The sequence below is a fragment of the Botryllus schlosseri genome, chromosome 8, assembly GCF_051294905.1.
Source record: "Botryllus schlosseri isolate E-star chromosome 8, Bs_hap1, whole genome shotgun sequence".
NCBI classification, from domain to species: Eukaryota; Metazoa; Chordata; class Ascidiacea; order Stolidobranchia; family Styelidae; genus Botryllus; species Botryllus schlosseri.
Window position 1 is genome coordinate 8,364,236 of NC_137243.1, and position 202,757 is coordinate 8,566,992.

General features: G+C 40.8%; 13 protein-coding genes and 1 long non-coding RNA gene across 22 annotated transcripts; 4 read left to right on the top strand and 10 right to left on the bottom strand.

The window, feature by feature from the left end:
• Nucleotides 1-2,317: 2,317 nt before the first annotated feature.
• Nucleotides 2,318-36,903, bottom strand: LOC145445535 (oxidation resistance protein 1-like). Of its 4 annotated transcripts, XM_080323716.1 has the most exons (15): nt 36,657-36,903; nt 36,427-36,534; nt 35,082-35,213; nt 31,992-32,054; nt 30,951-30,993; nt 28,905-29,217; nt 25,466-25,845; nt 23,578-23,641; nt 22,016-22,168; nt 19,364-19,497; nt 8,291-8,451; nt 5,941-6,072; nt 5,260-5,412; nt 4,166-4,335; nt 2,318-3,448 (listed from the first exon to the last, which is right to left on the bottom strand). In XM_080323716.1, the coding sequence occupies exons 1-15, from the start codon at nt 36,744-36,746 to the stop codon at nt 3,310-3,312; spliced, it is 2,235 nt and encodes a 744-aa protein (XP_080179842.1). In that variant the 5' UTR covers nt 36,747-36,903; the 3' UTR covers nt 2,318-3,309. The 4 variants fall into 4 exon arrangements, with proteins under 4 accessions (XP_080179842.1, XP_080179844.1, XP_080179843.1 ...); XM_080323718.1 differs by lacking the exons at nt 35,082-35,213; nt 36,427-36,534; nt 36,657-36,903 and adding an exon at nt 32,954-33,127; XM_080323717.1 differs by lacking the exons at nt 35,082-35,213; nt 36,427-36,534; nt 36,657-36,903 and adding an exon at nt 32,606-32,789.
• Nucleotides 36,904-43,300: 6,397 nt separating this feature from the next.
• LOC145444727 (caveolin-3-like) lies at nt 43,301-44,965 on the top strand. Its single transcript, XM_080322734.1, has 3 exons — nt 43,301-43,514; nt 43,579-43,766; nt 44,635-44,965. Exons 1-3 carry the CDS (start codon nt 43,437-43,439, stop codon nt 44,789-44,791), a joined length of 423 nt encoding a protein of 140 aa, XP_080178860.1. The 5' UTR covers nt 43,301-43,436; the 3' UTR covers nt 44,792-44,965.
• Nucleotides 44,966-45,301: 336 nt separating this feature from the next.
• On the bottom strand, nt 45,302-48,755 carry LOC145444725 (putative HIT-like protein Synpcc7942_1390). Its single transcript, XM_080322733.1, has 4 exons — nt 48,570-48,755; nt 48,306-48,437; nt 47,301-47,412; nt 45,302-45,591 (listed from the first exon to the last, which is right to left on the bottom strand). Exons 1-4 carry the CDS (start codon nt 48,690-48,692, stop codon nt 45,434-45,436), a joined length of 525 nt encoding a protein of 174 aa, XP_080178859.1. The 5' UTR covers nt 48,693-48,755; the 3' UTR covers nt 45,302-45,433.
• Nucleotides 48,756-64,988: 16,233 nt separating this feature from the next.
• Nucleotides 64,989-67,237, top strand: LOC145445633 (caveolin-3-like). Its single transcript, XM_080323837.1, has 3 exons — nt 64,989-65,253; nt 65,310-65,497; nt 66,908-67,237. Exons 1-3 carry the CDS (start codon nt 65,176-65,178, stop codon nt 67,062-67,064), a joined length of 423 nt encoding a protein of 140 aa, XP_080179963.1. The 5' UTR covers nt 64,989-65,175; the 3' UTR covers nt 67,065-67,237.
• A 305-nt stretch (nt 67,238-67,542) lies between these two features.
• LOC145445605 (uncharacterized) lies at nt 67,543-81,511 on the bottom strand. 2 transcript variants are annotated; one of them, XM_080323800.1, is made up of 8 exons: nt 81,192-81,511; nt 78,628-78,725; nt 76,767-76,915; nt 74,891-74,945; nt 69,655-70,721; nt 68,364-68,626; nt 67,912-68,084; nt 67,543-67,849 (listed from the first exon to the last, which is right to left on the bottom strand). In XM_080323800.1, the coding sequence occupies exons 1-8, from the start codon at nt 81,311-81,313 to the stop codon at nt 67,704-67,706; spliced, it is 2,073 nt and encodes a 690-aa protein (XP_080179926.1). In that variant the 5' UTR covers nt 81,314-81,511; the 3' UTR covers nt 67,543-67,703. The 2 variants fall into 2 exon arrangements, with proteins under 2 accessions (XP_080179926.1, XP_080179927.1); XM_080323801.1 differs by lacking the exon at nt 81,192-81,511 and adding an exon at nt 79,553-79,682.
• Nucleotides 81,512-88,915: 7,404 nt separating this feature from the next.
• On the bottom strand, nt 88,916-104,551 carry LOC145445241 (spondin-1-like). The gene is made up of 18 exons (XM_080323406.1): nt 103,369-104,551; nt 100,149-100,240; nt 99,669-99,822; nt 99,431-99,607; nt 98,980-99,193; nt 97,505-97,654; nt 96,721-96,913; nt 96,510-96,656; nt 96,267-96,399; nt 95,129-95,242; nt 94,012-94,135; nt 93,858-93,940; nt 92,906-93,025; nt 92,662-92,838; nt 91,143-91,313; nt 90,471-90,602; nt 90,245-90,409; nt 88,916-89,548 (listed from the first exon to the last, which is right to left on the bottom strand). The coding sequence occupies exons 1-18, from the start codon at nt 103,625-103,627 to the stop codon at nt 89,343-89,345; spliced, it is 2,811 nt and encodes a 936-aa protein (XP_080179532.1). The 5' UTR covers nt 103,628-104,551; the 3' UTR covers nt 88,916-89,342.
• A 1,083-nt stretch (nt 104,552-105,634) lies between these two features.
• LOC145445242 (uncharacterized) lies at nt 105,635-122,086 on the bottom strand. 4 transcript variants are annotated; one of them, XM_080323409.1, is made up of 12 exons: nt 121,897-122,086; nt 121,240-121,514; nt 121,036-121,139; nt 110,232-110,499; nt 109,956-110,174; nt 108,884-109,077; nt 108,700-108,821; nt 107,893-108,052; nt 107,235-107,372; nt 106,470-106,572; nt 106,167-106,267; nt 105,635-106,034 (listed from the first exon to the last, which is right to left on the bottom strand). In XM_080323409.1, the coding sequence occupies exons 1-12, from the start codon at nt 121,946-121,948 to the stop codon at nt 105,641-105,643; spliced, it is 2,130 nt and encodes a 709-aa protein (XP_080179535.1). In that variant the 5' UTR covers nt 121,949-122,086; the 3' UTR covers nt 105,635-105,640. The 4 variants fall into 4 exon arrangements, with proteins under 4 accessions (XP_080179535.1, XP_080179533.1, XP_080179534.1 ...); XM_080323407.1 differs by having other exon boundaries at nt 109,956-110,499; XM_080323408.1 differs by having other exon boundaries at nt 107,893-108,045; nt 108,696-108,821; nt 109,956-110,499.
• LOC145445245 (uncharacterized) lies at nt 116,738-120,680 on the top strand. 2 transcript variants are annotated; one of them, XM_080323415.1, is made up of 4 exons: nt 116,738-117,883; nt 118,229-118,370; nt 118,540-118,706; nt 120,101-120,238. In XM_080323415.1, the coding sequence occupies exons 1-3, from the start codon at nt 117,593-117,595 to the stop codon at nt 118,701-118,703; spliced, it is 597 nt and encodes a 198-aa protein (XP_080179541.1). In that variant the 5' UTR covers nt 116,738-117,592; the 3' UTR covers nt 118,704-118,706; nt 120,101-120,238. The 2 variants fall into 2 exon arrangements, with proteins under 2 accessions (XP_080179541.1, XP_080179539.1); XM_080323413.1 differs by lacking the exon at nt 118,540-118,706 and having other exon boundaries at nt 116,754-117,883; nt 120,101-120,680.
• A 94-nt stretch (nt 122,087-122,180) lies between the features above and the next one.
• LOC145445240 (transportin-3-like) lies at nt 122,181-141,142 on the bottom strand. The gene is made up of 22 exons (XM_080323404.1): nt 140,969-141,142; nt 140,820-140,909; nt 140,231-140,341; nt 140,095-140,168; nt 139,966-140,029; nt 137,974-138,079; nt 136,542-136,669; nt 136,308-136,483; nt 135,075-135,213; nt 134,862-135,008; nt 133,091-133,320; nt 132,310-132,449; nt 132,105-132,244; nt 130,225-130,276; nt 129,275-129,397; nt 127,170-127,300; nt 126,898-127,101; nt 125,933-126,084; nt 124,937-125,081; nt 124,722-124,868; nt 123,702-123,808; nt 122,181-122,965 (listed from the first exon to the last, which is right to left on the bottom strand). The coding sequence occupies exons 1-22, from the start codon at nt 141,140-141,142 to the stop codon at nt 122,905-122,907; spliced, it is 2,841 nt and encodes a 946-aa protein (XP_080179530.1). The 3' UTR covers nt 122,181-122,904.
• LOC145445246 (uncharacterized) lies at nt 137,359-137,967 on the bottom strand. The gene is made up of 2 exons (XR_013916933.1): nt 137,485-137,967; nt 137,359-137,454 (listed from the first exon to the last, which is right to left on the bottom strand). It is a non-coding gene; the product is annotated as an uncharacterized LOC145445246 (long non-coding RNA).
• LOC145445244 (NFU1 iron-sulfur cluster scaffold homolog, mitochondrial-like) lies at nt 141,127-142,827 on the bottom strand. The gene has a single exon (XM_080323412.1). It carries the CDS (start codon nt 142,321-142,323, stop codon nt 141,532-141,534), a length of 792 nt encoding a protein of 263 aa, XP_080179538.1. The 5' UTR covers nt 142,324-142,827; the 3' UTR covers nt 141,127-141,531.
• A 1,699-nt stretch (nt 142,828-144,526) lies between these two features.
• Nucleotides 144,527-146,068, bottom strand: LOC145444920 (ras-like GTP-binding protein rhoA). The gene is made up of 3 exons (XM_080322981.1): nt 145,855-146,068; nt 145,588-145,796; nt 144,527-145,525 (listed from the first exon to the last, which is right to left on the bottom strand). Exons 1-3 carry the CDS (start codon nt 146,008-146,010, stop codon nt 145,306-145,308), a joined length of 585 nt encoding a protein of 194 aa, XP_080179107.1. The 5' UTR covers nt 146,011-146,068; the 3' UTR covers nt 144,527-145,305.
• Nucleotides 146,069-155,809: 9,741 nt separating this feature from the next.
• On the bottom strand, nt 155,810-162,036 carry LOC145445243 (palmitoyl-protein thioesterase 1-like). The gene is made up of 7 exons (XM_080323411.1): nt 161,373-162,036; nt 160,685-160,833; nt 160,534-160,622; nt 158,443-158,616; nt 158,029-158,218; nt 157,812-157,883; nt 155,810-156,155 (listed from the first exon to the last, which is right to left on the bottom strand). Exons 1-7 carry the CDS (start codon nt 161,554-161,556, stop codon nt 156,033-156,035), a joined length of 981 nt encoding a protein of 326 aa, XP_080179537.1. The 5' UTR covers nt 161,557-162,036; the 3' UTR covers nt 155,810-156,032.
• A 23,994-nt stretch (nt 162,037-186,030) lies between these two features.
• Nucleotides 186,031-194,729, top strand: LOC145445617 (uncharacterized). The gene is made up of 3 exons (XM_080323817.1): nt 186,031-190,268; nt 190,582-191,440; nt 194,078-194,729. Exons 1-3 carry the CDS (start codon nt 189,804-189,806, stop codon nt 194,182-194,184), a joined length of 1,431 nt encoding a protein of 476 aa, XP_080179943.1. The 5' UTR covers nt 186,031-189,803; the 3' UTR covers nt 194,185-194,729.
• The last annotated feature ends 8,028 nt before the right edge of the window (nt 194,730-202,757 follow it).

A 202,757-nucleotide genomic window follows, 5' to 3' on the forward strand; every position in this document is an offset into this window, starting at 1 on the left:
AATATATAACAAACTGATTATGATTTTTAGCCAGATTGTTTTGGACTCTGAATTTTAGATCGCAAATCGGAGCCGGACGGATTCGAAATCTCGAATTTGAAAAATGCACGAACATTTTAATACTGATTACACACGATATAAGCGGATGATAAATCGACTGGACAGCTTAATCTTAGGCGTATATATGACGTTGTGGCTGAAGTCGTGGAAATCACTGATATTTCATGTCACGATATTACAGTTCGAAATTAGATGCCTTGCCTACATCCCAATCCAGTTACGAGTCACAAAAACAGAGTCATGTCTTTTCTATCAAACCATTCCCTGCTTGAGCCTGACGGCGGAGCAGGAACATTGATTACATAATAGTAATATTTGTAGACATTTGTATTTTCACCTGCACAATGCAGACTACAATGCAATACGCAAGATGATGAACGAACATGCATGGGGATTGGGGATGCCGCAACGACCAGGCACGCGCGGTCTCTCAATCTGGCATCCACCTTGGCCTAGAGCCTGACACCAGGGCCGTAACAGCACTTTGTCAGCCCCCCCCCAAAAAAAAAACGTTGGCCTTAGGCCCTCCATATGGTGATAAGCCGAACTTATCTGCTTCATTGGGTGTCCGTTTAGTGAGTCGGCTTTTCTCGCCTAAACACGCGAAGCAATAGAAATTTCTCTAATTCATGACTGAATCGGTCAATATGATCGGGAATTGCGTATATATTGCTATCAATTTTTATCCTCTCTCTCTGCTCACGTAATCTGATTTACCGGTAGAGCTGAGGGAGGTGTGTTCGAGAAGGTAGGACCGCTCAATAATAATTCCGGGTGTATACCCGTTGGCAGGAACGAAACAGCACTTCGTCAGCCCCCCCCCCCCCCCACAAAAAAATGAGTCTTGGGCTCCCATAGGGTGATAAACTGCCTCCTCCCCCCATTACATTGTTCGCTTTTGCCACGAAATACCAGTCGTACTGTTTAGTGAGCCAGCGCGAAGCGCGAAAATTTTCGATAATTCATGATAAAAATCGGTCAATAAGATCGGGAATTGCATATATATTGCTATCAATTTCTTGTGCTCTCTGCTCACGTAATCAGATTTACCGGTAGAGCTGAGTGAGGTGTCTTTGAAACTGCAGAGCCCGTAATAATAATTGAACATCTTCGGGCGGGCGGACCCGTTGGTATGACTTCGTTACATGATGTTATTTCGTGACCTTCTGTCTGCTATATTAAAAAATATAGAATCGCCAATACGTACTAAACTGAAAGATCACACGATTTCGGATTGGTATTTCTTCACTGGCGTAGTATTTTTTTCTGCGGGATGGTAGCCTATTATTTGTCTTGTGAGGTTCAGATTGCCAAGACAGGAACATTCGGCTCCAGTCATTAGGGCGCCTATATGGACAATTAAACCTATATGTATTTTGTATATATAACGAAGTTTTCGGTCAGCATAGGGCAGTCCTTGTCGGCCAAGGTTTTCTCGCTGCCGATCGTTCTGGCACACTTCTTGGAGTCGCATGTTACATGGCCTAAAACTTTATGTCTTGGTGCGTCGTGGCGCGGTAATGGCCAACGCCGATATGCCTATTTCTATAAATCTAGCCTATTTTTTCTTGGGGGGAAGAGTGGGCTACCCAATAATTAACATATTATAGGCGACTTGAAATAGCGCCGAGCGCGAAAATTTTTTGAAAAAGTTGCATACATTAAAAAAACCTCTATAATTTCTGATAATCCACGAAATAATTCTTGGCCCCCTTCGAGCTCGCCCCCCCCTAATTGGGGGGTTTGGGGTGCGGCAGTTACGGCCCTGCCTGACACTAACAGCTTTCGATTTGATCCACCTTGCAATCATACCCTATCGACCGACACATTGTATGTCCATCGCTGGGTTTTCTGTCGAAATAAAAACGAGCGACACTGGGGTGCAGGAGCCTAGATAAACCAACGACGCTTCGGCTAACGTCGACAATCGAAACACGTTTGCCAACGGAGATGGCGCTAGATACCGCCACTGCGCCAACTCCATAGCAATTTGCAACGTAGCTACGTTGTAAATTGCTATGGCAACTCTACCGAAATGGCAAGAAATAATGATACAAGAAAGCATCAGTGCCACGAAGGACCCGAAGTTTCAGGTCTGAAATAGTGGTCATTGAGTAGCCTAATCTCACTGGTGTACTCTTCTACGGACGAGTCCAGAAGTCCTGATGACGGTCTGCGCTTTCTGTTCGAAGAATTCCACTAAATAACTGAATAATCCCCAACTACTATCCCCATGTCTCGTGCAGACCATACAAAATCAGTTATGCATCATTTATTACCAGTTATCACAACATGTAAGAAACAGCATAAGGAATAACTGGATTTCAAAGTCGACTACAACATAAACTCTGGATTGTTCCAGCATATTGCACCATTTCCAGAGTGTCATTATGTCAGTTTTATTTACACTCTACTCACGGGATTGCACAGTTGCCAAATGAGCAAGGAGCTAGTGCGAACACCATGCACAAACCAGTTGCATTCGTTGCCTACAAGACATGCAATATTTTGAAACTTAGATCACAATAACGACCGATTTGTCACACCACTTTGGAAGTAGCGCACTTATTCAAAACTGAGTCTACCACTGATGACCAGCAACAGAAAAACACAGCACAGATACACATCGCATGGACCGGACATTTCCTTAGCTGCTTCCAGCACAAAACGCGATCTACGTTACAGAATCTAAAGTAATCAGCAGCGACAAAAATTTGCAAGATAAATTTACAATATGAAAGAAAGGAACTTGAAACCAATTCAAAAACAGAATATCACAAAAAATACCAAACACATACTAACTTTTGCTGGACAACGAAAACATGCCAAACGCAGTTACATTTTCGGAAACGCAACAGTCCACACACCATACAACTTACGGCCCACACATGCAACAGTGATAAAATCGGCGATATTGCAATATTATTACGTTCTTTTTCCCCCCAAAAAAAACAATTTTGCAGTACAGTGTTCACTTGAACAGGAGATTTTTCGATTTTAACGGTATCTTTGTATCTCTAATCGAAACAGCGATCGTCAATTTCTGTACAGAGAGGAACGCAGAACAGACCGTGTACTAGAAACCGAAGCCCGTATTATCGTCAACTACAGTACAACGTAAGTATTTATACTGAGAAGACAACCCCTTGCTTCACATGCTTTGTTACCAAGCAAGCGGCGCATAGCTACTCCCCGCGATTGTGTCGTCTGCCCGACTACACACGTCGCGGTTGCTCTTTTCTCGGACGCTCAGTCCTTGATCATCCAAACTTCGACGGATTGAATAACAAAATCTTCTTGAGAAGCTAGAACTTTATTGCCGAACGTGTCGCAAGGCCTGGTGCTGCCCCGCCGTAAATCGCTGTCCAGCCACAAGCCAAACGAGCCCCTGAAAAGAGCGGGACAGACGTCAAAAATAATGGCGACACGCATTCATGGGAGGTGAAAGCAGTCATCGCTGGTACCCGAGCAGAAACAGGGATTTCCAATCAAGTAAAAAGTGAAGCAGGGGCACTCAAAAATAATAACCATCCAAGTAGATGCAACCTACTTATGTACGATACTTTAGAAAACTAGAATTAGACTACTTCGTTACTGACTACTTCTGTACACAATATGCAGATGACAGCGCGACCGGCGACCGCTAGGCTCTCATAATTTGCATTCAAACTGTGGTGACATGACATGGATTTCTTATTAGCGTGGGTAACTTGCTAATATCTATCAGAGTAATGGCAACTGGATTATAGAGCTTAGCTCTTCATATTTTGAAATGTGAATCACACTATTTTGCGGCTCAACTCGGATAGGCTACAGATACATGGCTCGTATACCCGATGGAAAAACAACAATCCTCCATTTCTGAACATCATCGATTTCGAAGAAATCGAAGGGTAAATTACTACCAAGAGTGCTACGATGTCTAGAAATGTATGTGTGCATATTTTTGATATGATCGAAGTAACGTGAAATAATCTCTATTGTAACCTCGACTTGGATTGAAAATCTTGAACGACAAATTATTATCAACAGTGTTTACATCTTTGAAGTTACTTCGAAGAAACCAGCCAAATCTTTTCTCTTGCAACACAAAACGAATACATACTTGCCGCCGCCCATCGTCAGCGAATCGACGTTGCCTTTGAGAAAAAAATTATTTTCGCCCGTCCATTTAAACACTTGAAACTCAGGCTCTATAGTGAAAAGAAACGATTCGCCCGTCCCATAATAATGATCACTGACTTTCGGCGAGTCAGACAGTAAGGCTCCGAATATCTGAAAAATAAACGGAGATGGTCTAAGAATAAAAAGTCATTATTGATAAACGAGTGGATCCAGAACAAGCTCATGAATATCTACTCAAGCAAAAAGAACGAGTAGCAATTTTCAAGACAGACACGTCAAACGGAAGTAAAAAATGGATATATGAAAAGTGTGCAAGCAAGTAGATTTTGTCGAGAAGTAGCAGACTTTCTACTGGTCGATCGGACAATGCTACTTACAAAATTGCAAAGTGCATTTTCACGACTAACGCTAAGATGTAATGACATCGTAAATCGACTAGACTCGAGTTATTGCGCACGACTCGAGACTCAGACTATCAAGACCGACATTTCGTTGTAATTTCGAAGAATAGTGAAGTAACCACACTATTGGGATTTTGTCTATTGTTACTGGTACTTGAAAATGCGACCAGAAACTGCTAAAAATGAGGAAAACTTGTATATTATGAATGTGAACCATTCGATATCACCAGAGTTATAAAAAGTGGTTTTAACAAGACTTCAAGTGGAAACCGAGCAGTCAACACAATAACTTGGACTCGAGTCATAATATCACGACTCGGACTCGACCGTCTGCTCGCTGACTAGAACTCTTACTTGACTCAACAAAACTATATAAGTGAGATTGACTTGTGACTCCGAGCGTTGTGACTTGGTATCACAGTCAGCGTGATAGAGGCCCTGTAGCTATGGCAATTTTGGTGAAAAACTACTTTCAAAAATCTAAGATGCCAGTAGTTTCACCTAAAAAATGGTAGTGGAGTAGTCAGAAAACATACACTATGAGTAAGTCGTGCAAATAGGCAAAAACCTACTCGAGTCCCCGAAAAATCAGTAGTTGCACGTTTTTACTGAGCACAAGCAAATCAACAACCGAGAGAGCTTCGACAATATCAAACGAAGAAAAACCACTCACATAATCGCTGGTGTCTCGAACGATGAGCACGACCGGCGCGTCGCAATCGCCCATGTTCCGGTACAGCGTTTTCAGGCTGGTGCCGTGGTCCGCCGTCGTGTAAACCGGATACCACGTGTAGCCGATGCATCGGTTCGGAAGGCTCTTGCACAACTGAAACGACGAGAATACAACCATGGATTTGGATTCAAACCGGCATCTCATTATTATATCCAAAAGTGACAAAGCCGGATTGTTATCCGTAATTAGGTAAATGTTCTTATTAATTATCCATCTGATTTGAATGAGCTACGAATAAACACCATCACGTCGTGTCTTTGAAATAATCTGACCTACACAGTATTCCAGTCCATATACTTCAATGGGACATAACAAAATTCTCAGCCTACTGGTTGACGAATGCTTTGAAAATCTTTATTCTGGACCGGGGTGTAGATATGTAGATTTTAATTTACTGAACTGATCAATCGACAAACATCTACCGCAGTGCACATTTACACTGCCACAAAAAAACAACAGCTTGAACTGTTGTATATGCCAAAGCGTAGCACAATATCCAATATATGGCTTTAGAGCATGTTGAATTTCACATAATCACTTTACACATGATCAACTTCTATTCTATCAATCCATGAACCAGCCAAACGTACCACTACAAATCACAAATAAACTTTCTCTCACCGATAAGAGCGTTGTGTCGTTTAAGAGCGCGCTCGGTTTTTTCATCTCAGGAATGAGAGAATCGTCGGCTTCCGCCAGTTCGATCGCATTGAACGCAATCGATCTCCTTTTAGCCTCCTGGATGCTGATAATCTAGGATGAAAAAAAAAACACACATCAGCCAATGTTGCATAAGAAATGACATGGAAGCTTGTAAAGCATAATCAATAAGCATGTAATTCTACGCAATCCTATTCATCAGCAGTGCAGCCTTGTAGAAATCTGGATTATATATCAAACCTAGCGGGGAGCATGTTTCACAATCACACAAATCTATTAAAAGAGTATGCCACACAAACCAACGTGACTAGACCACCACTAATATAGAGATAATGATATTAGTCACCCCGTAATAGTATTCAAGCGTCCACAAAATGAAGTAGGCGTGATAATGTGGTTTGAAAAATATGACACACACACACTCAATATGGCAAGGGCAGAACACTAATACGCACAAGTATGAAATCTTGCAGATGACTAATAAGGCTTGGAGCTACACAAAATATTGCTAACGTGAGCAGCTTTGAATTAGCCTGACAAAGCTTTGAGCATCTGAAAACAAGTTCAGGCGACAAGCCAAGTCCGCCGTTGCTATGCAACTTACGGCATGTTTACTATTCCTTCTCTCCATGAGCGCATAAGCCGGAATTCTCCCGGAAATATTGAACTGTTTATCATCAGAAAACGGGACTGCCTCGCTACTCTCAACCGTCTGCCCGAATAACTGCGACACAGATTTCGAGATAGCCCTGCCCCCGCACGGGGCCACAGTCAGTTCCGGTTTTAACGAGTCCCACACACCAAACACCACGGTACCGGCCCTGGCGAGCACTGACCTCAAGATCCGACTCGGAAACTCGTGCCGGGACAAACGTGCGCAGACGCAATGGTAAGCCCACGATTGGATACGGAAAATAAGCCTCAAAATCCCGGTTCTAATTCGTCGGTTTACAATCAACGCGCAGACCGGCATTAAAAACAGCAACACGTGCCAATGGACAATAACAAATTTCTTTTCAAGACCATTGCGCATTTCAATCGACATCGTGCACCATTAAATTAACCCATCTGTCATCAAAATTCATATCATCGAATTCAATATTTCAAATCTTCATCATCGAATTCAATATTTCAATTCTTCACCTTATCAAATTTTGTAATTTCCATAAAAGAACTAATCTCTCTAACACGACTACAAGCAGAATTTACAAGCCTTCCATAGAAATGTTCGCCATCGCAAACCAATCAACGTACACATTCCCAATGAACATAGATACTGATTGATACACATACACTAGTTAATATGACAACGGAAGTTGTGTTAGAGGCACTTGAAACCTTTTAAACGGCACTCGACTACCCATTTCATCACTGAAATCAGCCTGCCTAGAGGTGGATAGAACCAGACTGGGACGCGAGGCACAAGTGTCATGGGAACTGCGTTAACATGCAGTGATTTCAAGGTCGCTATAAAATGTAGCATAATTGTCACGGATGATGGATGAAATATTGATAGTGCTGAGCAACATTCATGGGTACGCCAGCATTCTGGCGACAATGGAGCAGAACTTCAGTGAAATGTTTCATTGCTGAAAATTCTCCCGGCCTTGAATTACTGTCATGGTGAAGTGTTTGGCTTGTTGTTATTTGATAAAAGTAAAACTTATTTTGATCTCAGAAGTGGGTACGGGGAATTCCTAATGCACCACTCTTCACACACTGCTAACTTTTGATAGACGAATCGGCTGGGGTCAGAGATGCAAACTATATATGGTGATCGTTATCACATCTAAAAACGTATTCACCAAGGAATCATGCATTTTGGGAGGAAAGAGATCCTAGTTCGGGGCAGTGTGAGAATTGATCATTCTTCTTACTAAAAAATCTCTTTAAAACCATATACCACTACAATGGGGTTACTATTGTTGATCAGAACAAAAATATTCATCAGAATGGTAGTTGTACGCACACGTCAGAAATATGGAACTATATCAAGTCATGCATCTGAAATTGCATAAACGCAGAATAGTGTGGTTTCGGAAATCAACTTGATTTGGATGGCGCTTTCATGGGCAGGGTGGGACGAAAAGTACTCTACCCTTGCAAAAATCATTTGTAACCATTCTCAAACACAATTGCAATACTGTCATTAATGAATACAGCCTTAATGAGTTTAACTATGGTGATATTATTCTGATGACATTCCCACCGTTGAACAGAATCGAAGGTTCAAAAGAACCTTATGAGTTCATTCAACAATCAATTCCAGTAGGATATCGGTTAACTCAAACGGTGCAGTACCGGTACTCACTTCCCATTCCTTCTCGAAAGAATATGACTCATCGAAGAAGTCGTCTACGAACTCAAGCGAAGGATTGGCGATTTTGCATAACTTCTTTTTGTTAGCGTTTGCATCCTCCGAGTACGAGTTATTGTCGATTGGACGCATTTTCTTTTTGATTGCAGTAGCCTCTGCAAAAAATGAACGAATTGCAACGATACCGTTCAAAAACACTATTCTTCGATCATACAAAATAAAATAACCCACCTAATATGTACGAATTAAATCCAAACACGCTATTCATCGTGCCTCGGACTAAACACTATAGTTACACGTATCCAGAAACTGGCATGAAACACACAATCTGCAACACGAACTATTCTTAGTACGCGACTTTGAAAATCAATCAAAAATCATATGCTTCCCACTAAATACGGATATTACGTGCTATCACATCTTTTTACGTATTTGGAAACGCCGACACGTTCCATTTAGATATCCTGGAAATCGTTTGGAATACCTTTCTCTCGCAATCTCAATTATATAGCGGCGAAGTTTTAATACTGTTTAAAAACTACCTCGGGCTAACTTATTTTTGCAATGGCCGGCATGCTATATTTATAGTCCTATTGCGGAAAAATTGCACCTGCCTCATAGGCACTATTTCACAATAGTGGATTTGTTGGCACTTGATCCATAAAAACTTATAGAGCGGCCAATACAACCGTTGCAATAATCACAGTTCAGTCCGGAAACAAACCAAATTTGGTCGCAATGCAAACAAAGAAGTCATTCCGCATTCCCTATTCACGCTTACCATCAAGAATTAATGCTATACACAATTGCACAATGGCTGCAATTGAGACCCATGTCAACACCATGGAAATTCATAAATACACAAGCCTTTCTACTAAGTGCAATTCTACAGTCGAACAATGAAAGCTCTCCCTATTTATAGGACCTCTCACTTTTTCCACTGGCAAATCTCTTACAGTGACTCATTCCCGCAGATTAAAAGAAAGCCACATGTTTATCCATCTTATGTGCACAATTCTGCCTAGAGCCGTCCAAAACAAAGCCTATGTAATTAGATATGATCCTTTATTCGTAGATAGTACGACACATATGCATTGGTCGAAGTTTACTTTCTAATGGTCACGTAGGGCCAAATAGGAGAGACATTTAAACGGCACAAAAAACAAGAGAGAGGAGAGAGATTAGAAATCTTCATTGAACCATACAGAGTGGAAAATTTTGGTTCCGCCAACTTGATAAAAAAACGAAAAATAACTATTTCGACACATCACCAAAAGAAAAGAAGGCAAGGCAACTTGATAGAGGTTACCGAGTTCGTTTAGGTTCTTTAGCAGGAGATTGCTACAGTTAGGAGTTCTGCAAGCAATCCTATATTTGCAAGGTTGTGAGAACACTGATAAGGATAAGTAGATAACTCATTCCAGGCAGAGTTGAGTGATAAAAAAGTTTCTGACAAGTAAACTATCGTATCAAACATCAACTAATACAGATGACAAAATCATAAAGCATTACAGTTCTATGGGTATGGCAGACAGTACTATTTTGTAGCTGACAACCTAATCATAAACAGACATTGACATCGCTAGCAGCTATGATTAGTGATTACCCTGCAGTAATTGAATGAACAGTGATGAATCACCAAACATAAACACCGACTGCCATGAAAAATATAACTAGAAACAAGTCCACGAGATCCATAAACAGGTGGATCGCACATTCGTACAAAGAGTGATAATCATAAGAGCCGCCCACTTAATCATGACACAGGAGTCAGGCTCACAACAACAACAGTAAAATCGCCGCGTGGAGAAACATTTTGCAAGCTCTTTGCGCAATCGCCAAGTCTTTACGTTAATAGCATGAATCAGACCAGCTAAGTCTCCGTTCCCGCTGCATAAGTGCGCATCAACACGCTGCAAACGCACTCGTTTCACCAATCGTAATTGCTATTATAAATGGTGCAAACTATTGAGACATCCCTGTATCTCTTCACTAAACCGGCATTGGAAATTAACGGCACATCGCGCGTCTCGAGCAGGCAACTAATAATAGAATTGCATATTATGATTATGCTGATATATGCGTTACAAGTTCATTTCATTGACCCTTTAACGGTGTCTAATTACAGGAACACTTCCGTTTACCGCAACAAACAATACGTTCATATTGCGGCGAAACGGACGACGCCACCGGCGCGGCGTTATGTCACATTCGCAAATCGCGTTAAACCACGGAGTCGTTCGAATCTGTGATATCAGAGACGCACAACTACAAAATTTCCAGCTTTTTCAGATTATATTAGAATAAGAAATAGAGCTACATAGTTTTTTTTTCAGTTGACTAGAATTACAATTACTGAATTCGCGCAAATACCCGGATATTAAATGAAATTCCGAATTGAAATACTACAAATAACAACTTATCAAAACAGAGTTCATTCTTCTACTCAAATGTCTGTAGACAAATCTTGGCTCGCTTCGCACTATAAAGTCCTCCAGTAGCATTTTCATGAAAAACACAAGATTAGAATTAAAATCAGAGCATAAAAACATATCAAGAATTAGATTGGAAGCTGATTACCGGCATTTCGCTCAATTAGACAACGTAAATTATCTAGTCTGGTTCCTAGCAGTGATACTTTCGAAACAGCCGCAACGTGTCGGATTCCGTAACCCGATACGCGCCACAGGGTCACGGCAGTGCGACAGACGCATTGCCGCTCACAAAACACCCCGCTCAGACAAAGCGGCAATTTCGCAACCGGCGAGAGAATCGCCCCGCGCTCTCCTAACCGCACGTGAAGAACGTGCCGTCGAAGTCGTGTTTACAACGTTCGCGTCCATACGTCACTCATACGCCATTGAAACCGAACGCAGTTAGCAGTTTTCAACATCGCGCTCACCAAATCACGTATACAATGCCCGACAAAACATAGCGGACATCGTCAATTGCGGATTATCGAGACTGATAACGTTTGCGATTCGATACACAATGACGCGATTGGTAAGTAACCCCAGCCGTAAACGAGCAAGGTACAGCGAAGACATCAAATCAGAATGGCCAAAGAACGCGTCGCTCTATGAAGTTCAAGGATTGCGACAGTGGGTCAGTATCTCATCGGCAATCTGACAGTCTCCGAGCACGTCAAGTCCACATTAGAGTCAAAATACAAACTGATTCTACTGAATGACAGCGCTCTAGATTTACCGGACCGTGATCTGACATTTCGCCTACCGTGACATGCAGTGTTTTGAATTGATAAAACACTAATATACGAATCAGAACACATCTAAATTGGGTTCGCACAGATACGCGACGTGCTTGCGAAATACGCGTTGCGCAACTCCACGGGATAAACGCCGCCAATTACCGGCACGGTTACAGTTTCGAAATGGACTTCAGAGCTACGTAATTTCGAGGAATCGCCGGGCCACATTCGCTGCGATAGCTAGTCAACTAATTGTCGACACGCGACTTCGGAACATTGCCCAACGACACGCGTAAAGCGTGTCAACAATACACATCGGTCACGGTATTTCTAAATGGAGATTGCGCAACTGAAGACCGCGCACGCCAGTCCTGAGCAAACGCAAGAAACGTGACACGCGTGCCTGCAGACCGGTTGCAGGTTCCAGCGGATTCTTTGTACAAAACGACTCATACTTCGACGACCCGGCCGTAGCGACGCGAGCAAACTCGGCATTTTCCGTGGCCTATACACGCGAACTGCGTTGACACCTAAGCCCCGATTCTTCCGCCGAATATGTAAAACCGGCGTACGATCGCATCGAGGTTTAACCGTGCCAAAGTGCGCGCCATAAACCCATAAAACCGTAAACCCTGGCGTAGATTGCGTCGGTTGACGAGACGAGATTTTCGCCGACGGAAGCAATAAATCGTTTCGATACGACGCCGGCACATCCTACTTTCGAATATGAATCTGAAATCTGCTTGGTATCACGTCCGAATTAAATTTCGCATCCGTATATATAACCCAGAGGTGATTAGTATTTTAGTAACGAAGTTCTTCCAATCTTTCATTGTACTAAATCAGGTTTTGACTCGCAAAACAACTTACTTTTACACTTTGGATTTCGTAAAATAGAATATATTTTTGGGATAAGTTTGCGTCGCTTTTACGAGTTGAACCAGTGATTACCAATCGCGGCTCCAAGCTGGCCTTCTTGCGGCTCTGATTGACCTCTGAATACGCCACAAAAATATAACATACACTTGTTATTTGTTTTGTGAATAGTTATAGTCAATTTCTGTAAATGAATGCTAAAATAAGGGATATTAGTTACGTCTTAGGCTGCCCAAGGCCGTTTCTGAAAACCAGGAAAGAGAATTCTTGCACACTATAGAGTCTATGTGCAATGTGCATGCTTTTGAATCAGCTAGATGGCGGGATCCAGAGGTAGGCTAGCTGCCTTTAAATTCCCGTTACATTACAAGTACTCGAGTGTTTCCACGCGGCTCCAAATGTGCTCTCAAGTTTGAAATGCGGCTTCGCATCCGACATTCAAAAAGGTTGGGAATCAGCGAGTTAAACCTTCATAAAAACAGCATGATACAACCCTATTGTCGCGATACCTAAATGTACATTCGAAGATTCTGCCCATTTGTAGCGCCACCAGATACTTGGCGTAGCCAAGTCGCCGTTTTCGATCAGCTGTTAAAAGCATCAACAATTGACCAAATCTACCTTTTACCCTTCGAAGTCTAGACTAAGCCTAAGACACGCAAAACCACGGCTCGAAAATTCAAGTTTCAAACCAAGATTAACGAAAATCGCGGATCCAGACATCTTGATAGTTCATCTATTCATCTCCAAAACTAGGCTGGAAGAAGGCTGCGCGTTTCACATCTTCCGAAACATGTTCACCAGAATAGATTAGAGACCCGCGCAACGCCCAAAATACACCGCGAGCTTCGATACGTTGATTTTTTGCATGTCGGAAACGGTAGGAGTGACATTGTAGGCCATGTCGACACGGCGTAACGAATCATGACTGTAACATGTATGTTGGACATGTACCGTATTAGCACCGCGTATTACGAATATTCAGTAATTTCGAGACGTGGGTTTGTCACCGCGAATTTGACTCATTTCGCAAATTCCACAAATTCAAATCACCAGTAAGTCACATCGACGAACTAAGCGGAAGTCTGAATCTGAATAATAACAGCGGGTGGTGGCAACAGCTTGGCACACCACCAGCGTTTGGCACAGTCATTATCGTACATCTGATAAGGCAACCAGGGCCGATTAAAAGGCGTCAATCATAGTTTTTAGCAATGGAGCCGAGATGCCATGATATAATGCTGCGCACCTCCGAAATTTCAATCCTGGCTACCGCCACGACCACGCGCAATCCCTCTGAAACAATGCTAGGGAATCCGACGCGCCAAACACGCTACCTTACGAATTAGTACTGTAAGCTCAACAACATCAGCGATTCTACACAAAGAAGCATTTAGACCACTAATACCGGATCGAGCAAAGGCCCGACCGCAGACCCTCTCAATTTGTTCTGCTTTGGGCTAACTATTACGTTATTTCGCGTCGCACTTACAGTAAGCAAAACTTGTATCTACAGCACAGCTATGATTCTGTCAAAAAGCCAACATAGCGTTCGCCTCCTCACTACTGAATTCACCTATCAAATAAACAAGCGCGGTGTTAATCATACTTCTTCAGTGCGAGCGCATAAACACACCGTTTCCTACCACCGTCAGTGCGTGGCGCACCGCGGTCACCAACGGTAAACATCGCAACAGTGTCAAATTGTTAGAGCCTACTCCCGTATTTGCTAACGAGTCGCTTGTCGGAGGGTGCGATAACTCTTCCTTTATCCTTTCTTACTTGGCACATTTGCAACGAAGCAATCGTGACTGCGTGGCGTGGCGAAATTCGACGAAAATGTCGGCCAGTCCATTATCAGTCACAAACAAGCAAGCCTGGATAATGTCACTTTTGACAGCCCCACCAATTTTTGAGATTACTAGTATAAACAGTTGAACACCTTTGCCGTTATCCCCGATATATTCAGCCGATATTCAGAGGACGTGGCATATAGGCTAGCTAGCTAGGCATGTAATCGCGCAACGGAGTCCACGTCTACCGATGTTTTTGTTTTTTATCTTGTTTTGCTTCATTTTTACTCCGTAGCTGCTGACTTGTAGCACGGCTCACTTCTAGGCTTCTATAAGGCAACGCTTACAGTCTTACACGGATGAGATGGCGAGAAGGAGCCTAGATAAACCTCAAACGCTTAGGTTGGAATTCTGCAGCCGACCTCGGACCCGAACAAGCAAGCCAATGGTGTTACATCTGTGGATTATACCACTACGCTATCTCGCCACCAATGCCTACCGATGTTAACATAACCGTATAAGCAGGAGTGGTCAGGAAGGATGTAATTTTACTTTTTCAAAGAATTCAAGTAGGTTTTGCCAACTTGAACCGCTGGTGTTGATTTTAAAATATTGCTGTTTCTACTTCAGTTTTTGGGGCATAACAGGGTCTAGCTCTAGAATACATACAATACGACTTAAGTAGGAATTTACAGTAATTCTACTTCTAAATGACTGCTTTGACCACAGGGCATACTAGGGCAATAGGGCATACTATGACCATATATATTTTCGGAAGAAGCCAGCGTTCGTAATCTCCGTTACTTCAAACCCTATCAGGGTTAAAAGACGCCAGATTACATTTTATATAAGTGGCGCATGTTATGGTAATTATTTCCACGCTCGGAGCATCAACCAGAAACCTGCATCGGGCCGCGGCTACTATACCTACAATTCCTGCACGCTTGCCTAACACGGCGTGTGTTTCTAGGCGAAATAGGACAGGTTAACGACCGTTATGTCAACAACGAAATCGGACTTTCGAGACAAGTAGCAATCAAATCGCCTTATTATAACATCGGGTGCCCTTTTTTGACATCGTAGCGTGAAACACAAACAGCGTGTAGCAAGTTTTAGGCACGGATAAGTTAGCAGCTAGCTGTTAACAGCAATCATTGCACACGGCGATCCGAGTATCAATTCTAATGATATAAGTGTAGTAGTGAGACTCCATTATTTCCAGTGACAAAAACACACCACCTTCACACTAAGATATGATGAAAAATATAGTTTCGATACTTTATTTCCCGCCCTGGCAGTCCGCGGCCATACCATCTAGTGAAGGCTACTGATATTCATGGCGGCGACCTTTCTGTTGATCAGTGGTCGCATTGGAGCGCACGTGATCTCAAAACGCTATGAAATACTCACGGTAAGGATACACAAAATCATTTTCGACAACTTGCGACAGGCAATATTTTCAATTGCGGCCGCACACGAGACACATATTCAAACTTTCGAAGTCGGTATTAATGTCATCACGTCATAATAGGTGTTACTGGATACTGGAATACTCGATATTCACCGCCCTTCTTATAAGACAGTTTGGGCGCGCTGTAATATTCTCGACGACCAATGAATGAGTCGCTAACTATGATTGATTACAGTAACAACTAACAACTGCCCTATCCCGGATTCCCTGCGGGTAATTTATCTCCAGCACCCATGTTTACAAAACATAACGGGAGGCAAATTAGAAATTTCTAGACAGCAGACAAGAACAATTCTACTTCAACGGGAGTCGCAGCTGACCCGGCTTAATTGGCCGAATTACGCGGCGAAACGGCATTGTCCGAGTTAAGCGGAAAATCTGTTGTTCACTTCGTGGCCGTGCGTAAAGGCGCAAACGACGCGTTCAAAATGCGGTACTGTTGCGTAATAATTATTGCGTCCGTGCAATACTGCAGTTATTGGCACAGATCGCATAAAACGCACGCTAGTTAGGCCTGAGGCCTTCAGGTTAGCTTCAGGTTAGCTGTATTGTACAGTATTTTCAACGCCAAACCATTCACCAAATACTGCATACTGTATTACTGTGTAACACAGGCATACATGGTTCAAATAGTATACCTATTGCATTGATAACCCCGCCAACGAAACGAACTGCCGAACTGTCGAGGGAGCGTCTTTACATTTTTCTTCGTTACTTTCGCGAGGAATTTCACTATGTCTGCTAATCTTTTCTGTACCAATCCGTTCTACAAGATGCGCGCCATTGTGTCGCAATAAAAGCGACTATGAAGCTGACACGGACCTGTACGAGTTCATTGTGTGGTTTACTATAATCACTCGAATTGTGTCGAAACGAACGTAGTGTTGCTTATAACGATAGCATTTACGAGTCTGCGCCCAAATTGTCAGAATGAATCTAGAGAATCTTACGTTATTGAAAATTTTGGACGAATAAAGCGGTTGTCCGGCGTCCGAATAAAGCGGATTAGACCTATAATAGCCGAGGATAAAACGGTGAAAAGTCGGTAGGATCTAACAGGCTAACTAAGAGACTTCCTACTGATTACGGACCATTACGGACCCGACATCGCGACATCACCGGATGACGTTATCACTGAATCTTCATTTTGTCATCACCCAAGACTGTTCTTATATTAACACATTAGGTTTTAAAATGGGTAGTGGGTACCGACAGCGCCGTTGCGACACGACTACGCGCGCCTTTGTGTAAACACATAACCGACCAGAGTACAACCGCAAGCTACGCACACTAACAAAAAAAAAATCAAAATAACCTTGAAAACATCGAATTTGAAGAAAGCGCCGCCGCGTCACCGCGAAGATACGATTACGAGATATCTCCGCGGCAATGAGCCGGGGGACAAAGACCTTCGAATATTACGGTTTCGCGCAATAAAGAACAATATAATCGGCGTCGCGATTGCGATTAGCCGCGGCCCGCGTGACCCCGGCATCAGCGATTCTCAAGTGATTCGTCGTAATCTTAAAGTCAATGAGCCAACTCAAGGTTTTAGTCACGAAATTTGCTGCCGTATTTTTCTTTGTTGTCGGACGTATCTATATCTTCGAAATAAACTCGCGGTAAAGCGAATATTGCTAGCTGAGCATTGAGCAATCTCGTGTTACGGTAACATGATAATTAGCGACTCGTGTCGCGATTGCGTAAATTCGGTCGATTTCAACACGCCGGCGTCTTTTTTTGCCTCAAAACTACTGCTGATTTGCTACAATATCATTTAAAATCGAACCGAATTGGGGCAGTATAATACATGGGGTCGAACTTTCAATTGCATCGGCCAAATTTACACGGTCTCAGAGTTCTCTAGATAAAGAATTAATTATGAGGAAGCGTGTTTTTATAACGGGTCGGCAAAAACTGCACTTGTGTAATTCTCATTTACTGCGTCCATATTGAAATATATATATTCGCTCGTGAAGCCCGAATGAGTGTGGCCTAGATAGGGCCGACTGCGTAAATACATAGTTGGAAAATTGTGTATACACAAGATCTGCACAATAGCATAGGGCGCGAATCAGGTCATCGGCAATTTTTGATACAAAGCTTCACTTTCACACACACACAATAGATGAAAACCACATAAATGCACCAACCCTTGTGGAGATATTTCCCAAGGGTGCGGTGGGTTCCGATTGCGCGTACCACCATGTTGCGCACTCTTCGGGTGCACCCTTGGTATAAATCTTCATAAGAACTGGTGTATTGCACCCCTTTTCACCCAGTTAAATCGGTGTGGAAGCAAAACTTCTTACTGGAAAGTGGTGTTTACACAATATGCACCCTACGCGATGGCGGAAATTGGCGAAACACACGATTTGTGTGTACAGTACACAAATCTACATATCAATGGCAAAGCACTTTCGAGCGATAGCAAAATTACCCAGAGAGAAGAGACTCTCAGTTGCAGTTTCAAAATTTGCCACTGGTCTGGTAATGCCCAAATAAAACATCCTTTCCTGATACGAACTCGTCAAAACACCACCATAAACATCAACATAGGGATGGTGTGAACCTCTGAAAGGTTCAGGTTCTGTGTGAACGCGAACGTGAACCTCATGACGTCACGTGACGTCATATTGCTAATTCCAACCCTACATGTCAGTGAAGTAATAGCCTATCTTAATGTACCTAGCGTCGACTCGGGCCACATAATTCCACAAAACGTCACCAATGTATCAATTGGGGCAATCAAATCAGGGAAGTTCTAGATATCCCTGAATCAAATGATATAATAATACCATAAAATCAATATCTTCGGTCGCTTTGCCAACAAATTCGACTAGGAATATAAGTTTACGCCTGAACGGTCTAGGTCAGACCGGACAATGTATTCAGCGTATGAGAATTGCTATACGTTGATATTGAGCAGAGTGTAAAACGGGTTTCTGTTGCTACCGATATTACCCGTTAAACAAGTTCTACAGCAGTAGCCAACACCCAAATCGCACGGATTTGGTTTTTGTGATACTATACCATAAACATATGAAATCAAGATTGACCTCGTATGCCTGCTAGATTTTTGACATCAGACTACGATATCAATTTCATTGATTGGTTGAATGAGCATCATTCGCTGACTACCTACATGTAGTGTATTTCGCTCTTCTTGTTGTGTGATTGCGAGTCAAGCTCACAGCAGAGAGTCACTAACAAGTATTCACAAACGGAAAGCTGGATATTTCGAGCAAACTTTTGCAAAAAGGCAAGTTAAATTTTTAGATTGTCACGGTGCATGCTCGTGCTCGTTTAGCGTTGATTTTTTTTATGCTGTCAGAGCCATGCATACAGTGGCCCGTAGTTGAAATGTAATTGACCAGAGATGTTATAATGAGGCGAATATTGTAATATATGAAAAAGGTTCACAGTGCAGAACCTACCAAGGTTCGTTTGTGAACGTGAACCTCTAAATTTCCGAGGTTCACACACAGAACGCGAACGTGAACCTCACGTTCACACCATCCCTAAATTCAACAGTCATGGCCGTATCAAGCTCGCAATTCCGCACTGCCACAAAATTACGTCAAATCGCCACCACGTCATGATCACAGTTACGCGCGCACCGCCCTTTCCAATCTTACGTTCATTGCGCAACAACATCGCAAGCGCAATCATCGCGCAAGAATTGGCCAATGAGGAAGTCGTTGTGATAAGCAGCCTACCTTGCGAGCCAACGGGGACTGATCCGGCGTTTCCATCCGTCTCTTCTTCCGTGACGACGAACCCCATTTCCGAGGCGAGGTCGCCCCGGTTTTCCGGCGACCACTGTAGGAAGAACGCGTACAAAAGATCGGACCTGCAAAGCAAAGAAGTCATGTTTACAATCGCGGTGCCTAATATACACACGGCACTTGAGGTATCAAAACACGCACTCTTTACGCTGCGATCAAGTCAATAGGAAGCAAGTTAGGCATACTTTATATAAATACATTCAAATTTTGACGACACTGACACGTCATCTCGATTTGAGACTACACAACTATTCATTATGTCAACGCCGGTTACGCAAAAACATTGGTTTGTTGCCTAGCACCACCTAGTGACGTAAATAAAATCGGACTTGCGGGTTACCGTTGTGCAGATTAGAGGGCGTGTCTACGGACTGACATGTCCACATTTACGAAGCAAACGTCATATGAGTTGACCAACATACGAGCATGCGACACAATGGAAAACGACAGTTGAGCATGGGACACTTTAGCATGCGTCACTTTAACATGGGTCTTTAGAACCCAAAAACTAACTCTAACCCAAAACATAACCCTGAAATTAACCCCTATACATATCCTAACCCCAAGCCTTACCCTGACCCAAACCTAAATCCAACCCTAACGCACCCCTACACCGTAATTTGACCTACATGCTTACGTGTCGCATGCTATAATGCCGCATGCTCATTGCTCATATGTCCACGGACCCGTCATATGATACAAATACTGCTTTGGCTGACGAAGTGATACAAAACACTACCAATGTCCATGTTCAATGTCAATCGGCATTCCATAAACACGCAAGTGTCAATTGTAAGAGAGAATTAGAGCCGCGAGAAATTGTTAACTGTGACCAGAGGTGGTCGGTAACAAAGTACTTCCAGATTGCTATAGTCAGAGCCGAATCAGTACTTCGTCAGCCCGCCTATCCCCCCCCCAAAAAAAACGTTGGTCCTGGTCCCTCCATAAGGGCCATTAACCAAACTTCGGGGAGCTCGGCCCCCAGACCCTCATCACAACGAATCTTTTTACCATCACCAGATGAAGCACGGTTTACTGTGGTAAGGGCTCTGCGTGTATGCCTTAGTAGTCGCACGCAGCACAAAAAGATATCATATTCAAGATTGAATTTTATCTTTAATCCTGATAATTGCATAATATATTGCTGTTAATTTGTCGTCTTCTCTCAATCCACGTAATCAAATTTATCGGTAGAGCTGAAGGAAGCGGTGACTTCAGATAGCAAGCGCACGACTATTCCGCGCCTATGGACAATTGACAATATATATATTGATGGTTTCGGCCAACATCACGTGGCCATTTGTGGCCAAGGTTTTAATTGGTAACAGACTTCGGCAGTTGGTCGGCATTGAAATGTCTATTAACAAAACTGACGAGTATTTTTTCTTGGGGCGCTGCGGGTGCCCAACTACCCATATTAAAAGTAGACAAGTGCAATAAACTGCCGCCATGCGCGAAGAAAATGTTGAATTTTTAGGAAATCTACAGCAAAGTAATCCATAATTTATGTTGATTTGCAAAATAATTTTGGGCCGTCTTCGAGCTCGCCCCCTAATTGAAGGGTTTGGGGTGCGGCAGTTACGGCCCTGGCTCGAATAGGGATCGCCTATTTGTACTACGTACTCGACTGTTTGTTTTTAGGCTAAGTTCTGCTTCAGTTTTTGAAGCAAAACTACTTACTACTACGATGTTTCAAGTAGAAAGTAGCTTTCACATTACATTGCATCACTTATGCGAGTTAAATTGTACCACAAACTGGGTGAAATACCCCTCGTGGTGACTGCATATATTTTGGAAAACTGTACCTGCTTTAACGTCATTAGTTCTTTTGCGTCGGTTGCAAGGAGTGATGTCACACACTCACAATTTGGTAAGTGGCCCATCTCCTATCCGCTTTTAAAGTAATCGACGCAGCGACCTATTCTACTTTTTTGAAGTGACTTTATCTAGTACTTTCAGATAATAATTTTACCCACTTCCACCATAAATAGTCTTGGAAATTGTTAGTTTAACTTGTATTTAACTAGAAATTTACGGCGTCCCCTCCAGTGGACCAGAAATGCCGACTAATTTGACCACCTCTGACCATGATATGCAACACAACTTCAAAGTTGGTTGTACGACCCAGGGTTGCAACCGAGTCACAACTCAATTTGACTTCTACCGTTTCGACTCGAGTCAAGTCCGAGTCCAAGTCACAACGTTTGCTGTTCAGTGTCGAGGTCAAGCCAGGTTCAACTCACTTCTGTAAAACTTTTGGGTGGAATCGAAGGCCTCGGATTCCTAATATATACTCAATTACTCATTTTTTCCCACTCTAAACATATTTTTCAAACAGATTTAAAAGAAAGCTTCTGGGTCTATTATTCAGTAATCTGTCCTGATATACGAGACTTGAATAAGTGATATGGAATTTGTCGAGTCATATAACTTAGTCTGAGTCATGCGCAATAACTCGACTACAAGCCACGTCAATACACAAATTGACTCGAGTCAAGTCGAGTTAATAATAAATTGCGACTAGAGTCACTACAACCCTGGTATGACCATCGCACAGCGGACGTGGCAAACAGTCGCGCTTACTTTTTCCTCGGTACCCGGAACCAATATTCCGGATACTTCTGGTCCGTCGTCGGCTGATCGTTACACGACGAATTGTTGCAGTTCTCGTCCTCCGACACAGAAAACGTCCTCACCATTTTCTGCTGCGAGTTGATGCACAGGTACATGTGGTTGCTGGCAGAATAGAAAACGCAGTCAGTAAATATCGATGACGAAAAACTGACAAATTCAAGATAGACTTCTAATATTTCGGTGCTACAATGCACGAAGACAGAGACATCTTGCAAAAGAATGTGGCGAAAAGGACGCCTTCTATTTATGCGGCACTGCAGCCTATTCCGCTGACTGTGCCCTCGGGACTAGTGGTGGGTATTGAACTTCAATTCGAGTCTTCGAGCACCACCAAAACAGTAGTAACCTACCGGTAGCGACTTGAAAATTTCAAATATGCATACTTTTGTGACCATCAGAAAAATGCGTCCAGTTACATATCAAAAAGGTTTTTGTACTGCTGGATCATGACTAGTTTGTAGCACTAAGCTACCATTGCGAGGGTTGATCACCAGGGCGTTTTTTTTACCTGATAACAGAAGATTTTGACCTAAATATCAAGATTTGGACATTTTCTAATCTTAAAAACCTTAATTTTGACAAATTTTGACCTCGCGTATGCAAATTAGGTGTTTTCGCACATAATGTTAAAATTGTACTAATTATCTTCATTTCTGGTTGGATCTGTCTGTCATTACGAAGTAATTTAACCTGAAAAAACTTTTTCGACATTAAAACCGACAAATTTTTACATGAAAAAACTTTATTTTAACGAAATCTGACCTTGTGAAGAATTCCAGTAGTTACATCACGCATAATGGTAGAGATGATTAAAATTTGTTGTAGAACAACGAAAGATACTTTCCTACATTCTCGGGCAGAAAGTGTCTGCCTTTACCAAGTAGCTTGCCAAGAATGCAGAAAGAAGCTCAACAGCAGCAGTTGTTGGCTGACAACACTGAAGTTGTGCGTACACTGCTGGCGACGCACCGTGTTGCTTCCTTCTGACAATGTTGTCTACATCACAAATTTGCTCAAGCAGTCTTGCTTCAGCTAGGATATTGCGGTACGTTCATAACATAACACCGTGTCAACCTATTTGCTTCATTTGACCGTTTATGATTCGCAATGAGCAGACAATGGGCCGTCCACAACGACAATCCCATAAAGTAGGCTATAAGCTGTACAATGTCAAATGATAAGTTCATCCACAGTGCAAAATCTACGACACAAACGAAATGCAGATTGCAAAAAAATTTCGACTTTGACCGTGCATTTTTGCTACTCGACGGACACTACTCGAAACCTTACGATCGGTGCTTTTACTGATATTGGATATATTACCCCAATCCTACTCGGGATTATGAGAATCCGGCAATACCGGCTAGCGATGGTCCCGTAGCGGTCACATCTGATACCCAATTTACTAAAATCCTTACAGATCGGACACCAGTAATCACCCGTTAAACGCGCCACAACCAGACCCTGGGAGCAGTGCAGCGGGCCAAAAATGTTTCCAGTCAAATACGTACCAGTCTGGTCGGATATGCTGCTCGGATTTAATCTCCCGCCAGTCGCCGTACATGGGAATCCAATCTGTGTAAACGAACAGAATTTTGCAGTCGGACAGCTAACTAGTGAAAGCTGGACAGACAGACAATTAGACACCCACAAGAGAGACGGAGAGATGCTTCATTTCGGAGACAGCACTAAATTTATCGACGAAAGAGGTACGCTAACCGTAACGTCATTAAACCAAGTATATACTTCTCCAAATCGAGACTTGACGGCCGAATTCTGGATAAATGTAAAAAGGAATAGAAATTGGAAGGAACAAAATGAACCTTCAAATCGTCTCGCTCTGGATAGAATTACCTCACAAAACTTATTCGAGAAGAGCTCGTGAGACAACGCCATATCCATAGGCGGTCAGTATCAAAGTAATAGTTTTTTTGAGTATTCAAGTAGATTCATGTGCATCTGGATTTCTCAATTTCAGCAACCCTCCCGAAAAATTAAAAGATAGGCGCAATGTACAAAATTGAGTCGAACTTTGCAATTACTTGAGAACGTAATGTTCCCAGTATGCGCCATTGGGACACTTCAGTCTAGTGACATTATTATCGGCGATCTTGGGGCAAAGTAAGGCAAGTGCTGCATTTACTGTTACTTAATCTATCTTTAAATGAAAGGCCATCAGTACTCAAGTGGCCCGCGCAATGCTTTGTAAATCCGAAAGTGGCCCGTTGGCCAAAAAGGTTGGCCGTCCATGGTTTAACAGTTTTTCGGGTCAATTTACTTTATTTTTACAATCTTGATCAGTGATTCAGTACCTTTTTGGATGTCGAAGCCACATTTCAAACTTCAGAGTACGTATGCACCCGCATGAAAACACTCGAGTAGGCTACTTATAACGAAAATTTACAGGTAGCTAGCCTACCTCTGGATCTCACCATCCACCTATTTCAAAAAGCATGCACCCAGACTTCTATAGATTCTAAATCGGTTATTTTAGCATTGATAAGCGCAGATTGGCGAGGGCTATACATAGAAATGAACTGAAAATGCATATAGTTATCTAAAACATACTATAATGACGTTATGGGATAGCTCTTCATACATTCCAGCACTTAATGCACAAGTTTGCGGGGGATTATGCGCTGAGTAAAAATGGACTTATTGCAATTTATACTTGTCTGAGTTGTTATTTTGACGTTAGTAAAATTGTGTCGGAATTTACTCTTCACAGAAACGATATATAAATGTCTATGACCAGCAGAAATCAAGATATATCCTTGTTTGATGGCTATTCAACCATGCGTTTGACGCTAGTCTGCAAGAATTCTCTTTCCCGTTTCTCAGAAGTGGCCTTGGACAGCTTTCGACATAACTAATATCCTTCATTTTGAAATAGAATATAACTATTAATAAAAACAAACAACTTTTGTCTGTTATATTTTATTATATATATTATATATTAGAGGTCAATCAGAGCCGCAAGAAGGCTACCTCTGAGAGCCACGTTTGGGAATCACTGATCTCGATGAGTACAAAATAATTTTGGGATAAGTTTCCATCACGTTTACGAGCAAAACTGTCATAAGGACCGGGCAAATTAGCCCCGATATAGTTTTTCGTAAATTACCCAAATTTGTAGTGGCATATTAGTTATTTTGTGCTAGCCGAAGATGCACCCTTGAATCAGTTACATGACTCTTGCCAAATCTACTTTTTGAAATTACTTACCTTCGAATCTTCATTTTCTACAGCCATTACTTGCAGTAGTTACGACATGCCTAGTAGCCTAAATCTCCACTTCAAACTGCAGCTACTTCCACTTCTACTCGAGTAGAAACGCTGACTGCTTTGACCATCTCTGCCCGCATCACGAAACGAATGTTACAATCGGACAAAACTCACCTTGCACGGTCTTAGCCACCGCGTGCAGAAACGGAAATTCATCTTCCAGCTTGTGGCTAGCCTGCTCTTCGTTTCCAGTTGCGACATCACAATCGCCCACCCGTTCCACATCGTCGCCTCTAACTGCGGCCGCGAGCTTCACGCTCCCAGGCACCGGGTTTTTGATCTCGTACAAAGAGTTGCCATTGTTCGACGCTGTGAACTGCTGCTTCGTCGGTGACGACGTCGGCGCGTCTAGCGGGAGATCGGGCACTTCTGGGTCGTCATCAAACTTGGTTTCGGCTTCCGTGGTTGTGTCACTCGACGTGGAAGACCCGCGACTGTGGCGCGTTGGTTCTTCGGGAGGGTTGTCGCAGTGAAGACGCTCGTCAACTGATTCGCTAATAGAGCAAAGATGATTTGTTTAGTACGAAAAACGATGAAATCAATGCTTCGCACACGCTACAGCAGCGAAACTTTCAAGCTTAGAAAAATCTTTACGTCATATTTGGTGATAAGATTGTTGATATGCAATGTCCTACCCAATTCCCCACTTAGTTGCCGACAATTAAAATAGTCGGGTTTAATCCAACATGAATAGAGTATTCAATTGTACATCGAAGTGCTCTACAGTCTCTAAGTCTCCTCAAAATTTAAAAAGTTGGAACTTGGTAAATATTGGTAAAGTCAATGTAACGAGAGATTTAGCGCTCCCTTTTTGATATCACACGTGCTACACTATCAAACTTTCTGCAAGTCAGTTAAAAATAGAAAAATTTATATTGATTGTTTGGTTTCTTTTGCGACTAGCTGTTTCTTTTGCGACTATGCTGTTTGCTAGTTAGATTACATTCCCAAATAAGGACGGGTAAATTCCTTAATGAATGAATTCCATACTTGTGTAAATGTGATGACTAATGACACTCGCCATGACCCCTTGAAACGATAAGCGAGGAAAAACGCTGTTGGGTTTGATGAATAACGTGTGCAAAATGTCAACACAAACAATATCAATTCTAAAAATTTCCATCACCATCCTTCAACATCGAGACTCGAGATAGTTTGAGATTGTCGGCTCCGTCAACGTTTCCCAATCACGTTTGCGATACTGCTCATACTTCATGCTCATCTCCTTATTTATATTGTGTACCATTTTTATTACGAACAATAGTTATTATTAGAATCAATACATTTCGTTGTTGCATGTTTTGCAATTTAATGCCGGACACGTATTTTTATCGTATTGGCTATTTACAAAAAGTAAAAGACTCCCACAATCTGGTCTGGCAACAATTAATGAAGCACCAATCGTACCTTGGACAGATGTCCAAGAAGTTATTCCGTCACGAATAAATTCCTCTAATAATGGAACGCGGCAATCACTATGTGAACAAAACAGAGCAAAGAAGCAAAATTTGAAAGCCACGGTATAAAAATCAATATTACTTGGCGTGCCGGCGCGTGAATATTTGACACATATTTTCACAGAAATATCGACCATATTTGGCGAGACGGAGATAAACTAGTGATACTGTTATCTAAGGGTGAAAATGATATTAATAGCAAGCGTAGAATCGTTATATCTAAATTATCTGTTCAGAGCCACAGTATTGGCATATGGCAAATCTAACTAGAGCAGTTTGGCAGAGATCAAGCCTTTGAGACATTCATGCCGTTTGTTACAAAATGTGGGGGTAATCAGCGGAGGCGGTCAAAGTAGTCAAAAAATCTACTCAAGTAGAAGTAGCGACGGAAAAATCTACTCAAGTACGAGTTGAAGTACTTCTTTCATAAGCAACCTAAAACTACTTGAAGTAGGAGTAGAATAGACTGACTTTAATCTACTCAAGTAAGTAGTTTTGTAAACAATCGTAATTCGTTCGCATGGACTGTCAAAAGCTGCAAATTGAGCTATGCAGAAGGTGTGTAGCTTGATTCATATTGATGCATCACAGGAGGTGTCAATTTTTGACAGGATAAGCAGTCGTCCATATCATGGGATGTAAATGATAGCATTGATATGGAATGCGATACTAATTCTTTGTTTACTCGAACATCCCATTTTAGAGAATATCATGGCATGGCGCCCTCCCCCATATTTTAAGGCCCCTAGTTTAGTCGAAGAGCAATATGGAGAAGTTGTGTCGAATACGGTTTTGACACTTTTCGCGATTAGTATAGGTTAATTGGAAATATGGCAGAGCGTAAAAAATGCCATATAGCGTATAGCTTTACATACGGAAAATATAAGGCATTACTGCACTTGCTTTCATACTTCAACATGTATGTTTTCCAGACAGAAGAACTGAGCTATGGTTAGAACTCAACGTATAATACTCGTAATTGAAAGAAAAATACAAATACTACTTCTAAAAAGCGGAAGACATATTTCATGTCTTTTGTCCAGAAAGTTTCAACGGTGGTCTGCTAAAACATGTCTAACGTTTAAAAAAAAGTCAAAGTGCCCTTTTCCAGATTTGGGCACGTCATGGGCTGCTACGTATATTAGTTTATTGCTAGATTGCGAAACGATAGTTTCAAACGTTATGGGGGGGGGGGCATACTTGCTGTGATAAAGTTTTTGGTATAGGTGACAATGCGGTGTGTACGGAACCACACAACCCGATATCTAAATTATATTCAGCGATACTTTCGTTAAACATATTTGTCACACCATATCTACTGTGAGCGAAGCGCAACGAAAATTCTGGGTATTGTGACTTTTATGAAAATTAAATGTTGGTGCCACGTGTAAACAGCCCTGAAATTCCTTAGGCTATCTTTCTTATTGGGGGATTAAACTACTTCTACTTGACAAACTGGAAATAGAGAAAAGTAAGTAAGTAGTTCAAACTATTACAAAGTAGAAGTAGAAGTAGCAAAAAAAAGATCGACTTGAGTAAATAGCAGAAGTAGAGGAAAACTACTCGAGTACTTTGAAAAAGTAGAAGTACTTCGTTACTGACCACCTCTGGTAATCAGTGCTAATGAATATGGCAGATATGAAAATCAACCAAAGCAATGATGCTAAAATGACTTGGGAGTTGCCTTTACCGGTTTTAAATCGCTTGACCCAGAACTCGGGCAACTGGTTTACTTCGTACAGACACATTGCCACCAAACAATGCAAACGCAGTATCAACGCCTAGTTGTTGATTCACGACGTTGCAATTGTTTGGCTGCTTTTATGGGGGTTGTAATGTCCCAACTTTACTACGATTTACATTATCGGAATTAGTGTGACGGATTTCATTCATCTTATTTATGGATAGCCATCGATAAGATCACCAAAAGAAGCATATTTTATTTTTTATTTCCATCACATTTTTCTATCTTCCACGTATTGTCATTGTGGTGCCTTCCAAAAGATTAAGAACCACCGAACTTGACTTTAATGCACCGGACAGGCATGAAAATCTCAATAACCCCTTCCTAATTCAATTTCACGAGCGGCACATACCCAGTCTGTTTTCTTCGCATGTCGTTAAACATGGCAATCCTGGTGATCCTCGTCATGGGGCACATGATTCCGTAGCTGTCGCAGCCGTCTCTCTTAACGATAGCGTCCGACGTGTCTGGATCGAACATCAACGCCGAGGGAGTCACCAGCAAAGTCCCGGCGACTAATTCGTCCTTATCGTTCATGTAGCTGACGATCATTTTCAGGAAGCCCTCTTCGAACGGCTCGGACTCTGTGGACTCGCCGGACAATATTCTTGCCCTGCCTTCGGAGCCTTGCGAGAGAGAGTGCTTGACGACGTGACGGCTTTCACCTGTAATCAGTTCGAAAATTAATCCTTATATAATAGGGCGATGCATCATAAGCTACATTCCACGGTTGTAATGACTCGAGTCGCGATTTTTTAAGGACTCGACTTGACTCAAAAAACGGAAATGCCTCAACTCGAGTCAATCTGTGTAATGACTCGACTTGGATTTGAGTCATTGCACATGACTCGAACCAAGTCATATGACTCGATCCCAGGCGGCCAAGACCGACATTTCATTGTAATATCGAAGAATAGTGAAGTAACCACACTATTGGTATTTCGTCTATTGGTAGTGGTACTTGAAAATGCGACCAGAAACTGTTTAAAGCGAGGAAAATTAGTATATTATAAACGGGGACTGTTCGATATCACCGAACAAAGTGGATTAAACAAGAATTTAACTGGAAACCGAGCAGTCAATACAATGACTTGGACTCGAATCATAATAGCTTGACTCGGACTCGACCCTCTGCTCGCTGACTTGGACTTGACTCGGTGGTGAATAGAAAATGACCCAACCCGACTCGAGTCAAAACTATAAAAGTGAGATTGACTTGTGACTCGCGGTCTTGCGACTTGGTCACAACCCTGCTACATTCCAATATCTGCCCATGTCTTGAAGGGTGACGTCTTATAAACAGGACTGCCATACCGTCCTTATTTCTCAGATTGGTCCCTATTTCGGAGGGCGATGTCTGACAAAACTACATTGTGATTATTTCTGAGATTTGTCATTATTTCTTTTGCGTTATTATTTTGCACCTAATTGTGGTAAGTTTGCAGTTATTTCCAGCAATGAGGCCGTGATTAAATTCATTATAGTCACCAGCTTACCAAAAAGGCTGTGAACAGGTAATATTATTAGGACTGGGAAATTTTAAGTGAAGTGACTTTTTTTTTTACATAGTCATCAGTTTATTAATTTCATGGTTTGTTTGGTTGTCCTTTGTTTGCAATGACGTGAATGGCCAAATTTAACCTTAATTTCAAATTGATTCCTCAGTTTGTCTTGTTTTCGGCTGCGAGGTCGCGATAAGGGATGAACCAGACTAATGATATCTTCTTTTACAAATTTCGTGGTTAGGATACTCAAAATTTTTGGCTGTTCTCAGTTATTGGTCCTTGCTGCCTATAACGAAGCCCAGCTGGTTAAACTGCAACATCATCATCAGTCAATCAGCAATTGAAGTGAGCCATTTGAAAACTCATTTCAAATATCATACATAGAATAGAATTCCAGTTTGCCAGGCAAGCAGGGTCAGATAATATGAAGTGCGAAGTCGAGCAGATTCGATACGGAAAAGTCAGTTCAAAACAGTTCAAAACCAATTGCCAGTCGAACGGCCAAAGCAGCGATATGCGGAAAACAATTCCATGAGAAAAGATCTCGAATGAGGCTCATAAATGTTAGCAATCGCCAGTCGCACAGTCAATAATTAATGGAGCGTCACAACTACACCCTCAGAACGCCTAGTTTTTACACTTTTCTGCAATCACGTAATACTTTGAGTGGGTAATTATGACATGACGTAATACTCGTTTGGGCCAATCGAGGGAGCATTACAATATTGATAGCTGGTATGTCCTCGTCACAATAACAACATTAAATTTGTCAAACACTGCTGCAACAATATGTATGTCATCAACAACGTCTATGCAATATCACCAGATGAAGTTCAATCATGATGGTCGTTGTAAAGAGATGAACGACCAAGCCACCTCGAAATTTCACTTACTTGATCCAAATTGCTTTCGTTTTTCTGCTGCTTCGTCCATAATCTGCCAATAATGAGATTAATATCGAAAATTACTTTATTACGATACTGCCGGGCAGCTTACAAGGGAGCTTGAAAGTCATTGGAGAGTTTGAATATCAAGTACACAGACTACATATTGTGCTACCTCTATAAACAATGTCTACACACATTCCAACCACCATAAAAGACACTTTACATTCACAGTAGCGTTTTCAATCGGCTGTATCCATATTTTATTCCGATGACTCACTCCGTCGTGCCACTACCAGGATGGTTCACGTGATGCTTCTGACTGGCTGATAAGACGGACAAAATCAATATTTAACAGGTCTGTATCAAAACTCCGCACATGGACACACGTAGTTGAACAGACCATTTGGAATAGAAGTGCAGAGTTTAAGATTGACCGCAAAGTCGTCTTAAAGCGTGCGGAACAAAAACTAGTCTCTCAAGTATCCGGGTGGGTCAAATTTCAATGGCAGTCGGATAGCGTTACACGTGTACAAGCTTTGGTAATGCTTAAACTTGTCAAACGCATTCCCTTTGCATTCTCAATATCGCCCGGTTGCGGTTGAAGAAATATTTTCCGAGCCATGCAATGCAACTGAACAGGAATCAGTGATTGTAATAATTTCGAAAAAACATTAAAAACCGATTCATGCAGCCAGAGCGTAGAGAATCTAGCTTAAACCGAATTCAGGATTTAGGAATGTGGAGCCAACATGCTGGTAATGTACCTAACATCGAAACAATACTGTGGTATTGCTGTTGGAAATTTTTCGGCCCTAGGGTCAACAATATTCCATTAGCCAACTTCCGAAATAATAAACTTCATCAGAGGCAACCATCGATAATGCACCACATTTAATCAACTCAGCGTGACATGTTGCCAAATCATTATCGGCTAAGCTACCACCATCACATCCGATACCGTCCTACATGCAAGTCAATCGATTGATTTTGATAAAGCGCGAAGAAAACAAGGAAGTGAAAATAGATGCTAAGTAACACATTGCTTACATCGAAACTGCCGCGTTCTGTCGGTGATTTGGGGTTCGACGAGACCATCGCGAGGTCCTTGAACTGTTAAATAGATTGGCAAGGTATTGATCAAGCAAAGAACCGACGAAACAGTACTTGAATCATGTGTCATAAATCAATCTCGACCTAACGCCAGGAAACTTGAAATTTCCGAGTATGTATATATGACAGTTTTGTAGATGCCGAGAGTTGTACACAAAGCACATCTCGATCTCTCATTATACAGTTGCAATTACCAATGTCATTATTGACTATCCTGGACAATAATTTATCACTATTCAGTGGCTCCAAACACTAGTCTTCCTGGATCAAATTTACCACCTGAAAGATCAGCCACCTTGAAAGCCGTCAAGACCTTATTGATCAAATCAGGGTAAGATCACAATATCTGTAGGCCTGCCTATGTACAGTATCATCTCACAGCTCCTATCACTTCCCTGCCGCCTTTAAATGCTTGGCAAAGAGTCATATCGATGAAGTGCAAAAGCTATGAGTCACAACGCCTTGCATACATTCAAGAAAGATACCGAAACGGTGCAGCAATATTTTGCTACAAGCCGAAGTTTCTGAATCTGAATATTATGAATTCCTACCTGTTGGCCTACAGCCAATCTGAAAACTACACGATTTATCAGCAAACTTTGATTGTGGGCAAGCATTACTTCTTCTTGCAGTGACTTGGTGAACATTAAAACCAGCAATGACAATCCACATCCTGTAGTTGGGAGAAAACTCATAACGACTTGGGTGTGTGAATGCAATCAAAGCTATTGCGTTTATTTTATGGAAAAAAAGGCAAGTTGGGAATTTTAACAAAAGCAACCACAGAAAACAAGGAGTATTGTAACACGCAGAATACTTTAGGTAGCCTATGTAGGATTCAACACAACAATTTAAAGTACAATTTATTATGAAAAAGAAAATTAGTGTAATTCACTTACTAGTATTCTCGTGATCAAACTAAAACTTGACATACTGCATCTCATATTCAAAACAGTGATCTCCGGTAGCTAATTATCGATTAAACTACGACATTATATCTAATTGATGGCGACCAGGTCTTCAATCCATGTAGTTCGACAATGACAGCCTCGAAGTGCAACCTTCGCACAAGATTGCTTAAAGGTAACTCATCACAAGATATAGCAAGCACATTCCATAGCGATAACAAGTGATGAATAGGAAGTTTTAGAATATGTGACCAGGCCAGAAGGCAGATTCGCTTGCACTTATTCATGGAAAAAGCATTAGGTTCACATTCAGTGCATGAAATGTGTTGGGCTGTTAATAGTAAATTGATTTTGAGGTGTGGAGACGGGTCAAAATATATATTCGCATTTTCACATGGAATCACGTACATTGAATGTACTAATACTAAATCTCATGTTACTTACAGTTGCAAATAGAATGTATTCAAGGAATGACAACGACTCCCGAGTCAGGGTTCAGTGGCATTCAATAAATTGTTGAATCGTCATTTCACAGAGCTAGGAACCGGTTTCATTCAAATTCAACAGCCCACATCCAAAAATCGCAGTGATATTTATATTTCATCTACAGATTATTCTTTTCATCAATTGGAGAATTATGTCCTAAATGAGCTGCTGAGTTACCGACGACCCTACGAAAAGTGTGGTTTAGTCATATAGGGATAGTTCCAATATCATAAAGATTCAAATGATTACCGAACCACGTATTAAGCTACCTTGCTACTCATGACACAAGTGTGTCGTCTCGAAAAAATCTTCAATATTGGCTTCCGTACATCCATTTTCCTTCATTCAGTTTTCAGTTAGGATTAGGCATTGATTTATTCGGATAGGGATTAACCAGTACAGGAAGTAATGTGCCCAGGAGCGGCGAGAAAGTTCACATGCACTCAGAAAAGGCTATTGTTGCTGTTAATATTTACACACAATTTTCATTTTCAAGTTGCATTATTTTTCAACACGTGTCGAATTGGATAGCCACGTGTGATGAAGTTCCGTTTAAAATCGGATTACGAATGACATAATTTCCATTACCAATTCAGAAAACTTAGTTGACTCTCAGAAGACGTTGCACATCTCGTCATAGCAATCTACCAAAATCAATTCCATTGCAGTCAAAAGTGAAGAGTCCCATTGTGAGCTAACAGAATGCCGACTGGCTGACATTGGCATAAGCATTACATGGCCAAATATGAGCCTAGTGAAAATATCCAATCATTTCAGACTCTAGGGAATATCCCGTGCTGTTGAGTGAGTTACTGTTAACAAAACGATTGTCTAAATAGAACTTCAGAGTCTGGCACATTCCTGCACCAGTGGATGCTATATTTCTGGTTCAACCAACCAATTTATTTGTTATCATTCCAGCAATACTTACTTATTTAGGCCTATAACAATCACAAAATTGTTAGGAGGTTGTAGTTGTAGTGATGTAACCATATATCAGCTTGATATGGTTGTAAACTACATACCGGTAATCAGTTAGATACTGGAATGACATTATGATTGAACGAAATCAATCTACAATCAATGAATCAGCACTATTTAGAACTTGGGTACTCCTCAATTGATAAATAGACCTATCCTACCTAAAATATAAACGGAATCAGCAGAAAGGGTTACAACTATTTCAGATAAGACAATTATGCAATTAAGTCAAAACACCAATCATAAATACCACTAAAACAACACCAATACAAAATACGGTAGGCCTAAAGGCTGCAAATTTCAGAATTCCAGTATTCAAATCAGGGTAGAAATGCATTCGAGATTGAATCAACAGTTCAAAACATGAATCAAGTACTTCCGCTGCACTCATTATTTCCTATCTAGGCGGCCATGCAGCCTATTGATACCGAAAATTGTCTAGTAAATAGCTCCATGCAGCAAAATATCAGAAGAAACGGTTTTTGAGTGGCTAGATGATGTTGACTTAGAAGGATTACAGTGCATTCTGGATGACCCTCCATTATGAAAATAAAATGCCCCTATGGAGTATCATTGTTGGTACTTTGGATTCACAAAATCATACACCAAAATCATCTATAATGGTAACTTCTCTGTTATGCAAGTTACATACCTCTCTTTCTAATGATGGCGTAAGGGGCGATAGAAAAGAGAAGTCTCCTTGCATATCCGACCTCTGGTTTACTGCATCATTTTCATGACGGGAGAAAGATTGGACGGCTTCATTTTGAGGCACAAAAAGTTCCTGAAGATGAAACAGAAGTGAAAACTTCTGAACAGCAGCATAAAATTTTCATCGAATTCGCAAACTTCGTTACACAAATGAACATTGAGATTTAGCCTACGAATAGAAGCATAAAATAAATGGTAACAGTAAAAAGTTTGGACACATTGATTGTATGGCTATACCAATCAACTACTCAATATGACTCAGTGCAAATTGAATTGTGTATCCACTCACTCAAAGCCCACACCTAATTTTCATATTACTAATTAATCTTTTGGTTCTTATCTCCTAAGAGCACATTATCGAATTTCCTAGAACATTTCATGGACCGTCTTTTCATTAACAAACTTCAGGTTGAACAAAATTTTTCCTACTGGTTTCCTGGAAACCATAGCAATAGCATAAAATGAATAGAACAGATCCAGCTCACTCTGTATGTCAAACATTACATCTCATCAAATGGAAGACTTTTGAACTTGAAAGTGCTCAATCATTTGTTACCGTCGCATAGTTGAATGACTTGAAACGCATGGTGCCGTAATTCCATATCGCATTGAAAATGATATAGGGCTACAAGTCAGTGAAATCAGCCTACAGAGTGATTGATTGCGCAAATTGAATGGTGTGATATTGCAACTGTCCATAATATATACAATTCTAGATATGAATTGTATCATAAATGGATTAGCAAGAAATTTTTGTTAGCATTACATATCATTTAGGTATACAGTCAGGTGAATATGAGCCCCGATGTCAATGTTCAGATGAAATGACGCTCGATGGTGTAAATCAAAATTAGCGAAATTTGCTCAAAATGTATTAATATTGCACAAGAGTTTACAGAGAGTCAATGATAATTCAACTGAAACATTGAAAAATGCCTACACTTCTGGCATTAAGGGTTCGGCCAATCTCAGATCGATCGATAACACCTCCACCTTGTTAGAATTTGATAAAATCTCACTAAATTCTCAAAAATAATCTCATATATCCAATACAATCGGATTACATTTGCATACATTCAGAATTTTAGGTGTGGTTGAAATACCTGCCATCCCATTCCATATATGATTTTAGTTTAGTATATGCTGGTGCTGGGTGCACATTACATCAAGTCATATCGGGTCTAACAGTAACTTGACGTTTTATTTATTTAAGTTGTGTTTAAACGAGATTAAGGCGTCTTCAACAATCAACAAAACGCAATCCACACCACGGAAATATTACATACCTGACCGGGAAATATCGTAAGAGATGACATCTTATTGAGCTTCATCAATTTCGTAGTAGTAGTATCAAATGCAACTGCAATACTTTGCAAAGTATCCCTCGGCTGAGTCTAAAAGTTTAAGATAGGCTGTTAGCACAGTACTATTATGTACATATAATCGAAAATATCGTCAGGTCTAAGATTACTTTCAAGCAATAACTGAGAATTCTGTTGGAAAACATTCCCCTTACCAAATATTCTCGAGTCCCAGGTGGCTGGGTTACATGGCCAAATCCCGACTTGTGCGTCGAGTGTTGGGATTGCAATTTAGGCGATAACATGACGCACTGAGATTTTCGACGTGTCAGTTACGCCAACCCACTAACACCAAACGTATTCCAACGATAGCATTACCCATTAAAGCGGAATGCATCCACGATCATGAAATGCAAGCAAAACTAGCACACCCAGATAACCTTTCGTATTGAATTGTCAACAAATCGAAAGTTCGCCACTTGCGGCAAATAAGACCAAAGAAATGAAAAAATATTTATTATAAACTTTACTCACTGATGAGCTACACAGACACATAATAAATTTCAGAATACGACACATCTTTGTTAGGGTACGTTCCCGATTTTACCAGCCTAAATTTAGTTTTCAACTTAAATTTAAATTATGGACTGCAGTTTGCGCAGAAATGTGATATATTATCGGCTGCCATCATCATCATCATTGGTTTACTAGCAATTTTATCAGTTCAATACACTACAAAAATGCGATACAATGAAATGGTAGGAAGGTGTCGAAGCGTCTTAGAGTATTCTATGGAATCAGACACCCACCTTGGCCTAGCCGATGTAAAGAGGAGACATACACACTGAATGAAAATAAAAGATAGTAGAGAAAAAAGCAAGCAACAAAAAATGGGGGTCATGGTGTTTTGATTCGGACTCGAGTCAAAATACCATAACTCGGACTCGACACTCTGTGACTTGGATTAGGACTTGACTCGGTGGTGAATTGAAAATGACTCGATTTGACTCGAGTCAGAACTATGGAAGTGAGATTGACTTGCGACTCGGAACCTTGTGACTTGGTTACAACCCATTATAAAAAGTAGATGTATTTGTTACTACCACCACTGTTCCACTCTTAGCCGCGCACGGGAAAACGTGTGCTGCGCACACGAAAGCCGAAGTGAATACATTTTTAGTCGTTACGCACTGTTGTCCAAGGGACCGCGCAGTGAGTTGGTGAGTGCGCGCAGATTAGTGAAAAATTAGAGGGAGCATTACTGACCACCTCTGTGTATTAGCACCGCATTATAATTAATATACGACGTCGAGAAACTTGGATTATCCGGTGTCCACGAGGTAGCATAAGAGACACAACAAGTAGCATGAATCATGAGCAAACTACGGGGGTACTTCCAGATTTCAAATTATAATTCAATTCCATATCCAGTAATGACGTATATTGACGTCAATCAATCAATCAATCAATCAGGTTTATTATTATTTTAATCGTTTCAAAAACATCACAAGACTGCGATGCAATGAAAAGATGGGAAGGTGTCGAAACAACTTGGAGTAGCCTTTAAAGATCAGACACCCACCTTAGCCTAGGCCAGTGGTTATAACATATAACATATAACATATAACATGGTTGGGTTATATTTTTATCGGAACAAGTCACACACAATGTACAATGCGATAAGACACAATGCGATGTCATGAACAGATAGGAGGATGTAGAACGACACGCATCAGTAGCGATCCTTTACTCTAACATCCACCTCGGCCTAGAGTGCCCGATGTCACAGTTCTTTTTCGATGTTGATCTCTTTGAAGCCGCGACCCTTTCTACTAGTTCTACTGGTTCCCAGCCTTTTTCGACCCATCGCCCCCTTTTCAAGGTCAACACCGATCATCGCCCCCCAAATTTTGTGTACCGAAAATTGGGCATACAAACTGTAATTACCGGCGGGTGGACTAGAAAAAAAAAGGTCAAAACTTCGGCTCGATGTCTAATTTGACACACTTTTGTAACTAAATCTCCGTGGGTTGACTAAAAAAAAGGTCAGCCGTTTTGACGCGTCTTCGCCCCCCTATCGCCCCCCGTCGCCCCTTCGTCATTTTCGCCCCCCCCCCAGACCACCAAATCGCCCCCTGGGGGGCGATATCGCCCACGTTGGGAACCACTGGCCTAGGCGAAGTAAATAAGAGGCATGCACACTGAATGAAAAGTAATGCAGATAATATGTGCGAAGTATATTTAAAAGATGAAAACGGAAAATGCCACAACTGCAACGCAGCAACAAAAAAACGACCTCTCTCTTCACGGGTCACACGAGCTATGTGTGCCAATAATATTCACGACCTTCAAACAACACCATTCGAAATAATTAACGAGCAATCAATCAGTCACACGCAATTTCTAGCGTCCTCATATCTTCTAAGTATAGAACACCAAATCTTTTGAGAAGTATAAAGTATACGGTTTGTCGATCCAACACCTATCTTTGTCTAATGCCAGGATGTAGCCGTGTTCGATCTTGATCTTTCCGCTGTCTTTCTCATGAATGGCTTTTCCCCGGCCCCCGGTCATGGTCAGTGTGCGATCTGTGCATGTCTCTTTTTATACATAGCCTAGGCCAGGTGGGTGTCTGATTTCTAAGACTACTCCAAGTCGTTTCGACACCTTCTTACATTTCATTGCATCGCAGTCTTGTGGTACATTGAAATTATGAAAATTGTAGCAATAAATTGAATTGAATTTTCATTCGCTTTCCTTGTATAGTATAGGCTATTCGTCCTTAACCGGTCCTTCCTCTGGGCCCAGGAGGAGCCCAAGATGAGAAAACCAGATAAATCCTCGTATTGTTCAAAGCTTGTTACTGATGGAAATCGAGCCAACTTCGGAACTCATCAAATCCATGTCCATAATATGTTCAATTCTGCTACTATAGCCTATACTTCCGGGGTCTGCGCAGCACGCCATGACGCAAATTCAGAACACAAACGGCTGCGCTCCGAACTCTCGCTCGGGTGCAATCATGGAGTTGTCCATATGCCTTAGTCTACCTAAATTATGCGTATATAGGCTATATAGGACTACTCTTTCAAGTAAGCCTAAAATAATATTTTAGTCAAATTTAATAAGCGTGAATATATTTGCGCCTCGCACGATCTACTATCACACTCTGTGTTTATCCTGACGAGGTGTGCGGAGAAGGGTTGTTCAAAAATATCCTTTTTCTCAAATTTTACTGACTAGTTGGGAAAATTGTAAGGTTGCAAAATTAATTGCACTCGCAGGTTCAATTCCTATTCCATAGAATCGAAGTTTATAGAGAAAAAATCAAGATTTAATAAAAATTAAATTTTCAAATTTTACTGCCTACCCCATGAAATTGTTAGGCCACGATGTGCAAGAGTTTGCTCATTCTGACGCATAGAATCGAAATTATTGGAGTAGACAATTTACGGTTGGACAAATAGTGGTAGGAAATGTAAGTAAATACGCCATAATATTGCTTCTCAGATGTACGAACGAGAAGTAATTAATGATTATATTTACATCTTTATAATTGCCTGGAACCAACAGGTAGGCAGGTAGGCACCAATAACATTACTGTGATTATAGCCATTCCACCAAAGAAACACAACAAATAAAACAGTACGGTACCAAAACGAAGACATGGATCATCAAGATTAGAAATACAAATCATATAACACAATGATATCAATTTCTAGTTATGTATGTTCCAAAGAAGATTTGTTTTGAAATCTTATCGCAGCTTACGGCTGTAACTGTGGATTGTCAGGCAGTAAGGTCATCTTACGTGCACTCTTCACATTTTAATGTCGCCAAATACGACCGTCTTGGCATGAGGATGGGTAAGCCTACCGCTACATTGTGTGACCCGCGGCGTCAACCAAGCGTGGGACTTGGGCTCCCGAGACTATACTCTTGACTTTCAAACCCATGTACTACTTGCTGCACCAAATTAATATGCACATAGCGAATATGCGTTCGGCTAGATATCTTTGGTGCTTCTATATGCTCTTAGATGGTACGACCCTTCATAACTCGCTATTATATCGAGTCACCTGTCTACACCAAGGCTGTTGCAGAATTTATCTTTAATTTTAATTTTGTTATTTCTGATACTGATTGGCTCGGTTAACGAGCAAATAAATTCCCTAATCTCCCTAATAATATGCTGTAAACTGGATCACTATATTTAAACTAAATTAACCCAACAGCTCCGATCAGATCAGGCTATCACACAACAGGCTCAACTGACCGTAATCGTAGTGTAAGATGGATGGGCAATGGGCATCGTATGGTAGCGATTTCAGGATATGACATATGACGAATTTTTTTTCATTTAATGGCGCGCGGGTCCGCGATAGGGGGCGTACGAAGTACAAATCCACCACTCTCGAGGCTGTTGCAAGTGCTTGCTTTGGCCTGCATGTGAATGTAGGCTACCGAACGCAAAAGTAAAATCAGGTATATATTAGTATTTCATTGCCCGTATAAATTCTGATTTTATCAACGACAACGTAATTGCGAACCTATGGCCCACGGATCCCTTGAGGCAGGGATGTATGGAACTAAAGATGGTTCTCAACCTTTTTGTATTGGCGGACCCTTTTTGGGCCGGCACAGACCCCCACAAGTTTAGTTAAAATTTAGATCAATTATCATGCAACCGTCATCTTGTCCTGTGCATTGCGTGCAACTATTAACTGTAGGCTATTGATAAACAGCAACAAAATATACTATCATACTAGATGTGGAAATTCGGTGGACTTTATTATATTAATGTTTAAAAGCAAATTATGCAGATCCGTTTCTTCAGATACAAGGTCTCGTGTCTTGAAAATCGATTTGATATGAACGAGTTGTCGAGCTTCCATTTCTACAAAGTTAGGTGGTGGCGAATGTAATATTAACGCGTAACGCTTCCGACGACTCCATTGGGTCGTCCATGAGGAAGCTAGAAATTGCCAAGTTTATGTATCAGTTCCATTGCGGTCAATGTCCCTCAAATTTCAAGGACTACTTCACCTCGGAGACAAAAGCGCACAAGTACAGCACACGCGCGTCAACGAAGAACAACTACCGTGTGATCAGGACTGAATACAAGAAAACGCATTGCTCTATCAAGTATGCCCGACCCCAATTGTGGAACAGCATCTCGCCGGCTATCCAACAGTCGTCGAGCATGTCCGCATTCAAGTCGAAATACAAGCAATTTCTTCTAAATCAATACCAGCCAGTCTTCAGGATTACCGGACCACGACCTAACATCGACCTCGCCCTCCGCCACATGCCACCCCATTTTGTCGCTTGCGTCTTATATTCTCTGCATTACTTTTCATTCAGTGTGCATGCCTCTTATTTACTTCGCCTAGGCTAAGGTGGGTGTCTGATCTTAATGGCTACTCCAAGTTGTTTCGACACCTTCCTATCTTTTCATTGTATCGCAGTCTTGTGATGTTTTGAAACGATGAAAATATTAATTAACCTGATTGATTGATTGGGTATGATGGTAACATATGGCACCAAATTTGAGAAGCACATATCTTATAGAACATACGTCAAGCCTAGATATTTCTATCTACCAGTTCATCTTGGAGTTATTCTGGAAGGGTGGTTATATATATCAAAGGAGAAAATAGCTTCCGCGGCGAGGTTTCAATCCCTTTATTTGGACAGATTGGGAAAAAAACGGATATGTCTATTTCCAACGACTGTTCACTAATTTGCTGAGACTCACCACTTCAAATACAAAATGTTTTACAAACATTTCGAAGTCAGCCTGATTGACATTACTACACCAACTTTTAAGTTTTTCCTGAAAAATCCGAACAAAACATCTATAAACAGCAATATGTGTTTATCAGTAGGCTAATGGCAATTTGTCAATTAAAATGAATTGCACAGCAGGATACTTATACCAGGCGTCCATTCTGTTGATATGAGTCCTGAAGTTTAAGCAGTTTTGAAGCGAAACTGCCTAGCAATTTCCGTAGTTTAAAAAAACTTGCCAATTATGTTATCGATAATTTTGCAAATTAAGAGGGTTTGTGGACCCCCGGCTGAGAACCACTGTCCTTGATATTCATAGAACTGTTGTGTGTCCGAAATTATAAGACAAGCAATTCTAAAATAGTAGTGAGGCTATACTCTCAATTGACCAGCGCAATCATTCGTAAACCGTGTGTTTGGCCAAAAAGGTTTGAGAGTAAACAGAGAACAGGACACGCCTGCACTAGCGTTCTGAGTTTTTAACTTTACAAGCGAGATGCGGCATCTACGGAATGTCATCTATATAGAATTATAGATCCATAGTAAAATCGTGCTCCACAGGTCTCATCTAGCTGCGTAATAAATTCATGTGATAATGTATAGGAAAGTGTCTCGTCATTCACCAATGATCATATTAGTTGATTACGCTTGTCGTATTCAGGACAGCAGTGGGAAATATCGGTACATAAAAATATTATAATAAAAATAAGCACTAATAGGAAATACGAGATTCGAATCAGGGCAATGAGCATTCGCTTCCGTATTTTGTTAACCCCTAGGTGTGTGTCTGGAGAAAAGGTGGTTAATGAATGCCAAACTACGTTTTCCTTTTCGCTTTCATGTCGCTATCATAAGGCTATTATGCCCATTGTAGAACGCGGAGAAGTGAAAAATAAATGAACAAGTCTTTGCTTAGTAACCATAACTACGAAATAGCAAAATATTTCTCCTAGAGACAGAGATTCAATTGAAAAACTAACCCCGTGAACAGTTAAGGTATGAACCTTCGCGTCTGAGTCAATATCAAACAGAAGTATGACAATGGGAGTGGGAGCGTATTCGTTTCAATAACAACCGAAGGGATAAAGCATTTTTATTGTTAAAGCGATTAAAACGGGTATGTATTCTGGCCAGAGATTCACAAACGGTTCGCGACTGCAAGAGATCTGTTCTACATTGCTTGACCGCATCCACCACAAGGAAGTATGGCGCAGACAATCAGACAAGATGTTGGAGTTGATCTAGAGAACAGAGACCCAGAAAGTGTCAACGAACATGTCAGGGTAAGCAGGCCGATGAACGGTATAGAGCTATAGATCGATGTATCAAGCGAATTACCTCACGCAGGTGATGTTCGAAGATGCTTTCGCCGAGCCCGAAGGAAGTCATTCAATCGACGGAGTATGGACCTGCAGCTACAAAACCTTCTGGGCGATGAAAAATTGTTGCTACATCGTGCTTTCTGTATTGTGTGGTGGTACGTGCGCGTGTATGTGGGGATTGGTGTACGCATGCCAGAGTTTCTACCACATATGGTAAGTTGGCATTCCTAACTATCATGTAAGAGGAAAGTACAACCCGAAAAGATTTTGATTCATTTGAAGATCCAGTTCCGGTAATAGAATACAATACCGACTTTTAGCCTAAAATAGAGACCGAAATGGAAGGCTATGCTGCCCCTTTCGCTCATACTTAGATTAGATTAGATTTCTGTGAAGTAGAGTGTCAAAGCGCAATGAAATTGTTATGGCCGAAAAAATACCAAATTATCTATAATTGGATGTAAAACTCGGATTATTTTTGTGGTTGCATAAAGGTCCATATCATCCACGTCATGAGTGATACGTGATACTCAAATAGGAATCGGATTACTCGGGCATGACTGCTCGAATTTGTGCAGGCCTAGTTAGGACCGAGATTCTGCAGTTCAAGCATGGACTCAGTCCACTAAACTAATAATAGGATTAACATATTTAGGATATCTGAAGAGGACACTTTGTCAAATTTTTTAGAATTGCAAAACCGGAGGAAAATCCTGCAAAATTGGTAAATTTTTTCCCACATCGTGGTCGGTTGACTAAAAAAAGGTCAACTTTCCGGCCCAGCTACTGAAACACCCGGTGGAGCGTTACTTCAGTGCTGATTTACTGTATCTAAGTCGATTTTTCCATATATTTCACCAAAATTCTCAAAAAAGAGGACATTTGGGCTTCCTACGAAAACACTTTCAAAAAAGTCAAAAAAAGAGAGGACAAATCCTCTGAGAAGAGGACGTATGGTAACCGTAACTAATAACTGGAGAAAACGTCCGCCAGGGCAGCAAGTATTGAGAGATTACACATTCATATATTTGATTGTAGTAACTATTCATAAGCAAACCGAATTTACTATTTAATCAAACAGGTGCTTCCGTCCGTGCATGACATCGTGGTACCTCGATTTCAAATGCTGCTTCGAATGCTACCGTAAATGCGTCGAATGTCAACTCAATCCATGCTACGATGCCGTGGCGAGGATGTTTTCCCAGATCAAGTTTCACCACCGGTACGAGGTCGTTTAACATTCGCACCCGGTGGATTAACAGAAGACGAGGTTTCAATATTTTGTTATCTAGCTCCGTTGAATTCATGAGCTCCTTCGACGCTGTCTTAGTAGTACGGATATTGATATAGAGCGATTGATTATAAAAAACTGTGAAAATAATACACATCCAAATATATTTATCTTTCAAATACGCATGGCTCTATTTTACAACTGCTACGGAACAGTTAAAAATTCGGAAAGTCCTTTGAGATTAGCAGATTGTAGGGCGACCCGTGCAAGTAATGCCATGTTTACATGGCAGTCAGTAATGTCTGGCTCACCACGCCAATAAATATTTACGAGTACGTATGCTGCAGATGTAACGTTTGTAACCAAGATGCGCGCAAGTAGCAGATGTGGTCTGCAACGAAGTACTTCTACTTTTCCGGAGTACTCCGGTAATGTGGTATGTGTCGGAAGGCGAGATCAATTTGTCAGGTCGTGGTCCGGTAAACTTGAGGGCTGACTAGTATGGATTCAGTAGAAATTGTCGACTTGAATGTATATATTATCTATTGATTCGTCAACAATATAAAGTTGAAACTTGCTGGCATTTGAAACAGCAGCGAAGTGCGTTGAGAAACTAGGACAGAGGTATACGGAATCGCAAACCAAGTCCTCAGCCTGGAGGCCAAGTCATCTGCCGCCCGCCAAGAATGTGAATGTGCAAATGATAAACCGACTGCGCCCCGTTCACGCCATTGTTGATGACCACCCGATAGCCATCGTCCAGTTCTAATTCCTCGCTGACAATGCGGACAACATTCAGAAGATGACCTAAAACATACAGAAAGTTTGCAGTGTCAGATATGACGGGAGAGGCCAACTTTTTCAATGGTACCGTGAAGTCGCAGATCATTTGTGACGCAGAGAACACAGACGACGTCACAACGTTCAAGTTAAAAATTTGAGGGCGGCAAATATGCCTTTCACCCCGTTGGCTGACCACGCCACTGCATACAGTTATTCTCAAATGCGGGCACACACTACACAGTACACAGCTGAGCAAGCAAGCAAATGCGATTGAAATGGAAAGACAATGATACTTGATATTCTCTTCCTGCAAAAATGATATACGCCTAGGATCCATTACGCTGTGTTTCAATATATAACAGCGGTGAGCGGTAACAAAGCGCTCCCACTTTTTCGGAGCACCCAGGGAGTTTTGGCCCACTTGCACCAATTACCTACTTACTTACTGGATATGCGTTTAGACTACTTCCACTTGTAATTGAACAGGTTTTTTACTCAAAGCTCTTTTCTTTTTGCCATTTGAATTGATAGTATTGGTATGAGTCTGCATCACCTTTATGAGTTCAATTATCATATGAAACAGCTCCCATAACTTGGTAACTGAATATATTTTCGAAGATACATCTCTGATTAATTGCTTAATAGTATGCGACCCCTGGATCAGATAACCATTTTTAAACTGATTATTCAAGTACTTTCATTCCATTCATTTTCTACCTCCACTAGAAGTAGTTTTGACATGTCCTGGAAATAGTTACTTCTACTTGCAATCGAGTAGAAATCTTTGGCATTACTTGTACTTCATCCAGAGTAGCAATATCTTGACCGCCTCTAATAGGTCATGACATCAATGGCAACTTTCTATATCATACTGACAGAATTTCATTATCAAGCAAATTCTGGAGAATAGCGAACCTATTTTATAGCTCTGCATTCAAACTATTGTGAAATCGTCGTCTCAATGACGTTTAGACCTAGTTTGTGTTGACGGGAGTTTTTTTACCATCTAAAAATAGTACATTGAGATTAGGCCATCTCTTTGTGCCGATTATGCAAAATTTCATGCCGGAGAAGGCATATTTGGTGATACGATTGTTGACATACAATGTTTTTTCAATTCTCTACTAGTTGCTAACCATCAACCCTGACGAGTGTCAGTCGAAAATATTAGGGTTTATTTCGTAATGAATATACTTTTCAATTGTATATTAAAGTTCTGTACTTCAAAGAAACACTTTAATGACGTCACATGACAAGAGTCGATGACTAGACATTTCTCGTACTATTCTACCAGAGATGAGCATGGATTAGGATTAGGTTTTGGAAAAACAGGATTTGTGAAATTTTGTCAGATTTGGATTGGATTTGGATAAGACATTTTTTTCGGAACGGATTAGGATTTGGATTGGATTTACTTATTTTCTGGGAGATTGAAATGTCGTGTGGCGAATGGCGACAAACTTTATTCAGATCAGTTATTAATGTACTCATGGTTACTAAGTTATCTTGAATCAAGTGAATCGTCGTTGGTTGTGAAAGAAAATTTTCGAATCCCTCCATTGCATAAATTAGTATTTTTTCTGAATTTCCAGTTGGAATCGGATTAGGATTGGACATAAGACTTGAATATGAAAAAGTTATTGATCAGGATTTGGATTTGAAAGTTCGGATTTGGATTGGATTAGGACATAGAAATTTCAAATCCGCTCATCTCTGTATTCTACATCGCTTACCGAGTAAGGGAGCGTCTTCGTTGGTTGCCTTGCTGATTTGAGAGATCGGCTTTTTCGGAATGACCAGCACGTGAACAGGTGCTTGCGGGGCAACATCGTGAAAAGCGAGACACTGAACAATGGAAAAAAGCAAATATAATTTAGGCACGCCTTGGATATTGACATTCAGAGGGTGTCAGTAGAAAATGACTGCACCCTATTTCCACAGCACTCAAATACTTTGTTGAAGCTGTTTTGGTTTTCTCTAACTTTCTATTTCAACTGTTATGGAAGAGAAAGACCTAACAACCTGCTACCGGTATTTTGTCAATAGGAAGGGGGTCATGGATGGATGGTTTTGCATCATCTAAAGTAAAATCATGATTAGGAATCGGTGATAATGTGACCCATTCCATTATTTTAGAGCACATCACAAACACCCTTCTAGTATAGAATTCAACAACTAGATAACTTCAGTTGTCTAATTAGACGAAATAGAGCGAACTGCTGGTAATTTGATTTTAAATTAATTTGTGAAATGTTTCTATGCTCTAATTCGAATCTGATTTCTCGTTTTCCTGAAAATGCCACAGGAGAACTGTATAGTGCGTAACGAGCCAAGCTTGCTGTAAAGACATTTTCCTTTCGCGTGTTTCTCACCGGTCTGATATGAAATGAAATTGATTCTATTTCTAAATTTTCGCAAATTCAGCATTTCTAATTCAAATCTAATTTGGAAAAAATGTGCAGTTATAATTCTAATTCTAGTCTAATTTAGAAGCGAAAAATTTTCCAGTTGTCCAAGTTATAACTAGTCTCCTCGGGTACTTTTTCAAGTTCTTATTCAGGTATACTTTGACATGCCGTTGAAATGGCTACCGTATTTCTAATAGTACTCGAGTATATTTCCACAGTAGCCTACCCCCTTTATATAGTAATATGCCAGCCATAATCCAGTTCAGTGGCAGTAAGGTAATTTTGATCAACAGAAATTGATTGAACTTCTGGTTGGAAATATAATTTTACCTCATCGTCTTCATATATAATTTTAGCAGGAAGAGTTTTATCAATGATTTTGCTAAATATTGTTTCGCCAGCAGATTGGATTTTTGCTGCTTCTTTGGATTTGTCGACTTCGCCGCTGAAATGTGTTGATGTCTGAAACAAGAAGTATATATTTGCATATGCATATATCTGCATAGGAAACATATCTTGAGGGAATCGAAATTCATACATATAACATAATATATTAGAAAAACAAGAATATGATGAATGAAAACATAGCTTTACCTTGATACACCGTCTTATTTGGCAGCGATTCATCCGAAGGTCATGTTTTATGATTGGAAGCCGTTGACTTCGGAAGCATGCTACCAATGACACAGTTTTTGTGATGATACCCTTTGTCGACATAGCTAGCCTATCTATTAAAGTGCCAGCAATCTGTAAATGATTGTGAATGCTATTACAGATAACGTTTCCTTACTGCATCCATAATGTGTAACTTTGACAAGAATTTTCTGGTACAATATTTCAATTTCAATCTACAGTAAAATGGACATTTGGACAATCTGGGCTAATGACAGATTATGCAGTTGGCTACAGCATGTGTCATTTATCAGACAACAGATAGAACATTTTTATTAACATATCATTCATTTGCTTCCTTTGAATTTTCATAAGATAGGTAGGCCAATACAGAAGTCTAGACTATAAAAAGGATGAGGGTCAATTATAAGTAATACTGGCAGTCTGAATCAGTGGTTCTATTATTTTGCCACCTAATGTTTTGTTTAAGGCATAGTACATCATAACAAATGCAGTCAAATTATGAAACTTTTATGTGCCCTGCTAATTGAACTGTGAAGAAAAACTAAATAACCAGGATTTGTAACTAACTGGCCATGTTGCAACTCTAGGTTCATAACAAAATAACACTAGATTGACAAAAATACCACAGTCTTCAAATTCAGAGCAAAACCACGATAGTCACTTACATCCCCTTTCGCATATATTTACTCACTCAAATAGGGGTAGTGCATTACATCCCAGTTAGTTTCATAATTTGGACAGCATTGGTAGGAAAAAAAGGAGCCTTAGAGATCAAGATAGCGTAATGGTTAAGCGCCCGGCTTCTTGATCGGTAGGTCGTGGGTTCGATTCCCGGCCGGGTCAGACCAAAGACCTGATTAGTAACACTGGTATCCACGGCTTCCCTGCTTGGCGCTCATGCATTACTGGGATAGCATGGAGGGGTGGTGCATGACTTAGAAAGCTGTAAAGGCTATATCTGCACTTCCTTGTCCAGCGGCATATGCACATCATGCACTCATGGTATGCATATGCGCAGATCGTGTGTATGTGTATCATGAGTCGGTGTATATGCCGCAAAAACATCAAGGACAAAAATAAACTACGTCCTTTCCTTTTTACATAATACCGTACGCGGTTACTTGCTGAAAAGTTCAACACTGAACAATAACATGGCACCAAATACTCCAGGCCACGTTTAGATTGCATAAGTATCAGCATAAGGAGTCAAGAAACGCTCCGGGTAATCGAGGGATTGTCAGCAGCTGATATAGCATAGATATAGATATACGCATATGAACAGACAACATGCGGGCATCCTCGTCCAAATGCCCCCCAATGGTTGCCGTTTCATTTTTTCAGAAACCCAACTATACATGGCAGAATTTTAAAAAAGACACACTAGTTCAAGTTATCATAAACTACATGTAGATTGTAGAGTCGAAACACCACCGCATCTGACACTGACACGAATCACGATTTCCTTTGCCGCACTGAAGGCGGCACCGATTGCAGCCTGCAGATTACCTTTTGCAGCAACTCAGTGAAGTTTTACTGCCCTTCAGTGTCGAGAATTATTTCACGTCAACCACCGTTTGGGGAAAGCCTAAATACCAAAAATGAGACCTTCCCTTATAATGTAATATTGAACATTTTACTATACAGACTGTACAGTCTCTATAATTTTACTCTCAAAATTGCGAAATTTGCGTATTTTATTTCACAAATTGGGCAAAAAATAGAGGCGAGCCAGAGACGAGCGAAGTCGCACCTGTGATTGCCTATATTTTAATTCATCATAAACTATACTAGAGGGTTTCCGTTTCCATATTTTGGAATCCGGAAAAGAGGAGACTACAAAAGTTAGATTACCGGACTAGAAAATTGGTGATTTAAAAACTTGTACTAGAAATCTCGTTGTGCTGCTGCAGTGGTGTTGACTAAAAAAGGTCATAACATAACATAACATGGTTGGGTTATATTTTTGATCTGAACAAGTCATACACAATGTACAATGCGATAAGACACAATGCGATGTCATGAACAGATAGGAGGATGTCGAACGACACGCATCAGTAGCGATCCTTTACTCTAACATCCACCTCGCCTAGATTGTCACAGTTCTTTTTCGATGTTGATCTCTTTGAAGCCGCGGCCCTTTCTACTAGTTCTTTCCATTCATTGTGAGTGCTTTCTTTCGTCGGGTCTTTGTCTGGGCTTTTTTGTCGCCGTAAGAACGGCAACGGCAGGGAAGAGAGCCCAGATAAACCTCCGACGGGAATCGAACCCAGTTCGTCTGCGTGCTGGGCGCTTATCGTAGCCACTACACTATCTCCACTACCAGTCCTATACTCCCGATATGCGCATCTGCACCAAGTGAATATTTTAATGATTCGACGAGTAGCAAAAGACGATTTTTTTGAGTATGAAATTATCGAATGTGACTATCGAACGGAAACTCCCGTTTATCCCATTGTTAGGTCGCGCTCGACTGAATCAATGGTTTGGTCAATCGCAGGTCGCAGCGCAACAATCGAACAATTAGCCTTACGTTAAATGGCATATCACACTTATAGGCAGGGCATGGTATGGTATGGAATGGAATGGGAATTTTCCATACTCCATACCCACCAAATCGCTCCATACCATACTTGGCAATTTTCCATACCATAGCAACATTCTTCCATACCCTATTTGATACTTTTTCCATACTTTCGCGACTTACCCGACCTCTCAAGTGATATTCTATTTTTTGTTATGTGGAAATGTTGCGGCGTTTTTATTCTAATTATTTTGGATGACATCATCCATTTAAACAGCCCTGATGCACCAATGATATGCACAGTTTCTTTATATCATATGTCGTCAGCAATGTATGCTGCCTAATCGTCGATGACGGAACGTACAATATAGGCAATAGGCATATATAGGCCTACACACGGGATTATTTGCAAATCACAACAGAATCGCATGGCATGTAAATCTAGTGTGGTAACGGACTGCTAGCAGTAACATCATCTACAAAATTACATAAACCAAAGGTTTAGTAACATTAGAAGATTGGTTCCCAACCCTTTTTTCTTTACTCCCCACAACTTGAAATCCATATTTCCGCCCTTCAAAATTGCTCCCTCCAGTAAAATTTGGTCAGACTTTGGTCTGTAAAGACTTGCTATTTGTGAAAGTCAAGATCCCAGAATTGAACAGCACGCAATGAAATGAATGAGCAGTGAACTGGTGACCGTACAGTGTACACGCATTGTTGCGCCCCCGTCAAATGTATGTGTAAGCCGGCGAAAAAATAGGAAGGGCTTGAAATATTTCCAAATGTAGCGAGGTAGCATCAATTTACATGTGTAAATGCCAAACAATGCATGGGCCAGATAAATTTCCTGCTGTTAGATATGACCCGCCATAAGCTACACTTTCGCACGCTACATAACTCAAAAGAAATATCTCGTTTCGTCTGTCACAAGTCCAGCTATGCTATCAATTAGGGAGTCCGCGATCTACCTGAATATACATATGAACTATTATTATAACGAATCAGGTGATTTCTATCCCACCATTTCGCATGCGACTGAAATAACAACGTATATGCGGGAGATCGCGTGCCGCTGTCAAGTCAATTCTCGCTAATTGGAGGCATTGATAATACGAATCGCTGAATTGCAAATGAGATAATAGGTCTAAATATTAGAGATACGATCAGCCTTTCATACAGACGTTTAATAAACAAGGTTAATAACGTAAGGACCCTAAATCGAAACCACTGCATTAGAATATATCTTGGAATATAAATTTACATCCCTACAATCATTTTGAAACAGCGGAATAAATATCTATTTTACCCACCAATCTGTGGGCCACACATTAGATTCGTTAGGCAAGATCAGGATGTCTGTTCTGTCATCATAGATAACCAAATTTCAAGAAGTTTAATGGGTGTTGGAGGCCGGCATATCGTAATGGCTCTCCAAGACACGCTATATTTATGTTTGAATTACAATGATAACTTTTCAAGTTCAACAAATTGATAAAAACATTTATGTAACTTTTACATTCTCAGAATCTAGGATTTTAAAACTCTCTTGGTAGTTTACGGACTGGAAGTGCAAGTTGAAATGCAAGTTGTTACGCGACAGTGGTCGAATCTCATTCGTTTATATGATATTTAGATTTGATTTGATTTAAATATTACTTATTAATATTAGCTTCCTTCATATGCGCGTAGCGCTACTTTGTTGTCTTAAAATAGATGTCGACCGGGGTGAGTGAGTGATAAATCGCAATTTGAGATATGAACATAGACAGTCGGCGATTTTCTGAGGTTTGCAATCAATTTGACAAATCGAAAGTAGGATCACTGCAATGATTCTGGCAAAACTGGCTAAGTATGGAAAAGTATGGAAGTATGGAAATAACATTCCATACCATACTCGGGAAATTTCCATACCATACCATACTTGCACTCTTCCATATTCCATACCGAAATTTCGTTCCATACCATACCATACTTCCATACCATACCATACCATACCATACCATGCCCTGCTTATAGGTACTCCACTTTGATAACGAAATTACTAGACTATAATCAGTTAGTGGTTGTTTTGACGAGTCATGTTTTTAGTTAATCAGTTTGGATGTTTTAGTGAATCAGTTTAATTCAACTGTCCTTTATTTGCGTTCCGTTATTTTCCTCGACACCTCTTAATTGTTCTGTTTGGTTGATGATTGGTTAATTATTGCGCCGTCCGTTCTCGTTAACCTTTATATTTCGCTGTTGCTGTTGTTTCATTCTCCTTTTCAACTGTTATCGGACGAGCAAGCAATCTTGCGAATCTCGCCATTTAACGTATCTTCTGAATAAGCTGTTCCGTATATTCATTTGGACTGCTTGTATTTGACAAAAGAAGATAGTTGATACGCAACGCTTGCTTAGTACCCAGATTGCCAGATTTAGTGTGCAGCAGACAGGATCCCGACATCTGATAAAGCGCCACTCATTGATTTCAGTGCCGTGTCGGAACAATTCGCAAGAAGCCCATTAAAGCCGATATCTTCGATACGCTCTTCAATTCAGGCACCGCATGGTATTAGTCTACATTCAAGACTCTGCTGTCCAACGAAGATCTATCGACTCTGCTTGGCACTAAATCTGCGAACATCTAAATAGTTTCCATACGTTTGAGTGATGTCTCTTGTGAAGTCTCCAACGGATTCCCGCAAGTCTCCAACCTTGGCACCGACTTGGAAGCCATTAGCTAAGATGACGGTCGACGATTTACGACCCGAATTACAAGAACTTGGCGAAGCTACAAGTGGGAGCGAAGCTGTATTGACTGACCGATTAGGGAAAATCCGAGATTCCGACAAACCTTCACAAAAGAAAGAACCAAAGCCCTCTCCATTGAGCACCACCGAGAGTACATCATCTGAACTGGTTATGCTTTTTCAGATGATGAAGCATCAGCTAGATCTCGATCGGCAGCAGCAGCAATTAGATCGGGAAGCTTCTGACCGTAAGTTTCAGCTGCAGCTCAAGGAGATCAAGCAGAAACACGCCCAAGACCGTTAGACCAATTAGAAGAAATTCGCCAGCAGTCCGATAAATTAGAAGAAATTCGCCAGCAGTCCGATAACCATTCATCGGCAAGAACTGAACATTCATGTCTACACGAGGTTGTTATAAAGAAGTTCAGGCGCATGAATGCTGACCTCTTAAGAGTCTTTGCAAGCTCTGGAGAAGAAACATGCACATTCCACCTTCGTCGAAGAAATTGAGGTCTTCATACGGTCGGTAGAAATATCAATGACCGATCTCAAGGCATTCGTGGATTCAAAAGTCGACCAGCTTGACGATGGTGATTTCAAGACCGAAATCATTGATGGCATGAGAAGATCAAAAGAAATTTATTTTGTACACATTCCTCTTGCCAAATCCAAGTCTTCATCGCTGAAAGCTGCCGAAGAAGCGGAAAAAGCTGCTGGATCCCTCCCGAGTGGAATAGTGCCGCCTACATTCAATGGCGATATTTTGACTTTTCCGGCATTTTGGGAGTCGTTCGAGCCATTGGTTCACAAAAATCCAAAGGTCAGTCCGTTTTACAAAATCTCGTATTTAAAGGCAGCTCTTAAAGGTTCGTCATCCGGCCTTCTCAATGGTTTCCCCTCGGCGGCAGTGAATTATGAGCCTGCAGTAGAGGCCGTTCTTAAAAGGTACGGAAAGAAGCAAGCGATCGTGAGAAATCACATCGAAGACTTACTACAGGGTGAGAAAGTAGAATTTAAGATCGACAAAGTCAGACAACTTCTCGATGCCGCTACTGCTAAAAGGGCCGTTTTATCGCAGTATGACGTCTCTTGGGACCAACTCTTTACACAGGTACTAGAGTCCCAGTTGCCTGGTACGTTGCATGAGCGTTGGATCAGAAAAACTAGCCCCTTGATCGAAGCCGATAAGATTCCTGATTCTGATCTCCTGTTTGAGTTTCTAAGAACCGAGTTGGCGACGATGGAATCGTTGCGTAAGTCGCAGAATGGGCGTTGCCCTGTTGACGTACGTGAAAAGCCCCCACATAAAGATGAGCTGGTTAGTGTTGGTACCGATAAACCTGACAATTCATTTTCTGCCCAGTCTCTCGTGGTTCAATCCGTCCAGCTATCATGCACCTACTGCTCAAAACCTCATTTATTGAAAGATTGTTTCAAATTTCTGAAATTAAAACCAGCCCAGCGATTGGCTGACTTGGTTATGAAGCCTGGTAAAGTGTGTTTTAGATGCTTATTCCCGAAAGGACACAAAGACCACCCGAAGCATTTTCATCAATGTAAGGAGCGTTGTTCTGTCACTCGCTGTGGGAAACCCCACCACAAATTGTTACACGTTTCTGCGGAACCATTGATTGACGCTAAGTGTATGGTATCAACTGTTGATGTTTCCACCCCTGCGTTTCGGGATTTCGACATAGACACAATATTGCCTACTGCTTTGGGACGAATCCACCACAGAGGTGAAGTTAAAACAGCTGCGTCAAAGGACGTTTCGTTGAAACCTGATCCATGGATTTCGTTGAACGACAAGTTGGAAAGATTAGCTGATAGAAGAATCTGTTGACCGATCATAGTCGGTCAAGTGGGGGAGTGTTTTGACGAGTCATGTTTTTAGTTAATCAGTTTGGATGTTTTAGTGAATCAGTTTAATTCAACTGTCCTTTATTTGCGTTCCGTTATTTTCCTCGACACCTCTTAATTGTTCTGTTTGGTTGATGATTGGTTAATTATTGCGCCGTCCGTTCTCGTTAACCTTTATATTTCGCTGTTGCTGTTGTTTCATTCTCCTTTTCAACTGTTATCGGACGAGCAAGCAATCTTGCGAATCTCGCCATTTAACGTATCTTCTGAATAAGCTGTTCCGTATATTCATTTGGACTGCTTGTATTTGACAAAAGAAGATAGTTGATACGCAACGCTTGCTTAGTACCCAGATTGCCAGATTTAGTGTGCAGCAGACAGGATCCCGACACCTGATAAAGCGCCACTCATTGATTTCAGTGCCGTGTCGGAACAGTGGTAATCTTGAAACTTGCTACAGTGTTAGATAACATCATCAAGATATACAATTCGGAAGCTAGTCGCTCATCTGGGTATGCAACACGATCAAAATCCACATAGACCGATACCGGCTTTTGCGAAAAATACGCTACGCGCTAGGCTGCGCGCACCTATATACTCGCGTAAAATCTATTATGCGATAGCGCACTTTGCATACACCTATACAATATACAAATACACGCAACTTCAAATGCGCATTTGGGCGTCGGTCATTACCGCTCGACGACACTCCGAGACATATACATACACTATACAGACCGAAAACTTCGATATATATACGTAGGCCTATATGGTTAATTGTCCAATGTCCAATGTCCATGTCCAATAGGCGCCTAAAAGGCTGGCACCGAATGTTCCTATCCTGGCAATCTGAACCCGACAAGACAAATGCCTACCCGCAAGGAAAATTTAATTGCCAGTGAAGAAACGCCAATTTGGAATCCTTTCCCTCTTTTAGTTTTGTACGTTTGTGCGATTTCAATATCTTTTGACATAGCGGACAGGAGGTCAAGAAACAATATCATGTAATGAAGTTATTATACCGCCCGAATATGTTTATTGTTTAATTATTTGTTACGGGCCCTGCAGTTTCCAAGACACCTCATTCAGATCAACCGGGAAATCTGATTACGTGAGCACTGAGCAGGGAGGATAAAATATTGATAGCAACGTCCGATCACATTGACCAATTTAATCATGAATTGTTGAAAATTTTCGCGCTATGCACGTTTAGGCGAAGCAACGCGCGCCCCTAAACAGTAAAATAATTTTAAGATGATAGTCGCTGCAAACACGACCAACCTGTTGGGGGATCTGGGGGGCGAAGCTCCCCCCCCCAGAAGTTGGGTTTATCCCCCTATTGTAGGCCCAAGACCAACGTTTTTGGGCGCCTGGTGAAGTGCTGTTACGGTCCTGCAAGCAGCCTATAACTGCTGAACTGATTTTACGCAAAAACCGGTATTGCTCTATCTATAGATTTTGAAGGTGTTTCCATAGCGGGAGATATATGACGAGACGTCGTATCTGTTATTCGGATTATGCGTTCTAACTCTGTGCGAAAGTTAAAGGCTCTTCCTACACAGTTGGGTTAGTATTTTCGTTACCAAAGTCGAGTATGTATTGTACAGTAGGGCTCTTCAAAATTTTTTCTCAAATCGTTCTGTCTACTTGAAATTGTTAGGTTATCTAATTTAAGCCTACACACCAAATTTGGTTCAATTCCAACCAGTAGACGCATTGCTACAGGAGAAGAAAGGAAAAATTCGGATTATGAAAAAAATAGTATTTACGGTGACCAGTTCTCTATTTTATTCAAATACAAATTTTTCAACGGCAATAACTCCGCTTCCACTGGTTGGAATTGAACCAAATTTGATGAACATCGTTTCTATAGACAACCTAGCACTTTCATGGGGTGAACAGAAAATTTTCAAATTTTTTTGTTATTTATTTTTATATAATAAATAGAAACTTTCTTCTCCTGTAGCAATGCGACTACTGGTTGAAATTTTATCAAGTAGCCAGTACGATTTGAGAAAAAAAGTCATTTTTGAAGAGCCCTATTGTCAGGGCATGGTATGGTATGGTATGGTATGGTATGGTATGGTATGGTATGGTATGGTATGGTATGGTATGGTATGGTATGGTATGGTATGGTATGGTATGGTATGGTATGGTATGGTATGGTATGGTATGGTATGGTATGGAAGTATGGTATGGTATGGGACGATATTTCGGTATGGAATATCAGGGCTGTGGAGTCGGTAAATTTTACCACCGACTCCGGCTCCGACTCCGACTCCACACATTTTCAATATACCAACTCCGACTCCGACTCCGACTCCTGAGCCTTTAAACGTACCGACTCCGACTCTGACTCCGACTCCTGGGTCTTTAAACGTACCGACTCCGACTCCGACTCTCGACTCCGACTCCAGCATTATCATCAATTTTTTTCGAAAATTATATGCCACATTGTCGGTTGAATGACTATCATACAACCCTTAAACATATGCAAACATATGATTAACGGTGGCATGCTAAATTGTTTCATTGTGTCACAGCTCGAATTATCCACTATGCAATTAACATGAAAGAAAGATTTGCTAAATGTCCTTTCTTTTTCAAGTTTTTATAACATGGACTCTCTAATATCCTGAAATGTATGAATCATTCAAATATGGCAGATATCCAATCCTGTATAATAAAAATGTAGATAAAAATTCCAAGTGTAGCTCTTGTGTATGAGTCAGCAACTAATAAAGAGATTGAACTTACTAATTTTGTCATTGCACACTATCCTGATGACAAGCACACACACTCTTACTACTAATAGACATTGGTCATAAATGGAATTTAGTTAAGTAGTCAAATGTCTAGTCTACATGTACTTAATCAAGTATTCAAGGATTGGAACTTGCAGTCTTTCTTAATCATTTGTTCGACCCAAACAGCTAAGCTACACTACAAATATTTTTAATTTTGTAAAGTGGGAAGCATCGTTTGGCCATATTTACGTCATTTTTACAATTTGAGAAAACCAGCCGATGCATTTGCTCTGTCACAGTATCATGGTATAATTCCGAAAATTGCATCAATTTTGACTGCATCGCGAAAACGCATATTGCGATTTTCTTCCCCTGTGCAACTGAGTTGTAATTTGCAAGTGATGTCTAATTTTATCTATATCAGGGGTGGGCAGCTTTTTCGGCCAAAGGGAAACATGAGATTTACGTACCATTGCGCGGGCAACTGCAATGTTGATAACCTTTTTTTAGTCGTCCGATAGGAGCGAACCGAATTAGGTACCGTTGTAAACAAGACTTATATCAATACGCTCTAAAATTGATAACAATATGTCATGCAACTGTGCAGTGCGCAATCAGGCCCTGGTCGCGCGAAGCGCGAAATTTTTTTGCAAGATAAGGAGTGAATGATATCAATCGATATGTTGCTAACATACATTGGGGGTCGCATCTGTATAACACTGGGCCTATTTGGCAAGGACAGGATTATTCGACGTTTAGACATAGCAAAATCGACGGTATCAGTGAACTGAACATGCTTCTATTATTTTGTGCAAATGTTTTGTCGACGATCTTGCTGCGAGTGCACAAGCGAAGCCGCATGTTGGACGACACGTTATCTCCTAATTGCGACTATATAGTTAGGCTCAATTCTGTGAACAATATGTATTTATAATTTTCAGAAGGGGGCTCAAATACTGAATGCAAGAAATCTAGTGACAATGAATCATGCGAAGTAGGCCTACCGAGAAAAATTTCAAGTCAAATAAATCTGTTGTGAAATATTCTACTTTATGGTCATGTACGAAGATCTGGGATAAATGTGGCTGGCCCCTGAATACGTCAATGCGTCAGAACTGTTGTTTTAGTCATCATCAAATATCGCGGTCATGCTAATCAAATTTCGGTTGGCATTGCAATTGTACCTGATGCTATAAATAATATCGAGAATTACCTGGCAGGCCACACCTAACCTTCTCGTGTGCCAAATTTGGCCTGCGTGCCACGGGCTGGCCGCACCTGATCTGTATGGTTATTAATAACAGTGATCGGTGGTACATAAAAATTCTATAGAAAATTCTTTGAAAGCAAATGTTTTCATGATAGAGAAGTTGGAGTCGGAGTCGGAGTCGAAGTCAGGGTCATTCTCACAAACTCCGACTCCAACTCCAGTCAGTATTTTCCCCACGACTCCGACTCCGACTCCGACTCCGACTCCAGCTATTATAGTTTTCACGACTCCGACTCCGACTCCGACTCCATCAAGCGAAAATTACCCAGACTCCGACTCCGACTCCACCGACTCCGACTCCGACTCCACAGCCCTGTGGAATATGGAAGAGTGCAAGTATGGTATGGTATGGAAATTTTTTAAGTATGGTATGGAATGGTCTTTCCATACTTACATACTTTTTCCATACTTTGGCAGTTTTGCCAGAATCATGACAATGATCCTCCTTTCGATTTGTCAAATTGATTGCATACGTCAGAAAATCGCCCACTGTCTCTGTTCATATCTCAAATTGCGATTTATCCCTCACCCACCCCGGTCGACATCTATTTGAAGACAACAAAGTAGCGTTACGCGCATAGGTAGTAAATCATATTAATAATGAATATTCAAACCAAATCAAATCTAAATATCATAAAAACGAATGATATTCGACCGCTGTTGCGTTACAACTTGCATTTCGCATATCGTAGCTTCCACTCCGTAAACTACCAAGGGAGTTTTAAGATCGTAGATTCTGAGAATGTAAAAGTTACATGAATATTTTTATTTTTATTTGTTGAACTTGGAAATAATTTTCTGCGATTAGGTAGGATGATCATCACGCAATATCTATTTGACATAACCATCATTGTAATTCAAAAATTTGTAACTTGTCTTGGAGCGACGTTACGATGTGCCGGCCTCCAACACGCATCAAACTTCATGAAATTTGGTTATCTCTGATAAGAGAACAGACACCCTGATCTTGGCTAATGAATCTAATGTGTGGCCCACAGATTAACGGGAAAAATGGACATTTGATCCACTGTACCAAAATGATTGTAGTGATGTAAATTTATATTCTAAGATATATTCCAATGCAGTGGTTTCGAACCGGTGGGTAATTTAGGGGTTTCTGGTCGGGTATAGACTCACTTGAAAAAAAAATCACATTATTATCCTCGTTTATTAAACGTCTGCATGAAATGCTGATCGTGTCTCTAATATTTAGGCCTCTTAGCTCATTTGCAATTCAGCAATTCGTATAATCAGTGCCTCCATAATAAGCGAGGATCGACTGGACACAGGACAGCGGCAAGCGATCTCCCGCATATACGTTGTTATTCAGTCGCAGGCGAAATGGTGTGATTGAAATCACCTGATTCGTTGTAATAAGCGTTCATATGTATGTGAAGTGAATATGTATTCATGGAGATCGCGGACTTGCTAAGTGATAGCATATGACCGGACTCGTTACAGATGAAATGACAGATTTCTTTTCGAGTTATTTAGCGTGCGAAAGTCTAACAGCAGGAGGTTTGTCTGGCCCATGCATTGTTCGGCATTTACACATGTAAATTGATGCTACATCGCTACATTGGGAAATATTTCGAACCCTTCCTATTTTTCTGCCGGCTTACACATACATTTGACGGAGGCGCAACATTGCGTTTACGGTTACCAGTTCACTGTCATTCATTTCATTGCGTGCTGTTCAATTCTGAGAGTCTTAACTTTCATTAATAGCAAGTAGGGCTGGGCAAAATCGAGTACCTGAGTGATTCGATTCTGAATCACGTAATATGCTTCGAGTCGAGTCGAGTAATCGAGTATCACTCATTATGACGTCACAACAGGATGTACTATGTCGAAGTCCAAATATGAACCTTTTATGCCACCACAAAGAACGTAATGCCTGTTATCCATCACATTAAAGATACTTTGGTATTTTTTCGACCATACCGATTTCATTGCACTTCTTAACAATTTTGTTGGATGATAATGACTTCGGAAATGTGTTATTTCCAGTAACGTTCGTAGCTTTAAACTGTGCCTGGTATGCTCAAACACGGCCAATCAAGGTTTCACGGCTTCCTCAGTGGAAAATAGTATCAAAACTATAATTCTCGTCAGTAAATTAACTTTCAGTTGCGAGGACCGTATAATTTCAGTACTCGAAAACATCGTCTTTTACTACTCGACTCGAATCATTAAAATTACTACTCGATTCAGATTCGAGTACTCGAATCATTTTGCCCAGCCCTAATAGCAAGTCTTCACAAAACTAAAGTCTCGCCAAATTTTATCGGAAGGAGCAATTTTAAATGGTGGAAATATAGATTTTAGGTTGTGGGGAATAAAAAAGAAAGGGTTGGGAACCAATGTTTCAATTTCACAATACCTTCGGTTTATGTAATTTTGTAGATGATGTTTTTGCTAGCAGTCCGTTACCACACTAGATTTTCATGTCATGAGATTCTTTTGTGATTTCCAAATAATTACGTGTGTAGGCCTATCCATCATACGTTCCGTCTTCGATGATTAGACACGATACATTGCTGACGACATATGATATAAAGGAACTGGGGATATAAGTGGTGCATCAGGGCTGTTTAAATGGATAATTTCATCCAAAATAAGCAGAACAAAAACGCCGAAACATTTCCACGTATCAAAAATACAATATCACTTGAGAGGTTGGGCAAGTTGCGAAAGTATGGAAAAAGTATCAAATATGGTATGGAAGAAGGTTGCTATGGTATGGAAAATTGACAAGTATGGTATGGAACGATTGGGGGGTATGGAGTATGGAAAATTCCCATTCCATACCATACCATACCATGCCCTGTCTATCGTACAGGTGCGCTTGCGCAGCCTAGCCAATAACGGATTTTTCGCAAAAGCCAGTGTCGGTATATGTTGATTTTGATTGTGTTGAATACCGAGATGAGCGACTAGCTTTCGAATTGTATATCTTGATGATGTCGTCTAACACTGCAGCAAGTTTCAAGATTGCCACTAACTGATTAGGGTGGTAATTTCGTTATCGAAGTCGAGTATATAGGTGCGCGCAGCCTAGCGCGTGACGGATTTTTAGTAAAAGCCGCTATCGGTCTATGTGGATTTTTATCGTGTTGCATACCCGGATGAGCGACTAGCTTCCGAATTGTATATCTTGATGATGTTATCTAACACTGTAGCAAGTTTCAAGATTACCACTAACTGAGTAGTCTAGTAATTTCGTTATCAAAGTCGAGTACCTATAAGTGTGATATGGCATTTAATCCAAGGCAAATTGTTCGATTGTTGCGCTGCGATTGACCAGAGCCGCTAGATTCAGTGGAGCGTGACCTAACAATGAGAAAACGGGAGTTTCCGTTCTATAGTCACATTCGATGATGAAATTATACGCTCCTTGCTACTGAAAATTATTTTATACTATTTTCCACTGTGGAAGCCTTGAAACCTTGATTGGCCGAATCGCAGCATACGAAACATACTCTATAGCACAAAGCTACGACCGATATAGGCCTACTGGAAAAACATTTCCGAAGTCATGATATCATCTCATAATTTGTCACAAAATGCAATGAAATCAATAGGGTCAAAGAAACACCAAAGTATCTTCAATTGGATGTGGTTTTAGTTGAGCCATTTGTTCATTATCAAGGATGTCAAAGCTGTAAAGGAGGGCGAATTTCCAAAAAGGAGGACATTTAGGCGTCCTTGGAGGTCATTTTCGATTTCCTGAAAAAGGAGAAGAAATCCTCCTAAATCAGGACATGGTCTTTTGTTCACCCTAATGCTTGCATCAGAAACATTAATGCAATTTGATAAGCTGGTCGTTCTCAACAACCAATCTGTCAGAATTAGAGATGAAAGTTTGGTGCGCTGATTATATAGCAGAATAAAAATTCGAATCTGTGAGCACTGAGCAACGATACTCTGATTTGTGTTTGGATATTAATTTCAGGACACACAGCGTGACCAACACCAACCATACAACCTTGGATATATTCTGATTCCACAAGTCTTTGGCCAATTATATGCTCTGGATTTTTATTGATTATGCTCGCTTCCACGCACGTGGAGAGCTCCTCCCCATACTTTTAACTCTCGAATGTTTTCTATCGGGTCCAAATTCCTATGTTTATACAAATGCTTGTTCTATCACCGGGGTTCTTAAAGTATGGGTCGCGACCAAAACATGGGTTGCGTAGGGTATAAATTTGGGTCGCGATCCCACCCGAACGAACTTTTAATACGTGTGTAATGTGTGCTGAATTTCTTCAACAATAACTTTCTTAATGCTTCGCGCGATGAAAATACTCATATTTGAGTTGCCGTCTAAAAACTTTAAGAACCGCTCTTCTATCATATAGTATAGGATATGCCTAGGGCTGGGCAAAATCGAGTACCCGAGTGATTCGATTCTGAATCACGTATTATGCTTCGAGTAGAGTCGAGTATTCCAGTATCACTCATTATGACGTCATAACATAATGAAATATGTCAAAGTTCCAACATGTACCTTTTATGCCGATACAAAGAATATAATGCCTGTTATCCATGAAATTGAAGATACTTTGGTGTTTTTTCGACCATGCAGATTTCATTGCACTTCGTAACAAGGTTATGGGATGATTACGATTTCGGAAACGAGTTATTTCCCGTAACGTTGGTAACTTTGTATTATGTTTCGTATGCTTCGATGCGGCCAATCAGGGTTTAAAGCCTTCCACATTTGAATATAGTATCAAAACTATAATTCTCGTCGATGAATTACCTTTCAGTGGCGAGGAGCGTGTAATTTCAGTACTCGAAAAAATCGTCTTTCACTACTCGACTCGAATCATTAGAATTAATACTCGATTCAGATTCGAGTACTCGAATCATTTTGCCCAGCCCTAGATATGTCAATTAAATTGAATTGTATGACATGTTGCCTGGCGTGTAACAGAACGTCATTATTGCAGCTGTGAAAAACTTCTGAAGCCAAATATCTGATTGCAGCTTGAGAAAACATATTACTCACAGAACCGTCCGCCCCTTAGAGTCTTTCACGCCCCCAGTTAACAATTACGGGAATTTGATGAACGACTATCGTATGTCAAGTCGAGACTATAGAGAGAGAATTATCGCTGTAATCAAAGTCTTTTGTATAGTATTGCTGCCTGCCAAGTAACGATTGGTTGCGACGACGCTACAACCAGCTGTATATAACAGCCGGAAATTCCATTCAAAAATTTACAATGTGACACTATTCAATATTGACATCAGAGTAGTAGTGGTAGTAGCAGGATCGTTTCAATAGCAACCGGACGAATGAAACATTCTCATTGTTGCAACGGTTAGAAAACACTTTGTCTTGTACCCGGAGATCCACATACGATTTGCCACTTCATGAGATCAGTTTTATATCACTTATTAGCACCAAACGCCAGAAAATATGGCCAAGAACGTTGCACAAGATGTCGGAGTCGATCTAGAAGTCCGAGACCCGGAAAATATCAACGAGCATGTCAGGGTAAGCAGACCGCGAGATGCAATAAAATAATGAGGTAAGCGAATTCCGTTTCGTAGGTGATGTACGAGGATACTTTCGCCGAACCCGAAGGAAGTCACTCTATCGACGGAGTATGGATCTGCAGCTACAAAACATTTTGGGCAATGAAAAACTGTTGCTACATCGTACTTTCTGTCTTGTGTGGTGTACCGTGCGCATGCATGTGGGCAATAATGTTCGCTACCCAGAGTTTCTACAACATATGGTACGTATAGGCAGGACCTCAACAGCCGCACCCAACCCCTCCCTCCCCATTGGGGGGAAGGGGGGAACTCGAAGGGAGCCCAAAATTATTTCGTGAATTAACATTAATTATAGAGTATTTTGTATTTAATCTATGCAACTTTTTAGAAATTCTATTCTATTGGCGCGAGTTAATCTTGCGAAATATCTATATTATTGGGTACCCTTCCCCAAGAAAAATGCGAATGATTTACAGAAATACGCATTTCGGCGTCGACCATTACCGCGCCACGACGCACCAAGACATATGAAGTTTTAGGTCATGTAACGTAGATATATATACAATTATACATTATACATGCATGTTCAATTGCCCATAGGTGCCTAAATAGCTGGCTCAGTATGTTCCCGTCCTGGCAATCTGAACCGCCCAAAACAAATGCTATCCCGTCGAGAAAAATTCTTTGCCAGTGAAGAAATACCAATTTGAAATTGTGTACGTTTGGGCGATTTCAATATCTTTTGACATAGACAGGAGGTCACGAAATAATAACGAAGTCATTAGACCCAATGGACCGCCCAAATATGTTTAATTATTATTTACGGGACCCACATTTTCCAATACACCAATACACCTCACTCACCTCTGCCGGTAAATCTTATTACATGAGCAGTGAGAGAATAAAAAATTGATAGCAATATGTATGCAATTACCGACCATATTGACCGATACAATCAAGAATGACAGTACATTTTGGCCCTTCGCGTGGTTAGGCGGAATAAGGTGCCCGACCATGCAAAACGATAAATGTCGCTAATGAGTATAGTGGCAAAAACGTATAGGTTGATGGCATCGCTGTCCAGAAGTTTGTCTTATCACCCTATATGGAAGGGGGTGGCAAGACTAACGTGTTTTTTATTTTTATTTTTTTTTTGGGGGGGGGTGACGAAGGGCTGTTTCGGTCCTGCGTATAGGCCTAGACCGGTTGCCCGACATATGAGCAATAAGCAAGCGACACAATGAAAAACAACAGACCATATCATCTGACACTTTAGCATGCACCACTGTGACACGCGTTTCACGATCGCAAATATTACCCTAACCCCAAAATTAGCACTTAGACTTAATATATATCCTAAGCCCAAACTCAACCCTATAACCGAATCCTCAATCTAAATCATTCCCGGCCCCAACTCCAAAATTAACCCCCATGCTCAAGTCGCATGCCCAATTGTCGCATACTGAAGTGTCGCATGCTCATATATTGCTCATATGTCCAATTTTGTCCATTATTGTCCAGTGTCCACGGATCATAGGCCACATCTGATTGCCGACAGTCGTGATTGTATCCGTGATGAGAACGGAATTCCATTCATATAACTAGGTTGTTATCTATTCGTCGCTAAATCAAGTTCACAATTTTTGAAACAGGTGCTGCCGCCCCTTCATGACGTCGTTTGCCCTCGATCTCAGATGCTGCGCCGACTTCTACCGCAAATGTGTTGAATGCCACCTCAATCCATGCTACGATGCCGCGGCAAGGATGTTTTCCCAGATCAAGTTTCACCACCGGTACGAAGTAGTTTAGTATTCGGAGCATTTGCAAAAGACGATGCTTTGGTGAGATTAGCGGCGGAGACACGAGTCTCAAGCTTCTTCTTCCAGTAGGCCTATCTAACGCTGTCTTTTTTGGTTTTTACGAATATTGATATAACGACTGTGAATTATGCATTTCAGAATATATTTTTCTATCATACACGATCGATGTCGGTTACCATTGCTAGAAGACTTGTTATGAGTAAGGCAATGCAGTTTTTATGATTTATAGATTTATGAGCAGATTGAAGGAAGTGCATCTAAGACACACCTCCATATAGTTTAGTGGCTAGACACAGAGCGCTTATTGTCCTTATCTCGTGTCCAACTGTGCAACGTACTTTGTCCACTGTCCAGCTCCCTGTGTTGTGTACCCTGTACCAGCCTTAATGCGTGGGGTAATAGGAGACAAAGCGAATTGAGATTAATCACGGATGACATCAGTACCATAGAAGTATGATAACCACATATAGCTTGTAACTCGACTTTTATTGCGGAGACACATTCTGATATTACTGACTTGCCGGCAGCAATCAGTATAAATGATACACACGGCTTGCAGAAGCTTCTGATTACCATCGCTCGGATATGAGCGCAGTTTCAACTTGTCGCTAGTGCGAAGCCTAACATATCACGAGAATAGATATGAAGCGATAAGGGCGTTCCAGAACAAGACTGCAATTCTCGGTGAGGCATCCAGTGCGCTTCCCGGCTCATTTGGGCTGTCGTCTTGAACAAAGATTTCGACGTCGTCCTCGACTGGTGCTTCGGGTTCAACTAAAACGGTGTGTGCTCAAGAGCGACGATGGCGTAGGAATGCAATTTGCAGCGCCACTTACTTGGGGAAGATGTAGTTGGTACAGAAGCCACTGTGGTGGAAGTGGTAGTTGTCAGTTTTGTTGTCGTTCTAATCCAAGGAAACTCAGTCGTTTTCGCGGGCGCCGAAAACGGAAGTCGTTCATCTCGGAAGTCGTTTGCGCATAATTTATTCCAACATTTGTCATCTGTTGACCTGTACAGTGTTTCTTGCTGTACATTTATTATGGCTTCCATGTGCCATCAACCAGAGATGATATATGAGATGAAGCGGTCAAGCACGAGTGATGCGGTCATGCACAGTTGGGTAAGGCATGACGTCATACCTTGCTACTTTACAGGGAAGCATCATCATAATACATACAATAACCCACGTAACATACAGTAATCACGCAGTTCTCCAATGATATCTGCGTTAAACTCAGTATAACAAAAATTTTTAATCTGACGATTGGTTGATCAATTCCCGACCTACCTCATTTCGTCGATATCGTGATCGTGATTGCTTGGGTCGTAAACGCATAACGAGCATGGTTCTCCTTTACGGTATGGCTCGATGAATCTTGTCGGATCTAAAGACTCGTATCTGGGATTGGCAGCCATGAAGTTAGCCAATCCGCCTCTCGGGGTGTAGGAGCATACGAATAAGAGCGTTTGCGGCCACGCAACGCCATTGATGCTGGGCTTGTCACACCATGACATGCTGCAACCTATTTTAAAGGTCTCCGCCCACACCACCTGGGTGATATGAAAAAGTTGAATAATTATGTCATAATTGTGTAAATACTTTCGAAAAACACATGTAGAATGAGCCTACCGACGATTTACACCCGATATTGTCAACGTACACAATACGGAATGGTTAGAACCCTCGAAATCGTCGTCGGTTCAACACTTCAACAGTTATATAGCAAATAGACATAGAAATAGATCATAGGTACGGAATGGATGTTCTGATGCTGATGACCGCCGACCGCAAAAATGCAGCATAGAGATGTAGTCCTGGTTTGTTATTTTTCGTCCGTTTGTGACAGTAGTCGGAAGCTTTTTTCATCACAGGAGCCAAAGTTACATGCCCGTAAAAACGTAGCATAGTAATAATAAAAATGCATATTCTTTTCTATGTGTGAAGATGAGGTGGCGACATGCCACGCTTCAAGAACAACTGCTTTATAACCATGACAAATTGCTCTGCGATTTTTAAACGATCTGATGACCTATTTATACATCCAGGAAGATCAATTCCATCAATTTTTAGTTGAAGAATCATTCTCATCCGTTTCCTCGGATACGTCGGACATTTGCTTATTCGTTTTGTTACGTTGAATGCTGCAGATCAAGCTATGACTATTACCACAAGTAACCAAAGGAAAACCACGAATTTAGTTCCCTTGTTATTAATATATACTGAACGTTGAGAATGCGAGAAGGCATGAAAACGAAAACAAAAAAAGCAATCATCCACTACTCTACTTTGCCAGGGATAGTTTTTTACCAGTTGGCCCAGGTCGATGTTATAGATTGATTGACAAAGGGGCACGGGCTATCTATTCTAGACAGTCAGATATCCTTGGATTGACCGCACAAGTCGTTTGGATATATTCATATATGTTCTTTACATCGCATTGCACATTGTGTGTCTTGAGTTGGTGTATTTGCATTGAAATTTCATAAATTCCCGCTTAACCATCGCGTGACTGGTAATAGGCCTACGCCCTACAGTCACGCCGAATCTTTTCGTATGATAATGCTGATTGCTGATGTACCTGCAGATAATGCTCGCACAGAGCGTCGCATTCCATGGTGTCATGGTTGAAAAACTGCTCCTCCGAATTCCATGCCTGCAACGCCGCAGAAGCGAAGTCGTCAGGAATGTCGTACGTCTCCGGCCACGTAAACCACGCGTGTCCGATTTCCGTCGCGTAGTAGGAATGCCTCTTGAGATCTATGGGCCGTTTAGCCTGCGAGCCGTTCGGGTGGAAGGCGCTAGGCTCTACCAGGTCACGGTAGTAACAAGTGTTGGTGAATTTCTGAGATATCCACTCCAATTCGTCATCCCAGGACATGACTCTCATGTCGGCCGCTTCCGGGAATATATTCGACCTGTATTCATTGTGTTTGAGAAGTATCTGGTCTTTGTGTCGCGACAGCAGTGGGATGTTGGGGTCGGGAGGAGGGGGTGGCGTAGGGCCTGGTGTTGTCACAGAACTCTCCGGCTCGTTCGCCAGGTCGGAATCGCCGTCAAGGTCTTTGCCGCATGCAGAAGGTTTTTTGATAAGGTGGTTGTAGTTGAATTGACCGAATTTAACTGGCGGTAACTCGCCGGGACTTGAATCGCGACCTCTCGCAATAGAGGCTAGTCTATTGTTGCTAGATCTTGCCTGGTGAACTTTGTTCCTGGATCTATACGCTATTCTGTCGAAACGGTTCACGACATCAGCCGGGACATTTCCTCCGAAACGGCTTACTACTTTTGTCGGTACGTTTTTATACTTAGCGTAACCCAGATTTCTGGTCCCTGCTCGAAGTTGCGCAGATCTGCCGTACAGTGATTTGATCGCGCGTCTTTCCGCGGCGCTTCTCTTCATTCTCTCGCGATGTCTTGATTTCGCAGAGGCTTTTACGGTATTTCGCTCTCTCATTCCTAGAACGTTACCTCCCAAGATTTGAGTTGAGCTCTCGGGAGTGCGTTTCACTGATCTTTTATTGCGCGGCAGGGCGATGCTTTCTTGACAAATCAACATGATCGTTGCAACGACCAAGGCGGTTTTCGTTTTACCGTAGTACATCATCGTGGTATGCCGTATCCGCCACAATGGTGACATTGCCGCAACTACGAATAACGACAGATTTTGCTGCTACTTTGTGACGACACAATATATTGGTTATGGAAGAAGATTATAGTTACCACGATTTTTGTAATTTCACGAGGACAGGCTCGAATCCGGTAAGTAGGGGGATGTGGTACCGATTGAGCAAAATAATTAAATGATCTCTGGCCCCTCAAATATTCAGCCGATCTTTTGCTGGCTCAACGCTTTTATCCAAGCTCTACCTACCGCGGATGTATGATTGGATATCTGCCTTTTCAGAAAATATTTAAAAAGATTTAAAATTTGTTGCTCGAACGTATCATCGGCCCCCACCGGGCTGGTCCAAATGCACAAGACATGGGACCTTTGAGGCATACGCTCAAAAACTCAGATGTTCCAACTTCACTTGGTGTGTTTAGTCACCACCTTAGAAATGTTGAATAAATATTAACTCAAATGTTGTCAGAATATGACCTTTCGATTCACGGGGTGTAATCATGAGATTATCATTGAGAATTTTTCAAGCATTTCAATCCCAGTGTCTCATCGGTACCCCATCTCCCCTACATGTGTGACAGCCCGCCCATTAGGGGTGCAATCGGTGCATTTGTATGGTACGATTATTGCCACCAAGTGTCTTGTATTGAGTACGGTGACTACATGGCTGCTTGTTTTGAACAATACAAAGCATGTCACTTCTCCTGGGCGGCGAGATAGTGCAGTGGTATAATCCACGGCTGCAACACCAATGGGTGCGGGCTCGAGACCGACCGAGGTCGACTTCAGAATTTCGATACCTAAGTGTTGGAGGTTTACCTAGGCTCCTCCTCGCCACCTCATCCGCGTAAGCAGTGTCTTACAAAAAGCCTAGAGGTGGGCCGTGCTATAAGTCGGCAGTTACGGAAAATAATGAAGAATATCGGCCTGGTGTAAATGACCATTGTAGTCGAATACCATAAAACAAACATGTCACTTCTCGTCTAAACGCCGAAGGTGAGATGACAATGAAGTCTCTCCGAAAACAACCGTATTTTGGATATTTTGTCTGGTCCACTGTAAATATTTTTATTCCCGAGGAATCTTTGAAAATGCAACCAGACATGAATATCAACATCGCAGTGAAAGCACTTGTCAAAGATGTATACACCGGAACTGCTGACACAGTTTTTCTCCATGCTTCCCTAAGGGATGAGAACGAAGTATCATACCGGTGTCCGGAACATAAAGTGACAACGAACGTAGATTCCAATTTATCTTGCTCCATAAGAGCTTGCAAATTCCCTACGGTGAAGAAGCCCCCTCCATTTGCAGAGAGCGATAGTAGTACAGCTTTTAGGCCAAACCTATTCATTGATAAGTACCATCCGAGTCTCTGTCTACATATCCTGTCTCCTGTCAGCGATGAAGCAGCTGCAACTTTCAAGTGGTCATCATTATAGGTAATATTATTGCAATATAGTCAAGTGTCACCATTGCGGCAGATACGATAAATACAAAAACTAGAAAAATTTACTGGTACACACCAGCACTGACGCACTACAGCACAAAACCTCAAAGCTGTGTCGATTGCAAAAGTATCAAGTTAGTTAATCAGTTCCAGTTATTATATTTCGTATTTTGAAGCCACGTCACGCTACCACACAGCCACTAAATGTGTGGTCTCATCAAGGCGGTTGAACGGAAAGCCACAGTACAAGGAGTCACAATAGCTTCAAGCTTAGATCAACGTAAGTGGCCACAGGCTTTGCTATGAGAAAGTACTCAAGTGGACGAATACGTTGCCAATTAGTTTGGTATTTTACTCAAAATTCAAGATGTGGTGGTGGTGGGTGTGAATGGGCATGCTGCGCCGAGCACCATCGCAGTGCACCTATTGTATAAAATACGCCACGAAGAATTGGCTTGAATAGATCAGATCAAATCATCGATAGTTGGACTTATAAGCTCGATTGCTACGCGTGGGTGATGGCTATCAAAATCGCAACGATTCACACCATGTTTTCACCACATCACCCGTATTCTGAAAATAATGGCTTTGTCAAAACTCTACGCAAGATCTAATCGTTCGGAGGAAATAGGTATCGAGTATTGACACAGTGTCAAGTGAGCGCGATTCGCGAGTAGAAAAAGGTTATGTTAGGATGGATAAGAAATCTTCGAAATCGATGCGCGGGGGTCCTTCCCGTAACGGCGCGAATTCGTTCAGCATCTCTTCAACGTCCGTGTCGGTGAACTTGAGTCGAAGCTGGATCATCGTCTTCCTCAGATCGTACTCGTCAATGAAACCGTCCTCTGTACAAAAGTTGAACTTATGTGGAAATGTGATTTTCTGATATTTTAGTTCAGCAAATTCAATTCCATATGCACTTTTATCAACACGCGGTACTATAGGCTTACTGCGAAATGTAAACCGCCGCTTTCCTCACGCGAAAGCTGGCGAATGAAGCTCAACATTGAACAGTGAACAACTTTAGGGCAGATCCAATTTATCGAGAACGCATCACCATTGCCACGATTACAATGCGTGATGTTGCCGACTATAATATATGATCAACAAGGATGGACTATATAAATTTGCAAACGATTAAGTCACGGGCCCTTTCAATATATCACAAAGCTGATGGTCCCTCACATAACTATAAGCATACGATGGCGCAAACTTTGAAGCAATCGCAATTTCTTAAATACATTGTACACCGACGGAATATTACGGAATATATACGAATATGTTGGTGTTGGAATACCAACAACCACGACACAGTCATGTTGCTGAATTTGGGGCGGCTTGTCGGATTCGGGACGAATGTCACGTACCAGACTCCCAGATACAATATTATGTCACATGACATCATGACAATCATGAAATCAGCGTCACGAAACCAGACGTATGAATATGAAGTGTATAGGAGCGGCCCACTCCCACATACAATATACGTTGTTTGCTTTGTGATGTAAATTTTGTATTGATCGTTTCTCCCTTGAGCGTCGCATACACGCCAAGATACTGTCAAGCCGACGCAAAATTTCTCGATCAGTCACAGTTTATGAGTATGAATCGCTCATGCAAACAACGTCACACGCGATTTGCAATGTCAATCTGACGTACGGTATACGAGTCCTGTATACGAGACGTCTGTTTCTATTCAGCCTGTATTTTTGCGTAGAAAATTCGTTGAGGGTCAAAAATATCGAATTCGGTTATCAAACTTTACTCCGAATAAGTGCAAATTGATTTACACTTCGACTCGATAACAACTCAATAATGTGGATGCTGCAACGCATTCGTTCGGACACCGCAGCCCAACGGTATATATCACTATTCAAATATGTGAGACATCGTGAACGATATCGGGAAGAGATACCCCGATCCAAGATACGAATTACAGGGATAAAATTAGACCATCCAATATTGAAGTTGTCTGAGACAACTTTCAATATTCACGTCTCGGCACCCGTTTGATAAATCATTGCTACGGAATGCAATAGCGAAAAGTACTGGTCCGTTGTTATACATCCATTCCATATCTAACCACGAAAGGACATTGTATACTATTTGCGATGCTTTTCGGCACGCTTTCGCGGGTTCGCGCGAACCATGACAGCTAGGTTCAAAGAGTGTGAATGCATTAATGCCCGCTCGTATCGACAATGCCGCTATCATGCATTGATAAATCTGTAGATCAACGGGACTAATACACGGGTTAAAACCCGATGACAGTTCCCATACAAAGCATATTCCAGTCGGCCCGCCAAATATATCAGAAATATATGTCTCCTTGCAAAAGCAAGAAGTTCGATGCTTGTCCATTAATTAGAGAAATGAAACATCATTTGATTAATTTAGAAATTTGGAGCGTATTTTTTACGTCGTGCGTGTCGTAATATAGAGTTCGTGGACAACTTTAGCTAGCATACGTCACAATGCTGTAAGTGTTGTACCAAAGTGCTTAACTGGTCAAAGACCAGTTCTACGTGAAAGAAAAAATTTTGATAGTACAACTTTGCAATATTTGGAAGCGTGATAGAGGCTAGCAAACAACAAAGTCGCAGTTCTTTCAAGACTAACCGAACAGCAAAAGTAAAGTCAATCGTTTTAACGGGACTTCGCCTGCAGAAACGATTTCATGTCCATCGTACTTGCAAGCACATAAATATTGCCCGAGCAAGGTAACACGAATACCGCACTTACTATTGTGATCAAACTGGTTGAATACGCGTTCCCATTCTTCTTCCGGTTCTTCTTCCTGAAATGCAAGAGAATGTTGTCCACCTTCAATTCCATACATGGACACCGCGTCACTCGAATGTAACGCGGGACGCTGACGGCACATCCGTCATTCTAAATTGTTTCCAAGTGCGGCAAGCCGCACGTGTGATTATTCGTCTTCGTAAACGCCACTTTGAAGTGGGATCGAGCGATGGCCTAACAGACAGGTCGCCTCAATTACGAATAGCCGTCGTGGTAGCGGTTGCAGATCGCCATTTTCTACGAAATGGATACAGTTTAAGCTAAATATTACGGTAGGTTTAGGTAAAATCGAGTACCTAGGTTATTCGATCACAAATCTTCGAGTAATTGTCATTATGACGCCAAACACACGGAGTGGATCTGTAATAGGTAGGTACCTACTACCTTTCATTTGGCCACAAATAAAAATTGCCAATACAACTTGATCAGAAATACTATAATGTGTCTAGTGCAGTGGTTCTCAACCACGAAGCATTTTCAGGGTGTCCACAAAACCTTTAAATTTGCAAAATGAGTGATACTGATAACCTTGTTTGTAATTTTTCAAATATGGAAAATCACGGGGCAGTTTCGTTCTTAACTACTGAAATTCAGGTCTCACACCAACCAAATTGCCGTCTGAGATGCAATATCCCACTGTGCAAACTCATTTCAATTGCCAAAGTACCAATATCTTACTGATGGTTGTGGTTTGTGAAAAAATATAAAAGTTGTATTAGGAATAAGGTCAATCAGAGTGAATTAGAAATGCTAAATATTTTGGATTTGAAGTTGTCAGTCTCAGAAAATTATTGAACAGTCGTTGAAATTGAAATTCCTGTATAGTTTTATTTTCTCAATGTCTTCCAATAAAGAGATTTATAACCTCGCCATGGAATCCATTTTCTCCTGTGACGCAGCTGCAGAATTCGCTTCGAAAAAATACAAGTATGCAAAATTTCTACGTATATAGTATAATGCTATTTCCAAAAAAGTCATCTCGCTGCTGTTTACCACTACCCTACCATTAATATTTGAACATGGCAGACGACGGTTGCACGATCATTGAGCTAGATTTGAACTAAAACTTGTGAGGGTCCGCGGGCATCCGTGACGGTCAAAAACGGGTCGGCGAAGACAAAAAGGTCGAGAACCAATGGTCTATTATCTACCATAAATATGACAACGCATTGCGTCAAAGCCGCGGGATGATCACTACTTTTAAGGAATGCGGTTTTATAAGCATGCGTGTAGCCCCTCGACACATGAATCGGATGACGTGTTATGATATGTTGTATTGTTGAGTTGTTATATGTTGATACGTACATCCAAAGCTGTCAGTTCAATATACTATACATTGGATGTGTGTCTGTGGCTGTGCCTCTTACGTCGTTTGTACTATCGCACACAACCCTTAATGTCTCAGAGGAAGCTGTATCGAGCATTGATGTCGATCAGTGATGGTATAGTTGTGGTCTTGATATCGCAATATCGACAACCCGAAAGTAAAATGGTCAACAAATACTGCAGTCCACAAAGTATGTTGCAACACATTAGTGGGATGGTATTTTGTGCAACTCTCGACGCAATGATTAGATTTATTCACCTGATCACTTCAATTAATTACACGAAAGTGAAGTTCCATTTCCAGTTTTCCAACATTTCAAGGCCAAAATTTAGTTCATGCCTTCGGGAGACAGCATCGTGTACCGGGACAAGAATTTCCGACAGCGGCAATCCCCAACATATGAGCACTCCGCTCCATATCCAAACAGACAAATCGTGACGCGAAAATGGCGGCCGCTACATCATAATTTCGTCGCCGTTCGTAATTTACCTGACATATATGCGCCAGAAGCGCGAGAAAGTCGTTAAAGCTCAGCCGGCCGGTCTCGGCTTTATCCACTTCCTTCACGAGATTGTTAATTTCCTCGTCGGTAGGTTCTTGACCGATAGCTCGCATGACGATGCCGACTTCTTTTTTACCTGCAATAAATTACACTTGTAAACTTTATGATGCGTTGGCGTCGATACATGGTAAAATTCACGAGTATACAGATAAGGCTTGAGGTAAGAAGTTAGCGCGCTATCTCCGGAATATATTGCATTTTTAAACCAGCAATTTTTCATACTGTCACGATACAGCTATACTGTTTCAGACCACCGACAACGCTAAACGATACACCGTTAGATCTCGTTCTACAGGCTTTAAAATGGAATTTGACCGGTGAGATGGTAGCCGTGTGATAACTTATCACGGCAAAATAATTATAAACATAAAGTGTATCTGATGATCTGGTGACAGTCTTACGGATGGACTCCGTTCAAGCACTGTTTCGTGCTGTACTGGGAAAAAGAACGCCGAACGTGCCTACCCAATTAAATTATCTTCCAGCACCTCCCTAGACTCCCCGGAGTGTTCATTACTCGGACAAACGTGAAGTTATTCGTTCGGTAGACTCGCGTAAGTCACGTAAATGTCGAAAAGTCACGCGGCGAAATTTTCACAACAAACAGTTATTTTCGAATCGGTGTGCTTTGCTTTCAATTATGTTACCATTGAACGGGATGATATATAGACCGAATGTAGACATTGCAACGACCGAAAAGTGAACAAAACGAGTTTTTGATGGATTACTGTCATCTACTGACCTATTGCATTTCAACAAGGTCAGCGTTGAACGCCTATAGAGATCAATACTAGAGTAGTGACGATGGACACTGTGTAGGTAGGCACGTAAATGCACTTCTGACCACGGAAATCCATTTTCCACAGTAATTATTCGAGATTATCCGATGTATTACTGTATGTGACAAGCATTCTCGCGTATGCGTAAGTCGCAGAAATGGTTGGTGATGTTTCGCATCTACGAGTTATTACATGCGAGATAATTATTCTACTGCAATAGGATGCGCACGAGAATGTAGCTAGACCATGATTTTATGCCAGCAACAGTCTGGTAGAGATGTAGACTGTAGTAGTGTAGAGGTATATTGGTATTGATGATATAATTGGTTCCACTGGCAACCGCAAAATAAGGCTGTTGAAACACTGTAATGGTTTATAGAGGACAGGCACTTCAGGCGTTTACAAGCGACAAACATGGAGCAGATGACTTTGCACATATCAACACAGTATATAATTAAGAGGACTGCTAGAAGCTGTTCAACAATTTTCCTGTGTTCAGATTTTTACGTAATCGTATACGTATGCGACGGTGCAGTCAAGGCAAACATGGTTGACCCAAATATACTTTTTATTTTTCTAATCAAGTTCAACCGCTATCGCATAAAAACGACATGCGCAGCTGAACGCTAAATCCACGAATGCGAGGTGCACTTGAAACTTAAAGTGATTGAAAATGACTCTAATCCCACAAGAATCAGGTTTCAGGTTCAGTTTGCAAGTAGCGGCGAGTCAAATAAGTTCAACTTTAATTAGGCTCAGGCTCATTATGACTTACGAGCTACGAGTCCGACTGATTTGTCATAACCCATTCCGTCGTACAATCGTTATTGGATATTGCTCGTCAAATTTGTGACATTTGACATCGCTATAGCCGTAAAACCAATTCACCGAGAGAATAGAAGCGTCAATATGCCGATTTATCGGATGACTACCGGCCAATCGACATAATTTAAACACGGGTTTAACACTCGTACCGGTATACAATGTATGACGTAACAAAGCAACTGACCTATGACTCCCGTGTTATCCTGGTCTAAGAGATAAAACGCCTCTTCGTATATTTCCAGTAGATCTTCCGGTAGCTGACTTGCGCGTAACGTGGGAACCCTGTAGACAGAAATATACCATAATTTACAGCACTTTACTTTCGTCCTTGGTTTTTGCGGGGGCCGCAACTACTAGCTTTGTTCCATGAAACTGAAATAAACCTTTTCCGATATCCAATACACCTATACATAATTCGAAGTCATTTCGCAGGAAGAATGGCAGTTCACGGCAACCAGTCACACGATGCGATTTCATTAACTTGGAGACAACGTGTAATTAAACCTATTTGCTCTGAAAGCGCCTTTTCACCGCAAGGAATTCAACAAGAAGGGTTAACGGACACTGGACAGTTCGATCTTTTTGCTCGAAATCGTACTAACAATTCCACTTTTCGGGGTGTTTTCTCGATAGGAAACGTGGCATAATATGCTGCAGTTCAGACTCTATTCACGGACCAGCAATGCGATTGCTACCCAGTACACAGTTGACAAACAGTGTCTATATATGATACAACACAAACTACATGTGCTTGACAGTAATAGGATACCGTTAATTGGATAAAACTCATTTGTACAGTAATTTCATCCGTCAAACTTTTCAACCCCATAGGGATATGGTCTTCCGGAAGCAAGTGCGTCACTACAACGCATCCCGTCCTATGCCAAAATCAAGATCGAAGATGGCGCTAAGCCGCTTAGATTCACGGAAACCAAGGCGCGCAGCATTACAAATAATCTACAGGCGATTGCTTTCACGATAACCCGGGTCATAACGGTGAGGAAATTACTCGATTATATTCCTGTAGTTTGTGGCGATCGCGAAAATTGATGCAAATGCGTTAAAGTCGTCTATACATCAACAGGTAACGCAACTAATTGATGGATTACTTGGACTGGAGATCTTCGTAGTCGTCGGCTATCATCGTAACCAGAAGGAAGCGATTTTTCGATTAAGACTGAACTTCATAAGTAGAATATCGGTAATCGAAGTGCTAAAAACGTAAATATTTGATTTACTGATACCTATTTTATAGTTTAGTTTAGTTCGCAATCATAAAACATGAGAGTTGAAAGAACGTCTTCAGTGTTCTTTACTCATGATCATGACAATTGTAATGATATAAATATATAACATGTGTTACCATGCAGGTTAGAGGAGCCGCCGTGTCCAAGCATTTTTGAGTTGCCTATATATGAGCTGTTTGGTGCTGGCCTGCTACCTGAAACACTAAACCGCATATTCAACGTTACTGAAGGATTTACTACTATGTATATATTTTTTATATTTTTTTCTGATACAAAGCGTCCATTCACAGATCACTTCGAAACGAATACGAAGATCGAAATTCTTATATTGATCGCAAGGAAATAGAATTATATTCAATAGCCGAAATGGTGTTTTCATATATCCATAATGCGATCACAATAAGGAGACGTGGTTTAAGCTGTTAACAGGAGATGGGGACAGATATGCAGATCTTCACACCACAGAGTTTTATTGACATTATAGATCCGCGCAGTCAGGTTGAAAGAATGTCAAACGTCTACCGCGAAAAGCGAACGGAGATTTAAAGATTTGCATAGATTATGGCAGATATGTTTCAAAAGCCTCTCGCGTTTGGGTCACGGAGCGTGATAGTACATTGTTTGAAGTTATGCGACGAAGTCACGAAGATATACCATTTTGTGTTTCTTAGTGATCGAAATTACTATCGCAAGGTCATCATTATATTATACAAGCAAACCCGGGCACGTTATGTAATTCTGCAAGAGTAATCTGCACATTGCAGCAGTTGGTCAATAAACGGTATCAGACATATCGGCGTGGATTACCGGTGTCACATTGCAGATTCGCCAATGTATTTGTGAACCGTACTGTAAATTTAGCGACGACGAATTTTCGAAGCACCCTTGTCCGTATGCGGCATCATATTCCAACAGATACGTAGAAAAAGTTACCGTTCTAATAGAAATGTTACCATGCTAAACTGCCGTATGCATATTGCTACATCCCCGAAAGTGCACTGCACGAATTTTTAGTCTTAAATATAAATTTATAATCTCACAACTACAATGCGTTCTACACAAGCGTCAAACTGCAACGCCACGATCTACTTGTCCGAACTCTCTAGCGAAATCCGATCTAATCTGCCAGATATCCCAGTTAATAGCGGTTTTTGTCATAAGATATACACGATTGTTACACATCATCGCTTGATGACACTTGACGCATAATACACTTCAACCCACCGCCCCGCACAATGAGCATCTGTGGTGACGTAGCATATGTTCAAGCAACAAAACATACATGACAACAGACATAGTCATCATACACTAGACCAGTCGCGAAAAACAAGGCTTCATTCATGACTATGTGCAACCGACATCCTACGAAACTGTGACGTAGCATAGGTGCCGCAGCTTCGCATTGTGACGCATTGTCAACGCATTTACGTTGTACGTAGATGTCGTAGATCACCGGGACGGTGTGCCGTGCACCGACAACGTGATAATCACCAAAACTCACCTCATCTTCCAGTTTGCATCGGCGTTCATGCTATTCATGCTCAGAATGCTGACCATGCTGAGATAGCGATTCTTGTCCCTCTGCCTCCGCTTGTATCTAGAATTTTTTTTGTCGAGTGCCATCGTCGATCTGCCGACTTTTTCGTCGTCCGCCCGCGCGTATTTCCCTTCTTTAAATCGGTTCGCTCGTTCGAGAGGTATATTCCTAAGATCAACTGCTGGCTTTAGAGCAATTTAGGAAAAAGTCTGTTTGCGAAAAGATAGATATTATTCTCTCCGTATAAGTACACAGAACGACCGCACCTGCCAATAAAAATACTTTACGGTGTTATTATGTTTATGTGAGACGGATAAAAATAGTATCGTACCAGATAGTCCTAAAGTATCAGTGTCTGTAGCGTAGCCTGAGTGTAGAGCTCCATAAGGGAAAATGCGAATATACTGCAAAGCATTTCTGTACAATTTATGTTATTATAGCACTTTGGACCAGCGTGGAGCTCCTTCAACCGAAAAATTCACGAATAAATTACTCATGTAAATCGCGATGATACGGACTGAAAGTGGACGTCATAACAAGTCATGCACCAATCGCGTGCCTGGTGCCTGTCGGTATCTAGAAAAAAACGTCAGGTTCTGGCCTAGAAATGACCAGCGCTGACGTGTACGGGGTTGTAGCAGTATATTGACGCATGCAGTGAGGGAAATACACCATTGTTTTAATAGGATGTGACTCAAAATTAAACCGGCCCTTAAAAGTGAGCTTTTCAACCTCAACGTGCATTCCAAGCAGACAGCATGAATATTTCAAAACCTATTCGTTACGTGAAACCTGAAGTGAATATACTCTTTTTACCCTCGAGTAACCGACGATCGGCCAGCGCCCGCAAATGACTCGAGTACAATATCGCGTCGAAGATCCAGCTTATGATACTTTTCAATTCCCGGGTGGTAAAACTATACCTGACTAAGCATCTTTTTTGGGTGGGTACACCACATTTAAACATCTTATTTCATTTCCTCATCTGTTTTTCTACGTAATGCTCGTGCGCCATCCCAGCGCAGTCGTCTCTAGGAGATCGTAAGTACACACTATTTAGATTATGGTGTCTACTCCTAAGTACTAAGTCAACTATGTCATCTCGTGGTGAAATCACTCAATCACGAACCTGCTATAGCTATGAGGTGTCCGCCACAAAGCCGGTGCATACACCGTACATTGTCACAGCACACCGTAACAACCGACGACAATAACTAATAAAGATTACCAGTATATCCACAATACATCGTTTGCTAAAACCATCGGGTTCGACGGGCGGGCTAGCGTGGTCGGATTGAGATAACAGTTTGTGCCGGCTAGCAAACAAAATGAAATATCCGATCTTACATAAAATCATCACAAGGTCGAATATAGAACTATCCGAGCGCTTCGTTGTTCAAACCACAACCGAGTCAGATATCATACGAAATTAGCACAAAGAATGATAGCACAGAGACGGCATATGGAAATAGTGATTTCATACTTTCCCATACCCATCAATTTGATGTCAGTCGTGACAGCCTTTAATAAGCGCGTTCTCAAAGGAACAACCTGATTTAACGGCCGCAGAAAAGGCGAAACGCGGTCATTCCAGTTACGACACGCTCGATAACGCCAAGACGTTAAAACTTTGAAATAGGACCGCGAGTCTTTTAACGCCAACGTGGGTTAAATGCTTTCAGTACAGTAAGCCAAGTTTATCTAAGTCACAAATTCTTTCCCTGCCACATATCCTCACGTCTAAAATCAGGTACGTTCCTGTTCGAAAATCAGGCACCCGCCATTTATTGCACAAAATACGACCATTTCTGCGTGGCGGGCGGGGGAAAATCGATTGCTTGGTGAGATAAGCTACCACACATACGCTCACTACAACTACGAGTTATTTATCACCAAAGTAAATATTGACCGAGCCCAATGGATATAAGCTTCCAATTGGAAGACACCCTGTAATGAACATTCGAGTGTTCAACTGTTCTGTATTATGATCAATGATCATGATCATTGATCAAGCAGGGCAGTCCTATAGCCAACTAGCAGCTCTTGACGATAAGTTTCGATGTGTGTTTTTCAACTCTTTCAATATTCACTCGCTGCAAAGTTCATTACTAACTGTTTCTCAAACGCCTCGTATCCCTGCATGTCCGTTAAATTGGGAGATCCCATCATTATAATGAGATAATGATTATCTCCCCAATATTTCTCAGGCTATTCTGCGTTGATGCCATGTCGGACATTGTGCGTTGATAGAGACAGAGATCTCAAAATTAACGGCGACGGACGAAGTAACGAAAGATTGCAGACACGGAACATGACGAATTCCTGGCAGTACTTTTTCTCGGTGGCAATCATTTTACGCATATCTATGCCATTTGTTGATAGCTAATACGCTATGACTTATTAAGACTAATCGGCGTGCTGTGAGCAATGAAACCACATTTGTAGTCGGAAAACACTGTTGGCTGATGCCATACCAACATATTACCATTTATGAATGTTATTTGAGCGTAAGTGGAGTTGAAATCTCAAACTTAAAAGCGCAAAGAAAATATGGATATGAAAATAGAAAGTTTACACAGAATGGGAAAGTTCATTTTTGTTGCGCGTAATCACATGGTCCTGTACCGCATCCCCGTATTGCAGACTTGATCATATTAACGTCGCCTGCGTTTGTTACGTAACCAAACTATGGATCCTTAGTCGACCATGTCGAAATTTTGTTATCCCTTACAAATATTCAATCGGTAACGTTAATAAGTTGTCATTCTGGCTTCGCAGTCAGTTTTACGCTAAATATCAATATTCGATGATACTGTGTATTTATAATGCGACAGCGACAGGAAGATTTTTCGCCATAAATGAACTCAATTTTGTTTTGAACAGGCACTTCACCTATCCCAGATATATAGACGAGAGCTACTAGACATCACTGTTTTCTGTTCATGAATTATGATGAATGACTGCTACACTTCGCTTCGGGACGTGTATTCCATCTCTATGATACACATATGGTATAAATCATCAAAGTCTCGGTATCTTACTGCATCGAAATCATATCCTCCATAGTAGCTTCACATTTCGATTGTGGTGATATGATATGCGTAATAGTAAAGAAAAATATCGGCAACAAAAGGAAATCACCTTTTGGTTACAGTATCACAATCTTGAAGCTGAATTCAACCGAGTGTGAGTACGTTTACTGGCGTACACGACGTACTACTGTTCAGTGTTCATTATGCATTGTAAACAAGCGATTCGAGGTACAGAACTTGAGGAATTACACGAAACAATAACTTCATATTGTTGATTTATTCACGAAAATCTTTTCGACTGATTGCCACCAGTAGCGAAGGTCAGTACTGTAATATGGGGTAATGTAAACAAGCGATTCGGGGTACAGGGTATTACACGAAACAATAAGTTCATATTGTTACTCTATTCATTAAAACCTTTTCGACTGACTCTCATCGCCATAGCGAAAGTCAGGTCAGTAATCATAGTGTTCACAGAACACTATGCAGTAATACCTTGTAGTTGGGTATTCACCGTATTACTAACGTTCGGTAATGAGGGTCAGTCGAAAAGCATTTGATAAACAAATTAATACCATGAAGTTGTTGCTTCGTGTAACTTATGCACTGTAACGATAACGGTACTATTCGCACGCTTGATGTTGCAAATTGGTCGGAAACATCGTGTTGTATATTCACAAAACTCGAAGCATTCATCGCCGTTAGAGTGGCGTTAGACCGATTCACGAAGATAGAATGGAAGCGCACAACAAGAAGTTTATTCATGTCACGGTACAAAAGCAACACCGATTTTTTCGAGAAAATTGCTACAACCCCGCTGAAAGGACTGAGTCACAATCTCAATTTTACTTCAAAGGTCATTTATATTACCTCGCTTGCCGCGACGCATTCTTCAGAATAATTCGAACGAACGCGGAGGATAATAGCACGGCTTTTTGGCGGAGATGCGCTAATAACTACATTCAAACGGCATACCGGCGTACCGTGAATCAAAGCGTTGGTATACTGTAAGTCGAAAACGTTTGGTAAAATATATACCTTTCAGTGGTATATGGGGAATGATCCATTCAACGTCACGTATAAGAAAAAGCAACACCATAAAATGACCGACATAACGCTCAATGTGATCCAACAGAAAGTAACAAATACACGTCGTGCAAAAATGACCATACTATAAATAAGCTATCAGATAGTGTCAAAATAAAAGTGGATGACAGCCTCGTGTTGAAGATGAACATTGAACAGTTGTTGGTAGAACAGCACGATGTTCTGAAGGCAAGCATGTATGCACTGAAACACCTTCACCTCCATATAAGGTAGTTGAAAATAACTATAGTATTACAACTGGTGGCACACCTGAATGGACTAGGCACATAGACCGAGATCATCGATATTTCGCTTATCATCATTAACATCATTTTTCTGCTTAACGCATACGAATATCTGCAGCAATCGTTCATATCACCATGATTTGTCTTATTACCGATTCGGAGTCTACCTATACGAAGATAAACTGTATTTTGCTTAGTCCGTTCAGTCAGAAAGCTTCCTATTTGGATCAATACCGGCTGCGCGTTCTCATCATTTGTTGATTGTTGGATTGCAAACAATGAACAGCGAACACTTGTATCAATACGCTGCAGCTGGCTACAGACACGTACGCCTGATATAGTATCCACTTCATGAACTTCACGGTATCTCGAGTTTCGTCCCTTGGAACATCATATATACTAGTGGTCAAATTAAAATAAGAAATCACTGTCTTTAGCTCGACGGAGCGACGACTGAAGTAGCGATGTATCTAAGGCACGATGCTACTCGCTGCCGCTATGAAATTGAACACGCGATACGGCGTCTCTTGTAGATGTAATCTGCAGACCGTGACGAGATGAGGACTTACCATTTAGCTCAAGTGAGCGTCATCCAATCAATGAATGCGATATGCGAAATGGAATTAATGTCAAAAAACCTTCTTCTGACAGACACGATTTTGATTCGGCCAAAAACATGTCGTTTAGTTGGGTTGGAAAAACGTGCTATATCAAAGAATATTTACGAATATTTTATGAGACATAGTACAAACTAGATACCGTTAACTGTTCGTCGCGGACTAATCAAAATACCGTAGGCGTTTCACAGCGCGGATCAGCTGTTGTTGTGAAGGTATCTTCATGCTTGCGAGATGACATATCGTCAATAAGTATGCTTTAGACGCGACGAAGGCTTTAAAAAAACTTGCTTTGGAATCGTATGTAGCTCGATATCTTTATCACGCAAAGATAGTCGTCGACCAAGTCTAGTATCCTCATTCAAGTCAAATCAGAAGCAGATTCTACCGAATGAATACGAGTCTACGTTCGAGATTGACGTACAACAATTTGACACATCGATTTTGCCTACCGACATATGCCGCATCATTTCTATCCCTTGCACTCTTTATCTTATCTTCTGTTACTTTACACACTACCTGGTACAGGCCATTCTTGTATAGGCTACTGCACAATTTTACATTACTTTTTCAGTTCTAGCTCTAGGGCAGTGGCTCCCAACCTTTTACGCCCCATGAACCCCTTCAGCCGATATTTGAGCCGGAATCTCCCGTAAGACAAAACAGCCCGGTAATTAAAAAAGGTCTTTTTTTCGAGGAGGCATCTTTTGAATAAGAAATGAATAAAAATTTATGAATGCGGACCGCATATACACTTTGGTAAGGTGACGCTTGCCACTGCCATCTCAATTATTATTTAACATTCGATGTACTGTTACCTAGAAAATGCATAAATCAAAAGAAAATATATTCGTCACTTTCGCTTGTGCAATATTGCGGTAAATTCGGCATGTTTTTCTCGATTGGGTAGATGTTCTCTTGCCATGACTTTGAGATATATCGACGAATTTGGCATGTTTTTACATGGTCGGGCAGATGTAGACTTCAAAAAAGGATCAACACTTTTATCAACGGATTCTTTATGATGGATTCGGAATGACTTTTTCTACCTTAGAAGCAATTTGGTCGAGACTCGAGAGGTTCTCGCGAGCCGCACAAAGTCGTCTCGACGAACGGTAAATTTCAGCACATCTGATCTAACTTTTAAATAACACCGAGGGTGAAATTTTTACGAAAGGAAATAGCCTTCAATATACATTCTAACTAACAACCTCGTAAAGCGAATACCGATTTGAAAGTGCTAGATTCACACTTCTACCATAAAAAATGTGATCAGTCCATGCGTACAGGTCTTTGCAATCCTAAAGATAGCTTCCTCTGAAACATTACAAATTCAGCCCTAGCGAGAAATTTCCACCGGTGGGGAACCACTGTTCTGGGCCAGGGCGGATTTTGATTGAAAGAGCACTCCGAGTTAGTTTCGACTCCTTCCTATCTGGTGGCATTTTGACATGATGAACTCAACAGAAAGACAAACGTTCTACACTTCATCAGCGGAAAGATACAATTGGTGACATATGGATGCTTAAGCGTGTAAATTGAACAATAAAGCTATCTATTAGGGATGGTGTGAACGTGAGGTTCAGGTTCGCGTTCTGTATGCGAACCTCAGAAATTTAGAGGTTCACGTTCACAAACGAGCCTTGGTAGATTCTGCTCTGTGAATCTTTCATATATTATAATTCTCACGACACAATAACATCTTTGGTTGAAATGTAGTGCATTTCAACTGCGGGTCACTCTATGCATGTCGCTGTAGGATAAAAAAAATCAACACTGAACGCGCATGCACCTTGACAATCTCAGAAATTTTACTTACTGTTGCAACAGTTTGCTCGAAATATCCAGCTTTGCGTTTGTGGAAATTTAGTGACTCTCTGCTGTGAGCTTGACGCACAATCACACAACATCAACAGCGAAATACGCTACCTGTAGGTAGTCAGCGAATAATGCTTATTCAACCAATCAATGAAATTGATATCGTTGTCTGATGTAAAAAATCTAGCAAGCGTACGGAGTCCATCCCGATTTCATATGCTTATTGTATCATAAAAACCAAATCCGTGCGATTGGGATGTTGACTACTGCTGTATTATTAATGGGGTGATATCGGTAGCAAGTACAGACACCCGTTTTACACTCTGCTCAATATAAATGTAGCAATACTCAGACGCCGAATACATCGTGCGGTCTGGCCTAGACCGCTATGGCGTAAGCATATATTCCCTTGCAAGTCCTCGTCGAAATCGTTAGCAAAGCGACGAAAGATATTAACTTAATGAGATTATTATATCATTTGATTGCCCCAGTTGATACATTTGGCGACGTTAAAAAAGTCAGTATGTAGGCTACTTCAGTTCAGCATTGTGGCATTATGTGGCCTGAGTCGTCGTTAGTTATCGTTATACATACATTATTGTATCACTTCACTGAAATGTAGGGTTGGAATAAGCAAACTGACGTCACGTGACCCCATGAGTTCCACGTTCGCGTTCACAGAGAGCCTGAACCATTCAGAGGTCGACATCATCCCTACTATCTATCAACAGCTCTGCACTAGAAAGAAAAAAGAAGTCGAGAGCCAACCCATCTCACGGTCTTATAAGGGGCTGTCCTGATATAGCGCTGTAATGTATATGCGTCCAGCTTCCAGTTGTCTTGTTGCAAAAGGAATCCTACCCACACCCTAACATCACAATGACGTAATCTTGGTTATTAAGACGTTATATGACACAGAAAGGTGGCAAAACAGGCAAAATCGTGGGTCAATGAAAAATAAAACGGTAAAGATGATATAAAAGGCCGCAGCGGCACAAACATTAAAAGCAATGCCCGGCAGAAATTCGAATACACAGTATCCGACGATGTACAGTGTACACGTACAGTTCCGAAATATCAAGTCGAAATGAAGATGGCACAGAAAATTTCAAGCAATTAGGTGTTGAATCGGAACTTTTGTGACGTAATTAACGCAATGATATCATACCGTCCGATACGAAGGGGAATAGCAAGAGCATCTTTTGCCGCATAGATACATCCATACTTGGATGCGTATGTTAATACTCGACTTGCTCGAAAAGCATTTTTGAATGCACTAGCTGTGGTTTTCATCACTGATTAGCGCTATATAAGTATTCATCTATTAACAGAGCACGTGCATCGTCGTCTTTCTCTTCTGCTCCCGCATCTGCTGCCGCCATGCGAAGGTCTCGTGAGTCGCGATCTTATCCGCGATTGCTTTGTTTTCCGGCGCCTTGTCGTGGATTCGGCGAGCGACGTAGCAGACCGACATGGCCCGCACCCCGACCAATTGCTCCATTGGGATAAGACGCAATCGACGGCTGAAAGTGCGGAATGAAATCAATAAGCTTATACGATTGTTATTAGAATCCATTATACCACAAAAGAGGTGGTCAATATCGAGCGTTTTCTTTACTTCACCTGAGTGCTCAGCTATTCGCAGTCTTTACATCACTTGGGTGGATTTGTATCATTTTAGATGTTATAGAATTTACTTCCAAGTAGATCAACTTGTTCCAGGTAGAATGTAGTTTATCAAAGGCTATCAATCGGTTTTGAAAATGAAATCGCCACATGGCCATAACATCTGACTACTGTAGATTCTGCATCACACTTCACATTAAATGGCATGGACGGTGTCGGACTGCTAATTACCAATAATCACTTTTTCGAGGAGTAATTTTACCAAATCCATTCCACAATCTGTTGTCAAAATGTTACGCGCTTCACGCGTTCTTCTATTAAGTCCATGGTAGACGTTCATATCAGTTGCAGTAGGGATAGGGATACCGATTGTGAATGAAATCTTATTGTTTGTTAGGTATGAATTCTGGAGTCGACCTCAGTCGGACTTGAACCATTGATGTTGCAGCTGTGGATCATACCACTCTACGCTATCTATCGATGTTTCGGAATGTCGTACTCATTACTTTTAACACGGCATTTAAAACTTCAAGCAGATCAGATTCTCCAGAAACAATTCTGAAGTATAACATCAGAAAAACGTTTGCGCTTACGACAAAATTTCGTGACAACGCATTTGTCAATCTGGGCTTCTTCGCATCCTTCATTTCCGATACCGCATCCACTATCACCAATCCATGCCCGCGTGCGTTGACCTTCTCCGCATGTCACCGAGCATGCCGACCATTCTCCCCAACTTCCGGGTTCAACAGCGACTTCTGTACATTATCAGCTCAGAATCATAATGCACAAATGCTGCAATATATATCATGGACACACCCGCGTTTTCCTGGCTTACGATGTCTTGACAGTTATCCGGTACGGTGCACTGGTTAGTCTCCATTTTAAAACCATCACAGAATATCGATATATCCAGCGTCTTTTCGAGAAAACGTTTTCTTAACGTGGTACCTGATGGATTGAAATGATATATATCGTAATTAATGGGTAAATGTCAATTCAACAAACTCATAGAAATATACACTACGCCGTGGGAAACGTTTGGTAATTACTTTTTTTGCTACTTTTGCAACTTTTTTCTTACAGCTTCCGGCAGCTTCCTAAATACTCGTAAGATATGTAAAATGCAGTTTTAAGCTGTTTGAAGGAATCTTATAGTGCAACTTTTTGAAAATCTTGTCCATTTTTTTTCATGCAACTTTTTGCAACATTTTGCAACTGTTTCGATTTTTCGACTGAAACACCGTATATCAGCACCGAAGTAACGCTTTAAATGGGTATTTTATGAGCTGAGCCGGAAAATTGACCTTTTTTAGTCAATCTGGGAAGTTCACCTTTATTTTTTTTTAGTCAACCGAGCAAAATGTGGTCTTTTAGTGCAACTTTTGTGAAAAAATAAATGCAACTTTTTACTGCAACTTTTGTCAAAAATAAATGCAACTTTCCAGGGATTTAACTGCAACAAAAACTTGCCCTAGTAATTACATTCACCTCGGCCACATGTCACAGAGCAAGGCATCCACGCCGTCCAAGGTCCGTACATGCAGGTTGCGTTCGCTGGTGCAGCTATATCTTTGCGTCTTTCCATTATGTGACAAGGTGGCATGTAACATTTCACCGACTCCATTTCAAAGCCATCACAATCGTCACCGGGTGTTGGCTCTGGAGAAAAACATACGAATATCAGACTTGTGCAAACTATATCAATCCAGTTAGTTGACGGTCACCTAACTACTGTTTTTAGTAGTTTTGGTTGTAGTTTTATAGTTGCGGATTTTTGAAGTATTGGTAATTCTAGTTGCAGTTGTGCATTTGGAAAAGTTCAAGTTCTAGTTTCGAGTTTTAAAAGGAAGTAGTTTTCAGTAGTTTGTACAAGTGTGGTAAGTCGAATATCTTTCAACGGATGGAATCGCTGTAGATGGCTATGGCTATAGCTAGCACAATCTTGGTAAAGCAGGTTCGATTGGGTCATATAAGAGTATGACACAGAATGGCAAAAATGCAACGGATATTCCCTTAAAACTGAGGATACAGGTCATAATCGACCACCTCTAAATATATTTTAGCAACAGGTAAACTGACCATTTTGAAAGTGGTCGCATATATGATGATTTTGACCAGTAATGTAAATTAGTATTTTTTGGGAGAGCACATTCAAGCTCTATGGTTTTTTTTCACGCCACGAAAATTTACATCACGACCATCTTTTAAATTTACATGTAATGTAGGGATGGTGTGAACCTCTGAAAGGTTCAGGTTCGTGTGAACGCGAACCTTTTTGAAAGGATCTATGTGAACGCAAACGTGAACCTCATGACGTCATGTGACGTCATATTGCTAATTCCAACCCTGCATTTCAGTGAAGTGATAGCCTATAATAATGTACACTAGCTAGCGACGACTCGAGCCACATAATGCCACAATGGTGATGTAGATATTGACGTAAAATCCCAGAAAATTAATATCTGTCGTCGCTGTGCCAACAATTTCGACGAGGATTTTAAGGAAATATAAGCTGACGCCTTAACAGTCCAGGCCAGATCGGGCAATGGCTGAGTATTACTACGTTGATCTTGAGCAGATTGTAAAACTGGTTTGTATATACTTGCTACCGATATTACCCCATTCACAAGTTATACAGCAGCAGTCGATGCCCCAATCGCAAGGATTTGGTTTTTATTATACAATAAACACGTGGAATCAAAATTGACCCTGTGCGCCTGCTAGATTTTTTACATCGGACAACGATATCAATTTCATTGTTTGGTTAAATATGCATCATTCGCTGACCACCTTATACATGTATTTTGTTCTGGATATTGTGTGAAGTGTGATTGCGGGTCAACCAAAGATGTTATAATGAAGTGTAAATTGTAATATATAAAAAAGGTTCACAGTGCAGAACCTACAAAGGTTCGTTTGTGAACGTGAACCTCTAAATTTCTGAGGTTCACACACAGAACGCGAACGTGAACCTCACGTTCATACCATCCCTAATGTAATGACATACGTGCTAAAAACCTCTTCCTAAACGTTTTCCCAACGCCGCAAGATTCTGAACAAGGCATCCATTCCGTCCATTCCGAGTACTGGCAGCCTCGCGCTTCAAGCCGCGGCGTCGCGTCTGGACATGATTCAGACGTCATGCATTTCGTCCTTTCCATTTGCAAGTCCTCACAATGAATATCTGAATGGCGCGATACAATGTTGTATAGAGAAGGCACATTCGCGTTGATCCAAATAATTCGACGTACTCGGAGTGGAAGAGGCGAGAACTCTCTTCCTGAATGTCTCCCCGACACCACATGATACCGGACAAGGCATCCATCCCGTCCACGGGGAGTATGTGCATCCGGTGGGTACGTCGAATCCGACTGAAAAGTATACATCGTGGAATTACCCATCGCGATCAAGATAGTCAGAGCTAGGCCTACATCCGAGATCGCTGTCTACGACAGGATTCATATATGTAGTCTGTATTGTTTACGCGTGTTATCGACCATTGTGACAAAATAAGTTTATTCGTGAATGTTATCTTCTGACCAAATGAGTGTGTGGCGGATTAGCAGGGGTGGTCAAAATATATTCATAGTTCCTACTTAATTATAGGTAGAAGTAGCAATTTCAAATACTCATCAAAACTATTTCTAGTAGAAAATGAAGATAAGAAAAGCAGTCAAGCCACTAATTTAAAGAAATAGCTTTGATCGACGGGTCGCATTATTTTAGCAGTTAATCGAAGGCGGCCAGCCGGTCACCTTCTAAATTGCAGGGGTGCATCTTAGCGAGGAACGCAAAATGACCAATGACGGGACAAATATATAGGTGCAATTGTAGATAATATTATCCGTTAGCATGATACATCGCTCTTTCGGGACAGTTGTCATGAAAATTTCCTCTTAAAAGTGATAGAAGCATATTCCAAAAGCATTTTCCATTTTACAAAATCCAAAATGTAGAAAGTAAGTAGTTCTGCGTATAGTATATAAGTAAAAGTGGAAGAAGTGTAAAATCATAACCACTTCGTTATCCACGACCTCAGCAGATCAGTAATACGGTGTCTTTTGTGGATCATCAGTATTCTATAAGTGGAAATGGAATATTATCAACTGTAGACTATGGAGGTAGTCCAACTGCCGGCTCCAAACGTGAAGTCACAGAAAAAACGCGTATGTAATTGATAGAATACGTAATAGATTATTATACCCGGTGGTGAACAGTCGACAGATGCCATGCATTTGCTAAATTCCATACTGGGCGACTCACAACCCTCTCCCCCCGTCGCAAACCTGCAGATGTACACAAAATTCAAGTATGAGAATGTTGCGTGGCCACATTGTATCACAGTTACGGAACGGACCTTTTTCTCAACGTACTTCCAATTCCACATTGGGCAGAACACGGCATCCAGTCTGACCAGGCGTTATAGTCGCAAGCATCGTTATCGCCCGCGCACGGCGATGTATTGCAATCGAATTTCATTTCTAAAGAAGTACACTCGGATGACACTCTGCGTGTGGGTTTGCTATGCATATGCATAGGGGAGATGTGGTACCGATGGATCAAAAATTGTAAAATGATCGCTGGCCCCAAAATTTTCAGCCGAAAACAGCAGATCTTTTGCTGGCTCAGCACTTTGATACAAACTATTTATGGACGTTCAAAATTTGTTGCTCGAACGTGTCATCGGTCCCCACCCGGTGGGTCCAATGGCACACGACCCGGGGACCTATGACACATATACACTAAAAAACTCAGATGTGACAACTTTTCTTGCTCAGTACAATAATCCAAGCTACAGCAAGCCAACGAAGAATGTTTGATCGCAACTGTCAAAAAATAAAATAAATATTAACTCAAATGTTGTCATAAAATCACGATTCGATTCAGGCTCGGACTTATAAATTTGAGGGTACATACATATTGCCCGAAAATCGACAGTGTGACTTCCAAATACCTTTTTATAGCGATAAAACATCATATGCAATTATTACATAAAGATTTTCTGTACGTAGGCATGTTTCATTTGTTTCATGATTAGTATGCTTGATTATTTTGCTTGATTTGACTATTGTATCATCGGTCCCCACCCTACGAATTTTATACATGAATCGAAAAAAATTCCACTCAAGGAAAGTACTGAAAAAATAATAGTTGCCATTATATAGCCTGATACAAGCCCTAAACTTCACAATAAAAATGATTGCTGGTTTGTTCGTGTTTAAGGCTACAAAGAAAAATATATATGTTGATCTAAATTTAGTTTACTACCCCCAAAACAAAAAACATATGTGATAAATCCCATGGCTCACGCACGTCGAATTTTTTTGTATGTGAGGAAAGATTTTGACAGCATGCAATTGTAGACAAGTTCACGGAGTGTAATCATGGAATTATCATAGAGAATTTTCAAAGTATTTTCGGTCCCAGTGATCCATCGGTACCACATCTCCCCTACTTCTGGCACTTCGTCATACCTTTCAGTGGTTCGTGGCAATTGTCAGGCTCTGACGGCCACTTCAATTCACGCCGGCGGAAACGCAGAGCATCCTTTCCGCAACTGCTGGTGCATTCGGACCACACTGACCAATCTATCAAACGATTATGAAAATATTCACATTTATCAGGTTCGCTTGATTCGGGCATCACATTCGCAACGTTTCTTACACGTGACATGTTTTGCGACTATTCAATCTGCAATTCAAACACTTGGCCTTTAAGTGTTGTGGTATGGAGTATTAAGATATACGCCAACGCCGTAACTGGACTGCATCAGGATCCTCCAAAATGTGGGAATATCCCACGCAGTATGGCTGTCATTGTCAATTGTATCACCTGCTTTTGCGTTCCCCATTAGATCACTACACATGCGAAATCCATGCTCAACGACATAATTAAGACACGCATAGCACATAGTACCTTTATCATTTCGCATATATTTAGGATTTCCTGAAGAGTGAGCAATGATCACTAAAGCTGGGTCTGCAATAGGGCCTACTCACTCAAGTTGTCTTGTTACTTAGCTAACTTCCACGCATTTTGAAGTTATATTTGGATACTCGTCAAGCATAAATTTGACTAAACTATTTATTTTGGGGTAACACTCAAAATCACTGGGCACTATGGCTCATGCATCTCGTTCAATGAGTATATTTTCAAAAGTGGACCTTTACACCATTAACGCAGTTCGATGTCGGTCACACTGAACCTGTGGTACGAACAAAACGATCATACAAACGTATTAGCTGTGATATATGCAATTCCTATACCGTAAGGTAACACCTGACGTTCTTATTATATGATTTTTGATTTTTATTGGAGTAGTGTGTGCGTAATGAAGGTTAAGGTGACCATACAAAATACTCAATTAGGCCAATAATACCAATCTAACGTACTTGCACTGAGCTAGGAGTAATTTATGTACCAACTGTTGTACTATAAGACCTTTAAACAAGTCATCCTTTCTCCATTAGCTATAACAACAGATGCAGTCAGAATGAAAGTACGGACAGAGGGGACGGTTACCCGTTAATATCTGCTGAATATTGAAAAGACCATTGAACAGTACAAAATTAAATGTCTATAGAAGTTCATTACACACATGAAAACACTCGCCTGAGTATAGGCAATCGGTGTTGCCATTTTCTTCGTCGCAATCGGAGGCACCTTTACATATTTCTTTTTCCATTACCGTTTGTTGGCATAAAGCTGACTCGGTTACATTTCCCAGCAGTTCTTTGGACCTCACCTAATGTTGTCAATAGAATTAGCAAATTTCCGACAGTTTCATTCAAAAATTTTCAAATCAATATGTATATTTTTAATATAATATAATATATAATAACAAAAACACTTTACCTTGATACTCCACCCACACGTCACTCCACAGGAACTCCATCCTGTCCACTCGCCGTAGTGACATGACAATCCTGTTGGTTCAGCAGCGCCGTCGAGTGTAAGTTCAGAAACAGGCTGCGACGGTTCACTTTCGCTGCATTGTTCTCCCTAGAATTTACAGACCAAGTTTTGCTTCACAATATCGCACAGATGCAGAATTCTGTCGCATTACCGCAAGAGCGAGCCTTTCGAACACCACTCTCGCAACGGGCGGAATAGAACCGCCCGCGGGGTCATAAAAAGGAGACGCGGGATCGTCAGAACTGGTCAAGGCTCTTATTTGTTCTTGCGGATGAGTTGGAGAATTCGGTGAAAGATACGATAATCCGCTATCAGTCCCAGCATCCCACGGAGTAAGGTCGAAACTGCTCAAAATCAAATAGAGATGAGTATTAGATATAAAAGTAGTTGGAAAACATTACCTTGCTAAATCCACATGAAAGCATAAGTAACCACTTTAACCTGTGAGGACCAGCGCGTTTTTTCTTTTATCAGAGCATTCAAGCAGGTGATCACTATTTGCTGGAGGTCTCTCACTCAAATAGTTTTCGCCCTTCGACATTTTAAACCAAAATTAGGCCTACCGTTTTTCACGTTTTGAACTTGTTCGAAAAAAAATGCTTTTCTACGTACAGTAGTGGTACATGTAGGCCTACATTGTATATTGTACATAAAATGTCATTGACCACTATGTCAAAATCATGGAATATATATGCTCAAGTCTATACAAGAGTACCACAGCATGATTCGGCGATATTAAACATGTATATGCATCTTGTAATCTTGGAAGTTGTCTCGTGTTTTGGGCAAATTAAAGTAGGCAACAAAACGTCCAAATCAACTTTTATTGCGTATACGGATGACCACTTTTCGACGCGTTCGCTACATAAATATTTGAAGGAGATCGGTAACGTATATAGCCAGAAATTTTGATGAGAGAATACCAAGTTCCTTACGTTTCGGTAGCCTTCCAACCGCATTCACGGGTGCACATTGATTCTTTCGATATTCCCACGTTCCAATCCGGACTAGGTCCTAACATAGTCAGGAAGGACACCAGATGACGATCTTTGTCCACATTAAATACATTGGAGGGTGGTTCGCGTCTGTCAAAAGAGAAATATACATCAGCAAAATCTGGATCAAATATTCTAAATTCACTCAGGATACACCAACACCCGGACGGCATATTGGATCACAGAAGCGGTCAGCAACGAAGTACTTTTGCCTACTAGGACTACCTACTCAATTCGTTATGTTATCAGGCGACTCCCTGTTTAACCGCTTCTCGCAAAGCTACTTGCTTTCTACAATTTGGTTGTTGTATAGAAGAAAATACTTTTAGGTTTCGTTTGTATCGTTTTTGTGAGTGAAACAATTATATTTACTGGGCGTAATATGCCCGGCATTGTGATAGCAGAATTAGCGGAATATATTCAAAATTTCTCTATTAGTGGAGTCATCAGTCATTTTGTGTCAGGGTTTAATGACTCGATTCATGACTCGACTCGAGTCCCGATTTTCTGATGACTCGACTAGACTCGAGTCATTTTTTCAATGACTCGATTCATGACTCGACTCGAGTCACGATGTTCCGATGACTCGACTTGACTCGAGTCATTTTTTCAAAATACAGAAATGACTCGACTCGAATCAGTCTGTGTATTGACTCGACTTGGACTCAAGTCATTGCGCAGGACTCGAACCAAGTGATATGACTCGAGACTAAGACGGCCAAGACCGAAATTTCATTGTAATTTCGAAGAATAGTATAGTAACCATATGCTATTGGGATTTCGTTTATTGGTACTCGTACTTGTAAATGCGAACAGAAACTGCTAAAAGTGAGGAAAATTACAATATTATAAATGCGAGCCATTCGATATCACCAAACAGAGTTATAAAAAGTGGATTTAACAAGACTTTAACTGGAAACTGAGCAGTCAACTCGGACTCGAGTCGTATTATCATGGCTCAGTCTCGACCCTCTGACTTGACTCAAGTCAAAACTATAAAAGTGAGACTTGACTTGTGACTCGGAACGCTGTGACTTGGTTACAACCCTGTTTTGTGTTGTCGCGAAGATACAACATTGTAGTTTGAAAAGTAAACCATTTCCGATTTACTACTAAATGTAAATGCCACCTCGACCAAGCCTCTTCTCAAAACTACGTACTTGAGTACTGTTCAAATTTTTCATTTTTACATATACTTGAAGTCGTTTTGGAATGTCTTGGAAATCGCTTCTTCTAGTTGCAATGGAGTACATATTTACGGCATTGCCTCTTCGTCCCTCCATGGAGTAGCAATATTGACTAGTTTAACAACCTCTGTTTATTATAATATCATTACCGTCCAATAATAGCCAAGCTCTCCACGCAGATTTACAGACCATCAGCATAAATTAATAAGTAGATTCTAGCTAATTTACATGTTCCGCGGCTGATATGCAGGCCACTGGGCTCTCGTCTTTATAACAGACATGACTCGATCATCTTGCCCTCTAATTTCATCTTCCAGAGCACTCGGCCAGCCCCATTCCGCGACCTTTTTCACTCCGTCAGAAGCGTATTCACCGTAGTCCCACACGCTGTATCGATTGTCGTGAGAAGCCCCAATAATATTGGACCAATGCGTCGAGTATGCTGGAGATAAATTATAGTCGTAATAATTACGTGATGAAAATTAGTATTTTCCATTTATTACAATATGATCTCATCAAGTAGAATATTGACATTTGTTCAATATACCCATTATTGTGAGGAAGTGGACGCAAATAGACAGGCTAAAAGATTTTGAAAAACCGAAATGAATCAAATGTGTGACCCTAATAAGTGTCGACCCGCTGTTAACACCGAAGTAAAATGCGGGTATATACTTACTAGGGTAGTCCTTCGGGTGAGTTTCTGGTGACCAAAGTCCATAGAACGTCAACCTGTACTGTGCAGAGCCACAGGAACAGCATCCATGATCTTCCGCCCTCGAGTCCGCCTCTTTTTGTGCTGGTGACTCGCATATACGAAGTGACAAATCGTCGTCCTCTTGAAACCATATCGTACCTATTGCAATATAGACTATTATTTGAAGTTATGCACACGCAGAAGAATGCGAAAAGTTCACCTTTTTGGATAACGCTCGCTTTTAATGTGACACATCCTAATCCAGATTGTGGCGATGTCCAAACCAATTGAACTTGAGACTTTTTCCCGGATGACGTATGCGTGACTACGTGCGCGCACGAGTCCATCGCTTTGGTTAACCATGGATTCAAAATCTACAATACGATGACCGAATTATACCGGTGTCCATGTATAACAAGCAAGATCAGTAGTTCTCAAACATTTTTAGACACGCCCCCCCCCCACCCTTATAAATAAAATGCAACCAGAATGCTAGCAATCCCAACGGATAGTTTGATGGCATCGAAGGTTATAACCGTTGATGACATAATTGTCAAATATGAAATTCAGACTAGACACACTGGAATCACCATGAATATAACGTAAATCGCGCAGAGCGCGAAAAAAACATCAGTTAATCGCAACTTCGCGCCCCTCAGTTTGAGAACCACCGAGCGAAATCTTACGCGGTTCCACTTACCCTGAACGAGCCAGCAGGTGCTGATGAGTTTTCTAGTAGGGCCGTGAGTGCAAACCCACGGAAGGTAACAGGATATGTACTTCGCAGTGTCACTGCAATAGATAAGCATTTGGTAAAGTAGCCTATGATCTTATTCTAAAACAGTGTTTCTTAAACTTTTTAGCGCTCGTTACCCCTTGAGCTTTCATCAAATGTTTCTCGTACCCCATCCAGGATCGAAACAGCGCTTTGTCAAGCCACTCCAAACGCTAGTATTGGGCGGCCTCAAGGAACCATTCTCTCATAATTGCGAAAAAGTCTAGACCAGTGGTTCTCAAACCGGGGTCCGCGAAGCAATTTCAGGGGGTCCGCGGGACCTCTAAATTTGCAACATGATTGGTGTAATTTTTTACATTAGGGAAACATGAGGCAGTTTCGCTCCAAAACTGCTAAAACCTCATGACCAATGTTCCCTCTAAGCTGCGCACGTGCGCAAATGCGCAGTGCTGAAACGGTCTATGCGCAGTGCGCACAGAAAATCTCCGTTGCGCACAAAAAATCCGAAGTGATGACCTTTTTTTAGTCGTTACGCACTGTTGTCCAAGGGTCTGCGCAGTAACTTGGTGATCGTGCGCAGACTCGTCCAAAATTAGAGGGAACATTGCTCATGACTCACATCATCAGAATAATCGTCTGACATGAAATAGCCTACTGTGAAAATTCAGTTTGATTGCCAAATTGCCAATAACCTATTGATACAAACATATTGCCGTTTAGAGGCGTTTTTGGGGGTGAGATAGTAACTAACCCTGGAGATAGTAAGGTCAATCAGGGTTACTTCAAAATGTTTGTGAAACCTTTTCGGTTTGAAGTTGTCAGTCTCATCAAATTAGTGACCAGTTGTTTGAAATAAAAATTCCGGAAGTATTTTCCCTCATTTGTTCCAATGGAGGGATTGAAACATCGCCACGAAATTCATTTTATCCTGTGTACATAACCACTATTCCAGAATTACTTCAAGATCAGATGCTAGATAAAAATGACTAGGCTGAACGTGATATGTTCATTAAAAATAGGTTTATTCATTTTAGTGCCATAAATGTGTCGTCGGAAGCGTTACGCGTTAATATCACATCTATTTTTGAGGAAATGGATTTTCGGCACTCGTTGATATCAACTCGAAGTTGCGGATTTTCAAGACAAACAGCTACAAAATTAGCTTTGAAATATAATTAAAGTATCTCCAATTTCTACATAAATAGTATGGTGTTATTCTCAAGAAAGGTCATTTTGTTGCGGTATATCACAAGACTAGTATACAGTTCATATTTTCACTAGAACAGTGGTTCCCAAACGGTGGGGAATTCCCCACTGGTGGGGAATTCAATGGTTTCTGATTGGAATAGACGCATTTGTTAAAAATTATATAGAGGACAGACAGTCAACATATTCAGCAGACACATGCGCAATTACCGTTGCCAGTTAACTGCTCTGGAATGTGTGTATCGAAAATTATAATGCGTGTTGTTCACAAAACCTCATTTTGAACTCTGGAAGGCCAATCATGGCGTCACAAACGCATTCAGCACGACTAGTTTGACGTGAAATAGCGCTTTCGCGAAATTTTGAGCGATACTGGTATTGGTCACCAATACTTTTTATGTTGCAGTTATTGGCGATTGTCTTGCATACTGGTGTGGTTGTGTGTCTGGTTTAGTCAAACCAGCAAATAGCTGCTCTGTGATGACAAACGAGCTGGGTAGTGGGGAACAGGGCCGTAACTGCCGCACCCCAAACCCCCCTATTAGGGGGTGGGCGAGCTCGAAGGGCCCCAAAATTATTTCGTGAATTAACATAAATTAAAGTATTTTTACACTTTATGTCACTTTTTTAAAAAAAATCGCCCCGGGTGCGCGATTTAATTTGCCGAATATCTGATTATTGCGTACCCTACCCCCACGAAAACACGTAGAATTTATAGAAATGGAGACTTCGGCGTTGACCATTAGTGCGTCACGACGCACCAAGGAATATGAAGTTATAGGCTATGTAGCATGCAACTCCGAGAAGTGTGCCACAACGATCAGCAGCGAGAAGACCTTGGCCGAGAAGGAATGCCCTTATGGTGACCCAAAACTTCGATATATATAGCCTACAATATGCATACGTGTTTAATTGGCTAAATCTCTGGTGCCGAATGTTCCTGCCCTGGCGATCTGAACCCCACAGGACAAATGCCATCCCGCAGGGAAAAATTATTTGCCAGTAAAGCAATACCAATTTGATATCGTGTGTGTCTTTTAGTTTTGACGATTTCCTCATCTTTTGACATACCAGATATAGGACGTCACGAAATAGCATAATATAACGGAGTCAGTATACCAACGGGTCCGCCCGAAGATGTTAAATTCTTATTTAGGGGACCTACCTTTTGCAACACACCTCACTCAGCTCGACCGGTAAATCGGATTACGTGAGCAGAGAGGGGATATAAAATTGATAGCAAAATATATGCAATTCCCGATCATATTGGCCGATTCGAACACGAATTATATAAATTTTTCGCGCTTCGCGCGTTTAGTCGACATAAGGCGACGCACGAAACAGTAGACCCAATGTAGCTGATAGATTGCAGGGATAAAGCGTAGAGACCCAGCGGGCTGAGGGGTTCTTGGGGGCCAACACCAACGTCTTTTTGGCGGGGCTGACAAAGTGCTGTTACGGTCCTCTTGGGGAATGAAGGCTCGGAAAAATCTGAAGGGGGAATGAAGACAAAAAGGTTGGGAACCACTGCACTAGACAGATGACGGTTCCGCCATAATCGAGCCAAATTTGAACTAAAACTAGAAGTGGGTCCGCGAAGCCAAAAAAGTTGTGAACCACTGGTCTAGACTCATTTCTGTAATTTAATTGTATTTTTATTAGAAGAGTTCTATTATTTTGTCAGAGGGAATGACATACCCCAATTTAAAGCAAGAATGCTCTTGAAAGGTAATCGCACTAAGAAAATTTTCGCGTTGTAGAAATCCTGCCTCAAATCTTCCACTTTTGTTACTTTGCAAAATAAAATAGGTAATTAAATAGCGTGTAATTGCTCACTGCATCTCGTACCCCCAAGGGGTCGGAAGACCCCTGCTTAAGAACCGCTGTTCTGGAAGGTCAGCGATAGGTGTTTGTGCTTAGTCCAAAATTTGAGGATCTGTTTATCACAGTAACAAAACCAATTTTGCTAGGATCTTACCAGTATACGTCTTTTCTGGTTCGTAGAATTCCGGAATTCCTTCCAATTTCAGGCTAAATCCGTTATCCCCGGAGCGTGGCAGTAGCCTGGCTCCCCCAGACTGGATCGGGAACAGAGGCATCAAGTCGCATCCCATTTCTGCCTTTGAACTCAAGTAGCGGGGAACGCATTGTGTTGGAACAGTGAAAACCAAGCAAAAGCACACGACGCATGCGAAAAGGTTCTTTCTCCCCATGCTTAGAGGGAGTGAATATACCATGAACTAGAAATAACGCTGTAGGGCTACTTCCCAAAGCATCTTCTTCATCTTCACTTGAGAAAAAGCAAGACGTAGCTATGAATTGCGTATTTATCCTGGATAGGTAAAGTCATGATTGACCATGACCATGCAATCAGCGTCGATAGTTTACAGACTAGGTAATTTTTACGGTACTACATAGGTAGGCTATTTATATATCTCAATGGACTATCTGCATATTTTGTCTGGGAACCTGCGCTAGCAATAACTGGGAGTGGGAGTATATGACTACCTCGGGGTTTGAGCGAAGGTTATCGGAGGAGACAAAATGGAGCTATAGCTCTGTAAGGCACTTAGCGACAAGCGATGACACATCGAATCTTATTGCCAGCCTACAGTAAACTGTCACAGCATAATCGTATCTTCTCGGGAAATCTTATGATTGGGTTTACGATCGGATCGGTATGATGCCGAGATTCGTGTATTTGCTCAGCGACGCGAATTCTACTCAGAAAATCAATATTGACTAACCACGTACATATCAAAAAAGCTATCTGCCTTTCACCACCACTGCAATGCGATCAAAACACCTTCAACTAGATAACAAGCTAACAATGATGAATATGTATCATATCAGTATTAATCTGTTGATAGCGCAACGAATGGTATGAATATAATGATAGTAGGCTATCATATTGTCATCCACCCAAGACATATAATATACACGCGATACCCATGACACGATGCGATGAAGGCCTAATGCATATATAGTGATAGGAAAATGTCGACATGGCCGATTAGAAATCCCAATATATCTGTTTCCTGCGAAGCTCTCGAAATCCCATTCCATTTCCGGGGCACGGGCCTATACTGTATAGTAGGCATACGCTACCGGATAAGCCACAAATATCGGAGTATAGGCTACAGCATGCTAAAATTTGTGCTAAATTTTACAGCGAATTTCAAATTACAACATTCCCCGACTGTTTTTTACACCCTGCTAAATTTTACGCCTTTTACACGTAGGCTAGAATCTACCATTCTACACATTTTAGTGATAACAAGAAGCCCTGAGTGACAACATGAAGAGATCGAATGGTCGAACAGACATAGTAACATCATATAGATTATAGACCATGGCAAAGAGCTTGCGACTACACGCTACACGTGACTTAACAATGTCGGGGTCAATCTAAGCGTTTTCCTGCGATCAAGTACAATAATTGCGTCGATCTATATCCTTTCTGATACGTCTTTTCTGCGGTTAGCAAGCTCTCAATCTTTTGGCTATTATTCTTAATATCTGAAAGGCTGAATCCCAAGAATCAGAAGATATATTGAAATTGTGAAATAATCGTCATTGCATTGCTGTGTTGTATGCCTAGTGTATGAATGCTTTACCTAATCAATCCATTCCTTCCCGCAAAATTTAACAGCCAAAACGAAGCTGAACTAAATGCACGCGCTTCGCGGCAGGCAAACGGCTACATCTGTCAAACGCAGTAACACCGTGGAAAACTTCGTTTCACGCTTCACGCCCCAAATGTCTATGACGCTATTTCACAGGCATCGATGTCTCAGCCCAGTTTCTACACCAGTCAAGTAAGGAGTTTTGCTTCACGTTAATGATTGCTCGTTCGTATATATAACAACATGCTTCGGTGAAGATAGTGTTCCTATTTCTTGAACTACCAGATGCAAGCTGTATGTTGCTTCGTTGGATCACAGATTGTTTCTGAAACTCAACATAAACTGAACTAGTGCTAAAACTCGAAATGGTTAGAGTGGCATATAATTTTGCTGAGTCCGCAACATCATTGGCATTTGTGCATACTGCATATGAACACAATCCGTGTCGCGCGTGCCGCAGTTTGTTCGATAAGATCGCGTAAGTCGAGCGATGCCAAAAATCATCTAATTTAGAATTGCAGTGTGTAATTTGTATTCTGGAAGATCTTAGTAACGCATGCTGTGGTCCCGCAAAGATTCTGAATCAACCCGCGACCCCGAAAGTAACATAGTCATTAGTCATGGTTAAGAATTTAATAGGTTTGTTTTTTCAACACCATGCTCTTTAGGTAATATTGGAAACTTTGTCAAAATATTGCAGTTATTGAAGACCGCCTCAGCTTTAGTACGGCTGCAATGAAAATTTGGTACACTGGCTCCATCAGATCGATCCATCAAATTGGATCGTGCTCCTTGCGCATGGACGAGAAGTGGGAGCGTTCTCTGTTTGATACCCAGGAACGGGGTGTATGGAGATTTAAAGGGTTCGTCAGCTGAATTTGTCTTTTTGGTAATATTTATCCATTCTGGGGATAATTGTTCGCATGGTGTTGCTTTCCATGCTTCTCTGATCTTTTTTTCTATCGATAAATCATGTCTTCTGCCATCAACGTTGTCATGGGCCATATGTAGCGACCGTCTGTAAAATAACAGCGTTATCGTTTACGTGTTATCGCTTGGAAATATGGGCTGTGTAACCGAGCTAAGCCAATGTGGCAACAAGTCAGTTTTGAATAACGAAAAAATGCTCCAAGGCGATCTCTTACATTACCCCAGCGATGGTTCATTACGTGCGCTTCTCAATGATGTCGTTCTGCGCCTTCGGCATTCTGGGGGCGACGCCGACACGTATCCGGAGAGATTGGACAGTACCTATAAATCAGCGGTGACTGATCAGTGAATTTAATGCTTAATATGCAAATCTTATATTCTCTATATCATATGTACCAAATGCACCCTGATTCTCAGACTGGAAGTAGTTGACGACAATCTAAAGCTCGAATTGGTGAAGTACCGGATACTAGACAGTTATATATGACATTACCATCGTATTTTATCAGTCGAGCACACTTACGTATCTCGCACGAGAAAGACTGTCTTCGATTTGATTTAAACTCTTCGTAAGTACCATCCCGAATTCTTGATTCATTCGATCGCTTGTTGGATGTTTCGACCTTCTGTATGACAAATATATACGCGAATTCAATGGTTAAATCATCGTACACTCAAAATACACATTCCAAGTCACGCTATTGTTAGACCTTCAACACCACGATATCAAATTTTCTGTAATTTAGGTTCACGATTCATATAAAACTTGTCAGCGTATTGGAAATTGGGGACTGACTGCTGGAATCAACGCCGATAACCCGGACGTCTGCGAAAATTACACAGGACTGTCGTAGTCGCTCCGTGATTTATATTACGCTGATGACATGTAATATATATTATGAGTTTTGAACATGACAAGTCTTCCTTCATCAAATTTCTAGATCTACTTTTTATGGAACGGAAAGTTTGTTTGTTTGTTTTTGGGGTATTCATGGTGTTTGTCGACTACTGTGGTCATTTACACCAGGCCGATATTCTTTGTATTTTCCGTAACTGCCGACTTATAGCACGGCCCACCTCTAGGCTTTTGTAAGACACCGCTAACGCGGATGAGGTGGCGAGGAGGAGCCTAGGTAAACCTCCAACACTTAGATATCGGAATTCGGAAGTCGACCTCGGTCGGACTCGAACCCGCACCCATTGGTGTTGCAGCCGCGGATTATACCACTGCGCTATCTCGGAAAGTAAAGTTGTGCAAATGACTTGGAGTCATAAAATGTTGCCTCGCCTTGGTATCTTGTTCTTCTTGTTTCTCCCAGCATTCGGCCTGCTTCCGTCGTGATTAGTTCGGCTCGACCCCCGCGTCGATGGCGCAGTGTGGCATTCCCTTCGCTTCCGTCGTTTGGGAACCGACGATGAGTCTTGCCTGTATATATATATGGACACTGGACAGGGTTGTAACTAGGGTTGCATTTACAACAAACATGTTTAAAACATGTTTTAATTTTTGTATTTTTTTTCTAGCCATGACGTCACGAATTGTGCAATCATATTGGATCGGCATTCCCAATTGAAAAGGGAAATAACTAAATATGGCTCTATCGACGTAAAGGGCTTCCGACCACTGCCATAAACAGAACAAAAATATTTTTAACCAGGACTACTATATTCTCGAAGTTACAATGAAATACCTGTTTTGATCGTCCTATAGTCTCTAGTCATATGACTTGGTTCGAGTCATGCAAAATGACTCGAGTATAAGTCGAGTCAATATAAAAATTGATTCGAATCGAGTCGAGTCATTTTACGAATTTGAAAAAATGACTCGAGTCAAATCGGGTCACCAAAAAATCGCGACTCGAATCGAGTCATGAATTGAGTCATTACAACCCTGCCCTGCATTTTAACAAACGCAGACAGGCAGATGGGAAGGAAGATCAACATACGCGCTGTAATCGTGCATTCGTCCGCATGATAATCTGCAGGAGCTCAGTCGCTCCACGATGTCGTCAACTTCCCGAGACGACACGCTTTTGTACCCGCCGTGCATCGGCAAACGTAGCTTCTTGGTGTAGAAAGCGAGTCCACTCAAATCAAAACTTTTCGCTGCATTATAGGACGGGATGTTGTTACAACTGCGAGACGTGATCCTGTGTGTCCTACTCGAATTTTATTACAGCTTGACAATTGCAACCAAAGGTGGTCTGGTCAGCCTACTCCTTATACTTTTTCGAAATTCTCAAGTATAGGTTTTACTTATCGTGCTCTTATGTTTTATACTACTTTCACCGCTACGTAACAGCTTTTTGGGCAAAATAATTACTTTTTTGACGTGGATTTTGTAAAGTATAAAGTAGTTTAGCCGCTGCAGTGCCATTAATAGTCCTGACGATGCACCTTGCAATTTCCAAAGTAGTTACTATAATTAAGTCACCTCCGATTTACTGTCAATCGTATGCGATCCCTCGACTAGATCTACTTTTTGAAACTACTTACTTGAGTAACTTTCCGACCTATATTTCCACTTCAAGTAGTTATGACATTTTACTACCTTTTGTAAATTTTATGACGTTACTTCTACTTCTACTTGAGTATCAACAATGATATACTTTGACCACTCTGGTTTCAAGTTAACACTAATGCTCGACCCTACAATAGCCTTACACATGAATGTAGCTGATACACACCGGATCAAGGTCCTATACAATTGTTGACGTATAGTTTAAGTTATTACACCAGAACGGAACACATACTTCCATAAGCTTTTTTCAATTTTGCCAACTTATTCGGGGTGATTTTGATGCCTTGCTGGTACGATTTCTTTGCATGTCCGTGGGTGCAAGTTCGCGGGGCGACGTGAGAACGATATTTCGCACTGAAGCAAATACATTTCCATTGTAATACGAGGGTTGGTTACGCTTAAGTAAATATGGGCACCTTCTTCCAGGATCAAAAAAATTACGTGTTGAATCGGATATATTTGAAGATGTTTCGGAGGAATTGAAGTACTCGTCGTCGGACCCATGCTGCGTGGCCCTTTTGGGGGGAGTGGTACAGATTGTTCTTGGCCTTGGGCATGATTCACCGACACGGCTCCGCGTAACCATAATTGCTAGAGCAGACTTGCAGCGCTATTGACAAATCGAAACGGGTAAACCACTGACAATCGATCGCGTGAAAATAACTGTTGTCATATAGCATATTTACATTGCAAGAAATATAGCCTAGTCCAGGAGCGGGCAACTTCTCCGGTCGGCGGATCGGATATGAGGAAATGAAGTACTTGGCAGGCCGGAGTACTGAATCGATACAATAAACGCGTATTCATTCACCTATACAAGGATTAATCGCATTTAATGTAAATGTCAAGTTTGAAGCATAGTAACCAAAACAGGAGCCTATTCCATATGTAATGTATTTCAATAGCAGTTGAGACGTCTGTGGTCGATGAAATTTGTTTACAGGTTTTTTGAACTCTGGCTTCATGTCGTACACAAAAAATACGAAGAACTAAAGAATAACTAAAGATCAATTTTAATTGTGTCCGAAAAAATGAATGAATAACCTACAGTCACTATAATTTGAGGTAGTGCATGAGCAAGTAGTTGCGGTCCGGATGCTGCGCGCCCCTGGTATAATGTATTATACAAACGAAGGGTTGTGATTCTTTTCCAAATTTACCAAGATATCAATTCATTCCGGTTGAGTACATGCAAAACTTTTCGTGTCGACGAACTTTCGCATAAGCTCCACTCTCGCACTCTACACACACACATACACACACACACACACACACACATACACACACACACACACACACTAAAGAATAACATATTACAGTCACTATCATTTGACGTAATAAGCAAATAGTGTGGGATTGCGGCAGACTATTGCCGCGGGCCACATTATCATGTGCCACCGGAAGATCTCTGCGGGCCGCTCAAAATCACGTCACGGACTGGATTCGGCACGCGGGCCGTATGTTGCCCGTCCCTGGCCTAGTTCATACCTGGATCTTTGTATTGTCCGGTGATTTTTGAGTTCGCGGTCCACGGGCTGAATTAGCTCGTAATCTCTCGTAATGCTGTCGTTTCGCGATCGCAGTTATAGTAAAGTCCAAATAATTATCTACATTCTCCTCCATCCCTCTTGGAAAATTCACGTTAGTTTGAATCGACTTTGATTGCAGACTTGCCTTTTCTGATCGAAAGAATTCCTCGTACTTCATCTTTGGGTCGCAATAAAGAGTTGGTAAAGTTTGAGTGGCTGTATGAGTTCGACCTACCGCTGATGCGACAGTTTTATAAGTAACTTCTTTTCCATCCAAGGCTTCGTGGGTTTGCGTCTGAACGTGAGACTTGCTGTCTTTGACAGGGGCGAAAGAAACTTTCGGGCTGGAACGTCTGCTTCTCAGACAGCTTCTCCTATTCGTTTTTGCCCCGTCCGGAGCTGACGCGGGCCTCCGCGCAAGAGAGATTACAGATTTTTCTCTCTCCAGAACATCTTCTTCGTCCCCGTGATCAGTATGATTGTCTACACCAGCAATGGAAGATCTAAATGTGCCATAGGACATGTTATTATAGCTTAGACCTGGGGTGTCAAACACCCGCGGGTCGCATCCGGGACGACATATATGATTTCATAATAATTTTGAGTAAATGTCCTAATTAATCTGTATTCTTTCATTGATATCCTCCATTTAAAATGTAACACTTCAGGGGATTCTTTTCAAGGGGTGTGGGTGACGATCATGCTTCTTCGCTTTTTTCTGTTGGTTTTAAATTTTTTGCTTTTGATTTACTGATGGCAATAGTGTAGGGTTACCATACGTCCTCTTTTAAGAGGATTTGTCCTCTTTTTTGACTTTTTTGAAAGTGTCCTCGTAGTGTCCTTTTAGAGCCAAATGCGAGTGATATGCCGTAAATTAGCACAGAAGTGACACTCCGGCGGGTATTTCGGAGTGAAACACGGTGAAAAGTTGACCTTTTTTTTTTTAGTCAACCGATCACAAAGTGGGAAAAATTCACCAATTTTTGAGAATTCTTCTACGGATTGTCAAGTCTCAGATTTCTGAAAAAGTGTCCTCTTTTTAGATTTCCAAAATATGGTAAGCCTACAATAGTGCATTTCCGGCATTAGCGTCACCAATATTAGGGTTAGCTGTGAGCGTCAGCGTGGAAGTTTCAAAGTTGTTATATTACATTATAAATCACATTGTCGCCACCGCTTCAACATATAGAATTTGCATCGCAACAAAAGAGAAATTGAGAATCATTGGTCTATAGTCTAGTCCAGGGGCGGGCAACATACGGCCCGCGGACAGTTTTTCGTCTTACATGATTATGTGGCCCGCCGGCCCCAGTCTTCCGAGATTCCCCACTACTTGCTCACATGCATCAAATTTTAGTGACTGTTTGTTATTATATACACAAGCATGCGCCGCGTGCGAGGGTGGATCTTACGCGTAAGTTCGTCGAAGCGAGAAGACTTGCATTATCGGCATTTACGAAGTACTGAACCCTAATGTCATTTGTGGTAATCATGGTGTTTGTAGACGACAATGGTCATTTACACCAGGCCGATATTTCGTATTTTTGATTCCGTAACCGTGGACTTGTAGCACGGCGCACACTTCTACGCTTTTGTAAGACACCGTTTGTGCCAGGTGTCGCCAACTGAAAACGGGTTGCGGGCCAATTTCAAATTTCGAGGCCGCGGCCCGCATGAATTCAATATGGAGATAGACAGGCCACACAGTTTAACAACCACGCTATATCGTCACCTGCTAAACCCTAATGCATTGATATCTTGGTAAATTCGGAGTACCGGGCTTATTGAACGCCTTGAAATCTTAATGAAGGATTGCACCGTTTGTTGATTGATCAGAGAGAAGCAGACATGGTGGTACCTGTATGACAGAGGTGGCCAGCCTGCGGCCGTAGAAGCAAATTTGTGCGTCCGTGGACACGTAATTCAATTAGTAGGTGTCGGCGGCCGTCGACGTGGAATTTGAATTTACGAATTGACTCCCGATTTCTTGAAAGATTTCAATGATTCTTGAAATTTTCTTCGCGCAGGGCGCGATTCAATGCGACTTTATTTTTCGATTTTAATATAGTTGTGCACTTTGCAATCAGAGACCCACAGTACAGTTGCGAACAGATGCGCCTCATATAGAAATACCAGCTCGGAATCGTGTGCTCCTCACTATACCGACAATCCTGACGGGAGGTCAAGACATGCAAAGAACAGCATGCAACAAAGTGACTAATAATAATTGGCCTGCCCGAAGATACATCATCATTCATAAACTGCCCTAAATTTTCGAAAACAGCCCTCCATCAACTCTACCGGTGAATCTGATCACATGGGATGAGAAATAATATGAAGAACTACTAATTTTAATGACGAAATTCATGAATGAATCTGAAAAAATTTTCGCGCTTGGCGCGACTATGAACAGCCTACATTATTTAATAGATTAGTACGGAGTTCACCGGAAATGGACATAGACACTTTAACATGAGTAGGCCTATTTGGCGTCCTGCTAGTTCATTACGACCATTCCCTGGAATGCGGCCGTAGGCTACATGAGTAGTCGAAATGCGGCCGTGACTGGCAAAAAGATTGGCCACCCCTGCTGTATGAGAATGCTGTTCTCAAATCCACATTGGCTTCGTCATTATTGGCGAGAAATGGCTTTGAAGTTGCATTGCTGTCGTTGAAATAGATTCATTAAATACGATATCTTCCTTGTATACGTGGATAAATGGGCGAATAATGTATCGATTCAGCAATCCGGCCCGCCAAGTACCTAATTTTCCTATATCCGGCCCGCAGACTGGAGAAGTTGCCCGCCCCTGGTCTAGTCAGAGATAACATTGGTTTAGTAATTGGTTTCTTAACCCTAGCATACTGTGTAACGGAGCTTGTAGTGCAGTGGTTCTCAACCTTTTTGTCTTCGGTGACCCCTTTTGGACCGTCACGGACCCCGTGGAGCCCCACGAAATTTCAGTTCAAATTTAGCTCAATTATCGTGCAATCGTCATCGGTCTCGTGCAAATGATAACTGTAGGCTTGGTGTAAAATAGCAACAAAATGACTTTTCTTGAAAATAAGATCATACTATCCATGTAGAACTCGGGTTGACTTCTAATATTTCAAAGCGAATTCTGCAACTGCATTTCTTGAAATGAGTGGTCGTGTCTTGGACAATCCGCTCATTCGATTTGATATCAACAAGTGTCGAAAATCCATTTCCACAAATATAGGTGGTGGCGAATGTAATAATAACGCACAACGCTTCCGACGACACATTTCGGTATGATCGCGACAAATATGCCACCAAAATTGACAAACAGTTTTTTAATAAGCAGATAACGTCAAGCCTGGTCATTTCTATCTAGCACATGGATGGGCAAACTTTTGGGCTCGCGGGCCGCATTCAACATATAAATCCATTTGCGGGCCACACTACATTACATTGAGATTATTAGCCAAAAGGTAATATTGTTATTTAATCATATAGCAGTGATTCTTGAACTTTATTAGACACGCCCCCCTTTATGAGAGTGAAAAATTTCGCGCCCCCTTTATCGTGATATCTCAAAATATCCAAGAGAGAAATCAGAATGCTAGCAATCCCAACAGATGGTTTGATGGCATTGACGGTTATGGCTGTAGACGAGAGAATTATCAAATATGAAATATGGACAATAGACGGAGCAACAATCATGAACTGGAGGCAAAGACCGCGGAGCGCGAAGATTTTTTCAGTTTACTGCGGATTCGCGCCTCCTTTCAGATGCTTCCACGCAAAGTTGTAATGACTCGAGTCATGACTCGACTCGACTCCGACTCGAGTCACGATTTTCGGATGACTCGACTTGACTCGAGTCATTTTCTCAAAATACGGAAATGACTCGACTCGAGTCAATCTGTGTATTGACTCGAGCCTTGGACTTGAGTCATTGCGCATGACTCGAACCAAGTCATATGACTCGAGATTCAGACGGCCAAGACCGACATTTCATTGTAATTTTGAAGAATAGTAACGTAACCACCCTATTGGTATTTCGTCTATTGCTACTAGTACTGGTGACTCGGAGCCATTGTGACTTGGTTACAACCCTGCTTACACGCCCCCCGAAGAAATATGGAGATAATACATAAGTGGATCGTCCTCATTCGTAACCAATTTGTAAAGAAAAACACTCGTCGACCGAGCATTCTACATCTAAATCCATTCGCCTGTCGCACTATATAAAATTGGGATTGTAAACCAAAACGCGATATTGGTGTTTTGTTATATAGTGCTGATGTGGAAGATTTTTATTTAAAACCAAACCATTGATTTGAGGACATGGTACACGCGTTAGAAACATTGGCGAGATTTCATAGGCTGCTGGTCAACTTCAATATAACCAATTTTCAAAACTATAGGGATGAAAGTCGGTTGCCCCGCTTCTTAGAACAGAATGGAGATTTGAATTTGCGAGCAGGGATCTGTTTATAGATTTGCTGATTCTACTTTTGGTTCAACTCCAGGACACACAATCCTGACAGCGTCATAACCATGTTAGCTTCAAATATGCAATAAATAGATTTTACAGATAAAAATATCTCTGCACATACAGAGAACGAATCTACCTATCACACGTGCGAATTGGTTTATCCAAGTAGCCTACAGCACTAAACGTAATAAACTTGCTGGAGTTGCCAATATAAAGAAAGTCATTCCCATTTTGACTTTCTGTAACGTTTAGCAATTGAAACCTCATAAAATGCGTGGGCCTTGCGATCGGGCTGTCGCACCAGCAATGAAATAAAAATATACTAGTCGGAATCAGTGTTGGGATGACACGAGTAATGACTTGACTCGAGTCAGACTCGAGTCACCAATTTCGTATGACTTGAGTTGACTCGAGTCACTTTGCTAAAATGACTTGACTTGACTTGACTCGGCGTATCAGAAATGTGGATTGACTCGTGACTCGGAGCAAAATTCACGAGTCAATTTCAAGTCATCAAGTAGGCTAATCAGTGTGGATAAAAGTAACTGTATCTTGCATATGTTCCGATTGTTCGCAAAACGCTGGTGTAACCCGTGAGAGCGACCAATCATTCAATGATCGTGCGTTTCACTGAGCCTCCATTGTTCTCTCACAAATAAATTGACCGCAAACGAGATGATCGACGCTTACAGCTTACGTTGTCGTAAACTAGTAGGCCTAGTAAAGTAATAAAATAGCAAAATGTATATTTCTGTTCACTGTTCTTACCTTAACCAAACCTCTTGTTTTATTGAAATCGAATTCGAATATAGGCTACTTTATATAGTCCTCGAAAATTGGTGCAGGCTCGAATTGTATCATATCAATTTTTAAATGGGTAACGTATTTCATCTTATCAATTCATCTCTCTATTTTCTATGTTGACTGGTAACTATTAACTTACTTTCGTAATTTAACAGTTGTACGTATATGTGAGCGATACAGCGCCTTCTTGCGTATATATTCAACTCTATCTTCGCTCATCATCTCGGAATCAATGACCACTTAATCTGTATTTCAGACAGCTAGCAAAATTCAATGACGTAATCATGCCTCATACTTCGAAAAGGCAACCTGTCTTGAATTGTGACTTGACTCGTGACTTGACTTGACTTGACTCGACTTGACTGGAGTCACCTCCAAAAATCGAGTGACTTGACTTGACTCGAGTCACCTTCGGAAATCGATTGACTTGACTTGACTCGAGTCAAAATGTGCTGTGCAATGACTCGAAAAGACTCGTGACTCGAAGGTAGTGACTTGATCCCAACACTGGTCGGAATAGCTTATAATTATCATGGTGAATTATAATGAGAAAAAGTTTAATCGACTCCCTGCAGAAATTAGATTTTTACTGCGCATTTTTTCAATATTTTATATACGATTCTAGAGCCTTTCGCAGGCCGCATGTGGCCCGCGGGCCGTAGTTTGCCCACCCCTGGTCTAGCAGTTTATCTCGCAGTTATTATGGAAAATGGATTTTTTGTAAACATTTCGAAGTCACCATGATTGACCTCATCCAACTTTACCCCCCGTAATCCCCGACAAAACATCTCTAAACAGCAAAATGTTTGTATCAGTAGGCTGTTGACAATCAAGCAATTAAATTGAGTCTGTACAGTAGGGGGAGATAGCGTAGTGGTGACGATAAGCGCCTACCAAGAAGGCGGACTTGGTTCGATTCCCGTCGGCGACAAAAAAGCCCAGATAATAAGACCTGAAGAAAGAAAGCACTCACAAGGAATGGAAAGAACTAGTAGAAAGGGCCGCGGCTTCAAAAAGATCAACATCGAAAACGAACTGTGACATCGGGCACTCTAGGCCGAGGTGGATGTTTGAGTAAAGGATCGCTACTGATGCGTGTCGTTCGACATTCTCCTATCTGTTCGTTACATTGCATTGTGTCTTATCGCATTGTACATTGTATGTGTAGCTTGTTCAGATGAAAATTATAACCCAAATGTATTGTATATTTCATCTGAGATGGCCATTCTGTTGATGTGAGCTCTGGAGTTTTGCTAGTATTGAAGCGAAAATGCCTCGTGATTTTTCGAATTAAAACAATACAAAACAGGTTATTAATTATTTCGAGGCTTCGCGGACCCCCTGAAAATGCTTCGTGAACGCCCAGCGGTCCACGGACCCCCGGTTGAGAACCACTGTTGTAATGATACCTACCATTGTATCGCAGTATGGAATGTGACTATGGAACCATAGTGTCCTATATGGTGTCGACACAGGCAAATCTCACGCCTCAGTGAAATTGCATCACGTCACAATTTCCATTTGGCTACAGGCAATTTGACGGTCATTTTTGACCGGCTTGCCGAGCATTAAATTTGGTAAAACGGGTATCAATCGGAAGCTGACTCTGCACTGATTACGCAAATATAAATTTTATTCCGCTCGTGGCCCTGGAACTCCCACAATCAGCCTCGAATTTTTCATTGTTAAAGAGATTGGCATTGGGACGCAACAATGCTGTCTGGCGAAACGAGAGAGTCGCTCAGGACGTAGCAATGCGGTCTGGCGAAACGAGGGAGAAAAAGAGCCCAAAAAAAACCCGACGAAAGAAAGCACTCACAATGAATGGAAAAGAACTAGTAGAAAGGGCCGCGGCTTCAAAGAGATCAACATCGAAAAAGAACTGTGACATCGGGCACTCTAGGCCGAGGTGGATATTAGAGTAAAGGATCGCTACTGATGCGTGTCGTTCTACATCCTCCTATCTGTTCATGACATCGCATTGTGTCTTATCGCATTGTACATTGTCTGTGACTTGTTCAGATAAAAATATAACCCGTCCATGTTATGTTATGTTATGCCCAATCCGAGTTTCAATACAGAGCTCGGATAACTAGTGAAACTCGGATAACTAGTGAACCGTGTAATCTCGGCTCAATTCAGTTCAGCGACTTACGCACGTTGTTGCTTAGAATTGCGTTAATCTGTGGATATTGAATTATTTCGTAACCACAATAGCTCGTGAATTTGGATCGTGGCTCTACATTCCAATCGTGTGTTGCTGTGACTTGAGAGTTTGCTACATGCTTGATCGCTACGCTTGCTCTTGGATCTGAATATTTTCTCAAAGATGGAGTCTCGAAGGAAGAGAATACGGTACACAGAATACGAAAGACAACTAGTAGCTAGTCTTGTGAAAAAGTGGCCGATCCTGCGAGAGAAATCGACCAATAGATTGACAAACACTGCCAAAGACTCGGCGTGGGAAAATATTCGTCTAGAGTTCAACAACAATAGCCATACAAATAATGTAGATCATTGGACAAAGCTCAGAGCTTTACATAAAAACCTAAAGGCAAGGGCGGCCAGGCAAATGGATGTTAACCGCGAAGAAAATGGATCATCTCCAATTACACTGCAGGTTTGTATCAGTTGAATAAATTGCTATATACCTGTGTGGTATCAGTAATGTGCGAGATATAAAGGAAGACCTGGAATCGATGTCTTGTGCACCTGCAAAACTGCTGAAATTATCACCATATGCGCACTAGGGTGGCAATCCTGTTTTCCGCAATTGTGGAAAAGTTACCGAGATTCCAGCCCGGGATGTCGGCAAACAAAAGTTAATGTAAGAAAATATAACGTCTATATCTTGAATGTTATTTTAAAATCTCAAAATTTCACAATCCATGCCCATGTTTTGGCCTTGTCGCTGGGAATTGGCGATTTTATGTTCTCATTGTGATGAATGCAATTCTATTTCCAGCTAATTTCAATTGATCCAGATGAAAGCAATGCAATATCAAATGAGTCGGATGAATGTCATCCAATATTGCCAGACTCCGAGTTGGACACTGAAACAGCTACTCTTCCACAATTGGGCGAGCTCGATGCAAGTACAGAGGAAGGTAGGTAGTCACCTTTGTTCAAAAGTCCTTCATTTTGAGACGTTATACCACACTCATAATTTTACTGCTTTGTATGCCAATCCTGTACCTGCTTCACCAATTTTTGACAGCTAAAATCCATAAGTTCTCTATCCGTGCATTAATGGTTTTTGCCCGGTTGGCCATGGAGGCATTTTCAGATGGCCCGCATGGCACTTTGGAAGTTCGCAAACAGTTGAGTTGGCTCTGTTCGTCTTAGTGCAGCAAAAATATATGGATCCGTATTGCCAAGTTAATTCTAACGTGTGCTTTCTGGTCGACTCACTCACTCAGCTTCTCGGGGATCGCGGCTGACAGGTGAACAAGGATAATTTCCCAATACCGGTATCGATTATGCATCGAAAAAATGCCAAAATTTGTAAATAGAATGACCGGAAGTCAGCACAACAGTAACAAAATATTTACATGGTCGAGTGCTGTACTGTAGGCTACATAAGGGCTATTCAAAACTAACTTGTTTTTCGAATTTCACTGGTTACTTTATAAATTTTTTACCTTTCCTAAAAAAAGCGCTATACACCAATTTTGGCTCAATTCCAACCTATAGAAGCACTGCTATATAAGAAATGAGTTCAGAATTTTTTCATATAAATTGTCTTGAAAATGTTCAAATCTTAGTGTTTACCCTGTAAAATTGCTAGGTTGTCTGAAAAAACCATTTACAACAAATTTGGCTCAATTCCAACCAGTAGAAGTGAAGTGTTATTGATGTTCAAAATGTATGATTTGAAATCATAGTATTTACGGTGAATTGATCTAATAGGTAATGATTGAATATAAAATTTGCCGCTGTCTATTTTTTTTTTCAAATCCAAAATTTTGTACAGCAATAACTTCGCTTCTACTGGTCGGAGTTGAGCTAAATTTTTTGTGCATCGTTTTGTTGAGACAACCTAACAATTTCATGAGGCAGCAGTAGATTTGAAAAATTTGTTAAAATTTTTATTAAATAAAGCCCAACTTATTTCTAATATAGCAATACTTCTATAGGCTGGAATTGAGTCAAAATTGGTTTGCAGCGTTATTTTAGGGAACCTAGCAATTTTATCAAGTAACCAGTTGAATTCCACAAAAAGTTATTTTTGAACAGCCCTACTGCACATGCCATAAAAAAGTCTGCCACTATTATGCAGATGCAGAGCCGAAGTAGTTAGCGTTGCCACTCAAGTAAAATTCACTATGTAAATTCCTATTCAATTACAAGTAGAAGTATCGATCTGAAAAGTACTCAAGCAGAATTGGTTGAGGGGTCACGAGATTCTAGCAGTTAATCTTAGGTAGCTACTTTCGAAGAATTAAGAATGTTGCAGCTTATTCCAATACAACTTCTTACTTTTCAAAGTGAGAAAAGTTAGTAGTTTTGCCGGCACAACTGCCAAAGTGGAAGTAATCTATACACATAGACATAACCACTTGTCTAAACACATGACATAACTACTTGAGTAAATAGCGCAAGTTTAGGAAAAAACAACTCGAGTACTGTAAAACAGTAGACTTACTTCGTTAATGAACACCTGCTGCTGTCACGTTACAGAGCTATATCACAGAGAATCATTTCTCTTACGAGCGTAACTTTGAGAGGTGGGTCACGGCTATGAAAAGAAACCACTGTCATACCTAACAAATGCCGTTCTGACAAAAAAATATTAAGAATATTTATCAAAACTTTTATCATTATTCTTACGTTTCAGTTTTAAAACCTGTTGAATCGGGAGGTGAGAGACTGCTGGAAATGGCATGTGCGGAGCACAAAGCCAAGATCGACTTCTTGAAAGAGAAGATGATGCGAGTGAAACGAAAAATAGAACTTGAAGAAGAGGTTCACAAAAAACAATGCCGTCTGTTAGACATACTTATAGAACAGAAGCAACGGAACGGTGCGTCCGTCACGGGTTCATTACCTTTCTGATTCCCATTTTATTTCTAAAAAGTCCGGATTACCAATCCAAGTGCAGTTGAACTTTCAAGTTTTTGTTCCAAAATAGCAGCGAACGGTACAGGTGTATTGTTAGCCCACAAGGTTATCGGACCTCGATCTGACATATCAACCTCGATGATTTGAAACATACGTCTTCATTTTCATCACTTTAATTTTATGTTATCCCTTCTTCCCTTCCATCCAATGTGCATGCCTATAATTTACATCGCCAAGGTAGGCCCAGGTGGGTGTCTGATTTCAAGCACTGCTCCAAGTCGGTATAATACCTTCCTATCTTATCACTCCATCACAGTCTTGTGGTGTTTCGAAATGATAAAATATGAAAAAGCTGATACTGATGTTATTTATTGTCTTGTGGACGCTGTGGGGGTGAACCTCACTCAGGTTGTGAATGAATGTCTAGAATCTCATCGCCACCCAATATACTTAGGTAACCTGGAGCCAAAGTGACAGATCGGTAGAAGTAGCCGATAGGCCTATTCGACATGTACAAAAGGCTGTTCGCTTTGTGTTGAAGCATTTGATCCGTCTCTAAAACTGTAACTGCAATTTGTCGTAGACAGGCTTCGTGGCAACAGGTAATAGCCAATCGTTGGGAAAAATGTATTTCGCGGGTTTGAGACTTGCAGCACTGGCGTGGATGTAATTCAGAGGCGTATGACTCGTGTTTAGTAGAGTACACTGTACCTGCTGCTGTATTCAGGCCTGGAACTTAGAGACTGCGCAGAGGCCGGTCGAAGTTTCCGTGCACGAAATGTCCTCTGGGGTGGCCGTCTTGCATCTAGCTGGAACTGATAGGGAAAATGAGCATTAACAGAATTGCGAATGATCATCAATTGATAGGCGGCGTTGCATGTATCTTACATATTGCACAAAACACGTTTTGCTTACCATCGGATGAAATGGAGCGTCTGGAATGCTCTTTATTGATGGTGTCCTTGACAGAGCCGTCAAAAGCGGGTAACCGCAGCTACTTTCCGAGTCGGATGAGTAAGAATCAGTGAGATCAAAATCGCGTTTTCTTAAAACATTGTGCAGAAGGCGAAGCGGGCCAGACCTCAGACTGTCGGGTGTTCCTCTGGGAGAACTTGCCACGCTGCTTGAAACGTTGCGTCTGCCTGATCGACGGTTTTTCGTGATCTGACGACTGTCTTCATCTTCACCACCTATAAAGTGGAGACGTAAATATCCTACTGGCTCATCTGTAGCCGATGCTACAGCAGCACAGGTTAATAGATATCGCCTAAAGCAGTCGCTGGGTCGACAAGACCGGTTCCGAAAAGATCTTAGCCTAAAATACACCGCTACATCTAGGCCAAAACTTATGGTTCGGAGCCCGGCATCGATCAGACCTTTGCCCGTAGCATTGGCAGTGCAAGGCGCCGATCCGATATAGCTCGCATCTACTGATCTACAAAACGCTATCCTGCAACTACGCGTATTTCATACCAACTATTACCCGAGAAGAATACCGTGATACATGTTAAAATGACTCAACGAGTCTGCCTGATTTGCTGCGCACACCGTACAGCTCCACATTGTACCTACTTGCGTCTGGGGTCGAATCTGCACAACTTCCTTCGTTGGACGATTCCACCATGCCGTATAACGATCTCCTACCAAGCCACACTGTATGGAGTTGATAAACTGCCTACGCTGTTTCCAAACCACATAAGCCAACAACAGGCCACATAAACCACGATCTCATAACTCTTTACAGCTGTGCTAGGCACTTCAACACTCACAATTAGCCACAAGTAGATTAATTCAAAGCGCTTGATCAGAGACAACGCGCTACGTTCGCTTCAACTAAGCACACGCCAAACAATCTATCAACATGAAATACTTTATTCGATGAACAGTAAATCCGAAGCTGTGCGGCCAGATCACTCGAAAAAGTCGTAGCGTTCCACATGTGGAAAAGGCATTTTAAAACCAAAAATTTACCAAGGACATGATCTCGGGTAAGAGCAGCAGGTTGTAACTGCGATTACGAAATACAGCAGCACGTATATTGGTAACGCGGCGTTAAAATTACCCCACAAGCTCATTTGTAGGCAGCCCATAAAAAGAGTATACATCCAAATGAAGTGTCGTAAACACTGACCTCGGATTAAACAGTTGGATACATTTCAATTCACGCAATTCTAGTAAGATCACTAGTCTAGTCAACATAATTTCAAACCACAAAGCATTTCACCTAATTGGACATATTCTACTTCAATCCTAAACTAAATTCGTATAGCAAGCACGCTAGACAGTACAAAGTGCACTGGAATCATCGCAATCACATCTTCAACCTCTACCGTCAATTTCGTTCTATTTCAACACTGTTGTTATGTACTCCTCTACATTTTACCGTGTCCAAACGCTGTCGATTGCTACCTATCCAAACATCTCGCTCTACCCCGCTGGTTGGCTGGCGGCCCGGTCGCAAAAGCCAGCACACGACTAGCCTATCTCTCATACTATTTTGCGACTGACATCGTTCGCAGGTCACAAGGCAAACTTGTCATCGAGCTGACAGACGCCGTGTTGTGTCCTCCGCCCGTCCCATTATCTGTAAAGACGACAGAAATCCCGCAGAAGATAGTTGACGTCTGTTTGTTGCTTGGATCTGTAATAAAAATCAGAGAATACATCAACACGGTAACAGCTGCTAATAAAATAATCATGGCAGAAGGGAATGACTTTCATAGCGACGCGATGAGGAAACGCAGTTCAAGTGTCTAAGTAGTCAGTGTTGGAGAAATAGATGTAAGTCGTAAATCTCTACTCGCGTACACGTAGAAGTGTACAAGAGACGTAAAACTACAAGTGGATGGAGAAAATGAATGTCTGGAAAGGACTCGGGGAAAGTAGTTATCATAGGTAGGATTTGGTGGAGTGATTGTATACTTTTAGCTGTTTATTGCAGGTTTCCAATTCCTAAATCACCAAGCGGCGTTCCCAGGATGAGGGAAACAGGGCCTTGCATCACAATGTTTCGTAAATTTCAGAACTTAACATAATTCGAGTATTTTCGTTTCCCAGAGCTTTTACGACCCTGCTCAAAATACACACTTTTTAGTCCCTTGAACTCACGCTACCCATTTTCGCTCCAATGGTAGGCGATGCAATCACACAGCAAAACTACTTTCTACTTTACAAATGCAACTTAAAAACTATCAAGTGGATGTAGCCTGTAAACATAACCACTCGAGTATTGCAAGTATTGATCACTCCAAAAAAGTAGTACTTCGTTACTGACCACCTTCGGAATTCAACGTGCCGACCAGGGCGATATAACTGATCCGCCATCAAGCCCATCATTGAATAACACGATCGAAAATCAGAGGACGGGAGACACTTACTCCGAAATGCTCTTGAAAAAATCCACGATTTGCATATGTGTGGCGGTCGCCAGCGACGCGTCGCTCGGCAAATTCTTCAGGCAGCGGTCGAGCCATGCATGAAAGCTCTGTGACGCATAATGTTGACATGTCACAAATGTAGACGCAGAGAAAATGGTCGGTATAGCCGTAAATTTCTATTTGATTACGCCATAAATTTCTATTTGATTACGAGTAGGGCTGAGCCAGATCGAGAAGCATGGTTGGAGAATTCGGCTGAAACTCACTACGTCAAAACAGCATGGATTAATTGGAAAGTTCAAGTACGAAACTTTTATGCGACCGCAATTAAAATAATGCAGGTTACAATAAATTGAAGACAATTTGACATTTTTCGAACATGTCTATTTCGTAGCTCTCTTATGGCAATACCGTGGGTCAATCACTATTTCAATTCAATCCAATACGCCACAAGACTGCGATACAATGAAAGATAGGAAGGTGCCGAAACGACTTGGAGTAGTCTTTGAAATCAGACACCCACCTGGCCTAGGTGATGTAGAAAAGGAGGCATGCACATTGCACACTGAATGAAAAGTGAAAGAAGATAATATAAAAGGACAGGTGACAAGAAAAGGTGGCATGTGTTGGAAGGCGAGATCGATATGTCAGGTCGTGGTCCGGTAAACTAGAGGGCTAACGAGTATCGATTCAGTATATTTAACCAAAGATGCGTCATTGGCGATTACCACAAGTGACTAAGGACATCGTGGCACGCACACACCCGACACAGCACAGTGTCGCTCAGTTGACACGATAATTCCGCCAGTAAAAGTGATCCAAACCTATCCAAACAGTACTAGCAAAAATCAAATGCGTAAAAGTATGTGGATTTGCTTCAAAAACCACTAACTAGAGGTGGAGGTAGCCAAAGCATATCCGATTGACCGAGTATGGCGTGATAGTAGGAACTCCGAAGATGTACACTGTACAGCTTCATCACTGCCAACCTCGGCACAAATAAAAACCATTGCGGAATACCTGCCGGTCTCTTTGCATGACGGCCCACCAAAGCTCGGCGATATCCGGATATAAATACGTAGGTAAATGAAACAGGCTTGCGTTCAACGACCGCTCGACAATCTTCTCCCCGTACGTCGACAATATCGACGCGGCTGAATTTTGATCCTGTCGACACACAGAGACACGATGAGCCTCGTGTATTTTTGAGCTGGGCGCGGACTCGAAACACTTACGTTCAACTCGATGAGATTCTTCAGGAACTTGGTGACGGACATGTTGGCGTCGCGATGTTCAAGGCATATCGAAACGAGGGCGCATTCCAACAGTAGCGGGCAGACTTTGTGGTGTAAAAATTGCGATGCGCATTGCTCCACAAGCCTGTGTGTTCAATCAGACGTGATGTAATCGTAATTGATTATTTTAAATATATAATCGACGTCTTTATAAAAGGACGGTCACTCAACTATGCAGTTCTGCAGTTTTACAAAGGCTATGACATAAACTGAGTAACAAATAACAACAAACAAGTAATATTAAGTTATTGAATGAAAAAATGTCTGTTCATGTTCATTATTACAACACTAGAGTTAGATATGCTCATTTACCGCGCATTTCAGTAGTTATCCTAATCGAATGTTATTAAATTTCTATCCGATCAATGCACCACAAGATTGCGATACAATGAAAAGATAGGAAGGTGCCGAAACAGCTTGTAGTAGTCTTTAAATCAGACGCCCACCCACAGAGGAGAAATGTAATAGAAGATGTCATAAAGACAAAACGACAAATGAATTGTGACAGAAGGCGAGGTCGATTATCAGATCGTGGTCCAGTAACCTAAGCTCTGACTAGTATTTATCATTGGAGCCTGCCTGTATTTCAATTTGAATGTTGACACGCTCATCGACTGTCGGACAGCCGACGAGATACTGTCCCCCACTACAGTCCCGACATATTTAGAGGTGGTCAAAGTATTCATTGTTGGAACTCGAGTGAAACTACAAGTGGAAGTCGCAATTTTGAAGTAAGTAAAAATGTCCTAGGCCAAGTTCTGCTTAAATATCCGAAAACTTTCAAGTACTAAGTGAAAGTACTGAACATCATAAACAGTTCGGTTATTAGTGAAAGCAGAAGAACCTACTTAGTTACTTAGAAACAGTGAAAACACTATGTCTGTATCAAACGCTTCCATCAGTGACGCGCGATACCTACGACGCGTGTTCCGTTACCTTGTACACAGTCTAAAAAGATCGTCGACAGTGTCCGGGTTGTTAACCAGCCCGTCCTGGCCGTTGAGAAGTTCGAAGGACCGGGGACAGACAGACTCTAACATTTGGAGTAGCAATTCGGACGCGGCGCGATCGGCCCCGTACACGTCAACCTGTCGGAAAATAGAGGGAAACAAATTCGGGAATTGTCATCAATGGTAAGTCATCTGTTTGAAAAAAAAGGTTGAAATTCCAAGTGGTAGTGTTCCGAATTGATTTTTTCTCCGAAGAAATTGCGATTTATCATGCGACACGATTGCTTTACACATAACATTCAAGAAGTTGCGAAAGCGATCGATGAATTTTTTGATACCCCCAATAAGCCCGCCAGAGGATCTTTGATTTTATTTCAATATGGCAACTACATTCACACGCAAACAGAAGTGATAAAAGTAGCCATTGATCGTCAGCACTGGAGTAGAAGTAGAAGCAACGTCGCAAATTCGTACTCAAGCGCAAATACAAGTAGCCGTTTCCAAGTAAATAAGCATTGCTTAAAACACTGAAAACTGAGGATTAGAAGCAGATGTAGACTGAAATCATAACCCTTAAGTAGTGCAAGTAGGCAAGTAGAAGTACTTCGCTACTGACTACGGTACAGAAAAAAGGGTTTATGATGACTTTGAGGCTGTGGTTATGTTTACATTTCGAATCTGACGTTAGCCACTGATGAGAGTGGGTCGAAAAGCTTATACCGAATAAATTAACAATATGAAGTTATTGGTTCGTGTCATTTTGAAGCGTATTTTGAAGCTGGATTTTGATTTGGACATCAAACTTCTGATCAATTTCAAGTTTCGCGCAACTTTGGATTAAACTTCAGCCATCACCGGATATACACGTGGATTTAAATCTTAGGATTTGGAAATAGTAAACTTGCTTGTCTCCGGTACCTATCCGAATACTCTGCAAATAAAACCACTCACCAGAACACTTCCGAGGTATAAAAAACAGCTGTGAGGCGCCGACTTGTACGTGTTCGCCAGCGTCATGATAAGAGGAGGCAGTAACGTGTTCATGATCGACTTTTTCGCGCACCGGACCGCGAAACGAACGCACCTACACCACCTCTCGACCACCTTGTTGTCTCCCTGGAACCTTTCAAGAACGGAGGCGAATACCGGCCACATCTGCATTGAAAAAGTGACGTCGCATCACATAAATTTGATGGGTCGAAAATGCATTGACTGAAACTAACCTCTTCGATTACTGGTTTCGACGGATGGGCAGACCCGTTGTCTGTGTGTCGTTTCAATGAAAAGTTACGGAAAATGATAGCGAGCCGGTCCAGCCATACGATCGGTTCGTGATTAACCGTTTGTCTGTCCCCTGACATGATAGAAAGACACATTGCAATCAATTTCATAAAAAGTATATCAAACCAGACATGGTCAGTAACGAAGTCCTTGTACTTTTTTGGAGTGCTCAAGTAGAGTTGGCTTTACTACATATTCGTGCGGATGTGGTTTTACACAAATTCCACTTACGCATAAAAGGTTTTGAAGAAAAACTACACTCTTTTACACTTTAGATATTATAAAGAAAAAAATTTTTTTACGAGTACCGTACCATGAGAACCGGATAATTTTTCCAAACTAGCACCTATTTACATCAACATTAGTTTTTCTGCATTAGCCACGATGATGATTCTTTGAATTTCAAGTTAGAAGAGCTTCTTGGAGGTACATAACCCTCAATCTACAATTGAATACCGTAAACCGGGGTAACATTGGACAATTCTCAACAATTCCGCTTTGTATCTTGGAAATGCTAGGGTTTAGGGGAGGCAAGTTTTGTGTTTTTTTGGAGTCATGGAGCAAAGATTAGAATTAACTAATCCAAAATCTTCATGGTCATAAACAAGTACCTTATTTTTGTAAATTATCCGTGTCCAAAGTTACCCGTGCATGTGGGGTAACTTTGGACAATGTAGTTTTTTGTATGCCTTTACCCTCTATTGTTTATGAAACCTCGTAAATTAGGCTTATTTGGTAAGAGTTGATGAGAGCAGTGACTAAAACTGAAACAAAATAGTATATGTCTGGCCTATTGCATGATTTTTACCTAATCCCCCCCCCCCCAAAAAAAATAGGTAGTTTATGAAGGCTAATGCCCCCTTATTCATACCTTTACTCTATTTTCCCTCATGCCTTCACCAATTGGGACTTATAATAACGTATGTTGACAATGGGGTATCCCACTGGCAGTGTCAGCAATCGACAGCAAACATTAAGTACCGTATGTTAGCGTGATTTATTGCCGATTTCGAATATATTACTGTTCTAGAAAAGATATATTTTCCCTTTCCTATGTCCTCTGATGGATATATTTGTCATAATTTACGATATCCCATATTCAGCAGGCGCATCTTTAGGAGTATGTGATAAGTTTTTCAAGTAGCTTACACCCGATTACAATCTCTCAGCTCATTGCCTACCCATTTTTTCATATTTTGGCAAACTCTTAATTTATTAACCTTCTCATTCCATTTTAAAAAGCCATCAGGCCGGTCATAAGGAATATAGTTGACGATACCCTTTGACACAGATGAAGCAGTAACTTTCCAGAGCTCTAAATATCACATTTTTCACTGTCCAAAGTTGCCCCGTTCGGATAAAATTTGACGGGGTAACTTTGGACATCACATTTTCTGGTATTGATCTAAGGGTGAGCCCACTGAGATTTTGGCCATGGATTAGGACTACTTAGAGGTATCTGCTGCCAAGTTTTGAATCTATGAATCACATGCTATCTATGTTTGGCTGTAAGAAGTTTATTGGCCATCAATTTTGGCGAAATTGACCCCCTCCATTAATTTATCGATGTTGGGTCAAGTTTATCTGGTAGTGAAATGAATCCACCTTTTATAGAGACTACTTGTAGTACTGTTGCCTCATGAAAAAGACTTGGACATCCAGCGGCAACCCTTTTTCATCAATAACCATTTAAATCTTTTACTGCTTAGTGTCCAAAGTTACCCTTAAGTCCAAAGTTACCCCGGTTTACGGTAGTATATTCATATTGAAATGAGCCCGAAAATTTTGACCGACTTTCGTCAAGGGTAATCGTCAGCAACTAGTAGAGAATTGGAAAGAACAGCGTATTTCAACAATCGTATAATCAAATATGACGTCACCGGCACGAAATTTCAAATAATTGGTGGGCGTAGAGAGCGATTAAGCTTAATGTAAGTAGGCAAACCTAATGGAGCACTCTGAAAAAGGATCAGTTGATTGTTACTGAGAACACCTCTGGGTCTACAGTGATGGCTTGAACCCAACACTCTTAAACCGATACTCCTACCTTGATTTTGCCGGGCGGGCGCCTGGCAAGTTTGGTTCAACGAGACGACTTGCGATCGGCACAGCTCCATCAATGCTTCCCGCGCTTTATCCGCCGGAAGACAGCTCAACACATTGGCAACTCCTGTCATACGGAAGGAGATGTTTCCTCCAAGAACACGAGATCGTAACGGCAATATTGGCAGTGTTTCAATGCCAGGATTTGACAGGTGCTTGAAATGCGCCGAAATCGGTAAAATCGAATCAAGATTTTATGTTCGCAAGGCAGACAACAACTAATTTACTAGTTTATGCGTTGCCTTCATTATAACATCCATTGCAGCAATGCATTTATTTAAACCCGTCATACTTTGCCATATTGTTTTACTTTTTGAATCAATTCAATCTCTTTAGTGCGCCGATACCTATTGAAATGATGTGCTCGAAAAGTCTTAAGAGTTTAAATATGTGTATCATTGCAATGGATGTTGTAATAGAAGCAATATTCAAGTCTGTACCACAGATCAGATACTCTATGCTTTGTAAACAATCACAAAAAGCAAGTGAATTTGACAGACTGAATGAGTATCAACTCAGCATTTATCTTAATTCCAACTGTACCGATCTGAATACTCATATAGCATGATACAGACATCAAACACCAATACTTATTGCCAACCTTTTAGAACACAAGTGCTAACATAGCAGAATATATAACACTCTACCGGACTTTTCATTGCTACTCAAGATTTGAAATGAAGATGAGTGACACCCAATAACCTACTGTTCCACAGTCGGTGCATAGCATATCTCCTGTTACAGTACATGGTGCAAAGGCCGGATTACATACAAAAACTACTATGGAATCCCATGGACATCCGGGTAAGAAACAGCGATGACATCAGCGAAGCTAACAGTTCAAACTAAGTCTAACAAGTCTAAGTTAATACAGCAAACGCTAAAAATGTCTACCTTTTAACAATCCTAATGTGGCATCGGAAGAAACTTGCAAATCATCGGCAACCTGAAAGCACGCATGCAGTGTCAGTAATGCGACGTTACACTAAGAGTCTACTAAAATGGTTGTCACGATTCTAAAGGCGGAATCAGTGGGGGTCTGGTCAAAGTAGCCAGCGCTAGTCCTGAAGTAGAAGCAGAATGACACATTTATACTCAATTTCAAGTAGAATTTAGATATTTCAAAAACATGTCAAAACTACTTCTAGTGGTGGTAGAAAATGGAGTCATGCAAAGTTCTTGAGTAAGTTCTTTGAAAAGGGTGGATTTGGTCGAGGGGCCGCATTCCTTTAGCAGTCTAACGGAGATGGCAATTTATATATTGCCAGATGGACATGACCATGACACTACAAATAGGTGCAGTTATGAAATATATATTCAGTTACCATGATACAGGGGCTATTTTCCCAGGTGTGTTCCCAAAACTACTTCCTACTTTATAAATTCAAAAGTGTAAAACCTGAGTAGAAGTGGAAGTAGTCTAAAACGTAACCACTTGGGTAAGTCGTGCAAGTATGAGAAAGCGACTTGAGTACTCGGAAAAAAAAGTAGAAGTACTCCGTTGCTGACCACCTCTGTGTGGAATTCCCCAACTGCGTTCAGTTCACCTACGTTCAAAAATCAAGTCGGTGCAATTCAAATGGGAACGGTCTCATAGCAGTCTTGAACGCAGTTGGCAAATTTCACTTGTAAAACCCAATATTAACAATGCAAAGTAATGTCAGTTATCTAACTACTAGAACACTAATAGTGAAGATTTCGATCAAGCTACAATCTATCGCAATTTGTCGTAAAAGCAATTCTAGATTGATCGCGTCCGGATGTGCGTCGGGACTAAATTATGCGAGAGTTCTGGTATTAATAAGCAGGTAAGCATTAGTGATGCTAAAAGGACTTTCAAGTCCTAAATTTTCTACCAACAATGATTGCTGGATGCAGCTATCTGAATGCCTAGTCTCTGATATTTAGTGATAAGTCAGCCACAGTAATCGATAGCAATATCGTATGTTCATCTGAAAGGTAACACCCTGAACAATTTAAGTTGCTAAATATTAGTTGTATCTCTTAATGAGTCTAGTCTAGTATGGCTGCAAAGATGAGTTCCATTTCAGTGCTTTTCAGCTCGTAAACTTCCACACTTGTGGGAACATTGGGACAATATTTAGATTGCTCAACCATGTGGAACTGCGAAGAAACCGGATAATTTAAACTTTGTTTCAAAATTGAGAAATCCGATAATCGTGACGTGATATGACTATACAAGGGATACTGCTGCATTGCTGGGGTAGAGATATTCAGTTACACTGAGATACTCAGCTCCTGCATATCTCCCTATGACAAAAGAGTGATTCATTTTATGCTTTCAATGATGCAACACTCACATAAGTTCCATCACCACTAATAAAGCACTGGAGACTTTTTCGCAATTATTAACAAATTACTACGCCGCTAAAATTAAATTCTAGAGCTACACTATTACACAGTCTATGTATATGTATGCAGAAATCACACTTAGCAACAGCAACGTGACGTTACCGCGCAAGGGAGAGTGATGAGAAACAAACAATAAGTACCAAACTAATACTACACGAATTGAACTCGTCTACAAAACACACTTACGTCAGACGACCGAACAATGGAACATTGTGGAGATTCCAAACACAATGCTCTATTCCCGTCTAATGATTCCTACGCATCCCGGCTTACAATACCTAACCAAACATAACTAAAAGTCGAGTAGCATTCAACGACAGCTGCCCGGACGATAATCACAGTTCAAGATTTAATACGGACGAGACTAAAATCACACACGAGCCGTGTTCACAGTATCCTACCTGAACAAGTTGGATTAATGAAGAGTAATGCCTTATCATTTGTGACTGACACACTTCGCAGAGGTATTGCACTGACGTGGCAGCTACCGACGCTAGCTCCTTCGTTCCCAACGCGCCGGTTAAAAAGTTTAACGTCGGATCTAAAAAATTAACGGTGTCCTAAACTAATCGGTGAAATTTCAAGCGAGAACGTTTCTATGCGCACCTAACATGTCCGGATGTTTCTCAGTCCAGGACGACAGCTCTCCGACTAGCTGGATGCTCGTGTGACGTACGGCCATGTGTGTTGTGGAAGGTAAAGAAAATATTGCTTGAAGTACTTGCGGGGTGACGGCGGTTTCATCTCTGCAAAATGATTGGCAAAATTTTAAAACAAAGATAAAGCAAATGTTGCAATATCACTTACAAGCAAGGATCCCTTATTTATAAGATCTGTCATTATTTTGAAGGTCAACGTCTTACAAACTACACTGTCCTTATTTCTGACATGTGTTCCTATTATCACTTATTTTCATGCAAAGTGATGCCCTAATGCCCAAAAACTACACATAATTTCAGGCTGTCCTCGATTTTTGATCCACATGGATGGCAAACATGATGAGATGTCAATCAACACGATAGCGTCAGTGCACTAATCTTCAAAACTTCACCACAATTTCTCTTCCACCATAGACATTATAAAGCAGAGTCCATCGTATAGAATAAAGACAAGTGCCGAGCTCTACATTGAGAGCAAGCCATTCAAATTTTCTTGCCCTTCACACCAGGGGTCTGCAAGTAGTGGGTCGCGACCCAAATACCTTCAGCTCGTGTTAAATAGTTTATAACTAGGAACAGTGCGTCTGCATCAATTGTAATCAAGGAACGTTCTTTAATGCCTAATTTGCGCTACATACGGCGTATAATTATGCCAAGACCCCCAAAATCGCATCAAATTTTTCTGTTTAAATAACTTGCTCAAAGTACGGCATTAAAAAAGTACTCACGACTTGACGTTCTTGGCGATGGCGGTCATAATAAAAAGTATCGACTCAGTAACGTCCCACGTAACGTCGGGCGGCTTGCCTCCCGCGCCCACTTGACTCTCGCCCGAGAGCATTTTAAAAAGGCCCACGAAACACTCGGTGGCGCCCACGATATAAACTGCGTCCTTCACCAAATCCGCCGCGTTCCCTCGAAAATCGGCAAAGTCGTCAGACGGATCGAGCACGCTTTCCTGGCAATGAAAAAGCGTAATGACACCGGGCACCGACTCACTGTAGTCACTACTCAAGTAGAAACAGAGGTGACACCGTAAATTTCTACTCAATTACGAGAGAGAGAATATATATCTGTCGACCATACAAATCAATAACAATACCGAAATTGGGTGGAATATGATACGTTAAGCAAGGTATAGAGTAGATGGAAGGAGAGTGTCATGAAAGTCGAGAAAGGCCCAGAGCGTAAAATTACAGCTGTCATTACCCTCAAGTAGAAGTAGCAGTTTTCCAAGAGCGAGAGATGTCTAAACTACTTCGATTGTGAGCAGGAAACGACAGGTCTTAAACGGCTCAAGTAATTTTCAAAAAGTAGATTTGGTTGAGTGGTCACTGGTCACATAACTTTCGGCAGTCGGCTACTTTATAAATTGCATGACGCATCCTCGCGACAAAATGCCTGATGACTAGGGCGATTTTTTTTACTAAAAAACAGGACTTTTTGACCTAAAAAATGAACATTTTGTTATCTTGTAAAACTTCATTTTGATAAAATTTTGCCCTCGTGTATGTAAATTAGGTGTTTTTGCATATAATGCTAGAAGTAGCCTACTAATCTTCATTTTTGGTTGGAACTGTCTGTGCTCACAAAGTATTTTGGCTTAGAAACTGACGAATTTCTACATGAAAAAACTTTATTTTAACAAAATCCGGACCTGCGAAGAATTCCAGTAGTTACATCGAGCATTATAGAAGAAATAATTGAAATTTGTTGTAGTACAACGAAAGATGCTTTCCTACATTCTCGGGTAGAAAGTGTCTGTCCTTACTAAGTAACTTGCTAAGAATGGAAAAAGAACGTTCAACAGCAACAGTTGTTGACTGACAACACTGAAATTGTGGGTACACTGCTGGTGACAAACCGTGTTGCTTCATTCCGACAATATTGTGTGCATCACATCACCACGCGCTTCTTGATATAAGAACCAATGCCCGCGCAGTCTTGCTTCAGTTAAGATATTGCTGTACATTGAGCATAACAACACGTCAACCTATTCGGTTCATTTCACCGTTTATGATTCGCAATGAGCATACAATGGGCTGTCTACAACGGTAGGTCAAAAGATATAAACAGTCCGACGATAAGTTCACCGACAGTGCAAACATTTACGATACAAACGAAATGCTGGTTGCATCTTTCGACTGGTATACAATTTTGACAATTTTTTGACCTAACGCTACAATTTTGACTGATGACACTTGCAGTTAAGCGGAATCTACGATAACATATTCAGACACCACGACACAGAGGCCAGTTCACGCACATCTAACGACAATTTCAGTCGTAAAAGCGATGCGAACTTATCCCGAAACTACTTTCCACTTTTCAAAATCAAACTTGCAAATATTAAGTAGTTTTGCTTACATACTGTTGAAGCAGAAGCAGAATTAGTCTAAAATTCAACCCACTTGAGTAAGCAGTGCAAGTACTCAAACCTACTTGAGCATTCCCAAAAATCAAAGTACTCCGTTACGGACCGCCTCCGCATGCACTCACTTGATCGGGTTCCATCTGGCAATGACGTACAAGCGCGAAGATAAGTCTCTCTATGAAAGAACCGTAAATCTGCTTCACGTTCTCGTGCTCGAAGGTGTACAGCGTCTCGGAAAGTCTGTACCAGTAATTGAAAGTGATGTCCGCGACCTTCAAACGACACGCAGGTTAAAAATCACCGAAAAGCGACTAGCGAAAAAAAGACTACGCAAACACCTCGTATTGACAGTGGCTGACGCATATCAGCAGTAGGTCCAACAGCTCCAAGTCTCCGAAACCATGACCGGGCATGTTGACAGTGATTTCCAGCAGAGATTCGGCTAGCTCGGTGAATATGCGGCAGAGATTGATGCATCTGTGTACGAAACAGGAAATTACGAATCGTGAAGCAACCATAGAAGAATAGTTCGCCTTGGTTTCTGGAAATGGATATTTGGTAACTGTGTATTGGATATACACTGGAAAATCGTGTGGCTTGCGAAGAGATTTCCAATTTGAATGGTGTTACATTACAACTGTAGTCGTAGGGTTTAAGACAGTGGTTCTGAACTAGGGTTCACACGAACCGCAGGGGTTAGGTGAGCCCGGGGGGGGGGGGGTCACTAACGGTAAAGAAAAACCACCGACTGATACAGCAGAAGTCACATTGATTTGGAGCAGATATCCTCTAAGATCTTTCGGTTTTGTGTGAAAATCACGCTTCTGTAATGTTTTGAATAATACGGTAGATTTCTGTATTCGTGACTGGAAGCAAAAAATTGGAATTTCGTTTGTCAATGGCTCGGAGATTATCGTAACGGTTTGCCAGAACTGTAAAGGTTGAGAACCACTGACCGAGTCACTTGAATCCGAACAGTTGGTCACAGAAATGTTGTGCAACCCTTGTTCAGATGAATCAGTCATTTATGAATTCAAGTGCCACATATCTCGAAATCGCAGCATAACAATCCGCTTGTTCTCGTTCTCGAGCATAACCAGGCCATGGGTCAAAAATCTTCTATCGGCAAGCATTTACTAGAAAATCATACATGTGCTGCTAACTATCACGAGGACATGTTCTCTATATTGGCTAAGGGTCGCAATTTATTTCATTTGTCTGTTCTTGAGTCCACCATCATCACTATGAGTAAACCTAGTCTACGCCAACAGAAAGAATTTGTGTATCATTTGAAAATCGCGCATTAGCTTGTTTTGCTTCGCTATCTCCATGCCAACGCTTCAGTTCTCTCGTTTTCCTAACTTTGCATAGTTTCTGTGTGACGTCACAATTAGCGATATACATTGTTGTTGAACATAGTTATCCGAATTCTCGCAATATTGCTGACGATCACCCGCTTTTAAAATACAGGACTCAGAAATGACAAATCCGTACCGTATGAAATTCTCCGAGTTTGAAGTCATTAATCAGTCAGTAGGTAACTTGGTTTAAACCAAATTTTGAAAAATTACTTGTCCGTGTCTTCATTAGCGATGGCGTTATGGTAAGGCTGCTTCAGCTCCAGCGTCTTGCTGAACAGCTGCTGCACGAGATCAGAATTCCTACCGACATCCTCCGAGACATACAAGGCCGAGCAGACGCAGTCGGTCGCGGCCTGATGCAGAGGCGTAGACGAGCCGGCATTTCCCTAAAAAAAGACGCACGCCGTCTGGCGGACATCCAGCGAGACACCAAAGCTAGTTTACCAAAACTTGGAACGCCGGCTCGAGCAGGTTTTGCCTGGCCACGTGATTCCCGGGCAGAACACCGAGGTAGAACCAGCTGCCGAGGCACTTGAAGATCTTGATCAGAATTTGCTCGTCTTTCACGGTGGCTGTAAATCGACAGAAGAAGTGTTAGACCACCGGTTTTAAAACTTTTTTCAACACGCTCCCCCTGGTGATAGTGAATAGCCCTGTTGTCATATCAAAAAAGCAACCAGAATGTTTCCAATCCCAACACATTGTTTGGTGGCATGGGAGCTGTTATGGCTGTTGAGACACTTCTCAATGTTCTCATATATTGAATTCGGGGCACAGACCTATAATTATGAGCTGGAGGTAAATACAGTTCAATATTTTGTTACACATAATCATGTGCAACGGTAGCACATTGAAATTTAGCGAATTTTCGGTGCTAATTTCTTCTATTACCCCGCCTAAGCTTAGTTCAAACATACCTGACAATAAGCTAAATCTAAAACCAATGGCACATCTACACACATTCATCAGTTGCACTTCATCGAAATATAATTAGGATTATTGCAATTGCTGAAACTCAGAATTTTCAACACAAGTTGAAATCATTCCGATTTCAAGAAACAAAATTGCTCTCAGATGCTTTCAGGCTCCCCAAGGGAGGCACACCCGGCAGTTTGAGAACCACTGACGCTGCTGATAAAGACCTGATTCCCGCAGATCAAAAAATAAACATTGATTATGAATCTTGTTTTAAACACCGTTGTTGATCCATAGACCATTTTGTGCACCAGTATTCTATAGTTTTGTGTTAGATGTGTAATGCGACTTTTGTTTTTGTGACTAGCCGATTTATTTGGGGTTCACCAAAAGCTTGCACATTAGTGCAGAGATTTGTCAGGTTAGTACAGGTGAAGAAACACTACGCTATTTGTCGTTTCGTGCTGACCACGAAAATAGCATACGGTTCAAGTATAAGTCATAACAACAGTTGGCTGCTATATTTCGCTGAACTGCATACTTTGGGATAGAATATTGATTATTTGTTCCGTCCATTCAGTAAATTTAGAGAATTTTAAAAGTTCAGGTAATTTCACATTATCAGTCTATCAGCATCAATCAGGGATCAGCAAACAATCGTACGCCGTGTGCGAAATGTCAAAATATCAACAACTCATGCACCAAACATTTTCATACATATTTGACATTGGTCAACATCCGAAACCTTCTAATGTGGGATTTGTGTTCGGGCATTGTCGCATAACAGTAACATAACAGTCGATGATGAAGTCAGCAATGTCTTGATATTCCAGTTTGAAAATTCATAGTCGCTATTTGGAAAGGGATGGGTGTAATGCGAGTCAAACCATTTGGCAAGCCATGAAAAATGATCTCCCGTCGGCCTCAGTTCTAGTCTAGCACAAAATATTTTTAAGCTTACAGAGACACGCCTGTACGACTTCAATCACCATCGGAGCAGAATTTTCCATTTCTTCCATTATGGTTGTGCGCCTGTTTGCACCCAATCTAAGATGCCTGCTGTTGACCTGAAGCGATATAAAGTCATTAATTGAGGACGACAGAGCACTCTTTCACCGTCACATATTATGTCACGAAGCCTCCTCGGTAGTAGATGGGATTCAACTTGTTTTGTGAAGTCATATAAAGCGTATGATGTTCCATATCTCGTTACTTTCTAGTTTTATCAATCAATATATCAATATATATATTAGGGCCATGATCAAGGACCCATTTAACTCAATTTCTGAAACGCATTAGACACAAGACAAAGTAGTTCAAATCAGAGTTGGATCAATTACAATAATCAATTCAATTACAATTACAATTACTCCCTTGCATGTTTAAATTACATAACAATTATAATTACTCAATGCTAAAAATATCAAATTACAATTACAATTACTGTTAAATATGTAATTGATATGACAGAGATGTGTTCTTTGACAACAGTGGCGACGTAATTAGAAACAATCTCAAGCTATTCATGTTTCATTCATGATACATAGAATACCCTATAATTAAAAAAAAATCGAACGTATTACAACTATTTCTAATCATGAGTACTGAAAACTACAAACACAGAAAAATGTTTCAAGCGACTGTTAACAACCAAAAGTTTGAGCGACTAACAGCGAATACGCGAGAGGACAGTCAATGAAATTTAATCAAACGATTAGGCTACTCAGAGCTGAGTGAGGATAATGAAATGTAATAAGGTAAGGCGTCAGCGATAAGGATGATACCGATAAGGTGTGCAACATTAAAATAAATGCAAAAGGAAAGAACCTCCTGATAACTACGAATTACAACATTTTGGTTCGCATTCACATTTTCACTTGCTTGGAAACTGTTAGATTGCATTTGATGAATATTAGGGTGCGAAAATTTCTGGCCCCCGTAAATTTGGCCAAGATTGGAGGTAAGATTGGGATAACATCTCTACAAATGCGTGACCAAGTTTGATGAAGCCTTGGTTGGAAACTTGAATTTCTTTTTGCAATTGTTGCAGCAAGCCTCGGTACTGGTGAGAGATTTAAAAAAACTGACCGTGGTGTAGGAAATGGTTCAGCACAGGTTTCAGAGGAGTCTATTTGCTGTTCATTCAGTTTTGAAATAGTAAGATTTAGTTTAGCCCACTGGTTCTCTAACTTTTTTAGACACGCCCCCGGCCCCTTTATGACAGTGAAATATTTTGTGCCCCCTTATCGTCATATCGCACCATGAAACCAGAATGCCATCAATCCAGATAGTTTGATGGTATGGAATGCTATGACTGTTGATGAGAGAATTCTCCAATATGAAATTTGGACTATACGCAGAGCAATAACCATAAAATGGAGTTGAATCGCGCCAGGCGCGGAAAGAATTTCAGTTTACCGGAGCTTCGCGCCCCCCTTCAGATGCTTTCACGTCGCCCAAGGGGGGCACGTCCCCCAGTTTGAGAACCACTGGTTTAGCCTATATTGTAATTCACAAAGTTTTTTGTTGCTACAGAAGTATGGGAAACAGTTCAGCATGGCTAAACTATCTAGACATAACACGGCACGCACAGAACACTGATGTAAATAGGCTAATTATTACAGGTGGTGACTGTGTACTAAGGCCTTGCGGCCCCTTGTCGTCATGCTGGTTCGAACCGGATTTTCACTGGTGCGACGAATAATCGATTGATTATTTTATGTTGTAATTGTCAGGTTTCCAAAACAATGTAATTGAAATTGTAATTAGGCAAAATTTTTATCAAATTACAATTACACAAAATAGAAATGCTTCAATTACAATTCCAATTACATGAAAAAATGTAAATAATTACATTCAGCTCAATTACAAATTACAATTGATCCAATTCTGGTTCAAATATTGGCCCCACACTGCAATAGTTAGCCTATTGCGTGAATAAGTAAACGCTCACCTCTTCCGGTAAGACAGTAAGAATCTCTAGCAAATACGGAAGTGCATTGGTGTCTTTGCTATATCTGAAATCAGACGCATTGGACAATTACACCTTCATTTCAGCACTACGATGTCTTTAGTCAAATACTTTTGAATGAATGTTTCGGCAGGATGCTTCCATTCCGTCATTTGCAAAGCCAAGTCGCATACGGCAAGTGCGAGCTAAATTCAAAATTTGTCATCAATATGCGAACGTGTCAATTCCCGAAATAACCAGTTTGTACTTGAGTTGTGATTGCAGGTGACTGTCCGCAAAAGTTCTCGACGTGAGTGAGCAAGGATTGCTTTAACGATTCGCGCGTATTGGGCGGCAGTTCCGGGAATGAATACAAAATCTGGGAAGCAATAGAAGCGCTTTATGGCAATACAAAACGGCAATAAAACAACTCAACAAATGCCTTTGGCAAGAAATTACTTCATCAAAATAGGCCTACTCAAGTATATCAAATTTTCTTGCATTACTCCAGGTCTCCAGCCTACTTGTTGCACTGTTTGTAATTTAGCTTCAATCAAGGATAAGAATCCTGAAATATTGAAAGTTTCTGTGGTGGTTCATCAGCAAATATACGCCACAAAGCATATTTTTACAGCAATCCTACTGAGCACCTTTCGAATTTCTACTTATTACTATTACATCAGTTTCAAGTCACCCCACAAGATAGAATTCATGATGTTAATAGTAAGTTTATCGAGGTAAAATATTAATCATAATCAAATGCAGATATTCTCATTAACTGCTTACGAATAGGATCATTAATAGCCTAAGCATCTAAATCACTTTACAGCATTTAATAACTGTTTCTAGAAACCTACCTTAGTTCGCATGGTTTGCGCTGCAAAGTATATCGATTCCACATCATTTTTCAATTGGAGCAATTGGTCAGCAGTCTCCCATGCAAATATCTAAATCAACAACAATATTTCAACACAGATACCTACTAACAGAACAGCACATCACAGACCGATCTTTGGAATTCTCCCAACCACGAAGACGCCTTTTCCTTTTCTTGTATATTAGGGTTATGATACAGTGTAGTGACGGCGGCAAGTACTGATTGTGCATTTTGTGGTAACTGAGCCATGAAGTAGCCTACTTCATTTGATAAATCAACTGGAAAGGTCTGAACAAATTCCATAGTGAGAGGTATTTCAGTTTTTTTTCAAAGGAGACGCCTTCCGCAAAGCGAGACTTTCAAACAATATAGACATTATCCATAAGCTGAACATTGAAATGTCACCATCATCAAAAATGTGCAGCTATGATCAGGAATATCCTTTGCCATGCACTGTATTGATGTAAATTTACAAAAAGAGATGGTAATATGTAACACAAATCCCTGAAATAGGAACCATTTGATGACAATATTTCAGTTCCATTTTACATCATCAACCAAAGACATTAGAACTTGTGGTTTTCTAGATCAAAATAATAATTCTTAAAAGTTTCGTGTCTTTTGTATGTTTAAGAAATGATAGTCGTGAACATAAAACATTGAGTTGCAGGGAAATTGATATGAGAAAAAGGCTAAGGTTCGTCACTGGGTTTTTGGTCTTTGGTTCTAATTATATTTTCAAGTTTCTCAAATTGTTCTTCGGACACACGGTCCAGTTCGTCTTTCACTTCCTCCACCATTTTTACTTCGGGAACATAAAATTTCATCATGTTTTCGATACCGTTTTTCAAAGTCACTGACGAACTCGGGCAATTACTGCACGATCCTTGTAACTTCAACTGCACAACGCCTGTGTCATGATCAAAACCTTTATATATAATGTCACCACCGTCTTCCATAACAGTCGGTCGAATTCGTGTGTCTAGAAGTTCCTTAATCATAGCAACAATATCGTCATCGTCATCCTCAATTACAGTGTCAGGCGACGGCTGATCGTCCGTTAAAATCGGTAGACCAGCTTGGAACGTGTCCATGATCGTGGCGTAAATTTCCGGTTTCAAAACACGCCATTCCGCGTCCTCGTCGGATCTTGTCACGGTTATAAAATCTGGGCCGTAAAATATACTTTTAACGCCCTGAATACCAAACAATCTCTTTGCAAGGGGGGATTTGTGACCGTGAGTCCAATCAGGGAAGTCGACAGTGAATCCATCGGTTACACTTTCTCCCGGCACGAACTTCAAGCTGTTTGGATTAGGAGTGTCAAATGTCTGAATGAACATAGAATTGGCAATGGTTGTGGAAACGGATCGGACAAGATTGAGTGGCGACAGCTTTGTTGTTGATAAGACACAGCTTCTCACATTAGCTGCAGCAGATTGCAAAATACGTATTCCGGCTTGTTGCATACTGGTACCAAACATTGTATAAGCTTACTTGAATATGACTGAAGAGATGAAAATATTTTGAGAAAAATTAATGCGAATTGAGAATGATACCAATCTTGGTATAGAAAACACGAAATATTTGTCAATAATACAGATATTAGTCTATAACTCTCCAGGGGTTTTCGTGCTTCGATTTCATCACAAATTGTATCTTTCGTTTCATTTCCGCATTATATATGGCTTTGCACTGCTCAAAATTCAATCGCCTCCTCTTGACGCAGGGTTTTTCGTAATAGCGATCCCTGTTCCACTGAGCAATATGACCTTCGGATGCAAGATGTTTTGTAAGAGCTCTGTAGGCAGCCTGTGGATCCGGGAAGTCCTTCGTTACTAAAACTGTTCTTGCAATCCACTGAACGTGTTTGTTCATGGCAATATCGGGTAAGGTATCGAGTCCTACTTATCCACTTTGCAGAGCAAGGAACTCAGTTACTATATCAGCATTCAGCAGGCAAGCAAACGGAGCACGGCTAGTAACTATAAACTACCACCGTAAGCAACAGCGCCAAAGAGCTATTATTGAGATATTAAGGCTCGTCTAAAATAAAGACGGCGGCGACGGTGACTTTGTAAAGTTGCGACCGACGACGATGGAAGAAAACGACGGTCAAAACATGGTCGAAGCGTGGTATCGGTATCTAATATATACATCCTATTAATAATCGTTTTTTTCAGTTTGATGACTGCACGATGATAGCCAAGGCTATGGTATGATGCACTAGTGGCCGTATCTGGAGACTGGTGAGACTGGGGCCAAAATGAAGACTTTATTGGTGTATAATATGAGGGGACTACTTTTCATAGGTTTGGCATGAATTCGCTGGTATTTCAGTAACATTCCACGCATGCTGTTGTGTTGTGATTCTTGCCCATACCCGTTATAACATTCAATCTGAGTCGTTCCCGCTACATAAATTATATTGAGAAATACCGGAACACGTGAAATACGAATAGGAAACAGCCCCTAGATTGCTCCGCTCAGTCTCTCTTTCTCTCTCTCTCAAAGGAAGATCATGATACTTCTACTCGGCAAACTGTAAATAGTGAAAAGTAAGTGAGTAAATCACAAATATAGTTTGAAGTAGAAGTAGTGGATAATTAGAGTTATTTGAGTAAGTACTGCAAGTATATGAAAACCACATGAGTACTTCCGAAAAGTAGAAGTACTTATGGTTATTGACCTCCTCTGATTAGATCTGTAGTTAGTTAGACGTGTATTGTGGTCTTTACATTCGATGGTGGTAGATTTTCGTTTTTAGAACTCAGCGAGAATTTGATTCCCGAAGGGTTGCAGATTGGCGCAAGTGTTAACCCAGGTTAGTAAAGGATTATATGTAACGTGATTACCAGCAGTCTGAATAAGCCTAATCTCTATTTTGCTAAAAAATCATTCCCATTGGTTACGACCAGATACTTGAAGTGATGTATATCTCGAAGCCACGGTACAGCGCCAGGCGGCATTCGGCTTTGAATTTCGTAATTGATGTAGCCTCCGTATGTAAACTTCAAGTACGAAGGCCTCGGAGCCAGTGGTGGGGGGCTATAAGTATGTATCCTCCCCCCAGACCCCCTTTCCGCATCGGTTATTATTATCTTTCCTTCACCACCACAAAGGTTTGCCCAGGTGCTGGATGCGGCTATGTCTATTTTGGATGTGTGCAAGGATAGACTACATCAAAACTAAGTAATTCTACCGCATGCAGAGACGTGATGATTATCGGGATACGGGACTTTTCTAACAAATGCCGTGATTTGATGATGATTGACACATCTGTACGGAATCATATTCTTGCTTGGTGCCATGTTTATTCGTCATTCTCCTTGAAAAAATCGCAAAATCCAAATAGGGGGGGCCCCGGGCGACCGCCCACCTCAAAAGTCACCACTGCTCGGAGCCCTAGCTTTTCCGACCTGTTGCTTGCGCTAGGGTGTCAATGCCACTTCATGACGTTTGTCTATACAGAAAATGTCAGTGTAGGATTGATGCCCTGCGTCACTACCAGCCGTTGCAGTAAGCCTCTACGAACCAACCGGCCAACGATTTAGACTTCGACGTATACAATTAACGTACAGCTTTCCGCTACATTTCGATGTTGCTTTCAGATCTGTTGACTTCTGTGACCAACACGTACAACCAAAGCGAATGATCCGAAAACATGGGCAATCAAACACAATTCCATTTCAAATACATCAACATAATATATTGAGCATAGAAACTAATGCGGTTAGTCAATAAACGGAAACGCGAGCATTCCAACCTACTGCCAATAAGTTGCAATCAACGAACTGCAAGGTCATTCCAATATTCAATCAATTCCATGACACCACATTGCGAGTGGCGATTAAGTTGCAAATACAAATCAGGTGTTTGGGTCTCTACCATTCACTCAAGATCCACGAATTACCATCCTGGCATCGGATAAACCTAACATTGACATTACACTGAAACAAGATCTATTCCAGTCAGAGTAAGCAATAAACCCCGAACTAACAAGAAAACAATCAAGTTGTAACAAGGTAAATTGATCTTAAGAAAGTATTGATCATGGGTTGTTGCCTGATTGGATATAGAATTATCGAACCTAATATGACAGGATTGAATAACGTTTGTGTCAATGAATGCATAGCTTCAGCACAGCCATAACCCTCGACCGGCCTTACAACCAGATTGGGACATTTTATATTTCTGTAGCTTGGGTCTGGAATAATGAAATGCGCTGCAAAAAGAAAATGACAAACACATATGCAGAACAATAATAAAGTCCATGAAAATTAGAACCAGTAGTCTCTTCAATGTGATCGACATTAGTCAGAGTGTGTGTGACGCGCATTGCGCATGCACGCTTGCCAGGCTACACTCTTTAGTACGCCCATAAATAGAATTTATTTTATTTCATGGCACGCAATAACAAGTCTACTTCAGTCCGACAGGAGCTTCAGGCAGCATTGCCGCGATAGTTATAATACTGAGCACTTCGGTCCTGAGGGCCTTTTCTTTTTCTTACTGATGGCATGTTGCGTTGCCGTTTCAAAAATTTTTCTAACACCATCTTTGGTCTTCGCTGAACATTCGAGATATCCCTGGGCTCCGATTCTGAAAGCCATAGCCTGTCCATCTTCAAATGATACTGGTTCTTGCCTCATTGTTCGCAGGTCTTTGATTGTTTGTGGATCATTCCTGGGAAAGGAAATAGCATTGAGCAAGCTTTCTAGGAATGTAATAAAAGTATTACGCATTACCTCAGATCCTTCTTATTCCCTACAAGAAGTATAGGCACATTTGGGCAAAAATGTTTGACCTCAGGGACCCATTTCTCTGGAATGTTCTCAAGCGAATCAGGCGAGTCAATAGAAAAACACATCAAAATAACATCGGTGTCGGGATAAGACAATGGTCGAAGTCTGTCATAGTCTTCTTGTCCAGCAGTGTCCCAAAGTGCTAATTCAACCTGAAATTTCATAAAAACTTAGATCCAGTGCTTAATAGTATACAAAGTACGAACATACCGCTCTTCCATCAACCTCAATGTCAGCAACATAGTTTTCGAACACAGTTGGCACATAAACTTCCGGGAATTCGTCTTTTGAGAAGACGATCAAGAGACATGTCTTTCCGCATGCACCATCACCGACAATAACCAGTTTCTTCCGGATTGCAGCCATTAGTACTGAATTTACAAATAGACACCCTGGTTGAAAAATCAAGTTGAGAAAACACTGCATGAAATTAAATACATGAACAGAGATAATCGTTATTATATTTGAAGATTTGGTTATCACCAATTGCATTAGTACAAGAGATAATAATGCCCTTTGATCAAACACTCTTGAACAAACCGTTTCAATCTGAAGACGAAAAGTAGATGTTGTTAATCTCATGTCACCATGTCCAAATATGGTTCCTTAAAGGTGCGCACCTCTTCCATAAATAGATGACAGATATCCAAGACAAACCAGCAAGAGAATCAATCTTCACTTCACTTTATGTATCATGTCCACCGGTTAAATTTTTTTAGTAAAATCTCATAAACATAAATTCGTTGTTGGTTTCTCAATATCTCGATTACAAGACTCTCATGACATCATCATTACAATTTTTGTTATGTACTCGATGGAGACGTGATACCCATTAGTCTATTACTGACAATTCCACTTCAATGTGAATATCGAAAGTTTCATAAATACCTATAGAAGCTCTCACAACATAATCTTATATCATTCGGTTCGTACGAACATTTGAATAACCTACAACCCAGGGAACTCTCGAATATCGCATGCAACGTTCCATAATTCAGAGATGACGAGTATTGATCACTTAATGCTTCGACCAAAATCCAAAGCCTTGGATAGGAGAGTACTATACGGGCATAATCCATAGGTTAGTAAAATGTATACACATATAATTCCTTCTGCCACGCCGATGGTATAATCATATGATCATCTCTGACATCAGATCACTATCCTCTGGCTTTTCGTATGACTTGAGCATAACATAATTATAACTGCATCCTCTAATAGCTGACAGTTACGTAACTATACAGTGTACGATCCCGATTATAAGATTTTTTCTAAGTTACCAAAGACCTGTCATGCCCTGTGGAAGCTACATAATCTAAAATAACGACACATGATTGATATGTCGTGGACTACTCACACAATACCCTAGCATAAAAACAGCATCGCACTCGCCCCACAAAGAAGATTGGTAATTCGCCACCATGGAAGCGAGTTACTAATCTTTTATAGCAGGAAACACCCAATCTATAAATATACACCAATCAGAAACGAGTACTCGCGGCATCATTGATGCATAACGGTGGTGACTCAACTTTTGTTATTATTTTGGGGGAGGCGATTGAGCAATCGTGATTCAAGAAGTTCAGTTTCATATAAAATCTTAAGCGCCACGAATATAGTTTCACAACCGGACTGTTTCACAACTGTAGATATAGAACTAACGTCATAAATGAATGCGCTTTGTGCGCGAGACCTGGTGGGCCGAAACACATACACATGCAAATACATTGTGTTGAGTTTAATTTGATTTAATCCTACCAAAAACACCTCAAGATTGAGATACAATGACAAGATAGGAAGGTGTTGAAGCAACATATAGTAGTCTTTGATATCATACACCACCTTGACCTAGATGCACACTGAATGAAAAGAAATAGAAAATAACATAAAAAGGACAAGAAATTAAAATCAGCTATGCCTAACATATGTCGATATATCGTTACCTCCGGCCTATCTTCTCGGCTTGCGGATTAACTCCAATGAGGTTATAGTTTTATACCAGGGGAGGTTGCGGTAAATATGAACTACTTATACTTTTTCCGGAGTAATAAAGTAGGTTTAGCCTATACCTGCACTATACTTGCCTGCTCAAGTGGTAATTTTTTGACAAGTACTATACTTACATTCTATTTTAGATTCTTTAAAGTTGAAAGTAGTTTTGAGATATATTTCCATCACATGCACGACTGAAATTGTCAAAACGATTTGTCGAAATAAATAGCCATTGCATCACGGTAACCGAATATATTTTCGAATATTCGCACTTTGCAGCAAGTTTTGGTCATTTTGTGTTTTGCGGATGCACCCCGCAATTTCGAACGTAAAATTCTCGACCATTAAATGTACTTTGTGAAATTGCTTACTCAAGTATACTTCCATATTTTCATTATTTACCCTCGAAGTAGCTTTTGACAGGTCTTGGATATCGCTATTTCTACTTGAAATTGAGTAGAAATTCTCAGGATTAGGCTACTTCCATACTTACCTGAGTAAAAAACGTTGACTAGGCTACTTTCACAGCCGCTGCAGACTACCGCCCTGTATCTATTCGGAATTTTACTTTAAAATATCTTCTCGTCAGCATATCCTCGTTCCTTGCCAATAAGCTGTCTATACTTTCTCCTCGTAATATCGCTTACGCAAAAACATCATAACATATGATATGTCACATGGTAACAGAGAGGCTGAACAGAAGCCTATATACTGTAAAATCTTGGAGAATCAATATATGGAGTGTAGCATTTTGCTTAAAAAAGCGATCGACTACGACACTACGTCATACAATGCTCCTCTCAAACTTGGCGCGTTACTGGTTCCTCAACTATACCTCATGAAACGTTGCCTAATATGGACGCCACCAGATGATTTCAACCTACAACATCTTGTCCTTTCCCACCTGCAAGGGTTAGTTACAGGGATGGTGTGAACGTGAGGTTCACGTTCGTGTTCTGTGTGTGAACCTCGGAAATTTAGAGGTTCGCGTTCACAACAGAACCTTGGTAGGTTCTGCACTGTGAACCTTTTTGGTAAATTGTAATTTGCACTTAATTATAAGATCTTTGGTTCAAGTTTATTGCATTTCAACTGTGGGTCACTCAATGCATGGCGCTGGCAGCATAAAAAATCAACGCTAAACGAGCATGCACTATGACAACTTTAAAAGTTTTACTTGCATTTTTGTTACCAAAAATTTCTCGAAATATCCAGCTTTCCGTTTGTGAATATTTAGTGACTCTCTGCTGTGAGCTTGACCCGCAATCACGCAACATCACGAGCGATATACGTAGTCAGCGAATGATGCTTATTCAACCAATCAATGACATTGATATCATTTTCTGAGGTAAAAAATCGAGCGGGCTTATGGGGTCGATCTCGACTTCATATCTTTACTGTATCATTAAAACCAAATCCGTGCGATTAAGGTGCTGGCTACTGCTATATAACTCGTTGTTTATGGTATCGGTAGCGAGTATAGAAACCCGTTTTACACTCTGCTCAGTATCAATGTAACAATACTCAGATTCCGAACACATTGTCTGGTCTAGCTAAGACCATTAAGGCGTAAACTTATATTTCCTGGTAAGTCCTCGTCGAAATTGTTGGCAAAACGACGAATGTATTGATTTTATGAGATTATTTTATCCTTTGATAACCGCGGTTGATACATTTAGCGACGTTTAAAACGCCAATATGTACTTCAGCAATGCGACATTATGTGGCCCGAGTCTTCGCTAGGTATCGTGTACAATAATATAGGATATCACTTCATTGAAAGACATGGTTGGAATTAGCAATATGACGTCACGAGGTTCACGTTCGGGTTCACACAGAACCTTTCAAAAAGGTTCGCGTTCACACGAACCCGAACCTTTCAGAGGTTCACACCATCCCTATAATAGTTAGGGTTACCATACGTCCTCTTTTAAGAGGATTTGATGTCCTCATTTTTGACTTTTTTGAAAGTGTTCTCGGAGGACGCTCAAATGTCCTCTTTTTGAGAATTTTGAATAAATATAGGGTAAAATTCAGCCGAGATACAGTAAATCAACACTGAAGAAACGCCCTGGTGGCCATTCTTTGCCTTTCTTTTAGTCAACCAACGGAGAATCCAACAAAAGTGTAAATTTCCTGAGACGAGTCGGAAAGATACCTTTTTTTACCAACCACAAAGTCGGGAAAATCCACCATTTTGCGGATTTTCCTTCAGTATTGTAAGCTTGAAAATTTTGAAAAAGGGTCCTCTTTTCAGATTTCCAAAATATGATAACCCTATAGGGGGTTAATATACTTGGCCGGCCCTCTTCACTCTAAACGTCAATGATATCCAGAGGTGGTCAGCCGAAGTACTTCTACTTTTTGCTATACTCAAACAGGTTCCGACTACTCGCACGACTTACTTAAGTCGTAATTGTGTTTTTAGGCTATTTCCACTTCTACTTTTTGCCTAAAGTACTTACGCCTTCCGTGACATGCCACCTCATTTTGTCGCTTGCTTTATTTATATTATCTTCTTTTACATTCAGTGTGCATGCATGCTTCCTCTTTACATCGCCTAGGCCACGGTGGGTGTCTGATTTCAAAGACGACTTCAAGTCGTTTCGACACCTTCTTATCTTTTGATTTCTGGTGTATTGAACTGACAAAAATTGCTAATAAAACCGAACCGAACTGTTTATGCTTTGGATTTTGAGAAGTAGAAAATTGTTAAGTGATATAAGGTTGCATCAATTTTATGTGTGAAATCAACATAATAGCAACGTCTACAAATACATATTTTAGACTGGAGGATTGTATCTATTCGCATCGTCACTTGCATTTCGAAAGTGCTCGCCTCCTTTTAACTACTAAAAGTATGCGATCCGACCAAATCTATTTTTGAAACTAATTTCTTGAGTATTGATTAGACCTTGCATTTTCTTCTTCCGCCTGAAATAGGTCTTACTTGTCTTAGAAAACGCTACTTCTATAGAGTATACTCGTAATTGAGTAGTTATTTTCGGCGCCAATATTTCTACTTTGGGTAGCAATGCGCTGACTAGTTTGACCATCCCTTATTTGAATGATATCCTCGCTCTCAAAAAATCGGTGATGTATACTCTCTTTCTTCGTTATCCAATCTACAATTGCGCAGCAGACGTGATTATAGCAGAAATCGTAACGTAATGTTACGGAACATGCAGGGTCATTCAATCATATAAATCAGTTTTATATGATTGAATTGTAAACCGACCCGTCGTAATAATCGGAGGTCTCAAGATAAAATATCCACATGAGAAAAACGATTTCGCGTTTAATTGCGTATGCCTACTTTTAGACCAGGGGAGGGAAACATACGGCCCGCGAAGGGATGTTGAGCGGCCCGCAGAGAGTTTTCACGGTGAAAGTGAAATTCTGAAAGTGTTGACAAATTTTATGCGTCACACCATGAATCCAAGTTTGCTGCCAACTTGAGAAAGATGGTTATGAAACTGTACTTGTTCTGTTCGGGTCTGCATACATTTGCAAGCAAACATTCCTGACCCTGACCATTAGCATGACAAAGCTGCGATTCAATCTAACTGATGTTCACGTACACTGTGCAGTCTTAAATAATGGTTTCTACATCCGACATGCAGCCAAATTTCGAATAACTTGTTGACAACTTTCATTGACCACAGATGTCTGATTGACTTCAACAGCTATCGAAGTGCATTAGGTTAATCAATTATTTAAATACTGTTTTGGTGTCTAGCCTATGCTTAAAACTTAAAGTTTACATTAAATGCGACTTATTCCTTGTATCAGTGGATAAATACGCGATTGATGTATCGATTCTGTAATCCGGCAGGCCAAGAACTATATTTTCCCACATCAGGCTCGCCGACCGGAGAAGTTGCCCGCCCCTGTTTTAGACGCTCAACAGGTTCATGATTAGGACTATATAGGCCGGTGGTCGGGATCCTACGGCTCGCGAGCCATATATGGCTCTTTTGGATATAAGATATGGCTCTTTGACAAATATTTATTTTTGTACTGAATTGATCAGTATTGCAGCGACTTGTTGGTAAATCTTCATCACGGCCAGAATAATTATTCTCGGGGCAGTATAAACAATACATGTCTTTGAGAGGTAAAGACAATATCGTCTTCGGGTCTAGGGGCTTGGAGCCCCTCTTTTCAAAATCATCAAATTTTAGTTACTCTCACGCTGGCGGCCAATATCGCTCGCGAATTCTATTTACCCGGCTCGAAATCTTGAATTGTGCGATACGTTGATCAATCAAAGAGCATAGCATAAATGGCGACGCCCATTATTTCAAAACGCAGTTTTGAAATTCGCATTGTCTTTCTGATCTACGGCGCGAAATGAACTGCTGTCATTTGTCACAATTACTAACTCGAATTACAAACAACATCATAGCTATCCAAGTTCCTGATTGGTAGGCATAGCTCTGTGCAGTACCAGCGATAAAATGTAGGCGTGCAGCGCAACGTTATGTTACCGCTGAATACTTTGAGAATTGAGAAGTCGATAACTATTTAGATTTTCAGAATCAGCGTGACAGTCACATTCGATTGATGTCAGTTATAATAAATTCTAAGTTACTTACGATGAATAACGTTATCAATAGCTAGGCTTGGCCCGTCTGTGCCTTACCTCTCGTTTCGAACTTTATTTTCGTACAATAAATGCCAGTTTTACAGAGAAAATTTGGCGCACACGAGGAATCCCATTTAGTTAGTTCGAATTAGTGCCACCCTGATGCCACGAATTTTCAATTGTGACGTAACAGTTGATTGGCATGTATGGCTCTTTGGGAGCTGAGATGGAAAAATAGGGCCAATATGGCTCTTCGGACAACAAAGGTTCCTATGACCATTGACCACTGATAGACGTACGCGCGACTCCGAATTTTCTTAAAATCACATTTTCGGTCAATTTCGATCAACATTTTGGACATGCAACGGCGTGTGTCACTATAGAACTTTGGATATGTTGTTAAAATATGATTAGTATTTTATCAAGATCATAACGAAATAATGATGTTGCATCCAAACGTTGGGAAATTGCGTACCGTGGGGTCTTCAAAAATGACTTTTTTTTCTCAAATTGTACTGGCTATACTTGATAAAATTGTAAGGTTATCTAATCTAAGCCTACACACCGTGAATTTTGTTCAATTCCAGCCAGTAGCCGCATTGCTACAGTAGAACAAAGTTTCTATTTATTATATAAAAATAAATTGACAAAAATTTCAAATTTTCTGTTCACCCCATGAAAGTGTTAGGCCGTATATAGAAACGATGTTCACCAAATTTGGTTCAATTCCAACCAGTGGAAGCGGAGTTATTGCCGTCGAAAAATTTGGATCATCAATAACATACAGTACACGATACCTAGCGACGACTCGGGCCACATAATGCCGCAATGCTGAATTAGCCTACATATTGACGTTTTAAACGTCGCCAAATGTATCAACTGGGCCAATCAAATGATATAATAATCCCATAAGATTAATATCTTCCGTCGCTTTGCCAACAATTTCGACGAGGACCTGCTAGGGAATATAAGCTTTACGCCTAACGGTCTAGGCCAGACCGGACAATGTATTCGGCGTCTGAGTATTGCTACGTTGATATTGAGCAGAGTGTAAAACAGGTTTCTATAATTGCTACCGATATTACCCCATTAACAAGTTATGCAGCTGTAGCCAACACCCCAATCGCACGGATTTGTTTTTAATCGATTGCGGACTCCCATATTCGCAGCATGACGACGACGTGACCGAGCCTTAGCACGGCGACCACGTACACTGAATTCTCTTCGCAACTTCATATCTCCGATCGCCCGACACCGATATACTTGTTTTTCTACGTAGATAGAGGCAGCTATACTGTATCTGTCTAACTACGTATTCCACCTGTAGAACGAAAGATGAGCCGAACGAAACTCTGCACAACCGACGGAACCATTATTCATGATGGGACCATGAACCGAACCGAGCCGAATCACCTCGACGTCGACGAGAAAAGCGGGAAATGCGCTCAAACGCAGATCACCCTTCACCTAATCTTGTCGAGACGCTTTCGACTTTCTGCTCTACATTACCCGCTAACGCATCCGAGAATCTACTAGACTTCTCACGGACTTCAACTATACTACACGACTTGCGAAATATGGATAGCGAAAGAGCTAATTCGTGCAACGATGTCAACGTGCGTGTCAATAGCGCTCGAAGTTCAATCGAAATGCCGAGATTCCGGTAACCCTTTGCCAGTATACTTGTCGAACAATTCCGCTCCGTGATGTTAAGACATGTTGAGACATTCTCATAGCAAAAGCCGCATATTCATTTGTATGTTCCATGTGTATTGGCCGTTTTTAAGTTAACTCTGATGAATTCTTATCGTTATTTAACGCAATAAGTCACGACAGGACGTTACATATCCCAACTGTTGTAAGGTTGATCATCACGTGATATGATATTACTACTTCGACTTATGTTAGCGAATTATGACGTTATCTCTTACGCCCAAAAGCTTTCGCAACTCATACCTACTTGCGTACCATATAGGATTAGACAACGCTTGTAGTTGGGCAATTCTAAATAAATCTCACTCAACCGTTAATCGGTCAACTATACTTTCTCGCCACCGAAACTCTGTAGGCCTAACGTGCATGGCACTTGAATGTGTTGCCTCGCCATTTAGTGAATCCCTCTTCTAGTATTATTCACTATTCACTCCGATGGTATCGGCTACGCTAGTAAATCCAAACGCTCTTTCTCTGGGTCGCGCAGATTCCAGATAACTTTAATTCGAATTCAAAATCACACTTCGAATTCAAAGTCACACGTCCCAAACGATTATACAATTACGCACACGTGTTTTTGAAATGATAATCACACCGTTCATCACTCGATCCAGTTTATTCTGTCCACATCAAGTTTTGATCTGCACTGAAATGTTTTTCACAATTCAAACGAATAAGGGCCCGTATGACGCCTCAACCGACAGGCTTATACCTGGCAGACTTCCCATCGAGCGTCTCGACGAATTGACGCCACCGCAAGTTGATATTTCGCGAACCAACTCTGTGTCGGCCAGTGACCGTATTATTCGTACTCCACATCACTTGAATGATTTTGTGTTGTCACCAGTATTTAAAATGGATATTTAGTGTGTTACTCATTCACTTTTCCGCCATCACTTGTATTTTTTCACAACAGGCTTCTTAATCTCATGTATGTTCTATAAATCGTATCTTGAGCCTTTCACATTGTAAAGTGCATCATTATCGCTAAACGAATAATTGTGTCGTTTATAGCTTTACCACCACGCCCATCTCACTTTCATTAGTCGTTAGAACATTTAGAATTGAACTCGTATTCGAAACCTAATCTGTAATCACTACCGTGTCATGCTGGTAGGGTCCTTCATTCGTAGTTATATCGTTGACTGATGTAGTGTCCATATTATATCCTAAAGCTTTTACCAACCAGGGGGGCCCTTGTAGCGTACCGCTCCATGATTGGCCTATAATTACCCTCGCTGATTACTGATTATGTTACTGCTACGTCTTGTGTTGGACTCTTTTATGGAGTCGCTTTTAGTCACCGTCCGAGCCAGTCGTCTTTTAGTCTCCGTCGGACGAGCATCGTCGTGTTTTAGTTGTTTTAATGAAAAGGTAATGCTGACGTGTCTACTTTTGTCTGTACCGAGCCGCGGACCAAGAAGAACGCGCGCCCACGACGGAACACGCTATAGTAGTATGGACCGCTGAGTTGCGACGGCCAACTGATGTAGCTGTTATGTATTACCCTCTGTACCTACCATGTACTAGCTGCTTACGTATCGCGCGTGTGAACTAGAGAGCTAATGTTACAAGAGTTAACTGAATCAGCTAACCTTTTGGATATATTTCTTTCGTATTTGTAAATCTGACTCATCTATGAACACCACGCACGTTACTGCAATACCCTACTAGAATCTTCCAAAGCTGCTCCCCGGGGTCGGTTCAACGTGCAAAGTAGTATTACGTCGGAAATATTAATACCGTAGCCGTTTCGTGTGTCAGAAGAGGCAATATACTTATCACATCGGGAGGTTTCTTGTCCCATACCATACCAATCCATGTTATGCCCTATCACAACCCGTTTCCGAGAAGCACGACTTCCACGACACATTTACCACCAAGTTTCATTTGTTGACAAAGCCCAAATATTACGAGAAAATTGCATATTCTGTCACCGAAGAAAAGTAGGTTGACCGTACGCGCACAACGATAAATCGTAAAGTGACGATCGGTTTATAAGAAACGAAAAACAGCTAAAACTTTAAAATCAGACACATACAGAGGTCGCCGCATAGTTAACTTATATGATTTCCACCGCTTCTTCCCGCCAGCTCTAGTACAGGTAAGGCATGATGTTCGCAATGAACCACTGGTTGCTGAACTGCAAGTGTTCGCCTTCAGTTGCGAGAAAAACGAGTTTACCAGCTTCGTCCATCGTTTTCAGACCCAACTGATCCTGAAACATGCGATTATCATTGATCAGAGATAGGGGTCGAGTCGGTGAAAGGAGAAACATTAAGCAACAAAGTACAGCTACTTACACTATACGTAAGTGGTTACTACTTCTAGTAACCCTACAACTTCTTACATTTTAGATTTTGTCACGTAGAAAGTAATTTCGGGACAGTTTTGCATCAGTTTTATGACTGAATTCGCCCTAAATACCGGCCGACGTTGCCACCGATTAACGGTGGAGGTTTATAATTTCCAGAATCGGATCTATTTATGGCAACAGCAGTCATTCCGTGATGGCGACCGTGGCTGTGAAGTCGGAGTCAGAGTTCGGTTAAATAGTGGCGAGATAGCGCAGTGGTATAATCCGCGGCTGCAACACCAATGGGTGCGGGTTCGAGTCCGACCGAGGTGGACTTCCGAATTCCGATACCTAAGTGTTGGAGGTTTACCTAGGCTCCTCCTCGCCACCTCATCCGCGTCAGCGGTGTCTTACAAAAGCCTAGAGGTGGGCCGTGCTATAAGTCGGCAGTTACGGAAGATGTGAAGAATATCGGCCTGGTGTAAATGACCATAGCAGTCGACAAACACCATGAATACCCCAAAACAAACAAACAAACAGTTCGGTTAAATTTTCTCTTGTAGGAGTCGGAGTCACAGAACATTTGTAGCCACTCTTTGGAGTCGGAGAAGCACGTATTTTACATGTATTTTAAAATCGAACCAAATTTTACAAAGAAGTGCCATTGCAGTTACAGAAGTTATCAGGTTTTACGTTTTCGAACCATCACGAACTTAATTTCGTTCTGTGCGTAGAGTTTTCATAATTTCTGCGTCTGCGATGTCTTAAACTGTAACAGAGGTACAATTTTCCAAGTAGATTTACAAGAATGTCGGAGTTCTGAGTAGAAAATATCAGGAGGCGGAGCTGGAGTCATAGAATTTAAAATTCCCGGAAACGGCATATTGAAAACCAGCAATTAGGAAACTCTTCATCGCCGATCGTCGGAATGGCACAGTTAAAATCTACTTCTTCAAACAACTTACTTTAATACTTTTCGTACCTTTCGTTTCTACTTCAACCCAAGTAGTTTTAGAATGTCTTGAAAATCGCTAGTTCTACTTCAACTAGAAATATACTGCTTATAAACAGCTTTAACTTACTACATTTTCACTAGAGGGGGACAAAGTAGTCGTCGATAATACTCAACTAGAAGACGAAGCAATGCCGCGAATTCCTAATCAATTTACAAGTAGAAGTAGGGATATTCAAGACACAATAAAATGCCTGTAGGAAATTTGGACCAGGCGACGGAGAGTTGTGTTGGCCAATCGCCAGTGACAGATTTTGGTATTGAAATATGCGTCTTCTCATCTCAACACAGAATGACTAATACCACAGCAAATCAGTGCAACTGCCAAAATCATATTTCGTCACCGAAACGCACGGCTCAATCGCCTTGGTTATTACCACTATTTCACCAACGAATGTGACGCAAATTTACCCAAACACTACTTCGTACCTGGGCAAAACGTAGCAGTGCATTAAGCGGTTCAATTTTACACAGCCTACTTGAGTATTAAGAATTTTGAAACCTTTGTTCTATATTGCCACAAATAAGCAATATAGAACTACAGAACATGCCGCTATGTCACTTACTGTTTGATAAAGTTGAGTCTCTTGCAATGTTAACACTTGGTTGTCCTTTCCGGGCGCATAGAATCCGAACCACTACAAAAACAATTCGGAGCTCACCCAAATGAATTCTCAGAATTTCGTTTCAGCAAACTCATTAATTAACAGCGACAAAACAAACGTAAAACAATCACAATCCACCGGCGCGTGACGCATTACGAATTCAATTACAATGACCTACCTCGCTCTCTTGAGGCTGCACCATCGTGTCGTTGAGAAATTTCACCATGACAAAGTTATTTAATGACGTCAGTCGGCTGACGTATGTTTCGTTGCGTACATTTTCGTTATTTACTCCGGGCAGGAAGATGCACTGCGAGCGGTATTTGTCTTCGTTGATGGGATCGTGCCAATACTCGGCTTGCACGAGACTGGAAAACGAAACTAGTCATGCTAAAGGAAACGAAATAGTGCATATAGGTTCAGCACGAGATCTATCAATCACAAATCCGCGATGTAAAATCACGCAACAGAATTCGACAAAATATGCTGAAGATGCACTCCAAAAATTGAAAACGCGTCAAGAAACTATAAAGCAGAACACAAACCACAAACTGCTAGTTTAGTCTAATTGCAACTGAAAGCGTTCGCATACTTGTTTTGTACCGCGGGAACGTAGGCTCCAAGATTTAGCATTCGACGAACGTAGTCGCACATCACGACGTCGTCTCCCATGCAATTGGGGAATCCGTAAACGCCTTGATGCTGGCCTCCGATTGAGGTCAAGTTATAGACCTTCACACCATCGCATTGCTGCACAATAGCTCGCCTGGAACAGCGTTCGACACTATTGATTCGGCTGATTATATTATTATATATACATGTAATCTACAGAATAAGGTAATTGACAATACAACTGCACAAATGCGCACAAATATCATAAGTTAGCGAAGAAGCTATGATGATCATAGTGGTCTAGAATGCATATCATGGTAACAGTGCATACAGTAGAATAAGGGATTCAATGAGAAATGAAGCATCGTACAGTCACACACCTGTAGGCTTAACAGGATGAAAAGTTGTTGAAACTATTTTACAGAATCAACTATTGATCTCATGATGTTATTCCATATAAAAATAGATGCACAAACGTTGCAGTCCTGATTTTGGATAGAGATCTTTGACTTCGGTTTTTAAATCACAAAGCTCTATTCCAGCAAGTATAGTACAAGCCAGTCATGAGGACCGGATGTCGTCAATAATGAAGAGCATCTACTTTTTGGAGTAGTCAAGTCGGTTTCGCCTACCTGCACTACTCGCTCAAGTGGTTGTTTTAGAATACCTCCACTTCCACTTCAAGGTACCTTTCAATACAAAATCCATTGCAACAGTACATATAATAAAACTCGAAGACTTTTCGGCTGCCTCTTCTCAAGAGTTATCGGCACACTAACGGGATTCAAACAGATTCAAGAGCAAAACCAATAAGGTAAGAGTATGACGAAACAATCATTACACGCCATGGAATTCACATTGTAACCATGACAACAACAAACTTTGAAATATACTACTTCAACAGTATATTTGACAAAATCAGTTACTTTTTAGAAATTGGATTTGGAAAAATATAAAGTAATTTTGGGATGAGCTTGAGTATGTCTGAATCTCTGGATAGAAATTGTTATTAAGAACTGCGAAAAGTATCCTATCCCCGTCCGTATGATTGTAACTGAATATATGTGTTCGATGAATGGACCCGTTATGTAGTATCATCGGTCAGTTTGTGCTACTTGCAAAAACAAGTTTTTCAATTTCGGCAGTAGCCACCTCCGATTCAGCAATAAGTATACGACCCCTCGACCAAATCTAATTTTGGAAACTCGGGTACTTTTCAAACTTTCATTTTCTACTTCCACTTGAAGTAGTTTTGACATGTCTTGCAAATCTTTGATGAGGGCGAATACTATGAACGAATTAGTAGCTTCAACTTGAAGACGTTTCGCAGCAACAGAGTTAGGCCTACAGCTCTCATACTTGATTGTATTGCAAATCAAGCAAGCGATAATGTTAGGCCATTCGGCCGGCTAACAATGTTAATGTTGGGCAGTTCCAAATAAAAGGGCATCGTTATTAATGTTATTATAATGACTAACAACTGTTGCATGTCGTTGTTGCGATCCATACGAGGTTAACTATAATTTATGAAATAGCTAGTGATCACAATTGAATGGGTAACGCAATGACGACCTAATCTATTATAATTTTAAAGGAAAAATAGCCTCTATTGTTGGTCATTTCCTTTACGTCAATTACTTCCACTGAAACCATTTGCAATGGATATATAGCTTACCATTCTGCAAACCGAGTGATCTTATGCTCTCGAAATTCTAACTACCCGAACGTGACCAATGATCATCCGGTCTCCCCTTGAGGAAGATTACATCAAGTCAATGCATATTTTTGGCTCACATATAGGCCTACCCAGTCAATGGGAAACAGGAGACATCGTTATTTCACAATAACTGCATATGCGGCATGTAATGCGGTCATAACAGTGCACGTCTTTTGCTTCAATACTATGACTATTAATCTTAGCCGTTGAGACTTATCTTGGTGCAAGCGATATAAAAAAGATATATTTCCTTGTTGAACTGTATCGTGCATCTGCATCATGCATTATTGTATACAAATGTAATGATCGCAATGCCAATTTGGAGCACGGCTTGTAACAAGTTAACGAACTCACAAGAATTGTGCCCCCTGCGAGAATCCCATAGCGTTGAAACCATTTTGTAGGTTTGCATCCGCCCTGATAGTTTTGCACGCCAACTCAATCTGTAAATTACACATTCCATAAACAAGGAACATACCGCGTAGCTATCAAAATTGCAATTCACCTGTTCCGGTACTGGCATTAGGAAACCGTTCAGGGTATCTTCCGTGAAAGAATTTCCGATTTCCAATGACAAAATATAAATTCCCGGAATTTCAGCTTCAATCATCTTCATGATTCGACCCATACTCAGAGGATTGCAGCACGAATCACCTGTGTTTGAATCAAAATCATGATTTTTATGTAAATTTGAAGAACACATCTACAGGATAGTTCAGATCACATGAATCATGAACACATTTTGAAAGGTGGAATATCATTTCAGCAATTAAATAATCCCAGGTTCGGTTCAATTGAGAAATACAAAATTGTGGGGCAAGATGGCACCGTTTCGTTAAAATGCAAATGAGTGGATCCCATGAGTGTAATCATTGCTATATTTTTCGTAGCTGGGAAGGGAATATATTAATAAAATAATATTCGATTCTGCGCAAACGTGAATTTTACCAGTTCTGCAACATACGCGTCTCTCATAATACCGGTAATGTAAATATTGGTTTCTAATACTGACATGAAAAAGCATAACCTGATAATATGTTCCTGGGAATTTGTCATCTGTCGATAGCATTGATGCTAAAAAGGGGGCTGGGGCATGGTGTGCGTGTTTCATGCACTAGATAACACAATAAGCTATGCTGCAAAATTTCAGCGGGCACTACTCTGACACAATATCAACAAAATAAAAGTCTTACCCATTCCATGCCATATCACTAATGGTGTTGGAGTTCCAGCATCAGATAATTGCAGACAAAGTATAGTAAATACTAATGCAAAAATATGCGACTGTCCCGCCATTACAGACTGTGCGTAAGTACAGATACCCACTATAAAAAGGAACACTTGAAGTGGTATAAATTTGAATACAGATGGGGACATGGGACACGCCTGCAACAATGGTGGTGGTGCTAATACTGTACAGTACTAAACGAGTACCGTTAATTGATCAGCAGTGGAGGAGGGGATATAGGGTATCCTGGGTACTGCTCTATACTGGGACACTGGGTAGGATAGGGGTGCTGGGGTGCATTGAAAATTAAATTGCATTGGCAGAGCATAATGCCCGTAATACAACAATTACTATGCAAGACACCTCGACAAAATAGCTCGCTATCGTATCTGGATGAGTCAAATACTATACATAGCGACACTGCTCGATTTCTACCGGGCTAGGCAAAGCAAGCCAAACTCAACTTTTCCAAACGCAAGTCAGCTCTAACAATGCAATATCCCTGTAGTTTGTTTGTTTTCCCGGCTGATTGAGTAAACAAACAGGCTCTCTCTCCTTCTCTCTAGATTTGCTGAGCTGCATGAGCCATAACGCGAAGTATACGCCACCGTGGAAATCCAAATACCGGTAGGTGGATTTTTACAACAGTTCGTTGAAGTATAGATAACTAACCTACGGTTACGCTAGGTTAGTTATCTATAGTTGAAGCAGAATATATACGGAGATGAAGTTGCACCACAACATGCTAAGATGCTCTCAATTTGAAACTCGATATTGAGACAAAGACCAAAACAGTCGTACGAGGCGTCACACGTCATCGTTTCCATCACTTGAAAAGATATATACATAATATGAAATTTACTCACATAAAGAGCTATAATCACAAGGCCGAAAGCAATATGAGATCGCATGGAATGAAACTGCATCAACGAACAAAGACTATTCGATTGTGTTAAAGGACGAAAATGTTTTTCGTCGTTGAAGGCAGGTTGTTGTCGTCGTTCTTAATATCCATCATCGTCTTTCGACTGAATTGGTCATATTGTACACCAGGCCTGTATAATTCCTGAGCTGCCCGCTTTTGTTCTGGGATTCTGTAATGAAGTCACCGTTCCTGCCGATTGTTTGGCTAGCAGGGGCATATATGCCTCGCCAATATCCAGTATAGTAGTAGTTGGACTCAAACTAGCCAGCCAATGGTGCTGTGGAGCGTACCTCGTATACTGTCACCCAAAGACAGGCGATTAGTCCCCGGACAAAGAAAGTCTACGGTTCTGCACAAACGCTCCAGAGAAAGGCCTATATATGATAGTCTATTTATATATTATAAATAGGCTATATAGAGACCACATATTTACACAACACGAACTCACAAGAATTGTGCCCCCTGCGAGAATCCCATAGCGTTGAAACCATTTTGTAGGTTTGCATCTACCCTGATAGTTTTGCACGCCAACTCAATCTGTAAATTACACATTCCATAAACAAGGAACATACCGCGTAGCTATCAAAAAGCCTATATGATACTGGGAATTGGAAGTGAAATATAAATCCTATTTATAAAAGCGGAAAATGTATTTCATGTCGTGGGTCCGGAAAGTTTCAAAGGTGGTATGTTAAAACAGCTCTAAAACTAAAAATAAGTTAGAGTCCACTTTTTCAGATTAGGACACGCCATGAACTGCTAGTTCACGGAATGATAATTAAACGCATGATTGCGAAACATCAGTTTCAAACGTTATGATGAGCCATATATACTGTGATGAAATATTTTATATGGGCGAAGGGCGACAATGCGGAGTGAACGGAACCACGCCAACCCGCTACCTAAATTATATCCACCGATACTTTCGTGAAATCATACTGGTCACTCCGTATCCACTGAGCGCGAAGCGCGACGAAAATTCTGGGCTTTATTCAACTTTTATGAAAATTAAATGTTGACACTCCTTGAAATTCCTCAGGCCATCTTCCTGATTGGAGGAATAAACTACTTCTACTTGACAGACTGAAAATAGCGAAAAGTAAGTAAGTAAGTAGATCACAAAATATTATGAAGTAGAAGTAGAAGTAGCGAAAATCAGATCTACTCGAGTACCAGAAGTAGAGGAAAACTACTTGATTACATCGAAAGAGTAGAAGTACTTCGTTACTGACCACCTCTGCATGCCACACGGTCAAGACTATGCATGAAGTTCTCGCAGGTTAACTTCGGGCGGGTCCACTGTGATTAATTTCTTCGTCCACGCTTGCTGTTATTCGTGACCTCTGGGAAAGATTAACGCAGCTCCAAGCTCTAACGGTGATGCCATATTTTGTGACAATTTTGTTGATATACAATGTTTTTTTTTAATTCTCTACTAGTTTCCGAGGATTACCCCTGACAAGTATCAGCCGAAAATATTCGGGTTCATTTCAATATGAAAATTGTACATTCAGTTCAATTGTATGTTGAATTTCTGTACCTCCAAGAAGCTCTTCTATCGATATGAGAATCGCTCACACGTACCAGACCGAAATATGAAACATTCCTTTGTTCAGACTGATACTCTTTCAAATTCGCACATTTTTACGGGGGTAATTTTATGTTGACATCATACCGAATTGTGTATTACAGTGGTGGCCATGAGCAAATGTTTCTTGATTAAGCTGTATTGTCTGACCAATTTTTCTGCTCGTGTCACTTATTCACTATTACCCAACACAGTGGCACGAAGTATATCCAGTATCCACAGAAGATCGAGAATTGTTTTGGCGAGTAATTCAGCATATATAGTAGTCTACATGAAAGTTAACTCTGGTGCGGTCGCGACCCAAATTTCGACCCTTTGCGACCCATTACTTTAAGAACCGCTGTTCTAAATATTTTCATGATGCCCCGTGTTAGAACGACGACAGCCGTTAAAATAAAATCCTGGCGTCTTTCGGAAACTTTGTTGGTGAGAGTCAAAGGAAAAAGAAGTGTTTGACCGGGCAAGTAAATTTGAATTTTATAGTTTTGACTCGAGTCAAGTCAAGTCGTGTCATTTTCAATTCACCACCGAGTCAAGTCCCAGTGCGGAGCGAATCGACAATTTCTCTGTTCCGGTTCCGATCTGGTTTGCCAATTCCCTGGTCCGGCTTCGATCCGGCTCCGGCCATATCAGGAAAAGGTACTGTCCGGCTCCGGCTAAAAATGAAAAAGTCCTGCCGAAAATCCGGCCTACGCGGTACGGTGGTTCCGTGAATTTAAAAATATTGCTCGTTTCTTTTCGCACCGACTTGGCGGTTACCTGCGTGTTGTTGGTTGGTAGTAATTTAGTTTCAAACGTCATGCTTATCCATAAAGATCCTGGCCTTATCAAAAAAGTACTGATCCGGCTCCGATCCGGTCCGGCCAAAATTGAATAAATCCGGCTGGATATCCAATCCGGCTCCGGTCCATGCACCGCACTATCAAGTCCATGTCCAAGTCGGGAGCAACAAGTCGAGTCCGACTCATACTGTTATGACTCGAGAGTAGTATAGTAGATCGCTCGTGATGTGCCTGGGGTTCTTATGGCGGGGTCGCATGCTAACGCGAAAACCGGGGGTGGCATGCTAACGTTTTCGTCTTATGGCGGGGGTGGCATGCTAACGTTTTCGTCTTATGGCGGGGGTGACATGCTAACGTTTTCGTCTTATGGGTGCGGTCGCATGATAACGCGAAACTCGTGGTGGCGTGCTAATGTTTTTTGGTATACGTGCGGCGACATGCTAACGACGATAATGTGTCTGTCATGTATTCTTACGGAATCTCTGGTGATGTGGCGTTGTTTCTTATGGGCGCGACGGCGTATCGTACTTTCGGATATAGGAATCTCTCACACGGTGTTGAATATGTATCAAGTAAATAGTCACGAGTATCGCTAAACAGGAGATTCACTAAACCGCAGTGCAATGTGCGACTCTCACGCGGTGTTGAATATGTACGAGTCACCAACAATAACCGCGCGGACGGAAACGTGGTTTGTTGCGAGGATTAAGCAGTGCGACCTATATTTCGAATGACCTGCGCGCTGAATTATTTCTCGTCCGCCGCTACTATCGATTATTACACTAGACCGGTCAGTGTGAAATAGTTTGATCGTAAATTATGATATATGATGTCGTAGTTTAGTCGTGTCAAATGACCGCTTTCCTCGCTATTGATTGCCACCTGAATAATACTTTCGGCTTATTCGCTGTTTCGCACCTATAGAATAGTCTGCTGTTCACAGTCACAACTTCATCGCGATAGCACAATTTTCACACCTCGATCAGTAGAACAACACCGCACTAACCCAGTTGTCGAATCACATAGGTCATACATTTTACGCGAAATATTGTATTGTGGTATACAAATATGCAAACTATTCTTTCAATTCAACAAGTCTAGTTAACGAATCGATTTTCAAGCTGCCGACACAGTTTTTAACACGAGTGAGTTGATATTTCTTCCCGGGTACGAGCGAGGCTTTGTTCCATTGGTCCAAAACCACCTCACCAGTATCATCCTTCAATGTAAACCTGTATAATTTCAACTCCTTTCCAGCACCAGAATTGACCGTCTTCTCCTCTCGAGAAACACAAGTAGCGGCGATCGAGACGTATTCATCTTTATTTCCGTATACCGATTCACAGGTCAATAATGGGTATTCTTCAGTCGTATGTCTCGATTTTCCATGTAGAGTTACTGACGAAGCCCGACCAAGTAATACAGCAGGTTTTCCAGTAAATTTATCAATTTGAACCCAACCGGATTTGACCATGAGTTTTTTTCGTTTGGTGAATGCTTTCTCAATGTTCCCGAACAATTCACGATTGAAACACGTGAAAGATATCTCTTCGTTATTGCCATCGATGAATATACCTTTGAGATATTGGCTAACGCCACCTCTTTTGGGTGATGAGACGAATTTGACGCCGACGTGAAAATTTGAAGTTGCTCCGACTTGCATAGTGTTGACGCTGTTCGATGCCATATCGTTTGATAAAGTGTCAACTTGAAATGTAACTCACTACACAAATCGAGTTGAATCGTATTTGAATGTATTGATTCGACCCAACTCAAATCCTTTGACAAATCCTATTAACGCGATCTGTTGAATCGAACGTAACCTGAATATTACTGACGCCAACATTCACCCGCATCGGATCATTCACACATTCCACGCCGCTGTTTTAACACTTATAGAATCAATACCAATTATCTCTAACCCGATAATATTCAATCATTTTGGTAATTTACCAACTTTAAATCCATTCGCGGGTTATACTAAAGGTAAATACAAATAATCCAGATTGAAATATTTGGACTTTGACATTGCGTGAATTGAAATAGGTTTGACAAACATGACTACCAACTTTCACCCAGTCACATTTCAAGATTATACTTTGAAACAATCCTTGAAACTGACAACTCTATTCACGACTCCGTTTCCGTTTGTAAAATAGAGTTTCAGAAATACTATCACTATGACAACTCAACATTTTAACATCTCGCCATGCACAAACGAGTAAAATACAAAAACCTTGGTAAGTCAATCCGTTTGTAGTAACTCACCAAACCAAAACAAAAAGTGTCCGTATGAAAAGTAGACAAGACTATGCGAGTAATCACTACAACCTACAAACATACCAACTCAGTTGTATCCATATCCCATATTTTTTATTCAACTGTAAGATGAAGTAATTACTACTTGGCGCGCGGTTTGAGATTAACACATTACATTTGAGTATACGAGATTTGAATGTCTGACCAACGTAGTTGAGAATTCTTACAATCGGACGATGGTGTTATATTCAAAGTTATCATGCTGTGGACAAAAGGATTGACGCATTGATTTGACATATGAGATTTGTAATAGTTGATCATTACTTGATTATTAAATTATGACATTATTAGACCAGGGTTGTGTTGAAGGTTATTACGATACCAACAAACTTTTCAGAAACATTTTTATTAACATATCGATTTGTAAAACTAGATTAACATGTCTGAAATGTTTTGGTTGGGAAGATTAAGCCGTGTTCGTAAAAACCACGCAGCGTATTGTGGAAATCAGGAAATAATTTACAAATGTAATTGTCTCCAGTAACCAAGACTAAAGATGAAACAACAATTTTCTTTGTTGAACAATAACCGGTACAATACTTTATCGTCGTAATATGCGGTGGGAATTGAAACACTTTCGCACATTTCCCGGTGTCAAGATATCACTCTAGGTGAATTGACATATCGCCGCTTGATTAATGCTTAATCCGTTCGCGCCATTTCACACACTTTGATCATTACAAAAAACAAATTGGAATATGTTTGCTAGATGCATTCAATTCGGTTAGAAATGTCTGGTACACAACAATCGTAATATCAATGAAGTACTTGCTACACTGTAATTCACTTAACGTGTTTTGCATTGTTGTTCATTTGTAGTATTGATTGTTTTTGAACCCCCAAATAATAATTCCCCGACATGAAACCAAACCGTTGAAAGTCGTTACCATCACAACGAACCAATTTGTACGATGTTTGCTAAATGTATCCTATAGTTAGGTGTACTAGAATTATTTGTCTAACACATACACCGACAATGCAATCGAAAATTTTTCCGTTGTCATTGCTAGAGTAAATGTCATCACAATACTCTGTCACTAAAAGACGTTACTTGTATGTGATTGAATCCCTAACAATTATCTCACTAAACCGAACTCCAAAGAAATTTTACTCACTCGACGGATATGAAACAGCGTCGCTTAATCGGTCTATATCGTTTTTCTAAAGGTAAATCATATCCATCCAATAGAAAACAATTTTCACTAGCTTGGTAATGAAACCGAAGTCTTCAGTCGATATTTTGTTTGCGTCAAATACTTTGTAATAAACACATTTGAGTGGTTGAGCTTTACATCATCAAGCTGTCATCTGTAAATCGAGATTACATCCGACTTGTAACTCTATCGTTTAACTAACCGAGTTGTATGCACAGTTTGATATTTTGGTCATTTAGTGATTGCTGAACATACCAAACGATGCACACCCACCGCCGAAATACTGCGTTGATCTTAATTTCCATCATCGTGATAATCGAAGTACATTTCTTTCGAATTCGTAACAACCGACTACGACATGATAAATTTTTGACAAGTTTACTTAGAAGGTTTGTTGCATATCGCGAAAAATAATATACCACTCATATTGATACTGTTACTTCATTGATCGATATTTTCAAACGAGTAAAATTTATTACTTGAGTTTCTCCGCTTAATGTAAATGTAAACTCAGTCGTCTTTTAACATCACAAATACATTGATAAAAAGTAGACAATCAAACACAACACTTTGTACGACACTAATTATTGTTCCACACATCTCATTTCATACTAAGTGTATACGAAAGATATTCACGACACATGAAAATATTCGCTCATGCTACGAACATACGCAATGATTGGTGGTGCTTTCAAACTGTTTCGATATCACAAGAACTTTATTGTCTGAATGGGTGTTCATGTATCTTAATAATCAAATAGTTCAACACAGAACTAGTACTAACAGAAACATCAGAGAGTTGTTTACACAAAAGTTTGTATGTGTACAGTATGCGAATACCATGTGTAAGTCCAGCACAATTGCAGTATCCATCCGAGTTTAGTCAACACAAATTTATTACAACGGAGCCACGTAAACTTTCGTGAAAGAAAAGCATACTCACTTCCAGAGGGTTATGTCAACACCATAGCAGTAAATCAGCTACTCCAACAACAGAGTACATATGTTTTCTATTTACGGTGCTTACATCTTACACACAAATCAATCTAGTTTGCTAACGAAAAGTGCTGAGTCATCAAGTGATTGCCCTAGCAACAAAACAACTAGTAGATATTATCATTCAAAATATTCCTAACCCTTTACACACCAGTGACAAATCATACAACGAATATGTTTTGTGGGTCGAATTGTTGTTCAGTGTCAAGTCTACCTGTTGAAACGTACATTAAAACAGCGCAATTCAATTAAAACCACGAATCTATTTTCATTTCCTCACAAACTGTCACATACAGAAAAATAAATTTTATTCCGCCAAAACATACTTGTAACCAATCGCTTTCATTAAACACACAACACCATAAAAGTATTTACTTTCTACAACATAGACATTCCGACGTAGTCAAGAAATATTTTTATTAATCAAAATCATCGACTTCTGTTTACGGCGTTAGTGTGTGCGTGTCATACATGTGGGATCCGTATTAAAATGGACACGTCACGACTGAATGTAAGGAGATAGAAGTCTATCGCATAGATTTACATGTGGTCTTCGCTACGGTTTCAAAAAACGAATCATCTCTTTTGCATTGATCGAGACCGAGCAAGTTAGTTAATGGCCATGATTGTGTTTGTCATATGCGAATGATAGGGTTACTGTCAAATCTACATACAACAACCTTCTGGCACTCATAATAGCAATTTCATTCTCTCCCTTCGTAATTGTAGACTCACGACAAGTATATTGTACAACTCGACAGCTACGTTTAACAACACCAACGACACTAAACATACGATACCTACCCAAGTAAAATTACCATTTTCACCTGGAGGTCAGTCGTTACCTGAGTAAAAATACCATTATTCTTTGGAGATTTATCGTTTAATCAGAGTAACAAAACATTTTCACTTGGGGGTCTATCGTTTCCAAGAGTAACAAGCCGCCTTTCCTTTGGAAATCTATTTTTTCCCTGGGTAACAAACCTTTTTCACTTGGAAATCTATTTTTCTCTGGATAACAAACCTTTATCACTTGGAAATATATTTTTTTCCCTGAGCAACAAACCTTTTTCACTTGGGAATATATTTTTTCTCTGGATAACAAACCTTTTTTACTTGGAAATATATTTTTTCTCTGGGTAACAAACCTTTTTCACTTGGAAATATATTTTTATCCTACAGCAACAAACCATTTTCACATGGAAAACTACTTTTACCTAGAGTAACTAATAATTTTCTTTTGGAAATATATTTTCTCCCTGGGTAACAAACCCGTTTCGTTTGGAAAACTATCATTTACCTGAGTACCAATACCGTTTGCACTTGGAAATCTATCTTTTCTCTGGGTAACAATACCATTTTCGTTTTTTGAAAACTGACAACCACACCCGACAATTCGATATTTTTGTATATTGTTACAACGGGCAGTGACAAAATATACACCAACAACGACTCCGATACATTTGTGCAATCGCATATTTACTTGTGTTGGTGCATCCCATCAAAATCATCGGTTACCCACATGCAATGTGCTCTTGTATATCGAAATGTATGTTTGGGAAATTGGACAATAGGTTTCGATAGGTCTGTGATGTCCGGGCTCGTGCTTTGGATTTTCCAGAGTCAAAATGTTCGAATAAAACACCTCCTCGACGATGGTTGGTATGTGGATAACGGTGTTCGGAAAACGGTTGGATTTATGTCACCCATCGCGATAACAATTCCAGGTCGAGTTTTCCCCGCATGTTTACTATATTGTGTCTTTATTGGTCATGTATGTCTCAACATTCAGTTTGAAATCGGAAACTCTGATAAAGTACGTAACTGGATCCGGATATCAACTCTGAATCGATAAACCAATGAACAATATTCAAAGTAAACATGTTACACCCTGTGTTTCCACGAAAAAATACCATCCAGACATACGTCGCGCTTGTTTGCCCACACCAGTATATGCGTAAATGGAGGTGTGTGACATTGCATGCAATGTGTTGGTATACAAACATCGATCCACAGACATTATCATAGCCGGTAGTTTTGATGTAGATCGAATGTCATCACACCCGATAACAATACCAATAAGCCACATTGCAATGACTCTGAGTCCGCGCTATGACATCGATATCTCGACACCGTTCACTGATTTATTCGATGGTGTTATCGCGTTGTAACATTACAAGATAGTCATGACCCTATCTCCGGACAGACCACCCAGATCAATTGGATACATCGGTCAATATCCGTCGTGTTGTCGACACCGAAGTTTTCTGCTGCAGCGTTTGACCAATGTGAACTATCGAAGTACGGGTGCTCGAAATGATTGCGATCAGTCTTTCATTCACGATGCATGGATATCGCTACTCCCACATAACGACTCCAAATAAATATCGTGCAAATCTCGGACTGATACTGTGATCCAATAAGGTGTGTTTCTGTGGAATGAAGACTGCAATCGTACACCACAATAGAACACTACCTCGTGATTTCACGCGCAAGCATATTACACACTTTCGTAAGGGTCCAGTTCGTCCGGCGACATTTCGAAACGGTCATCGCCACAGGAGATCGAGGTTGGTCTCGTCATATCGGAGCATTTTGAAACTGTCATCACCACAAGGTTATTGACGTCGATTCTGTTGGTCATGTCAATCCGTTTCACAATCCACCGTTTTTCAACTCCCCGCACCATAGTGTTACGACACAGACAAGAAGCGTCGGTGGAAATAATAAAACACGGAAAGCACACTTTGGTGTTATTTGACATGGATTTTACACCCGACGAACCTTACATTCGAGCGATGCATTGGAATGACGCTTGTATTATTGACGTAGAAGGAACAGAAATGTATCGATTTATTGGTTTCGTACATATCCAACAAAAAACAGGGTATGTGATTGTGCGTGGTTCGCATATTCGACTGTGAACGCTCTATTGGTATATGCTGTATAGTTCACTTTCACCGTCGTGCGAATAACCCATGTTACGGTTCCATGTTTGTGTGTCTGTATGTCATGCTTCAGATTGACTCAGAGTCATTGCAATGTGGCTTATTGGTATTGTTATCGGGTGTGATGACATTCGATCTACATCAAAACTACCGGCTATGATAATGTCTGTGGATCGATGTTTGTATACCAACACATTGCATGCAATGTCACACACCTCCATTTACGCATATACTGGTGTGGGCAAACAAGCGCGACGTATGTCTGGATGGTATTTTTTCGTGGAAACACAGGGTGTAACATGTTTACTTTGAATATTGTTCATTGGTTTATCGATTCAGAGTTGATATCCGGATCCAGTTACGTACTTTATCAGAGTTTCCGATTTCAAACTGAATGTTGAGACATACATGACCAATAAAGACACAATATAGTAAACATGCGGGGAAAACTCGACCTGGAATTGTTATCGCGATGGGTGACATAAATCCAACCGTTTTCCGAACACCGTTATCCACATACCAACCATCGTCGAGGAGGTGTTTTATTCGAACATTTTGACTCTGGAAAATCCAAAGCACGAGCCCGGACATCACAGACCTATCGAAACCTATTGTCCAATTTCCCAAACATACATTTCGATATACAAGAGCACATTGCATGTGGGTAACCGATGATTTTGATGGGATGCACCAACACAAGTAAATATGCGATTGCACAAATGTATCGGAGTCGTTGTTGGTGTATATTTTGTCACTGCCCGTTGTAACAATATACAAAAATATCGAATTGTCGGGTGTGGTTGTCAGTTTTCAAAAAACGAAAATGGTATTGTTACCCAGAGAAAAGATAGATTTCCAAGTGCAAACGGTATTGGTACTCAGGTAAATGATAGTTTTCCAAACGAAACGGGTTTGTTACCCAGGGAGAAAATATATTTCCAAAAGAAAATTATTAGTTACTCTAGGTAAAAGTAGTTTTCCATGTGAAAATGGTTTGTTGCTGTAGGATAAAAATATATTTCCAAGTGAAAAAGGTTTGTTACCCAGAGAAAAAATATATTTCCAAGTAAAAAAGGTTTGTTATCCAGAGAAAAAATATATTCCCAAGTGAAAAAGGTTTGTTGCTCAGGGAAAAAAATATATTTCCAAGTGATAAAGGTTTGTTATCCAGAGAAAAATAGATTTCCAAGTGAAAAAGGTTTGTTACCCAGGGAAAAAATAGATTTCCAAAGGAAAGGCGGCTTGTTACTCTTGGAAACGATAGACCCCCAAGTGAAAATGTTTTGTTACTCTGATTAAACGATAAATCTCCAAAGAATAATGGTATTTTTACTCAGGTAACGACTGACCTCCAGGTGAAAATGGTAATTTTACTTGGGTAGGTATCGTATGTTTAGTGTCGTTGGTGTTGTTAAACGTAGCTGTCGAGTTGTACAATATACTTGTCGTGAGTCTACAATTACGAAGGGAGAGAATGAAATTGCTATTATGAGTGCCAGAAGGTTGTTGTATGTAGATTTGACAGTAACCCTATCATTCGCATATGACAAACACAATCATGGCCATTAACTAACTTGCTCGGTCTCGATCAATGCAAAAGAGATGATTCGTTTTTTGAAACCGTAGCGAAGACCACATGTAAATCTATGCGATAGACTTCTATCTCCTTACATTCAGTCGTGACGTGTCCATTTTAATACGGATCCCACATGTATGACACGCACACACTAACGCCGTAAACAGAAGTCGATGATTTTGATTAATAAAAATATTTCTTGACTACGTCGGAATGTCTATGTTGTAGAAAGTAAATACTTTTATGGTGTTGTGTGTTTAATGAAAGCGATTGGTTACAAGTATGTTTTGGCGGAATAAAATTTATTTTTCTGTATGTGACAGTTTGTGAGGAAATGAAAATAGATTCGTGGTTTTAATTGAATTGCGCTGTTTTAATGTACGTTTCAACAGGTAGACTTGACACTGAACAACAATTCGACCCACAAAACATATTCGTTGTATGATTTGTCACTGGTGTGTAAAGGGTTAGGAATATTTTGAATGATAATATCTACTAGTTGTTTTGTTGCTAGGGCAATCACTTGATGACTCAGCACTTTTCGTTAGCAAACTAGATTGATTTGTGTGTAAGATGTAAGCACCGTAAATAGAAAACATATGTACTCTGTTGTTGGAGTAGCTGATTTACTGCTATGGTGTTGACATAACCCTCTGGAAGTGAGTATGCTTTTCTTTCACGAAAGTTTACGTGGCTCCGTTGTAATAAATTTGTGTTGACTAAACTCGGATGGATACTGCAATTGTGCTGGACTTACACATGGTATTCGCATACTGTACACATACAAACTTTTGTGTAAACAACTCTCTGATGTTTCTGTTAGTACTAGTTCTGTGTTGAACTATTTGATTATTAAGATACATGAACACCCATTCAGACAATAAAGTTCTTGTGATATCGAAACAGTTTGAAAGCACCACCAATCATTGCGTATGTTCGTAGCATGAGCGAATATTTTCATGTGTCGTGAATATCTTTCGTATACACTTAGTATGAAATGAGATGTGTGGAACAATAATTAGTGTCGTACAAAGTGTTGTGTTTGATTGTCTACTTTTTATCAATGTATTTGTGATGTTAAAAGACGACTGAGTTTACATTTACATTAAGCGGAGAAACTCAAGTAATAAATTTTACTCGTTTGAAAATATCGATCAATGAAGTAACAGTATCAATATGAGTGGTATATTATTTTTCGCGATATGCAACAAACCTTCTAAGTAAACTTGTCAAAAATTTATCATGTCGTAGTCGGTTGTTACGAATTCGAAAGAAATGTACTTCGATTATCACGATGATGGAAATTAAGATCAACGCAGTATTTCGGCGGTGGGTGTGCATCGTTTGGTATGTTCAGCAATCACTAAATGACCAAAATATCAAACTGTGCATACAACTCGGTTAGTTAAACGATAGAGTTACAAGTCGGATGTAATCTCGATTTACAGATGACAGCTTGATGATGTAAAGCTCAACCACTCAAATGTGTTTATTACAAAGTATTTGACGCAAACAAAATATCGACTGAAGACTTCGGTTTCATTACCAAGCTAGTGAAAATTGTTTTCTATTGGATGGATATGATTTACCTTTAGAAAAACGATATAGACCGATTAAGCGACGCTGTTTCATATCCGTCGAGTGAGTAAAATTTCTTTGGAGTTCGGTTTAGTGAGATAATTGTTAGGGATTCAATCACATACAAGTAACGTCTTTTAGTGACAGAGTATTGTGATGACATTTACTCTAGCAATGACAACGGAAAAATTTTCGATTGCATTGTCGGTGTATGTGTTAGACAAATAATTCTAGTACACCTAACTATAGGATACATTTAGCAAACATCGTACAAATTGGTTCGTTGTGATGGTAACGACTTTCAACGGTTTGGTTTCATGTCGGGGAATTATTATTTGGGGGTTCAAAAACAATCAATACTACAAATGAACAACAATGCAAAACACGTTAAGTGAATTACAGTGTAGCAAGTACTTCATTGATATTACGATTGTTGTGTACCAGACATTTCTAACCGAATTGAATGCATCTAGCAAACATATTCCAATTTGTTTTTTGTAATGATCAAAGTGTGTGAAATGGCGCGAACGGATTAAGCATTAATCAAGCGGCGATATGTCAATTCACCTAGAGTGATATCTTGACACCGGGAAATGTGCGAAAGTGTTTCAATTCCCACCGCATATTACGACGATAAAGTATTGTACCGGTTATTGTTCAACAAAGAAAATTGTTGTTTCATCTTTAGTCTTGGTTACTGGAGACAATTACATTTGTAAATTATTTCCTGATTTCCACAATACGCTGCGTGGTTTTTACGAACACGGCTTAATCTTCCCAACCAAAACATTTCAGACATGTTAATCTAGTTTTACAAATCGATATGTTAATAAAAATGTTTCTGAAAAGTTTGTTGGTATCGTAATAACCTTCAACACAACCCTGGTCTAATAATGTCATAATTTAATAATCAAGTAATGATCAACTATTACAAATCTCATATGTCAAATCAATGCGTCAATCCTTTTGTCCACAGCATGATAACTTTGAATATAACACCATCGTCCGATTGTAAGAATTCTCAACTACGTTGGTCAGACATTCAAATCTCGTATACTCAAATGTAATGTGTTAATCTCAAACCGCGCGCCAAGTAGTAATTACTTCATCTTACAGTTGAATAAAAAATATGGGATATGGATACAACTGAGTTGGTATGTTTGTAGGTTGTAGTGATTACTCGCATAGTCTTGTCTACTTTTCATACGGACACTTTTTGTTTTGGTTTGGTGAGTTACTACAAACGGATTGACTTACCAAGGTTTTTGTATTTTACTCGTTTGTGCATGGCGAGATGTTAAAATGTTGAGTTGTCATAGTGATAGTATTTCTGAAACTCTATTTTACAAACGGAAACGGAGTCGTGAATAGAGTTGTCAGTTTCAAGGATTGTTTCAAAGTATAATCTTGAAATGTGACTGGGTGAAAGTTGGTAGTCATGTTTGTCAAACCTATTTCAATTCACGCAATGTCAAAGTCCAAATATTTCAATCTGGATTATTTGTATTTACCTTTAGTATAACCCGCGAATGGATTTAAAGTTGGTAAATTACCAAAATGATTGAATATTATCGGGTTAGAGATAATTGGTATTGATTCTATAAGTGTTAAAACAGCGGCGTGGAATGTGTGAATGATCCGATGCGGGTGAATGTTGGCGTCAGTAATATTCAGGTTACGTTCGATTCAACAGATCGCGTTAATAGGATTTGTCAAAGGATTTGAGTTGGGTCGAATCAATACATTCAAATACGATTCAACTCGATTTGTGTAGTGAGTTACATTTCAAGTTGACACTTTATCAAACGATATGGCATCGAACAGCGTCAACACTATGCAAGTCGGAGCAACTTCAAATTTTCACGTCGGCGTCAAATTCGTCTCATCACCCAAAAGAGGTGGCGTTAGCCAATATCTCAAAGGTATATTCATCGATGGCAATAACGAAGAGATATCTTTCACGTGTTTCAATCGTGAATTGTTCGGGAACATTGAGAAAGCATTCACCAAACGAAAAAAACTCATGGTCAAATCCGGTTGGGTTCAAATTGATAAATTTACTGGAAAACCTGCTGTATTACTTGGTCGGGCTTCGTCAGTAACTCTACATGGAAAATCGAGACATACGACTGAAGAATACCCATTATTGACCTGTGAATCGGTATACGGAAATAAAGATGAATACGTCTCGATCGCCGCTACTTGTGTTTCTCGAGAGGAGAAGACGGTCAATTCTGGTGCTGGAAAGGAGTTGAAATTATACAGGTTTACATTGAAGGATGATACTGGTGAGGTGGTTTTGGACCAATGGAACAAAGCCTCGCTCGTACCCGGGAAGAAATATCAACTCACTCGTGTTAAAAACTGTGTCGGCAGCTTGAAAATCGATTCGTTAACTAGACTTGTTGAATTGAAAGAATAGTTTGCATATTTGTATACCACAATACAATATTTCGCGTAAAATGTATGACCTATGTGATTCGACAACTGGGTTAGTGCGGTGTTGTTCTACTGATCGAGGTGTGAAAATTGTGCTATCGCGATGAAGTTGTGACTGTGAACAGCAGACTATTCTATAGGTGCGAAACAGCGAATAAGCCGAAAGTATTATTCAGGTGGCAATCAATAGCGAGGAAAGCGGTCATTTGACACGACTAAACTACGACATCATATATCATAATTTACGATCAAACTATTTCACACTGACCGGTCTAGTGTAATAATCGATAGTAGCGGCGGACGAGAAATAATTCAGCGCGCAGGTCATTCGAAATATAGGTCGCACTGCTTAATCCTCGCAACAAACCACGTTTCCGTCCGCGCGGTTATTGTTGGTGACTCGTACATATTCAACACCGCGTGAGAGTCGCACATTGCACTGCGGTTTAGTGAATCTCCTGTTTAGCGATACTCGTGACTATTTACTTGATACATATTCAACACCGTGTGAGAGATTCCTATATCCGAAAGTACGATACGCCGTCGCGCCCATAAGAAACAACGCCACATCACCAGAGATTCCGTAAGAATACATGACAGACACATTATCGTCGTTAGCATGTCGCCGCACGTATACCAAAAAACATTAGCACGCCACCACGAGTTTCGCGTTATCATGCGACCGCACCCATAAGACGAAAACGTTAGCATGTCACCCCCGCCATAAGACGAAAACGTTAGCATGCCACCCCCGCCATAAGACGAAAACGTTAGCATGCCACCCCCGGTTTTCGCGTTAGCATGCGACCCCGCCATAAGAACCCCAGGCACATCACGAGCGATCTACTATACTACTCTCGAGTCCAAGTCAAACTCATAGTATTTACTGTTCAGTCACGAGTTCGAGTCATGTTGAACTCAATTCTGTGAAATTCTTGGATTATATCGCATGTGTTGGATTCATAATATTCTGGATCACAACCGCCAAATTGAAATCTTGCATAGGTCATAGATGCATTTTTCATAATCTCTGGTGTGTCAAAGCATCGGGAAGAGCCCGTTTCATTGACTACGGCAGGCTGCGATGCTATTTGACATGTCTGGTGACTCGGAAGTCCGACCTAGGGCGTAAGGTGAAAAGCACCTTAGTGACCAGTTACCACCAAATCTTAAAGCAAGAGATTGTGATACATCAGGGGTGGGCAATTATTTTCGTCCGCGGCCAAATGAGGAAAATAAATACGTTGGCGGGCCAAGTCAATAAATTTAGCTATATTCTTCAGCTTTGTTTCTAAATTACATTGTTAATAAATGCTGATCGGTGAATGTGTCGATATTAGGTAATGAGAAAGTAACGGTTAATTAAAAAATATCCACTAGCTGTCATGATTCGAACATCTTTTAAACATGATACATTTTCGCTCTCTTTAAACCCCATATCCACGTTCTTCTATTGAGACTCTAAAACAGTGGTTCTCAAACATTTTTAGGCACGCCTCGCTTTATGATAGTGAACAACTTCCCGCTAACTTATCATTATATCACAAAATATTAAAAAGTGCAACTAGAATGCTAGCAAACCCAACAGATAGTTTGATGACATGGAAGATTATGGCTGTTGATGAGAGAATTATGAAATATCAAAGTCGGACAATACGCAGAGCAACAACTATAATCTGGAGGTATATCGCGCAGGGCGCAAAATTTTTTTTCTCTAAACTTCGGCTTCGCGCCACCCTTCTGATGCTCTCACGTTTCCAAGTTCGAGACCCACACTACTGAAATGTATATGCAATGGTACAAAGCTTATTTTCTTGGTTGCTGCCTTCCGAGCAATGTGCAGGTTAAATAGTCTATATGTTGAGCGAAGCTTGGAGTTTTTCTGAACTTCGCCCTCCCTTGACCGAGTGTTTCGTGCTTTTGTCATAAGACCGACTTTAATTGAAATCCCTAATCTCGGCGACATGATCGGCAAAAACTGAAAGGATGGGTTTACCCCTGGCTCCAGTATGCGAATATTTAGTGCTTTAAATTCTAAACCTAAACCTTATTTGAATTTCAGTTTTCGGCTTTTCTTGGCATGACCGTTAATCCTGTTTATGGGTGATAGATATGATGTTGATGAGTCATATAGTAATCGCGATTCGCGAGCACTGATCGACTTGTTTCACGAATTAGGGATTCGGAAACGTATCACGTCACAATTTGAAAAATCGTATAATGCGTATTGTGACAATGTCAACAAGGAAGGTTTGCACTAAACTATATGCAGAGAGTGATTTCTTGCGACTTCAATTGCATCTCATACTTTGCTACGTTGCCTTGTTTTGGATCTGGATTGCCGGCGTACTCGTGGCAATGAACAGGTTTCAAAGTAAACGAATTTCCTGTTCGTTTGATACAGCCTATGACTTTAGTCGTTCAAAAAGCAATTTTTATGTTTTGAATTCCAGCAACCTTTCGCGGGCCGCATAGATTAGCTTCGCGGGTCGCACTTTGCCCAGGTATGTGATACATGGTTCCGTGACCCCACGTCGTCGTTGAGAAATTGCTGTTTTCGAAAAGTTAGCGCCGCAATCTGTAACACGTGAGTTATTGAAGAGGGCCATACATACGATATCCAAAATGATATACTGGCGGAAATATAGTTATATGCTCATTGCTCAATTGCTAAGCAATCGCCACACTGCGGCTCGTGTGACGCATGCGGTTCTTGTGAGCCTTTGATTGTGGCTCTTCAATGATTGCACAATGCGCATGTGATTCCCCATCTTGATTAAGGGCTATCCTGATTATAGCCAATGCATTCTACCACGTATTAACGGCATGCGTGTTGCTTTGTATTCGTATTTTTGCCTTATCACTTACATAACATAACAGGGAAATTTACGCAATTGCAGGGTTAAAATTGATCAATTGAACTTTTACATCGAGGTCACTCATGGTTGTTTCAATGGTGGATAGTGATCAAGTATGAATTTGCTGATAAATTACTCCGGGTTGACGTTTACGTTTGTATTGTAGGCTAATGCTAGCAATAACTGCATGGTTGAGAAGAAAATGTCGTTTGAAGTACGAACAGGAAAGGAGACTTTTAAGACCGAATGGGAGGAAGAATTTGCATTCACTAAATATGGAGGTAAACCTGTGTGTCTTACTTGTCAAACTTAGCTCAATCGATTTAAGTACAGCAACTTGGAACGGCATCACGACGCTGTTCTTGATCATTTTATTCCGCAATGTAATTAGTAAAGTCAAAGCATCGTTCACTTTTGACAAACCAACACTTGAAGGAACTGTTCCGTATCCGTACCGCTTTGACGTCATATTAGCCTAATTTCAAACACCTTACAGGCTGCAGTTCGCGTGCAGACTCACAGTATCACTACAACAATCATTATTTGATAGCCTAAACTTCGTTGCAAGCGAATGAATTGGATTTTTGGGTCGCGGCTCTGTTAAAACCAAGTTTTGTGAAATGAGTCATATTAATACACATCATATTTTGCTGGAATACGTGTTAATACGTGCTAGATATATATTTAGGCATATGATTTGGACTCGCTCGTGTCGAGTCTTTCGACGAGATACTGAAAAAGAAGCATCGATCTGAATGATGTCTGAATGCTGGCTTGCCGCTATCGGGGTAACTTCAGACATTTGGGGATGAACCATTCTGGCGTTGTGCTACCTGATGGAATAGGCGAGCAAGACTCGCATCATTTTTGAACTAACTTGTATGTGCTTCTATGTTTATACACACAGCTTCTCTAATATAAACTTGAACGTATATGTGATTTACGACAAAACGTACCAACCATCTCCGTTTCCCCTATTGGCTACTAGACCTACGTGATTTTTACGTTTCCATTTTGTTAATTTGGCAGTATATTTTGGAAATTGCAGTGGGGTAAGTGCAGTTTTTGAACCTGCTAACTTACATACATTTACTTTTAAAAACCATCCTTTTCAACTTCAAACGCGAGTATTTCTAGGGTTTCGGTTCGAACGCGGGCAGCACTTATGTCCGAAATTTCACTTTCTGTTCACATTGCCGCAATTTCTGTGAAAGCGATATAATTCATAAACAGGGAGAAATATACTTGATTATCACCCGTGACTACTTTGGCCACCATTTATCATAAATGTTTCGTTTACAGTCATGTATATTGCAACAATAAAAACTAATGATAGAAGTGCACCATCGCTGACTCATCGTATTCATCTGGCTGGGCTTCGCGAACGCGGCTCGAGCAAATCAACCAAACTGTCTTTTAGTTATATTCTGTAAATTCGTGTCCATTCCTTCCTTTTCCATGTCCCATATTATCAATATGAGGACATTCCTAGTTTGGATGATATAGTTGCAAGCAGTCGCTTGTTTGAAATCTAAGGAGGAAGCTCTCGTTTGACTCATGATGGCTATCGGGTGTTTTCATTGAACGCCTCATTTGAACTACCTGGTCCAGTGAATGCTACTGTCGCGGTTTAAAACAACACCGAAATTGACTAATACGTCTACATGATTGTGGGGCGTCCAAGGATGTGTTTTTCCCTGGTCTAACACTTGGCGTTGAAGAATTTGTACAGCCGCCTGTAAGGTGGACGTGGACGCATATGAGTATCAAATTTAGATTTGTGTTAAACGTGAGAATATTGGCAAATGATGCAAGCTATAGTTTTAGTGGTTAAAGTTTATGGTTATAATATAGGTCCATATAGATAAACTCTCCACCTCTCTCCTTCTCTTTCTCTCTCTCTAGCTATTCGAAATGTCGCCGAAATTCATGCGCTATAAAATTTTACCACATTCTCGCGGATTGGGAAGCAAAAAACACGATGACATAATCACGGTATGTATCAACACAACGCAATGCACAGAATATACAATATTTAATAATATAGGTTTACTGGACAAGTCTAGACGAAAGTTTTCATTCTGCGATTTGTCGATTAGTAGCTTTATCCTTTCCAAAATGAATAGAGCATGAAATTCCTGAGCATAAAATTCCCGTAGGTCACCGAATAAAGCACAGAGTTAATCCGAAGGCTCAAATCATCATGTTGGAAATAATCTTTCTGGTAAGAAGAATTTTTTCTGACATGTGTCGACTCATTGACAGTTGTTGACTGTTAGAAGTCAAGTGTTTATGGATATCACTTAGGGCTGGGTGACGTTATTGTGTAAATACCTTTACTTCTTCGACATGGGTCAGAGAACAAACCAGAATTGGCGACGACGGTGAACTTTCAATGGTTCTGTGGTTATGCGTAAATCGTGACATCGTAAATGAAACCACGTGTAGGTCGTCAAGGGCGACGCGCGAGCTATAACCCAGACCAGTGAATCGGTCCGGAGGAGTCGCTACTTTGTGGATTAAATTCCATAACCGTCGGTGAATGCGCGATTTTTTGTTTCAATAATCATAACTTCAGGTATTTCACCTTGAGACCTGGTATGTAACTGTGTATCGGTATTGAAACTTAATATTTCGTTAGCTTCTTACAAAACTATGTGTTTCTACACTTCGCACTATGTATCTGTAACACTTTCTATGTAAATATGACAACTTTGGCGAGAAGATTCGCTTTAAAACTAACAATTCAATCGTTATATGCTGTACAGTGTACAATTGGATATCTATGATTCAATAGGTAATGTCATATCGCTTTATGAAAGATATATGCGTGTCCGCAAAATCACTTTCATATAGTTGCTGGAATAACGTGACGAATATGGCGACCAAATAAATACGAGTTGTTCTGGGTGAGAAAGATTTCAAAATGATGGGAACATAATTCCGTGCTTTCAAGACCCCTCTATAAAATCTGCAAAACAGGCATAATTTCTCAAGCTGAACCACGTGGTACCGAGCATAAGTATGCCTTTCACGCTACGTAACTTTAGATGATTGCCTGTACTGACCATCCGCCTCGTTTGTACGTAAGACAAAGTCCAGTTGACATTCGACCTCTTTTCCCGGTTACGTTTCGTTACTGTTCTGGTATCAGCGCGGTGTTGTAGGGCATTTGTTGCAACAAAAATTATTCGGCCGGTAAATTCAATATTATGATGAGATTTGGGGGGCGGATTACGCATGCGGGGGTTATGTCCGGAGCACGTAAGCTGACTATTTGTGACATGGTTGGTTTGATGTGAAAATGCCTCATGCTAAAGAGGATTATTTCTGAGAAGGTAGGAAGGTAAATGTATCATATATATGTCTTGTCTACTGAGGCATATGCCATTCTGTAATAAGATCACATTTTAACGAGGTGGATATCTGCATATGTATTCGTTTCTTGATTATTTACACTTGCAACCTATGTCCAGTATATAAACATATTAGTGCATACGTACAGACCTATCGATAGGTATGCAAAGTTCGCTGATCAGAGGGAAATTTATTGCACCCGATTTAAAAATGACGGATTCAAACTCCATGTTGTATGTCACATCTGATTGCTATTGAATGAAATAATAAAATGCCGGAAAATTCTATCCAACGTATTGAATATACATGCGGAACTTCATAAACACAGAATCTGGACAACAATAATCATAATTGCGGCTGATATAAGATCCCGGACAGTATGAAAAATGCATGCAAATGAAGTTTCTGTCGGTTGTATTGGAGAAGTTAACGGACCCGGGACTCTCGTCGTATGCGCCTGCCTATAGATTGCCTTCTTGAGTGTGTCGATGACATATTATAGATATCATTATTCGGCCTACATTCACAGCTATGACGCATATTGCATTATATAGGCTTCGTGCATTATATATAGGATATTTCACTGACAGCACCGTCATGAATGATGATCGTATGCGTTCCGTGGGTCTTTTAATGATGCCACCACACTGTAAGAGAACAGCGGAGAATATCTGGCATATACTGAATCTTTTCAACACGACGGACTAATTCTACTTGGCGATGTCGATTAGTGACAAAATTCGCCACCCACTCCTCGTAGTCGATATGTATCAGTATAATTTTTATATTATGATTGAAATAACGTATTATCCACTGCTATAATACTGGTACATGCATACTGAATACATAGCCTATTACATAGAATATATATAATATATATAATATATATATATATGGATGGGATGATCATGGCAAACTAAATTCGACAACACCCCCGATGTATGTCGCGCATATATCGAATCACATACATGAAGATGCCATGATTATTATTATTTCATGAGAGTTTGACACGATCAAAAATCCTACCCGACCAGAGGTGAGAGCCAGATAAGTGGCTTCGAAACAATATTATTTCAAAATTCGCACAAGAATGATACCGACCGTCGATCCACGCTAAACAACACTCTCCGAATCTCTGTTCGTTTTGTGTCAATGGCCCTCGAGGTAAGGATGCTTCAGGCCCTCGCACAGATGTTGAAACGAGCTTCGGAAGAAAGGGACATTTGTTTGGAAGCGTTGAAAAGTGTGTGCGACAACGCAAGAAACATATCAGCCCACTGCAATCCTCATATCTCTGCACCAGCGAAGCGGGAACCAAGCCCTCGTGTAAAACTCAAGTATCCAACGATGATCCTTCTTCCGAATACCCGATGAGGCGTAATGAAAAAATTCATTACTACCAAATAATGACGACAAGAGATGCATCACCACAACGATATTGAAATCGAAGATACAAAGGCACTCAAAAACGCTCTCATAAATCAAAAGGAACCATATTGTGCGTGGCAATCATAGACGAAACGACTGGTAATTTATCCTTTCATGCCATGCAATCAGTGCCGAAACGAATTTTCCACCATTTTAACGAAATCCCAGGCGTCGGCATAGCTCGCCTGTCACGTCATATCGAATGGCACCAGTCAGGCGACGTCGACTTGTCGAAAACCGGGTGAATTTTCCAGAATTGTCATCAGTGACGGGGAAGCGTTGGTAACTGCAATCATATGGTTAGTTTCATCTATCAGGGCGTTAGATTAGTATTTTTCTGCCTAAATCCACGACGAAATGAATCCCGTGGATAATGACGCAGGTGGCAGCCAAGTTCATATTGTGAAAATTATTTAGCATTGTTTATGCGGTGATAAGACATATTGATTGCAATCGTCGGTAATGGTGCTGTTGCTTAGAGTACATCGGTAGCGTGAGCAATCGAAAAGCAATTATCAATTCCAATACTTCACTATGACTCATTACATTATTGTCTGACTCATCGGAACTCGTGGTGGATTTAAATTGATATGTCAATATATCTTGCCCCCCCCCCTCATATGAATAGCGTCGTGTTAATGCGGGCGTAAGTATTTATATGGCCTTCCAACTTGTGATTGAATGTGACGGAATGCAAAATGGCGGATGAAAATGAGAGTCTTTTTTAAACATGACTGAAGAAGTAATTTCATATGGCATAACGCACCCTTTCGGTGAAATCTTACAAACTATATGGAACAGTTGAGCCAAGAAACACATGGAAGCGCTATAGAAGAATGTGTTCTCTTATCTTGGATATTAGCCTAATTAGCTTATGCATTGTTTAAAATTACCGGTTTAAATGTATGTGAGGAATTGAACCATTTTAGAGGCGAAAAGAAAACAATTATTGAAAGTCAGTCCATCACAGAGTGTATTAATATTTGATATTACAAAAATAAAAACTTTTTGTATTAGTATTATCAATTTAAATTACACTATACGACAGACTCGTGGGCGTTGAGCTGGTGTTAAAGCATGAATAGGTCTAGAAAGGGTAGCCTACATGTCAAAACGGTAACCTGATCCGTCAAGGAAGGCTTCAGTTTCAAAATAAAGCGTTTCGGGAAGGAAAATGAACTCATTTACTTTTGGAAGACGTGTCGCTGATCGCGGGACCGTCACTTCAGAATTTCGTTAAAGAGACACCGATATATTCTAAAAGAAATCAAATCGTTTTAATATTTGAACAGATACCGGTTATGAAGTGAAAAATCAGCGTATGAATTTCATTATTCTATGTCTGAAATGTAGGATTAAATCGCTCGTAATATTTTTAATTCACGTTGGTTGTTTGTTTTGGATTCTTATGTATGATAGATTCACGAACTTTGCGATTGCGGGATACGATATTCAATTTTGCGGTACACAGCTTTCTAACATTACAAATTGTATGTCTATACGTCACATTTGCTCGTTGAACCCTATATCAGCAGGTCTATTCTTTGTTCATCTTTTCTTCGTAAATCAACCAACTCCACATCAATAGTAAAGATAATCGGATTTGATTTATGCAGCTTGTTGTCACCGGCCACACGTAGTGGAAAGAAACAAATGGGGCCCACTTAGCAGAGTCAAGTTTTAATTCACAGAAATGTCCACAGCCCGAAGAGGGTATTTATCAATAAGATGAATGCATTTCATGCGCGTTTGGTTAGTCTCCGATCCAAGGTCATTTAGGGGAAATACTCGTGTATACCTTTGTGACGATAAATCGGCCATGCGATATGTGGTGCCTTCCGTGACACGAAGGACAGATATCAACAAGATTTTTATTTTGCATCACAACATGGGCGTGCTTTGATCCGCGGGGTCGAAACGTTGATAAAAAGAATTCCCAGCCAGGATAAATTTTAGCATGATTTTTACAGTGTGAGATAATATATATATAACATCAATGAAAACTAAAATATTTTAAATTTCTTGTAGCAATCTCAGTGATAAAACCTAAAGATGATTGTGCTGTCCACGATATCGCAAGAATATAATTCACAATGTTTGGCGCTAAACGATACAGGGGTTGAAAATATTTGGGACACGTGTTACTAACTGAAGGGTCGCCAGAATAGTTTGATTTCAACGATGAGGTGGTACCTCGCTGATTATACATTTCAATCAATATATTGCATCCGGTGACAATCAAACTTTTTATATATCGAGGTAAATTATTGTATTTTTCGCTTATTTACAATTTTCGCTTATTTTGATGCTACATATCATGCACCGTTAGATATATTTTGCAGCAATTAGTGTGATGCAGTATACGATAAAATGATTACCGATACCTGTATGTGCGTATAATAAAATACATGTGGAATAATAATTCCATACAATTTCGCGACAAGGGGAATCTAACAAATATATTTGTATATATCGAAGAAGTGTGAGTTTCTATGGCTAGCTACATACCTGGGCATTATGACTATTTCATCACATAGTACGTAAAAATGCTTTTAACTTAGGAACCTGCAGCAAGTTTTGTATATCATATCATACTCAGCTTCCATTGTTACGTGAAACAGAATAAGGAAACGCAGAGTATAGCCTACTTTACATATTTTGTCATATGATGATAATCACGTGTAATTGGATGAGTGAGGTTATTTCAATGCCAAATGTTTACTCACAGTCGCGAAAATAGTATTAGGACTCAAGATATCCAGACACATAAATACATTCAGCAGCAGCCATATTTGTCCATAAATTTCCGTAACGACTGCTTCGATACCCTCTTCAAGTTGTATGTGTCTTCATATGATGACGATACCAACTCCAGTCAACCAAATCATATATACTGACGATGCTACCAATTAAAATTTCCCACTATACCGCAAGCAAGTGTACAACACAATCGCATGTTCTCTGTGCGGTCCTCAACAAATATCATTATCGCGCGCTCCAACGCAAAACGTGCGCTAATGAAATTTGCATCATGAAAAACAATATATATCGCTACTCGAAATATGGTATATGCAATATATCGCAGTATTCGCATAGCTATGCGGAAACTAACCAGATTGAATGTGACCCAGGCATGTATACAAAATACGGTAAAAGCTAGTGATGTGTTATTCGTTGCTCAATAACGCGATTAAAAAGTGGTTTCACGCTAACTGTAGGACGAGATGGCAAAATACAAATAACAAACGCTACACAACGCTCTGTCACGTGCCCGCATGTCGTGGGGAAATTATTACTGTCTGCTGATAGATGTCGCATCCAAAAACGAGATTCGACGCGAAAAATACATCCGTCACATAGCAAACATTAAGGTCAAAGGCCATTCCATAGATGAAGCAATGATATGTCTTGATCATCCGAGTAAGACGTCTTTAATCACAGATTCGCACCAAAATAAGATAGCGATCACACTAAATGGTCGTAGACCAACTGGAACGAAGTCTCAAAAGTGGTCGATACTATTATGAATACAATTGTGAGTAGCAAAGAGAGCTGGTTTAGTATATTGAGTATGTATATTTTTACAACCAAATGACTGTACCTGTACAGAAGTACCCCACAACGCGATTCCTTTGAAAGCAGATACAAAGTCAGTGTCACCTTGACCTTAACGATCCCCGCGCGAATAGCAGTCAATGTCAATGACCAATGTCTCAAGATATACGCGTGTGGGTAATAAGCGTGTGGTTGAAGATTCTGCGTTCCGTCCGTCACATAGACATCAATCAAACAGTGGATGCCTTATATAAAGGAAATATTTCATCAGTCGATGAGGATCAACGTGCCCTAACATACGAATTGTGAATGGTGCCAACGCGACACCACGTTATATAAATAAAAATATACTAACGGAACTATTTAGGTAAGGGATTGTCAATCATGCCAAGTGTACGCATTAACAAATTCACTGGTTTACGATGAGATGTACGTGGTATATGAAAATACAAGTTCGGAGTGGGCACAAATCAATGATCTGCCCCCGCAATTGAAAGTTATCGCGGGTTCGAGGATATGGATTCTATTTATAACTATACCTCTTGTGTTATGCATTCTGTTTCAATAGATCTGATTCATTTTTTGGAATAGGAAACAACTTGTATACCGCCTTTAAGTCGAATGACCAAGTGGAATCACCACGTTCAGACGTTTGATGTTTTTGCGCCGTTTAATCCACCGTGCGAGGATCACCATTTTAAACTTGTTAAAACTCAATGAGCCGTGACTGTTAAGTTCTTGACCCAGCACAACGAAAGAAAATTCCTGTGGGGAGCCATATTGTAGAATCCCAATGCACTTATCGTGTCATATAAAATTATCATGTTGCTGGTATTTCAACAGTATGTATAATTATATTAGTGAGTATTTATGACTGAAGATATTACTGGGAGATGGATCAACAGTACGGGAATTCAGTTCATATGAGTACTTTTACAGTTCAAACGCATCATCAACACACCAGCCAACAACAATATCAGTCGCACGGTCAATATCAACACATGTTTCCCGATTATTCCGACGCGTGCTACCAATCACCAACGTTCGCTGATGCCGCATTTTCTGTGGACCAGTACGGGTATCATTCGACCTCGTCTGTGCCGTACGGAACTGGAATTGAAAGTTATTTGGATCCAAAATACGCTTCGAATCCTACCGCGTTTGCTTCGCGTTTGCCATACTTACCTTTTCATGCTGCAGCTGTAGCAGCTTACGGCATGTACGACTACAGCTTCGAGCCCGCTTTCATTCGAAAAAGGAATGAAAGAGAAAGACAGAGAGTAAAATGCGTAAACGAAGGATATGCGAGGCTGCGCGAACATTTACCGGAGGAATTTGCAGAAAAGCGTTTGAGTAAAGTAAGTTAACCGCCTCATAATGCTTTGGAATCGCGGGATTATTAGGGATTTCTGGACATCATCTATCACCCGAACGAACACTGACCAAGAGTCCAAATTTATCACTGAGGTGTTGATCCATAAAACCACGATGTATCAGATTTCTTTGAGTACAATGCGAAGGTGCTGGCCTCTATTATGTCAGCGCTCCAACACCGCATGACCGCTAACCTACCATCATAACTGGCAACATATTCCAATGCTAAAATACAATTTTATTCCGCTAGAGTCTAATGATTGCAGCGTTTTAAACTTCGTTTATTTTATTTGATAGGTCGAAACGCTCCGGGGAGCCATAATGTACATCAAGCAGCTTCAATCTATCTTAGGATTCGACCCGGAAAATTCACCAAGAATAAAAAACACGGATTCAAAGATAGAATCAGATCAATCAGACGAGAAATCTGATCGAGAGCGTTCGCAAGACGATTCTGACAAAAAATCAACCAAGGACAGCGTCGAAAACGTACGAGATCCAGACAACTCGCTTGACAATGAAACGTTTAACGATCTCGTAGATAAAATCGAATTGAGCCCGGGCGATTTGCTAAACAGCACTGAAGATATATCTTGCACCGATTCTAAACTGGTGTTGTCCGCGCGCACGTCGAAAATTCCCCACACTTCCGCCGGATCCTTATCCAGTCATGGGTATCCCCGCAAGCCTGCTACATGCCCCTCGTCCCCGTCGAAAAGTATAACGTGCGGAATTAACGGCAACATTTCGAGGAAAAGCTGCGCTGTCGCGGAGCAATCATTGTACATCGAACGCAATTCCCCGCCGATCACCGCTGAGAAAGCATTATCACAGAAAACAGACGGCGAACAGTCCGACTGGTGGTCCCGCGTGTGCAGCCGATCAAATATGAACACCATTTTCGACTTGGTCGATGACTGCGCGCCAGTCAACAAGCAATTCGGCATCAATCACACAGAAAACGTGGGCTGGGTCAGTCATCGCAACCCGAGGCACCACCCGTACAAGAAATCCAACGCGAAATGTAACGCACTGCGGGAAAATTGGGACAACGTTTTTCATATCAAGGCCGAAACGCAGACGCCACCACCGTACGACGAACGGTACGAGTATTTTTGCCAGCAACAATATTCCTCTTGTCAAAGAGATTTTACAAGTAAGTACCGAGGACTTTGATGGCACTCGACAAAGCGAACTAACCTTACGGAAAATAGATGGAGTACCTTTGAAGTATATGTTGTTACACTTTAAAATGGTCATGCCGAGGATGAGCGATGGTACGGAAATGGAATAGATTGCGCGCACTGAACGGAACACCAAATGTATATCGATGATATTCCATCACCATCGTTAAATTTGTATTTATCTGCTATGGGATTATCAAACAACGTTGTCAAAGACTAATATCATTAATAGCTCACCAATTCCGCACATTTTCCAATGTACTGTACTAAACACTTTTGTTTTTACTTGACCATTGTGACGCTCTGACTCACGTCAATCATTCTATCCGGTCATATGCGTTTAGCGCTTTCGCGTTTGGTTCAGCGTAATCTATCCGATGTATGATGTTCGGGGCATTGAAAGAGAGACGACGGGCGTGCTTATTCTTGCTTTGTCAACATCGAAACATTTGTCGAGGCGGACAACATGTCCCTTGGCCCCGAACATTCACCTTGGGGTTGGGTGGTATCCCTTGTCTGTAATCATTTCTTTTCAAGAATCGGCGATGTGGCGCCGATTTTAAAGTCCTCTGCACACACGTCATCGCCCTATTGTAGGGGTCACCAACTCGCGGGCCGCATCTAGCCCGTCAGGCTATATTCTACGGCCCGCAACCCATATGAGATTTATGGCAAAACACATATTTAAAAGCTAATCATTAATTCGCTTTTCGCAAGTTCACAATATTGCGAATGTAAATAAATCTGCCTTTTATACTCTCGCCACAGGCAGTGAACATTTGCAAACGGTCTCAGAAAGACAAGACAAAATTGAAGATAATATGGACTCTTTATTCTCCACTAAGCGTTGTCGGGTTGTGGCTCACAATACAAAATACAAATCGAGGCCTCATCATAACATATCAGTCTGATATATTAGATTTATTCGCGTTTCTTCAATATAGCAAGTAAATATGCCAATCGCATGTGTTGGAGAGCAAAACGGTTTATTGAGCAACGTAGAACCTCTGCTTATCTAAATTATATACGTTTCCCTATAGCAACATCGCACCGCCTATCGCGTTGGAAAAGTGTCCCTCCAGGGGTGGCCAACCTTTTCGGCCAAGGGCCACACGAGATTTAAGAACCATTGCGCGGGCCACTTGAATGTTGATGACCCTTTTAGTCGTCCGATAGCAGCGAACCGAATTGGGTAACGTTGGAAACAAGACTTACGATTTAAAATTGATACAATTATGTCATGAAAACTCTGTGTGTGACTGTGCAATGTGCATCCATGTCCTAGTCTCGCGAAGCGCGAAATTTTTTCAAAGGTAATGAATGGATTCGATCAATAAATATGTTACTCGCATATATTGGCGATGGCCTCTGTATACCACTGGGCTGATTTGGCAAAGACAGGATTATTCGGCGTTTAGACATATAGCAATTAGGGCTGGGCACAATGATTCGAGTACTCGAATCTGAATCGAGTATTAATTTTAATGATTCGAGTCGAGCAGTAAAATACGATTTTTTCGAGTACCGCAATTATACGCTCTTCACCACTGAAAGTTGATTTATCAACGAGGAGTTTATCAACGATCAACGAGTTTATGCTAATTTCACTGTTGAAGCCTTGAAACCTTGATTGGCCGTATCGTAGCATACGAAACATGAAGTACAAAGATACGAACGTTACTGGAAATAGCACATTTCCGAAGTCATGATCATCCCACAATATTGTCACCAAGTGCAATGAAATCGGTATGGTCGAAAAAAATAACAAAGTATCCCTAATATGATGAATAACAGGCATTATATTCTTTGTGGTCGCTTAAAAGGTACATATTTGAACTTTGACAAATAATATTCTGCTATGACGTCATAATGAGTGATACTCGATTACTCGACTCGACTCGAAGCATTTTACGTGATTCAGAATCGAATCACTCAGGTACTCGATTTTGCCCAGCCCTAATAGCAATATCGAAGGGTTCGGTGAATATGCCTCTATCATTTTGTGCAAAGTTTCATCGCCGACGATCTTGCTGCGAGCACACAAGCGAAGTCGCATGTTGGACGACACGTTATCTCCTAATTGCGAATATAGTTAGACTGAATTTTGTATTTATAATTTTCAGGAGGGGGCTCCGATACTAAATGCAAGAAATCGAGTGACAATAAATCATGCGAAAGTGCTAAGAAAAATTTCAAGTCAAATAAATCTGCTGCGAAATATTATACTTTATGGTCATATATACGGAGATCTGCCATGTGATAAATGTGGCTGGCCACTAACTACGCCAATGCGTTCGAACTGATCTTTCAGTCATCATCAAATTTTGCGGTCAGGCTAATCAAATTTTGGTTGCCGTGCAATTTTGCCTGATGCTGTAACTAATTTCGAGAATTACCTCGGGGTCCACACAAAACATTCTCGCGGGCCACATTTGACAGCATCTGCTTTGCCCGTTTTGAGTTGGTGACAACTGTCAAATGCATCTTTTTATTCAGATTGTGGTCAATGGATACACCGGGTAGAACACATCGTGAAATAGTTGTATGGAACACCGCTGCAATATAAAAATCATTTCAATTCTTCGCCTCACGCCGAATCTTTTATTTAGAAATGAGTCAAAACGAATTCAAGAGCAATCGGAGATCAAAAGGTGGACAATCCGACGGTTTTAAAACGGACACAAGCCCGGAATCCATTGCGGGACTGTCGCCTTGAAAAAGAGCCGTTTTCCGGCATACGATCTCGTGAAAGTTCAAAGAAGGGAAATCCCCTCAACGAAGAGATCTCAACGCTATACGCCACTGCGTCGGACGGCAGTTAGCAAGCGAATCTCCTGTTCGACACTCGGCGCTGGTCGCCAAACGCTTCTGCCTTCGACATCGCTGCCAAATGCTGGCAAACTATTGAAATTAGATCCGTCTTCGTACAACAGATCTTCGAATAAGCATCGCGACTATTACTGTGAATCGAATAATATTCGAAAACTATACATAAATCCGGTGCGATCGCGTGAAATTCTGAACCCTTGTAAATTACGCCATAAGGACTGTACTACCAGAGAATGGTCCGAACATACACAGCTGAAATTATCAATTACCGTCGTGAAGGCCAATCGATGTGAACTTCATCCGAATGATGATGTCATTCCCGTCTCCATTAAACACATACGAGACGCAAAACTTATTTTTTATCACTTGTTTTCCGTTACGTTAGATTTTCTTTGATTCTGTTACAAACTGAATACAGACAATGAGCTCGTGTCTTCACGTAACTGTTACGATCAAGATTACAGTAAGTAGACTACGAATAGTGTACATCAGGGGTCACCAACGCGGTGCCCACGAGCTACTTAGCCCGCCAGACCAGCAAATGAGTCGTCCGCGGTCGCAGTAGCAAATATTCAAATGAGAAAATGGGTCAGTAGACGTAAGAAACATACGAACACAGTTTTTTTTCGATCGGGGCGTTGCTCGTCTTCGCCCACGCGGAGGCTTAACGGGAATCTAAAAAATAGCTTCTTGGAGGTACAGAACTTCAATATACAATTGAAAAGTATATTCATATTGAAATGAACCCGAATATTTTCGGCTGACACTCGTCAGGCGTAATCGTCAGCAACTAGTAGAGAATTCAAAATAACATTGTCGATTGTTGATATACGATGTTCTTTTGAATTCTCCACTAGTTGCTGACGATTACCCCTGACGAGTGTCAGCCTAAAATATTCGGGTCTATTTCAATATGAATAAACTATTCAATTGAATCTGAATAATATTCCCTGGTGTCGACGCGGAGATTGGCACGCAGTGCGGCAACGCAACGGAGCCCGGAGACGCTGGTATGGGTCCCGGTGAGCGATAGTTTTCTGTTCTTGGTAAGGGGCGAAAACCCTGCCGAGTGCTCTGAATGTCCAAGTGAAGAAATGCAACTGAGCACGGATAAACGACTCGAGCAATTGGTACCCCGTCGCATTAATCTATATTCTAATGGTTTCAAAAGGGTTGGTGACCACTGGTTTACAGTATGTGGTCGACGATATATATAGTCAACGCGGTTCATGTGGATACTGCTGCGTATAGTTAGGGTTACATTCAAGACCAGTGCATTTTCATTTTAAACACTACCCTAAGGATTAAAAATTTTCGATTCAGGTGTAGTCGAAAATGCAGTTTTAGATAGACCGTAATCTTTGCTGTGCGAAGACGTCGCGTCGTTTTAACGTCATTCATCTTAACAAAATTTGTATTATTTATGAATATAGAAGCCAGACAAGTTATTCCGTCTTTTGCGGTCACGAAACTTCATGTGTCAGGCATGGTTAAGCAATTCCACTGGCCCACTTGTAGTTTTAAAACATTCTCATCATTAGTAGTGGAAGCCTAGGAAATATATTGAATGAATAACTCATTAAATAAAGACCTTATCTAGAAAAAGACTAGAGGTCAAGATGTAATGGCTGAATTTAGGAAACGTATGTTGAGAGGGATAGACAATAGACATGCAAGGGATTGTTTCTGTAAAGACTGATCGCCAAAAATGTTCGATTTGCCTACAAAATTTTGAGTTTTAATGCATGAAGCAGTGAAGCTGCTTGGACTAAGCATCTACAAAACGTATTAGCACACTAGTAGAACAGCGGTTCTCAACCGGTGGTCCGCGAAGCATTTTCAGGGTGTCTGCGAAACCTCTAAATTTGTAAAGTGACTGATAACCTAATTTCTTAATTTTAATTAGGAAAAGCACGAGGCAGTTTCGCTTCATAATTGCTAAAACGGAAATGATAGAATTCCAAGGAAGTATACTCACAATTTGGAGAACAATATTTGGATTTGAATAGTCAAGTCATCTTTAAAAAATTAAAGCCAACGAGGAAATGGATATTTTTGACAAACCTGCCATTAAAATTACCGCGGACAGAATTATTTTGGAGGGGATTTCCCTTCCAAATTCGCTTGACACTATGAGACTCTGCGTATCTTACGCTGTTCGGATCCACATATTCGTGCGCGTTGTTTCCACACATAGATTTCAACATCTGTGTACCGAATATCGCCTCATCATGTATAAAGCTGTCGGCCTATACAGTGTACGGATATTTAGTCTGGGATTACCAAACTAGCAGAGACGATTCAGCAACAGCAGTCGGTGGTGACATATTACTCAGTCTGATCCACTTTGTTTTTTTCTTCAAATTATTGTCTCATGTCACCATCCTGGCTTTGATGATATTCATTCACTTAAAAAATAGTTTTAAATTGTCAGGCATAACCATGCTCGACAATATAAATCCATGAATCGCAACCATCGCACAACTATTCTGTCATTTACTTCATTAATTTATATATATATTGTCATTGCTGAAATTATATCCACTAACGAGCTATCGGGAATGTCCGCACAAATCGGGTAATTCAATACGCATATAATGATGGATCAAGACCATTAAAAAATCACTTGTAACTTTCTTGTGCTTTGAATATATAAGGCTTTACAGCAGCCTATACGAGCCTAAATGTTCGATTTCAGTTAGGCCTACAGCACCCGATTTTAGGTAATCTTGTACTAAACCGTACACTGCGTACAGTACACTTGTTCACTGCTGAACGAATGTCTATTGTCCGCTCATCAAGAGTCTTATCTCTTCACGGATAAGATTAATCCGTGTCTCTATACGGATGAAGGACTTAGCTGAATTTGGCATTCCCTTCATTTTAATGGATGGAGTGCAATGTCTTACCATTTAACAAACGCGAATTGATCGAATATTTTAGATCGCCGGAATAAATGAGGCGGCACACGAGCTGTTTATAACTCAATCCATCAATAACTTTATCGGAGTCCAATAATAGTCGTGAGTGAACCGGCTGCTGGAAGCTGGCACGGACTTACTGTTGAATTTCAGATAATCATCGGCTGCAAAGAATCCTGCTTTACTTCAATATTACCAGTAATTTACTTAAAATGTGTATTTCTCAGTCGGCAGTAGGCCTACATTTGATATACGCACCTACTCATATGTCATACATGCCTAATCTAAACCCTTTTCTGTCGTACCGGTCTTCTACTATATTACCACTTCTCCGTACCTTTCGAACATATATTATTTGGAAGAAGACGGCACGCGGCAGTGATGGCGATAGTACATAAATTCCATATAGAGATAACACTGTATTGGTGCGTGAAAGACCTGATTTGAAGATTCTATTCGGATTCTAAGAGGATTGAAAGGGTTACTAAACTGATTTGGAAGCATGGAATGATTCGTGCCCTATATAGGACTCTTAGCACGAAATAAAGTCGGTATTCAATGTAGTATTTAAAATAATAATTTGCATTGTTCAAAATATCATATCGAGAACTGTGCATATTATTTGCAAGACTTTGGGCACCCCTTATGTACTTATTTGCACTTGGACTCAAAATTCGAAGCATGACTATGACTATGCAATTTCGATTTCTAATTTTCAGTTATATCGACCTCGAAATCCCCAGCCCTTGTCAATTCTTCATTTACCGCGATTCTGAGATTTTAGCTCTTTTTGTCTGACATAAGAATAACAATTCGACTTTGTTCACATTTTAAAAGTTTATTTCAATCTCTCCATTATCCTCAGGGGGGTTGCTACCCGGCTTGATAGTGTGTGTATTTACCAGTTTACCTCAACCCCCTCAAATTTTATACTTGGAATATGTGACGTCACAATGGGACGATTAGGCATCGTGAAAGCTGTCGCCCGCCCTCGACTTTTGCCAGCAAAACACCGAAATTTGAATTAAATATTTGTTACAATTATTCGACATTCGTGTGATAACTTGAAAGAGTGCGGCGTATCTAGGAAACACACTGCTATGGCTTACACTTTGACATCTTACAATGGAAATAAATATCTTTGACTTTTTATGAGTGGAATCGATATAGATGCGCGTCCATATCCATTTGTCCATATCCAGTTCCTTGTTGTTCAGGATATTGCACCATTCATACATTCTCAACTCATATGTTTTTGCTACAGTGACATTAATTGGATGGCAGAAAAAGAAACAGATATTGTTGGCGCAATCAGTTTGAATGAAACAGAAACAGAACCAGTTTATAAGCTTGAATAATAATTTTCAACAAGTAATAAAACGCCTGATTCCGGTTCTGTTGTCTTCGAGCCAATATCTGTTCCGACTTGTAGTTTGAAGGAGCATCGATCCGAGGGCTTTAACATAAAAGATATCCGTATTGAATATGTCAAAATCAATATAGAAACAATATTCATCGATTCAAAATGCCACAATAATTGCGATAAAATAAAGAAAAAAAAATAGTCGAAATGACTTGGTGAATTCAATCACCCCAATTCCTCTCTTGTCACTGAAATATAGTACTAAGAATGAAAGATCATGTTGAAAAACGCATGTAAATAGCACATAGTACAGTGCAATGTGAAATATAGTCTATAGAAATGACCATAAAAAGGACAAGCAACGAAGAGGAATGGTTCAGCATGAGACACCTGCAGGCACCTGCAGGTGCGCCAAGAATTCGATCCGTTAATCTCATATGTAGACTATGATTGGTTCAATAATATAGCTACTTGAAATTGGACTTGAAGGTACTTGGAATTATATGGAAAGCACCTGAAGATTAGAACATGAATTATAGCGCGAAGTTTCAGAACAAGTTTGCAATGCGGCAGAACAGCAAATATTACAAATCATGAATCACGTTACGCTCACAGCGACCGTACATCGCACTGCAATAGAACTATCGGGTGCATGGGTAGGGACTAGTCTGTCCACGCGCATCGCGGCGCCAGCACAGCAGAATCCAGACGTAACAAAGCCGTCGTCTTGGATTGTTCATCCGAGGGGGATTTGGAAAACATTCATTCACTTCACGGTCCGTCATTTCTTTCTAACGGGTGCTTTGACTTCAAATATGCGGACGAAAAAGGCTTAGCGGACCGGCTGAGACCGAATTCAACCCCGATATTCCATTTTGGTTTCGTATTATATTTGAACATGACGTTTAGTGATAAAGTGAACACCTAAATCCCATATCGTCTAGTGTTATACAAACAAGGACGGTATTAACCCCGATAAGAACGAAATGCATGTTGATGTATACGGACAGCGCAGACAGAAGGAAAAGCAAGCTTATGGTGGTCAGTATTCTAAGAAAAATCAGGGATACGGTTGATATCCATTACAAGTAGGAGCTGTCACCAATGTTACATGGTAAACTGAATCGACAGAAATCAGATTTCAGGGGCTCCCGTATACCGTTTGTTTGAAGTAATCAGTGACATCGATTGCTACATTCAAGTCAAGCTTGCTTAAATCTCGCCGCTTGAATTCACCGATAAGGTCGCAGGTCAGGTGAGGCAGTCATTATCTCATTTCGGAAAAATGGGTCATTTAGTTGCAAGAAATCGCATTCCAGACGACGGGTTTATAATCAATTGATCGGTGTCAACCGGCTGTCACGCGCCGATGCGCTTGTTGTGAAATGATGTAACGCTAAATTGGTTAGTTGAAAACATATCATGTCATGAAATGTAGTAAAACTTGAGAATCCCGCTGTATCGCCCCGTTTCGGGAATACTTGAATTTCCCGAAACGGACCGAATAAGCGCTAAATAAACAGAGAAAAACATTGGTTGGAAAACGGTAACGAGAGACCAATCTGGACGATATAATGAAGAGCGAATAGTGTAAATTGAAATCGAGCATTGCCACCATCGTTCCCCAATCATCGCTCGACTATCTGACATGATAATTTATTAGAAAGGCCTTGAGCAATCATAAATGAGAATGAAAAATGTACGTACGTACATGTGTGTGTGTGTGTGTGTGATGTAAAGAACAGACCGTAATTCTAACACACAGACTAACGCTAATACTTAGCTAAAACGTAAGTATACAGTGTCACAAAGTTTTGCAACCATCCATTCAAGTCACTATTCCACGGTTACGTCACAATCTTGATGACATCACTGCTGGATAGGATGCGTAAACGCAGTATTATAATTATATGCAAAACTGAAATGAATAAAAATGGCACCTTCTGATGTTACAGCTTTCAGGTCAAAAGTCTACTAGCTTACCGGTCCGGCCGTTTCAAATTTTGTTTATGCAAAGGACCTGCGAAAGCCGACTACCCCAATACGTGAGAATTAATATTCGCAAAACGTTTGTGAATGCAAATAATAACATTGATAAAGATCACGAGGTCCATTTCCCTTTAGCTGTAGCTCAAGAACGTCGTCGGCACCATTCTGGTGACATCACAGTATAATAGAGCTATTTTCATGGTGGATCAGTTGATTGTCCGTGGGTTTTGCGATGTTGAAAGGCAACCTTATCACTCACCAGGTTCCATCGCGTAATTTTGCGGATACGCAAAGAAGGACTCTCGAAAAAGAAAATGGCGGAGTATAGGGCCTATAGATTTCCGCATGCGTTCAATCATATGTTCGATCAAGTCTCCGCTTCAGATCGAAAATGACCCAATCCCTTACATTTTACACACTTCATTACATTTCCAGTTGTAAATGAACGTGAGCCACCTGGTGTGAAGTTTATTTACTGAACCAACGTGATCGAGTAGTCAAGGGTGCAAAGGGCTAAGTGATTTCTCATGGCGCGTATGTTTGAATTCGTCGCAATTTAAGGCTACAATTTCAACCGCTCGAAGCACATGAAAACAATTCAAAAGTCGGCATACGTCACGAGAAGACTTTATAGATCCAGTCGACACACACATTTTATGTTGCAACAACAATATGTCTTATTTTGAACCTATTTTCACAGTGACAAGCACATCCTTCTTATCTAGCACGAGCTGAAAGCCTAAACTAGGCGAGATTGAGAACGAAATTATAGCCTGCCAAACCGACAAACACCACACATTGTATTGGGTGTGACAACAGTCTTGCGGGAGCAATGAAATCGATCTGCCGCGAGATTAGCCTCTGAGAGGGTCAAAAGACTGATACGACTTATTTGATTGTGCTGACAAATCTTTTGATCCTATTCCTGGCAGGCGGGCATTACGGTGAGTCAAGATTGAATGCGACAACTGTGAGAAATATCGTAGGAACAGATGTGTTCTTTTAGTGTGAAAACGCTTAGGCTACGATTTCGTTATGCGAATGGCCCCGTCGTATCGTTACAAATATAATTACGCTGAATATACTCAACTAGACTATTCAGTATACATATAGTAATCTTTACAGTTACGCGAAAGTCCGCTTCTACCTACGACGAATCTGACATTACTTCGCTTCGTGTGTTAAAAAAGTCTGGAAGTGGTCCATGCTGCCAATAAGTCGGCAGATACGGCTCCATAATATAGAATATCGGTCCGGTGTAAAATGACCACTTTAGTCGAAACACTATGTATACGAAAACAATAACAACAACATATTTACGTGTCTTCGCGGGTCATTTCGATTTCGAACTATTTAACATGGAAAAATTTGAAAAATTAATTCTCAACAATGAGAAAAGAGGACTATATCACTGGTTCTCAACATTTTTGTCCTCGCGGACCCCTTTTGCACCGTCACGGATCCCCGCGGACCCGCTCAACTTTTAGCTCAAATTTTGCTCAATGATCGTGCAATCGTCATCTGTCTTGTGCGAATATTAAATGTAGGCTTGTGATAAGCAGCAACAATCATACTATATGTAGAAATTGGGTAGAAATCCGCGGTCGTGTGTTGAAAATCCGCGCCTACAATTTAATTGATATCAACGAGTGCTGAAATTCAATTTCCACAAAGAAATAGAATATAGACGGTTGAGAATGCAATATTAACGCGTAGCGAATCCGGCGTTCTGGTATGATCGCAACATATATTGCACCAAAATTGAAGAACATATTTTGATGAACGTCCAGGGTCCAGCTTAGTCATTTTTATGTAGCAGTTCGCCTTGAAGTTATTCTGGTATAGCGATATGTACATCACAGGTGACAATGGATTCGGTGGCGAGGATCCAATCCATTTATTGGGTCAGATTAGGAAATAAACTACAGGAATTTCCATTTCAAACGACTTTTCACTGATTTGCTGAGACTGACAACTTCTGTAAACATTTCGAAGTCACTCTGATTGACCTTATACTACTCTGACTTTCTATTTTTCCACAAACTCACACAAAACAGCCGTAAACGGCAATATGTTTGTATCAGTAGGCAATTGGCAATTTGGCAATTAAAATGAGTTTGTACAGTCGGATGTTTCATCACAGTCGACGATATTGATGTGAGTAGGCCTGAAGTTTTAGAGGTTAAG

Excerpts from the sequence above, each read along its gene's own strand:
- LOC145445535 (XM_080323716.1), bottom strand. The coding sequence starts at position 36,746 with ATGTTATCGCCTAAATTGCAATCCCAACACTCGACGCACAAGTCGGGA. Across the intron at positions 22,169-23,577 it reads CAGCATATCCGACCAGACTG|CAACCACATGTACCTGTGCA; the intron begins GTACGTATTTGA and ends CTATTCTGCCAG. Across the intron at positions 4,336-5,259 it reads TTCGAGACACCAGCGATTAT|ATATTCGGAGCCTTACTGTC; the intron begins GTGAGTGGTTTT and ends TTTATTTTTCAG.
- LOC145444727 (XM_080322734.1), top strand. The coding sequence starts at position 43,437 with ATGGCGCAGACAATCAGACAAGATGTTGGAGTTGATCTAGAGAACAGA. Across the intron at positions 43,515-43,578 it reads GTGTCAACGAACATGTCAGG|GTGATGTTCGAAGATGCTTT; the intron begins GTAAGCAGGCCG and ends TACCTCACGCAG. Across the intron at positions 43,767-44,634 it reads CAGAGTTTCTACCACATATG|GTGCTTCCGTCCGTGCATGA; the intron begins GTAAGTTGGCAT and ends TTAATCAAACAG.
- LOC145444725 (XM_080322733.1), bottom strand. The coding sequence starts at position 48,692 with ATGTCGACAAAGGGTATCATCACAAAAACTGTGTCATTGGTAGCATGC. Across the intron at positions 48,438-48,569 it reads AAATAAGACGGTGTATCAAG|ACATCAACACATTTCAGCGG; the intron begins GTAAAGCTATGT and ends TTCTTGTTTCAG. Across the intron at positions 45,592-47,300 it reads CGAAGACGCTCCCTTACTCG|GTCATCTTCTGAATGTTGTC; the intron begins GTAAGCGATGTA and ends TGTATGTTTTAG.
- LOC145445633 (XM_080323837.1), top strand. The coding sequence starts at position 65,176 with ATGGCCAAGAACGTTGCACAAGATGTCGGAGTCGATCTAGAAGTCCGA. Across the intron at positions 65,254-65,309 it reads ATATCAACGAGCATGTCAGG|GTGATGTACGAGGATACTTT; the intron begins GTAAGCAGACCG and ends TCCGTTTCGTAG. Across the intron at positions 65,498-66,907 it reads CAGAGTTTCTACAACATATG|GTGCTGCCGCCCCTTCATGA; the intron begins GTACGTATAGGC and ends TTTTTGAAACAG.
- LOC145445605 (XM_080323800.1), bottom strand. The coding sequence starts at position 81,313 with ATGGCACTCGACAAAAAAAATTCTAGATACAAGCGGAGGCAGAGGGAC. Across the intron at positions 74,946-76,766 it reads TTCTGGCGCATATATGTCAG|GAAGAAGAACCGGAAGAAGA; the intron begins GTAAATTACGAA and ends CTTGCATTTCAG. Across the intron at positions 67,850-67,911 it reads ACCAACTACATCTTCCCCAA|TTGAACCCGAAGCACCAGTC; the intron begins GTAAGTGGCGCT and ends ACACCGTTTTAG.
- LOC145445241 (XM_080323406.1), bottom strand. The coding sequence starts at position 103,627 with ATGGTATATTCACTCCCTCTAAGCATGGGGAGAAAGAACCTTTTCGCA. Across the intron at positions 95,243-96,266 it reads CACCGATTGCCTATACTCAG|ATTGGTCAGTGTGGTCCGAA; the intron begins GCGAGTGTTTTC and ends ATCGTTTGATAG. Across the intron at positions 89,549-90,244 it reads CGTTGTCACGAAATTTTGTC|CCGTCGATTGCGTCTTATCC; the intron begins GTAAGCGCAAAC and ends CCGCACTTTCAG.
- LOC145445245 (XM_080323413.1), top strand. The coding sequence starts at position 117,593 with ATGGAGTCTCGAAGGAAGAGAATACGGTACACAGAATACGAAAGACAA. Across the intron at positions 117,884-118,228 it reads CATCTCCAATTACACTGCAG|CTAATTTCAATTGATCCAGA; the intron begins GTTTGTATCAGT and ends TTCTATTTCCAG. Across the intron at positions 118,371-120,100 it reads CGATGCAAGTACAGAGGAAG|TTTTAAAACCTGTTGAATCG; the intron begins GTAGGTAGTCAC and ends CTTACGTTTCAG.
- LOC145445242 (XM_080323407.1), bottom strand. The coding sequence starts at position 121,948 with ATGGTGGAATCGTCCAACGAAGGAAGTTGTGCAGATTCGACCCCAGAC. Across the intron at positions 106,573-107,234 it reads AAGAAGAACAAGATACCAAG|AAGGTCGAAACATCCAACAA; the intron begins GCGAGGCAACAT and ends TTTGTCATACAG. Across the intron at positions 106,035-106,166 it reads CGTAATGAACCATCGCTGGG|ACGGTCGCTACATATGGCCC; the intron begins GTAATGTAAGAG and ends GTTATTTTACAG.
- LOC145445240 (XM_080323404.1), bottom strand. The coding sequence starts at position 141,142 with ATGGAATTTGTTCAGACCTTTCCAGTTGATTTATCAAATGAAGTAGGC. Across the intron at positions 140,342-140,819 it reads CGCAAACCATGCGAACTAAG|ATTTTGTATTCATTCCCGGA; the intron begins GTAGGTTTCTAG and ends ATTGCTTCCCAG. Across the intron at positions 132,450-133,090 it reads ATCGCCAAGAACGTCAAGTC|AGATGAAACCGCCGTCACCC; the intron begins GTGAGTACTTTT and ends ATCATTTTGCAG.
- LOC145445244 (XM_080323412.1), bottom strand. The coding sequence starts at position 142,323 with ATGTTTGGTACCAGTATGCAACAAGCCGGAATACGTATTTTGCAATCT.
- LOC145444920 (XM_080322981.1), bottom strand. The coding sequence starts at position 146,010 with ATGGCTGCAATCCGGAAGAAACTGGTTATTGTCGGTGATGGTGCATGC. Across the intron at positions 145,797-145,854 it reads TTGAGGTTGATGGAAGAGCG|GTTGAATTAGCACTTTGGGA; the intron begins GTATGTTCGTAC and ends ATGAAATTTCAG. Across the intron at positions 145,526-145,587 it reads GGGAATAAGAAGGATCTGAG|GAATGATCCACAAACAATCA; the intron begins GTAATGCGTAAT and ends TTCCTTTCCCAG.
- LOC145445243 (XM_080323411.1), bottom strand. The coding sequence starts at position 161,556 with ATGTCCCCATCTGTATTCAAATTTATACCACTTCAAGTGTTCCTTTTT. Across the intron at positions 158,219-158,442 it reads GTTCCCGCGGTACAAAACAA|TCTCGTGCAAGCCGAGTATT; the intron begins GTATGCGAACGC and ends TTCGTTTTCCAG. Across the intron at positions 157,884-158,028 it reads TGCAGCCTCAAGAGAGCGAG|TGGTTCGGATTCTATGCGCC; the intron begins GTAGGTCATTGT and ends TTGTTTTTGTAG.
- LOC145445617 (XM_080323817.1), top strand. The coding sequence starts at position 189,804 with ATGGATCAACAGTACGGGAATTCAGTTCATATGAGTACTTTTACAGTT. Across the intron at positions 190,269-190,581 it reads CAGAAAAGCGTTTGAGTAAA|GTCGAAACGCTCCGGGGAGC; the intron begins GTAAGTTAACCG and ends TTTATTTGATAG. Across the intron at positions 191,441-194,077 it reads TTGTCAAAGAGATTTTACAA|AAATGAGTCAAAACGAATTC; the intron begins GTAAGTACCGAG and ends TCTTTTATTTAG.